General features: G+C 43.9%; 2 protein-coding genes and 2 long non-coding RNA genes across 5 annotated transcripts; 3 read left to right on the top strand and 1 right to left on the bottom strand.

The window, feature by feature from the left end:
* The first annotated feature begins 38,771 nt into the window (after positions 1-38,771).
* Positions 38,772-91,020, top strand: LOC146348121 (uncharacterized). The gene is made up of 8 exons (XR_014789917.1): positions 38,772-38,903; positions 53,642-53,883; positions 59,410-59,454; positions 65,559-65,620; positions 73,735-73,871; positions 87,513-87,597; positions 89,832-89,889; positions 90,725-91,020. It is a non-coding gene; the product is annotated as an uncharacterized LOC146348121 (long non-coding RNA).
* Positions 91,021-138,365: 47,345 nt separating this feature from the next.
* PLPP3 (phospholipid phosphatase 3) lies at positions 138,366-221,343 on the bottom strand. Its single transcript, XM_084848256.1, has 6 exons — positions 221,055-221,343; positions 176,203-176,360; positions 162,795-163,078; positions 159,192-159,249; positions 146,753-146,929; positions 138,366-138,707 (listed from the first exon to the last, which is right to left on the bottom strand). The coding sequence occupies exons 1-6, from the start codon at positions 221,191-221,193 to the stop codon at positions 138,582-138,584; spliced, it is 942 nt and encodes a 313-aa protein (XP_084704382.1). The 5' UTR covers positions 221,194-221,343; the 3' UTR covers positions 138,366-138,581.
* On the top strand, positions 220,858-243,161 carry LOC146348119 (uncharacterized). 2 transcript variants are annotated; one of them, XR_014789915.1, is made up of 5 exons: positions 229,307-229,492; positions 233,840-234,031; positions 235,239-235,331; positions 240,164-240,386; positions 242,847-243,155. It is a non-coding gene; the product is annotated as an uncharacterized LOC146348119 (long non-coding RNA). The 2 variants fall into 2 exon arrangements; XR_014789916.1 differs by lacking the exons at positions 229,307-229,492; positions 235,239-235,331 and adding an exon at positions 220,858-221,079 and having other exon boundaries at positions 242,847-243,161.
* An 18,074-nt stretch (positions 243,162-261,235) lies between these two features.
* Positions 261,236-287,951, top strand: PRKAA2 (protein kinase AMP-activated catalytic subunit alpha 2). Its single transcript, XM_084852402.1, has 9 exons — positions 261,236-261,335; positions 273,342-273,483; positions 276,160-276,253; positions 277,504-277,648; positions 278,672-278,759; positions 279,506-279,730; positions 281,595-282,096; positions 287,086-287,212; positions 287,716-287,951. The coding sequence occupies exons 1-9, from the start codon at positions 261,236-261,238 to the stop codon at positions 287,949-287,951; spliced, it is 1,659 nt and encodes a 552-aa protein (XP_084708528.1).
* Positions 287,952-288,358: the final 407 nt, after the last annotated feature.

The following is a 288,358-nucleotide window of genomic DNA, read 5'->3' as shown; positions in this document are numbered from 1 at the left end:
ATAGCAAGGAGAGACAAGAAGGCCTTCTTAAATGAACAATGCAAAGAAATAGAGGAAAACAACAGAATGGGAAAGACTAGAGATCTCTTCAAGAAAATTGGAGATCTCAAGGGAACGTTTTGTGCAAAGACGGGCATGATAAAGGACGAAGAAGGCAGGGACCTAACAGAAGCAGATGAGATTAAGAAGAGGTGGCAAGAATACACAGAAGAACAATACAGGAAAGATCTGAATGTCCCTGATAGCCATGATAGTGTGGTCACTGAACTTGAGTCAGACATCTTCGAGAGTGAAGTCAAGTGGGCCTTAGGAAGCATTAGTAACAACAAAGCTAGCGGAGATGACAGTATTCCAGCCGAGCTATTTAAAATCCTAAAAGATGATTCTGTTAAAGTGCTGCATTCAATATGCCAACAAATTTGGAACACTCAACAATGGCCACAAGACTGGAAAAGGTCAGTTTACATTCCAATTCCAAAGAAGGGCAACGCCAAAGAGTGTTCAAACTACCGCACAATTGCGCTCATTTCACATGCCAGCAAGGTGATGCTCAAAATCCTACAAGCTAGGCTTCAGCAGTATGCGAACTGAGAACTACCGGAAGTACAAGCTGGGTTTAGAAGAGGCAGAGGAACTAGAGATCAAATCTCCAACATTCGCTGCATCATGGAGAAAGCAAGAGAATTCCAGAAAAACGTCTATTTCTGCTTCATTGACTACGCTAAAGCCTTTGATTGTGTGGATCACAACAAACTGTGGCAAATTCTTAAAGTGATGGGAGTACCAGACCACCTTACCTGTCTCCTGAAAAACCTGTACGAGGGTCAAGAAGCAACAGTAAGAACCAGACATGGAACAACCGAGTGGTTCAAAATTGGGAAAGGAGTACAACAAGGCTGCATATTGTCACCCTGCTTATTTAACTTATATGCAGAGTACATCATGAGAAACACCGGGTTGGATGAATCACAGGTCGGAATTAAGACTGCTGGGAGAATTATCAACAACCTCCGATATGCAGACGATACCACCCTAATGGCAGAAAGTGAAGAGGATCTCAAGAGCCTCTTGTTGAGGGTGAAAGAGGAGAGTGCAAAAGCTGGTTTGAAACTCAACATTAAAAAAAACTAAGATCATGGCATCTGGCCCCATCACTTCCGGGCATATAGAAGGGGAAGAAATGGAAGCAGTGACAGATTTTATTTTCTTGGGCTCCAAGATCACCGCAGACGGTGACTGTAGCCATGAAATTAAAAGACGCTTGCTCCTTGGGAGGAAAGCTATGGCCAACCTAGACAGCATAGTAAGAAGCAGAGACATCACCTTGCCGACAAAGGTCCGTCTAATCAAAGCTATGGTTTTCCCAGTAGTAATGTATGGCTGTGAGAGCTGGACTATAAGGAAGGCTGAGCGCCGAAGAATTGATGCTTTCGAACTGTGATGCTGGAGAAGACTCTTACGAGTCCCCTGGACTGCAAGGAGGTCAAATCAGTCCATCCTAAAGGAAATCAACCCTGAGTGCTCATTGGAAGGACAGATACTGAAGCTGAAGCTCCAATATTTTGGCCACCTAATGCGAAGAGAAAACTGCCTGGAAAAGACCCTGATGCTGGGAAAGACTGAAGGCAAAAGGAGAAGGGGACGGCAGAGGATGAGATGGCTAGATAGCATCACGGATGCAATGAATATGAACTTGAGCACGCTCCGGGAGAGAGCGCAGGACAGGAAGGCCTGGCGTGCTATGGTCCATGGGGTCATGAAGAGTTGGACACGACTGAACGACTGAACAACAAACTGTAAGTGAGAGAGTTGGGGTTACATAATCCCAGAGTGTTTTTTACAGTGTAGGCCAGCAAACATTAAACTGGAAGAATTTAGCCAGGAATATGTATTAATGTGCATCACCAAAAGAAAAGAAAGGATTTTTAAAACCACATGTTCACAATATGACTCAGATGCATTATATAGCAAAACAAAATTGATTCCAGGCCCAAATGCACAAATGGTTTAATCCACCCGCCCCGCCCCCACAAATGTATGCAGAGTAACAGCACAGATGAAGTAATCCCAGCAGAACTGGTTTGTCCAACACTGAAAGCAAAGGGGGGGGGTGTAGAAGGGAAAAACCCATTTTTCACACACATAACATGCTTACATGGGAGTAAGTCTCATTGAATTCAGTGAGACGTGCTCCTGAGTAGACCTACATAGGGTTGCTGTGTATATATCCCATCATTTAAAAGCACTTGGCACACATAAGCAAATTATGCCAATGTGTATTTTATCATCATGTTATCTTGATTTCCAGCATCATAAATTGAAAAGGATTTATATTAAGGATAGAATCCACCCACACCAAGCACTATGTGCAAACACACACACACATACACGATTTTATCAGTTTGCAAATCCCTCCCCACCACATACGCACCAAGCCCAAATACATTTTTACACAACATGGGAGCACAGACTTAAATGCATTTCCCTTACCCCTATTTATTCAGTCACACAACCCTATGGAAACAAAAAATACAGATCAACCACCCTTCTGCAGGAGCAGGGCACGCAACCCCTGTAATTCCTTCTCCCTGCTTTGAGTGATTGACCTGGACCAAGCTGCTCTGCCATGGGCTCCAGAGAGGTCCCCTTTAAATCCTATCCCCTGGCTGCATACCACAGCTCAGCACGAGCATTCTGTTGGGACGGCTCCAACTGACTTCCCTCAATACACAAAATGTATTTTGTGCATTGAGTATTCGATACATGAAATGTACACAAAAAATGCTTATGAATTTTCATGCAACTTTTTAAAAAATGCTCAAAGTTTGGGATGAGCCAGACTTAAGACTGGATAAATTCTCAAAGTTTGAGATGAACCAAACTTCAGACTGGAAAAAATGAGAAACAGAGAGAATGTCTCATTCTAAGCAAGGAAAGAGGACTAAATGATAGAAATCAAAGAAAGGAAACAGAATTTTAAAAATGTCCATTGATGAAATCTCATTTCTGAAATGCTGGCAATGGAGCCTGTTAACTATCAGGCAAGAATGCAAAGCCCTCAATTCCGTTTTTACGAGCTTATTCATCATTGCATCAGCAGACACTTAAATGCTTACCTGACCACCTACCACATAAGACAGAAAGATAGTATCAGTAATACACAACAACAATTACTTCTCCTAGGATGACAGACTGTAATCCACTCTGGAGGCAACAATTTAAGGGTTCTGGAGAATGTACACACGCCTTCTACTCAAAGAATGTTGCATTCACAATTTTCATCTTTCCCCTCCGGTTCCTACCAGCATCATGGTTGGCCTATATCCATCTGTTTCACTATTATTTCATAGCTTTTGAATAGATACATGCATATGTGTGTGTGTGTGTGTGTGTGTATTTATTTGCATCATCAGTTTTAGTCTTCAAACATGATTATCATTTGCTTTTATGAAGAGGAAAGAACAGGGATGGGCAAACTCACCTCCACTCACCCTGCGTGCCACTCGTTGGACTCCTGCCAGCCGCCCAACCCTGTTCGCCATGCACAGCAAGCCACCAGAGAGTCCGTGGGCAAACAGTGAGCAATGCGAGACGTCCCACTGTCTGGTAGCTGCCATTTTGCGCAAAATGGTGGCTAGGCTTTTTCCGCAAATCCCCAATCTGGTGCCCTCCAGATATTTTGGACTTCAGATCCCATTAGCCTCAGGCAGCATGGCCAATGGTCAGGAATGCTGGGCACTGTAGTCCAAAACATCCAGAGGGCATCAGGCTGGGGAGGGCTGCTTTAGGAACATAAAGCAGGCTTTCTGCTCCTAAAGTTGTTGTATGTATAACTTAGTTTGCTCATAAAATTATTGTTATATTTTAAAACTTTTAAAAGTAAACTCAGTTACTACATTTGTAATTCTTTTCTGAATAGATTAGAACTACATTAAATGACTGCTACAGCATCAGCAACACAAGACTCTATAGAACAAAACCCAAACTCAAAATGTACATTTATAATCAAAGAATGCACAGTGGTGACTCTACTCACATGCTGAAAAACTGAGCATAAATGTCTATCAGTAAAATATACTTTAGATCAATAATTTTCATAAGGAATGAAAGAACTAACTATGCTGGGAATCTTACAGAGAGGATTAAAAACCCCTTTCCCCCATTAGTTCCAGACATTTTACATCTCTAGTCTTTCTATAAAAGTGTTCTTATTACATAGTTTTTAGAAATCATTTTGGGGGGAGTAAAAGCTGGGTAACAATATAAAAATACTTTCTCTTAACTTCTAAAAGAAAATATTCCATACTCCAAAGCTGTTCATTTTTTCCAGTTTTTCAGAAGAAAATGGTCCTCGGAGAAAAATGGGGCGGGGAACCTGTTTTTTCCCAAATCTCTCCAGGGGGTTTTCTGGGCCTTCACATCTCTACATATGAATACTTTTATGTATGCCTTTTTTACACCACCATGGAATCCATTTGTGTGAAGAGCAGTTTAGGAATATTTTAAATAAATAAGTTGTGCCAGTAATCTTTCTTTCAGGGTGAACTCTTCTCCTTTAATAGGCTGATTCTTTCAGATACACACAGGAAAACACACAAATTACCGTCAAAAGGGAATTGTAGGTATCCTGCAGCAGCTCTGTAAAACAAAAGAAGTGTCATCTTCTCCAGGAGCTACACATCAAGCAGTCAGACCTGTAATTCTGCAAAACTGTGAATTTATTGTTTATTTATTATATATAAACTCTGTATGCCACTCTTCAGCATATCGAGTTTAACACAGTGTGCAAAACAATCACATTAAAACATATTAAAATCTTATTATGAAAAAGAACAGGAGTTTGTGACAAGCCAAACTCTCCCCATTTCTACAAATGCCTCTGAACAAAAGACATGACCAGGGATCTATAGGCACCAAAATCTGCATTACCAAACATCTCAGGCTGACTCTCCCCCTTCACCCACCCCCCATGACTCAGTCTTCTGTTAAATAGCTACATGCAGGAATCACTTGCAGGTAGGGATGATGGAGAAATCTACAATGGATTCAAATGAGTTTAGATTTCTATGAATCTGATCTGTGGATTCCACAGCTGACAGGTCATTACTGAGTCACGCAGATTCTGTGGACTTGTGGATCAGTTTATCACTTTGGGGAGGGATTTGTGCTAATTCATATTGATGCTAATGCACATTAGCGCCAATTTGCGTTCACTAATGCACATTCGTGTAAGTGCAGAATTGTGCATTAGCGCTAACAGCCATTAGCATAAGTGGAACAAAATTTTCGTACATCCCTTAAAAAAAATGTGATCACGTCAGTGAGTGGATGATGGAAGGAAAGATGCCTGACAATCTGCAAAACACAGACAGAACAGATTTAACAGGATCCATACATCCCTACCTGGAGAACACATGAAGAGATCATCCCCAGCATTGATTGGTCAGTTTGAATTTCCCTCTCTGGGAGTTGTCCAGCACCCATAGAAGCACCTTTGTTTGTAAAACCTTCTTTTGTCTTCAACGGCTGGCAAAGACTCAAGATTAAACCATGCTGTGAAGTCCCAGTTGGCCTCCCATGACCTGTAAGCTGCTTTGGTGAGTTATTCTTAGGATTCAGGTTCCTGATAGTAACATCTTAGTTAGCTAATTTTATGTTTCATTTTATTTTAAACGCAACTGACCATTTCTGAACTTTTCTGTGCTTCATTCTTGAATATACGTAACTGGAACTGAAGTTGATTTAGTTCTTTTGCCAAGCCTGAAAGTGGCCTTAGCCTGCCTGCTTGGTATCTTCTACCACAGTTTTAAGGAGTTTAACGGCAACTGTGGAAAGCAGGGCAGGGCAGTAGCCTTTTCCATAAATACCTATGTCCAGATTCTCACTTGTACAGATAAGAGTTTAATAACAACAAGAAAATGGTGACAGTCTAGCTCTGAAAGTTACAACAAAATACAAAGGGTGTCTTGCAGTCTGTCCTACCTGGCAGGGTTGGAGACTTCAGGTTGTCACAGAGCTAAACTGCAAAATTAATGTAAGGAAATTGTGAATGCAAAATTTCAAACTTGCGTCTGACTGGTCTATCTCAAAATTCAATTACATTAGATTTGTTTGCGCTGTTCGGGTGTTTTGTTTTGGGCAGGCATCCAATTATGAAATCTCAGGCAGGGAGTTCTAAAGGGGAGACCCATCCTGGACCTACTGCGGCATCTAGAGCCCTGCCAGCATACAAGCAGCCAGGGCAGGAAGTGCGGGGAGTGGTTTTCCACCAGTTTTTCTCCTGGCAGTTCCTGTAAAGAAAGAAAGAAAAATTCTCCCACTGAAATCTATGGGAGGGAAAATGCCTATGACAGCATCAGGATGGATACGTACGAAGCCTGATACTGGGGCCTCACAAGGGAGCAGAAGTGTGCTGAATCGGTTGGATCCAAACTACCACCCCACCTCTAGAATGCCTTGCTTTGGGGCCTTCCATTGGCTGCCACTACTGAAGACATTACTGCCCATACATTTATGCCTATGCAACCTGTCCACAGATGTTACTGTGGCCTCCTGGATGGAACCCCTTGACAGAGCTCCTTTCCGCCAATGGAGGGGCATCTCTGCACCATCCTATCCACCCACAGCCAATGGATCTGGCGTTTAGGATTGTGCTTATGGGTATATGAATTACTTACCCCATTCTGGTCTGGGGCATCTGTGGGGGGGGGAGGTGATCCATCCCTTCCCTCCAGAATCCTCCCCAGCTGGTTCCGCTCCATGGCGAGTCCATGGAGCTGCCAGCCGGGCCCACCCGCAGCCGGACTTCTGTCTGCTGCTGTCTGCAGCCGCAAACGGCGGCCGCTGTAGCAGCCGCTGTTTATATCCCTGCGTTAGCTGTGATAGGCTATGTATATATTTACATATCTATCACGGCAAAGAGCAGGGATGCAAATGGTGGCCGCAGCCCAGGGGCAGTGGATGGACCGACACCAGGTAGGGTCCATCCCAAGACAATTTCGCAGGGTGGCGGGGGGGGGGGTTGCTCTGTTCCACCACGGACTCTGGGCAGCTGGATTCTAAAGAATCCAGCCTCACTGGAGTCCGTGGCAGAATTCTCTAACATCCCTAGTTGTGCTCATAATCAAGAAGCATCTTCACTGATGCACCGATGGTGTGAGCATTTCTATTTGTTCCCCAGAAGCTAATGAAGAAAAAGGTATTTTGACCAGTGTTTGCAGGGACATCTTTCACAATGCTTTGCCCACAAACAAGTTGAACAGCTACTACAAGGCACTACTGTTTGTGCAGGAAATCTGCTAAAATCAGTCTCCAGAAAAATATATATATCTTCAAAAATACCCCACAAATTTATATGATCTAGCAATAATGTCTATTAATTATGCAAAGCACAGCCATGCAAATTAGGATAGCATTTTGTGGGAAGGGGTGCAGTTTTTAAAAAGTTTTGCACACTGGCTTGAATTCTTCTCAGCAGACAGGTGTTCAGTAACTTTTTAATATATGATAAAAATAAATGTTTTGACATTCACAACCCTGGCTTTCTTAAAGATCTGGCAGTACTCCTTTAGATAAGCTGAGGGTGGTTGGTGGTGTCTTTCAAGTACGCTACAGAAGTTTAGAGAAAGGGTAGGATCACCTGCTGCCCGTTCGTATGGGACCTCTGGAGGAAAAGCTTAATAACATATATCACCAGTAGCAATGGTAACCATTATTATTTTTACTGTCGTTAATTTCATGGAAATGAGAGATACTTTTCACATTATGCTCCAGGCAAATAATAATTGCTTCTTTGCCTGCTGGTGGCATTTATGCAACCCTTCTCACATCTTTAAGCAGTGGGCTACACATGTACCAATGCCACTTTGTATAATTTGAGTGAAAACAGACAACCATAACCTGGAAATAGGTGTCAGCAGAACTTCCAGTCATCACGATCCCTCCTTTCCACATGGTTTTAATTGCCTCTTAAAGAAAGTAAAAACAGTTATGAATAAACTAATAAGAATCAGCAAGCACCTGCAAAACTCTGGTGTACAGCTGCATGGAATCAAACTCAAGAAGCAAAAACAGAGCACACGAAGGGGGGCAATATGCATGTGCATTATCCACACACCATTTCAAAGCCACAGCAAAGGGAATGCATCAAAGCCATTTTGGGCATGAAGGGTGCACGCCACTCTGAAAAAGCATATCGTAATGCATGTTTGGTTAAGGAACTTACAGAAATTGCTTTCAAATAAGATGGGGTGGGGGAAGCATGAAAAACAGCTTGTTCGGCAATATTTAAAAAATACAGAGGGCATTCATCTTAAAAACTGAGGACCAAAAGGCAAAATTATGTATTGTTAATTACCCCTAATACAGGTATACCCACCCCACCTCCAAGGTGGCATTCCCTCAGGGGCTGTTATTTTTGTTCTTATTTATATAGAACTATAGGCACACATCACTTTACAAAGATCAGGTGTAACAGGTCCCTACTCCAAAGGGCTAATAAAGTAGCTGGAGAGAAACATGGGGTGTGTGGGGGGGAGAATAGGTGATAATTTCAATTACACATTCTTTGGATTAGATACAATAAAGTATAGAGACAAGGGAGATGATCCAAAGCTTTCCCACAAATGATGAGTTTTGAGCGGAGACTTAAAGGAAATAAGGGAGCAGATTGCACAGAGGGAATCTGGGAGGCAGTTTCAGGCATAAAGGACAGCAAGGGAAAATGGGTGGAGTCACTTCAGGGTGTAGGAGATGTTTGACAGCTGAGGGTGGTGGAGCTGGAAGAGCAAAGACCACAGGAAGGGATGTATTTGGATTTAACTACAGAGATATAAAAGAGCGACAAAGCATGGAGGGCCTTGCAGGTAAATACAAGAAACTTATGCAGAACAGGAATCTGCCAGGGGCTCAAACACATGCCAGAAGTGGGAAAGGCCAAAGTTAAAAGTAGGTGGGACCAAAGCCATCCCACACATCCCACACACACACACACACACACTGACATAGAGGCTATGTTCAGATATCACAATGCACCATGATTTATTGGGATGACAATGAGCCATGCTTCTCTCCAATGCTAGGCTTGTTCCCAAAGTCAATAAACCATGGCTTATTGTGACTTCTGAATGCAGGCAGAATGTGGGCAGGGAAACTACCTACCTCATGGGATCTTTGTAGACATTACACCACAGAGGGAGAAGCCCATCATGAGGGAGCATACAGGTCAGTAACATCCAGGTCAGAGTCTTATTCTTGGTGGATCTAGAAAATAACATGTAATAATAAAAGACAGATTGGGTTGGAACCAGACTTAGACATATTAGAGTAGATTCATTGAAATCAATGGGACCTAAGTTTTTTATCACTTAGCAGCACTATGGATAGAGTCCAATGTGAGTCCTAGGTAGAACAGACCCATTGAAATGAATGAAAGTAAAGTTAATCCTGTCAATTTCAATGGGTCTACTCTACATGGGACTCACATCAGATACTACCTTATTTTTCCTCAGAAGTCCCACTGAATTCAGTTGGGCTTCAATTGGGCTTTGTCAGATGACAGCCAGGTAGGCACAGATTGAAGAACACTATTTTTCCTCGGTTGACAGACAAAAAGCAGTCTTTTTCCCCTTTATTTTTCCTTCAGCTCTTCTCCCCTACCCCTTATCTTCAGTTGACACACAGCCAGTCATCATACATTGCTTTTTTTTTAAATTGCTTCTCACAGAAGCTCCCATCAGAAGCCAGACCATGGTGCAGCAGCTGGGATGCCTGAATACAGAGTGCACCACTTGGAGCGCCATGTGAATGCTCTACCTGGCATGATCTATGGTCGGTCCTCTGAGTGTGGCTACCAGAGAAGCTGCTAGAAGAAAGTCCATTATACACCACTGAGTCTGCACTAAGAGGGCCAACTGCAGAGCGCACCAGATGCTTAGAGGACCCAGCAAAATCAGCAGTGATGAGAAGAACTTAGAGGGTGCTCGGTGTAGGGCACTGGCTCTTTATTAGCTTCAGGGAGGATCCAAGCACTGACAGCTCCCATTGCAAGGTGCTTCTTTTCTAGTGGCAGCAGGAGGGAATTTCAGGGGGCAGCTAGGGCACTTGATGGGCCACAGGAGAGACCTTGGAGGGCCACGTGTCCCACGGATTGTTCACATGTGTTATACACACTTACCTGGGAGTAACTCCCATTGAACTAAAGGGGACTTACACCCAAGTAGACATGCATAAAATTACAGCCTGAAGCTACAGTGCTACACATGTTTACATGGGAGTAAGTCCAGCTGAACTCAGTAAACTCTGCTTCCAAGTAAATACAGATAGGATTGGGCCGCAACTACTTTATGTGGAAGTATAAGAAGGACCTTGCTTTGGTGTGGTGAAAAAAGAGGTTCTGTCCTGTTGCTATTGGGTGTAGCTACATTTGTGCAGAGGAATTCATGACAGGAAATATGTAACACCTTTGAATTTCAGAAGAAAAAGAAATCATCTATGTTTCCAGTGCACTTTAAACTAGGGATGTGCGAACTCACCCCCATCCAGGTTCTCCGGACTCCTGCCCAGCCCCTGTTCACTGGTCCCCGGACTGTGCTCAAGCCACTCCCACTCTCGGCGAGAAGCCCACACTCAACCCAGCAGCCTCGTCATGCTCCACGGTCTCCATTTCTAACAACAACAACAACAACAATAAAAAGGTGATTGCAAAAAGGTGCATATTTTTGTATGTGCAAAAATGCACATTTGGGGGAATGCACATATTCTCATGTGTGAAATGTGCATTTTTGCAAAGGCACACATTAGTGGGTATATGGGAATGCGCATTTTTAATAAAATATGCATTTTCACGCATACGCAAATATACGCATTCGCAAAAATGTGCATTTTTGTGTGTGCACAAATTCGCACATTCTTGAGATCGCCATTTTATTTCTCAGAAAATGGTGACCGCAAAGCTCAACAAGGCTGTCGGGGTGAGTGCAGGCCATTTGCCAGTGCAGGCAGGGGGCGAGCATGGTCAGGGGTTCAGAAAGTGGGGCTCAGGGGTGCAGGCAGAAGCAGGTCTGCTGGACTCCCGGACTGAACTTTAAGTTCAGTAAAGTAGGGACGGCCCGTGCCGTCCCTACTTTAAACATGTTTTCCTTCTACGCAGAACATTCAAAAACTTAATAACAAATCAGATGATCCATACAGAGAATTTCTCCCCCCGCCTGCAACACCCACAAACAGTATTGAGTAAGGAGAATGAGGCTGACGGGAAAAGGTTAACATCTGTTAAAGAAATTGATTTGTTTAGATAGTTCTGAATCACTGGTGTTCAGGGCATATTATGGGGTATGTACAGACGAAAAACACTCCTGGTTTTGATTTGAAGTAGCCACATCAAACTGTCTTCATTAAACCAGGCTGAAATCTTTAGAAAAAACACAGAGTGTTTAAGAGATGTTAAGGGAAACATTTCTGCAGGGTTTTTTGTCCCCTCCAAAACAAAGGTATTGGGTGATGTTGTTTGGCAAGAAATGTTCAGCCAGTGGAGCGGAGGAGGCTTGTAAGGAATCATAAAGGTGTGACAACCTCGTATTTGTTTACACACTGCATAGGTTGTATTTTACTGAAAACCCACCCAGAGGACTTTAGCTATTGGGCGGTAAATAAATAGTGTAAATAAATTTTATTTATTTATTTCTATGCTACCCAATAGCTGAAGCTCTCTGGGCAGTTCACAAAAATTAACACCACAAAGTACAGTATAAAACAATCCAAAATATGAAAGCTTAAAACTACAATATAAAAGTACAACCAGAATAAAACTGAGCAGCAAGAGATTTAAAAATACAGATTTAAAATAGGGCTGTGCACCACTCCGGCCCGAGGCCCGAACCCCGAGTTGAAGCGGGCTGCTTCGGGCCACTTTGTGCCTCCTCCCTGGAAGAAGAGTCGTAAAAATGATGACTCCCTGGAAGAAGAGTCCCTGCGCGTCCAGGCCTCAGGAGGCAGTGGAGGCAGAGGCGGTGAAGACAGCGGCAGCATCAAAGGCGGTGCAATGGAGAAGGTGGCAGAGGAGGTGGTGGCCCAGGTAAGGAGCTGGGGAGGCGTGGGGGGGAACCCGGTTCGGGTTCGTGGCTGAGGCGGGTCGGGTTGAGGGCCCCCCGAATCTGCCCAAGGCGGATTGGGCCCACCTCGGAAGCCACTTCAGGGGTTCCCTGCACAGCCCTAATTTAAAACAGCAGAGCTAAAAGACTACAGTGCTAAAATGCTGGCAAAATAAAAAGGCTTTCACCTGGTGCCAAGAGGAGTACAATGTAGGTGCCAGGTGAACCTCTCCACGGATCTCATTCCACAGCCAGGGTGCAACAGCAGAAAGGGCCCTCTTCATGGTAGCCACCTGCCTCACTTCCTTTGGCACATACATAAATATGTGAAGAATATTTACATTTAAAAAATATTTTCCCCCTACAGTAAACAAGGAAGACTGCACAATATAAATTATATCCATTGCCCATAGATGCTAGATTGTGGCTATTAGTAGGCCTCCACTGAATATTCTTCAGCAAGGCTGGCATCATTACTTGGCATCCTTGGGCAGTGGCTAGGGTCCCAATTCTTTAGCAGGGCCCACCAATGATTAGGATGGCCACTTAATGCACCACTGAATAAAGGGGAAATGTGACACGAAAAAGGAGGGTGCAGATCTGCATGACATTTGCACATGCTAATTTATATGTATTGATACAAATTTAGAAATAACTATTAGAATTTAAAAGAAATGCAGTACATCTCACCATGGTGGCAAGAATGTGACCAAGGACCTATGTGGCTGCTCAGTCCGCTGCCCAGGTGCTCACTGTTGATGGGCAACACTTCTTTTGATTCTTTATTTTTAAACATGATTGGGCTAGACAGCTCTTCAAATAGAGCAGTCTTCCCCAACCTGGTGCTCTCTGGGTATTTTGGACTTCAGCTTCCATCAGCCCCAGCCAGTATGGCCAATGGTCAAGAATTCTGGGAATTGTAGTCCAAAATATCTGCATGGCACCAGGTTGGGAAAGGCTGAAATAGAGGATGCCTTCAAATACAGGATGGTGCTCTGACCCCCCCCCCATCAAATTGATGACTGCCCTTTGTAAAATAGGACACATGGCCACCCTATCACTGATGTCTGCTCAGGCCCTCACTTAAAAAAAAAAAAATCTGACCCAGTTCCTAGCAGCTGGGTTCAGCTGCTTTTTAAATTTCCCACAATGCTCTCAATGTAGCATCATTCTGGTGCGTTGTGGGGAATTAATGTGGTAGCCCTGAGTGGTGTCACTTGGAACACTTCTGCTGCTCACCTTTGCTGCCACCGTGACCCACCAATAGAAGAGGGAGCCTTTTGCCCAGGCCCCCCACAAACCTAGAGCCAGCCCTATTCTCCAGTTTTTATTTTTAAGTTGGGGTATATTTTCCCCTTAGCAGCAGTTTGCCCCCAGTAATCCCCTTCTGGAATTGGTGCTACATGTATGAGTGGAAACACTGTATCACTTCTTCCAGCCTAAGGAGCCAGTCCAGAAGGATACTATAGCAGATGGTATCAAAAGCTACTGAGACATCCAGGAGAAGCCCTTGGATATAGTATAGTATTAACTAACTTGAAGAGTATACTCATTTGCATGCAAAAGGGGTGGGGTTATAGTGGGGAGTACCTAAAGTGAGTGGTGTAAGTTCTGACTTCCTTGCTGCCTACCCTTCCCCCAAGAACCATACAATATAGCAGAGTCACACTTCCCCTGTCCTTCTCCCAGCATCGCAGAAATGAAGAGGGAAGAATGGAATGGAATGGAATAACACCTTCAGCTTCTCTAAAGAGCATCTAGATAAGCTTGTCCCTAGACCCTCCATTTTTGAACAAACAATGCCTTCTGAGTGGAACATCATGGAACAGCTTAATGAAGTTACATAAAAACAAAATCAAGAATGAACTTCACACTTCAACTCTTCTAGAGTATTGCAGAAGGAAACCCTAGCCATCAATTTATTGGATAAAGTCCTTTCAGGAATAGAAAAACAAGTATTAGAAAAAGGACTTTCTTTTGTCTCCGAAACATGACCTGGTACAAACATATTTTGACTTATTTAGGTTTTTCCATAATATTAAATTGAAATATCATTGTCGAATCAGGGCATCACACACCATGAATCACAATCTAAATTCAGAATTCCGTCTACATTTATGCTACCTGGGCCTGTAGATCCAGCCATTCAGTTATATGAATGTCATATTTTTCATCAGCTTCAGGTTTTAGAAGCAGTAGAACAAAGACCATGGCATAACAAGGCCAGAGCCAAAATGAACATGCTACAACAACTATCCAAAAGTTCAGACATCATCATCAAGGAGGCAGACAAGGGGGGTACAACTGTCATGGAATGACTATGAAGTAGAGGTCTTACATCAACTGCAAGATCAGACCTCATATATCCCAGCCACATGAGATCCTACTAAAGAAGTAAGTTTGCAAATCAGTAACATTTTGGAAGAGGGGCAAGTCATGTGATGGATCAGTGTATCTGAATTTAATATCCTGCTTAAGAAAAATCCCAGGGTTCCCCTGTTTTATGTTCTGCCAAAGACCCATAAAGGCATTAATCCTCCTCTGGGCTACTCCATAGTTTTGGGGAATGATTCAAATTACAACCCATATCTCAATTTGTTGACCACTTTTTAAAGCCTTTCATCCCATCCATGTAATCATACATTCAAGACTCCACACATTTTCTACAAAAGATAGGCTCCATCAAGGTACAGCCAAGAGACACTTTAGCCATTATGGATGTCAGGTACATACACTAGCATTCCACAAGACCAAGTGTTGGACATCATCTTTTGCACACTGCAAAAACACCAAGAAAGAAACCCATTAACCTATTTTTTGGCCTCATTGGCTGACATAGCTTTGCAAAATAATTATTTTTCATTTAATAAGAACTTCTTTTGGCAGGTCAAAGGGGTAGCAATGGGATGCCCCATGGCCCCAGAAATTGCCAATTTATATATGCAAAATTTTGAACAATTTATTTTTGATAATAATCTGGAGTGGAGCCGGCTCAGTCGGATTCTGGAGGGAGGTACGGATTGCCTCCCCCGTGGGTGGATTCCCACCCAGACCAGCAGGTAGGGAATCTGCCCATCCCTATCAAGAAGTCAAGATTTTTTCAAAGAATCACAGTTATTAGCACGTTTTCAAGAAAGAAAATTACCAAGGTGATAAAATCAGCTATGAACAGAATGAATGCCTGTAAACAAGGCACCCTATTAGATTCCCCCTACCCCCCAAGAATGGTAAAACAACAAACTGAACAGTGAGCAGCATGTATTCTTCCCTTTATCCCGGTCACAAAACAATTACAAACACACATTTTTTCCAGCTGGCATCATATTCAGGATTTGGATTTGCCAGGTTTAACCACAAGACCCAGAGCAAAGTTCAAGAGAACAAAAAACCTCAAGGACTGGTCAATGTATATGGAACACACATGGAACACAAATAAGATTGTGCAACCAACAGTGTTTAATACACCAAGGCCAAAAGGACATCATCCATGTGTCCATTGTACATACTGCAAGTTCACCAAAAAGAAAACATCTTTTGCCAGTCCAAGCACTGGAAACTTTATGCAAATCTCTGATTTCCTAACCTGTAACTCCTAGGGAGTAATCCATGCCATTGCATGCCCCTGCCAAAAGCTCTATATTGGTAAGACTTCAAGACCTCTAAAGGTTAGAATAAGGGAGCATTTGTGTGATTTAAGACATCAAGGAGCAGGGGTAACAATGGTTAAGCATTTTAGTGAAAACCAACATAAATCAAATGATATCATTTTGGGGGCTATTGAAAAGGTGAATGGAGATGATAAATTGTTAAGCAAAAGAGGCCTATTCTGAATCATTTCTCTAAAAAGTATGTGGCCCATAGGACTTAATGATTTGGATTTCTCTGGGTTTAAATAAAGGTAGCAAAAGATATGGGATCAGTCAAAAGATGCATCAAATAATATAATAATACAAAATGAACAGAAAATTGCAAGAATATGCAGTCTTATACTAACCATTAATATTATGTGCAAAATGTTAACTGCAAGTTGCAACAGGAGCAGAAAATGATGTAAGGGTAGAGAGCAACAGGCTTTGGGAGTAGTGTGTGCAAGCATCCAGAGGAAAGAATTACTATTCATTTTAGAAGAGACTGAAAGGCTTTAAACAGACCAGTTTATGCCTGTGTACTTGTTGGGAGGATAAGAGCTGGTATAAGGAATATTTACTTATTTGTTAAAAGCTATGTAGCTGTAAGAAGGTCAATGTTTTTGTTATATTTTGAGTCAGAAGGTAATATGTGGGAGTATTTTATACTATGTTTAAGTGGGATTTGACTTATAAAGGTTTGTGGAATTTTAATATTTTAATATAGAAATGTTTCTTGAACTTTTGTAATACGGAATAGAGTGTTTCCCATAAGATATTATTCTTAATGTAAATGTTTTGATTTATAGCTCCTGAAGAAGGAGATATTCTGAAACACGCAGCACACAATACATTTTGCTTTTTCGAGCACCGGAGCCTGCCTCCCCCTTCTTTGTCACTTCTCCCAGCATAGGTCATCTATCAGGGCTACCAAGGCAGTCTCTGTACCAAAACCTCAATTCTTCTAAAGTCAAATTGAAATGGGTCCAGGTAATTAGTCTCATGCAACAATACTTGGAGCAGTACAGCCACCACACTCCCAAGTAAGTAATTTTAATATATTTTCCCATGCAGAAGTATAAAGGTGGTTGTTGCTTTTTGATAACCAAGCAGAGGTCTAGAAGTCTCAATAAATGTTTTAAATTGATGGCGTAAAACACCCATTGTAAAATATCCATTGAGACTTCTAGAACACTAAAATCATTTCTTTTGAACAGTTAGGGTGCAATCCTATGCATGTTTAGACAGAAAAACTGGCTGGGGCATGCTGGGAATTGTAAGACTTTTTCTGCCTAAACCTGTATAGGACTTCACTCTTACAGACATGGTTTAATTAACTCATGGGTTGTTGCCTTACCCAGGGTTAACCCATGACAATCCGCTGCCAGACAATCGCGCAAACCACTGATTGTTTGGTCAGTTCCTGGGTTATTTGGTTCCTGCTCCCTTCACCCGTTCCCTCCCTCTATCCCAAATGCCTTTGTGGCACTGTGTCCCAGGGCATAGTCTGAAGGCACATGATGCAGCCACCTTGCTGAAGCTAAGCAGGTTTGGAGCTTAGAGGGGAGACCACCTGGGAACCACATGTAGCCACCTTGAGTTCCATGACGGAAGAAAGGTGGGATGTAAATGTAATAAACAAACAAACAAACTGTAGTACCAGCATGTAGAGCAGCTGGTTTCTTTAACTGCTCTTGCCTGCCCGCTCTGTAGCCTGGCGAAACAACCCATGAAGAACCCACAGTTCTGCGTTCACATGTAACAACAACCAATGGTTTAAACAACCCAGAGTTCACAACCTAACAACAAATCGTGGGTTCTCCTCATCACTTGTTCATAGTTAACAATCCACAGTTAACCCATAGTTTTGGGTTCACACATAACAACAACCCATGATTCAACAACCCATAGTATGGGTTGTCGTTATGTGCAAATCAGGTCATATGGTTACTGTATGTTCTATTAGCATAGTCAATGTTTATTAGCATAGTCAATATACAGAGCAACACTGAACAAATTGCAAAATAAATTGTTCTAGTAACATTTTATTCAGAATTTCTTTCCTTATAAACTCTCAGAAAGTGAAGGAGTATAAAGCAAAGTGAAATGGACTTTCTGAGTATATTATTAATATACAATGGATTTTCACCAAGTCAGGAAGGGTAAAATTTCCCTGAATTTTGATAGAAGCAAAACAAAAAAACTGGAGCTATATGATGGATGCACAAGAGCAAAAAGTGTGTGTGTGTGGGGGGGGGGAAGCAAAACATGAAAACTACAGCCCTCTCCAGAAATTAGGTTCCACGTGTTCAAAGAATGTGGAGAGGGGAGAAGGGTTGTGAATGCTAGGCCTGCCGCGGTGCAACTGTCCCCGCTTTCCAGTGGCAGTAACAGTGATGTTGAGGGCAGTGCCAGTGCACAAGGCTCCCCCTTCCCCCCCTCTCTCTCATTTCAAAGGGTAATACTGAAAGTGATGCATCTCTATGATTTTTTATCTGGGGTTGGATCCAGATGTGAGCTGGCTCATATGTACTGATGGAAGGGGACTTCCCTGCTCCTTCCCTCCCTTGGCACACCCTCCAATCCCTTGAAAACGTTACTCCGAGAGTCAGGAGACACTGTTGAATAGGGTGTGCTATGGGGGAGAGGGGATCCCCCCAAAGTGGGCAGAAGGACCTTCCACAAGCACAGCCCTGCCTCTTGCAGAAGGTCCCTTCCTCTCATGGAAGCCAGATCCTGGATCCAATACATGATCATCTTGAACTATAGTTCTCATAGACCAAGTGTCTTATAGTACAGACAAACTGTCTTGATTTTAAACTATTTGGAATGTTCAGACATTATTTCCTGCTACAACAATTGTGTTCGAGAATTCAGAATTCTACAGCAGCCAGAACTATTTTCACATTGGCATCACCTGGAGCTTGAATGAAAGGAAATCCTTCTTCATGAAGGTGTGTAGCCAGGGCATTCAGAAATCAAGCCAGAAATTCTTCTCTCAATGGTTTCAGTGGCCGGTCCAATAACAATAAAACCTCATATCTCTTTTTCAATATTGTGTTGTATGTGTAATGTCCATGATTAAAGATTTTACCTTGAAGGCAAAATAGGTGAAACTCCCCCTGATAACCTCCAGAGGGGTAAGCAGCCAGGCTAGTCTCTGTTGAAGCAAAAACAACATTCTGGTCATTTCTTAAGGTGCCACAAGCATGCCCCTGTGTCATCCTCCTCCTGATAAGCAGCACTTGACAGCTATGGGATGCAAATGATTTGTGCAGCCAGCCAGCTCTATGCAGCAGGCCAACATCAACACCGCTTTCTGTGCAGTGGCTTATACCCCAAAAGAGTCATGCAACCCAATCCTAGGCCTGTCTACTCAGAAATAAGTCAGATTGAGTTCAGTGGGGCTTACCTCCAAGTAAGTGAGTGCAGCATTGAAGCCTTAATGGGCAGCAATAAGCTTTTAAAAATATATGGTCCTTTCACTGTTATTTAAAGCCGAAGTGCCTGAGTAGCCTTAACATTTTCCAGATCACATTCCTACCTCCCCTAGTTTCTAAGCTCTCAGGAATGAAGGTGGCTTATACATTTTGTTTAATCTGATGCTTTCAAAATTGTGCATCATTAGTTGCTTGTGACCTGCCACATATACTAACACCAAAATCATACGGGAGCGATGTTACCCCCAAAATGAGGTTCTCTGTGATTTCAACCAGCTGATTATGGTAGCATAAGGAAGCAGTTTAATGACAGGTTTAAGAGTTGCTAAGTAACTACCTGGATAATTTCGAATATAAAGTTTGTTACAGGATGAGATTAGTAGATAATACTTGACAGGGAAAAAAAGATTGCCATTGAAAAGAAATATGCACAAAGTTAATAAAGAAAAACAGTGCTCAGCCCGTCCCCTTACCTTAATATTTTGCCAGAGGATAGGAGTTTATAAACTCATGAACAACATATAAAGGAGGCCATATCTGGATCCATTTCAGTCGGGGGGGGGGGGTTCACTTAGGGCTCAGACTGAGTTTTAGCACAGAAGCAGCTTTGTTCACCCTGTATGATGGCCTATGTTGGGAGAGAGAAATGGGAAGTGTGACCCTGCTGATATCTCTCAGTGGCTTTCAGTACCATCTAGGGCAACTGTCTGAGCTGGGAGTGGGGGATACTGCATTGCAGTGGTTCCACTTCTACTTGGATGGCCAGCTCCAGAAAGTGGTGCTTGGTGAATATGTCTTGGCCCCGTGGACTCTCCAGCATGGGGCTCCTCGGGGGTTGGTTTTGTCCCCAGTGCTGTTTAACACCTACATGAAACCACTGAGTGGGGTTCTCTGGGCTTTTGGCATGAGTTGCCATAAGCATGCTGATGACACTCAACTTCTCCTTTTCGTCTTCATCAGGTGAGGATGTGAAGTGCTAAATCAGTGCTTGGCTGCGACAATGGACTGGATGAGGACTAATAAACTGCAGCTCAATCCAGACAAGACTGAGCTGCTGCTAGCAGGTAGTTCTTCTGACCCGATGGAGGGTGCTCAACCTGTTCTGGATGGGGTTGCACTCCCCCGAAGGAACAGGTTTGTAGCTTCGGGGTTCTCCTAGAGCCATCTCTATCACTCTATCACTATCAGGTGGCCTCAGTGGTATGGAGTGCCTTCTACCAGCTTCAGGTCCCAATCTGGTCCTGGGGTCCTAATCTGGTTCTCCCAAGGTTCCCCCAGATGGCCACCAATCATCTTGCTGACCACCAATCATTTGGTGGTTTTCCAGCTTTTGCATGTATTTCCCCCAATTCTAAAAGGTTGCCTCTCCTAAGGCTTAGTTGCTGGCAGTAAGAGCTTTAAACTAGAATATGCTGGCATTTTTTGCCCTGCCCCGTTGCCTTTGGCCCCACCCACCCCTGAAATGCAGCCCCCAAGAACTTCTCCAAAATTGAATCCAACCTTCAGGCTGAAAGAGGCTCCCCACCCCAATACATAGGATCATGCTGCACATTAATCATCTGCATGTAGTCCTAAGGCTAGCTGAAATGGCGCCATCCAGTCAATTCATACTCATTGTGGTTGATTAGTCTGGACTGAAGAAGAAAAGCCCAATCAATGTCACTCTGAAAAATCCACTTGCATCTAGTGGTCTGTAGTTTGCAGCTCTGTCTTATTAAGCTGGCAACCCCTTCGCTCAGCCACTGCTTGGCATTGCAAACCTACTGAGACAGAAAAAGAACTAGCAGAGTGGAACAATCATATCATTGATCATTAAATGTCATATGGAAATAAAAAGGACACTCAAAGCCTTTCTTTTGGCTGACAGTGAGACATCCAACCTTAACCCCAACGACTCTGAATCACTCAGTGGCAATTAACTTTACAATGCCCATGTTAGTAGTCCCAAGCTTTGATAGCCTGCTAATCAATTGTAATAGAAAGACCGTATTTATGTCTTCTAGAAGCTACGAATATATGAATTACATTACTGCTGACTCCATGTCAGTTTCTTGGATTAGGCCTTTATTCTTATGCACTTAGATTTCTGTCCTGTCCTCACAAGAACAGTATATGGATTTTGTGCAGTATTCAAAGTACAGATTTGGGTAGATTTGCTTATGCTTCAAGGGTTGGGATCAAGAAGCCCACTAACTTAAATTATTAAATTTTTTACCAAGCAACATGAATAGTATTATCACATAGTAAGTAACCACATCTTTCCTTGAGTTCGAACAACCTGGTTATTTAGAACAGAGGTGAAGAATGTAAACCATTAGGAAAATATGCCATGGATAGGGATGGCGGAGAATTCTGCCATGGATTTCAGTGAGGCCAAATGCCAGTGCATTTGGCCCCCTGAAATCCGTGGCGGGACGGCATCCTGCCCCGCCGCCCCCCTGCGGAATCCCCCCGGGATGGCACCTACCTGGGGCAGTTCCAGCGGCGGTGGCTCCAGCGGCAGTGGCGGCTGGTCTCCTGGCCGGCCACAGCCGGGCTGCTGCCACTGCCATTGCCATCCTTGCAGCCATGATAGGCTACATAAGAATTTACATAGCCTATCACGGCTAACCCCCTCCCCCCAAAAAAATCATAGCATACGCAAATGGCGGCAGCTATGGCGGCCGTCATTTGCGTTCCCTATTTTTCACCGATTTATCTTACATAAATATTTACGTAAGATAAAACAGCAAAAAAAGGGGAACGCAAATAGCGTGGTGGACGCTATTTGCGTTCCTTTATTTTTCACCGTTCTAGCCTATGTAAATATTTAGCCACCGCCATTGCATATGCTGGGTTTTTTGCAGGGGGGGGGGTTAGCCGTTATAGGCTACGTAAATTCTCATGTAGCCTATCATGGCTGCCTGGCTGGACACAAATGGCGGCCACCACAGCGGCCGCCATTTGCGTCCGCAGCAGCCCGTCCGCGGCTGGAAGTCCAGCTGCGGATGGCCCTGGCCGGCTGCTCCGCGGAGCCGCTGCGGAGCAGAGCCGGCCGGGCAGGATTCCAGGGGAGAGGACCAGATAGCCTCCCCTCCCTGTTGAGGATTCCGGGGGGAGGGAAGGAATGCCTCCCCCTCCAGCGGATGCCCCGACCGGAACCAGGTAAGGGATTTGTACATCCCTAGCCATGGAGAAGTTAATCAATCAATCAATCAATCAACTTTTTTCTGTGACAAGGGCCACACTAGAAATTTATTAAGAGGTGGGAGGGGGCCTATGTCTCATTTGCTTCTAAGGACACAATCCTATGCATGTTTAAACAGAAAAAAAGTCCTACAACTCCCAGCCATGCTGGCTTGGGAATGCTGGGAGTTGTAGGACTTTTTCTGTCTAACCATGCATAGGATTGCACCCTAAAAGGTTTTGCATAAACATCACAACAGTTGGAAACTCTGGATGTATGGTGTAACTCAACTCCAGTGTAATAACAGTCTAGAGTTGAAAGACATATCCAGTGTCTGGTCTGTATTGCTGGAGGAGAGAATTAGTAGCTGTTTGTTAAAACAGGAAGGGCAGCTCATTATACTGAAAATAAACTGCTTTTCACAACAGAATGCTCTGAAGTATTCCCCTGCTCACAGGTCTACAATGCACCTGCACCATTTCCTTGTGTGCATGTACATGCTTTGTTGCTCAGGGTCACATTCAGTGACATTTAAGGCACAATCCTATGGGGATAGGCAGCCGCCTCCGAACTCAGAGGTGACTGCCTATCCAATGCAGGGCAGGAGAAGCATGGAGGGGCTCATTCTTTCCATGCTTCTCCTGCCCTGCATTTGCAGCTAGATTTCCGCTGTCTAGCCACAGGAAGGCAGAATGGGGGAGGAGGTGGCTGGATGACACATAGGATGTGTCCTACCAGCATTTCCACCTCCCCCACCCTGGATCACCCCCAGCCCCACCCCTTTTCGGCCACTCCACACTCCTGTTGCAAGCATGGAGGACGGGGCTGTTCTGTGCTGCCTGAGAGGCAGCATGGAAGGTGGGGGAGATCAGTTCTCCAGGAACCCCCACTTCCTATGGCCATCTAGTCGCTGACTAGCAGCCATAGGATTGCTCCCTTAGAAGCCTATATTGCCTGGGAATGTGACTGATAGCACTAACGCAGAAGAGTACTACATTCAAAAAACAACAGAGTCCTTGTGACACCTTAAGGACCAACAGATTTATTATGCCTTGCATCATGCATCTGATGAAGTGGACTGTAGTCTATGAAAGCATATGCCATAATAAATCTGTTTGCCTTAAGGTGCCACAAGATTCTCTGTAGTTTTTTGTTGCAAGAGGCGAGCATGCCCTTTGGAAATTGTTATATTCAAGCTTCACATAGGAGGCAACATGAACTACAACAAAACTGTATTTGGAGTGAGGGATATATTTCTAAAAAAACTAACTAAGAACAAGAGGGGGTACGCACAGTATGGCAGGATTCAGCTTACACTCTTGGTACAAACTACAGCAGATCCTGGAACATCCAAAGTCAACTCTTAAATACTAATCCTTCAACCATACATTCCATACACCACAAAGAGAAGAAAGCAGCAGGACTTCAAGCATCTGGAGGGTTTTGCTTACTGCTGATTTAACTTGTCTCTTCCTGCTTCTGGAGACCAAGCAAGTGGACTGAACAAATCAAGCAGCTGAGTTAGACAGCTAAAAGCTTTTCCTCCTGAAGGCAAAGAGCCCTTCTCTTTTCTTGAGAGGCAAATAATAACCTGGGCTTTCGGTGTGTCTACCCAAGATTTCTTGGGAGAGCTACTCTCTTGATTGTGTGCATGGGGAGGAAGAGAGGCGTGTATAGTCTAGGGCATAGCTGACTTTTGACTTACCATATGTAAGGAGGCAGTAAGCATCTTTCTGTTTAAGTACAGAGGATCTTGGAAGAGCTGAGAACTCATACTTTCCAAGTGCCTCTTTGAGGTAAAGATATGACTGACTTACAATGATAAATCTAGTTAGTTCCTTCTTCTCAAAGTTTAAATATTTTGTCTCTGGGTGTTATCTTGTATTTAGTGGAATCTTCAAATAGCTTCAAGGAGGCTAAGTTCATTGGGAACCGTACTGTGTTGTGCACAAACGTTTCATGCAAATTTGCCCTAAGGTCCCTGTTAAGAATGTCATATTGGATATTTTCTGGCATCATACCACCCTCATCATAACATTGCCAACTTCATATGACTTGCCAGAAAAGGGGTACCCATGTTCTATAATTATTTATGTAATCTTTGAAACATTGGTGAACAGTTTGTGTAGAAGCAGTGCGGTCTGCAGATAGTGTTTTTGCCAAGGAGAAGAGAAATTGGTATATTTGATCAGAGTTTGGGGTTGCAGAGGAGCCTAGACTACTCACTTTACTTTTCACATTGCTATCAGTCACTTTTCATATCAGCTAATATAATACAACTTTTGCATGACTTGCATTTTTGAACTGCACAAATGTTCTTTTGGAACGGTACTTTTCCCCCCTGTCTGGTTACACATTTTTTAAAAGCCTTGCCACAAGCCTCTGCTATACAAGAATTACCATAAACTGCCCATCACCAGAATACTAGCATAGGTTGAGCAACCTGTGAATGAGGTCCTCATAAAAGTTTATATATATTATTGAGAAGGGTCTTGGTTAAGAGTCACCACTATGCACACAGTGACTCCATTTCTTGTCAAATATCTTCTAAACAAAAACAAGAAGGAAAGCACCATTTCAGATACCTACAGATATAAGCTGAAACAACATATTCTCTGAAGAAACGGGAAAGATGCAGAATAAGAGTTCATGATCTACATGTGCTCTTCACTGTGTTCTGTTTATTTATAGATTGAATCTGATGTGTTCCATCATTGCAGCAAGCCAATAAATGGTGGGAAGAAACCCCAGTGTATGTTGGGTGTCAAATGTTTTAACGGGGTGACTTCAGATGACCTCTGCCAGGGGGTACCGATAACTTATTCTTCAACCTGTGACCTTCAGGTTAGCTCTAGATCCAAGCTACAAATTAGAAGAGGATGTATACAAAGGAAAATAAAGATATTATATGTATGTACTCAGACAAGTGGGTGCAAACCACTCAATAGCTGCTTAAAATCTTACTGTGTAGAGCCTATTGCCATGAAGTGCAAAGTGGTCACCTGTATTCTCTAACCATGTCACCAAGCCCAGCATACCTGCTTCCTGAAATTATCAACTGACAGCAAACAGTGAAGATGGGCTTAAATCCATAGCTGAAGGTTGCAAATGACATCTCTCCACACAATACTGATGCTGTGGAGGAAGACTACAGGTGTGTGACATGAGTGTGTAAGCAGCACCTGTGGAGAACTGCCCACTGAGAGTTTGTATCCAATCCATTCATTGGCTGAGGTGGATAGCTAGCTTGTGCTTGAACACTAACATCCTAGAGGAATCAGAACTGAAGGACAGAGTAGAGATGGCAGACATGAGAACCAGAGTGAGTCAGGCAGTGCACAAATCAAGAAGCCTAGCTGAGGATACAGGTCAGACAAGATTCCAAGACTGGGACCGGGAACACAACCCAAACATGGGTCAAAGTAAGGCCAGGATACATAATGAAACATGGTGCCACACAGGCTCACAGCGCTGGCTCCAGGTTTTTGCAGGCCATTGGGTGAGACACCATCAATGGGCCCCCTCCCTCAGTGAGTCTATCTGCTCACTGCCATTGACTCCTGCTTCTGTTGCTCCTCCTTCTTTTCATCATAGTTTGCTTGACAGGCAGAGAGCCAGTGAGCAAGCAGGCATTTACTGTTCCTCCTTCACACCACCACCATTGTCTGGGCCAGAGTGAGCGAGAGGCAGGTGAACAAGCAGGTTACAATGGTGAATTGGAGGAGTGTCTCCAAGGGGGTGTTGTCAGTGGAACCCCATGGGGGTATGGACCCTCAACAGGTGCCCAGTCATAGCTACCCTTGATGCTGGCCCTTGTGTGATGCAGTGTAGAGAACTTTGAGCAATTCCAAGGGGAGGAGCCCTGGATTTTCTAAAATACCCATCCCATTCATAAGACACTGGATTGCCAATACAAACTCCTACCACTCCCATGCAATTTCAGTCTTGCTACAGAGGTTGCTGACTCATCAGCTTGTTACTCTCACAAAGTCACATCTTAGGACTTAGGAGATGGTCCCATATTGTTATGTCTGGAGTACATTTACAAAAAAATGTTCTTGCTCAGCATTATGTTTTACAGCCAAACTTACAACAGGAGGGAAGCCGGCCATCAACAGCAGTGTCTAGAGATGGCACGGGCACCTGGTTGGGGCTCAGAGCTTGGTGATTTCTCACTGGCTGGGCCATTTATGCAACATTACAGGCATAAATGGACCATTTATGCCTGCAATATTTCATAAATGGCCACTTTATGGCTGCCATTTGCGTAAATGTTTATTTATCGAAAAGCCTGAGCCACCATTTTTATGCAAAATGGCAGCTCAGTGAGGGAGCAGGTGGCTACTCATGGCGAGCAGGGGTGGCTGGCTGGTGGAGGTCCAGCGAGCAGTGCACAGGGCAAGAAATGGTAAGTTTGCCCATCCCTAGCAGCTTCGGTGGGCCGATTTTTGTCAGGTCTGTTGAACAAAGGGGAATGGGTAAAATGCCTCTATGTTCCACAGTCCCAATTCTGATTGGTGCCCCCCCCCCCCGGCTACTATTTTTAAAGAGGAAACAGACAAGTTTAAAGCTGATCACCATTCTAACATATTGGCTAGTTTTGGCCCTGAGCCAACATCTAATGGGTGCACCAGATGTGTGATAGTGGGGGCAGATTTCAGCTTCCTGAGAATTTCAGCTTTCATTTTCAAGTACTTGTGTCTGCAAAGATGTGTGTGTCCACGAATGTGCTGCCTACTGAAATCTAAAAAACCATAGATTATCAGTGTTAGGCATGAGGGTTCTCTATCCTTGCCCCCTTCCACATCACATTTGAAAAGCAGAACAAATTGAGTAATATAGCAAAATTTCAGAATATGTTGTCCATAATAAAAAGAAGATAATCACATCTGCATAATACCCTGATCTGCATAATTTCTGCAGGTTTCAGTTTTTCTATTTTGTTGGTGCAACGTTTGGATTGCTTAGGTGAAGAATGTTTACTTTTTTTTTTTAAGGGCTGCAGAAACACAGCCTTGGGCTTACTCATGGATTTAAAAACCATTAAATTCTGGTATGTCCTCCAAATAATTGCTACAGTATGCATAAAGTTATAAAATTCTGGAAATTTCACAACCTGCTTCTCTGAAGCAGGCCTTTGGTTTTTCAGATATGGATCTTTACCAAACATTTCATAAACCAAACCAGGAGAAGGGCTTTTTTTTACAGATGCAGTAGTAGAATTCAGAGTAGAATTCCTGGGAGGAGAAACAACGTCCTTAATGAAATATTAATCCTTCCTGAAAATCAACATTTCTCTTTGCAACACAGCATATGATGGAATTGTAACATGTTGCATTTGACTTTATAATGTCTGCTAAATAGCATTGGGTCTATGCAAGTGAGCTGAAGGAGCTTCACTTAGGCTGCAGTCTAGTACTCAATCAAGCAGGCAGAAGCTGATTTCCATACCTCAGCAAGAGAGCACATGCTTTGCCTGCAGGATGCCCCAGGTTCAGTCTATAGCAGCTCCAGTTTTCAAGAAGGATCTCAGGCATCAAGGCCAAGAAAGACCTGCACACAAGACCTTGGAGGATTCTTGGCAGTTGGTAATGGCCTGGATGGACCAATAATCTAGGGATGTCAGATAATTCTGCCACGGACTCCAATGAAGCTGGATTCCTTAGAATCCGCCCCCCTGGAATCCGTGGCGGAATGGCCTACCCCCCCGCCACCCCGGGGAATCCCCCGGGACAGAGCTTACCTGGCAGTGGATGCGGCGGTGGATGTGGCGGCGTTGGCACAGCGGCTGGTCTCCCGGCCACTGCCGGGTTGCTGTGGCCGCAAATGGTGGCCATCGTAGCGGCCGCCATTTTCGTGGCGTCCTTTTGCCGTGATAAGTATTTATGTAGCCTATCGCGGCTTGGCAGCCAGTCACACAAATGGTGGCCAGTGTAGCGGCCACCATTTGTGGCCACAGCAGCCTGGCTGCAGCCAGAATTCCAGCTGCGGCCGGCCCCGGCCAGCGGCTCCATAGAGTCGCCACGGAGCTGAGCTGGCCAGGGAGGATTCCGGAGGGAGGGACGGAGTGCCTCCCCCCCACTGCTGATGCCCTGAAATGGACGGGTGAGTACATTTCGTACATCCCTACAATAATCTAACTTGGCATAAATTTCATACATATTTTCCATGGAGCTTAACTACGTGTCACTGTGCCCTGGCTTGCTGCCATTAAAATATACATAGTGGTAGGACACTATGCTGTGATACTTTCACATTTTAGTCTATAGCAGCCTCCCCCAACCTGGTGCCTTCCAGGTGTGTTGGACTACAACTCCCAGAATCCCCAGCAGATGCTGGCTGGTGGATTCTGGGAGCTGTAGTCCAACACACCTAGTTGGGGGAGGCTGCTGTAAGAACAATTCCCATCATCCCCACCCAGCTTGGCCAATGGGAATGATGGATGTTACAGTGCAACACAAGCAGCAAAAGCCTGATTTACAGTAAAGCAGTCACATGATCCCAGCTAGTGCTGTGCTGAAAATTTCTCCCACATTTTTTTTCGACCATTCTCATTCAATTTGATAGAAAAGAAATTGCTTTTGAAAAGAAATTCAGTGGTGAAGAATTTCAGAGAAATTGTGCTTACCTTACTTATGGGGTGGCTGAGGAGTGTATGCAAGTGTCCTGTTTTTCATTGTACAGTCATCTTTCTGGCAGCCTGTAGCCTCCTTGGCTTCCCGCACTTCAATTAAAGCCATTATGAGAAAGACATCATGAGGCAATTCCTCCCACGCCACGAGGCTTTTTCAGTTCAGAAACTGCAGGTGGCCTGGCAGGCTGCAGAGCAATGGAAAGATGTGTAATAGAGAGAGGAAGCACAGACAGCACCTTCAGCCACCTCACAGTGACTGGCAAGCTCAAAAATACAACCCAAATAAATTCAAAATTCTGCCTAAGAAGAGTGGAAGCCTCAACACAGTTAATGCTGTTGCCACGTATAGAAGCAGTCCAACAAACCAAAAGCCCTTAGGAAAAAACCTTGTCCTACAACACATTGCCAGTAGCGAGCCCTATCTGTGAGAAACTTTTGGAGAATTTCTTCTCTTCAAGGAGAAAACTTGGTGAAATTGTCCCCGCAATTTCTCTGCCCACAAAAAGACTGGAGAATTTTGAGAAGTCATTTGTGCACAGCTCTAATCCCAGCACTTGCCCCAGTTATTATTGTTTGTTTACAGCATTTTCCCCCTGCTCTTCAGCCGAAAAAGGTTCCCAGGGTGGCTTACAAAGATTAATATTCCTGCCTTCAGGCTTATAATCTAAAAGATACCAATGGCATCTGGTGCCCACTGTGACTGGTGGAACAGAGGGAAGGTTCACCATATAGGCAAAGCCAAGGTGTCACCTGAGGCAGGGCAATCGTTTGACTCTACCACAGCCAGCAACCCATACCACAGAAAGAGGAAACTGAGGCACATGAACTTTAAGCTCATGAGCACAAAGTGGCAAGAGGGGAGAGAATCCATACAAAAGCACTCCTTTGGGCCTGCATTCTCCTGTTGCAGCAATAAGTCCCATTGCACAGGAAATGGAGAGAGTGCAAAACAGTGTGAGGGAATCCTCAAAGCCACACAAAATAGTGATATTCTCAGAGCCACACAGAAAAGATATCTTTGGAGCCCAGCAACCAGTTCTGAGTGCATCCAAAATCCACCCCTTTGCATGTAATAGTAATAATAATGATAATAATAATCCACACAGCCACACAAAAGCACTCCAGGTTGCAATCCACACAGCCCATACTCTCTTCAGGCAGCAACCAGTCACCCCAGGCAGAAATCCACTCATCCCAGTGACTACGCACAAACAGAGCAAACACATGCACATAAAGCTGAGCTGAGGAGAACCAACTCTGTGTATGTCTACTCAGAAGTAAGTCTTACTGAGTTCCATGCAACTTACTCCTACACATGTCAGCACCCCACTTGCCCCCAGCTCAGCTTTGTATTTCCACATCCAGCTCATTAGCAAACCTCCTGTTAGTTATCTCAGAAGACCCTTGGGTGAAGGGGGGGGGGGGTTTCCAGGGAACAGCTGGATGGAGGGAGATTACACACACACACACACACACACACACACACACTAGAAGAATATAGTTCTTCATATTCCTTGGTATGTTTATTCCTCATTTTGTCCATTCCCTGATCATGTGCAGAGTGTGCTTTTTATTCAAACAAAGAGAAGGTTGCTGATCTTTCCCTTCATGCTGCATTTGTACAAGTGAAGTGTGACTGCTTCAGAAAGAACTTTCCATTATACTGTCTCTTTTTCTTCATGAGTTTCATATAACAGAAGTATGATGTAGTGGTGAGAGTCCAGCCCAAAGTCACCCAGTGAGATAACTAAGAGGTGGTTTGCTAATGAGCTGGATGTGGAAATACAAAGCTGATCTGGGGGCAAGTGGGGTGCTGACATGTGTAGGAGTAAGTTGCATGGAACTCAGTAAAACTTACTTCTGAGTAGACATGCACAGAGTTGGTTCTCCTCTCCATTTTGGCCTCACCATGTCACCAAAAAGGCTGGATGTGGAAATAGAAAGCCTAGCAGGGGGAATAGTATCTCGTGCAGGCCTCCAGACCGGCATGGTCATTTTAAAAGGTTCTTTCTTTCTTTCTTTCTTTCTTTCTTTCTTTCTTTCTTTCTTCCTTTCAACAGTGTTGCTTTAAACAAAGAGTGCATCGCTCAGGCACACCTAGGGCAGCCTTGTTTTGGGAAGCCCCGAGGAGGAGGAAGTGTTTTGGCTGAAAGTAAACGGAGACGGAGGATTTCAATTGAAAAAGAACACCCACAAACAAGGTGGTGAGCACAATTCATTTAAAAAAAAGAACTTACATATTTATTATCGAAATATACTACCTTGCGTTTTTATTTACGAAAATTTTGCAACTCTGTGTGGATGACACAAAAAAAGCCGCATGACTGCTGGCTCCGCAGAACCTCGTGGTGCCGTTCCACAGAGGATTCTGTGGCACAGACTGAAGGGAATTCGATCCCATTTCAGTCCGTGGCGGAATTCTCTGACATCCCTAAGCCTATCTTGGCAAAAAAAAAAGGGATGCAAATGGCGGCGGCTACAGCAGCTGCCATTTCCATCCCTGCGCAGCCCAGCAGCGGCCGGATGCCGCTGCGGGCTGCCCCGGCCAGCGGCTCTGCGGAGTCGGCCATCGAGGATTTCGGGGGGAGGGACAGAGCGCCTCCCCCCCCCACCACAGATGTACGAAATTAAACAGGGAAGTCATTTCATACATCCCTAACCTGAGATAAACCCGAGGTTCAGGCTGGAGTGGGAGCACTTGCTTAGTGTCCATGATTGCAAGCTAATGCGCTGTTGTGACCATGCGCTTAAATTCAATGGCTTTTTAAAAAGTTAGTTACTCCACATCCAGCTGCAAAATAGTGGAGAAACACTGGGAAAAGAGGGAGGGAAAGTGTTGGGGGAAACACCCCTTGAATAGGGTCACTGAGGTCATGAGCAGATGAGAGACACCCCCCCCCCCATGAGCACACATCCCAACAGGACTGTAGCCAAGCCGAAGTAAAGAGGAAAAGTCAGACTATAACCAGTCTCAGAAGATCCATTTTTTTTCCGCCATAAGCTCTGGGGTGGCTGCGGGATGGCCACGACATCATGTATCCTTAGTGACCTCCACACGCAGCCAGCTCAGAGTTATTGGCCTGTGGAGACACCCCCCTGGTCCGGTTGGAAAGAAGCCCTGCCTGGACAGCTGCTGCCAGTCATCGGATACGTAGATGATATCGAGCTAGATGGATCACCCATCTGACTCATCTCAGGTCAGGCAGCTTCCTATGTAGTCTGCTTGAAAAAGCAGCTTGCCATGGAGTAATGGCTGTGGTTGGGAAGAGAAGACTACTCTGGCGATTTCACAACCTTCATTCCAAGAAAGCAGTGCCTGAGGCATACATGTATTCGCTTACACTCCTCCTCCTCATTATTTAGGTGACTACTAAACACCCAGGTACTATTAGGATTAGGTATAGTCATGAGTTCTCATCTCTGTACCACTAGGAGCATTAATTGTTGGAATCAGGCAACACGATGCTGCTGTTTTATTTTTTTCAAAGCAAGTTTTCCTTAAAACAATACAAAACCATGACTATCAATTACAGCCTGATAATCTAATCCATAACCAATTAGAAATGTCAGTCATGTTGTTAACACTCCGATTGTTATGAACTTAGCAGCAGCTTTATGTATTTTTCTAAATCCAATTTAGACTCAAAATATGTTATATTAGCTGCAGACAAGAATATTTAAATTCAAAATATTTTTTTAAAGTTTCATCTTTTGAATGGCAAATGGCCATATTCAAGCCACATGTTGGCTACTTGTTTCTCTCCCCCCTCCCTGCCCCCATTCACAAAAAAGGCAAAAGTTGACATGTCTCAGTACAAACCGTTCTCTGTTTCTTGAGAAAACAACAATAAAACACCCATTGCCTTTTATCCACATCTGGCTGCAGCAAAAACAGTGACCCGTAGAATTCAAAATTTCATACTTCACTGCTGCAGGCTAGCATCCAGAGGTTACTCTTGCCCATGTTTATGAAAGATCAAGCCCTGTCAGGAGGAGAAGTGCTTATTGAGAAAACACATGGAGTTCCTGTTTCCAAAAATCATGGAATTAGGCAGTGATAAGAGGTCCACCCTACCCCCCCACCCTTTATTCCCAGTGGATGCTTGTAAGATTTAATGAGGAATATCTGGGAGGCGGGAGTTTCCCGCCTCCCAGCTGAGCAGAGCAGAGCAAGCTGCTCCAGCTGGTCCAGGGACTACAGAAGCAGGCAAGCTCCCAGAGAGCGAGCGAACAGAGCGAGCGAACAGGGGGAGCAAACAGGAGTTGGCCAGGGGAGTTGCAGTGGTTGAAGAGACAAAGGAGACAAAGGAGACAGAGGCTAAGAGGTAAGTGGGTTGCAGGAAGCCCAGGGCGCTGCCCTTTATCCTTCTGACTGGCTGTGAGCTCACCAGGTGCTTCTGAGAGCTCCAACTGAATTGGAGGGGTGTGGCCTGAGTACTCCCAGCAGCTGACTGGGCGGGAAGCTTCAGTCTGTTTCCCGCCTCCCAGCTGAGCAGAGCAGAGCAGAGGAAGCTGCTCCAGCTGGTCCAGGGACTACAGAAGCAGGCAAGCTCCCAGAGACCGAGCGAACAGAGCGAGCGGACAGGGGGAGCAAACAGGAGTTAGCCAGGGGAGTTCAGTAGGGGAGGTCAAGGGGGAGGCCCCTAACATTTTTTTTAATTTTTTTACTAACTTTTTTTCATTTATTTGTCTTGTAACACACACTTCCACACCAGTGGGACTCTGCTTTTAACCTCTATTGAGTAGAGGAGCAGGCACAGGCTAGTCTAGAACAATCACAAAGCTAGACACAAAAAGGGAAAAGAGGCTATGGAAGGACAACACTCTCCAGTGGTGGTGACCTGCAAGGTGTGTGCAATGTTTGTTTTCTTGCCTGAGAACAACATGGCCTACACCTGCAACAAGTGCAAGTTGATCACGCTGCTGGAGGAAAAAGTAAGTGGACTGGAGCGGCGACTGTCGACCCTCCGGGGAATAAGAGAACACGAAGAATTCTTGGACAGAATGGGGGAACTACAGCAGCAAAGGGCAGACCAGAAGCTTGAAGAGCAACAGCAAGATGAGGCAGTGGGAAATGCTGAAGTGAAGAAAAATGGAATAGAGGATACTCCTTGGAAAACGGTGACAGTTAGGAGAAGAAGAACTAGACACCACTCTGCACCAGTGGAAGCAGTGGAGCTGTGGAACCGATTCCAGGTACTTGCAGATGAGACTGGAGGACAGCCTGCAGAGGAAGAATCACAGGGGAACCTGCATGAGAGTGAGCAAGAGGTCAGTCAAACAGAGGCGATGAAACCCAGGCCTACAAGAAGAAGAAGAGAAGAGTGGTAGTAGTGGGAGACTCCTTGCTGCGTGGGATCGAGACCCAAGTATGTCGCGAAGACCCATGGACTCGCCAGGTATGTTGTCTCCCGGGAGGACAGATTAGAGACGTGACTGAAAGGTTGCCTGCACTCATAAAGCCCACTGACAGGTATCCCTTTTTTCTCATCCATGTGGGAACAAATGATACTGCCAAGCGGAGCTACGAAGAGATCACGTCAGACTTTGAAGCTTTGGGAAGGAAACTCAAGAACTTTGGGGCCCAGATAGTTTTCTCATCCATCCTTCCAGTAGTTAGAAGAGGGATAGAAAGGGAACGAAAAATACTCCGGGTGAATGACTGGCTATGAAGGTGGTGCCGACGAGAGAGATTTGGATTCTGGGACCACGGGCTATACTTCCTGGAAGATGGGCTGTTGGCTAGGGACGGGTTGCACCTCACAAAGGATGGGAAGAATGTGTTTGGCCACAGCATGAAGAACTTCATCAGGAGGGCTTGAAACTGAATCCTACGGGGAAGGGAGATCCGGAGATGTAATGTTGGGGGTAACAATGGACATAGGCGCATGCACTGCAATGGAGAGAATAGCTCTGATAGTGCCCAATAATAGTCTTCAGACACATGTAGGAAGAAAGCCAGACTATGAAGCACATGGTCTTCAATGTCTATATACTAATGCCCAGAGTATGGGAAACAAACATAACGAACTTGAACTCTTAATACAAGAGGGAAATTATGACCTGAAAGGTATAACTGAGACTTGGTGGGATGACTCTCATGACTGGAATACAGCAATTGAAGGATATAACTTGTTCAAAAAGAACAGGAGGAACAGAAAGGGAGGTGGGGTTGCACTGTATGTGAAAAATACATATCTCTGCACAGAAATACAGGGGGAGGAGCTTGGTAGCCCCATCGAGAGCATCTGGGTTGAAATAAATGGAGCAAAGAATAAAAGGAACCTGGTGGTCGGAGTCTACTACCGGCCACCCAATCAAGGAGAAGACAAGGATGAAACTTTTGAAAAGCAAATAGCCAATGTTTCAAGGAAGCATGATGTAGTAGTAATGGGGGACTTCACTTTCCCCGATATTTGTTGGGAGACAAATCCTGCAAAACATGGCCCCTCCAGGAAATTCCTGACTTGTGTGGCAGATAACTTCCTCAGTTTCTACAGAAAGTAGAGGAAGGAACTAGAGGATCGGCTATCCTTGACTTGATCCTAACCAACAGAGATGACTTAGTGGATAAAGTAGCAGTTACAGGAACTCTGGAGGAAAGCGACCATGTTGTACTTGTGTTCTTGGTTCTAAGGGAAGTAAAAGCCGAGTGTAGTCAAACGCGTACCCTGAATTTTAGGAAAGCTGATTTTCATAAACTCAGAACAATGATCAGTAAGGTCCCATGGCAAGCGATGCTAGCGAGAAAAGGAGTCCAAGATGGGTGGGAGCTTTTAAAAAAGGAAATTCTCAAGGCACAATCACAAACAATTCCAACAAGAAGAAAAGGTGGAAGATAACAGAAGAAGCCAATGTGGCTTCACAAAAAGCTTAGGGATGACCTGAAAACAAAAAAGGACACATATAGGAAGTGGAAAGAAGGCCAAGTAACAAAGGAAGAGTACAGGCAGATAGCACAGAATTGCAGGGATGGCGTCAGGAAGGCTAAAGCTGAGAATGAGCTGAGGTTAGCAAGGGATGTTAAAAACAACAAAAAGGCTTTCTTCAGCTATGTGCATAGTAAAAGGCAGAGGAAAGAAATGGTGGTTCAGCTATTAAATAAGGATGGCAAAATGATAACAGATGACAAAGAAAAGGCAGAGGTCCTCAATTCCTACTTTGGCTCAGTCTTCTCCCAAAAGAGGGTCTATGTGCCCCCTGGCAAAGGCCAAGTACAGGCTGAAGGGGCAGGATTGCAGCTTGAGATCGACAGGCATATGGTCAAGGAACACCTCATTACTTTGAATGAGTTCAAATCTCCAGGGCCAGATGAACTGCATCCTGGAGTCATAAGGGAACTGGCAGAAGAACTCTCAGAACCGCTGTCTATTCTCTTTGAGAAATCATGGAGGACGGGGGAAGTGCCAGATGACTGGAGGAGGGCTAACGTTGTCCCTATCTTCAAAAAGGGTAAAAAGGAGGAACCTGGGAACTACAGACCAGTCAGTCTGACATCAATCCCTGGGAAAATTCTGGAGCAGATCATAAAGCAATCCATCTGGAAGCACCTTGACAACAATGCCGTGATTACTCGAAGCCAACATGGATTTGTCAAAAACAAGTCCTGCCAGACAAATCTGATCTCATTTTTTGATCAAGTAACCTCCCTTGTAGACCGTGGGAATGCTGTAGACATCATATACCTCGACTTCAGCAAAGCTTTCGACAAAGTGCCCCATGATATCCTGATGAGCAAACTAGCTCAAAGTGGGCTAGATGAAACAATGATCCGGTGGATCCACAGTTGGCTACAGAATCGGACTCAAAGAGTGCTTATCAATGGGACCTTCTCAAGCTGGGGAGAGGTAACGAGTGGGGTACCGCAGGGCTCAGTCCTGGGCCCAGTGCTCTTCAACAATTTTATTAATGACTTGGAGGAGGAGGTGCAGGGAATGCTGATCAAATTTGCAGATGACACAAAATTGGGAGGGATAGCTAATACTTTGGAAGACAGAAACCAAATTCAAAGTGATCTGGATAGACTGGAGCACTGGGCAGAAAACAACAGAATGGCATTTAATAGGGACAAATGCCAAGTTCTGCACCTAGGAAAAAGAAACCAAATGCACAGTTACAAGATGGGGGATACGTGGCTCAACCACACTACGAGCGAGAAGGATCTTGGAATTTTTGTTGATCACAAGCTGAATATGAGCCAACAATGTGATGTGGCTGCAAAAAAGGCAAATGCTATTTTGGGCTGCATTCATAGAAGCATCGCTTCCAAATCCCGGGAAGTACTAGTTCCCCTCTACTCAGCACTGGTTAGGCCTCATCTGGAGTACTGTGTCCAGTTCTGGGCACCACTCTTGAAGAAGGATGCAGACAAACTGGAGAGGGTTCAGAGGAGGGCAACAAAGATGATCAGGGGACTGGAAACAAAGCCCTATGAAGAGAGACTGAAAGAACTGGGCATGTTTAGCCTTGAGAAGAGAAGACTGAGGGGAGATATGATAGCACTCTTCAAGTACTTGAAAGGTTGTCACAGAGAAGAAGGCCAGGATCTCTTCTTGATCATCCCAGAGTGCAGGACACGGAATAATGGGCTCAAGTTACAGGAAACCAGATTCCGGCTGAACATCAGGAAAAACTTCCTGAGTGTCAGAGCAATACGACAATGGAACCAATTACCTGGGGAGGTGGTGGGCTCTCCCACACTGGAGGCCTTCAAGACGAGGCTGGACAGCCATTTGTCAGGGATGCTCTGACTTGGATTCCTGCATTGAGCAGGGGGTTGGGCTCGATGGCCTTGTAGGCCCCTTCCAACCCTACTATTCTATGATTCTATGATTCTATGTGTGGTTAAATGCAAAACCAAACCAAATAGTCTTAGGCTGCAATCCTATGCACACTTACCTGGGAGTAAAACTGACTGACTGGGAGTTACTTCTGAATAGGTATGTATCAGGTTGTACTGTTTAATTAGTCCTATCTTGAAAATTGCTTCTGCAATTTTTTTTTAAACCATTCTCATTCAATTTGATGGAAAAGGAATTGCTTTCAGGGGAAAATTCAAAGGAGAACATTTTGGTGAAATTCTCGTGGGTAAGGCATGGGACTTTTGTGCTTGCCTTAGCTACAAGATGGTCAAGGGATATGTATGAATGTCCTGTATTCCATTGTACAATAATCTCTCCCGCAATCTGCAGCCTCCCCAGCTTCCCACATTTCCATTAAAGCCCAGGGCAAGATGTCATGAAGTAACTCCTCCCAAGGGACGTTTTTGGATCAGGAACCATGGGTTTTGGGGGAGGCTGCAGAGCCCTGGAGATATGTATAATTGAAAGGAATACACACACAGCACCCTTGGTCAACTCGCAACAATAAGGTAAGTTCAACACCTCCACAAGAAATTCTAAAGAAACCTTGAGAATGATACAGAAAAATAGAAGCTTCTTTTATGGGAGAAGAAAATGTTCAGGAAATTGGAGGACAGATTTTGGCAGTGGCGCAGATAAAATGTCTCATGTTCCACAACTTCTCTTCTTTGCAGTGGAGACTGGTGGCTCTGATGTCAGTGGGGCAGTGAACCTGCTCTGCAAAGCACCTTGGATAGTTCCTTTAGAGTTCTGCCTGGTTCTGACTGAAACCCAGAGCGGATTCGCCACCCCACTGACATTGGAGCCACCAGCCTCCTCTCCTTCTTTGTGAAGGGGCATCTCCCATGCTTCTGGCTGAACCTGAATTGGGAGTGTGAGATGCTGCCTCATACAATGAGTAATGAACACCTCAGAAGTTTTCAGGGTCACATGAGTACCCGTATGCTTTCTCAACAGATGGTTGATTTTGTCAGCCTTGATAGTGCCAATTGGTTGTGAGGAGGAAGCGGAGGACTTGTATTCAGTTCCCTCTACATCTGTCTGAAACATCTCTGTCCAATGACTGGAACCAAGCTCACAGCCTTGGGTAAGGGATACAAGGTTCATTTTTCTGCATGCAGTTTCCGAAGCCTAAGGGAATTTAGGCATGAATCATCACCCCCACAGGATTAATGTGGTAAATTACCCAGTTGACTCTCTATGATACAAGTGTTAGTTTTCCCAACCCCCTGATCTTTGGGTCCCCAGAGATTCCACTGTTCCAGGCTACATTAAGCAGTTATCATATCTATCACCACAGAGAAACAAGAATGGTTAAAGCCTAAAGCCTGAAGTACATTGCATTGGCATAAGCATTAGTGTGATTTATTACTGTATTTTACCAGCACTGTTCCCATGGTCAAATCAGAACAGCACAGCAGTAGCTCTCTTGTGCCAGGTGGTTCTTATCACCCCTCTCTTCTGATTTCAGGAGCTTTTTAAAAAGCCCCCCACATAGTAGTTTTCCTTTGATTTATTCTAGGCCCACCATAGCTCTTCCCCCATTCTGGGTGCATATTGGAGGAACAAGAGGTAAGTGCTGGTTCCAGGTTTTGAAGGGCCCTTGGGTGGCACCCTCAATGGTCCTTCTCCATCAGTGAATCTACCTTCTTACCACCATTGCTGCTGCTCTTCTTCTTCCTCATTATTATTACCACATGTTTGCCTGCCAGCTAGAGAGCCAATGAGCCAACAGAGCCAATGAGTGGCATCTACTGCTCCTCCTCCTCCTCCCCACGGATGTTGTCTGGGCCAGAGTGAAAGGATGGCGAACAAGCAGGTTGCAGCGGTGAAGAGGAGGAGCAGGTCCAGGGAGATCTAGTCAGTGGTCCCCCTGCTGAGGAGTGGGCTCTTGGCAGGTGCCCAACCTTGATGCCAGCCCTGTGGGAGGTCTTTGGATTCTGTGGAATCAAAGCCTATCCCAGCATGCCCCATAATACCTTTTTTATGCCCTCTCCAATATTGTAGGAGCACTGGCTGTGGACCTTTACACAGCCTCATCCAGGGGGCTTATGAGGTTGGATCTCCCTCTGTGGAGGAGAGCACTATGTGTCAGGGTGGAAACTGAGCCCATAGAGCCCCAGAGTAGTTCTGATTCTGAGGAAGAACAGCAATCCGTGGGAGAGGAGCTTGCTCATCTCTCACAAGCACAGCAGCTGGCAGAGATTCCTCCTGTCAGCATTCCTGGGATAGATAGTGACCCTGGCAGTGAGAGAGCGCTGGAGGGGGGCTTGCTGGATGCTCGGCGCAGACGCAGGGGCGGTGACAGATGGAGGGCGTGGAAAGGAGGCGCTCCACTCGTTTGGTGCTCAAACAACGGTCGCGTCCCAAGGGAAAGAGGGAGGATCTCTCCATAGCCCATAAGTTCAGAGTCTTCCCGTGGTTCCCCTTCAAAAGGGGACCAACTGCCTTACCTGGAGCTTAGGCTACTCTGCTATCTTTCCCCAGTGCTTTTCCTTGCTTTGGCGCTAGCGATTAGTATTCTGAAAGAGTCATAAACTAATAAAGGAATAAAGTCTCGGAAAGAATTCCTCATCGTCTGTGTCCTGAGTTGGCTATTGGAGGGGACTGCAAGAGGCAGCTAGGGCGCTCCTGACACTATGTTGGGTAAGGCTTGTTGTTGTTGTTTATTCGGTCAGTCGCTTCCAACTCTTCGTGACTTCATGGACCAGCCCACATCAGAGCTTCCTGTCAGCCGTCGCCACCCCCAGCTCCCCAAAGGTCGAGTCCGTCACCTCCAGAATATCATCCATCCATCTTTCCCTTAGTCGGCCCCTCTTCCTTTTGCCTTCCACTTTCCCTAGCATCAGCATCTTCTCCAGGGTGTCCTGTCTTCTCATTATGTGGCCAAAGTACTTCAGTTTTGCCTCTAATATCATTCCCTCAAGTGAGCAGTCTGGCTTAATTTCCTGGAGTATGGACTGGTTTGATCTTCTTCCAGTCCAAGGCACTCTCAGAATTTTCCTCCAACATTTCCTCCAGCAAGGGTAAGGCTACTCTAGATTAATTCACATGCTCTGGATAATATTGGTTCTGTTCAGGAACTGCCAAGCACAAACAATTGTGGAAACAATGTTAGCAAAGTCATTGCTTCTGTGGAACCACCCACTGGTCCAGGCACAGGTTTTTGCCTATGAAGACTTGAAAACCCTGTGGCTTTTGCCTATCCCCAGTAAAATCACAGATGGTGATTCTGCAAAATTCAGTTTCACTCAGGTTCTCATTGTTTCATGATTTTGTTTGTTTGTTTTAGTATTTCTATGCAATTTTAATGCATTTAATACACATTTATGAGTTTTTCAAGCAATTTTACAATTAATAAAGCTGTTTTTGTGTTCATTCCCTGAAATATGCACATGGTTGTGTGCATTTTTTAATGCATGCATTTTGTGCACAATTTTGTTTGTGAACTGCATTGCAATTTTTGAAATTGTACAGATTTCAACAGAAAACCGCATTTCCATTCATGTTTCATTTTAGGAAGTATGGATTTGGGAAGTTCACACTAAAATGTGAATGGAACTGATTTCTCACCTGTCACTAGGGATGCCCTCCTAGGGAGCATAGGCTTGCACACACTTTTTTTGTACAAGAAACAATTGTCAAAATTGTCAAAAAAAATTCAAGTTCAGGACCAAAACAGACATTACTTTAAAAGTGTGTCTAGCGGCTATGTCTTGTCTTCATTTTTTCAGAAGATGAGGTGCAGGGGCCCTGATCTGGATTGGGACCCTAACGTGGGGAGTAGTAGGCTTTTAAGATCTGGACCCAGCCCCCTGCTCCTACTCTAGAGTAAAAATGAAGAGGAAAAGGCATAGTTGCTAGACACACATTTAAGTAATTAGTGTCCGTTTGGGACCTCAGACAAACAGATACACGGAACTGGGTCTTATCCAATAAGCATAGCAGCAGCAGTACTCCCCAGCAGGTCAGGGCTGTGTCAAGGATAGGCAGAATTAGGCACCTGCCAAGTGCCCATACCCCAACAGGGGCGACAGCCACCTTGACCTGCTCTGCCTCTTCATTTCATTTCATTTATTATGAAATGTATTATGTATTATGAATACAGCTATGGGGCAGTATTTCTATACTGCCCCATAGCTGAAGCTCTCTAGGCAGTTCACAAACATTAAAAACCATTAAAAACACATTATACAATGTGCGAAACCATTTACATACAAACATAAACAGACAGCGCACACACAGACAAACTATATATCTAACAACAGTGTTTAGACAAGAAACCAAATACAGTTCAGGACCTGATTAAAAGCTCATTATATGCTGCCAAATGCCTGAGAGAAGTTTTAACCTGGCACCAAAAAGATAGCAATGTTGATGCCAGGTGGGCCTAGTCAGGGAGATAATTTCATAATTGGGGGGCCACCACAGAGAAGGCCCTCTGCCTTGTTGTTACCCTCCAAGCCTCCCTAGGAGGAGGCACCCAGAGGAGGGCCACTTCACCATTTTATTTTTAAATGTTATTTATTACATTTCTATATCATCCAATAGCTGAAGCACTCTGGGTGGTTCACAACAACGATTGCAACCTGGGTTGTTCACCTGCCTCTCAATCTGGCCCAGACAACAGTGTTGGTGAGAAGGAGGAGATGCCACTGCCTACTTGCTCACTGGCTCTCTGCCTGTCAAGCAAGCAAGTGGTAGCAACACTGAGAAAGAGGATGAGGAGCAAGAGCAGCTGCTGACAATGGTGGTGAGGAGGTAGACTCACTGAGGGAGGGGTCGACCCCATGGAGGGTGCCTTGCCCAGGGTCACTCAAAAACCTGGAGCTGGCACTGCAGCAGGTTGTTGCTAGTCCCTACAGCAGAGCTCACACCCAGGATTAGGGATGTACATTCCGTCTGTGTTTCATGGATTGTCAGGTGCCTTCCATTCCGTCATCTGCCCATTGAAGGGATTGGATTTTCACACATGCGAAAATGTGTAAATTTGCCCCAAATGCATTTTTCCACACTTTAGCCTATGGGGGAAATGCACATTTTTGGCCGGGTTTTTTAAATTTTTGCATATTTTTCTATGACAAAATTTGTGCAAAATTCGGGAAGGTTAGAAAAATGGTCTGCAAGTCCGCAGAATCCTCCCAACAGGGGAAAAGCCAGTCCGCTGCAGAATCTGGGGTTTGGATTCATGAAAATCTGAACTAATTTGGTTCTGTTGTGGATTTCTCGAACATCCCTACCCAGGGTAAATAAGTGTAAGTGAGCAAAGTCAAAGTAGGTGAATAAAACCGGAAATCCTACAAACTCCTAGCATTTTGCCATTCTTCTTTCAGTCCTCGCAAATCCTAATCATACCCCTTTCCCAGATAATTCATTTTTATTTACAGCATCATATAGTTTCATATAGTATCACATAGTTTAATTCCTCCTGATTAAGCTGGTCAACAGTTTGCTACCATCAAAAACAGAAAGAATGTCAGAGCAGTTTTTCATGTATATGGATTATATGAATGACAGTCGTGCTCACAAAGGATCTATTCTTCCTTCATAAATTGAATATATTCCCTGGTAAGCCACACTGGCTGCATAAAACAATGGGAGCAAGTGAGCTTCACTAATACTCCCTAGGAAATTATTCAAACAATGCCACAATCCATTTAGAGTAGACAGGGAGGCAAAGAAGAAGAAAAGACGGCGTCTTTTCTGTTTGTTCCTGCATTCTTGTATTGCTTTTGTTGTTGGCTCAGTTCACTGAGAAACTTCCTGTTCATGGTGTACATAACACACAAAAAATATGGTGATGTGTCAAATGTATGCCATATTTGACTCCCTTAAAGGTTCTTCCAAAATCATGGATGGTAGTTCAAAGGTATTTTCGGAAGTAGAACATTCTACTTAAACAACACTGAACTTGAATGGTTTCAGTATGTTTTGTAACAAATATTCACTTTTCAGGTTGAGTTTTGAAACATTAGAAATTTTAAAATTCATACTTTGAAATACATAATACTAACATTTCACTTTCCCCTGAATGCTCTTTGTCTCAAAGATAAGAAGTTTCATAGGCCATTTTTTTCCCATGTCTGTAGTTAATGCATGAAGGAAGTGGGAAGTCAGTATCTTTAGGGCACAATCCCATGCACGTTTTGACAGAAAAAAGTCCTACAGTTCCCAGCTGGGAATTGTAGGCCTTTTTTATGTCCTAACATGCATGAGATTGCGCCCTTACAGAATTAACTATTGGTCCATTCCCCACCCATCCACTGTGTTGGTAATACCCCTGGAAAATCTTGCTAGCCTCATTGAAACGTTTGACTTCCCTTGAAATTTCTCCAATGTTTCTTCAGAGGAGGAATTGGCCATTGGGGATTATAGAAGTTGTAGTCCAACACATCTGTAGGGCACCCTGCTGGAGAAGGTGTAAATGAACTTAGGTGACTGCAAATGTTATATTTTATGATTGTATATTTCTGTGTGTGTGTGTGTGTGTGTGTGTGAGAGAGAGAGAGAGAGAGAGAGAGACCAAAGAAATTAAAATTACATTTAACCATCAAAATACTCTTGGTTGGCACAAAGGAAAGCTGAGCATACAGATGATCCCTGTCCCTTACAGATAAGCATCATGGCATTCCTAACACAGCCACATTTGGTTTGCATCATTGTAGCTGTGATGGCCCATATACTTTGTCTCCCAAAATGCTGCATTCCAAAACACTGACATCCTCTTCACAGGAATTTTGTTAAAAAATAAAATTCAAATCTTTTTCAAAAGCAAGTTTATACTTTATCATCTTTTTATTCCCTGGAAAAATTACTGATGAATCATCTCTGCTCTTTTCACAATCATTTTTATTGTTGTGACTGCAAGACATCTTTAACTAACAATGTTAACTATTAATGCTTTATGTGCTTCACTATGGGGAACAAAATAAAGACAACCATGTATGTGAGGCAAGCCAAACAAATTGATTGCATGTGCACCAACTGCCCCCTAATTTAACAGGGACTGTCCCTATGTTTGGGACCACGACATGGTAAATCACTGTCTTTTTTGTTGTTGGAATGATTTTGATTATGCTTTTCTGAACATTTTTTTGTGTGTGCCCATGTGTACTAGAATATACCAGAGGTGGCTCTATATTGGGGGCGAATGGGACAGCAACCTTCTTCCTCTCTCCCACCAACTTGTGGCAGAGAAATCCCCCCACAACCAGGTCCATTTGCTCCTATTCATGGCATGCAGCTGCCAATTCTAACTCATGATCTTCTGCCATCCTCCGACAATCTCAGTAGAATATTAAGTATCTGCTCTGGCCTGTGTGCCACACCAGCCCCAATGAGAACCAGCTGCCACTGGAATGTACTCACTTCCACCACCCATCCTATAACTATCTATTCTGTTCTGTTCTGTAATAAGCACAAACTGAACCATTGTAGGAGTATAGGCAATCTTAAGCTTTAAAAGAAGGTATCCATTGTGGTCAGTCACTAACACTACCATGCTTCAGAGCAACCAGTACAGGATAGGCCAGCTTTCCCCAAGCTGGTATCTTCCAGTTGTGTTGGACTACAACTCATAGTATCCCTCAGCCAGCATGTTTCAGGAAGAGAACAGCCTTCACTGATGTATAAGGGGTTAAGAAGAGACACTCTTCACTGTGACAATAAGGGTGCACTGTATAAACTCAAGAGTGCCCCTATTTTCCATCTGTGAAACATTAGTGGTAAGCTATCGATTTGAATATGATGATCATACAATAATGCCTGCACAGTGCCCTCCAAACTAATATGGAGGGTGACTGCATTTGCCGTTCTTCTCTATGAGGTGACAGTGATGCTTGCTCACCAATATTATTGCTTGGAATAGGTCATCAAAGTTGGTCTCTGAATGTGTTCATTTCTCACCGAGCCTTTGGTGCAGCTGGACAGTGTGTTGTGATAAGGATGGTTTTTAAATATTCACAATTCGTTCAGTTAATGTGGTTATATATTTTAATTTGTTACGTATATAGATTGGTTAACTATTCTGTTTACAGATATTATAGTTAGGATTGTCTATATATCTCAGGGATATATTCATAATGTTATTTAGTGGTTAAGCCCAATCATATTAGGTCTCTGAGGACCTTCTCCACAGCAGAAATAACCTGCAGAGCATCCATTTCCTGGAAGAAATTTTGGGACTTTTCCTGGCAGGAAAAAAAAATACTCTACTGGGCTTTGAGTGCCTGCTACAGCCTCCTTTGCATTCCCCTGCCCCAAAGAAAGTTTCTGGGCCTCAGGGCCGGGGAAGGTGGAGGTAGCTGCAGCCTGAGGATTGCTGTGAACATAGCCCTGGTTGCAAGTAGGGATGTTGGAGAAATCAGTCTGGGTGTGGAGCTTGGTGAGTTTTCGCCAGGTTGGCCCCTTGGACTCTGGCTCTGTCATCTGCAAGATGGCCCAACTCAGTGTGTAACAAGTTGAGACAGCTTGCAGAGTTCTGGGTGTCTTTTTTATTTGCACAAATTGTGATTTGTGCAAAATCACTAATGTAAATAGCATAATTTGTGCAAAATTGCAGGTGTAAATGGTCTAATTTGTACAAATTAGACTCTGCCCACAATTTTGTGCAAATTCTGCTATTTACAGCTGCAACTTTGCACAAATCATGATTTGCACAAATCATGATAAAAAAAAAAGCACCCGATAAAGTTCCCAGGTTTCAGGAACTAACCCGCGGCTAGGCTTGGAAATGCAAATCCATGGGGATCTGTTGGGCCCCCACCAGATTTCGCCATGATGGACAACCGTAGCTGCAAGTAGAGTTATGCTCACTTTAATCCTGCTCACAAGCATTCAAGAAGAGAGCTTGCTTATGTGAGCTCTCCTGTTCAAATCCTCGTGAAGTCACTCTATCAGTTTGGAAGTGAAACAGCTCCACCCCAAAACAGAGTTGTTTCTGTGCACTCAGTGGGAAGGATCCAACAGTGCACTCCCCCTCATGTAAACTAATGCTTGCACAACATAACTAGTTGAATGGGAAAAATGCCCTCCAGATGCTCTCCAGATGGGCAGGTACCCAACCCTGCCTACACTTGACACCAGCTCTGCTGGTGCCAAACCTCCATCTGTGATCGCATCTATTGCCTCCGGGGGAAGGCTCCAGTTCAAATGGCAGACTTTCTGCCTCCTGCTCCTTGACATGGAATCCCAGCTGGCAGATTTGGAAGAGTGGTGGCAGTTCTGCCAGCTGGAAAGGGCCCTGTTTCAAGCAGGAGGTGAAAGCTCTCATCACTCTGGCCCTTTGTCCTCATCTTCCTTGTCCAATGAATAACCTTCACCTTGTATGTGATTCACCCATCCTCATCCACCTACGATGGGACTGGATGCCAGCTGTAACTGATGAACCATGTTAATAAGCAAGAGGAGCCAGTGTGCACTTTGCTACATGTCTCAATTCTGACCGGACACACATATTCCATGGGGTGGGGTGGCAGCCCTGTGTACTGCCTTTCCATTCCTTCAGCTTCTCATTCTTCACACAGTAGGTGGTAGGGATAACATGACAGACAGCTAACAGGGGAGGAGGAAGGTGGAGGTGGGGGACCTTCCATGGAAGGTGGAAAACGAAAACCTGATTAATGGGTGCCAACGTAAATACAAAGTGGCTGTTGGCATTAACAGAGTTTCATTTTTTTTTTTTTTGGCAGCAGATTGGACACCTAAGGAAGGCTGTTTATTAGAATTAGTGGAATCAGTGCACAAGAGCTGGTGGTACAAATCATTTAGGCTCTTTTGGGAATCCCCACTTTACTGTGTAAATTCCTCTGGGCTCTCATTCCCTTCTGGCATTATGCTGAGTCATTTGATAAGGAAATCCCCATGTATCTCTCCTTTTCCTCTTATAACCTAATAAATGAGTTAATAAATCATCAGAAACTGTACACGTTCCAGAACCTCCCTTGATCTGTCACTGTCTGTCTGACCTTGTATGCATCACATATCCATAAGCATAAGCTCAAATGAGCAAAGTCAGATCCTATCCTATCCCAGTTTTAGAGCAGGGTTGTTTGTTTGTTTGTTTGTTTCATTTATATCCCGCCTTTTTTCCTCTTGCAAGGAACCCAAGGCAGCTTATATTATCCTCCTCCTCTCCATTTTATCCTCACAACAACCCTGTGAGGTAGGTTGGGTTGAGAGTCTGTGACTGGCCCAAAGTCACCCAGTGAGCTTCCATGGCTGAGTGGGGACTAGAACCTGGATCTCCCAGCTCCCAGTCCAACACTCTAGCCACTACACTACACCACACTGGAGCTACAGGTTACTTGACAGCAATCCAGTTTGACAGTTTCCCACAACCACTGCACCTCTAAAGGCCTAACTACGCAGTTCTTTAAATGCATCACTTGAAGCAGTGTCTGGGTTTCTTAATTTTTAATTAAAACCCAGGAAGGAGTGAATGAGGATTAGGAACACAGCATACAGGGATGGAAGGATTAGTTCCATTAGCCCCACTGTGATCCTGAACCCAGCCACCCATGGCAAATAGCCATTTTAAAAACTCCCAGTGAAGTGATGCTCTCCCCATGCACCGTCATCCTGATCTGGATCGCATCCTCACCACCACCACTACCACCACGTGTGCACACACGCGCGCACTCGCGCACACACACACATTGGTTTAATAATTTTTGTAAAAAATCCTGATGTTGCTTTAAGCAATGCATTTAAAGCAGGGGTGGGCAACTTGTGGCCCTCTAGGTGTTTTGGCCTACAACTGCCATCAACCCTTGCCAGCATAGCCAATGGTGAGGGATGACTGGAGTTGTAGGCCAAAACACCTGGAGGGCCACAAGTTGCCCACCCCGGGTTTAAAGTGAAGTGTAATTATGTTTTAAGGTGCCCTTTAAACACTACAAGAGTGCTGTGTGATGAACACAGTGCAGCGTTTGAAGGCCTGGAACTGGGGCATATCGAAGGGATCCAAATGGCATCTGAAGATGGAATCCTATACATGTTTGAACAGGGGGGGAAAACAACAACCTCCTACAACTCCCAGCATGCTGGCTGGGGAATGCTGGGAGGTGTAAGACTATTTTCTGTCCAAACATGCATAGGATTGCACCCTAAATGACTCACAGGATTGGCCCCACCCTTGTGATTGCGGGACTTAAAATGGCACACTAGCAGTGTGGGATGATCCCATGGCACCTACCACTGAGCTAGCTGAAGCTTCCATTTACTTAGATATATAGCCCCGCTAGCTGTCCTTGAAATTAGGGCTGTGCACGGACCCCTGCTTTGCTTCTGATGCCACTTCAGACCCTTCAAATCAGCCCCGCTTTGACTCGGACCGATTTGGACCCCCTCCATTTCGATTCGGTTCTGGATCTGAAGCAAGATTCATAGAATCATAGAATAGTAGGGTTGGAAGGGGCCTATAAGACCATCGAGTCCACCTCCCCCCACTCAATGCAGGAGTCCAAGTCAAAGCATCCCTGACAAGTGGTTGTCCAGCCTCGTCTTGAATGCCTCCAGTGTGGGAGAGCCCACCGCCTCCCTAGGTAATTGGTTCCATTGTTGTATTGCTCTGACATTTCAGTCAGTCAGTCAGGACATTTCTCCTGATGTTCAGCTGGAATCTGGCTTCCTGTAACTTGAGCCCATTATTCTGTGTCCTGCACTCTGGGAGGATTGAGAAGAGATCCTGACTTTACTCTCTGTGACAACCAATTCAGATATCTGGATCACTCAGTTTGGGCATTTTCCCATTGACTTGCATGGGAAAACACAAATGCCCATAACTTTTTCAGTTTTCATGATAAAAACATGAAACCGAGGAGTGTCTCTGCCAACATGTAGCAGATACCACCTGCCAAATTGCAGACAGTTTGGCTTAGCACTTCCTGTGCTAGGTGCAGCTGAAATTTGATTTTTTCCACAAAAAACTCTCAAAGCAAAGAGCTTTACCTCTCAGCCCCACGCCGCCACCTCCTCCTTCCTGCTTGGCTGTCTATGGCCATGTTTCCATGACAATGGAAGGAGAAGCTGATGGAGGAGCACCAGCTTTTTAAAAGGAATCAGCTTTGCTGCAATGTGGTTCATGCAGGGCTCCACAAGCAGCAGCATCTCCAGAGCAGTAAAAATCACTTCACAGAACATACTTCCTGGGCGGGGTTAGAATGCACATCATCTGACTGGCAGGGGCTGCTCAGCCAATAAGAGAGGCTTCCCCCCTCTCCTTTCCCCTGAAAGTCCAGATGCACTGCATTTCAGGAGCAAGCCTCATTGAGCACAATGGGAGTTACTTCTGAGTAGACACACATATGCTTATGCTGGGGAAGAGAGCAGTAAACACAAAGATGGAAACCAGCCCCCATTTGAACTTGCAGAATCTCTATAATGAAGGGTGGAAATAGTTTATTCTAAGGATGGGGGAGAATTTATCCCCGAAACTTCGGGGGGCCGAGTGCCAACGTGTTCGGCCCCCTGAAGTAGTTTCGGGGAGAAATTCTCCGCACCCCCCTGCACCCCCCCCCCGGGACGGGACTTACCTTTCCCGAATGTCCCTCCCGGCGGCGGTTCGTCGGGTCTTCGTCAGGGGCGGGGGCGGCAACCAGTCTTTCGACCGGCTGCCGCCGCCGCCATTCCAATAAAAGTAAAAAAAAAAAAAAAACTCCCCCGTGATAGGCTACGTGACGATTAATGTAGCCTATCACGGCTAGATTTGCAAAGTCAGCCGTGATAGGCTATGTAAATCGTCACGTAGCTTATCACGGGTGACTTTAAAAAAAAAAGCGTACGGCTAATGGCGGCCCACATAGGGAGCCGCCATTCATGTTCCTTATTTGGTCGCTGTAGTCTACGTAAAGATTACGTAGACTATGGCAAAAATAAGGGCAACGCTATTTGCGTTGCGCTTATTTTCGCCGTAGTCTACGTAAAGATTTACGTAGACTACAGCGACCAAATAAGGAATGCGAATGGCGGCTCCCTGTGGGGGCCGCCATTTGCATACGTGCTTTTTTTTTTTTTTAAGTCACCCGTGATAGGCTACGTGACGATTAACGTAGCCTATCACGGCTGACTTTGCAGATCTAGCCGTGATAGGCTATGTTAATCGTCACGTAGCCTATCACGGGGGTGTTTTTTTAAAAAAAACTTTTTATTTCGCGGCCGGGCGAGGCGCCTCCTCCCCGGCCTGAATTTCAGCCGGGCGAGGCGGGAAGCCTCCCCCCTGGCCTGAATTTCGGCCAGGCGAGGCAGGAAGCCTCCCCCCCCCGGCCTGAACTTCGGGGGGAGCAGCGAAGCGCCTCCCCCCCACCGCGAACAAGCTGCGAGACCAGGTAAGTGGCTTTCGTGCACTCCTAGTTTATTCCTAATGGAATAAACCAACGGAGAATTGGAGTCTTGAGATTGTGCTTTACACTTAGGGAATTTGGGCTTTAAGCTGTGCCATGTCAATTGAGGGGGATCTCTGTAAATTCTGTGGGCATTAAGAGGGCAAGCCACATTGACACAATGGGAATTACTTCTGAGGAGACACTAATGGGTTCGTTGTGGGAAAGAGAGCAGTAAACACAAAGACGGAAACCAGCTCCCATTTTAACCCACAGGATCTCTATAACGAAGGGTTGAAGTTTCTTCCTTAGGCAATAAACCAAACAAAGGAGAATCGGAGCCTCAAGATCGCACTGTGCCTTGTCAGTTGAGGGGATAAATCTTGTCAGTTGAGGGGGACTCTTGTCAGTTGAGGGGGTGGAAACACTCCCAAGGACTGCTAGCCATCTCCTGTTCATAAGGAGGAGAGTATAGTGAGCAGTGGGGCCTTGTGCCGCGCTGCTGGTCGAATGTCCTTGGCAGCTGACCAGGGAGGAGGAGGAGGTGCTGTACATGCCCCCCCCCACTGGCTGTCTCCTGTTCATGAGGAGGAAACACCTCGCTAGCAGTGAGGGGCGTGTGACGCACCTCCTCCTCCTCCAGCCTGGGCGATTCACAGTGCTTTTTGCAAATACGCAAAAAAGTGCTGTGAATCACCCATATATTCAAGATTCATGCTTTTTTGCATATAAGTCTATGTGCACATATATTTCCAATTGCCATGTTTTTAAAAAACATGGTGATTGCCGCAGAGGCAGAGGGACCGGTGAGTGGAACAGGGGCTGGGGGGGGGTGTCCACAGGACCTGGAGGGGAGTGGGTTCTCTCATCCCTAAGTAACACCACCACAGTGATCTCTGTCTCTGAAATGCAGCCATTTTTCTCCAGTTATTCAGTCTCCCCCACCCTCTCCACCACTGTCACTGATTGGAGATTGCTGGGTTACGTTCAACCCTGATTTGGCAACTAGAGTTTCCATTGGCCAAAGCTCCCTCCTTCCCTCCATCCCCCCTCACTCCCCCTCACCCCCTTGCTGAACTTTCTCAAGTTGATACTTTGGCTCCAGGCTCTCTGGGTTGCTCAGAACGAATCACCGAGTCAGATGAGGCACTTCGTATACAAGCTGCTTCGCTTTGGGATGCCTTGTTGCTATTCTGCTCAGCCCCGCTTCAAGCAGCCTGCTTCGACTCGTTATTCGGGCTTTGAACCGAAGTGGTGCACAGCCCTACTTGAAAGGCTTGAACACATTCTCAAACATCAAATCCCATTTCTACCAGAATCAGTACCACAAGCTTTCATGTGAAATCATGCTGTAAATGGCCTGAGAAATACACTTACTTCTTTAGTGAGAGCCAATGCATTGCTTGAGTATTGATCTTCTGGTGGCCATGTGTCCTCTTTTACAGAGGAAAGTCCTCTGTTTGAAGGCATCCTCTGTATGGCTTAAAGATAAAAAATCATAAGAACTGTTGCCCATCAACAGTTAATGCGTCAAGAGCAGACTGAACAGGCAGGAAGAGATGTCACCTGGTCACAGTCTTTTATGGGGAGCTGCTGTATTTCTATTAAATTATAATAAAATTATAATAATTATTTCTAAATTTGCATCTTGTTTTATAAATTAGCATATGCAAAATTTAGGCAGATTGGTGTCCTCCTTTATCCTCTTTTTGAGAGATGCACACACTCCTTTTTGGTGATTCATAAGTGATCACTCTAGTCTTGGGTGATCAAGATTCCTGGATGGCCTTGAATGAACCAGTCACTTAACTAAAACACTACTATTATCTTTTTTCTTCTTCTCTCCAGGGCTGGCCCTAGGATAAATAGTACCCTGGGTGAGGAGTGCCTTTGATGCCCCTCATCCACCCATAGTCAGTTTTGCAGGGCCACCCAGGGGATTTATGGGGCCTGGTCCAGGTGTAATGTCCACTGAGAATGACATTGCTCAAAACCTTGATCTCCCAGCCACTGGGCTACAGTTTGCACAAGCCGAAGTTCAAAAAGCCACATTCTGAGCAGTGGCAGTGACCTATGAAACACAGCAGAACTATTATAAGTTTGACTTATAATTTTGTTTTGTTTTATAGCAGTTCCTATCTTTTGGTAAGCATTCTTTATTTTAGAATATCCATTATTTTTATCTTTAAAAATAATAAAGAAAAGTTATAAACAAAAAAGGTATCCAGCTGACCACTTATCGCTTATGGCTTTATTTTATTATTATTTATATGGTGCTTATAGAGTTTACAGTATTTGAAGTGCTACGTGCTTGGTAACATTGCCTCAAAGTAAAGCTTTGCTCCACTGATATGTAACTAGCACAAATGACATCAAAGTGGAAATTGAAAAAGAAATATACTTTACAGCCAATTGAAGGAAGATCATTTTTTTTGTAGCTAGGACCCAAACAACCTTTAGAATCTTGAAAGAAAGGTTACAGACCACTTGCTTTTTGCCACCCTAGCTCACTGCAGACAGTACGTTCAAAACTGCATTCAAGACTGCATTCAAGTCTGTTTCCCGCCTCCCAGCTGAGCAGAGCAGAGCAGAGCAAGCTGCTCCAGCTGGTCCAGGGACTACAGAAGCAAGCAAGCTCCCAGAGAGCGAGCGAACAGAGCGAGCGAACAGGGGGAGCAAACAGGAGTTGGCCAGGGGAGTTGCAGTGGTTGAAGAGACAAAGGAGACAGAGGAGACAGAGGCTAAGAGGTAAGTGGGTTGCAGGAAGCCCAGGGCGCTGCCCTTTATCCTTCTGACTGGCTGTGAGCTCACCAGGAGCTTCTGAGAGCTCCAACTGAATTGGAGGGGTGTGGCCTGAGTACTCCCAGCAGCTGACTGGGCGGGAAGCTTCAGTCTGTTTCCCGCCTCCCAGCTGAGCAGAGCAGAGCAGAGCAAGCTGCTCCAGCTGGTCCAGGGACTACAGAAGCAGGCAAGCTCCCAGAGAGCGAGCGAACGGAGCGAGCAGACAGGGGGAGCAAACAGGAGTTGGCCAGGGGAGTTCGGCAGGGGAGGTCAAGGGGGAGGCCCCTAACATTTTTTTTTTTAACTAACTTTTTCCCATTTATTTGTCTTGTAACACACACTTCCACACCAGTGGGACTCTGCTTTTAACCTCTACTGAGTAGAGGAGCAGGCACAGGCTAGTCTAGAACAATCACAAAGCTAGACACAAAAAGGGAAACGGGGCTATGGAAGGACAAGACTCTCCAGTGGTGGTGACCTGCAAGGTGTGTGCCATGTTTGTTTTCTTGCCTGAGAACAACATGGCCTACACCTGCAACAAGTGCAAGTTGATCACGCTGCTGGAGGAAAAAGTAAGTGGACTGGAGCGGCGACTGTCGACCCTCCGGGGAATAAGAGAACACGAAGAGTTCTTGGACAGAATGGGGGAACTACAGCAGCAAAGGGCAGACCAGAAGCTTGAAGAGCAACAGCAAGATGAGGCAGAAGTGGGAAATGCTGAGGAGAAGAAAAATGGAGTAGAGGATACTCCTTGGAAAACGGTGACAGTTAGGAGAAGAAGAACTAGACGCCACTCTGCACCAGTGGAAGCGGTGGAGCTGTGGAACCGATTCCAGGTACTTGCAGATGAGACTGGAGGACAGCCTGCAGAGGAAGAATCACAGGGGAACCTGCATGAGAGTGAGCAAGAGGCTGAAGGTCAGTCAAACAGAGGCGATGAAACCCAGGCCTACAAGAAGAAGAAGAGAAGAGTGGTAGTAGTGGGAGACTCCTTGCTGCGTGGGATCGAGACCCAAGTATGTCGCGAAGACCCGTGGACTCGCCAGGTATGTTGTCTCCCGGGAGGACAGATTAGAGACGTGACTGAAAGGTTACCTGCACTCATAAAGCCCACTGACAGGTATCCCTTTCTTCTCATCCATGTGGGAACAAATGATAGCGCCAAGCGGAGCTACAAAGAGATCACGTCAGACTTTGAAGCTTTGGGAAGGAAACTCAAGAACTTTGGGGCCCAGATAGTTTTCTCATCCATCCTTCCAGTAGTTAGAAGAGGGATAGAAAGGGAACGAAAAATACTCCGGGTGAATGACTGGCTACAAAGGTGGTGCCGACGAGAGAGATTTGGATTCTGGGACCACGGGCTATACTTCCTGGAAGATGGGCTGTTGGCTAGGGATGGGTTGCACCTCACAAAGGCTGGGAAGAATGTGTTTGGCCACAGCATGAAGAACTTCATCAGGAGGGCTTGAAACTGAATCCTACGGGGAAGGGAGATGTAATGTTGGGGGTAACAATGGACGTAGGCGCATGCACTGCAATGGAGAGAACAGCGCTGATAGCGCCCAATAATAGTCTTCAGACACATGTAGGAAGAAAGCCAGACTATGAAGCACATGGTCTTCGATGTCTATATACTAATGCCCAGAGTATGGGAAACAAACAGAACGAACTTGAACTCTTAATACAGGAGGGAAATTATGACTTGATAGGTATAACTGAGACTTGGTGGGATGACTCTCATGACTGGAATACAGCAGTTGAAGGATATAACTTGTTCAAAAAGAACAGGAGGAACAGAAAGGGAGGCGGGGTTGCACTGTATGTGAAAAATACATATCTCTGCACAGAAATACAGGAGGAGGAGCTTGGTAGCCCCATCGAGAGCATCTGGGTTGAAATAAATGGAGCAAAGAATAAAAGGAACCTGGTGGTCGGAGTCTACTACCGGCCACCCAATCAAGGAGAAGCCAAGGATGAAACTTTTGAAAAGCAAATAGCCAATGTTTTAAGGAAGCATGATGTAGTAGTAATGGGGGACTTCACTTTCCCCGATATTTGTTGGGAGACAAATTCTGCAAAACATGGCCCCTCCAGGAAATTCCTGACTTGTGTGGCGGATCACTTCCTCCTACAGAAAGTAGAGGAAGGAACTAGAGGATCGGCTATCCTTGACTTGATCCTAACCAACAGAGATGACTTAGTGGATAAAGTAGCAGTTACAGGAACTCTGGGGGAAAGCGACCATGTTGTACTTGAGTTCTTGGTTCTAAGGGAAGCAAAAGCCGAGTGTACTCAAACGCATACCCTGGATTTTAGGAAAGCTGATTTTAATAAACTCAGAACAATGATCAGTAAGGTCCCATGGCAAACAATGCTAGCGAGAAAAGGAGTCCAAGATGGGTGGGAACTTTTAAAAAAGGAAATTCTCAAGGCACAATCACAAACAATTCCAACAAGAAGAAAAGGTGGAAGACAACAGAAGAAGCAAATGTGGCTTCACAAAAAGCTTAGGGATGACCTGAAAACAAAAAAGGACACATATAGGAAGTGGAAAGAAGGCCAAGTAACAAAGGAAGAGTACAGGCAGGTAGCACAGAATTGCAGGGATGGCGTCAGGAAGGCTAAAGCGGAGAACGAGGTGAGGTTAGCGAGGGATGCTAAAAACAACAAAAAGGCTTTCTTCAGCTACGTGCATAGTAAAAGGCAGAGGAAAGAAATGGTTGTTCAGCTATTAAATAAGGATGGCAAAATGATAACAGATGACAAAGAAAAGGCAGAGGTCCTCAATTCCTACTTTGGCTCAGTCTTCTCCCAAAAGAGGGTCTATGACCCCCCTGGCAAAGGCGAAGTACAGGCTGAAGGGGCAGGATTGCAGCTTGAGATCGACAGGCATATGGTCAAGGAACACCTCATTGCTTTGAATGAGTTCAAATCTCCAGGGCCAGATGAACTGCATCCTAGAGTAATAAAGGAACTGGCAGAAGAACTCTCAGAACCGCTGTCTATTCTCTTTGAGAAATCATGGAGGACCGGGGAAGTGCCAGATGACTGGAGGAGGGCTAACGTTGTCCCTATCTTCAAAAAGGGTAAAAAGGAGGAACCTGGGAACTACAGACCAGTCAGTCTGACATCAATCCCTGGGAAAATTCTGGAGCAGATCATAAAGCAATCCATCTGGAAGCACCTTGACATCAATGCCGTGATTACTCGAAGCCAACATGGATTTGTCAAAAACAAGTCCTGCCAGACAAATCTGATCTCTTTTTTTGATCAAGTCACCTCCCTTGTAGACCGTGGGAATGCTGTAGACATCATATACCTCGACTTCAGCAAAGCTTTCGACAAAGTGCCCCATGATATCCTGATGAGCAAACTAGCTCAAAGTGGGCTAGATGAAACAACGATCCGGTGGATCCACAGTTGGCTACAGAATCGGACTCAGAGAGTGCTTATCAATGGGACCTTCTCAAGCTGGGGAGAGGTAACGAGTGGGGTACCGCAGGGCTCAGTCCTGGGCCCAGTGCTCTTCAACATTTTTATTAATGACTGGGAGGAGGAGGTGCAGGGAATGCTGATCAAATTTGCAGATGACACAAAATTGGGAGGGATAGCTAATACTTTGGAAGACAGAAACAAAATTCAAAGTGATCTGGATAGACTGGAGTGCTGGGCAGAAAACAACAGAATGGCATTTAATAGGGACAAATGCCAAGTTCTGCACCTAGGAAAAAGAAACCAAATGCACAGTTACAAGATGGGGGATACGTGGCTCAACCACACTACGAGCGAGAAGGATCTTGGAATTGTCGTCGATCACAAGCTGAATATGAGCCAACAATGTGATGTGGCTGCAAAAAAGGCAAATGCTATTTTGGGCTGCATTAATAGAAGCATCGCTTCCAAATCCCGGGAAGTACTAGTTCCCCTCTACTCAGCACTGGTAAGGCCTCATCTGGAGTACTGTGTCCAGTTCTGGGCACCACACTTTAAGAAGGATGCAGACAAGCTGGAGAGGGTTCAAAGGAGGGCAACAAAGATGATCAGGGGACTGGAAACAAAGCCCTATGAAGAGAGACTGAAAGAACTGGGCATGTTTAGCCTTGAGAAGAGAAGACTGAGGGGAGATATGATAGCACTCTTCAAGTACTTGAAAGGTTGTCACAGAGAAGAAGGCCAGGATCTCCTCTTGATCATCCCAGAGTGCAGGACACGGAATAATGGGCTCAAGTTACAGGAAGCCAGATTCCGGCTGAACATCAGGAAAAACTTCCTGAGTGTCAGAGCAATACGGCAATGGAACCAATTACCTGGGGAGGTGGTGGGCTCTCCCACACTGGAGGCCTTTAAGACGAGGCTGGACAGCCATTTGTCAGGGATGCTCTGACTTGGATTCCTGCATTGAGCAGGGGGTTGGACTCGATGGCCTTGTAGGCCCCTTCCAACCCTACTATTCTATGATTCTATGATTCTATGAAAACACAGCCACTGAGCTCAGCTTGGTGCCCCCTTCAGGTAAGTTTGGTCCCCCCTCAGCTTGGTGCCTTGCGTGACTGCCCAGCTCTCCCACCCCTAAAGCCAGCCCTGCTTCTCTCTGCATCACCCTCCTTCTTATTCTTTTTTTCTCCTCAAAAGCTGACCTGATCCACATATGATAGCATATGTATTAACACCTTTTTGGGGTACAAATCTTAGGAACAACAAAATAAGAGGTATGATCTGCTAGCAGTGAGTGACATCAGGTTCCTAAAATGAACTTTGGACAGAATATGAAGCTGAGCTAATGTTCCATTTATTAGTCCTTGTGGTGGTGGTATTCAAATTGGGAGCTGAGGGGTGGGGGGAATAGTCAAGGCAAAGGAGTAAATTTCCCCACTGTCCAGATAGTCCTGCTCAGTGCAACCAGTTTGCTTTCCCCAATGCCTCCCACTAAAAAGAGCAACAACCAGTCCAGGTTTCATTTTTGCCTGCATTCAACAATCTCTCAAGTTGCATCCTGTCTTGGCTTTTTTCTTTTCTTTTTGGTGCATTGAAAGCATGTGTGGCCTACCTTACCTATCAGTGTTTGGCCATGGTGCTGTTTCGCCATGGTGGCCGAGAGAGAAGAAAGGGGCTCCCTTGGGTAGAGGGTTGTCAGATCATATTTATTCCCACTCTGGCAAGCTCCGCACAAGTCTGTGGTTAGAAGTGTGAATAAAAGGATCCAGCCCTCCCGACTGAAAGATTAGCATGCCTGTGTTTATTTATGCAGCATTATACAGTCCTTGTTTCATACTTAAATTCATATGAACAACAACAAATATTCGAAACTGATGCCAGCTGGTTCACATAAACGTCCAACATCCTTCCCACTTGGTGTGGATTGAAAGGAATTGAAATATCTTTCCCTCCACAGAATTGCAACCCACCCAGAAGTTCCAAATTCCTCAGCTTCCAAGAGATTTGGTTTTTTTGTTTGTTTGTTTGTTTTAACATCTTTTTTTTTCTTCCTTTCAGGGACACTGTGTGCTTTGGAGAAATACTGCAAACAGAGGATAAGAGGTATGCAGTGCCCCTGCAAATGATTGTGGTGTGCTCTGCTCCTCAAAATGAGGTTATTTGCATCTAAACACAGAAATTTCCCTGCCCTGTTTGACAGCTCTTGAATTATACCAAGGCCAGGTTGGTGTAAGAGGTTAAAGGGAGCGCCCAGCAAAGCCCCCTCTGATGGGCCCCCTCTGATGCAATGGGTCCCCTGCCCACTCCCGTGCCCACCTGGGGCCTTTCTACATGAGGCATTTATTGTGCACTCATCATTCCCTACTCACAGTTGTTTATGGGTTCTTTAAACAATCTCGTGACCCTCCCGTTTTGCTTATGTGTCTAACGAGCATTTTTGGCGAGGTTTTTTAGAGCAGGAAAAATGCGGCATTTAATAATGAAAGCAAAAGAAAGCATTTTTTCACTTGTCTAGTTGCACTATTCCACTATACCACAGCACCATCAGAGGTCATGTAGCAGAAAAGCAGGAAAGGAAACACTCTTCATGTAGTGCTCAGATCTCAGTTCTGCAATGAAACTGAAAGTAGCTATAGCCCATTATCAGCCAATTACCATCCTCGTGTAGAAAAGTTCCTGCTTCACTGTCACTGGCTTACTTGGCTGCAGCAGCTGAGGCTAGGAAGCCACCATCCATTTAAATTTCCCACAGTGCCCTGAAGTGATGCTGTCTCTGGTTCCCAGACTCAGGCACTGTTGTCAGATAAGCCCATACCTGGGTGAGTGGGCAGGTGCGTTAGTGGGCCCAGCATCAGGGCCAGTGGACCCTGGCAGGGCACTTGGGCCCTGTCATCTGCCCAAGAATGCCAGGTATCGATGTACACCATTATACCTCTCTAGTTTTCTAAAATGACCATCCCTTGGGGAATCCAGAGGGTGAACATTTGCCCTACTTTACAAAGGACAGTCTTCTGTTTGAAGGCCTCCTCTATTTGAAGGGCTACTCAGTCCAAAGCCTGTTCTAAGATAAAGGAGAATAAGAAGGGAGGGAGCGAAAGGGGCCTTGAAGTTGCCCATCAACAGTGAACACCTGGACACTGTTGAGTAGTTGAGTAGGCACAACTCAGTCACAATCTTCTCCACTATGGTCAGATATACTGCATTTCTATTTAGGAGACGGTATTCCTTTTTTTCTAAATTTATATCTATAAATATAAATTAGCGTATGCAAATATTATGCAAATGTGTGTCCTCTTTTGTTCTCTTTTTGGTGATGCCTAAGTGACACCCTATGAGAAAATGGTACAGTTGCTGCATTGGTGCAAAGTCCAATAGTCTGTTTTCAGTGGAAATGAGACTGGCAAGGGCCATGCCATGGAGTAGGGAAGTACGAAAGGGACTTACCTTGTCCTGCAGCTTTTTTCGCGGTGGGAGGGAGGCGCTTCGCTTCTCCCCCCGAAGTTCATGCGAGCGGGGGGTGTCTTCCCGCCTCGCCCAGCTGAAATTCAGGCCGGGGGGGAGGCTTCCCGCCTCGCCCCCGGCCGAAATTCAGGCCAGGGAGAAGCGCCCCATCTCCCCAGCCGCGAACTTCAACAGAAAAGTAAAACAAAAAACAAAAACGCCCCGTGATAGGCTACGTAACGATTTACGTAGCCTATCACGGCTGACTTTGCAGATCTAGCCATGACAGGCCACGTTAATCATCACGTATCCTATCACGGGGGCGTTTTTTTTTTTTTACTTTTCTTGGAATGGCGGCGGCGGCAGCCAGTCGAAAGACCGGCTGCCGCCCCCGCCCCTGTCAAAGCCCTGCCGAACCGCCGCTGCGACCCGCCACCGGGAGCGACATTCGGGAAAGGTAAGTCCCATCCCGGGGGGGGGGGCGGGGGGCGGGGGGGAGAATTTCTCCCCGAAACTACTTCGGGGGGCCGAATACGTTGGCACTCGGCCCCCCGAAGTTTCGGCGAGAAATTCTCTGACACCCCTACCATGGAGTGATGACGCAGAGGACTCCACATAGCAGCCGTAATATTTAAACTGGCCCTTAAAGTTGTAGGTCTAAACTCTGTTTGGGTTCACACAATCCGGTGTGTGTGTGTGTGTGTGTGTGTACAACAGGTCATCGTGGCTTCTCCCCGCACCCCCATACATGCCGCAGGCATGACCAGCATTTGCATGATTACCCACAATGCAGTGGGGGGTTGCTGTGTCATCTGAACCTGGTGCATGGTGCGACAGAGTAGCTTCATACCCACCCCGCAACCCCTACTGCACATCATGAGTTGTAAGGTAGGTACAAAGCCACCCCTGCTGTGCCACACACGGGGTTAGGAATAGGATTACATAGCAACAGGTACATGCATTGCAGGTAATTATGCAAATGCTGGTCACACATGTGGGTATGTGTGACCTAATGGCTTATTTTACCCCTGTTCTCATCCAAACCCAGTCTCTCTGTCCATGGTACCCTGGGGAAGCTCAGTTTCCCAGAGGAAGAGGTTCTAGTCACAGATCCATGTAATTCTACAACTTTCCATTAGAAATCAGGATATTACTGCTAAACAGCTGAATAAAAAGGGTTCTTTTTGGAGAAAAGACTTTCTGGAAAGAAATATGAGAATTCTTCTTCTTCTTCTCTCTCTCCCAGAAATCAGTTTGGTAGCCATAGTAGCTGCATAACTGCTGTAATTTCCAGAAAGCTGCCTTTCTTGCTTTGTATACATTGCGACTATATTTAATCCTGCCCTGTTCAGTCAATGCATATTGAAAGCATCTGGATGTTAGATCAGTTGAGCTGGCAGAATGGAATAAACACATGGTATCTACAAGAACTTTATTGGCTTGGCACCGCTTTATTATATCCTTCCATTGTTCCTCATGGATCTTAGCCCAGTCTTCTAGCATGCATCAGTAACTACTGGGGTGGTGGCATGTATGTCTGAACAGGGCTGCTATTATTTCTCTGCCATGTTTCCTAGCTCCATGCCCACTGATAAATGAATAGATGTGTCAAAATTGTTAAGAGGTTCTTTTCAATATCTGATCTGCAGGCCAATGGAATTTGGGGCATGGCATATGGATGGCATAGTGTGTGTAGTGGGTACAATGCTGGACTGGGAGTCGGAAGATCCAGGTTCGAGTCCCCACTTGGCCATGGAAGCTCACTGGGTGACTCTGGGCCAGTCACAGACACTCAGCCCAACCTACCCTCACAGGGTTGTTGTAGTGAGGATAAAGTGGAGGAGGAGGAGGAGGAGGAGGAGGAGGAGGAGGAGGAGGAGGAGGAGGAGGAGAATTATGTATGCCATCTTGGGTTCCTTAAGGAGGAAAACAGGCAGGATATAAATGTAATAAAATAAAATAAATACAGTTCTGGTCACCGTACCTCAAAGAAGGATATTGTAGAGTTGGAAAGGGTGCAGAAAAGGGCAACCCAAATAATCAAGGGGGCGAAGCAAGGCATATGGGCATATGGAATGGCATAGTGTACGTAACGGCTACAGTGGGAGTCGGGGGATCCAGGTTCTAGTCCCCACTTGGCCATGGAAGCTCACTGAGTGACTTTGGACCAGTCACAGACACTCAGCCCAACCTATCTCACAGGGATGTTGTTGTGAGGATAAAATGGAGAGGAGAAGGATTATGTATACTGCCTTGGGTTCCTTAAGGAGGAAAAAGGTGGGATATAAATGTTTAATAATAATAATAATAATAATAATAATAATAATAATTGTAATAAATAGCATGGGTAAGTAATGGGTAGATGTTTACACAGTGTTCACTCTCAACATCTTGCCACATTATTCACAGTGGTGATAAGTAAGCCAGGGTTTAGTGCCACTTGAAAACATTGCTTCCACTTAATTTTCTCTCTGGTTCTACGAGGCAGTTCCTTTGCTTTTCTCTGGTTTGCTTTTTTCCCTTTTATCATGGATGCACACTATAGTGGAAGCTGGTATTCCAAAGTATTGCATTTATATTATTTATATTTAAATTATAGGCTGTTTTTCAAGGGCCCCCAAAGTTTGGTACTTCATGCATGTCGTGACTGGGACACATTAGTGTTTGGTAACACACATTCTTGTCCTTATTTCTAAGTTACATTTGTATCCCTCCTTTTCCTCCAAGGAGCCCAAGGCGCTGTACATGATCTTCCTCCTCTCCGTTTTATCCTTACAACAACTTAGGTTAGGCTGAGAGTCAGTGACTGGGCCAACGTCACCTAGTGAGCTTCATGACTCAGTGGGAATTTCAACTAGTTTAGTATTCTAACCACTACACCACATTGGCTCTCCTTGATCTGGGTATGAGCAGATGCGAAGAACATAAAGAAGCGCATGCCCTTACAACAAGTTTACGCAGATGAGCTGTAGAGGCAAAGCACTTCCATCCATCCTCACCACTGACACAACTGAGGAGGCTTCCAGATTGTGCAATCACCCTGCCAAACAACAGGGACTGTTATGAGGGGTGCAGATGGCAGCATCTTCTCCTTGTAAATCTCCCATGTTTGCCCACAGCTGCTTCCATCTTTTTTTACCACAAAAAAAAAATCCGTTAAGGAGGGAAAGATGGAATAGCCACCTCAGGTGTTTTGATTGGTAACTCTAGGAGCTGCCTGACTATTCCAGGCAGCCTCCCCCAATCTGGTGCCCTCCAGGTGAATTGAACTCCAACTCCCAATGGCCTTGCTAGCTGGGATTGATGGGACTTGCAGACAAACACATCTGGAGGGCACCAGATTGGGGAAGCCTGAACGAGGGGGAAAATCCGGTAAGGCCTTGGGCCTTTCCACCCACCCACCCACATCCCCCCAACACACACTTAGAGAGCCAATGATTTCTAATCTCACTCATCAGCCATTTCCTTCACTGTAACTCTTTTGCATGGGTCACATTCTAACTTTGTTTTTAGAGAGAGCGGCACACAGTAAACACTTGGTAAGAAACACAGCGGAGATTGTTGGAGAGTGCTCTCACAGATGTCTGTTCAGTGATGATAGCATTATGTTTGCTTTCATATTTGGAAACAAAGTTCTTGGCATGTGGTCCTTTTTAAAAGGGTATGTGGGTAGCAGCTGCCTTTGTGTGTTTGCTTATGAGAAGCAAGTGGGCTTGGAGGTAATACACTGCAGGCATTTATTTAACTATGGTTGGAAAATAATAGATGTCATTGGTTGACTTTAAGAGCACTCATTTTTCAGTCTTTCCCAGGAATCTCTTTATGTCAGGGATGGGGAACCTCCAAGAACCATGAGGTCTCCATCGGGCCTACCAGCTTCCTCGCCTTATCTCTGATGGCTGATAAGACGGTTTCTCTGCTCCTTTGACCACACTGCATTAAAACATTTCAAAAGCCTCCACTGGGGCCAATGGAGGCTTTTAAAAAGATTAATTGCAGGGTGGGGGGGGATTAGGCGGGAATGGCTGTTGGGGAGGGAAAGGCTAGCCCTCCTCTCCCCATCACTTTAACCCCCCTCAGAAAATCTCCCCTCCCCCACTGCAATCAGCGCTTTAAAAAGCCCCCATGGGTGCCAACAGGCACTAATTGCAGCACATGGAGTGGCATTTGGGGGGGGGGGGTGGCTTCTGGGCAGGAGAGGGCTAACCCTCCCCAGTACTGTGGCTGAATCTACACATAGCAGTTATACTGTTATCACACCATTTTCATAACTATTGGTGCCCACTGGTGTCATGTGTACCAATAGTTATGATAACTGTATGATAACGGGAGAAATGCTATGTGTAGATTCAGCCTGCATCCCCCTCTCAAAAATTATGTTACCTCACTCATGACCACTGCTGCTCTTCTCGGAGAAGACAAACGGTTAGGCAACTTGCAAAGAACGACAATCGAGGAGAGTGAACCAGGAGGAGTTGTGGCTGCTGCCGCTGCCCCCAATACCTCACAATGCAATCCTATCTTATGCATGTATACTCAGCGGTAGGTTCCACTCTATTCAATGGGGCTTACTCCTAGGAAAGTACTTACTAGGGAATTGGTCCTACTGATGAACTCAGTGGAACTTCTGAATAAAATATGCTTAGGATGGCACTGTGGGATTAAAAATTGCAAACTCTTCTAGACACACATGCTAAGAGACTGTTGTACCTATGAGCTGTTACACTGAAATGTTGGCATTTTACTTCCTCGTGTTTTTATTTTAGAATATACATTATTGGCTAAGGAATTTTGCCAAAACAGGCTAGAGAAAAGCAGCTTCCATGTGGTAAGTTTTAGGGTCTTCCATTTGGAGCACTGTGACAGTGTTTTGGGAGTCCCTCATATTTTATTTTATATGGACATTTATGCATGCACATACACTGTGCTCTTTTCACGCCTTGACTCTTCTCAAACCATGGAACTTATAATAGTATCTTTGCCTATGTGTGTTTTCTTATCTTCCACTAATTTATTGTCACTTGGTTTTCGGTCTACTTAACCATTCCGATCCTGATATTCTTATGATTCAATATTGATTTCATAATATCACAGAGAGAGAGAAAGAGAGAGAGAGAGAGAGAGAGTTTGTGTAAGGTTATTAGCAATGCAGGAACATAGAAAGCTGCCTTATACTGAGTCAGACCTGTGGCCCAACTAGCCCTGTATTGTCAACACTGACTGGCAGTGGCTCTCCAGGGTTTCAGGCAGGACTCTTTCCTAGCCCTACCTGGAAAAGCCAGGGATTGAACCTGAGACCTTCTGCATGTGTTCTGCCACTGAATTACAACCCTCCCCAAATGTTCATGATACCTCAACATGGACTACTCAAATAAGCATATTGTTGTTTCACTCCCACTTATCACAGGTACCACTTCACACTGGAGAACTACTATTTGCAGGGGTTGTTGTTGTTGTTTTCCTGGTGGAAAATACTATGAGGAGTCAGACTTGATTTGTAATCGTATTTTCTTTCAGAAGGCCATAGGAACTATTTATGAAGTGGTACATGAAAGCCTATAAGGTATCCCATGGTTGTCCAGGGAAGGTTCTTTACATAGTTTATAAGTGATTATTACCTCCCACAGTATTTCTCGGCTCTCTTCGTTCCTTCTGGGAAATGGTATTTTTCTTTCCTTTCCTCGTGGCATGGAGTATCTTCACAGCTCAGCAGTCTCCTTTTCTCTCTCTCTTTCTCTCAACTGTTTGAGCCAAAAGCAATCAAGGAGCTATGCTTGTTTTGCATTTGGCACCATGCAATAGAATTTAGTTTGAAGTCTGGTTCAAGGATGAGGGGTTGGTCCAGGATAAAACACTCATTTTAAGTGGAATTATGTCCTGTGGTGACAAATTGCAAAAGATTTGTAGGAAGGGAAATGAAGCAGGACAATGTAGATTTTATTTTAAAATTTTCCAATGCATATGAAAATGTTGGTGCTGTGCTAAAATCTCCAGGAGGCAAAGATGGAATACTGCAAGGAGAAATACATCACTAACACTTTGTAAAATATGGGTATTGCCTTCAAATATGTCCTTTGTAGATGCAAAGCCAGGCATAAATTGACATCGACCACCAAGAAGAAAAAGAAGAAATAATAACTTCTGCTTGCAATAGGTTGCTTGGCTAAGCCCTGAGTTGCCACCTAATTTCATTGGCTCAGTCATTTATGCATCCACACCACCAAATATTTGAGCATTCAAGGTGGCAGATATAGGGCAGAATCCAATGCCCCCACTGATTCCTGTTTGCCCTGCCAATTCCCTTCCATAAGTCGTGGGTACTGCTGATTCCGTGGTGCAAGTGGAACCCACTGCTTACGCAAGGGAGATTTACTGCTTCCTAGAGGAAACTCTGGAACAAATGGTATTGCTCATTTGTGGAAGGAGGCAGTTGGCGGAGCTCCCTTCTGCACGCTCTGCCAACCTGCCTCCTTCTGGAAACGAGCATTTCCATTCATTTCAGATTGCTCCAGAAGTGGAATTGGCGGGGAGTACAAGAATCAGCTTCAGTTTCAGTATCTGTCCTTCCATTGAGCAGTCAGGGTTGATTTCCTTTAGGATTGACTGATTTGACCTCCTTGCAGTCCAGGGGACTCGTAAGAGTCTTCTCCAGCACCACAGTTCGAAAGTATCAATTCTTCAGCGCTCAGCCTTCCTTATAGTCCAGCTCTCACAGCCATACAACAAACGAGAATCAGCAGAGGTGCAATGATCCTGTCAGATTCTGCCCATTGACTCCACCCCTTACATTTGACACAGATGTCTCTTCCATGGATCAAGAAGTCTCACTCCCTGACATCATACTCAGACTTTGACTCATAGATCTCCTTCCTTCATTTCTTGAGCTATGCTAAAAATAAAATTGTTATGTCAGGTAATTAATTTTAATTCTAAGTCCCTTGTGTGGCACTCCTGCCTCTTGCAATGAGAATTCCTCTTCACTGAGGCCTTTCCCACCGCAGGCCATACCTTCCCTACACACAGTAACGCTGCCACCAGAACCTTTAGGCTCAAGTCCAGCTCTTTTTACTTTGTCCTCGAGCAGTGAGGACACACTCACCTCTCCTTGGCTGGTTGTTTCAACATTGTTTTTAAAATTATTTTAGATATATGTTGTCCATTGTGTGTGTTGTCCTGTTTCTATGTGTTTACATAAATGGCTTTTGTACTTTGTATAATGTACTTTAATTTAAAAAAAAAATTGTGAACCGCCCAGAGAGCGCTCAGCTATGGGGCAGTAGAGAAATATAATAAATGAAATTAAATGAAATAAATAACCTGTATTATTCCCTTTACTACTTAACCCTTATGTAGTCAAGAGCAGAAGGCATAGGATTTTATAAAACAAAGAAACCTTTATTAATTATAACATTAATATGTTCAACAGTAAATCAGTCACTTTTAAAGCTTCTATCTATATATATCCTCTCATACACAGAAATATAAGTCACTCCCTCTCTCTCTTCAAACTCTCTTCAATTTAACTCTTCACAGACCCAGCACAAATCCCATCTCTGTTCTAAACCCTATTTGTCTAATCCATATCTGATCTAAACCCTCTTTCACCTAATCCCTATCTGACTCACACAAGCACAGCAACCTGTTTATACACACACTTCACCCCACCTTCACTCACTCAGCCAGTCATCTCCTATAATACACCATTCCTCCTGTCACTCATCCCATTCTCATTCTATATATACTCATCATAAAACACAGAGTTGTAACATGAATACACATATATACCTAAAATTCATAACATATGTACATGTAACGTCACAACTTGCAACCAATTTACAACTGAATCTTAGAACTGGTAAGTGAAATGGCATGAAAGTGCTGTAGAGATTCTCCATCCTGCACCAATCCAGTAATGCCAGAAGCCCCAAGTATCATTGATTAACTACTTCCCCCAAGAGCATCTCACTAACCAGGAACTGGAGGCCTCATTGGTATGGAAAGAATCATTACATTGGCTACTCTATGACCTGGGGCTTCTAATGTATTGGAGCAGTATAGAAAGAGGGTACACTACCCTGTAGTGGCTCCCATACTAGTGAGTTGATGTCAGAACCTAGTAAACTCTTGTGAGATCTAGAGGTGCACCCAGTTGATCTTGTTTCTGTGAAAACAGCTAAATTCTGTAACCTGTATGAATGATGCATATTGACCTTGTTTGCATGATTCCAATATTTAGCATCCTGAATTCTGCAAATGTTTGCTACTTTCTATAATTTATTTTGGTTTCACTAGTCATGGGATGGGCAAGCCCCAAGAATCCACTCCCCTGGCCATTGAGAATCTTATTCAATTGTCCCTATTGCTTCTGAGATTTCAGCAACAATTATCCATCCATTTCCAAGCATATTTTTATACCCATGTGGGCTGAAAACTTGCTTTTTAAAAATTAAAGCTGAGGTTCTCAGAAAGCTGAATTCTGCACCTACTGTCATATTCTGAACTCCCATCAATTCCATTACCGCTGACCAAAAATGCAATGAAGACAAAGACCGGAAAAACCAGTTACGCGTGAGGCAGATAAGGCTCAAAAATGGTAGGAAAGCCTAGCCAATAAATTGCTGGAAAATAACACTACAGTAAAGTTAAACATACACAACTAAGATAAAAATTCTACGTGAAGGACTGGATCCAATCCTCATGTGCATAGATGTCCACTCATGCAACAGAACTTCCGCTTGTGTGACGGGACTTCCCTGCCATCTCCTTCCTGCGGCCCCCCACCCACATCTCAAATCTGCTCTGGAGGGTCCTCCAATCCTCTGAAGCAGAGTTTGGGGGAATGAAGTAGGCTGCAGGGGGGAAGGGGAAATCCATTCCACAAGTGGTTACCTTGATGGAACTACACCATCAGATACTGATGGTGATTACATACACATACTGTATATACCTAAAATAGGCCCATTATCTAAAGTACCAGAAATATACTTTATCTTCCTATACAATACTGAATAAGTTAAAGATCATGTTTCCTCATGATAAAGGGTTTTATCTCTTATTTTATGTTACGTAGAAACAGTATCAATTTAGCCATTTCTATTCAATACCAGCCCCTTCATGGATCACTGCCTTGTTGTGGCGAAGGGGCTTGCGTAACTCAGTGAAGCCATAAGCTATGCTGTGCAGAGCCACCCAAGATGGACAGGTCATGGCAGAGAGTTCTGACAAAATGTGGTCCACTGGAGAAGGAAATGGCAACCCACTCCAGTATTCTTGCCAAGAAAACCCCATGGAATGTATCACAAGGCTAAAAGAGATGACGCTGGAAGATGAGACCCTCAGGTCAGAAGGTGTCCAATATACTACTGGGGAAAAGCAGAGGGTATTTCCAAGTAGCGCCAGAAAGAGTGAAGCAGCTGGGCCAAAGCCGAAAGGACACTCAGCTGTGGATATGTCTGGTGGTGAAAAGAAAATCTGATGCTGTAAAGAACAATATTGTTTAGGAACCTGGAATGTCAGATCAATGAATCAAGGTAAGCTAGAGGTGGTCAAACATGAGATGGCAAGATTGAACATCGACATCTTGGGAATCAACGAACTAAAATGGACAGGCATGGGCGAATTTAATTCAGGTGACCATCATATCTACTATTGTGGGCAAGAATCCCTTAGAAGAAATGGAGTAGCACTCATAGTCAACAAAAGGGTGGGAAAAGCAGCACTGGGGTACAATCTTAAAAATGATAGAATGATCTCAGTACAAATCCAAGGCAAACCATTCAACATCACAGTAATTCAAGTCTATGCCCCAACCACCGATGCCGAAGAAGCTGAGGTTGATCGGTTCTGTGAAGACCTACAACACCTTCTAGAACTAACACCAAAAAAAGATGTCCTCTTCATCATAGGGGATTGAAATGCTAAAGTAGGAAGTCAAGAAATCACCAGGATAACAGGCAGGCATGGCCTTGGTGTACAAAATGAAGCCGGACAAAAGCTAATAGAGTTTTGCCAAGAGAACACACTGATCATAGCAAACACTCCTTTCCAACAGCACAAGAGGCAACTCTACACATGGACATCACCAGATGGTCAATATCAAAATCAGATTGATTATGTCCTTTGCAGTCAAAGATGGAGAAGCTCTATACAGTCAGTAAAAGCAAGACCTGGAGCTGACTGGCTCAGATCATGAGCTGCTTGTTGCAAAATTTCAGCTTAAATTGAAGAATGTAGGGAAAACCACTAAACCATTCAGGTATGACCTCAATCATACCCCTTATGAATATACAGTGGAGGTGAGGAATAGATTTCAGGGATTAGACCTGATAGACAGAGTACCTGAGGAACTATGGACAGAAGTCTGTAACATTGTTCAGGAGGCAGCAACGAAATCCATCCCAAAGAAAAAGAAATGCAAGAAAGCCAAGTGGCTGTCTGATGAGGCTTTACAAGTAGCTGAGGAAAGAAGGGAAGTGAAAAGCAAGGGGGAAAGGGGAAGATATATCCAACTGAATGCAAAGTTCCAGAGAATAGCAAGGACAGACAAGAAGGCCTTCTTAAATGAACAATGCAAATAAATCGAGGAAAACAACAGAATGGGAAAGACTAGAGATCTCTTCAAGAAAATTGGAGATCTCAAGGGAACGTTTTGTGCAAAGACGGGCATGATAAAGGACGAAGAAGGCAGGGACCTAACAGAAGCAGATGAGATTAAGAAGAGGTGGCAAGAATACACAGAAGAACTATACAGGAAAGATCTGAATGTCCCTGATAGCCATGATAGTGCGGTCACTGAACTTGAGTCAGACATCTTCGAGAGTGAAGTCAAGTGGGCCTTAGGAAGCATTAGTAACAACAAAGCTAGCGGAGATGACAGTATTCCAGCCGAGCTATTTAAAATCCTAAAAGATGATGCTGTTAAAGTGCTGCATTCAATATGCCAACAAATTTGGAACACTCAACAATGGCCACAAGACTGGAAAAGGTCAGTTTACATTCCAATTCCAAAGAAGGGCAACGCCAAAGAGTGTTCAAACTACCGCACAATTGCGCTCATTTCACATGCCAGCAAGGTGATGCTCAAAATCCTACAAGCTAGGCTTCAGCAGTATGTGAACTGAGAACTACCAGAAGTACAAGCTGGGTTTCGAAGAGGCAGAGGAACTAGAGATCAAATCGCCAATGTTCGCTGGATCATGGAGAAAGCAAGAGAATTCCAGAAAAACGTCTATTTCTGCTTCATTGACTACGCTAAAGCCTTTGATTGTGTGGATCACAACAAACTGTGGCAAATTCTTAAACTGATGGGAGTACCAGACCACCTTACCTGTCTCCTGAGAAACCTGTACGAGGGTCAAGAAGCAACAGTAAGAACCAGACATGGAACAACCGAGTGGTTCAAAATTGGGAAAGGAGTACGACAAGGCTGCATATTGTCACCCTGCTTATTTAACTTATATGCAGAGTACATCATGAGAAACGCCAGGTTGGATGAATCACAGGTCGGAATTAAGATTGCCGGGAGAATTATCAACAACCTCCAATATGCAGATGATACCACCCTAATGGCAGAAAGCGAAGAGGATCTCAAGAGCCTCATGTTGAGGGTGAAAGAGGAGAGTGCAAAAGCTGGTTTGAAACTCAACATTAACAAAACTAAGATCATGGCATCTGGCCCCATCACTTCCTGGCATATAGAAGGGGAAGAAATGGAAGCAGTGACAGATTTTACTTTCTTGGGCTCCAAGATCACCGCAGACGGTGACTGTAGCCATGAAATTAAAAGACGCTTGCTCCTGGGGAGGAAAGCTATGGCAAACCTAGACAGCATAGTAAGAGGCAGAGACATTACCTTGCCGACAAAGGTCCGTCTAATCAAAGCTATGGTTTTCCCAGTAGTAATGTATGGCTGTGAGAGCTGGACTATAAGGAAGGCTGAGCGCCGAAGAATTGATGCTTTCGAACTGTGGTGCTGGAGAAGACTCTTACGAGTCCCCTGGACTGCAAGGAGGTCAAATCAGTCAATCCTAAAGGAAATCAATCCTGAGTGCTCATTGGAAGGACAGATACTGAAGCTGAAGCTCAAATATTTTGGCCACCTAATGTGAAGAGAAAACTCTCTGGAAAAGACCCTGATGCTGGGAAAGACTGAAGGCAAAAGGAGAAGGGGATGACAGAGGATGAGATGGCTAGATAGCATCACGGATGCAATGAATATGAACTTGAGCACGCTCCGGGAGAGAGCGCAGGACAGGAAGGCCTGGCGTGCTATGATCCATGGGGTCACGAAGAGTCGGACACGACTGAACGACTGAACAACATTCAATACCAGATCTTTGAGAGGCAGCCTCATTGGGTTGGAGTATCAGATTGTAAACCATTATTGGCTACCAAATGAGGCCACTTTATATTATTCCCTGATGAACTGAATGGTGCAAAAATCAGTCTATTTTAGCTACACTGTTGTAGCTAAAAATGGGAGAGGTGGAAAAATGTTGATGACTAGGGAATGGATTATTAGCAGTACAATCCCATATATGTCTACTCAATAGTAAGCCCTATTGCATTCAATGGGACTTACTCCCAGGTAAGTGTGCATAGGATTGTGGCCTAACTCATGGCAAAAACAGTACAAATCCTCCAAAGTGAGTAAGATTGTGCAATTAAAACACGGAAGACAACATACAGAATGTCTTGTAAAAACAAAAACTGTACTGCTTTTACTAGATTTTGGAAACAAAACCATTATGTCTATTGATTTCCATAACTTTATTTTTGGTAACTTCAATTTTAACCTTATTTATCTCTTTATATACAGGTATCTCCTTGTTACAGTTTTGTTTTCATTTTTAATTAAATGGAATTGATTAGACTGGGCTGAAGATTTCAGTTAATTAAACTCATTCACCCAATGAGTTGTTTGTTTGCTTGTTTGTACCAAAGAACCAGTCACAGGTTTTCATCACAAGAGAATCCCAGCAAGCCAGACGGGAGTTTAGGTGAAGAATCTGTTGAAGAAGGATCTTCAGTAACATCTTCTGCTACTACAGAGCTGTTAAAGAGACACCATGATCATCAAGGTATGACCTGGCAGCCAAATTCCAACTGTTTTATTTGTTTTATTTTCAGCACTTGTAAGTTGTCTTTCCAATAAAAAATGTGCAAGCAGTTCAGTACATCACCTAGTGAGCGGGAGCATGGAAATTGGACCAGAACTAGCACAGGTCCTTCACCACGATGTAGTGGTAAACCTTGAAGTGCAGGCCCTCACCATGATAATTCCCACAGCCACACCCACAAGGACAATCCAAGAATGCAGGCAGCTGTGTTGATCCATTTCAACAAACCATTTCTAGCAGTTTTTAACTCCACCAGAAGCAGTTATTTTGTAAAGCTAATGGGTCTTAATTGCCCATTCAAGACCAAGAGCTTTTTCTACACAAGGCATTTTTCTACACAAGGCTCCAGAGACCTCGCCAGATCAGAGTAGGGATGCACGAATCCCTTACCTGGCTCCATGCCAGAGCATCCACGGTGGGGGGAGGTGCTCTGTCCCTCCTCCCAGAATCCTCCTCGGCCGGCTCCGCGGAGCCGCCCGGCTGCTGCGGCCGCAAATGGCGGCTGTCGTAGCGGCCACCATTTGCGTCCTTGCAAGCAGCCATAAGTATTTCCATTGCCTAGGCATGTATGAATCACTTACCTTGTTCCCTTGTGGGGCTTCCGTGGTGGGGGGGAGGCACGCCGTCCCTCCCCCCGGAATCCTCCCTGGCCAGCTCTGCTCTGCGGCGGCTCTGTGGAGCCGCCGGCCAGGGCTGTCCGCAGCCAGAGTTCCAGCCGCGGCTGGGCTGCTGCGGATGCAAATGGCAGCCGCCATAGCAGCCGCCATTTGCGTCTAGCCAGGCTGCCATGATAGACTATGTAAGTATTTACGTAGCCTATCATGTAGGGATGTCAGAGAATTCCGCCATGGATCTCGGTGAGGCCGAATGCCAGTGCATTTGGCCCCCCGAAACCTGTGGCGGAATGGCCTGCCCCCCCCACCCCCCCACGGATCCCCCCCGGGACAAGACTTACCTGGGGTGGATGTTCCGGGCAGTGGCAGCTCTGGCGGCAGTTTCAGCAGCTGCGACGGCTGGTCTTCTGACAGGCTACCGCCGCCGCCATTTGCAGTCTGGAGGGTTTTTTTTTTTTTTTTTTACAGAGATGTGATAGGCTACGTAAAGATTTACGTAGCCTATCACAGCTGGGTAAAAAAAAAAAAACGCGTACGCAAATGGCGGCGGCTACAGCCGCCACCATTTGCGTTCCTTATTTTTGGCCGTCTTAGTCTACATAAATATTTACGTAGACTAAGACAGCCAAAAATAAGGAACGCATATGGCGGTGGCTGTAGCCGCCGCCATTTGCGTACGCGGTTTGTTTGTTTTTACCCAGAGCCCTCCGCGGCCGGAAATCCGGCTGCAGACGGCTCTGGCCTGAGCCTGGCCAGCTGCTCCATGGAGCCGCCGCAGAGCACAGCCAGCCATTCAAGGATTCTGGGGGGTAGGAACGGATCGCCTCCCCCCCGTCGAGGATTCCGGCGGGAGGGACGGAGCACCTCCTCCCCCCCACGAAGCAGATCCACAAAACGGTAAGTGACTTTCGTATATCCCTACTATCATGGCAAAGAGCAGGGATGCAAACGGCCGCCATTTGCGTGGCTGCCTTTACCGTGATAGGCTACGTAAATACCTACGTAGCCTATCACGGCAGCCTGGCTGGATGCAAATGGCGGCCGCAGCAGCCGGCTGAAAGACCAGCCACCGCCACCGCCGCCGCCGGAGCCCCAGGTAAGTTTCATTCTGGGGGGATTCAGCGGGGTGGCAGGGGGTGGGAGGCCATTCCGCCATGGATTTCGGAGGGCCAAATGCCAGTGCATTCGGCCTCACTGAAATCCGTGGCGGAATTCTCCGCCATCCCTAACTTAGCCTATCACGGCAAAGAGCAGGGACGCAAATGGCGGCCGCTACTCCATTTGCGTGGCTGCCTTTACCATGATAGGCTACGTAAATACTTACGTAGCCTATCACGGCAAAGAGCAGGGGCACAAATGGCATAGCGGCCAACTTTTGCGTCCCTGCTCTTTGCCGTGATAGGCTACGTAAATACTTACGTAGCCTATCATGGCTGCAAGAACGCAAATGGCGGCCACAGCAGCCCGGCCGCAGCCGGCCGGGAGACCAGCCGGAGCTGCCGCCACTGCCACCATAGCTGCCGCTGGAGCTGCCGCTGCCGCTGCCGCCGCATCCACCCCAGGTAAGTTCCATCCCAGGGGGATTCCATGGGGTGGCGGGGGGCGGGAGGCCGTTCCGCCACAGATTTCGGGGGGCGGATTCTAAAGAATCCAGCCTCACTGGAATCCGTGGCGGAATTCTCTGACTTCCCTAGATCAGAGAAGCAACTTTGCATAACATCATAGAAGCGACTTTACAGAATATTAGGGATGGACGAAAGGGACTTACCTGGTCCCACAGCTTGCTTCGTGGTGGGGGGGAGGCGCTTCGGTTCTCCCCCTGAAGTTCAGGTGAGGGGGGAGGCGCCCCGCCTCGCCCAGCTGAAATTCAGGCCGGGGGGGAGGCGCCCCATCCCTCGCCGCCGAAATTCAGGCCGGGGAGGAGTGCCCCATCTCCCTGGCCGCGAAAAAAAAAAGTAAAGTAAAAAAAACAACAACACACACCAACGCATTCGGCCCCCCGAAACTGGCAGTGAAATTCTCTGCCCCCCCCCGCCCCCCCCCGGATGGGACTTACCTCCTGCGAATGTCCCTCCCGGCGGCGGGTCCCGGCGGCGTTTCGGTGGGGGCGGCGGCGGCAGCCGGTCTTCTGACCGGCTGCCGCCACCACCATTGCAAAATAAAAAAAGTTAAAAAAAACAAAAACACACCCAAAAAAACACATTTTTGCTGGTTCTGTATTGTTTTAATTCATATGGTGCAGCATCGCTTTCACTCATTATATGTCACACCTCTCTGGTACTGGAAACCTTCTGCATGCTGCCAGTTACTATTCAGTCACTATCCAATATAAACCAGTAAAATTCCCTTATAGTTATGCCAAAGGCTGCATTTTACAAGACATTTCATTCCCTCTTCCTCTCTCTCTCTCTCTCTCTCCCCCCCTGTCTCTCATCAAAAACTGATGGCCATTTTTAAAAAAAAGTTTAGGAAATTGCTTCAGAATTTTAGTATTTTTATTTGGTATTCCTGCATATTAAATTATATCTGAGTACTTCCCCACTCTGCCTCTAGGAAATGCAACCAATTAATATAAATAAAAGATGATATCACAGCTGAGGGAAATGCCCTTGTATTATTATTATTTTTTAAACACTCCATGAATTTGTAATGGGTAAGTCAAATTTTCTACAAAGTCTGGCTCCATTTCAGAGCTTGACATGATGGGTCACTGAGTTAGTTTCCTGTCTTGCTGTTACCATTCATGACTTACAAAATGCCAGAGGATTTTACTAATATAAAGCCTCCTAGGGTCAGTTATGCATTAACTGTATTTTTAAAGTACCAATCCTGCAAAGAACTGAATGATAGTCAAACACTGCAGTAGCAGGAAACTATCAAGGTCTATGGTCTAACCAACAATATCGATTTCACAGTCCAGCTAAAGTTAAGCAGCAACATTAATTGCTCTCACCCTTTAATGAATGTCTTCTAAACTTCAGCTGGCTTGTCCCCTTTGCTTCTTACATTAAGTAGTCTTTGCATAGTTAGACAAGGAAAGCAGGATTATGCCATATGTGTTCAAGTGTCAGGAAAAGTTTGAGCCTGAGTTCTGGCTCTTTGGATTTGGGGGCATGTGATTCAAGGGGCTTACTGCTAAGGTTGTTGGACAGATCCACAACGGATTCAAATGAGTTCAGATTTCTATGAATCCAGTCGGTGGATTCCACAGCAGATTGGCTTTTTCTGAGTCACACGGATGCCATGCACTTCTGGACTGGGTTTTTTTTTACTGGGGAGGGGGAATTCATGCAAATTTGCAAATTTACAAGTGGAACAAAATTCTCATACATCCCTAAAAAAAATCTGATTCCCTCAATGAGCAGATGATGGATGGTAAGATACCTGACCATCTTGAAACACAGATGGAATGGATTTAACATCCATACATCCCTACTTACTGCACTAGACGAGTTGTTACTGTGGATGTGCAACTCTTTGGCCCGAAGCTGAAACTCCAAGTCAAAGCGGGTGCCTCGGCCCACTTCAGGCTGCCTCCAAGTCAAGTTGGAGGGGGCATGAAGTGGCCCAAAGTGGATAAGTGCTCTTCGGAGTGATCTGGAGGCCAGGCCACCATGCTGCCACCACCGCCACCACCCAGCCCCCAGCTCCTTATGCACCAGCAGGTGTTTTGTTCCAGGGAATGGCAGGAGCCATTTTTAAAATGGCAACTCCCTGTATTTCCAGAAATACAGGGAGTCACCATTTTAAAAATGGCTCCCCCCATTCCATGGAACAAGACGGCTGCTGGTGAGTGTCTAGAGGGCCTAGGAGCTAGCAGCAGCGGCGGCTCCCCCAGCAGCAAAAGCGGCAGGCTGCCCTCATTGTGAGCTGCGGCCTCTGGCCTCACTCAGGCCTTCACAGGCTCCTTGCAAGCAAGGGACCCATGAAGGCTTGAGCAGAGGCAGGAGTCGGTCCACAACGAGGAGCCCTGCACTCCTTACAAAGAAGGGAAAGAGTGCAGTTGGAGGGCGGCCCCTGCCCTCATGCCTGTCAAATCTGCGTGGCCTCCTTCCAAGCAAGGCAGGAGGCTGTGCAGGCTTGACAGGTGCCCGTTGCCTCCTGCCAAGCGTACGTTCTTCCTTCCTTGCAAAGATGGCAGAACAGGCAGTTGGTGGGCTGTGACAGGCAGCGGTTTCCCCAGAGGCACCAGCAGCGCTTTCCCTGGTGGCTCTCCCAACAGCACTGGCAGTGGCTCCCCCAGCAGCACCAGCAGCAGTGGTGGCTTCCCTGGTGGTGCCCCCTGCCCAGAACAAGGTAAGGAGCTGGGGGGTGGAGGGGGTGGGGGGACGAAGTGGGATTTGGATGTCTGAATCCCACTTCGGCTTTGTAGGCTCAGGCGGGTTGGAGGCCCCCCGAATCAGACCGAGCCGAATCAGGCCCACCTCAGAAGCCCCAAAGCGGCTTCCGAGACAGATGGTGGGGGGTCCATGAACAGCCCTAGTAGTTACTGCTTGCTACCACCACAGAATTGCTGCTGACATATTTGTTCTATTGGCAATTATGCAGGAGTCAAAATGGATGGTGGCATATAAAGCACTTATGGCGGCAGCATGCTGGTGTTGTTGCTGCAGTTATTTTGACGCCAGCATATGCACGCTAGTGTGTATTACATACGCAACGCAGAGACGAGTTCCAGAAGTGTTGCCATGTTAGTCTGTTGCAGCAAGACAACCAGCAACAAAGAGCTTTGCGGCGCCTTTCGTGGACTAGAGGGCAGTTCTTCAGATGCATCACATCCATTTCATGGACATAGTGGTTCTATGGCAGGAACAGGCATCAGGTACAGGGGAGCTGAAAGGAGCGGGTCTTGAACGTTACATCCCAGAACTAAAGCAGCTCCCTTCAACCTCCTTTGGGTTCCCCCCCTTCCCCAAAGTAAAGTGCAAAGTGGCCAGGTATCCTCTTTTACAGAGGACACTCCTCTATTTGAAGGACTGCCAGAGGAGTGCCCAGTATTCTGAAGACATCCTCTATTTGAAGGGCTGCCCAGTCCAATTCGGGTTTAAAAATACAAGACCATCAGAAGGAATAGCCGGGCATCGAAGTTCCCCAGCAACAGCAACTGGACAGCAGACTAAGCAAGGCAGTAGTTCACCTGGTCACGGGCTTCCCCACTATGGTGACATGTACTGTATTATAATTATTTCTAAATTTGCATTTATACATATAAATTAGCATATGAAAATCATATGCAAAATGACATCATCTTTTGTCCTCCTTTTTGGTGATGCAGTTCCTGTTTGGGGGTGATTCAGAAGTGGCCACCCTGGCAAAGCCTATCTTTTGGAATAATCAGAAATGCCAAAGGGCATCTGTCTGAAAGGCTTTTAACTTAGGCTAGGCCTGTAACTGAAATTTTATGTGCATCTTTGATATGTTACAAATCATTTCAGAGCTTTACACATGTGTCTTGTAAAGTTATGCTGTCCTTCAAACAATTTTATGGGCGAATTTTGCATGCCATTATGCCATATTACCTTCATAAAAATTGTGCTGGCTGGGTGAATCCTACTGTTTTTATTTTCATCTAGCCTCAAAAGGCAGAAGGGACATTCTGTTAAAATAACATTGTCTTCAGTCTCTTGAGGTATCACCTTAAAAAAGAAAAGCTCCCATGCTCAGAGCTAGTATTGAGATGCAGTCTGAAGCATCCAGAACATCCTTTGCTATCTATAATTTCCGCTCCTTCCCCAAGCAATGGGGAAGCTCAAGGCAGCTTATGCAAGGTCAGTGAGTTTCCCCTAGAGACAGAGAGAATCCTGTAAGTGCAGGATGATTTGGCTTAAAAAAAAAATCAAATGTACAAGCTGGGGGGCAGGGGGGGGATGAGTGTTTCACATTGCCTTGTATCAGCTGCTGCATTGGTTCTAAAAGAAAATCAGTGCTGACCACCGATCCAAAAAGTCCAGAGTCTGCCCTTACACAGCTTCACCTTCCAGCATGTATACGTCCTAGCAGATAGACATGTGGCTAAATGGACAGTTTGCTGGCAGCCCTGAAGCTCCTGCCTGGAACACGGGGCTCCTTCACATGGAGCTTTTATCCTGCTGTTGAGATTGCTTACTCACAGAAGTTTGTAAGCCCTTTAAATGACAGCATGACCCTGAGAGCATCTTCTGCACTAAATGACCTTTATTCGGTTTTTAAATAGATCTGAGATAATGAGATTACCCTGCTTGAGTTCCCTCTGTGAAAAAGGAAAAGTAGCAAGAAGAAGAGCTGGACTAATGAAACATATGGAAAACTCAGATAAGGGGGAGAAGGAGGGGTGAAAGGAAGTGCATGTAAAGGGAGTCCATCATGATCCTGCATTTAAAATGGAAGCAGAAAGCCCTGTTGTAATGTGGGATTTTAGGCTGGTGTAGAGATGCTCAAAGTCTCCTCTGCTCCTGTTCCAGTCCTCAGGCGATGGGGTAAGGGAGAGTCCAAGAGCCAGCCAGAAACCTAGGCAAACTTGGTTGGAGACCTCCAGTCCTATGGCTGTCTCATCTGAATCCAAAGGCTTCTTCATGTTGTTGGGAGTATGGGATGCATCTGTGAGGTCCTCGCCCCGCTCTTCCTCCAAGGAGGCCTCAGGTTCCAGGTCTGTGCAAGGTGGACCCCTGACACCCTCTCTGAAATACTCATGGCTCTAGACTTGTCTCCTTCCAGACATCTCACACAGAAACACAGGGGACAGACTCCCCCGAAGTCAGAGAATGCCTACGCTTCCACACTGTGTGTGTGTGTGTGTGTTTTGTTGTGTGAAAAGGGACATGTGTGTGCTATGTGTATGAATGGGAGTATGTGTGGATCAGAGAGGGGGTGGCTTGACCCACTATGCTTTGGCCCCACCCACTTTTTTCCTTGGACCCACCCACCCTTAACATGCGGGCCCAGAAAGTTAGCCATGAGGGAATGCAGCCCTTGGGCTGAAAAAGTTTCCCTACCCTGTTCTAAAAATAAACCTTTTGTGGTATAAGAGTGAAACCTGGCTCCAGTTTCAGTTCGGAAAAAGACTTGTGCCTGGGCTATGAGTTGGGGAAACACTGGAGCATACATTATATAAATCTGCTATATTTATAAAGCTGAGGTAGGGTCGTTCATGCCTCAATGCTAAGAGTTAAAATGGATGTTGACTCTACAATTCTAACTCTACCATTTCAAAATGGAAGTGGACACCGATCCAGGCCATTGACAAAGTGCTGCCTTACAGCATCTAGTTGTCTTCTCAAGGAAAGCATTGCTTTCCTACTGTGTCGGAAACAAACCTATGGGAGCTTTGGGTGATCTTGACTTGTTTGTGTGAGTTCACAGCTCAAGAGGATCCCCCCCCCCATTGTAACTTGGGACAGTGCCAAGTTTTCATTAAACCTCTTATAAACGCAGAGCTCCTGCAAGGCTCCATATGGCAAGGAAGCCATCTGTGATTCGTATAGTCTTGCTCCAACAAAACGACAACAGTGTGAAAAACTCTTTTCTCTGGTTGGCAGTGAACTGTAAAAGTAATGTTAGTAATAGCTTCTGCAGGCTCGGGAATGACATAATTGACATTGGCTTATGGCGCGAGCATTAGCTGCAAACTCTTGCCAAAAGTTCTGGATTGATTAATCTCTTCATATAAAAACATCGACCATAATGGTCAAGAGCCTTCTTAAGTCTTGGCTTTCTGTTGGAGCACGGGGGTTTCTAGGTTGCTTTAGAAACACAGTTTTTTTTTTAAAAAAAAAAATATATCATCATAACTGTTCCCCATAATACTGATCTCTTTCACTAGAAGAACCCATTTGCTTTATCGATAAACGGAGCCTGTATTTCTAATTGTTTCAGAACCTTACTGCATGGCCCACCTCTCAATCATATCTGTAGCAACTTGACCCAGTGTCTGTTATTTAGCACAGAGCTGTAGCAAGGAGACCGGGCTGCAAGCCATGTTGCACATATGTTTCTTGCAATCCTGATACTTTCATTTTGGTTCAGATGATCTGAACTGTGAGAGGCATCCATTAATTTATTAGTATCCGGGATTTTTCCAAAATGTGCTGCTTTCACCCTCATCCTGGCTTTTCTCCCCCCCCCTCACCTAATTCCAAGAATACAGAACTCACCAGATGCCTTTCTTTCTCTTTCTCTTTCTCTTTCTTTCTGATTTACTTACTTACTTACTTAAATCAAATGAACCTTGCCCAATCCTTTTCCATTTGAAAACGCAATGTTCTTTTTTTAGAGCAGCCTCCCGCACCTTGGTGCCCTCTAGATGTGTTGGACTGCAGCTCCCATCATCCCAGCCAGCCTGGGAGTTGTAGTCTGACACATCTGGAAGGCACCAGGATGTGGGAAGCTATTTTAGAGAAACCCTTGCCATGCACTTTGAAGATCTCGATGGGGCCATATGCAGCATTCAAAGACTGCTTGCTTACTGGAGCAAATGTTTAGAAAAAAACAACACCTAAGACCAGCAAGGTTTCCTTTCCCACCTCTCCTAGTCTTTTTTTATAGATAGGCTGAGCTGAAATGCAGAAGCATTTCATAGTTTGTTTAGATAAGTAAGTGGCAAAACAAATTGGATCAGTTCCTAGAGGCTTTATGCATGTTTTGCTCCTTTTTTCCCTTTTCTTTTCTTTTTTTCCGCATGTCACTGGGAATTTCTTCAAAGAAATGAAAGAATAAAAGTGAATCTGACAGTGGAGTAAAGACTGACAGATTTCCATTTGTGGGATAGATCTCTATCCAGATCACCTTCTTCAACAGCATAGTTTATTTGTATTCCTGATGGATCGGGGTGTTTAGTACAACTAAATGTACTCTTTGATCCACATGCTTGCTTGCTTGCTTGCTTGCTTGCTTGCTTATTTATTTATTTATTTATTTATTTATTACATTTGTGTCCCGCCCTATATTATTAGGATCTCAGGGCTTCCTCCACACATTAAAAACGTGGCTATTCAGGCAGGCATTTGAGGTGGGTTAGGGTATTTTTAGAAATATGATGTTTTAAAGTAGAATTTTATTGTTTTAAAATTGTATTGCTGTACATTGCCCAGAGTGGCCGGGTGACCGGCCAGATGGGCGATTAAGAAATTCAGTCAATCAATCAATAAGGGTGGTGTACAGAAAAAATCAATTTAAACAGTGTAAAACAATAAATAATTTAAATAGCTAAAAAATAGCTCTCAGCCCAACCTACCTCACAGGGTTGTTGTTGTGAGGATAAAATGGAGGAGGAGGAGGATTATGTATGCCGCCTTGAGTTCCTTGGAGGAAAAAAGGTGGGATTTAAATGTAATAAATAAATAAATAAATAAATAAATATTAAATCATTAAGCTAGCTAATACCAATTTAAAATCTAAAACAATAAAACAGTTAAAACATTGTACAAACTCAGGGAATCCAATTAACCCTCAAAGGCTTTGGTAAAAAGCCATGTTTTATGGGCTGGCCCGCCTTTGTGCTTATAGCGGTTTATACCGGAATAATCTGGAACAGCCTTCCCCACTTGGTGCCTTCCAGATCTTTTGAACTACATATCCCATAAACCCCAGTCAGAATAGCCAATGGTCAGGGATGATGGAAGTTGTACTTCAAAACATCTGGAGGGCACCAGGGTGGGGAAGGCTTGTCCGGAGTGATCTTCTCTATGATTCACAATGTAAAGTGGTTTTATTGGTCATTAGTTTGCCTCTGAAGTTAGAAAATTATTAGTCAGTCATGAGTGTTGAGTATTCTGTTACCTGTCCTTCGTCCCTTCATAGAACTAGAATTCCCAGGATTCCTTTGGGAGAAGTTGTGGTATTTAACTGGTTTGTTATGTGGATGTTTTTGATCCTAATCTCAGTTTGTGGTGCATGATAATCACAGTGATGCATACTAAAATGTCTGGATTGTTTCCTTACCCAGTAGCATGTGGAAAAGTTCAGTCCCTTGAATCATCTGGTGGGATCCTCACACTGTTTCTGTGATGCTGGCAGAAAATGTGGTCCATCTGTGGGAAGACGATCTGAGAAATATTGGGTTCAAGGGCCAAACTCGATGTGACTTTGATTATATATCTTAGAGCTGAGTAGTTTTGTTGTATTTTTTAACTAACTATCCAGCACATTAGGTAGGGGCGGTATTCTGGTAGGGATGTTGGAGAAATCCATCCAGGGAGCAGCTCAACCCCCAGACTTCAGCTCGCTTCCCTGCAAGCTGGCCTAACTCGATCTGCATCGAGTCAGGCCAGCTCACAGATTTTCTGCGGGGGTTTTCCCCATCAATAGAAAGTTGTGCAAATTGCTGCCACAAATTGCATAATTTGTGCAAATTCCAGCTGGAATGTGCATAAATTATGCAAATTGCAACCACAGTTTGCACAAATTTCTATTGACAAGAAAAAAACAACAGCCCAAAAAGTTCCTGGATTTCTGAAAAAGCCTGCAGCTGGGTGTACAAATACAAGCCAAGATGGAGATCTGTTGGGCCCAAGAAGAGCTGGATTTGCACAGGATGGACATCCCTAGATTCTGGTCAGGACCACAGAGGGGCAATGGTTTAAAAACCCTCTCCCACACACTAAAGTTCCCATCTGCCTCAGGAACCTCACCGACTATTTAGTTTTTTAAAAAAAACCTGCTCTGCAACACCAAACTATGTGATAAAAGTAGTGTTTAGTTTGACCCTTAGAAAAGAAAGATTATACATCAGTCTTCTTCAACCTGTCACCCTCCAGGTGTTTTGGAGTACAACTCCCATCAGCCCCAGCCAATATGACTAATGGTCAGGAATGCTGAGAATTGTAGTCCAAAACATGTAGAGGGCACCAGGTTGGAGAAGGCTGCTATATATGATGGCCTCTGGCCATTTTATTCCTGTGATTCTATATTTTATTGATTCCCAGCTATTGGTGGTGGGGAAACCTGTGGCTATGATTAGCTGAACTGCTTTCATGTCATATGGTAGTGGAGCAGTCAGAAAGGTAGGTTACTTTCATTAGCTAAGGCTGCAATCCTATACATGTTTAGAGAGAAAAAGAAGTCCTACAACTCCCAACATGTGCCAGCCAGCTTTGCTGGCTGAGGCATACTGACAGTTGTAGGACTTTTTTTCTGCCTAAACATGCATAGGATTGTGCCCTAAGATACTTGTGCCTAATGGTCTATGCCTGCCATCAGTTGAGTGACTACGATTCTAAAGGGATAGGACAAATCAAAGAACCCAGGCAAAGGATAGAAGAGGCAGAGCCAAGGAAAGGAGTGGGACAGAGCATGTGAAGGCAGCAGACTACATGGACACATGCTTAAAAAATGAGGAATAGTGTGTACATATATGTATGTGTGTTTGTAGCCAGATCTTTGACTGTGGGCTTATGCATCTTGGTTGGTCTGAGAATTTTTTTTTCCAATGGACTTTAACAGTATCATCTTCAACACTTAGTATTTCTTTCTTGTTTGGACCCTCATAAACTTTATAATCTTTATAATTTGAGTAAGACTAAGTTATGAGCCAGTACCAGCATATCTCATGTACTGTCTTCCCATAACTCCCGCCCCGCGCCCCAATTCTGCATTGCATTGTCAAGTCCATGTATATTTATCTAGGATAAACCTTCCAGGATTAATGTTGTCCATTAACTGGAAGATTTGCATGGTGCTCATTCATTGTTCGGGAATGCAAACACAGTCTGAGCTGAATTAATAATTCCAGCAAGCTGCATTGCCTCTTCTCTATATGGATTGAAATCAGCAGACATCAGCTGTAGGACTTATTTCTGTCTAAACAGGCATAGAATTGCACCCCAAAACACCTCAAAAGTTTTTAGAGCTCTTGCTGTTTCAAATAGAAGAGTACACAGCCACCTACATAAGGATAAATTCACATGGCCATTTCGACTTTATGATAATACAGTAGGTTCTGACACATGTTAGGCATGTCCTGTTGCACCACAACCTGGTTCAACCCCCAATTTAGAGGTTTTCCAGGATACATTTTTTACACATTTGACTTCAGAAGAGAAGCCCTCTTACTAAAAATGTAAAATGTCACTGATTCTCGTTCCAATCAGTTCTTATGAACTTGCAATGAGTTCACAGGTGGTAAAATGTCAGTCTATCTCCAGGTTTGGTATAAATGCATTGGTGGGGACTTAATCCTCCTACACATTGTCTATATTGAGAGCTAGCATACCTAGTAAAAACCAGGAAAATAGCAGGTTCCCAGAGCATGAACGCTAAATCTGCTCCAGACTGTTTATGATTCTGAATCCATGTTTAGTAGCTTTTATCCACAGAGAAACATCATCCTTGGGCTGAGTTGTGTAATGCAGCAGCATTTTCTTTGGTTCTGTGACAAGCCTTGCTTGCACCCAGCTATCACAAGGTCTGAGCAACATAGTAAACGTAAAGTTAGAAAACCAGTGGAACAAATACCGGAGAGAGAAATAAAAAGTGGCAGAACAAACACCAGAGAAATAAAAAGCTCAGTGGGAGAGCCTGTCAAAATATGAGGCTTTCTTTTCTCCATTGATGCTAAATGTTCACACATTACATTTCACCAGATTTTCTCAGCCTCTCTAGGCTCAGGTGCAACCTTGTGCTGGTGGCAATCTCAACCTTTGATGCAGCTCCATTGAAAACAACAGAGCTGTGCCAGAAGTGGCCAGACATTCAGTGCCCTTTTCCCCAGGGTGTTACCTAGAGGTGTGTGAGAAGTGATATTTCTCTAGCCATGGCAGAGGTTCAGGAATGGTGCCACAGCTGGGGAAAAACTACTCTCATTGACTCTCAGATCATGCTGCAGGGGAAGGGGGAGGGAAGACATTGCGGAAAGTCTAGCCAGTACTTTTCTATGAAAGAGTCATTTTGAAATTCCTGGAAAGTTATGTAAATAAAATAATGCATGCTGTAATTCTTGGGGCCAGGGGGAAATCAACACCAACTCTTGTGCAATGTGTGTTCCTGCTTTGTTTTTGTTTTGCATCTAAATGGATAGTTGGACAGCTGGAGATATCAAATGGACAACTGGGGATGCCAAAAGAAAACACTGACAGGACAATCCTATGCATGTCTACTCAAAAGTAAGTCCCACTGAGTAAGTGCATAGAATAGCAATCTTATTTTCTCTTTGTAGATGCTCCTATTTTGCTATTCATATATTGTAGTTTTGGCATGGGTAAATAAATATTACCAAGGTGTTCTTTCTGTAGTAACTGTAGTAGTCATAGTAATAACATAACATGAAGAATTACATTGTCTTCAAGCCATTTTTTTTTAATTAATGTAGCTAGGGTGGTCATTTAAAAGGGCACAGCTCTAAAATTCAGAAGCTTATAAATGTACTTTAAATAAATAAATAAATAACAATAACACAAAAAGATTCAAACAAAATGGAAACCTTCAAGTTTCCATTTTAGTTAGTCTCCTGGCTAACAAGTTAGTCTCCTGGCTAACAAGGATCTGTAATACCTACTTGTGACAGAGGGAAAGGAACTTAGATAGAAGGTAAGGCAATTAGACCAAAGCAGAGGTGATGTCCGAAGAATTTAATTGTCGGGTCACAAATCCAGGCAGTCTTGGATGATACTGATTATTTGGATCCATTCCAATCTGGCTTTGGCCTGGATAAAGGATGACCAAATGGATGGTGGGCGGGGGAGTGGGGTCCTCTTAGTTCTCTTAGATGTCTCAGCAGCCCTTGATACTATCGCTCATGGGTCATCTGGCCAGTTTGGGACTGGGAGCTGTGGTGTTACAGTGGCTCCAGCCCTTTCTGGCTGGCTAAACTCAGCCACTGGTGCTAGGGGACTTCTGTTCTACCTCCTGGTTTTTGGTTTTTGGAACACCACAAGGTTCCATCTTGTCTCCTATGCCTTTTAACATCAACATAAAACTGCTGTTGCCCTCAATATGCACATAACACACACATCTACCTCTCATTTCTATCTACTAATCCCAGGGAGGCTGTGCAACTTCTAAACAGGTGTCCACATTGTGAAGAAGAGAGAATTTCAGCAGGTGTCGCTTCTATGACAAGCTACAAGTGTTGAAATTCCTTCTTCTACGCAACTATTAAAAGTGGATGAGCTCTGTCCTGTTTTGCACCTGCCCGCCCTATTTTCTAACATAACTTCAACCAGGATATTGGTTAAAACAGGCTGTTGAATAAGAAAATACAACAGAAAGAGCAGAGCCTTCAGCAATGTGTAATGGGGAGAGGAGGCCTTTGGCAGCTATCCTTGGTATGGGAATAGGGGTGTTATAAATGTGTCCCTGCTTTCAGGTATGAAATGTTGGAGGATATGTTCTCTGTAGAGATGGCTCATATTGATCTAATATTGCCATTCTATTTTATTAGTTATAACAGGAAAGACAGAGTGGGATAAAATGGCGATAATGCTTGATTTCAGCATCCTCAGGTAGCTGCCGTGACCCCAGTAACCTGGCAGGGCCCATCACCACACTGACAACCGCCTTGAGTCCCCCACACTGGTTGGCTGGAATTGGGAGTAGCCATTTGGATATCCTATAAGGCCCATGCCATAGCTTTGCTCCAGGGCATTGTGGGAAACTGGCAATGGTCACAGCACTGCTGCTGCCCTGCCTCTCTCTGCCACCACCACCAGATAATCTTTCTGGGACCCACCAAGTAGGAAGGACGTCCATGGATATAGAAAAGGGCCCACAAAAGAGCATGTTACTGAGAGAGACCCTTCAAACCTAGAGCTGATCATGGTGGGGATGGAAATCACAGGCAAAGAAAAGATAATCAGAATCAGGGAGAAAGAGTGACGGAGGCCTTCTTGTCTATATCAAGCAGAGAAAATACCCCAAAGTCATAAAGCACGTGTGTTTGAACATGTCAAGGCACTAGGTAAATTTAGGAGGGAATAAATATTTTGGCCTAAATGAGTAGAGTTCTGACATTCTATTCCCTCCACTCCAACTGGCTGCAATACCACCTCCAACAAACATAAGTAAGCATGTCTGCATGTCAGGTACATGTGGTACATGAAGAGCCAGTGTAGTGTGGTGGTTAGTGTTGGACTGGGACTCAGGAGACCCAGGATGTAGACACTATTCAACCATGAAGCTCACTGGGTGACTTGGGGCCAGTCACTGGCTCTCGACGTGACCTACCTCACAGAGTTGTGAGGATAAAATGGAGAGGAGAAGGTGGATCACGTACAGCACCTTGGGCTCCTTGAAGGAAAGGCGAGATATAAATGTGAGAAATAAATAAATATTGGCATGCATACTTACCAACTCAGGCTCCAAGTATCGGGAACAATCTTTTCCACTGTCCACTTTGCAGCCATGGGCATCCTAAAGAGATTTCAGGAAAGTACAATCCAGAGACAGACCCCTTCCAGGTAAACTATTTTATTGCCTTCTATCAATGCTAGTTTTATAGCGGGGCAGTTCACTTTAAAGTCAGGCTCTGGAGCATTTGTATTTTTATTATTTCACTGAACAAGACCTGTTATTCTCTATCCAACTTAATGATAGATGGATTTGGGAATGCCTTGAAGTGGGAGCCCAGTTGCCTTTAGCCACACATTCATAGTGGGACGATTGAAACAGTGTTCAAATTATAGGGGGTCCAGAGGGGGCTTGGCTTGCTTACCTGCTGTGATGTCTCGCTTAGCTGCCCTTTTGAGATGGGAGGGGAACATGATTGATTCAAACTGCAGGGAGTCAGAGGGTGGGGCTTGTGGTTTCTATTATTGGCCTCCCTCCCTTATCCTTTATAATTTGAGCACTGAAGAAAATCCAAAACAAGGATAAGCGCAGGCAGTGCTAGAGAAGATATGAAGCCAAAACCAGCACTGATCCGACAATGCAGCAATTGTCCAATTGTTTATTAAAACACTCCTAATAGGGAGAAAAAATTATTTGTTGCCTACATTCTTCATTTCTAACCCATGGTTAGAATGGTGGAGATTTAAAGAAAAGTGAGACACTGTGCTGTAGTTGTCGTCTCTCTGTAGTCATGATGAATCGGGGACCAGGTCAACTCCAACTCCCCTTAAAACTGTTTTGTTTCTGGGAATGTGTCAACAGTGCCAGATTCTTAGGCTGATCATGACTTCTCCATCTACCTCCTATGGATTGCTAGGGAGCGGTGCCAGTCAATTACTGGAACTAGAGAATTAAAAAACCATTCACCTGCTGTGGGGTCATTCTCTTGCCCTTATTCTTTTGCAGAGTCCAGCTCATTTCAATGCCGTTCTGCAACATTCTTAACAAGCTTCCAATTTTAGCTGTGGCAGATGTTTAACCGTAAGAATCAACATTTTGGCTATAAACTGAGACCAATAAAAAGCATGGGATCAAGATGAAGAAAAACACATCATGTCTACTTCAGAAGCATCCAACAGAATAACTATCTGGAATACATGTTTATTCCTGGTGTTAAACAGGATGTGTCACCTCCTCCTCCTCCTTCTCTCTCTCTCTCTCACACACACGCACACAATTCCTAAGAATAAAACCAATCTGAGAAAATTAAGGGGACTCCTTCATTTTATTTTCTACTGAGTTGTCTTTCTCTCCTACCTACTTTAATAAACAATGATAGATAGATAGATAGATAGATAGAGAGAGAGAGAGAGAGAGAGAGAGAGAGACAGACAGACACCTCCACTATAAGAGGCAGTATATCTCTTAATAGCAGTTACTGGGGAATACGAGTAGGAAGGTGCTACATTGCTCTTATGTCCTGTGTGTGGCCTTCCCTTAAGCATCTGGTTGGCCACTGTGGGAAACAGAACACTGGATTAGGTAGGCTTTGGTCTGAGCTAAGGATGTACGGATTTTTAAAAATCCATTCTGTCCATGTTTCGTGGATTGTCAGGCATCTTTTTCCCCCCTCCACTGCTCATTGAACTGAATTTTTTAAATGAAAATTTTGTTTGACTTGAGCTAATTCTCATTAATACTAATGCCCATTAGAGCAAGTGTTCATTAGCACTAATATACACTTTGCACCTGCGATTAGCTAATGTGCATCAGTTAATGTGCAAGTGCACATTAGCAATAATGTACATTAGCACTAATGCGAATTAGTGCAAATTCCACCCCCCTCCAAGTGAAAAGTCTGTCCAGAAGTCCATTAAATTTGCATAACTTGGAAAAAGGTGGTCTGCTGTGGAATCCACAGCTAAAAGCTACCCAAAGGTGACCTTCTCCAAGGCCTTGATATTAGCCAAGAACCTCTCTATGCTTTAAAGTGCATCCAAGCCACACATCTGCTTTCCACACCAGATTACCAGATTTTCATATCCAGTGTCTTCTGTAGACACTGTGCTGAGTTACTATTCAATAAATAGCCAACAGTATTCATTTGTACAATATAAACCAAAGTGATGCTTCTCTCTCAATGTGCAAAAGAAGTTCAGCATCTGTGCATCACTTACAGCATGTTATATGAGCTAAAGGTTTTATCACCAAAAGTGCAGGGTTCCATAAAAATAAGTTCTTATCTATTGAAGCCCCTGTTTAATATTTGGGGTGCAGAGGACAGGGTCTTCTTTAAAACTTAGAAGCCAGAGTTAGAAGCCTTGCTTTGAATGCCAAGATGTTGGTCACTTGTTCCACCATCTCCTTGATCTAGCAGTAACCCTTCTCTACTGAGTTGGTTACACTAACTATTAAGTTTGTTTGAGGAAAAGAAACCATCAGGCAACATAGGGGAAAAAAATCATGTCTGCACTACAGAGGAATTAACCCTTGCTCTAAATCTGTTCAGAAAGAGTCATCCTCCTAACACTATGAAGTGTTCAGAATATGAATAATGTTCCCAGAGAAGTCTTGGTGGCTGCCTTCACTGTTTGGAATGGCATGGGGGGGTGTTGGGGGGGGTGTTTTTAAAAGAACAAGGGCTTTTCTTGTATTCAGTGCCAGAAGCAGCAACTTTCTGTGCAAGAAAAGCACCTGCTTACCATTTTAATGAATTCAACCCTTTTCAGATAGATTCCCATACAGTCAATTGCTCAACACAAAAAAGGCTATTTATTTTGTCCCTCCACCCTCCCCGTCCCTGGATCAAGAAAATTAAATGCAGGATTTGGGTCAATTTGCTAGATGAAACCATGTGAAAAGAATAACCAAACCAGAGGTCTTTAATTAGGGTTTCATTAATATGCATAAAGCTCTCTGAAAGCCTTTAGAACAGAATCGGCTCTGAGGCAGGCAGACACAGCAACAGCATGGATCATCCCAGTAGGCTGGACAGCTCCATTGGTGAGTATTATTATTTCTTGTTCAATTTATGAGCCACCCTATGGTCAAAGCTTTCAGGGCGACATACACAATAAAAACAAACACAACAAAACCCATGATCAAACACATCACAGTGATTTTTGAAAGTTTTAAAAGCAGCTTTCCACCCTTCATTCTTTCATGGCATTCTTTCCTGATATCAATGTCTTCTTTTGTCTTTATACACATTTGAAACCATGATGTGTTTTTGCTTCTCTTAACATTAATTGTCAAAGAATCCACATGTGCATCAGCTGTGACATGGCCTCGTCTGGATTTATTGGTTGGGTTATTTGTTTATTACATTTATATCTCACCGTTCCTCCAAGGAGCTCAAGGCAGTGTGTCTGGTCCTCCCTCGTTCCTGTTTTAGCTTCATAAAAACCATGTGATGTAGGCTAAGAGTTGGTGACTGCCCAAGGATGTCTGTTGAGCTTTCTGGTCTTTCCACTGGCTTTACATATCATGTGGATTGTGTCAAATCCCAGAGTTTTACAATCAACTGACTACTCCATGTATTGGCTTCCTCAAAAAAAGGAAAAGAAAAAAAGTGAAGATCTCCCATCCAAGAATTTAATTTGCTTTTACTTTTCTAACACACAGGGTTAGATCCAGATATAGTCATACCTAGAGCAGACCCATTGGAATCAATGGGACTTGAGTTAGTCATGACAAATTTAAGTCCCCTTGATTCAATGGCTCTATTGTAGGGTTGTTGCTGGGAATTCTGGTTCTTTTTTGACTCAACGGAGTTCCACAGCATGTAGGACTTGATTTGTATTTGCGCTCCAAGCTGTGGGCTTTCCCCCAAACCCTGGGAACTTTTTCGCACATTTTTCTTTGCAGGTTCTGCAGTTTGTTCTGAGCAATTTGCATAAATCTGGCAGTAATTTGTGAAAATTTGGCTGTAACTTATGCAAATTGCTCAGAAACTTGCATAAATTGTGGAGCCTGTGAAAAAATGCAGAAAATGCCCGGAAAATACATGAACTAGCCTGACTCACTGCAGACTGAGTCATGCACCATAGCAGGAACCAGAATGAAGTTTCACCTAGGAAAACGCATTGAACTCCACCTTCAAAACAGATTTCTCTGACATCCCTAGTCTCCTTTAAGTATGACTAAATCTAGATCCAGCCTTCTGAGCACAGCAAGAAAAAAATGTATTATTGGGGGTTTTAAAAAATAAATCAGGGCCAAAAGGTCAAGCAATGCAAGAGATAGCAGATGTCAATTTCTCAATTTCAAAGTTGCAGCTCACTTTGGAAGATGATTCTTCCCTCTCATATGCCTTCGGTGGTAAGCCTCTTCCTCCTTCAAAATAGCCCCTCAGTCTGAAGAAGGTACCCATCTTCTTCAACACTGGGCCACCTAGCAAAGATAACTGGGGAACGAAGCCCAACACCAAGATGTATCTAATCACTGAAATATCTACGCAGGCAACACCATCAGGAGATCTATCATCATCAAGGATGCCTTCACCTGCACATCTTGTAAGGTAGTATGGGTATATATCTCATCACCTACCAACAATGCCCTTCTGAAGTTTTCAAGTCAGTCTCTATGCAAAGGACAGAAGTCAGATGTTAAAAATAATGACAGACATCAGTGGATAAGCATTTTAATCTCCCAAGGCAATCCATAGTAGAGTTATGTCGCCAATGCTCCAACTAAAAAAGTTTCAAAGGGGGACTCTAATGTGAAGCCACCAAACTAGAATTCTTTTGCAAATGTGGCTCTGTGGAACTTGGCCTTGGGCTTGGAAAATCCTGGAAATCACTAGCTTGCTACAGGTGGTCTTTGTCCCTTTAATCTTGCTATTCCTAGACATTACCAGTGGCCTCTAGTTGTGGGTGTCATACCCGCAATGATTAGATTTGCATTCATTTGATTGGATTCTGTATTACTTGTGCTCTGCATAGGATTGTGACACACCTACAACTATTTCTTGTTTTGCTTGATCTCCATTTGGAAGAGGAAAAAGAGGAAGAAGTAAAAAACAAATCCTCCTTTTCTCCATATGCAGGATATCTATACCTACCAACCAACTTAGGTGACCACTCCATGATTCGAACAAAGTGAGCTCTGGCCCATGAAAGCTTATCCCACAGTAAGGGACACGCTTGGCTATGAATAAACACTATTGGAAACAGTGAGACTAACTTCTGAGTAAACATGCATACAGTTGCGGGGTAAATGTGGTCATTTTTAAGGTGCCACAAGACTCTGTGTGTTGAGTCCAATGTTAGTCCATACGTAACCTATTGAAATGAATGGGACTTTAGTTAGACTAACATTGGATACAACCCTTTGTTTTTATGCTGCAACCAACAGACTACCAGAGCGGCTCCTCTCAAATGAAGCAGAGGGGCTGAAATATACACAGATCACATTAAATGAACATTCTTTCTTACAGGTTTGCAACCCACCGAACAGCTTACTGTATCAGAGTAGTGATTAATGCATCAAAAAACACAACGAATCTACGTAATAAAAGGAGGAGGAGGAGGAGGAAGACTGGATACGTATACTGCAAGCCAGCAATGCCACATGCATGAAGACACACGCAGCTGCCTTTCACCAAGTCACACCATTGATCTATCTGGTTCAGTGCTGTCTGCTCTGACACACAGTGGCTCTCCAGAGCCTCTGCTAGGTCTGAATCTTTTAACTGGACTCTGGAGATGGTCTGAATTGAACTGGGACTTTCTATGTGTGAAGTCTGTGGTCTGCTGCAGAGCTGGGACCCCTTCCCAACATAAGTCATAGCCCAGCCTTCCCCAACCTGGCCCCCTCCAGATGTGTTGGACTACAACTCCCAGCATTCCCGAGCATTCCCCCAGCCAACCTTTCTGGAAGGCACCAGGCTGTCGAAGCCTAAAAAAGCAGTGAACATCAGGTGGGATCTTTTCTAATTAATATCCAGCGCAAGCTTCTCAGGGAGCAGAGGAGCCCTGAATTACAGAACACTATAAATCTGAACATTAACCACAGTTCTCTGACTAGTACTGCAGGTCTACTGTGCTCTTCTTAAGAGCCAAATGAGTTGCAGTCTCTGGCGCTTAACAGTCCTGAAGTAAACCTGAATAGCTTGGCTCCGACTCTGCGACTGTAATGTTTTTAATGTAGTTAATGTGGTGTTGAACTAAACTTTTTTGGTGTTTTGCACTTTGGGAAAGGTCTGGCTCCAAAGTATCCTGTATTTTAATAGCTTGCTACTCCATTAAGCCTATTTTCAGGGGTTGGTAAAAGACATAGAATCATAGAATCACAGAATAGTAGGGTTGGAAGGGGCCTACAAGGCCATCGAGTCCAACCCCCTGCTCAATGCAGGAATCCAAGTCAGAGCATCCCTGACAGATGGCTGTCCAGCCTCGTCTTGAAGGCCTCCAGTGTGGGAGAGCCCACCACCTCCCTAGGGAATTGGTTCCATTGTCGTATTGCTCTAACAGTCAGGACGTTTTTCCTGATGTTCAGCCGGAATTTGGCTTCCTGTAACTTGAGCCCATTATTCCGTGTCCAGCACTCTGGGATGATCGAGAAGAGATCCTGGCCTTCCTCTCTGTGACAACTTTTCAAGTACTTGAAGAGTGCTATCATATCTCCCCTCAGTCTTCTCTTCTCAAGGCTAAACATGCCCAGTTCTTTCAGTCTTTCTTCATAGGGCTTTGTTTCCAGTCCTCTGATCATCTTTGTTGCCCTCCTCTGAACCCTCTCCAGTTTGTCTGCATCCTTCTTAAAGTGCAGTGCCCAGAACTGGACACAGTACTCCAGATGAGGCCTAACCAGTGCTGAGTAGAGGAGAACTAGTACTTCCTGGGATTTGGAAACTATGCTTCTATTAATGCAGCCCCAAATAGCATTTGCCTTTTTTTGCAGCCACATCACATTGTTGGCTCATATTCAGCTGGTGATCGACAACAATTCCAAGATCTTTCTCGCTTGTAGTGTTGTTGAGCCACATATCCCGCATCTTGTAACTGTGCATTTGGCTTCTTTCCCCTACATGCAGAACTTGGCATTTATGCCTATCAAATGTCATTCTGTTGTTTTCTGCCCAGCGCGCCAGTCTATCCAGATCACATGACACTGCAAGCCATGATGCACATTTGCCTTATTATCCTGCAAGGCAGGCTACAGAACTAGGGACAAAGGGCCACAGCAGAAATGTTTCACATACACGGGATTTGCATGTTTCAAATGCATAGGATTAACATGCATTAATTTGCATGTCATTTTCATGAACATAGGGAATGCCAGACAAGAGTTGGTTGTGACATGTTGCTCTTATTATGTAGTATTCTTGTACCCTTGAATGATTAATCTGAACACCTTAAGACAAAGATGGGGACCTCAGGCCCAGGTGCTAAATCCAGCCCACCTGGGGTTCCAGCCTTTCCAGATGGCCATGCCTCTTCCCCTGGCTCCACCCCCTTTCCCCCAACCATCGATCATTTGGTGGTTTCTCAGCTTTGGTGCAGTTTTTCTGCATTTAAAGGGTTGAAATGCCACTTAGTTATTGCCAATAAAAGCTTTAAGCTAAAATATGTTGGTGTTTTTGGTCCCACTCCTTTTGTTTTTAGCCCTGCCCCTTTTGCCTTTGGCCCCACCTACCACTGGAAATCCCCACCCCACTCCAGCTTTTCCAAAATGGAATTGGGATCTTGGGCTGAAAGAGGTTCACCACCCCTGTTTTTAAGGGGTTAATTGAGGGAAACAGATAGCTGAGTCTATGAGGTCAATGATGATCAGGCAGGAGCCAGCGCGGTGTAGTGGCAAGAGTGTTGGACTAGGATCTGGGAGATCCGGGTTCTAGTCCCCATTCAGCCATGGAAGCTCACTGGGTGACTTTGGGCCAGTCACAGACTCTCAGCCCAACCCACCTCACAGGGTTGTTGTTGTGAGGATAAAATGGAGAGGAGGAGGATCATGTAAGCCGCCTTAGGTTCCTTGCAAGAGGAAAAAAGGTGGGGTATAAATGCAATCAATCAATCAATCAGTCAATAAACCAACCAACCAGATGCAGACTAATTAATTAATTAAGGGTGGATGGATCTATTAATCACAGTCTTGCTGTGTCTGATGGATTTTTAAGGTCAAGCTTATTCCATCCCATTTCAGCATAAGCTTGTGATTTTTTTTTAAAAAAAAGAAATCCAGATGGAAATCCTTACGTTCAGTACTGGCTCCAGGATTTTGAGGGCCCTTTGGCAAGACACCCTCAGGAGGCCCCGCCCTCCCTCAGTGAGGCTACTTTATTTATTTATTTATTTATTTATTTACAATACTTGTATACCACTCCATATCTAGAACAGATTTCAGAGTGGTGAACACAAGAGATAAAACAGTAAAAGGATAAAAACATTAATACACCAGATTAAAATTATGCTATTTTTAAAAACAGAGTACCAATAGAAACCATGACTGGTCAATTAAGGAATGCCTCCGGGAAGAGTGCTGTTTTCAGGAGGTGCTGGAAACAGCACAGTGTTGGTGACTGCCTGATCTCCAGGGACAGGGAATTCCAAAAAAAGGGGGCCGCCACACTGAAGACACTTCTCCTGGTGAACTCCAATCAGGCCATAGGTCCATGTGGAACCACCATGAGCAAGCCCTCTGATGACCTCAGTGACTGGGCAGGTTTGTACCTTCTCTCTGCTGCTATTGCTCCTCATCCTCTTCCTCATCATTGCTACTGCTTGCTTGCTGGACAGGCTGAAAACCAACGAGCATGTAGGCAGGGGTCATAGAATCATAGAATAGTAGGGTTGGAAGGGGCCTACAAGGCCATCAAGTCCAACCCCCTGCTCAATGCAGGAATCCAAGTCAGAGCATCCCTGACAGATGGCTGTCCAGCCTCGTCTTGAATGCCTCCAGTGTGGGAGAGCCCACTACCTCCCTAGGGAATTGGTTCCATTGTCGTATTGCTCTAACAGTCAGGAATGTTACTGATGTTCATCCGGAATCTGGCTTCCTGTAACTTGAGCCCATTATTCCATGTCCTGCACTCTGGGATGATCGAGAAGAGATCCTGGCCTTCCTCTCTGTGACAACCTTTCAAGTCCTTGACGAGCGCTATCATATCTCCCCTCAGTCTTCTCTTCTCAAGGCTAAACATGCCCAGATCTTTCAGTCTCTCCTCATAGGGCTTTGTTTCCAGTCCCCTGATCATCTTTGTTGCCCTCCTCTGAACCCTCTCCAGTTTGTCTGCATCCTTCTTCAAGAGTGGTGCCCAGAACTGGACACAGTACTCCAGGTGAGGCCTAACCAGTGCTGAGTAGAGGGGAACTAGTACTTCCCGGGATTTGGAAGCTATGCTTCTATTAATGCAGCCCAAAAGAGCATTGACCTTTTTTGCAGCCACATCACATTGTTGGCTCATATTCAGCTTGTGATCGACAGCAATTCCAAGATCCTTCTCCCTTGTAGTGTTGTTGAGCCACATATCCCACATCTTGTAACTGTGCATTTGGTTTCTTTTTCCTAGATGGAGAACTTGGCATTTCTCCCTATTGAATGTCATTCTGTTGTTTTCTGCCCAGCACTTAAGTCTATCAAGATCACTTGAGTTTTGTTTCTGTCTTCCAAAGTATTAGCTATCCCACCCAATTTTGTGTCATCTGTAAATTTGATCAGCATTCCCTGCACCTTGTCCTCCAAATCATTAATAAAAATGTTGAAGAGCACTGGGCCCAGGACTGAGCCCTGCAGTACCCCCACTTATTACCTCTCCCCAGTTTGAGAAGGTCCCATTGATAAGCACTCTTTGAGTCCGATTCTGCCAACTGTGGATCCACCGGATCATTGTTTCATCTAGCCCACTTTGAGCTAGTTTGCTCATCAGGATATCATGGGGCACTTTGTTGAAAACTTTGCTGAAGTCAAGGTATATGATGTCTACAGCACTCCCACAATCTACAAGGGAGGTTACTTGATCAAAAAATGAGATCAGATTTGTCTGGCAGGACTTGTTTTTGACAAATCCATGTTGGCTTCGAGTAATCACGGCATTGTTGTCAAGGTGCTTCCAGATGGATTCCTTTATCATCTGCTCCAGAATTTTCCCAGGGATTGATGTCAGACTGACTGGTCTGTAGTTCCCTGGTTCCTCCTTTTTACCCTTTTTGAAGATAGGGACAACATTAGCCCTCCTCCAGTCATCTGGCACTTCCCCCGTCCTCCATGATTTCTCAAAGAGAATAGACAGGGGTTCTGAGAGTTCTTCTGCCAGTTCCTTTATTACTCTAGGATGCAGTTCATCTGGCCCTGGAGATTTGAACTCATTCAAAGTAATTAGGTGTTCCTTGACCATATGCCTATCGATCTCAAGCTGCAATCCTGCCCCTTCAGCCTGTACTTGGCCTTTGCCAGGGGGCACATAGACCCTCTTTTGGGAGAAGACTGAGCCAAAGTAGGAATTGAGGACCTCTGCCTTTTCTTTGTCATCTGTTATAATTTTGCCATCCTTATTTAATAGCTGAACAACCATTTCTTTACTCTGCCTTTAGAGTATCTGCTCTAGGGTATCTAGGGTATCTGCTGCTCCTCCTTCTTCCCACCACCATTGTCTAGGCCACAGTGAAAGGCAGGTGAAGAAGCAGGTTGCAATGGTGAAGAGGAGGAGCAAGTCCGGGGGGCTCTTGTCAGTGGGCTGCTGCTGGAATGGGGACCCTCAGCATGTGCCAGTATATGCCTACCTTTGATACACGGCCCTGAGTATGTTTTTTGTGTGCATTTTTTCTGTTGTAAACATTTCTGAGAGCATTTCTTTTAAGTGCACATTTCCCCCAAGTACTTTACACTGCTGGAACACAGTTTGTGATCTTTCTCAAATATATGCATTTTGTACCCACTTTTCCTTAATACTCACATTTCCCCCCAAGGCAAGCTGCATTGCAAACTTTGCAAAGATGTGGATTTCAGTACACAGCTCTGCCTTGGCTTCCTTAAAGGCTCAGGAGGTGTGAAATGGACGAATCCATTCAAAAAACAAAAAATAACCCTCAAACAAAGCAAATGTCTCACCCATCTATACTTTTAATAGTTTTTCAGAGGAGGGACCATTTTTCTCAAACCTGCATGACAAGTTGCACCACCTGTCAAAATCTTCCCCTATGGATGGGCAATTCTGTCTGTTTTACTTTGTATAATGGCCTCATCTTTTCAAGCACAGATTCATTCTGTGCAGTTTCCGCATCAGTTTGCAAATGTGTTTTTCTTAATTTTCTAGAAAATTTGTACACCTCTTTGTACACTTTCAGTCACATCAAAAGTAGATTGTATTTCTGTATGGATTTTGCCTTAATGTATGCATGGATCACTGCCTTGTTGTGGTGAAGGGGCTTGCGTAACTCAGTGAAGCCATAAGCTATGCCGTGCAGAGCCACCCAAGATGGACAGGTCATGGTGGAGAGTTCTGACAAAATGTGGTCCACGGGAGAAGGAAATGGCAACCCACTCTAGTATTCTTGCCAAGAAAACCCCATGGAACGTATCACAAGGCTAAAAGAGATGACGCCGGAAGATGAGCCCCTCAGGTCGGAAGCTGTCCAATATACTACTGGGGAAGAGCAGAGGGAATTTCCAAGAATTTCCACTCAGCTGTGGATGTGTCTGGTGGTGAAAAGAAAGTCCGATGCTGTAAAGAACAATATTGTTTAGGAACCTGGAATGCAAGATCAATGAATCAAGGTAAGCTGGAGGTGGTCAAACATGAGATGGCAAGATTGAACATCGACATCTTGGGAATCAGTGAACTCAAATGGACAGGCATGGGCGAATTTAATTCAGGTGACCATTATATCTACTACTGTGGGCAAGAATCCCTTAGAAGAAATGGAGTAGCACTCATAGTCAACAAAAGGGTAGGAAAAGCAATACTGGAGTACAATCTCAAAAACGATAGAATGATCTCAGTACGAATCCAAGGCAAACCATTCAACATCACAGTAATTCAAGTCTATGCCCCAACCACTGATGCCGAAGAAGCTGGGGTTGATCGGTTCTATGAAGACCTACAACACCATCTAGAACTAACACCAAAAAAAGATGTCCTCTTCATCATAGGGGATTGGAATGCTAAAGTAGGAAGTCAAGAAATCACCGGGATAACAGGCAGGCATGGCCTTGGTGTACAAAATGAAGCAGGACAAAGGCTAATAGAGTTTTGCCAAGAGAACACACTGATCATAGCAAGCACTCTTTTCCAACAGCACAAGAGGTGACTCTACACATGGACATCTCCAGATGGTCAATATCGAAATCAGATTGATTATGTCCTTTGCAGCCAAAGATGGAGAAGCTCTATACAGTCAGTAAAAACAAGACCTGGAGCTGACTGTGGCTCAGACGAATAGATTTAAGGGATTAGACCTGATAGACAGAGTGCCTGAGGAACTATGGATGGAGGTCCATAACATTGTTCAGGAGGCAACAACTCAATCCATCCCAAAGAAAAAGAAATGCAAGAAAGCAAAGTGGCTGTCTGATGAGGCTTTACAAGTAGCTCACGAAAGAAGGGCAGCGAAAAGCAAGGGAGAAAGGGGAAGATATACCCAACTGAATGCAGAGTTCCAGAGAATAGCAAGGAGAGACAAGAAGGCCTTCTTAAATGAACAATGCAAAGAAATGGAGGAAAACAACAGAATGGGAAAGACTAGAGATCTCTTCAAGAAAATTGGAGATCTCAAGGGAACGTTTTGTGCAAAGACGGGCATGATAAAGGACAAAGAAGGCAGGGACCTAACAGAAGCAGATGAGATTAAGAAGAGGTGGCAAGAATATACAGAAGAACTATACAGGAAAGATCTGAATGTCCCTGATAGCCATGATAGTGCGGTCACTGAACTTGAGCCGGACATCCTAGAGAGTGAAGTCAAGTGGGCCTTAGGAAGCATTAGTAACAACAAAGCTAGCGGAGATGACAGTATTCCAGCTGAGCTATTTAAAATCCTAAAAGATGATGCTGTTAAAGTGCTGCACTCAATATGCCAACAAATTTGGAACACTCAACAGTGGCCACAAGTCTGTAAAAGGTCAGTTTACATTCCAATCCCAAAGAAGGGCAATGCCAAAGAGTGTTCAAACTACCGTACAATTGCACTCACTTCACATGCCAGCTAGGGATGGACGAAAGTCACTTACCTGATCCTGAAGCTTGCTTCGCGGTGGGGGGGAGGCGCTCCATCCCTCCCCCCGAAATTCTGGCTGGGGGGGAGGCGCCCCATCCCTCCCCAATGAAATTCTGGCCGGGGGGGAGGCGCCCCATCCCTCCAGCCAGGAAACGTCGTCTCCTGCCGGGACGCAAATGGCAGTGGTCGTAGTCGCCGCCGTTTGCGTCCCTGCAGTCAGCTGTGATAGGCTACGTAAATGTTTATGTAGCCTATCATGGCTGACTTAAAAAAAAAAAAAGCGCGTATGCAAATGGCAGCGCCCATGGGCGCCGCCATTTGCATTCCTTATTTTGGCACGTGTAGTCTACGTAAACATTTACATAGACTATGGCGAAAATAAATATAAATATGGCGAAAATTATTTTTGCCCTAGTCTACATAAATGTTTACGTAGACTACCCGGGCCCAAATAAGGAATGGAAATGGCGGCAACCATGGGCGCCGCTATTTGCGTACGCGCTTTTTTTTTCCCCCAAAGTCAGCCATGATAGGCTACGTAAACATTTACATAGCCTATCATGGTGTTTTTTTTAAAATCTAGCCGTGATAGGCTACGTAAATCTTTACGTAGCCTATCACGTTTGCTTGTTTTGTTTTGTTTTGTTTACTAGGAAATGGCGGTGGCGACAGCCGGTCGTAAGACCGGCCACTGCCACTGGCGCCACCGAACCGCCACTGGAGCTGCCGCCGCCAGGGACATTCGACCAAGGTAAGTCCCGTCCTGGGGGGGGGGCGGGGGGGACAGACCGTTTCTCCACCAATTTTGGGGGGGCCGAATGAGCTGGCATTCGGCCTCCCTGAGATTCGTGGAGAAATTGTCTGACATCCCTAATGCCAGCAAGGTTATGCTCAAAATCCTTCAAGCTAGGCTTCAGCAGCATGTGACCCGAGAACTACCGGAAGTACAAGCTGGGTTTCGAAGAGGCAGACAACTAGAGATCAAATTGCCAACATTCGCTGGATCATGGAGAAAGCAAGAGAATTCCAGAAAAATGTCTATTTCTGCTTCATTGACTATGCTAAAGCCTTTGATTGTGTGGATCACAACAAACTGTGGCAAATTCTTAAAGAGATGGGAGTACCAGACCACCTTACCTGTCTCCTGAGCAACCTGTATGAGGGTCAAGAAGCAACAGTAAGAACCGGACATGGAACAACCGATTGGTTCAAAATTGGGAAAGGAGTACGACAAGGCTGCATATTGTCGTCCTGCTTATTTAACATATATGCAGAGTACATCATGAGAAACGCCGGGTTGGATGAATCACAGGTCGGAATTAAGATTGCTGGGAGAATGATCAACAACTTCAGATATGCAGACGATACCACCCTAATGGCAGAAAGCGAAGAGGATCTCAAGAGCCTCTTGTTGAGGGTGAAAGAGGAGAGTGCAAAAGCTGGTTTGAAACTCAACATTAACAAAACTAAGATCATGGCATCTGGCCCCATCACTTCCTGGCATATAGAAGGGGAAGAAATGGAAGCAGTAACAGATTTTATTTTCTTGGGCTCCAAGATCACTGCAGATGGTGACTGTAGCCATGAAATTAAAAGACGCTTGCTCCTTGGGAGGAAAGCTATGGCAAACCTAGACAGCATAGTAAGAAGCAGAGACGTCACCTTGCCGACAAAGGTCCGTATAATCAAAGCTATGGTTTTCCCAGTAGCAACGTATGGCTGTGAGAGCTGGACTATACGGAAGGCTGAGCGCTGAAGAATTGATGCTTTCAAACTGTGGTGCTGGAGAAGACTCTTAGGAGTCCCCTGGACTGCAAGGAGGTCAAATCAGTCAATCCTAAAGGAAATCAACCCTGAGTGCTCATTGGAAGGACAGATAATGAAGCTGAAGCTCAATTTTTTTGGCCACCTAATGTGAAGAGAAAACTCTCCGGAAAAGACCCTGATGCTGGGAAAGACTGAAGGCAAAAGAAGAAGGGGATGGCAGGGGATGAGATGGCTAGATAGCATCACTGATGCAATGAATATGGATTTGAGCACACTCCGGGAGACAGCGCAGGACAGGAAGGCCTGGCGTGCTATGGTCCATGGGGTCACGAAGAGTCGGACACGACTGAACATCAAATGCATTTCTTGCAAGCATTTTTTTCTCCTAGTGTATGCTTTTGTGTGTGTAATTTTCCCTAATATACACAATTTGGATTTTGTACAATTTTTTTTTTATCAGAAAACTGCAGTGCAAATTTCAGAGAACTGTGAAAACCAAAGGATAATTGTGTTCCAATTCATGAAGTCATCTGTGAAGGGTATATTAGGTGGGTGCATATTAAACTGTGAACCAAATGAAAAGACTTATATTCTCTTTGTCCACATCCCACCTTTGCCTTACATTATTTTTAACATTTATGTCAATCTTCCATTTTCCTGAGAAGCATTTCGGCAGAACATGTAATGCATAATCTTCTCTTTCTTTGTGTTAGCTATGGGAGTTCACATCCTTTGGCTCTTCCTTCTCCCAACGTCTGTTCCCTGAAAATGCTGAGGCATATGAAAATAACATTAAAATGAGAGAACAAGGAATTCTTCAAGTCTTGTTCTCCCCTCCTCCTCTTTTCTTTTCTTTTTTTGCTGGAAGGGCCAAGAAAATTAATGGTATAGCTATATTTCACATAACTTTAGGAAAGAACATAATGCACCCACATTCTTGAATATTGGTATATGAAGTTCACATCTGTCTCTTACATTCTTATAAATATTATTAATTGTTTACCTGCATCTTCATTGTGGCTGGCACACAACACAATCTGAACCTGAATGTAGATAAAACTGTCACATGCCCTTCCAAAACTCCTGCTACTATTCCAAATGCATTTAGTGTTCATGACATTTCTCTAGCGACACCATCCACTGTCTCTACTCTTGGTCCCAAATAACACATCACACAACAGGTCCAGCTGTAGGCACAGAGCGGAGGGACTGCCACTTTGCTAACTGGGGAAGTAGCACTGGGAGGATTAACCCTTTCCCACACTCACCGTTTCCCCAATTCAAATTTCATTCCCCCAATTGAAATCCCCCCCAGCTGCTATTAGCCTAAGTGGAGAAAAAAGACATGTATGCTTATGCTGCTGGTCTCTCCCCAGCAACCCAAGCTTAATAACAGCTGGGGGCGAGGACTAATCAGTCAGTTTCACTTTCTCTCATGTTCATTCATATATATATATATATATATTTCTTTCCATCCTGACTATGAAGAAATTTCTGGATTTTGGTACATTCTTATGAACGGAAATGAAATTTTCACCCATCCCTAGCTGGGGGAGGGGGGATGATTTCAATTGTTAATGATTTTGAAATCGAGTTAGCAGCCCACTCCCACTCCCCCATGGTTGCTTTGAAGCATCTGTCAGGGATGCTCTGACTTGGATTCCTGCATTGAGCAGGGGGTTGGACTCGATGGCCTTGTAGACCCCTTCCAACCCTACTATTCCATGATTCTAAAGAAAAGGGTACTTGGAGAGCCAGTCACAGCTCTTCCATATCAGGTGTAGTTTGGCCTTCAGTATGCTTGTCTGTGACCTATACTTTCATCTTTGCATTCATTCTGAGGCAAAGACCTGGGATTCCTTTCTGACTAATATAGCAAAGAGCATGTGAACGAGATTCTTAAAACCAATTCTTAAAACAGCCTCCTCACTGGACTCCCAGCTTTTCCTCTTTCTTCTTTTATTTCAGTTCTTAACTCTTCTGCTTGACCTATCTTTGCATCTCATCACTCAGATCATCTGTCACCTCTACATCTTTCTCTTCAAAGGCTCCCCTTTCGTACCTACAACTGTTATAAGCCTCTCACTTTTAAGGTTCACCATGACCTCGTTCCTCCCTGTCTCTTGAGCCTTTGATTTCTTCTGTGGTCTATCATTCTCTGCATTCTGCTCATTTTAATCTTCATGTTAGCAGTTTCTTCAACTCCATCTCATTTTCTTTTTCATTTGCCCTGGTCTCTCACTCCCACATGCTTGTATTCCTTTATTTACAGTCTATTTGCGATTGTAATTATCTTTCTCTCAGTCATTAAAACTCACCAGATATACATGGGTATGTCACACTGAGCTAGCAGACCCTGCATGTCTCTATAAGAACTCCAATGTCTGCCCAAAGACTCTTCCATTATCTCAAGGCAAGCGAAACACATAGAGCCTGCATTTTCCCCTGAATACACAAGACAAAGTTGTGGGTACTAAATCTGTCTAAGCCCTGGCAAAGGGTAACAAACACCTTTTTCTCACTTCACTCCCTTTGCCTGGCTAGTGAGACACATCCTTGATAGTGATAGTGCATCTCTGAGGTCCCCAGATGCTGACACCAAAATACTTGTCCCCACCTCCTGATCAGTGGCCTTGGCACCCTCTGTCAATCAATACTTCCCTCCCCTGATGGGGATAAAATGGAGCCATGTTTCTGTATTCCTTTGTCTCAAATGGCACATCTGAGGAGACAGCCTAGCACTGGGCCAATACCATGCTGATATTATGTTAAACTGTCCTATAGAATCATAGAATAGTAGGGTTAGAAGGGGCCTACAAGGCCATCAAGTCCAACCCCCAACCTGTGGTAGGGGGGTTGGACTCGAGTCCAACCCCCAACCAGTGGTAGGATTATTTAGAACCCTTTTATTTTATTGCTACTTCTTATATCTCCCACTCTGTTTTGTTGTTGTTGTTGTTGTTGTTGTTCAGTCGTTCAGTCGTGTCCGACTCTTCGTGACCCCATGGACCATAGCACGCCAGGCCTTCCTGTCCTGCGCTCTCTCCCGGAGCGTGCTCAAGTTCATATTCATTGCATCCGTGATGCTATCTAGCCATCTCATCCTCTGCCGTCCCCTTCTCCTTTTGCCTTCAGTCTTTCCCAGCATCAGGGTCTTTTCCAGGGAGTTTTCTCTTCGCATTAGGTGGCCAAAATATTGGAGCTTCAGCTTCATTATCTGTCCTTCCAATGAGCACTCAGGGTTGATTTCCTTTAGGATGGACTGATTTGACCTCCTTGCAGTCCAGGGGACTCGTAAGAGTCTTCTCCAGCACCACAGTTCGAAAGCATCAATTCTTCGGCGCTCAGCCTTCCTTATAGTCCAGCTCTCACAGCCATACATTACTACTGGGAAAACCATAACTTTGATTAGACGGACCTTTGTCGGCAAGGTGATGTCTCTGCTTCTTACTATGCTGTCTAGGTTGGCCATAGCTTTCCTCCCCAGGAGCAAGCGTCTTTTAATTTCATGGCTACAGTCACCGTCTGCGGTGATCTTGGAGCCCAAGAAAGTAAAATCTGTTACTGCTTCCATTTCTTCCCCTTCTATATGCCAGGAAGTCATGGGGCCAGATGCCATGATCTTAGTTTTTTTAATGTTGAGTTTCAAACCAGCTTTTGCACTCTCCTCTTTCACCCTCAACAAGAGGCTCTTGAGATCCTCTTCGCTTTCTGCCATTAGGGTGGTATCGTCTGCATATCGGAGGTTGTTGATAATTCTCCCAGCAATCTTAATTCCGACCTCTGATTCATCCAACCCGGCATTTCTCATGACTCACTCTGTTTTACTGAGCTTTAAATAAACCATTATGATTTCAATCCTGGGGTTGACTACAGCTAGATGTACACTAGTATTTTTTACCAGTACTGAAGTGCACTGATAACTATTGGGGCACATTACACACTCCATATACCACTTTTGTAGTGTTATTTCCTACTTTTTATTCAATATTATCCAAAATACCACAGCAGATGTCACTGTGTGCGCTACGAGGTATAAAAGCGTAAGAGGGATATAGCATTACCATGATGGGATCATATTAGTATGACACGAGGTGGAGATCTGGCCTTCATCTTTTGCTTCGCTCATGGATTGGTCCCATCCATGTACCTAGACATTTTGGACCCATGCTATAGGCTTAGAAGGAGAGAACCTGGGAATCATAGATTGGACTCTGGCTGCCAGTAGTCAAGTGGAAATTTGCTAAGAGTGTTCCCCACAAGCCCTGTTTTTTTTTCCCCTCATCCCAGACCTTGGTGTTTTTAAAGGAGGAAGTGGTGCCAGATGACTTATGAGTAAATAAGTGAAGTGCACTCCAGTCAATCCACATTGCAGGATGGGAGGGATTGCTTTCATGAGAGAGTCTTTCATACATAAGAAGTCAAGCAGGGAATATGCAAGAGGAGTCTTAATCGTTAGCAACCAAAGCTTTTATTTTGGAAAGGAATGCGTGTTTTGTATTTTGTATGTCTTTTGCAATGTCTTATACAGTGTCTAATATCATTGCCATGTACTATTATCCCATTACATGTGCAAAAAATATATCCTGTCCTGTCTCATCCTTTAATTTCATTATCTCTTTTGATGCTTCTCTGGGCTGCCCTACACAGGAACAACTGTTCTCTTCTTCCCCCCATTTCATAGAAGCCTGCACCAAGCTCTAGATCAGCCTTCTGCAACTTGGGTTTCTATCCAATATTAGTCCTACTTAGAGTAGACCCATTGAAATAAACAGGACTTAAGTTAGACTAACATTGGGTATAAGCCAATGATGCCTTCCAGATGTTTTGGACTACAATTCCCCTCATGTCTGACCTCTGACTGTTCTGGCTGGGGAACATGGACATTGCAGTCCTGTACATCAAGAGGACACTACTTTGGGTAAGGCTACTCTAGATGAATTCACGTGCTCTGGATAATATTGGTTCTGTGCAGGCACCTCCAAGCACAAACTATTGTGGTAACAAGGTTAGCAAAGTAATTGTTTCTGTGGAACCACCCATTGGTTTTTGCCTATGAAGGCTTGGCTTTTGCCTATCCCCAGTAAAAGAAGGCAACAATTAAAACATCTCAATTTTAAAGTTTCCATTATAATTTTATCTATACTTTTCCTTGGGGGTTTGTAGGCCTTATCAGGCAGATGGTGTCAACAACTCCTGGCTCTCAAATGTCAGTGGGAGAGGCAGTTGCACATGCTGGACATAGAGTAGCCATGTGTCCTCTTTTACAGAGGACAATCCTCTATTTGGAGGAATGGCAGAAGATCATCCTCCATGTAAAGGTGTCCTCTGCTTGAAGGGCTTTCCTGTTCAATTCTGGTTTAAAGATAAAGAAACATACGTCTGCACCTGAACGGCAGACTGAATGGGTAGGCACATAGGTCACAGTCATCCACATGATGGTGAGATTACTGTATATAAATTATAATAATTATTTCTAGATTTGCATCAATACATGTAAATTAGCATGTGCAATTTTTAGGCAAATTGGTGTCTCCTTTTCGCTTCTTTTTGGGTGATGTATTTCCTCTTTTTTGGAGATTCATAAGTAGCTAAGGAACCCCAGGTGAGGAATGTCTTGCAGTCATGTAAGAAGTCCTCTCCCCAGCCCTCCTGTTACCAGGCCCACAGGGCTATAGTCCCCCACTGCCCTGGAAGTGTGTTACTGATCACCAGGCCTGGATTCCATATGGGGTAACTAAAGAGGCCAAGGGTTTCTCCTCAGCTGACCAGATGCTATCAGTAGCTTCTGGCTCTCCAGACTCTCTCATGCCTGTGAGAGAAGACCCTTCACAGGCCCCCTGGATTCAACCTGCAGCTTTCCAGAATGCTTTCACCTACAGGCCAGGTCCAAACTGGCTCAGATGAAGAGAAATGCCTGTTTAGCAGCTTGAGACTTTCTTCTTCTTTTTTAAAAAAAACTCTCTACTCTCTGCAAGTCCTAGTTTTACCAGAAGCAAAACCTTTTTTTAGCCATAATATCAGGCCAGGCAGACACAGGTGGAGCCCTGCATTCAGAGCCAGTGCTGGCTGGTATAAATCACCTTACACCTGCTCTTAGAAATTCCTGCAAGGCTCCAGTACTTTCTTTAGCTGTTTTTGCCAGGGCTGCTTGTCTTAACAAGCTGCTCCTCAGCCCTTGATCTTAATCCAGGGCTTCCTCAGTCTACTCAGACTCAATCCATGGCACACCCTTTTAACTGTATTTCTGCATATATAGCCCGGTTTTACAGTTAGGGCAGGGTTTTAGGATATAGAGCATCTCACAGCAGTGTAGGTGAACTGATCATTTGAAGTTCCTTTCATACCTGTAGTATTTTTTGTAACTAGTTCTGATACAATTGTTCACCCACTGCAAATATTAAACCACATAGGGAAAAGGATTGTTCCCTGGAAAACAGCAAATCAAAAACGAATTCTAATCCACTATATTACAAAACACCAGAAATCTGAGAATATTCAAATACTAATTGTTGAAAGCATGGATTGTGTCAAGCTAACAGTCCACTGTTTTCTAAGGGAGTTGGAATTCCATGTGGAGTTCAAATCAAACAGGGCCTAGGAACTGTGTAATTATGGAAAGAATTCTACATCATGCGTTTACCCATATGTGCGTGAGCCAAGTTTTCTATTGTTTTCGACTTCATTTTGAGAACTCTGCTCCTCCCAAGGCAATTAGAAGTGCAAATCTGTTATTCGTTAATGTGTTCTAAGGGGTGAGAGTTTAAACAGGTGGCAAAATGAAAACTCAAAAATTGTGGTTGTCGTTCACTCTGCCACATTATACATTCTGTATTAAGGCCTTCTCAGAATTTACGCTATCTACAGCAGCTTTCCCCCACGCTGGCTGGGAATGATAGGAGTTGTCATCCAACACACCTGGAGAGCAACAGAAAGCTGATCTGCAGCCTCCAAAACAGAGGTGCCATCCAAAATACTATCTGTATACACAGCAGTTGTTGTGAAAATAAATGGGCTAAATTTCACTTTGCTATGTGTAACAAGGGCACAGAACCTCAGGGCCAGGGACCAAATCTGGCCCTCTGTCAGTCCCAATCTGTCACTCGCTCTGGGGTCCTCAAGAAGGCCACACACCCTTCCCCCAATCACTGATCATTTAGTGGTTTCCTGGCTTTTGTGTAATTCTTTCTCCGTTGTAAAAGGTTGAAATGCCTCTCCTGTGGCTTCATTACCGGCAGTAAGAGTTTTAAGCAGAGCTGTGCGCAAATGGCCTCTTGAAATTCCCCACCTGACTTGTGGGCAGAGGAATTTGGGAGTCAATTTCACTGAATTTCTCCAGGGCGAGGAGAAATTCTCAACAGTTTCTCCCAGGTAGGGCTTCCCACTGGTAGGGCTTGTAGCACAGCTTCTTTCTTTTGTCCTAAGGGTTTTGGGGTTTTTCGTGCTGCAACAGCATTAGCTCTCTTGAGAGGCCGGCCCCCAGTCTGCCTTCACCACAATGCAGGTGAGGGCAGTGTTGTGTCCAGCTCCAGCTCCAGGGATGACGAGGTGGAGTTAGTGCTCTGCCAAAATCTGTCCTCCAATTTCCTGAAAGTTTTCTCCCCCCAAAATCTGTCCTCCAATTTCCTGAAAGTTTTCTCCCCCCATGAAAGAGGCTTCTATTGTTCTGCCTCATTCAGGATCTTTTACAATGTATTTTTGTGGTGTTTTTGAGCTTACCTAATCACAGCTAGCCTCCCAGTCTGCCAGCACGTCCTGATCTGACAAAGCCGTATAGGAGGAATTACCTCATGGTGCCTTAACCCGGGCTTCAATTGAAGTGTAGGAAGCTGAGGTGGCCACAGGCAGCCAGAGAGTTGATTGTACAATGAAAAACAGGACACTTGTGCCCACTCCTCAGCCACCTCCTAAGTAAGATAAGCCCAAGAAACCCAAACCCAACCCATGGGAATTTCTCCAAAATTTCTTCACCATTGAATTTCTTTTTGGAAGTATTTTCTCTTCTATCAAATTGAATGAGAACGGTTGAAAAAAATGTGGGAGAATTTTTCGGCACAGCACTAGTTTTAAGCTACAAAATGCTGGCCGTGTGTGTATTTTTGTGCCCACCTCTTTGGTCTCTGGCCCTGCCACCTGTTTGCCTTTGACCTGCCCACCACTGGAATGCAGCCCCTGAGACCTTCTCCAAAATGGCATTCAGTCCTCAGACTAAAAGTGGCTCTGCAGCCCTAAGATATAATTTCTCCAGAATGCCACTGTTGGGAGGTACATGCTAAACAGTAGTAAAATTTACTAAGGACTGCTGGCACAGAAGTAGCTGTTGGTGTCCTACTATGCTGACGTGCAAGTTGCAACACAAGTTCAATGAGAGCACAGCCAGGAAAGAGATTTAATTCCTCATGCCATGGGTACTTGTCCCAGATCTTAGGGGCTATCCGAGTAGCCCTGTATCCTGTGCATAGATGTAATGTGGTCAGGGTCTGCAGGTCTCAGGCCCCTGTCCCAAAAGCTAGAAGAAGCTTTACTCTGTCTTGAACCACAAGGCACACAGGACAGAATAGGGGTCTGTGTGCTGCAGGAAGGGAACTCGCTGAACCGGTGTGTCAACTGTCCATTAACACCTCCTATTAAAATGTGGGTTCCTGTTCTTCTCTCTGATCTAAACAACTGATAGCTGATACCTGATCGGTACTATCTAATTTGCAGACTTCATATTCCCCCCTCTTCTCAGCCCACACTACCACCATGGTCCCGTTTCTTTTCCAGATAGTTACTTTGCTTACTACCTGTGTCTAGTACCAGCTTCTAGTATCTGATTCCTTGGGACATCTTCCCTGCATTCCTGAGAGCTGATGGCATCTCCTAGTGACGTCAGATAGTGCTGACAACAACTTTGATAAACTTCCAAGGGCTATTCCACTAAAGCTTGTAAACAACCCTTTTCCCACCTCCCATTTTACTATCTTATAATTGTCCCCAAGTTGCAAAACGTGTTCGCTTTTGACTCAGAGATGATAAATCCCTAGGAATAAGACTAATGCAGGCCGCCAGTTCTTTATTTAAGTTCTCCCTCCACTGCGAAAACACCAAGAATAACTACCATTTCCTGACGAAGAAGGAAACAGTGTTTTCCTCGACTGTTATAAATATTACTTCCTTGCTTATATGGTTCCCAGTAATGGAAACAGGAGAAGAAATATTCCCAGCCATAAAGTTTGTTGGCTTCAAAAAAAATTCTTGAAGCCAAACTACACCCAGTTTCCTTTGGACTGATCTGGACTGTTTACAGGAGATGGAAGACTGAGATCTAATCATCTCAGTCCATATATCCATATGTGTGGGCAAGCAGTATAAATAGGAGGAACAACGTGGCAAAATTGGGTTGCCACACATATCCACCAAATTAAGTAGTGTTAATATTAGCTCCATCCCATTCAGGGCCAGTCCTGCCATTAGGCAGAGTGAGGTGACTGCCTCATGCAGCAGATTTTGAGTGTCATGAAAGGGCAGCAAATTGTTAGGTTTTTGAGTTTGTTGTTGTTGTGTTTTTACTGCCAGGGATGGGGAGAGGTGCTTGTGGGATTTTTCTGCTTCATGTGCCAAAATAACTTGGCCGGTTTTAGGTACTATGCACCTTGACTTGAGCGGGTGGGGGATAACCATTTGCTGTTCCACCTCAGGCAGAAAGGTGTCTTGGGCCAGCCCTGATTCCACTGCTGTCAGTGGGGTGCAAATAACTTTTGCCAGATTTGGTGATGAGATGCGTATCATGACAAACCCTTCAGGTATCCAATAAGAGAATGCTGGTTTCAAGGAAACGGGGTGCTGGCTTCATTTGACTCTGAATGAAGTACAGGAGCTGTAACATGGGCCTGGTTCACAATAGCTGACAATCCCCCCATGTGAAAGTCTCAGGAGGAGCCCAAGGGCCTACAGCCTAATTTGCAGCTGGGAAGCGTTCACTTGAATGCGCTGCTTTTATGAACTAGTAGTGTCTCCACATGGAGTCCCATGCACATTGCTGCTGTGAGATGGACTCTTGCAGCAACTCACTGAAACCGGGGCCGGGCACAGATCATGGCAGCTGCATGCGCTGCCCCTGTTTGGAAGCATCAGTTAACAACATGATATTTTTGCATGAGCACTTCCCTACCATGCACTCTTGAGGCTTTCATGTGGGGGCTACAAGCTAGTGCAGGGGTGTCAAATCTCAGGTCCATGGATCAAATCTAACCGACCTGGTGCCCCAATCTGGCCCTCTGAGGTTCAGATGAAGGCCTGGCCCAATGTACCTTGCTGTCTCAAATGAGGCAGTGGTGCCACCGCAACGAGGAGCCCCCATGACCATGAACACACCCACACCCAGCCACCACCACTGCTCACCCACTCACCTACCTGCTTGTCCGTTCTCTCACCCGCCCACTTGCTTGCTCCCCACTTGTGCCCCTTACCAGCTGTGGGGCTGCTATGAGAGGCTGACCAAACTCTTGCAAGAGCTCTGCAGCTACAAGCCCCTGCATCCACAGCAAGGAGAAACCCCTGGCAGCCACTCTCTCGCTGTCGCAAATGCCACAAGGCAGGGTTCTCTAGGGTACCCACTGGAGGTGGTGGGGAGGCAGCAGTGGGCAGTCCTGGTGGGGGCCTGATGCAGGTGCCTGAGCCCATGGAATGGTAGGGCCAGCCCTGCTCAGATGACCACATACCCTTCCCTTTAGGCGTAGTTACTCACAGTAAGAGCTTTGAGCTCAAATATGCTGATACCTTTAATATTTTTTGTATAGTTTAGCCCTGCCCCTTTTGCTTTTGACCCTTACTGCCCACCATTGGAATGTGACCCCCAGGAGGGTCACATTCCCCCAGGCTTCTCTGAAATAGAATTTGGCCCTTGGGCTGAAAGAGGTTCAACACCCCTGACCTAGTGTGAACCAGATGGCATATGCATGGGCTGCCTTACTTTACTTTACCAAGAAACCAAAGAGACTAAAATATAAACATTTTTTTTCTATTTTCTTTTATTCCAGAAAAACGTGTATACTATTTGACATCCCAGAATCTCCAAGCAGGTTACATAAAAACATATACGACGCAGTGTCAGAACCTCTTGAGCCACACATGGCAGAGTGTGGGAGCTACTCCCGAGAAGGCCCGCTTGCATGGTGTTACCTGACGACACACTGTTGGTTGTGGAATAACCAACAAGGCCTCCTCAGAAGATCTCCGGGATCGATTCGGAGCATATAGGGGAAGGCAGTCAGCTAGGTAGCCTGGCTCCTAGCAGTTTAGGGCAACAACAAAACTTTGAACATGGCTTGGTAGCTAATAGGCAGCCAGTGTAGTTCTTTTAACTCAGGTATAATACGTGTATCGTTAGGTAGTCCACTGAGCATCTTAGCTGCTGCATTCTGCACTAGCTGCAGCTTCCAAACCTGGTGCAAGAGCAGCCCCATATAGAGAGCATTGCAGTAGTCTGATCATAAGGTTACCAGTGCATGAATCACTGTGGCTAGGCTATTCTTCTCCAGGCAGGAATGGGCATAGTTGGCTCACCAACTAAAGTTGGTAATGGGTGTTCGAGGTCAACTGTGTACCTGCTCCTTCAGAGGGAGTGCAACTGGTGATTCCACAGGCACAGTGTGTGAATGGTAAAGGTTTGTATGTATATATGGTGGCTGGTATGTATCTGGAATGATTGACAGGTGAGTGTGAGGCAGGGTTTGGCAGAGTGTGGGCAAGAATAACAGTCTGGCCAGTAGAAGAAAGAGGGAGTGGCACAATGAGAATGGAGTGCAGTGTGATTGGATGAGAGCTTGTGCAGAAAAAGGTGGGGTGATTGTTTCTAGATAATCAGATAAGCCTGGGAGTAAATTAAATTAGGTACAGTTAGAGAAGTCTGAGACGAGATTGGGAGATAAGAGTGTAGGATAGAGAGTGTGTCAAAGTGTGAGGGAGAGTGTGAGAGGTTGCTTTAAGCAGAGAGATAAAAGCAAGAGTTAAATTAGGAAGTTTATAGTATTTCCTTATTTTAATCATCCCTGATATCCTTTCCTCATCCCAACCCAGTTCCTATTTTCTAATCCTGTTGTATTAAATAAACCTTCTTTGTTTTCAATTTTAAAAAAGACAATTTCGTGTGTGTGTGTGTGTGTGTGTGTGTGTGATTAGGAAGGGTTTTGTGGAATAATAACCTCCACGTCCTGGCTGCTTGGTCTGTGCTACTAAAAAGAAAGAAAGAAAGCAGCTCAGAAAGGGTTATTGGTGGCAGCAATTAAGAGAGCGGTGAAGCATTATAATACCCAAACAGAGGGTTGTGGGTGAGAGCCTAAAAGTGACAGTGTGCGGAGAGACACTGACCAAAGCACCTGACCTGGTGACCAGAAGAGGGTTGTGTGCGGTGGTTCAAAAAAGGCCTCAGGTCCTCGCAACAACCACATCCAGAACAGGGAAACACCCCAATTCTCTGTCCTGGGACCCCCCCCCCAAGTCTCAATCAAGATTCAGTTTCAGTTTATTAGCCCTCATCCAACCCATAAATGCATCTAGGCACCAGTTCAGAATGTACATGTCCTGTCCTGATTCAGAGGACACAGAAGCCTACTGGTGACACCTTGCCCCAAATCTCCTAATTTAGTATAACTTTTTGCTCATGGAAGGAAGAAATAGGAAGAAATAGATGGGGGGTAGCTCTGCACGTTTTGACACAGATATCGTTAAGACTTATTTTCAGTAACAATCCTGACCACTCTAGTCCTGGAGCAGAGATGTAAATACGTGGATAAACTATATGAATACAGGTAACCTCTCTCTCTCTTTAAAAATCAATCTCCACTAAAATATATAGTTGTTTCCCTTTAGTCTTTTTTTAAACCTGTACTTTATTCTCCTTGAGCAGCAGTTTCTTCTTGGTAAACATTTCAGCTAATGTGAGTTCTCTGGCATCTCTGGGTAAGATTCCAAGCCGGACGAAATGCCATGTGTTTTGCATTACACGCAAAATTCATTCTGGAGCCCAGGTGACAGTGCATTTTGCAAAGCCATATTTTATAGGGGAAAGAGGCCAGAGCAGGGAGGTATCTGTCTTGAATTGGGGAGAACTGCCATCCTGGCTTAGTACTGTACCTTAACTAGTACTGAAACTGGAAACATGGTCTAGCAGTGATAGCTTTTAAATGCGTCCAGCACAGTTTGTCCAGCACAAACACCAGCTCTTGATGCTTTTAGCCCAAGATGGTTTTTCTTCCAAACAGGCCAGGCTAAGAGACAGAGCATTAAAAAAACATCAAATATATCTTACATCATTTTAGATTACTCCACAAAAAGACTCTGTTTATTACATTACCTCATTTGACAGAAAACCTTTTGCAGCCCTCTGACATTTGAAATCTTTCCTTCCTTGGTATGATCCTGTTTGTTTTTCACTATACAACTGTACCAGCCTGTTTCCTCTGTGGGTTCCCCCCTCCCCGCCTTCTCTGTTCTTAACACAATGAATTGTGTGAAATTTATCAAGTTTCAAAGCACATTTGGATTAAGACTGAAATCAGTTTCTCTTGAACTACTTTCTTTGAGATTCTTCAAATACTAAGTAAGGTGGGGGAAGAATCTGGATTTAACCCCAGAGTTTACTTTACATGCATCGGTGGTTTTCAAGAAAAAGGCAACTTGTAACCCAATCCTGAAATCCAATTTACAGCACCCCACTTAGTTTTGGTGGCACTGAAGGAAAAGGAAGGGGGGTGGCCTGAGTACTCCCAGCAGCTGAGTGGGCAGGAAGCTTCAGAATGTTTCCTGCCTCCCAGCTGAGCAGAGCAGAGCAGAGCAAGCTGCTCCAGCTGGTCCAGGGACTACAGAAGCAGGCAAGCTCCCAGAGAGCGAGCGAACAGAGCGAGCAAACAGGGGGAGCAAACAGGAGTTAGTCAGGGGAGTTCGGCACGGGAGATCAAGGAGGAGGCCCCTAACATTTTTTTTCTTTTTTAACTACTTTTTTTTCATTTATTTGTCTTGTAACACACACTTCCACACCAGAGGGACTCTGCTTTTAACCTCTACTGAGTAGAGGAGCAGGCACAGGCTAGTCTAGAACAATCACAAAGCTAGACACAAAAAGGGAAAAGAGGCTATGGAAGGACAAGACTCTCCAGTGGTGGTGACCTGCAAGGTGTGTGCAATGTTTGTTTTCTTGCCTGAGAACAACATGGCCTACACCTGCAACAAGTGCAAGTTGATCACACTGCTGGAAGAAAAAGTAAGAGGACTGGAGTGGCGACTGTCGACCCTCCAGGGAATAAGAGAACACGAAGAGTTCTTGGACAGAATGGTGGAACTACAGCAGCAAAGTGAAGACCAGAAGCTTGAAGAGCAACAGCAAGATGAGGCAGAAGTGGGAAATGCTGAGGTGAAGAAAAATGGAGTAGAGGATACTCCTTGGAAAAGGGTGACAGTTAGGAGAAGAAGAACTAGACGCCACTCTGCACCAGTGGAAGCAGTGGAGCAGTGGAACCGATTCCAGGTACTTGCGGATGAGACTGGAGGACAGCCTGCAGAGGAAGAATCACAGGGGAACCTACATGAGAGTGAGCAAGAGGCTGAAGGTCAGTCAAACAGAGGCGATGAAACCCAGGCCTACAACAAGAAGAGAAGAGTGGTAGTAGTGGGAGACTCCTTGCTGCGTGAGATTGAGACCCAAATATGTCACAAAGACCCGTGGACTTGCCAGATATGTTGTCTCCCGGGAGGACCGATTAGAGACATGACTGAAAGATTGCCTGCACTCATGAAGCCCACTGACAGGTATCTCTTTCTTCTCATCCATGTGGGAACAAACGATACCGCCAAGTGGAGCTATGAAGAAATCATGTCAGACTTTGAAGCTTTGGGAAGGAAACTCAAGAACTTTGGGGCCCAGATAGTTTTCTCATCCATCCTTCCAGTAGTTAGAAGAGGGATAGAAAGGGAACGAAAAATACTCCGGGTGAATGACTGGCTACGAAGGTGGTGCCGACGAGAGAGATTTGGATTCTGGGACCACGGGCTATACTTCCTGGAAGATGGGCTGTTGGCAAGGGACGGGTTGCACCTCACAAAGGATGGGAAGAATGTGTTTGGCCACAGCATGAAGAACTTCATCAGGAGGGCTTTAAACTGAATCCTATGGGGAAGGGAGATGTAAAGATGCGGGTAACAATGGACTTATGCTCATGCATTGCAATGGAGAGAACAGCTCTAATAGCACCCAATAACAGTCTTCAGACACATGTAGGAAGAAAGCCAGACTATGAAGCACATGGTCTTCGATGTCTATATACTAATGCCCAGAGTATGGGAAACAAACAGAACGAACTTGAACTCTTAATACAAGAGGGAAATTATGACTTAATAGGTGTAACTGAGACTTGGTGGGATGACTCTCCTGACTGGAATACAGCAATTGAAGGATATAACTTGTTCAAAAAGAACAGGAGGAACAGAAAGGGAGGTGGGGTTGCACTGTATGTGAAAAATACATATCTCTGCACAGAAATACAGGAGGATGAGCGTGGTAGCCCCATCGAGAGCATCTGGATCAAAATTAATGGAGCAAAGAATAAAAGGAACCTGGTGGTCGGAGTCTACTACCGGCCACCCAATCAAGGAGAAGACAAGGATGAAACTTTTGAAAAGCAAATAGCCAATGTTTCAAGGAAGCATGATGCAGTAGTAATGGGGGACTTCAATTTCCCCGATATTTGTTGGGAGACAAATTCTGCAAAACATGGCCCCTCCAGGAAATTCCTGACTTGTGTGGTGGATAACTTCCTCCTACCGAAAGTAGAGGAAGGAACTAGAGGATCGGCTATCCTTGACTTGATCCTAACCAACAGAGATGACTTAGTGGATAAAGTAGCAGTTACAGGAACTCTGGGGGAATGTGACCATGTTGTACTTTAGTTCTTAGTTCTAAGGGAAGCAAAAGCCTAGTGTAGTCAAACGCGTACCCTGGATTTTAGGAAAGCTGATTTTCATAAACTCAGAACAATGATCAGTAAGGTCCCATGGCATACGATGCTAACGAGAAAAGGAGTCCAAGATGGGTGGGAGGTTTTAAAAAAGGAAATTCTCAAGGCACAATTACAAACAATTCCAGCAAGAAGAAAAGGTGAAAGACAACAGAAGAAGGCAATGTGGCTTCACAAAAAGCTTAGGGATGACCTGAAAACAAAAAAGGACACATATAGGAAGTGGAAAGAAGGCCAAGTAACAAAGGAAGAGTACAGGCAGGTAGCATAGAATTGCAGGGATGGCGTCAGGAAGGCTAAAGCTGAGAACAAGCTGAGGTGAGCAAGGGATGCTAAAAACAACAAAAAGGCTTTCTTCAGCTATGTGCATATAGTAAAAGGCAGAGGAAAGAAATGGTTGTTCAGCTATTAAATAAGGATGGCAAAATGGTAACAGATGACAAAGAAATGCAGAGGTGCTCAATTCCTACTTTGGCTCAGTCTTCTCCCAAAAGAAGGTCTATGTGCCCCCTGGCAAAGGCCAAGTACAGGCTGAAGGGGCAGGATTGCAGCTTGAGATCGATAGGCATATGGTCAAGGAACACCTAATTACTTTGAATGAGTTCAAATCTCCAGGGCCAGATGAACTGCATCCTAGAGTAATAAAGGAACTGGCAGAAGAACTCTCAGAACCCCTGTCTATTCTCTTTGAGAAATCATGGAGGACGGGGGAAGTGTCAGATGACTGGAGGAGGGCGAATGTTGTCCCTAACTTCAAAAAGGGTAAAAAAGGAGGAACCTGGGAACTACAGACCAGTCAGTCTGACATCAATCCCTGGGAAAATTCTGGAGCAGATGATAAAGCAATCTATCTGGAAGCACCTTGAAAACAATGCAATGATTACTCAAAGCCAACATGGATTTGTCAAAAACAAGTCCTGCCAGACGAATCTGATCTCATTTTTTGAGATCAGTAACCTTCCTTTTTGAGGAAGTAACCTGCCTTGTGGACCATGGGAATGCTGTAGGCATCATATACCTCGACTTCAGCAAAGCTTTTCACAAAGTGCCCCATGATATCCTGATGAGCAAATTAGCTCAAAGTGGGCTAGATGAAACAATGATCCGGTGGATCCACAATTGGCTACAGAATCGGACTCAAAGAGTGCTTATCAATGGGACCTTCTCAAACCGGGGAGAGGTAACGAGCGGGGTACCGCAGGGTTCAGTCCTGGGTCCAGTGCTCTTCAGCATTTGTATTAATGACTTGGAGGAGGAGGAGGTGCTGAGAATGCTGATCAGATTTGCAGATGACACAAAATTGGGCAGGATAGCTAATACTTTGGAAGACAGAAACAAAATTCAAAGTGATCTGGATAGACTGGAGCGCTGGGCAGAAAACAACAGAATGACATTTAACAGGGAGAAATGCCAAGTGCTGCACCTAGGAAAAAGAAACCAAATGCACAGTTACAAGATGGGGGATACGTGGCTCAACCACACTACAAGCGAGAAGGATCTTGGAATTGTTGTCGATCACAAGCTGAATATGAGCCAACAATGTGATGTGGCTGCAAAAAAGGCAAGTGCTATTTTGGGCTGCATTAATAGAAGCATAGCTTCCAAATCCCGGGAAGTACTAGTTCCCCTCTACTCAGCACTGGTTAGGCCTCATCTGGAGTACTGTGTCCAGTTCTGGGCACCACACTTTAAGAAGGATGCAGACAAACTGGAGAGGGTTCAGAGGAGGGCAACGAAGATGATCAGGGGACTGGAAACAAAGCCCTATGAGGAGAGACTGAAAGAACTGGGCATGTTTAGCCTTGAGAAGAAAAGACTGAGGGGAGATATGATAGCACTCTTAAGTACTTGAAAGGCTGTCACAGAGAGGAAGGCCAGGATCTCTTCTCGATCATCCCAAAGTGCAGGACACGGAATAATGGGCTCAAGTTACAGGAAGCCAGATTCTGGATGAACATCAGGAAAAACCTCCTGACTTTTAGAGCAATACGACAATGGAACCAATTCCCTAGGGAGGTAGTGGGCTCTCCCACACTGGAGGCGTTCAAGACGAGGCTGGACAGCCATCTGTCAGGGATGGTCTGACTTGGGTTCCTGCATTGAGCAGGGAGTTGGATTTCATGGTCTTGTAGGCCCTTTCCAACCCTACTATTCTATGATTCTAGGGAACGACCCTGCTTCTAGCTCTTTCTTGATCCTACATGGAAGTCTGATGAGGCTTAAGGGCACGACCGTATACTCCAGATCCACTGTAAATAATGTGATTGTCACTTTCTGCATTTAATTTCCAATGGTCTGACTCAGTATAAGGCAGCTTCCTGTATTCCTATGTTCCTTTGTTAGGGAGCTTACCTAGGGTACATCTCTTTTACCCATGATGACATGACTGGACTTCTTTTCTTCTTGTCATGCAAAAGATGAGTGTGGGCATGTTATCCCACTTCCCCTAGTGGGGCTCGAATTCCCTTCTCCCGCTTCCCAACCCCATGCCCTATGGAGTGAGCCACCATGGCTGTTAGATTGGGGGCACTGACTGGGGTGTTGCATTGCGTGCGCATGTGTGTGTTGTGATGCAGGGCTGTGTGCTGGAGGTATGCGTGGATTGTTGCAACGTTAGGTGCCTTTGTTTCCATGGTGCCGTGGGTGTAGTTGCCAGCACTGTCCCTGATTCATGGGCTGCGCTGTGGTGGAGATTTGAGTTACACCAAGGCCATGTCTGTTTTGCTGCCATTGTAGTTGCTGCTTTTATCCTCCCTTTCTGGGCTGAGCAGGCATAGGTTTGGGCAGGCATTCCAGCAACATATCTTCAGTTTATCTGTGGACCTGGCATAGAGTGAGTATACGATTTCTCTGTAGGGCAGCAATCCTATTTATGAAGGGGCAAACCCCAATTAACTCAGTGGAAATTACTCCTGAGTAAACATGCTTAGGATTACACTCTAAGTATGTGTAAGTGAAATCATGCCTTAGAACAGCCTTCCCCAGCCTGATGCCCTCTAGATGGTCTGGACTTCAACTCCCATCAGCCACAGCCAGCATGGCCAATGGTCAGGAATGCTGGAAGCTGTAGTCCAAAACATCTGCTACCAGGTTGGGGAAGACTGTGTTAGAATATGTGCAGCACTGCTTGCTTGTATTCATCCCTAATCACATTTGCCTCTCCTTTGTCTCCCTTCTGCAGAAATGTAGATTGTAAGTTCATCAGGGCAAAGACTTTTTTGGAGAACCCATAGATATGCTAAAGGATAAGATACCTCAGCTTAGATGCAATTAGAAAATAAATATAATTTCCTGTATGGGGAGACACAGCCCATGCTACCATTCAGCCATATTGGCAAAAAAATATTTTTAATTGACAAAATAAAAAAAATGATTTCTATGGAAAATGCATGCCAGTGGTATTATTAAAAAATAACTTTCATTTATTTTGCATTATTAGCAGGGGAGCCATGGAGCAACATGAGCTAATGACAAAATTTCCTAGAAACACAAAGTTCAGTTTCATAACATCCTTAATTAAAATTATTCTTGCATTCTCCGCTGTGTGCATATGTTTTTGCTCACTAATTAGAATGATATACTGTCAAAATAACATAAATATTTAGGCTGCCTGGGTGCACTAGTGACCTATATGCTGCTTCATAGTAATATGAACTCAAACATACTGAGGCTTTCCAGGTTATACGTTGCATCAATTTAATGGTTTCTAAACTTCCAGATGAATTACATATTTATCAAGCCAGCCATTACAGTCAGTGTGTGCTCTCCATGAAAATTTACAATATGGAACAGACATGGATCCAGTCATAAAATCTACTGAATGGCAGTTGAGACTGGGGTTTAAGAACCCATTTTTGTAGGATCCTTTTCTTGTTGTTTAGTGGCAGGATTTTTGCCTGCTATGAATGAGACCCATTTTCAACAGGCGCTTTCCGGAAAGACCGTTATATCCAGTGTTAGTCTGACTTAAGTCCTGTTCATTTCAATGGAACTACTATACATAGGACTAACACTGGAGAGAGCCCACAGTCTTGAAGATCTGCAACAGAATCCCAAAACTGTACATGTACTAAGGGGCTGATGTGGGCAGAATTAAACCATGGTTAATCATGGTTTAGGGATTGTAAGCATATTCTGGAACACCTCCCTGCATCCTCTCCTCATACATGTCAATTCCCCTTATTTCCCTCTATCATGGTTCAAGTTTTTTCTGAAAGCTAACTGTGGTTAACATCAGTCATCCTAAAGTCCCATCCAGAACTCTATAGCTTGAGCTCAATCCCTAACTTTTCATCTGTTCTGGCCCTCTCCAATGATAAGTAGGCAATGGGCAGTATCCAATGCTGTCTCTGCACCTCTGCTCGTTCCTATTACACTCATGAGACCAGCCACTAGCACAACAAGAATTAGTGCTTCCTAAAGGAACCGCAGAAATGAGTTACCTGTCCCATTCCAGAAACGAGCATTTCCATTTATTTCCAGTTGCTTCAGGGTCTGCCAGGTTCCCGCTGCACTAGCAGCAGATCCAACTAGTGTAGGGACAGCATTGGATACTGCCCCTTTTTGGAAAATGTCGCTTTCAAGATGAGTTGCTAAGCTGCAAACGAAATGCATATAATATGCAATTTATGTTGCATATTCGACCAGAGAAGGTCTTCAGCAGAGGATGGACAACCATCTGTTGTGGATGCTGTTTCCTGCACTGAGCGGGGGATTGGACAAGATGCCTACAAGGCCCCCTCCAAATCTCTGATACTATGAACATATGAGCTTTGAAAAAAGGCTGAATTGATGTATTATCTTTACAGTTCCAGAATTCATATCATATCGCTGTTGCACACAGGGCTTCTTTTGCCCTTCTTATCATCCAGACCAGGTCAATGGCTGCTTGTTTGGGGAAGGGCTGTAGCTCAGTGATGATAGAGCACATGTTCTACATGAAAAAGGTCCCAATTCAGTCCCTGGTGTAATGCTTCTGGACTCAAAACAGATTAGAGGAATGAGAAATAGCTTGACATAAAACTTTATTCTTATGAGCCTCTCAGAACCTGTTGAACAACAACTTGCAGGTTTTTAGAACTGCCAAGTTCATGTGACATTTAGGGCAAGTCCTGAAATTACCAACTTAATACTAAGGGAGTGTCACTAAATTATAAACTCAATATTACACTTAGCATCTCCAGATAGGTTCAGGAAAAACTCCTGTCTACAGCCCTGGAGAGTTACTGTTGGTCAGTGTAGACAACTTGATGCCCTCCAGATGTTTTGGACTACAGTTCCTATAACCCCTGCCCATTGGCCATGCTGCTCAGAGGGTCAGGAGACCTGCTGCATGGAGTGAGCTGTGGTGTTTGAAGGAGGGTAGAACCCCAAAATTTGGGCAGAGGGGCCTTTCATGTGTAGAGCCCTTCCTTTCATGGAAGTCCTGAAGGCAGGTCATGGATTCAACCTTAAATGTCATTTTAGGATGGATTAACAGAAGCATTTCCCCAAGAACTGACAATTAGTGGTACTAACTTTGTTAGCATCAAACACCATTTCCTAGGATTGTTTTTTATTTGAGATACTGTAGTACATGAAGGGCATTGACAATATATGAAAACGAGTGAGGGGAGAGCTAAAAAAGGGTTTGTATAGTAAGTATGAGTAGAGAACTTGAAGAAATGGAATTTGTTTCAAACACAGTATGACAGTTGTCTGTACTTTGTTACATGAATTAGCCATTGTTTTTTGTTGGGTTTCATTAGTGGTTGTGTGCTTTGTCTCAGTTATAGTTTTGCTAATGGCCCACATTTGTCTGAATGCAATGTGAGACTTTTGCTGTCTTTATGAAAATGTGTGCAATGAGGTTGAATAGAGAGGGTTTTTTAAAAAAATTAGAAACATTTTAAAAGATGTGTTTATATTTTCAATGTATCTTCTTTAATCCTATGCTCTTTTGTAAGGTGGTTATTGCTCTATGGTTAGGGTGGCCTATAAATCTAATTTTAAAATCTATTGGTAATTAGCACAAAAATTACTGCCTTATTCATGCAGCTAGTGAGCAACTTCTGTGTTCACATGGCAACCATAAGATGTCTCCATCCTTTGCCAGGCAGTTTGGAAACTGCCACAAAACTGCAGGTCAGAAGCATAGGCCCATTAAGGCTGCAATCCTATACTCACTCAATGACCTCAGTACTCTCTCAGTGAAATCAATGGGACTTACCTTTGAGGAGACGAATATAGGATTGTGCTGTAAATTAACCCCAGGCAAATGTTCTTATATAATATGGTGTTCAAGGCCTGCAGTCACAGGATGAAGATTGTACCATGCTTGTAGGAAGCTTTGGTGACAATACAACCAAAGACTCAGTAATGATAGGATATTGGACTAAGAATTCCCATGCATAAGGGATTATGCCAATCAATCCATTATGAGCATTCCCAAAACTATGTCAAGAGATCTATGACACACCTGTTAAACGTGTATAATTTCCTGAGTCTCCTCTTACCTTGCTCGGTTCTTAAAACTATAACTAAAAATTAATACACACAGCACTCCTCTTATCCTCTTAACATTTCCTATGTACTTAGCAAGCTATCAGAATAGTATCCTTCTTTTGTCCTTGTTTACTTCCTTCTGGTATGGGGACTTCTTGGTCTTTGCCTCCACTGACAAGTCAAAAGATATTAGAAGCCTTTTAGCATTTCCTCTCCTCCCAGGAAAGTATATCTGATATCTAGGATGTGACAATCCTGGTTGCAAAAGTAAACAATTTGTTAAACTTCTTAGCAATAACAGCATCATCTGTCATTAGTCTCCAGCTCTGTCTCCAAGTAGCCCTGCTGACTCCTTGGCAGTTTCCTTCATAGGTATTTAAAGAACATCTTAATGTTCATCTTTATTTCCTTTGTTATTTGTGGTCTATAACCATGATCGTCATTCTCACTTCTTCAGCTGTATTTAACTACACAGTTCATTTTCAAGGTTATGGATAATTAGGGAAACCCAGAAGGCGCCATTCCATGGGAAAAGTATAGATAGATACGTCTTCAAAGACAATCATGTTCCGAAGCCTGTGACATGGAATACCATGTACAGTTCTGGTCGCTGTACCTAAAAATGTGTATTGTAGAGTTGGAAAAGGTGAAGAAAGGGGCAACTAACATGATCAAGGGCCTGGAGCAACTCCCCTATGAGGAAAGGTTACAAGATCTGGGGCTGTTTAGTTTAGAAAAAAGGCGAGTGAGGGGAGACATGATAGATGTGTACACAATTATGGGTGGGATGGAGAAAGGGGATAGGGAGACATTTTTCCCCATCTCTCATAATATTAGAACCCGATTATCCCATGAAGGTGATCGGTGGGAGATTCAGAACAGATAAAAGGAAGTACTTCTTCACACAATTCATAGTTATATACTATGGAATCCAGAAGATGTCATGATGGCCAACAATATAGATGGCTTGAAAATGGGATTAGATAAATTCATAGAGGAGAAGGTTATCAATGGCTACTAGTCATGATGGCTATAGGCTACCCTCAGTACTAGAGGAAGTATACCTATGTATTCCAGTTGCTGGGGAACATGAGTAGGAGGGTGCTATTTTGGGTTCCCACAATCAGCTTGTTGGCCACTGTGTGAACAGAATGCTGGATTAGATAGACCATTGGCCTGATCCAGCATGACTGTTCTTATGTTCCTATGACTTACTCTTCCCCCCTCCCTTTAACCCAACCATCAAAGGTGTGCCAAAATATATGAAATTGAACAGGTTTGTATTGTGAGCTGGTTGATCACTTCTCTATCTTATAGCCATCACCACATCTTTCAGCAGTGACATGCATGCATTAATTATGCACCATATAAAGAAATATTTTCTTCTGGCTGTTCTGAACCTGCCACCAAACCATTTTTATCTTACCAGACAGAGAAGAGTTTTCACAGTCTTCACAACATACATAACTTTATAAGCTTCTGTAATGTCCTGCAGCTCTTGTGATTTCTTAAGAAGCCACACATTTTTAGTGTGTCTTGATGCCTTTTAGCTTTCTAAAGCACACATGAGGGTTAAAACGGGGGGGGGGGGCACACACAAGCCCCACCCACATCATCTCCAGGTATGCTGGCTTCTCAAAAGATGACTGGAAACTCTGATAAGGTGGGGTTCCTGATTCCACACAGACTTCTAACCATGTTCAGCTGAGTATGAGTAGAAATTCATGAAGGTCTTTAAAAGACTCTGCACATCCAGGGACATTGGGGGTGGGGCATAAGTGTGCTTCCCTGCCCCCTACACTTCATGTGTGCAGGCAAATGTCTGCACAGGGCTATTATGATACTTGCTGCTTTACTTTCTGTTCTTTTCATGTAGCACAATCCTATGCAGGTTTGCTTCAAAGGAAGTCCCACTGAGTTCGGTGAGACTTACTCCCTAATTATGGCCTTAAATCTTCCTGTTTTCTAAATTGAATTTGCCCTTTTCACAGCCACAACACACTAAGCTAACATTTTGGTATTTTGTAGCAACCCCAAGTATGGTTTGTTTGTTTTACATCATTTATATGCCACCCACTAACAAATGTTCTCGGGATGGCTTACAAGAACGGAGAAAGAAGTTCTCTGCTTGTGTGAAGTTCATAGTCATGATTCAGCCCCTAAAGTAGAGGGGACTGTGTAGGGGCTTTGCTTGTAGCAGTCTGGAACCTGGCATAGCAGGCAGTAAGCTGCTGCTGAAACATTCAAAAACTAACATCGGGGAGAAGGCTAACCTAAAAACATGTTAGCTTTTTTTATAAGGGGTACGTGTTTTTTCCCCCATAGAAAAACACTCAGATATGAAACTCTCCACCCTTATAATTCAAAGTGCTTCAGTCTAGGAAAAGCTGTGTTTCATAACTCTCCTGCCTGTGTAGATCAGACTCTGCCTAGAGTGATCCTTTTGGAGCACTTCTCAATCTGCTCTGGACTTTATCATTCTGAATAATTTGGCATCATCAGTATGGATCTCTCAGTCCTCCTGATACCAGATCACTTATGAACAACAAGGCCTCTTTCATTGTCCTGCTTTGACCCATTTGAATTTTATATATTGTTCTTAGTTGCCTTGAGTTTTTCTGTTGAAAAAGAGGGGCAGGATATAAATATAAAAAAACAGGTAATTCCTCCTCAGGCTTTTGATCTCTTTTATTGTCTTTCAAGGTTAGGGGATACCCAGCTGTGGCAGCACCCACAATGCTACATTGATCGACATCTTGGATCAGCTCACAGTAGCACAGGTATGACACTCCATCCAATCCCAGCTCATCCCAAATGCTTGTTTGCTGATGCAGCTGCTAACAGAACCAGGTCAGGAAGCCTTTGGCTTTGAAGATCGCAGACATACTAATTGATTTATGGGCTAATTCGCAGAGATACCACCAATAGTTTTGAATGCAAAACATATGCTACTGGGTCCAAGCAAGTTAGTATCCAGTCTGTTAGCACAGAGCACTGTGCAATAACAAAAACTTCTAATCAACATTTCTAGAAATGTAATTCAAACAAAGAAGATAAAACTCCCAAGTCTATCTGTGCTTCACCATCTTCCATTTTTGTTTAGATTATTGCAGCTCATTGTAATGCTTTTTTGTGGAATGAAACATTAAAAATGATATTTCCCAGACCTGGTTTCTGCTATCAGGTGCTTGCCAGGCAGAGAGCCAATGAACAAATAGGTTGTGGCATCCACTGCGCCTCCTTCTATCTCACCACCGCCATTGTCTGGGCCAGAGTGAAAGGCAGGTAAATAACCAATGGTGAATGGGAAGAGCAACTACAAGGGACTCTTGTCAGTGGGCCTCTGTCTGGGGTGTGGACCCTCAGAAAGTGCCCAATCATACTTACTCTTGACTTACCCCTGCACCAGCCTAAAAGTACTAGGGTGGTGGTGGTGGAATATCCTTTTTTTCTTTTCTTTTTTTAAGAATTTAAATTTCTGGCCAACTGTGCATTTTGAACAATTCTTTAAACTGATTTTTAGGGTAAGGCCCTATGCTGTCTGCCCTTGTGTTTCTAATTATGTGTCATTTTTCCATACTCTTCCCACTTTCCAAATTAAAAAAGAACTGGGAAAAAGGGCTGTTCTTTGATATCCAGTGTAGCACTATGGCATGCCAACCTTCGTAAATCATGTTACAACCATGTACATTAATGTCTTGAAGAAGTCAAAGTAAGAGGAATGATAAAAGATTTTAACCTTACGAGAACTATTTGCTTTTACAATCGCACTTGTTTCAAATTTTGATCAAACCATTAGACATTTTGACATTACACTTTTAATACCACTCCCAGCACAAATCGGGTGTGTACATAATGATAAATCAAGCTTCCTGCATGGCAGTTGTTGGAAACTGCCTTTTAAAAATCCCAAAATAATATCAATTTACACTTCTATATGTTCAGTGTAACATTTACAGATTGATCATGCTAATGCAGACCACCCTATATGTGCCAGGAAAGGAAACAGGAGATCATGAGTTTGAAATACATTTTCTTGGATGATGGCTCATAACATTTAAAACTTGCTTTCCAAGTATCTGTGGTTGGGGAACTGGATATGTAGATGTTTCCAACAGAATGGAGTTGAATAAAAATAATCAGCAAGGCTCCATAATTTATTGTTATTTGGAGCACCTGTCATTGAGGAGGGTTCAACTTCCCTTGGTTCCCAGTCTTTCAGCACTCTAGGATCCATTAGTATTGTTTAGCATCACCATCTAACATTCTTCTCTGGTTTGGACCTAGCAACAATCATTTTATTTGTATCTTATGGCCTCAGTGTTTGATAGGGATGGGAGAGAAATCTGTTCAGTTCACATTTTAATGCAAACTTGCGAAGTTTCACTGTTTTAAACCATTATGCAAACTCAGCCTTTGAAATTCACTATTCTCCAAATTCTGCAATGGAAATCAATAAAAAAAAGTGTGTATATTCAGGAAAATAACATTAAAATGCATTATATTAGGAAAATTGCTTGGAAAATTTGTATATTAGACAAAAATACATACAAAAATGCATGTATTAGAAGAAATGTGCACAAAAATGTTTACGAATTTTCATGTAAACTTAAAAAAAAATAAAAAATCCCAGGATGAACCAAAATTAAGACTGGAGAAATTCTCAAAGTTCAAGATGAACCAAATTAAAGACTGGAAAAATGAGACAGTGAGAAAAACCAAAACTGACAAAATAATCTATCCTATTAGCGCTTGATTCTGCTCCAACAGATTATTTCATAATTATTTCTACTTCGAATGTAATGTGAACAGGACATGTTAATTTCATTTGCCTCAGACAGCTGATTTAGGGTGCCATAAAAGGGCAGCAAATTGTTAGGGCACAGTCCTATGCATGTTTAGACAGAGAAAAGGTCTACAACTCCCAGCATGCTGGGAACTGTAGGCCTGTTCTCTGTCTAAACATACATAGGATTGTGCCCTTAATGTATTATTGTTGTTATTTTCACTGACAAGAAGGAGGAAATGTACTGGTGGGATTTTCTGCCTCAGGCACCAAAATACTTGGGTTGTCTTGGGTTCGGTGTACCTTGGCTTGGGAGGTGGGGGTAGCAGGGGCACCATTTGCAGCGTCACCTCAGGAAGCAAAAAATATTGGGCCGGCCCTGCCAGATATTCTTAGTCAAGTCACATTCTTTCCCATCTATAAAAAGGCAGAAATAGTTACCTCAGAGAGTCATGAGAATGAATGACATAAAACGTGTATGAATTCACACATGAAATAATATGGTTCATAGATTTTATGTAAATGAGCAAAGGCTTAGAATCATTGTAGGTCCAAGGCAAAGGCTCTGCAGTCCACAAAAACAAGTGCCATGAGTCCAAGATTCTCTTCTCGTTGTGCTTTTGTTTGACATAGACACTGGGGAGACTTAACTGAAAATTCCCTGTACTGAGATATACATCATGATATCATTGCTTACTTCAAAGGCCTCTTAGTGGCTACGTGTACCTTTCAGGCTTCCGTGATACCAATGGCACGATGGATGCTGTGGTTGTACCACTGTGGGGACAGCTTAGCTATGCTCATAGTTATAAGAACAATTCAGACATCACTAAATACTGCTCAGTCGTACTGATTTCTATACCATTGAAGTCAGTGGGACTTAGAAATGCCTATCTGTACCAGGATTTGCCCAATGAATTTCTGTTGCTACAGGCACGCCTTAAAACAGACCATGAGTCACATAACCCATGCTCACCGGGTTCACATAACATGACAACTACTGAGTGGGGGTAGCTTATTCAAAATGGTGGTCACATGCACACTACAGCATCACAGGGACCCACAGTGGGCTGTTGTGTCATGCAAACAGCCCTTATGTTTAAATATTTTGGCCACAATCCACCACACATAGTTAACCAAAAGCAATGGCTGACTCTAAGCACGCCTAACTTTGAACTGATCATGATCTATGGTGCTGCTGAAAAAAAGACCTGTTAAAGCAAGGATCAACACACACACACACACACACTCTTTTCCCAGCTGTCCTTCCCCAGCCATTACATGCAGGGGCATTCTCCCTGTTCAGCGCTGATAAAGGCTCCCTTTCTCAGCGCTGGGTAGGGAAAATGTCTTATTTCCTATCAGCTTTGTTGTTGTTCAGTCGTTCAGTCGTGTCCGACTCTTCGTGACCCCATGGACCATAGCACGCCAGGCCTTCCTGTCCTGCGCTCTCTCCCGGAGCGTGCTCAAGTTCATATTCATTGCATCCATGATGCTATCTAGCCATCTCATCCTCTGCCGTCCCCTTCTCCTTTTGCCTTCAGTCTTTCCCAGCATCAGGGTCTTTTCCAGGGAGTTTTCTCTTCGCATTAGGTGGCCAAAATATTGGAGCTTCAGCTTCATTATCTGTCCTTCCAATGAGCACTCAGGGTTGATTTCCTTTAGGATGGACTGATTTGACCTCCTTGCAGTCCAGGGGACTCGTAAGAGTCTTCTCCAGCACCACAGTTCGAAAGCATCAATTCTTCGGCGCTCAGCCTTCCTTATAGTCCAGCTCTCACAGCCATACATTACTACTGGGAAAACCATAGCTTTGATTAGACGGACCTTTGTCGGCAAGGTGATGTCTCTGCTTCTTACTATGCTGTCTAGGTTGGCCATAGCTTTCCTCCCAAGGAGCAAGCGTCTTTTAATTTCATGGCTACAGTCACCGTCTGCGGTGATCTTGGAGCCCAAGAAAGTAAAATCTGTCACTGCTTCCATTTCTTCCCCTTCTATATGCCAGGAAGTGATGGGGCCAGATGCCATGATCTTAGTTTTTTTAATGTTGAGTTTCAAACCAGCTTTTGCACTCTCCTCTTTCACCCTCAACAAGAGGCTCTTTAGTGGATAATAATTAAACAATTAATTAAATCTCCCTTAAATAGGGTTTTCTTGTGAACTGTTATACCATTCCAGCAGCTTATGAACTGTTAGATCATTTCAGAGCCTTGAAAAAATGTACCAGGGTGAATCTTGGGTTGGCAGAACTGGGCAAATGAGCTTGGATCATCGCTGGGGCAGCGACAGCCCTTGATTTTGTAAAAGTGCTAAAACTAGACTGTCATTGCTTAAATGGAAGTATCACCCATTTTAAAAGCCATGTTTAAAAAAACAAGTAGGACCAGCAACAAAAAGGTGCAGTGTAGTATGCTGATTCTGGCCACTACATTACATTCCCTTCCCCTGTTTTCTGTGTCCTTCCCCTACTATCTTCAGTCAGTCAGGGGGTTCCCTCTCCTTACACTCATTGGCCCCCACCAGAGCCAATAGCATAGTAAATAACATAGCATGGTCATAGTAAGATATCCAGCAATTTGTAACTGAGCTGTATCCTATACACCAAGGATACTGTCTGAAGCTATCTTCAGCCAGGGCCCAAATTTAATTCGGGAGCAGCTCTCGGGGGCAACATTCCAGTAGTGAGTGGGGTCAAAGGCAAAAGGGGGGTCCAAAATACCAAATATCAGCATACTTTAGCTTAAAGGGCTCCTTCACATGGAGCTTTTGTCCTGCTATTGAGATTGCTCACTCATGGAAGTTTGTGGGCCTTTTAGATGGCGTCGTGAACCTCCAGGGCATCTCCCACACTAAATAACCTTCATTCCATTTGTAAAAAGATTGGAAATAATGAAGTGTCAAATTACTCCGCTTGTGTTCCACTTGAGTTCCCTCTGTGGAAAAGGAAAAGCCACAAAACAATGCAGTGATTACACGAAGCCAACATGGATTTGAAGAACAAATCCCAGTCTAATCTGATCTCATTTTTTGATCAGGTAACCTCCCTTGTGGACTGTGGGAATGCTGTGGACATAATATACCTTGACCTCGGCAAAACTTTCAACAAAGTGCCCCATGATTAGCGAACTAGCTCAAAGTGGGCTAGATGAAACAACGATCCGGTGGATCCACAGTTGGCTACAGAATCGGACTCAAAGAGTGCTTATCAATGGGACCTTCTCAAACTGGGGACAGGTAACGAGCGGGATACTGCACGGCTCAGTCCTGGGCCCAGTGCTCTTCAACATTTTTATTAATGACTTGGACAAGGAGGTGCAGGGAATGCTTATCAGGTTTGCAGATGACACAAAATTGGGCGGGATAGCTAATACCCTGGAAGACAGAAACAAAATTCAAAGTGATCTTGATAGGCTGGAGTGCTGGGCAGAAAACAACAGAATGACATTTAATAGGGATAAATGCCAAGTTCTGCACCTAGGAAAAAGAAACCAAATACGCAGTTACAAGATGGGGGATACTTGGCTCAACAATACTACAAGTGAGAAGGATCTTGGAATTGTTGTCGATCACAAGCTGAATATGAGCCAACAATGTGATGTGGCTGCAAAAATGGGAAATGCTATTTTGGGCTGCATTAATAGAAGTCAGCTTCCAAAGCATGTGAAGTACTAGTTCTCCTCTATTCAGCACTGGCTAGGCCTCCTCATCTTGAATACTGTGACCAGATCTGGGCACCACACTTTAAGAAGGATGCAGACAAGCTGGACAGGGTTCAGAGGAGGGCAACGAAGATGATCAGGGGACTGGAAACAAAGCCCTATGAGGAGAGACTGAAAGAACTGGGCATATTTAGCCTTGAGGAGACTGAGGGGAGATATGATAGCACTCTTCAAAGACTTGAAAGGTTGTCACAGAGAGGAAGGCCAGGATCTCTTCTCGATCATCCCAGAGTGCAGGACATGGAATAATGGGCTCAAGTTACAGGAAGCCAGATTCCGGCTGAACATCAGGAGAAACTTCCTGACTGTTAGAGGAATATGACAATGGAACCAATTACCTAGGGAGGTGGTGGGCTCTCCCACACTGGAGGCATTCAAGATGAGGCTGGACAGCCATCTGTCAGGGATGCTTTGGCGTAGATTCCTGCACTGAGCAGGGGGTTGGACTTGATGGTTTTATAGGCCCCTTCCAACCCTACTATTCTGTGATTCTGTGATTCTAAGAAGAGGAGCTGGACCAATGAAACATATGGAAGACTCAGATAAGGGAGAGGGGGGGGAAGGGAGGGGGAAAGGAAGCACGTGTAAAAGGAGTCCGTTGTGATCCTGTTTTTAAAACAGAAGGAGAAAGCCTCATTTAAAATATGGGATTTTAGGCTGGTGTAGAGATGTGCAAAGTTTCTTACTGCCAGCAACTAAGCCTTAAGAGAGGCATTTCAGCCTTTAGAAAATACTGCACAAAAGCCAGGAAACCACCAAATGATCAATGGTAGGGGAAAGTGCCAGAGGAGGGGGGCTTGTCCTCTTTGGGACCCCAGAGGGCTGAACTGGGAGCTGAGGTTCTGCACCCCTGCAATATACCCTTTCATTATCTGTGATATGATGACACTTTTTCAGTGTAAATTTAAAAAGAAAAGTATTCCTTTCATTTCTTTTAACCAAAAGGGGTAATATAGGCCCACACGGAATTAGTTGTGCCTTGAACATTTATTTATGAAGCACATTTATACAGCAATATTTTTGCAAATACAAACTTTAATTCTGTATTCTACAAAAAGTCTTGCATATTCCTCCTTTTACAAAAAAAAGAAACATTACAAAAATACAGACAATTTAATATGATTTTTATACAATTGTCTTTAGTTGTTATTTTCATTAAAATATTGCTACCACAGAACTACAATATTTTAGTCGACTATAAAAAATTAAATCAATGCTTTTTTTTTAAGCAGCAAAATGTAAATAACACAGGTCAAAACACAGTTTATAATCATAGTGGATATATCTAAAATTGTTTCAGAAATAATATTTTACATAGTTAATTTTTAATGTTTATACATTATTTATATAATATTTATATTTATATATATATATATATATATATATATATTTATAAAAATCATAGCTTGCTAGAATTGAAATGATAGGACGGATTTTGCATGACAAGATGTGCAAAGGCCAGTCTGCTTGGTTAGCATTACCAGTTCAGTTCTTAAAGGTTTTTAAAAACATCCATCTTTCAGAATTCTACCTGAAAGCCTGGAACTAGGTCTGCTCTTGTTTACTTTTTTCGCATGCCCTTGGTGTTGATGAGAGCAGCATTCAGCCTACCTTCTAATGCAGCCTTCTCCAATCTGGTGCCCTCTAGGTGTGTTGGACAACAACTCCCATCATGCCCAGCCAGCATAACATAGGGATCATGGCAGTTGTTATCCAACACACCTAGAGGGCACCAGATTGGGGAAGGATGGACTCTCATGAATAGTTTACAATGATCCCTTTTTTTAGGCTATGTAAAACATGAGATGGATTTGACTGAATATCAGGCTAGGTCTAGGATGGTCCCGTCCAGCAGTCCGCCCCATACCTGAAGGATTAATGTTCTGAGTCTCAACCCCAGAGCCCATAGTGCTAACATACATCAATAAGACTGACCGCAAACAAGACCATATTTTGTGAATCGAAAATGAGGTGATCATCCAGAAAATACTTTTGATATTTGTTTGTGTCAATTGGAGCAAGGGGAAAGTTTTCACTAGGGCATAGAACAAATTCATTGCAGGCTGAACATTTCATACAGTACTGTTGACATGACATACTAGAGGTATGGGGGTTCCATACGTCTTGAGTGTCTCTTATTTGACAAATCCAACCTGTTCTCCTAAGTATTAAAGATGATAAGAATGTGGAGAATGCCTAACGCTAGTCAGAGGAAGTGGGATTGATGAAAAATATGGAATGACTCTTACAGTCAAGGATACCTGTGAAGTAGGTTGGGTTCAATTTAACAAGTGGATCCATTTATGCCTTTTTGGGCACAGAAAGGTATTCAGGGTTTGTGCAGTGGGAAAAGATGCCTTTCTGACATTTTACCTGGCATGCTTCTCCTAAACCAAAAGTTAAGTCACAGTATGGAATGGAGTAAAAGAAAACCAATAAAATAAGAAGCTACCCTTAGAAAGTGATCACAATTCACGAATCAGTGCTTATTTCTTGTAGATAGTGCTATAATTTAGTTGGTGAGGGTTTTTCTTCCCCATCTCTCTTAACAGGAATTGGAAAACTTTATAGTTTTAAAAAAAGAAAAGAAGCAGAGATGGCTGGTTTCCTAGTGATCATTTAGTGTTCATTAAGCTATGAACAATTCAGCATTCATTACAACATGAACACTCAGCCAATTGCACATTTAGGATTCCTGCATCATTTTTTGATTCATTTAGTAATTGTTGCCTTTGACTTAGTTGAACAACATCCATTTTATGCAAATGTTGTAATAGTAAAAAGGCCATAGAATAGGACCTTATTGGTCAGGCAAGAGTCTTTCCCTACATTCTACTGTCTGATGAGATTGAGAGCAGCAGGTAGTTGCTGTCAGCAGTCATTTTGCAAAAAATAATTATATATATATATATATTTGTCAAATGTCTACACCATGTTGTGATGGTTGTTTCGGTCAATGATGTCCACAGGTGAAAGTATCTCCCTCCGTATTGGAGGAGGAGGCTGAGAAGTCTTTGTTTTCTGCTTGAAGAGGTCTGAGACGTAAAACACCTGTAAATCAAATGAAATATATACATTCAATATAAATATTTAGAGTTTTATTCCAACTCCATTTTTCTTTATACATTCAAAATCCCCCATTAGTAAATCAAACCAATTATGTAGCAGTTCTGAAGTCATAATTTCCATTTGAAATTGAGAACTGGGTTGGAGACCTTCCAGATTTGTCCATCAGAGAACAAGTTATGTATCATAGGAGAGATAATCTGGAGAAAATGGATTTTGGCGCCCTGAATGAACATCACTCTCTCAACTGATTCTTACTGGTACGGAAAACATCCCACCACCACCCACCCTTTCATTGGTTTATTGATATATTTCCGCACGGGGTTAAACTTTTTTCCCCTCTTTTAATTCAAATTTACTGAAGGTAAGTGTTTGTGGAAGAATGTACTAAGCAAGAGGCTTTCATCACATAGAGTTTGCTAATGCAAGAGAGAACAAATTTTCTCTTTAAAAAAAAATAAAAGAATGATTACACTATTTAGATTTTTTTTTATATTCTCCTGACCACAATCAATACAATGTTAACGCGTTCAAAAGTTCACACAGCTACACTTCCTCTGGTAATTTATTCTGTACTATTATTAAGCTTCCCTCTAGAGCCAGTTGTCTGCAACTATTAGTCAGAGTAGCTTGATCTTTCCTCACTTTCGCACTCCCTTCCCCTTCGCCACTGTCCTTTCCTCACTACTAGTAAATTGATGCTTAATCAGGATGACTGTCCTCAAAGTTTTTAAAGAATAGCGTAAGGAAAGAGAGATCCCCAACTACCTTTCCCTGAAATAACCAATGACGTATCCAGTCCTGCGGATGTGAAAAGGCCCGCACTTGACAATTCAGAGAGGCAGTCACACAATGACGAAGCCCTGGGAGGAAACTTTGACATCCTCCCTCAGCTACAACAGCCTAAAGTCTTATCAAGCTAGCATGACTGATGCACTTTCTCCCTTGCAAAATAGAACTCCAGAAAGCAATCAAGTTAGACAACACCGAGGCTCTGCAGACAGCAGAAGGCGGCTCTCTTTTCCAGTGGTATAAACAAATCCCAGCTATTAATACACATGATCTCATATAATGTGTCTGTCTGTCTGTCTGTCTATCTAACACATAGGTGTGCACATAAGGGTGCAATCCTAGCCCTGCCATTAAGCGTAGTGAGGCAGCCACCTCCGATGGTGCATGGTGTGCTTGTCCATGGGTGTGTGTGTGGAGCTTCAGTGGCAGCTCCCCAGCCTTTCCCGCTGAGCCCCCTGGCCCTTTCGCTCTGTTGGAGAGCAGAGCTCTGCATGCCCCACAGCCTGACCAACACTGTCTTCAGGTGGTGTGGAAAATGTTATCCTGTCACCACTGTTAAAGTAAGATTCAACTGCTGAGCCCTATAAACCACACGAGTACAGGGTGACGGAAGTGCATGGGGGGTCGGCGGAGCTAGTGCACTCCTTCTCCTTGCATGTTGATTCTACACAGATTCTGAAAACCTGAATAGGGTGCCAGTCTAGTCAGCTTCTGTACATGGAATAGAGGTGGGTGGGTGCCATATTGTCCCTCGCCTGAGGAAGTAACATGTATTGGGCTGCCCCTGAGCTGAAGCAACCGGATGAGTGAATGACTCTTGCTCCATTGGCAATTGCTGTCCAGACTTTATAGTTTACAGCACTGTTTTTATATTTCTTTGAAGGCACAAGATTTAGTAGGGTTAGAGAAGTTATGCTCCAAGTTTCAAGTTTCCTAGTGCTCCATTAGTTAAGCTAATAGGCTTTTTCAGAGCAAGAAATCACAAAGCACTTGATTGTTTAAAGAGGCTGCTTGTTTTACTGGATGCAGATGTTTGCATTCAGGCTTCCAATTGTCTTGCTATGTTCCCAGATCAGTTTGTTTGACATCTAAATATTATCACAGAAGCCTCCAGTTAATTCACCGAGGAAACAAAACTCCACTCAGAAAAATAGTCTTGGCTGTGACCAAAGAAAAACAAACAGTAGCAAGCTCTTTCCTAGGCTTGTTTAGATTTTAAGTTTTCTTTGATCCCTAGGCTCAATAGTAATACTGGAGTCCCTGACCTAAAATGACCATTCCCTTTTCCCCATCATTGCTGGCCTATGGCTCCCTTTGTTTTCAGTGGGGCTATATTAGAGATGGATGGGCATTCTAGATTTTCTTTCGATTCTGGGAAAGCAAGATATATTGCTTACTTTTCCCATTACATGGATATTTCCCCTGATGTCACTAGAGAAGGAGAACCATCAGGGGAAATATCCTTTTGTCCACAACAAGAAAAGGAGCGGTGGGCTCCTGACACAGTCCAGCAATAGTTCTGACTAAGCTCTATTGAAATCAATGGCACTTTAATTAGTCATAACCACATCTACTTAACTTTCATTAGATTGTGTATGGTACTTATGGCTCACATTTGCATCCCGCCTTTCCTTCAAGGAGCTGGTGCTGGCGAAATGTAACAGACCTGTATGCTCACCCGTGAAAATCTCTTGGTTTCATTCCCGTAATTCTGAAGTTGCTAGAATCTGAGCTGAGGTAACCTAGGGTGCCCATCAGGCAGATAAGCAGCCCCCACGTGAATGGGATAACTTCTAAAAGACACCTAGGTCCCACAAAATGAACAGGATGTAAAGCCTTAAATGTCCCAATTCTTTCTTTGGGTTGTAGGCCTTCTCTGGATTGCTTTTAGAATTTGTAAATATTTAAATCTTGAATTAATTTTAAGACAACTGTGTTTCCTTTATTCATCCGGTCATTCATTTCTACAGCTTTTATAGATTCGAGGGTTGGAAGGCAATTCCAATGCCATGCCTCTGACTTACCACTTCCTAAGACTGGATTCAATCACAACTATATCCACATTCTATACCAAGATCTCCATGACAAATCAATTTGTGGCAGGAGCGGGTGGCGGTTGCATGATGCAAGTGGCAGATGGGGGATTAGGTTCAATCTGGCCTGAATTTTCTAAATGAGCAAGTTATGGATGGAGTGTCATCTTGGCTTTCTTAGCCTTTGCTCTGTAGTTCATGGCATGTGTGGCTTTAAATCAGGTATTTGGTAGTAGCAGCGTTAATTCCTCTTTAAACTGTGTTTCACTTTAGCAAAGGCTTGAAGTTATAAAAACACACAGAAAAATCATGAAACATGATCTTCTAAGGTTCAAAAAGTGTGCTAAACCCTCCTAATGCTTCAGTTGCTTAACACAAAAAAAGAGAGGGTAAAGGCACGGCATGTTTTTGCTTCGATTTATTCCATTTCCTGTGGAAGGTGCTCTCCACCCATAAAGAAAACTCAGCAGCAGACAACTGGGAATGTGCTAGACAACCATTTCAGCTGATCAATGTCTTTTTCATTCATTATATTAAAAAGAGAGAGACTTCGCTTGGATCCAAAACCTTTTAGCAAACAGCTCACATGAGATTAATGTGGAGAGGGAAAGGGGGCCACAGGTTCTTATCCTCCCATGTTTCACAGTTCCAAGATTAGAATTAGCTGCTAAAGCGATATCTGACAGATATTTTGATTTCAGCAAAACTCCAAACAAAACAAGTGTGGGAGCACTTAAAATGAATGTTTTGCATTTGTTTTTTCCGGATGGGAAAACACACACACAACGTGACTGCTGCAATGAAGCATTGGATATAGCTTGGGTAACCCATGGAGGTGAAACTCCACATGGTTTCTGTTGAACACTGAAGCCTAATCATGGGGACATCATGGTTTTCTTTGGAAATGGGTTAAAACAGTGCTGTGAAGGAATACAGTGGCAAGTGATCCAACTGTGATTGTACCCCACCAAGTTGGCCTCTGAAACTATGTAAGACACTGGCCAGAACACAGATAAAATTCAAAAATATGGGGAAGAAGTATAACTGCAAGGCTCATAGATACTCTGCCTGAATATCTATGAAAATACACAAAGTATATCATATGTGTTTTTCATTGAGAGAAAACATGAGCCTGAAGGAGTTTTTGAGTTTGCAGATCTCCTCTCCCAAAGATCTCTGTACATCTGCTTCTGAATGGAAAAAAACAAGAGGGTGATCAAAGCACCTGACAGTCTACAATACTTGGGTGGTAGGAAGTTGTTCATCTTTGGTTTGGTTGCATAGAGCTGTTATATGTTGGAGAGTGTGGTGTAGTGGTTAGAGTGTTGTACTGAGACATGGGAGATCCAGGTTCTAGTCCCCACTCAGCCATGAAGTTCACTGGGTAACTTTAGACAAGTCACTGGCTCTCAGCCTAACCTACCTCACAGGGTAGCTGTGAGGATGAAACAGAGAGGAGAAAGAGAATCATGTATACTGCCTTGGGCGCCTTGGTGAAAAAGGTGGGATATAAATGTAACAAATAAATAAAATAAAACCCTAACAGACTGTCTGGGTCAAAGGATAGAATAGAAACAGGAAATAAATACATTCAAAAAAAATGTAAAATATATAAAAGCACAGTGAAAGGGATGATACTAGGACTTTTCTACATCAAGATGACAGTATTATAAACAATGCTCAGGCTATACATGAATGTTTTAGCCATGCCTTGTGAACAGGAAATCAAGGGAAGACAGAGGAAATCACTAGCCACCTCTCTCTCAGCTTCCTCTTCTATGGCTGTGGCTGTCTTTTCTCAGCAGGGCTGCAAAAGGGCAGGGCAAACAGAGACCAGTGCCCTCTCCGTATCCTGACTAAGGCCTGATGCATACAAAAGAACAGCAGACAGGGCGGGAGAGCACAGGGCTACAAAGGAAGGCCTATCCATGTGTGTGGTGCTGCTCAGGCAGCTGCTTCCTCAGGGCTGTACTTCGTCACAGGAAAGTCAGCCTATAGCAGCCGAACTCTCACCCCTCCTCTGGCCCAGTAAAACATGCCATCTGTTTACAGGTCAGGAAAAGAGTGTCGGATTTGTAACCTGTCACTAGACAGGAAACAGCAAAAATGGCCATCCCTTGTCTCGGGAACCCCCTATTGTCTGTCAGAAGCTTTCTGCTTCTGTGCACTGAGATCATCAGCATGCTACTGCACCCTGCATGGCCTGGATCTCACCCACCCACTCGCTCCACCCTTTGACAACTTTTTAGAGCAACGAACAGTAGAAATTAAGGAATCATTCTATACGGCCCGCTCTGACAAAAGGCACCAGTGAGGTCTAGACAAAGCCACATGACGCAACGTGAAGCACCTGAGCTGAGAAGAAACTGCTCCATTGTTCAAACATGTCGCCTGGGGCCTCACCCCCGCCCCGCCCCGCCCCCACACACTTAATCACCCACAGGGATAATAAATAGGTCACGAAAGCTCTGAGGAATATTGTTGTGCGTGTCTGTATGGGGACTAGTACCTCTGCTACTGAGTAAACATAAGCAGGAGATGCTCATCAGATTAAAACTGGGGTGGGGTGGGGGGGCAAACTTAGACGTCTTGAGAGAAACGCAGGACTGGGGAAGAACATCTGCTGGAAAGAACAAACGGGGGCGGGGCAGGATACTTTTCCCTTCAAATGGCTCCCCAGCAGTTTTTTTAGTTTTTCCTTCCAATGGGGTTCTGAAACTGAAAGTTAGCAAGTTGGAGGGGAAAATGCATTTGTAGGGCAGCAGAACTGGTGGGTGTGAGAAACACTTACTGCCATGTAAGTGCTCCCAATTCTTGTTGCCATCTCACGGCCAAACTGCACAGTGCCTGAATGCTGGGCTGTTTTCATCAAGCTCTCCATCACAATGCCAAGATCCCTTTCCTGGTCAGTCACTGCCAGCTCAGACCCTATCACCTATCTGGATTGGGGCCATGATAGGGGAGCAAATTTTACTTGATTTACTTTACTTTGATTTAGGTACATTGAAGAAGTGCATAGTATTTTACACACGTTTTAGACATGCATAAATAAGCCCCTTTGTTTCCTGCTTAAGACAGCTCAAGCAAATAAATAAATAAATAAATCCCACAACAATAAGTAAGACTGCTCTCCCTTCATGAGAAACTTATATATAGTCAGTTCACATTAAAAAAAGTCTGGGAAGTCAGGTGATCACAGCTTGGGCAGACGATTTTGTCCCAAACCTTTTCATCTTATTAAAGAACAAAATACTATGAGAAAGAGATACACCCCTGTGCTTCTAGTCAAAATAATAGACCCAAGTTTCATGTTCCCAAGTTTTCTGATTCAGCTGAAAAGGAAACACTCATCTGTGCGTGTTCCTTCAAGCTCCAAGCATTTCTGCTTCGGTTTTCAATACATACTTCAGAAATCAGAGTCTACATCCCTCACAGAATGTTGACAGTGGTTTGGCTAACACGGGCACTAGTGGAAAATAATACATTCAGCTGTCTTTGAAAGTGTTTAGTATTTCAGGGGGCAGGAGAAAGAACTGCTATAATCATTTATACATTCACCTATGTGAACCATCCTGCCGATACATCCAGTTTGGTGCATGTTCAAGGAAAGCTTTGTACTAGGCACTAAACATACCAGACCTAACACTTAAGCTGCAGCCTTCCCCAACCTGGCACTGTCCAGTTGTTTTGGCCTACAACTCACATCATCCCCAGCCAGCATGGCCAATGCTGGGACCTGGAGACCAAAACATCTAGAGGGCACCCGGATGGGGCAGGGTGAGAGAGAAATACAGAAAACAGCTGTTTCGTATGAGCCTCTGTTCTGTACCTATTACACCTGAAAGGTTAGAGTTCACCGGGTATTTCTCTTCTAGTTTCCAACATTATATAAGGATAATCCATATTTGCTTTCTTTGTTTAAAACTACCCTTCCTTCCCTTCTTGGTTTTAGAAACTCCCCTAGAACCCCTCTAGTGACAGGGAAACATCCCCCTCACTCGCCCCATCTCAGTTTGAAATGGGTTCAAGTACTTTAAGTAAATTCTTCAAAAACATTGGAAAATAACTTATTATTCTTGAGCCCATTCCAAAGTTTGGACCTTGTTGTGCTCCCAGTAACATACTTGGTGTGTGACAGGGCCTGAACGCCCCCTTTCGTTCCCCTGTGAGCTTCTGAGCCCTGCCTCATTATTCCTTCCCCCAAATCTGCCTGACAGCAGTGGCCATGGGAATGTCTTACGTGAGGCCTCACTGTGGGGCCTCCACTACTCCCGAGGATAGGGATGGGGAAAGTGTGTCCCTCCAGGTGTTGTTGGACTGCAACTCCCATCATCCCTCACCACTGGCCAAGTGGTGAAGGAAGCTGTCAGGAGTTGCAGTTCAACAACATCTAAAGGGCCACATATTCCCCATCGCTGCCCTAGAGCAAACAATGATGAAATGGCAGTGCCCCAGTGCCAAGGGCCTGTAACATATAGTTTTCTAGACCATCTAAATACTTAGTAGGGATGCCAAGACACAGGAAATTACACATCTCAGGCATTATTTCTGCTGTACATTTTAAAAAGTTAAACACACACAAAAGAGGGTTATTTTTTAAAAGGACGCTCCAGTGTATGGTCACAACAGCATCCACATGTGTTTTCATATGAAGTATTTTAACCCTTGTCCTTATTGATCATTTTCTCACCTGCGGTTTTGAGTCTTTTTAGTTTTTAAGTGTTGCTGTTGTCTGATTTATGTTATGGTTTTAATTACTGTAAACCACCTGAGAACTTCAGATGAAGGGCTGTATAAAAATACTGATGAAATAAATAAATAAATAAAGCCTCTCATTGCAGATGGGCCACTGTCTCCCTTTAACGAGGTTATTCACCTTTTTCAGGCATATATTCCCAATGCTTGACAGTGCTCAGAGTGTGGAGGGTGAAGCCATTTTAGATGGCTGTTGGTTTGTGCAACATCTTATAATTGCTAGCTGCCACAATCCAACTGAACTCCTCTCATTGTCTCCACCGCAATCCAACACCCACGGATTGAACTAGAGATGGTAAGAAGACAGTACCTATCTTATAGATGTGATGCATATGGTTATTTGAACCGCCCGGAGATCTTCGACTATTGGGTGGTATAGAAACAAACAAACAAGCAAACAAATAAGGTTATTTAGTGAAATCATGCCCTGGTGATATATATGCCACTTACTATGCAATAAGCCACCAAGGCCCCTTGTGTGAAGCCTGCCAGTACATCTGTTGGATGATGCTTGTGGTCAGACACACGAGAAAGTCCTGTGTAAAATGCCATCATAATCAGCGTAAACTGTAGCAAGGGACGCAGCAGGCGGGCTCCTCTCCAAGTGAACCTGGCTTGCAGGTACAGCTGAAAAGAGAAGAAAAAATGCCGGAGAAAGACATTATAACGCAGCCCTCACAACACTTTGCACCACCATCGATCTCCATTATGAAGTGTCCATCATCCCAGTTCAGGATCACACCAAGGTTGGGAAAGCCAACCTTTGGGCAGTCCTTCCCAGCATAGCCAGCTCTTACTGTACCAATATCAAAACACCAGAAGACCAACTTGATCTTACAAGATGGACTGACTCCCTAATGGAAAAGGGTCTTCTGGTGTGTGTTTTTCTAAACCAAAACACCCAAACACTTAAGGTTTTCCTTATAGGGAAGGTGCTCCATTTATCATTTTGGTTTTCCCTTTCCTGCACCTTTCTCCCATCTACAAAATCCTTTTTGAGATGGGGTGAGCACCCCGCCGAGTACTCCAAATGCAGCCACAGCATAGATATGGGGTAAAGAAGCTGGTGCCCTCCAGATGTTTTGGACTACAACTCCCCAAATCCCTAACCATTTCTAAAGCTGCCTGGGGCTAATGGGAGTTGTAGCCCAAAACATCTGGAGGGCATCCTGGCATAGTTGATAGCATTATGATAGTGGCTGTTTTATTTTCAACCCCTGTCCTAATTTCCCTTAAATCCAAGAATGGTTTAACTGTGATTTGAACTGAACCTTGAAGTTTCTTGAACATAAAATACAGAGTGGAAAATGACACTTCTGCTTTAGCAAGGGGAAAAAACAAATCAACAAGCAACTGCGGACTTGGCCTGAAGTGAAGTCAATGAAAATGATGTGAAATGGCATTGTCCCCTGCCTCACCCCTCCCCACTTATCCTGATCTGATTTCCTCTTGAACGCTGTGGGCACAGCCTATTCCTCAGGTTCCTGTGGGAACTGGGGAAGCCAAAAAGGGAAGAGGCTGCAGGAAAGGCATACACATCTACCTACAAATCAAAGGAGCCGGAGGCTGACCCAACCCAAAAGGCAGGGTGAGGGGAGTGTGAGCATGGCTCAGTCCTCCGCCAACTGCTGCCTTCCTGTGTAAGTGGAGAAATGCCGGTCAGAGAGTTTGAATGTTACAAGGTCACTGAAATGTCTGCAGTGTATAATCTATGCAGAAAATGTTAATGGTAGGAAGAACATTGAAGCACCACAGCTGTTACACTACACCTATGAGATTACATATAAAAATCCACCCACACATTTCTGAGAAGTGTCCTATGCCTTCACATTATTCTTCATCCTGCTAGTCTTTTAAGAAGAGAAAATACACAATGCGACTTTATAGTTCCCTGGATAAATGACATGGAATCAGTACTTAATTACTAAAATGCTGCTGCTCAAATTTACATTTGAGGTTGCCCTTCCCCTTTGGAAATAGGAAGTCCTTGCCTTAGTCCAAGGCAGATAGACAATGGTTCTGGAAACTCAATGGTAGGAAGAAAGCTCTCCACATTATGCCTAGAAGCATACTCCTTGCTATTTTATATACTCTGTGGGTGGTATCCAATTGATATCCTCCTGCTGATCGAAGGCATCCGTCAGCTGAATGGGGAGGGGATGACTTTTTTTTACAGTTCACTTTCCCCCCTGCACCACCTCCCATCCTATTCTGAAGGAGCCAACCCTCTAGCATAGATTTGGAGAGTGGCAAGGGGAGTGGGGAGGAGAAATTACCAAAAGTCACCCACTCCCCATTCCACTTGCCTTCTATCAGCAAAGGGACACCTATGGTTGCAATGCATTCTTGCACTGAAAAGTAATTTCAGTAATTTCAGATTACTAAAAAAGTAATCCAAAGACGATCAGACACGGGCTAGAGCTGTATCTTCAGCCTATCACGTGGCGGTGAAGGCAGCAAAAAAGGAATATTATGCTGCCTCCATCGCGTCTGCAGAGTGCTGTCCCAGGAGGCTGTTCCAAGTGGTCCGGAGCCTGGTCGGTCCTGTGGCTCTGGAACCACTGGAGCATTCTAAGGCCTCCTGTGAGGCCTTGGCAAGGCACTTTGCAGATAAAATTGATCAGATAAGGAGTGTTACTCCGCACGCTGTGGATACAGTTAGTGAGCAAGAGGCGGCCTGTGGCAAACCGGTTTTGTGGGATCGGTTCCGGCTTCTTCATTCTGATGAAGTGGACAAGGTCCTTTCATCTGCCAACCACCTGCTTACTTGATCCTTGCCCATCTTGGCTCATTATGGGCTGCAGAGAGAGACTGGTTGAGGGGATCAGGGTGGTGGTGAACGCCTCCCTTGAGGAGGGAGTGATGCCATCAGCCCTCAAGGAGGCAATGATAAGACCGCTCTTAAAGAAGCCCTCCTTGGATCCCCAAGTTCTGAACAACTTTCGCCCAGTCTCAAATCTGCCATTTTGGGGCAAGATGATTGAGCAGGTGGTGACAACGCAGTTGAAGGCACACTTGGAAGAAACCAATTATCTAGACCCATTTCTGTCAGGCTTCAGGCTTGGGCATGGGAAAGAAACGGCCTTGGTCGCCTTAGTGGATGATATGAGGAGGGCTCTGGATAGGGGTGAATGCTCCTTCCTTGTTCTCCTCGACCTCTCAGCAGCTTTTGATACCGTTGACCACGGTATCCTCCTGGACCACCTGGAGGGGTTGGGCATTGGAGACACCATATTGCAGTGGTTCCGGTCCTTCCTCTCCGGCAGGTACTAGAGGGTAGCACTGGGAGAGGAGGTTTCAGATCCGTGGGCACTCACTTGTGGGGTGCCACAGGGTTCCCTCCTCTCCCCGATGCTATTTAACATCTATGTGAAGATGCTGGGGGCTATCATCAGGAGGTTTGGGGTGCGGTGTCATCAGTATGCGGATGACATGCAGCTCTACCTCTCATTCAAATCTTCACCAAGGTTGGCCGTAGAATCCCTGTCCAAATGTCTGGAGACGGTGAGTGGCTGGATGGGGAGGAATAAGCTGAAGCTCAACCCTGACAAGACCGAGGTACTTTTGGTGGGAGACAAGAGCAGTTTGGGGGATGTTGACCTGGTGTTGAATGGGGTACGGTTACCCTTAAAAGACCAGGTCCACAGCCTGGGGGTCATTTTGAACTCCCAGCTGTCCATGGAGGCTCAGGTGTCAGCTGTGAGCCAGATAGCACTGTATCAACTCCATCTGATATGGCGGCTGCGCCCCTTCCTTCCCGACCATCTGCTCCCATCGGTAGTACATGCCCTGGTCTCCTCTCGTTTAGACTACTGTAATGCGCTCTACGTGGGGTTACCCTTGAAGACAGTTTGGAAGCTGCAGCTAGTACAGAACGCGGCGGCTCGCCTGATTAAAGGCAGCCGCCAGCAAGATCGCATCACTCCAGTACTGAAGGAGTTGCACTGGTTACCTGTTGTTTTCCGGGCCAAATTCAAGGTGTTGGTTTTGACCTTTAAAACCCTATATGGTTCCGGCCCAGCCTATCTTAAGGAGAGCCTCCAGCAACACCAGACAGGCCACTTAACAAGATCAGCCTTGGATGGTCTTCTCTCTGTCCCATCAGCCAGGACAGCTAGGCTGGTAAGGACAAGGGAGAGGGTCTTCTCTGTGGTGGCCCCCACTCTGTGGAACTCCCTCCCTAAGGAACTCCGTCATGCCCCCTCTTTAATGAGCTTCCGCCATGCATTAAAAATGTGGTTGTTCAGGCAGGCATTTGGGGTGGGTTAGGGTATTTTAGAAAATGTTTTTATTGTAGAATTTTATTGTTTTAAACTGTTTTATTATATGTTGTACATCGCCCAGAGTGGCTGGGTGACCAGCCAGATGGGCGATTAATACATTTAATAAATAAAATAAAAATTCTAGGGCGAGCCCTGGTTCAAATTAAGCCCTGTTCATCTTTGATTATTTTAGTTTTTGTTTATAGCAAGGCTATTTATACCACCATCACTAATTAGTATCGTACATTTCATAGAAAGATTGGATGGAGAACAAGTTTGGAAGGAAACTGTCAAAAGCAAAAGTGAAACACACAGCCTGACCTTCCAATCACCTGTGTTGGCAAGAGCTCCTGTGAGATGAATGAAGTTGGTAATATTTTGAAAATCACAGATTAAGGCTGGCAATCCTATATTCACTTTCCTAGGATTAATTGTCACTGAACTACATGGGGTTTTCTTCTGAGTAGACATGTATAGGATTGCACTGTAAGAAAACGATATTGGGGGGAAAAGTTTCAGCCTTTCTCCACAATGACCCAGACTAGACATAATGATGTCTAGTCATTATGGCCAGGAAAGTCTGGTTTATCAGCCTGAGAATAAGAGATGTGTCTGCATTCCTAGTTTTGGTAGTTTTATCGTGGCTTATTAAACTACAGTTTCCTGTGACATCTCAACCAGGAAAATGTGGTTTGTCACTGCTTGCAAACCAAGATATTAAAGTAGGATTGGCTCATTCTTGGGGTGATAAACCATGGTTTATGGGCCCAAGACTATTACATCTGCATCAGGACAAAATGATTATAAATTTCTTTGTAGAATCTGCTGTTGGCAGAGTGTTCAATGGCAATTAAACTAGATGCTGTGGGGCAGAGTATGAGGGTGGAAGGAGATCACCACTATATTATTTTACCCAGAATTAATTTGTTTGTGATATAGAAACCTGTCTCCCTGTTTTTGTGGTTGTGGTTATTACACACTGAAGTCACCACTCCACGTTTTAAGGCATTAAGATTATTGGTGGCTTGACCCTATGTGTGTCTCTATCCAACTGGAACTGTACCAGCAAGGCCATCCTGTCACAGAAAGTGATGTATGCTTGTGGTCTCAGATTAGGATTGACGGCTTCAAACTCAGAGGGCTCCTGTTCCTTTCAGTGGTATATAGAGGGCAGAACTTCACCAGCTGCATCTCTCCCTAGCATGGTATTCCCATTATGAAAGAGGCTGTACATGGTGGGATTTTCCCTTGTATCCTGCTCTCAAGATGCAGGAGCCCTTTCAGTCATTAGAATCGATTAGAATCACTCTTAGATGTGACAACAAAAATAAACCTTCTTGCAATTGCTGTACTTGGTGAACAAGGTTCGTTACAGCGTGTGAAGGGTTAACTGACCCACTGTTGTGTTCTTCTTAATGAAATCCAACCCTGCCTCATCCATGATCCATTTCTGATGCTGATACTGTAGTCTTTTGCCCTTCTTACATCCTAAAGGCTTTCATTATACAGTGAAACCAAGCTAAAGAAAACAAACATGTACTGTTAAAAAAATCAATTGAACTGAAGTTGTTTTTAGCACAGCAGACAGTAAGTGAATTAGAAGTGGTTTTTGCTAAAGGATCTGAATGCTGCTAGCTCAGTCATAGGAGGTTTATGGAGGCGCCTATGTGGTGTTTATACAGTAACATAAAATGAACAATTGCTACTCCAGACCAATAAGCAGCAGAGGGAAAAGTAGAAACCAATAGCATGGAGGAGATGAGCTTGACAAAACCAAAGAGGGGGGGAAGAAAGCCATGACCTGGTGACCATATGCAGCAGGAGCTGTTGGCAAACCTTTCAAGGATTAGAGCTCTGGCGGGCAGCGTCACCACAGAACAGACAGCTCTAAGGGCAACATGCAGTGCTTCCATTGCCAGGGGACTTCCACTGATGTCGGTGGGAATAGCCTGTGGTCAGCCAGTGATCCTAAGCAAATAAAGCTGACTTGTTTGTATTTCTTCAAAATGTTAAAGAGCAGCAGGAGAAAACTATTAATACTTGTTCACATTCTTACCTTTCAGATGATCTGAAAATAATACACACAAAAGAAAGAAAGAAAGAAAGAAAGAAAGAAAGAAAGAAAGAAAGGGATTTTCATCCATTTCTAGAGATGGCTCAAATTGGATTCACCATCCAAGAGCCATTTTTGACATTTATAATAGTATCTGTGGATGTATGTGACATAAAAACAGCTTCAGAGTAACCCAGTGTTACCAGTTGTAGTTATGCAAAAGCATCTTTAGCTACTCCTCTTGGGTTATTTTGTGCTGTTTGAAAGCACTTGAGAAACTATTCTCAATTAAACACCATTTATTTGAAAAGTTGAGAGACTGTTCCATTAAAGTTGGAGTTAGTTTGTGTGTGTGTGTGTGGGGAGATTGGAAGAGAGGTGGCTAACTACACATAGCTCATAAAGTCACTAATAAGCAATATCTATGCAGCACAACTTTTCTGGGATTGGACACTCAAAATTTAAATCCAACCTTAGCCATGAAATTGACTAGGGAGGCCTAACTTACAGCACTTGGTTGTTGTGGGGATGACTAAGATAATAACTGTAAAGTACTTTTGTCAACTGAGAAGTGGTTATGAAAATGATTTATCATTTTGGAAATAGTTGAGAACTGACACTTCCTTTCAAATGAATAAATGCTTGAGTCTGGCCACATTCGAGTAGATGGGTTAGAAACACACAAGAGAGGGGAGGACTTTCCCTTCACTGAGTCTGGTGCTCTGAAATCCATCACTGATGTTTATCTAATGATTTAACAAACTGGCCATGATCCCATTGAAATCTAGTCAGACGTTTGCTATTTTGCGTCCCTGGAAACACGAACACACTGTTTGTCTGACTGAGAGTAAGTATAGTACAGTCCTGGGAAATCAAACAAGTAACATTTAAGATGACCACCTCAGGAGTTTGTTTCCTACCCCCACATGGCGCAACTGCATAAGTGTCAGTAAAGTTATGTAAGAAATTAATTCAGCAGTTGTCTCCAAATTGGCTGGCACATGTAAGGCCCTGTGGGCAACATTATGCTTGGCTTATTCTAGCAACCTGTGGAACTGGACATGTTTGTTTGGAAAGCAAAGTACTACCAGTTCTGAAGAATGGCCTAGTATTGTCAGAATCGGGCATTAAGTCCACAATGAGCTTTGGACTAACATGTCCTAACACCACATTCTGGCTTTCTGTGGTAACTCTGTGGAAGTGCGGATTTCAAACCCACTTCACAATTGCTAAGTCTAACAGGAAGGCACATAAATTATTCTACCCTTTCCAATGACAATTGTCGCACAATCAGTGCCAGTCATAATTACAGGACGATGCTTGTGGAAATGAAATTATTATTTTTTTTTTACAAAAACGGGGCTCTGTACTGAACCATACTTTGGAGGCCTTCACATCTCCGGCTCATAAGCCATGACTATTTCCACTGCAGGTGTTTGGACATGGTATTGGACACTCAGACATGTGTATGCACATGCGAGTATACACACACACACACACACTGCAGGGAGAATATGATGCCACAATTAGTAAAGATACTCAGTGTTACTCCCCCCCGCACTGAGAGATATAAGGAAGAGATTAATTATCTGGAAGTCCACAGGTTCTTTCAGCTTCTTTTTCTATGGGGAGCTCTGATATGTACAGCCCAAAGCTGAGGCAAATTAGGCAGGGACCTGGTGCTGTATTTACAGAAAATGAAGGCTAATTTTCAGTAGGCCAGTCTGTTAAAAAGCTGTGCCTGGGATGTAGTCTTCTGATGACACTTCAGATCAGTCAACGTTAAAACCCATGAAAGAGGTGTCACCATTAATATGAAGTATGTGTAGAAAACTTTTAAAAAAATCATTTATCTCTTCACACGTTGCAATTTATTAAGCACATGCTGCAGACTCCACTTGTATATCCAAAAGCTCAATGGTAGAGCACCTGCTTTGCATGCAGAAGGTCCTAGATTCAATCCCCGGCGTCTCCAGGTGGGGCTGGAAAAATTCCTGCCTGAAACCCTGGAGAGGTGCTGCCATTCAGTGTTGACCATCCTGGGCCAGATGGTCCAGTGGTCTGGACCAGTAAAAGGCAGCTCCCTATGTAATGTATAAAACACATACATGTCTTTTCTTAACTCATGTACGCTAAGCATGGATTGAGGAGCCAAATCATGGCTCCCCAAAGCATATGCAAGGTGTTTTTTTATATATATTTAAAGATGCACATTTGTTTAAACTGTGACGGTTTCAACTGGAACAAAACGTGAGTCCATAACGCAGACCTGTTGAAAATCTAGCGCGTTGTGCAGTCTGAGGAACACAATGCTGAACTTGCAGGAACCACCCAAAAAATCCAACCCTGGCAAATTTCATGAAGATCCACTCCCGACCGGGTTAGAATGTAAGAAGGAGAGCCCTTCAGGCTGAACGGGCTCAACCGTGGCAGCTTCCTCCACTTGAAGTCAAATGAGAGTAGAGGAAAATTAGCACTTTGTGAGAGTGTTTGACATGAGTCAGCACTTTAAGTTCGGGGTGTGTGTGTGTTTTATTATTCCAACAGATGAAAGCAGCAGAACAGGTTTTTTTTTATGATACCATCAGCCAGGCTCATAAAACTTGTAAATTGCTTCTCTGTAGGTTCAGAATCAGCATTTGCCTGGATGGCTGTGTGTATGCAGTGGTAGGGAACAAAAGAGTCCGGCATGAAAGCCGTAAGGACAGCACCCAGTTTTGCATAAATTATCAGCTTGTTTGAGCATGCCACTTTTGTTTTTATGAATCCCAAACTAAAGTGAGTCAACTAAGACAAAGGGGACTTATTTGAGAGTTAGGAACCTCCCTGCTCCTTCCTGGCCACCTACGTTCACCAGGAATAGTTTCCAAGGATAAAATCTGGACATTTCTAGTGCTGAGCCAAAACCGGGGGGGGGGGGGAATCTCACAAACAACTTCACCCCTATGAAGGGTGCCCCCTTTTGTTGTTGTTTTTCAATAGGAGGGGGTTAAAAAGGGGTGAAAGGGATTGCACAGCCCCTTAACACATTCAGACAGTTATGTTCTCCTCTCTGACAGGTGCTCCTTCCCAGCATCAGTTCAGCCCAAATAAAAACAGCCTTTTCCCAGGACCACTTGGGCAATTGTGGTGGCAACCCTTCCTTCTGAGAAACTGAGAAGAAACTTCACAATCAACAATGAATGCTTGGTCATACTGTTTATCAGCTTTCTTTTCCTGGCACAGTGAAGCTGTTGTGTAGTCAGTGAGATTTGGCTGTGTAATGATGTTATCAATACCAACAAAGCTAATTCAGAGTGAGGGCAATCTTTGCACTCTACAATACTTTTGTTTGCCCTCGATGACATCACCACTTAGCTAAACTGAACTGGCTATGTAACGACTTCACTGCTCTTGGAAGAAAAACACAATCTGGAAAAAAATGGTGCCAAAAATTAATGGATTAATACTGTCAACACCAACAAAGGAGTGTAACGGGTACAAAAGATGAAAGCATTGGTGGGGTTTCAGAGATAATCTTACCCCTCAGTCCTGTTTCATGCCTAAAATGTTTACTATACAACATTTTGCTCAGCTCTACAAATGTCTGCGAGTCAGCCATTAAAGGGCTTGCAATTTTTTGAAATCTCACCGAATTGGTTGGCTTTGTCAGCATAAGTAGTTTCCCTCTAGGCTCCAACTGTATAGTTTCTCCTTCTTCCTAACATGCTCCTTCTGCCCTAAGGAATTTCTCGGGCGTAGAGGGAATGTAGAAGCACAGGGTGAGAAAAGGTGGCACCATTTCATGGTAAATGGAAGTGGTGATAGGTAAAACAAACTATTTATTCAAAAGTCCTAGAGACCAGTACCATTGCTTTAACCAAGTGCCAGACACACACTCTCCATCTATGAATTCTCAGAGAAAGGGAAAGGGGGAGACCAAAAACGAATTTTAACTCCTTTCATGTTGCATGTTCTTCCCTGCAGTTCCATGGCAATGTTATTTTAGCATTGCTGAGAGGAAATGGTGTAAATGTTTACGGAATAACTTTGAAACATTTAAAAGAAAAGTGAGAGAAAAATATGAGGAAATAAATTCATACAGACCACCAAACAGTCTGAAAGGTATGGTAATTAAATTACAGAGGCTGCTTCCAGCTTAAAGAGAAAAAGGGAAAGGGGGAAAAACCCAGCAGGGAGTTGTGTCTTAATTTATCTTTTCAGACAGCAAAGAGAAGGAATTGTGGTGGTGAGGGCCTATTCATAGATATAAGTTCATATTTAATGTTTTTATAAGTTCAGGCCTGGTTCCCCCCTCCCCCAAATTTCATATCTAATGTTACAGGACTTGCAGGGCCCACAGATCTTTCAAAAGTCTCAAAAGGGAAAGGGGAAAAAAGCTTTTCCCTAATTACATTTACCACAAATCACTCCCTAAATCTCTCTCTCTTTATCCTTCCAAAAGCTTAGGGTAGTTCCACCCATAATTGACCTGTGCCGGGTTCCTTTCACAAGCTCTATCAAGCATACTTCCAGCAGCTAGTCAGGAAGCACTCTGGCATCACAAGTGGAGGAAAGGAAGGGCAGAGCCATTTTTCATTGAAAAAGAAAAACAAGACCAGCCCCATCGTTGGGGTGAAACTACGTGGGCAAGCAAGTCCACCTGCCCTGCTTCCTGAAGTGGTTACCCAGAAAGTAGATTTTTTTAACCTAATGAAGCAGATAATTATGCTTTTGACCCAATGTATGTAAATGGCAGATAAGCAGCCTAACATTATCTCAATTATGTTCCTTGGTGAAATGAAATACATGTAGGTTTACATTCCTTACATTCTTCACGCTCTTGCTTTTTCCAGAAAAACTGAGACTGGAGCAAGCTATGCAGATGTGACCTTTTTAAGGTGGATTAAATCACTCTCCTTGGTAGCATCCAAATGCCTCTTCAGTCTTAATGTATATAAGAACTATGGACCTATTCTATAGGTTGTAAGCGCCGACCCAGTGATGAGAAATAAAACAGGCGAATGCCTGATGTTACTTTCTGGCCCTTTTTGGATATACATTTCTAGCTCAACTCACCACGATTTATGATATAATATTGCTTAACTAACCCGTGTATTAAGCCAGGATCAGATCCTGGCTAGTTAACTGAAACTGACCAGAATTTCCCACTTTGGATGTAATAGAGAACTCTAGTTTAAAACAAACTAGAATCTCTGCTGAACCGTGTGAGGGACAGAGCAAGGAGTAGGTGCCCCAACACTTGTTCCTGGCTTCATAAACCATGGTTTATGAAGCTAGCAACGTACATCCAAAACTGGCTTCTATCTACAGTGTTCCATCAAAATAACCCTTCAAAAAGATGCCATGAGTTCCAGCTTCTGCAATGGTTCTGCTTCCAAGGTGATGGACCTCCAAGATATTTCAATAAAATAAATCAGGATACAGGGAGACACAGAGGGATAAATCCAAAGTTGCGTGAGCAGAAATCTGCTCACGCAAGAGGAGTTTCTTTTCCCCTCCTCCTCCTCCCTGCAGCCCCCCAAATGCCCCTGAATCTGCCCGGAATCAGCCTTCCAGAGCTGCTTTGGGGGAGCACACAGTGGAATTCAGCAGGTAGGGAGAACTCAATCTTCCATGGCATCTGTTCCTGGCAGAAGGTTACCATTGTATACAATCCTAAATTCTATCAGGTAATCTCAAGTAATATTGTTGCATTTGTGGCACATTGTTTCTAAAGAAAATCATGACCAGAAACCAAACTGAAACCTTTCCCACTTAGTCAGCCCAATGTATCAGATGTTGCCCCCTTTTCCTTGCATGAAATTATCATATTAGTTTAAAGCCAAGTTGGCAACTGAAAACCAGCCACATACATATCTGATAAGCATAACGTCAGGGTGGAAGGCATAAAATATATACCATGTAATTTACTATGGTTTTACTTATAGAAATAAGTAACCTTTCATTGATATCTTCTTGTAAAAATTGGTCATGCAAACTCATTATAAGGGCTCGTTCACACTAAATAAATTTTCCAAGCGATTTTCTACGTGGGTGTGCGCGAACCAGTGGAGGTAGATTTCTCTGAACTATAGCAAACACCATGTGCTACAGCCATCTAAATTATTGTGGCTGAACTTCTTCATGATTACTGCCCAGTTCACATAACCTTTCTGCACATGGTCATGTATTTCTGCAAACAATTGCATAGAAGAATTTGGTAGCATAAGCTGGCCTTAAGATTCAAGGTGTTTACCACCCTAAAGGCTGGATCCCAGAGCTGTCAGTGGTTTTAGGAGCATAGCACTTCAATTTGTGTCTTTATTACCTAAGGGTGCAATCCTATGCTTGTTTAGAGAGAAAAAAGGCCTACACCTTCCAGCATTCCCCAGCCAGCATGCTGGGAGTTGTAGGACATTTTTCTCTCTCTAAACATGCTTAAGATTGCACCTTAAAAGATACTTGTTTGTTTGAAATTATTTTTACCACTGATGTGTCTCTATTCCTCTTCGTAAATATTTTATGCATTCCCCCCCATCTTGAAAAAGACAGTATACATGGTTTGTTACAGGTAAAATAATCATATACTTACCACCAAATAAAGCATGGTGTAGAGAGAGAAGGAAGCATGGCCAGAGAAGAATGATTTCCTGTAAAAGAAAAGAACCACCATTTTGTTATTTGAAAGAATGGCCAAATGCTTTGGTTTTCCTAACAACACGTTTGCATGGTAATAAAAATATTCAGTTGGTAGATCCATATAAATTTTTTTAAACCCAAAATTAAAATTCTCAAGTCCTTTTTTAAAGATTAAAGTCAGGTCTGAATAGTACTGGAATTAAATTGAACGTTCAAAATGAGAGCATCTTTTTATATTACTCCTATCCCACATGTAAAGTAAAAATATTTCAAAGCAACCATTATTAATTGGCTTCTCCAAACTAGAGTAGTATTACTATGATTCTGCTCTATGATCTCCTAAACAGATTTTGAACAAATGATACACACCCCATGGCATTCCTAAGAGCACCCTTTTACATTCTCCTATATAAACTGACATTTACGCCTATGGGGGGAAACTAAAGCACTTATGGTGAGGGAAAAACCCCTGGCATTAGATCCAGGATGTGCCTTCCATGGACAGAAGGTGCCTCTGCTTGATTTTCAGGGTCCCCCCTTCTTCCTACACCACAGTCTACCCCATTCAGCAGTCTGCCAACCCTCTGAGTTGCATGCGGGGCAGGGCTGAAGGGACTACCATGGGGAGGAGGGAGAAATCTGCTTCAGCCAGCCCAGATGCACACACCTAAATCTGGATCTACCCCTGGGCTGGTCCTGTTCTTATTGACAGAGATCTCTTGCAGGGAAGCACAGGGTACAAAGCTTTCCCCACAGTTATCTCATTTATTTCTGACATTTATAGCCCACCTTCCTATTTATTTATTTTATTTATTTAAAACATTTCTTGGCCACCTTTCAGAGCAGAAGCCCTCCCAAGACGGCTTACAGCAATAAAATACATACAAACAGTTAAAATATTAAAAGCAATAAAAACATACAAACAATAAAAGCAACAATAAAACCAGCTAAATCCTACAAAATATCTAAGGTGGCTCACAGTCAAAAATAAAACCGTACACAATACTAAAAGGAGATATCAATAAAACCAACACCAATCTTTAAAAACAAACTAAAAAGCAGCAGCAACATAAAAAACCATATGGATAGCCTATGAAAACTTGATAAAATTAAACAGTGTTCTCTGTCATTCTGTAGTACTTAGTTTTTTATTGGTCTTTAAAATGTACACCATCACCCAACATAATGATAGCCATTTTAAATAATATTCTGGAGTGAAGCCATGCAGCCCAGGACACTTAAATGGCTTCTGCCATCAGCTGTTGTATAATCAGTTGGCCCTATCTTCTTGAAACTATTCAGAACAGCATTTAAAAAACAACATTAATTTACACACAATCCTATGCATGTCTACTAGTGAGTTCAGCATGGCTTACTCCAAGGCAAGTGGGTATATAGTAGCAGCTTTCGGGCAGTATCCAAAGCTGCCTGTGTGCCAGTGGGACACACCACCCACAAGCTAGCAGGGCCGGTCCTACCATTAAGCAGGGAGAGGCAGTTGCCTCAGGCGGCAGATGCTGGGAGGCGGCAGTAAGGTGTTCAAGGAGAAAGCTGTGTGACTTGTAGCCTACTCTGTGCCCCTTAAGTTAGCCTGCTGCCTTCAGGTTCAGTGAAGGATATTGCCTCATCCTTAGTGTTGAAGACAGATGCATCTGTCTGTCCAGACAGTTCTTGTATACGGAATGGGAGGGGCACCATCTTGTCCTTCGCCTCAGCTGCAAAATGTCTTGGGCTGACCCTAGAAGCTAGCACTTCCTAAAGCAACCAGAAACAAGTCAAAATGCTAGTTTCTGGGGTTGCTTTGGGTGGTGGGTCATGCTGGCACACCCCAATTTGCAGAGGTGCAATAGCAGTGTTGGAGTCTGCCATTAGTCAAGTTCATCTGAAGTGAAAAGCCTTGTCTCATAGTCCTCTATAACTTTGCAGCTATTAACAACGTTATGGTTCCTTATCTTTATAGGTAGAATCAAAACTTTGTTAGAATTTTTAGCTAAATCTGTTTGCAATCAGCCTACCTAGCTTATTAGAGATGAGTTATTCCTTTCTCAAAAATATTTCATAATATTAAATGTATCAAACACATCTAATTTCTTTTTTATTTCTCACAGCTTTTCATAATCTTTCTTACTTTTCAAAGTTCCTCCCTTGGACAATTACTTTGTTGGTTTTGTCAGCTAGTGCTTGTTTGTTTAAGAAACAATATTTAACCAGGCGTTATAGTGATGTTATTATTACATCCAGTGTTTGGGGGGAACCGGTTGCAAAAATGCAAACAAATGCTTGCAAACAAATGCTTGTGTGGAGCTAAGGGCCAGCAATTATGCCTTTAGACTTTACTGCTAAGGAAGCCAATGCAGGTTCAGTTAAAATAAATAACAGCAATAATAAAAAGATGCATAGTACTTTTTAATGTTCAAAGTGCTTCACATACATTATCTTGCTGTAATCCTTACAACAATCCTGCAAGGTAGATCAGCATTAATATTCCATATTGCAAAATGATTAGGCTGAGATCATGGATTTAGGTTTCTATCCTATACACACTTACCTGAAGTAACCCCACTGAAGTCAGTGGGAGTTATATCTGAGTAAACATTCAATGGATTGTGCTGTAAGGCAACCTAGTGGGTACATGACAATGTGAGACTGGAACTTTGGGCTTCGTGATTCATAACTGTGATCTATTAGCCACTGCACCAGCACAGTGAGGAATATACACCCACTTGAAAAATAGTTTGTGGCTGTTAAATAAAGGATAGATATTAACCAAAGATGTGTCATTCCAAGTATTATGGAAATCCCTGAGTAATTTTTTATAGAAGGAAGAAAGGTAATAAATACAATAGAAACCTGTTTGCACCTATTTATTCAACTTCATCAGAATTTAAGAAGAGCCCTGCTGGATCAGACCAAAGGACTATTTAGTTCAGCATCCTGTTTTCTACAGTGGCCAACCAGATGCCTACAGGAAGTTCACAAGCAGGACATGAGGGGAATAGCACCCTCCTGTGCTTGTTCCTCAGCAACTGGTATTCAGAGGCATGCTGCCTCTTCTCCTAGGAGTAGTATATAGTCTCCATAACGAGTACCTACTAAAAGCCTTACCCTCCATGAATTTGTCAAATCCACTTTTAAAGCCATCCAGGTTGGTGGCCATCACCACCTCTTGAGGAAGCAAATTCTACAATGTAACTATGTGCTGTATGAAGAAGTACTTCCTTTTGTCTGTCCTGAATCTCCCATCAATCAGCTTCATGGGATGAGCCCGGATTCTAGTATTATGAGAGAGGGAGAAAAACTTGTCTCTGTCTGGTTCCTCCTCACCATGCATAAATTTATAAACCGTCATTGCATCCCATCTTACTTGGTTTTTTCTTGTATGTCAATATAATCCCAAATGATTAAGGCTCCCCCAAATGATTAAGGTTCCCTTGCCATTTTTTCAGAATGTGAAATAATTTAGATAGATTCCCCAAGGCTCATGTAGAAAAATAAGGGCAACATTTTGAATCAAATCATACCACACTATTTCTGTTGGAAAGAAAATTCTTCTCACCTGGCTTCCTGGACTTTGGGTTCATCACGATTAAGGCACTCATATTTTTCGATATAACCATCAGAGCAGTTGATAGTTTTAAAATCCAGCTCACAAACTGCAATGAAATTGGGCCTTAAGCGTCCAATCGATACTTTGGCGATATCTGTGAAGGACTGGCTGATGGCGCAACCAAAGGCAAAACAGCCCACTTGCTTGTACAAAGCTGCCACATATGGGTTCTCGATGAAGGAGCGAGACCTCTCCTTCAAGCAATGGATCCGATAGAACTCTCCTATTATAATCTGCAAGAAGAAAAATGGGTTTTTAAAAAATATAATTTAGAAGAAAATAGGCAGCCTCCAAAAGCAGCACACATGACAGTATAATTTTACCACAAAAGATGGTGACAGAATAATTAACCAATGGTCAAGAAATATACCAATATACCACAGGCACCTCTCTTCCTCTCTTTACAGACTGCTGAAACCGTTTCTCCAGATGTGTAGTAACACTGTCAGTAAAAGAACTGCAGCAGTCACTTGGAGCTTCTATTAACTGGCAGCTTTCCACACAAGAGTAAAATGCTGTCAATGAAGGAAAGCTTCCCTAGGCACAGTAGGAAATCATTACCAAGTGAATGGTTTTGAACTGGTAATATAGAAGATGGTAGTATATTTCTGAATGATTTGTAATTATTGGTGCGTACACACACACACACACACACACACACCCTATATCTATATCTATCTTTAGGAGCAAGATTAGAAGAACTCAACAAAGGAACATTTTTGGTGTGTTCCCCCATACAGGAGAGTCCTGTGTTTCCACCTCTGTCGAGGACAGTGTCCTCCTTCCCTGCATGTCTGCTCAGGGAAGAGGATGCCATGTGAGACAAGGTGGTCTTATTTATCTTGCCTTTCTGTAAGGAGCCCAAGGAGGTGTACATGAACTTCTGCCTCTCCATTTTCTCCTCACAACAGCCCTGTGCGGTGGGTTAGGCTGAGGGTCAGTGACTGGCTCAAAGTCGCCCAGTGAGCTTCATGGCCGAGTAGGGACTTGAACCCGGGTCTCTCCAGTCCCAGCCCAACACTCTAACCACTACGCTACACTAGCAATCTGGCAGCTGCATGCTGAGAGCTTAATCAGAGGCTTCCATGTTGTGTGTACAGCCACAGAGCTTTCGGAGGGCCAAAACAGACATTACTGTAAATGTGATCCTAGCAGCTACAAGTTTTTATTTGCTTTTTACTCTAGAGTAGGGACAGGGCCCTGATCCAGAATGGGACCCTAGCATGGGGGGCAGGGGGCATTTAAGATCTGGATCAGGCCCCCTGCACCTACTCTAGAGTAAAAATGAAAAAAAGGACACACAGCTAGTAGACAAATATTTAAAGTAATATCTGGTTTGGCCCTGACAAGAGTCTGGCGGGAGTGTGGCAAATCACCAGAGGTGAGGTGAAGGAGCAACTGGCGCTGCTGCTGCATGGTCCATTGGGGAGGACAGAGTATGAAGAACTGCATGTGTTTGCTTCTCCGATCTTGTCCTTTGAAGGGGCAGCCCTAGAGATCTGCCAAGGGAGACATTTGCATTCACAGTCTAGTTTCAGACCACTTTAAAGAAGTTCACTCTGCTGTACGCTTGGGATCAGCTGAGTGGTGGGACAATATAGTTCCATGGTGCTCATGCTCAAGCTTTCCTTCTGAACAGCATCCCTCTTCATTATAGGAAAGTGTGATTAATCTGGGGGAGACAATGCTGCACTTACTGTGTGCGTGCGTCCATGTCCCAGGCAGCCACTGTGGTTATGGGTGCGTCAGATGCATTTGTGTTCCATTGCATCCACTGGCTGGACTTCCTGCCCCCTGCTTTCTTTTGCTGAGTCAGAGGTTTTTGTGAAATCTAGTATCTCCCTCCCTCCCCGCAAATATTTAGGGTCTTTATTTGAGAAAAAGATCCAAATGGTAACTCCCTTGCCATTGCATCCACGTTGAGAGAGAAGGTACTTATTAGCATATAGACAGACAATATGCCCCAAACAATTTACCCATCCCAAAGCGATTAGGCTCCCTTAGGAGTATAACGTGGGATTCAATATTAAATCAGAAGGCTTGGGGGGAACATGTTCCAAGGGCTGCAAAAAGAGGATTATCATCATGTCTTCTATTCCATGCCTTAGCCTACAGGCAGTGATGACAAGCCCAGTCGTATCATTAGTAAAACTGGTCTAGCTGCTTTCATGTGAAGATCCCATCCACTGCATGTCACTTAAACACAAGAGCAACCAAATCAAATCTAAAAGGTGTGGGTGTTTGGGGCATAATTATACCACTCATTGGGCAATCGCTCTTCAGATATGGCAGGATATAAGCTTCAGGTGAAGTCCAAAACAGCAAGTGATTCCACAGGCAAAAGAGTTCCTAAGTTGATCCATTTTGCCGAAGTTTGTCTGTCTCCTGAATGGGGAGCTCTAAAAATGCTACATTTGTAACTGCAACCAAACCTCAATGTAGCAAGACACCTGGGCCAGTTCACACATTCTTTAAAAAGAGAAAACACAAAGGAACCTTCCCCTCTCTATATTCACAGAGTAAAATGGTCTTATGACATCCCCATATGGCAAGTTACCGTGTGCTGAAAAATTCTTGACATTTGGACCTATATTATATATTATATTGCTGCAGAATAATGACAAAGCAATTGACTGGCGGTTTTTTTACTAGTGATTCTCCAAGTAATCCAGCCTTGCCCAACCTGGGGCTCTCCAGATGTGTTAAAGTGCAACATTCATCATCCCCAGCCAGCATGCATGTCCATTGGTCATGATGGCTAGGGATGGTGGGAGTTGTAGTTCGAAACAAGTGGGGGTTGGGGGAGGCTGAAATCTGTTTAGTTTTCAAAATTCCCATGCATATATGAAAGAGAATTTGGTCAACCCAAACCACACCTGTCCCTTGGGCTTATGCTGTAAAGCACTCTGCACATTGATGGGGGCTACATGAATACATAAAATCATAAACAATTCTCTGAAGTGAAACTTTCATTACATGTAATGGTGATATTTAGAGAGGAAATTTGTACAAGAAATTCACTTCTGCTTCATGGCTTTGTTTCAAAGGGCCAAGAATTATTGTTCATTGTTCTAAGTCAGCCTTCCCCGACATGGTGCCCTCTAGATGTTTTGGACTACAACTTCCAACATGCCCCAGCCATCATGACTAATGGACATGCTGGCTGGGGCATGCTGGGACTTGCAGTCCAACATGTTTAGAGAGTACCAGGTTGAGGAAGGCTGTTCTAAGTATACAGATTTCTGCATGATTGGGCCCACTGAAGGAGTAGTTAAGGTTTTGGTGAAGTGTTTGGTTTTCCAAGGATATTATTATTTATTTATATTGCACTTTTCACTTCCAAGTACTGAATATGTCTTTATCTCGTTCAGCTCCTGGACAACTCTGGGTGGATGGAAGATAAAGTATACATGTGTGGGGGTAGGGTGTGTGTCACAAATCTCTGACTGCTGTAAGGACAGTTACCTCAAACTGGACATGAAATGGAAGGGAAGTATAGGAGAGAGAAAGGGAAAATGCGTACAAGCCAGGGTGTGAGGTTCACAGTATGTATGCACGAGCTGCATATCTGAACATGTGTAGGGCCAGGGAGTGAACAAGGAAGAAACTGCACTGGATTTTTTTCCCTAGGCTGTAGAGCATGGGAAGACCTAAACATATGCTGCTTTACATACTGCATTTTAGATGTAACCCTAAGATATTTTCAATGTATACCTAAAAATGTAACATCTGATTGCAATAAACACAGGTACACTGGGCCAAGAGCCAGGATTTGCTATACCTTCTTCTTGAGTGTACACTCACATACTGTGTAAACTGGTTCTTCTAATGATTTCATAAATTTTGAGAAACAGGGCACTAGTCCATACTTGCACATGCTTCTCTGTTGCACTCCTACATTGCAGCAAGCCTGTTTTCAGTAGCACGACCCACGCACCCTTGAACCATACATTTTTAAGTATTTCCTGCGCCACATCTAGAGGGAGTGTTCCAGACCTGACAGTAATGCTATCAATCATCATTATGAACTTGGTTGCTTGGCTTTCTTATAATCTCAAGTCTTAAAAGGCAATTTAATGAAAATCAGACTGTGAAATCAATTCCAAATGTTACACATCTCAGAAAGAAGCATAACGCTTAAATTGTTCTTTGTCATGTTATCCAAGTAGATTTTTCGAACTCCAGGTTTACAGTTTTAGGATTTTATTAATTACTTCACTGTTTTTAAACCTCAATAATAAACTGAGTAACTTTTCTACTTTTTTTCTCCCACTGCCTTTGCAACCTTTTTATTCTGGCTAGCAGCACTATGGTCAGAAAAATGCCTTTATGTAAATCCATTGCTGAAACAGCCAGTAACATGACTCTCAGCATGGCACCACGCCAAATACATGGAAAACATATATTCTCTCTTACTTACTCTTCTCCCCTCCCCCTGCACCAATCATAGCTAAAATGGAACTAAACCACTATTTAAGGGCACAATCCTATGCATGTTTAGACAGAGAAAAGGCCTACAACTTCCAGTATGCCCCAGCCAGCCATGCTGGCTAGGGCATGCTGGGAGTTGTGAGCCTTTTCTCTGTCTAAACATGCATAGGATTGTGCCCAAAGCTTTTAAAATATTATAATTAAGCAAAACAAAAATGTAACTTCCAAGAATTACAATAGCAGCTAAGCTTGATTTGCAAGGTACAGACATGAGAATCTTTACATTGCCATGCTTCTGCAGAATATTTTTTTCAAACTGCTACCCGACCCTGAAGGGCATACAGCCAAAATGTATTTTGTTTAGATGTTTTATTATATATCTCAATTTTTAAATTATTTTTGACATTTTCTAACCTACCCTTCATCGTAAGGGATTTCAGGGCAGCACCCAATAGTGAAAGTACAATACAGTAGAAACAGTGTAGCACAGTACATCACCCTTCAAACAAAAATAAAAGTAAGGAGCAACAAGGCCATAAAACTATCAAGCAGAACAGAAACAATAAAACCGCTTTAAAATCCCTGGGCAAATTAGGGATATCTGCAATGGAATCAAATGAGCTTGGATTTTCATGACTCCAACCCATGGGTTTCCCCCTGTCAGGTGGATTCCACAGACTTGCAGACTGTGGAACTTTCCCAAATTTGCACAAATTTTGTTGTAGAAAAATATGCAAAATTTTTAAAAAACTGGCCAAAATGCACATTTCTCCCATAGGCTAAAGCGTGAAAATGCACATTTGGGGGGAATTTTCACATTTTTACACATGCAGATTTGCACAAAAGTGCAAATTCCGATTGCATCGATGGGTGGATGACGGAACAAAAGGTGCCTGACAATCTATGAAACACGGACGGAACAGATTTTACACAATCTGTACATCCGTAGGGCAAATAGAACTGTTTTGACCAAAAAGACTGTAGCATCCGTGCCAGTTGAACTTCTTTAGGGAGAATGTTCTGGAGCCACCACAGAAAAGGACCTCTCCTTTGTACATCCAAAATATACCTCACCAATTGATGGTACTCAGAAAAGAGTCTCATCTGGAGATCTTAATGCATGGGCAGGACACAAGGTTGCCTAGGAGGCCCAGAAAGTGGAACTGCTTTTTACAGGTGACCTATATCTATCTGCTTCCTTGCTGGGGAAAAAAGTGAGCAGGTTTCATATACATGTTTCAGGAAAGGAGATTGTTTTAGGACAGGACCTAGTGTCTAGCTGATCTATCAGTGGCTGTCTTGCTTTTTTAAAAAAATATATAATCCAAGAATATTAATTCCTGATTATGTTCAGCAAACACTTATTGCAGTATATGGCTACTCAATATTCTGCTAGAACTCCACAGGGCAAAGCAAAGGAAGATCCTAGAGAACAAAGGGCATTCAAGATAGCAGTGAGCAGTTCTACAGATACGGTTCATAGCAGCCGATTCTCTTCTGCAAACCTAGTTTGCCAGAGAGAAGATGCAAGCATTTAAGGGATGCAGGCCAAAGAGGGGCCAGGGGGACTAGCCACAGGAAACGAGGTTTCCTGGTTTGAGAATGCTAGACTTGGAAGGTGCAAGACCAGAAACTAAAATGGATATGGGAAGGGACTGGGGTGTGTGTGAAAAGAGACAGATTGTGAAAACTGGATGATGAGAAGTTGGGGAAATAGACTAGTTGAAATTATGAGCATTCCTGGCTACTTTATGGATAGAATCTAGAAAAAGTGTGGGCTCACTAAACAAATTTAGTTGGCGGAAAAGCTGTATGTTCCATTTGCCCTGAAAAGTTGCCACATTTTCCCAAACGGGAATTGATATGAAGGTCCCTGGGGCTTCCCCAAGGCTGTCTAGGCTTAGGTACTAACCTGTTCCAGAACGATATGCAAACACTGGAGAATACAAGTGCTGTCCAGCTGATGGCTTATCTAGTTGTTGGACTATCTTCAAATGCAGGCAAGGAGCCAAGGCCTATGTTTGCATGAGGGATGAATAGAAGCATCGGAATTCCAGTATCTCCTTCTTTTAGTAGAATACAATTAATTTGCCAGATGGCCCCTAATACTTATTTACAGGCAGGGCCTCTCTCTGACAACCATTGCATCCGTCTCTTTTCTGTATTGCTCATTTACTGGAGGATGAGTCTCTTACAAATCCACTGTGGCTTTTGTGGACGCTTGGGAATGTATCCCCAGCATATGTGCACAGGCAAAAGTGGCCTGTAGGAGCTGGAGAACTACATTCAGAAAGCACAATGAAGCGCCAGGAAGATGTCCAAATGCCAATTACTCCAGATGAATTCGTTGGCTCTCTTGTTGTCATGGAATATGGAAATATAATGCAAATCAACCTTCCTCAACCTGGCACCTTCCAGATGTGTTGGCCTACAACCCCATCACTTCCAGCCAAAGGTCATGCTGGCCAGGGATGGTGGGATGTGTAGTCCAACACATCTGAAAGACACCAGGTTCCAGAAGGCTAGTATAAACTATCAGTGCAAAAACTAGAAATCCGTACTTTACAGAGATTTTACCTAATACAAGGAGGGGAAATAATAAACTTAACAGTAAGCGCAATACTATTCTGTCTTCAGTATTCATAAATCTATGGAGCCTCTAGAAACCAAAGGTGCCTGGCCTGAGATACACATGTGAATATTTTGACCAGGGCCAACAAAGTCTAGGGATTAATATTTTCTCTCACTGCTGGTGGTCCTAGTAATTGCACAGATGTAGCAGATTGTAAATTGGAGACTTCAGCCCCCCACTAGCACACCACGGTGTAGTCATGACCCGTCCCTGCTTTAGCTGAAATCATGGCCGGACCCTTAATGAGAAGCTGAAGTAGGATAAACTGGTTCTTTTGGCAATTCTGTCCCCGATTTAAAAAAGAAAAAGAAAAATGAAAAAGAAAGCAAGCTCAGGCAACTAATTCAGCACAGATGTGCAAAAGCTGAAACTTCATCCTGAATAAACAAGTCCTAAAGATATTAGGCTCTTCTTCTGACTTGCGTCTCCAGCAAGTAGTGTGTATGTGGTGTGAACTGCTGGAAACGCTTAAAGGGGAGCAAAGCTGGAAAGAAACAAAGTGCAAAATGCTCCAGTATTTGAAAAGCATGGTTGAAAATCTGTTTTTATCAAACCCTTGAAAGGCCTCTATGCAATTAGCTGCTATTATTCAGACACACTTGCAATCTCTCCCCACCCCCAGCCCCCACTGAACAATAAGTTTCAACGTACTGTTTTTCCAGCATGTAATCAGATGGGGAAATGCAAGGTTTAAATCTAAAGCACATATTTCTCCCTAATTCAGTTGCACAGGTTTTGCCTATTCTAAATGCAACTAATTCTGTTTTTAAAGACAGCGTGTTACATCAGTACTTGAGGTGGAGAATGATTACCTAAAGGAACGTTACCTAAAAGAGAGCCCCCAAAGTAGGCTAAGTTCTGGGTCGCTGGTTCAAATCCATGACTGACTTGGAATTGCTCCTTTTCCACCATATAAAGACTCTGGTGCAATTCAAACCTTTAGAGGACAGAAAACACCCAGTACAATTTTAATCCTATTTTGAGGGAAGACAGCACAATCTTGTGCATAAAGCAGGGTGTGCCCCCTGTCTCTGAGGCGGACCTCATCATCTGTGGTGGTGCATTGGCAGCAAATATGTGTGTGTGTGTGTGTGTGTGTGTGTGGATGGCCGACAAATTTCAGCAGCAAACTGCTACAGAGGCTTTAAAAGGGCAAATTTAGCTTTAAAACAAGCCACATTTGTCCTTTTTAAGCCCTCATAGCAGTTTGCAGCCAAAATTTAGCAGCAAACCAGTTTTGTTTTTGTTTTGCTGCTGCTGCTGTGTCACCGAATTTCAGTGGGGTGGCAGTGGCAGAAGTACAGCTGGCGGCAGGGGGTGCATGGCTCCTGAGCCCCCTGAAGTTGCCCACCCCTGGCATAAAGCAAAAGTAACCATGTTGAACATAAGAAAAAAACAAATCCAAAATCCATTATTTGGGTATTACTTTTATTAAGTCAACCCAAAGTTACAAAATAGTGGTTATACTTTTGAGTTTTCCAGAACTTTTCATCAGGCACGATGAAGGTGGGGGAGAGGTAAAATGGGACTTATTCCTATAAGCATGCATAGGATTTGCAGCCTTAAATGGCAGCAAGTCACGGGTTGCCTCTTTGGTACAAGATGAACTTTTGCTAAAGGAGACAAATGTTCACTCCTCTGGTAAGGAGGCTGAGCAGTGATGCCAAGAGATGAATATGCACTGATTACTATACTTAACAGGGCTTTTAATCCGTTGCATCTACTTTGGGTTTTGTTGCAGAATTGAGATCCAAGCTCTACACAAAGGGCTTTTTGTTTCCTGCTTTTCCACTTAATCTCGAGGTGGCACTGTGTTATAGCAGAATAACGCAAATACACAAGAGGAAATCACGCTTTCTTTGGCCATGAGAAATAATACCCCATTTTCCCTGCTCTAAAAATCTTGTGGAAACTGAAGTGAAACAGAAGTGAAACTGGAGGGTCACAACATCATCTAAAGAATCTGCAAACAATCATGAGTAGGGAATGACAAGCGCACAACAAATGCAGCATGTAGAAAGGTTCACAGAGAGAGAAGGACTATCAGTTACAAATGTTTCCTGTTGGTCAGAAAGAGGAAGTTTTCATAGTTGCAGCCATGACTTGTGAATAAAATGAGGTCCTGAAGGGTCAGACAAGCCATATTTTCTAGGGCAAAGGAAATGCACTGTGGGATAAACTTTGGGAATATTTAGGGGAGGTCTGGAAAGCACAGTCCCTAAGGCAATTAGTATCTCAAGGGCCTTGTGCATTCATATCCTCTCATGTACTGATGGAGGGAAAGGTCACAGCCTCTAACGTTTACTTAATGAGAACTTTTTGGGCCCTGCAAGCCCCATAAAACATAACCTTGACCTTTCGTTGTAGACAAGAGACAGTGTTGATGACACCATTTTAAATAAAGGGTTAGCAGTGTGAAAATGATGGTCTTGCTTATTGTCCCTGAATGCCTCCATGCCAGCCGTGCGCTGGAAAAGTAAACTCATCAAATGGGAAGGAAAGAATCAGTACACTATGAATTTGTGATGAATTCATAGTATGCAACAACAGTCCTACAATCTGGGTATGAGTTATACATGTTTTGAAAAAATAGATATTATGTGTGGGGGAGATGTATGTATTTAGTGACTAGGAATTAAAATCTCACCATGGCTCTACTTGGTTCCTAGACTTTTTCCTAGATAGTATATTACACTTGGGAGAGTTTTAAAAAAATTCTATATTGAAAGCTGCCAACTGTTGGTGATATGGAACACAGAAAGCTGATATATGCTTCATGAATGGCGGTCTGGTCCTGTCTGTCTGTCTGTCTGTCTGTCTGTCTGTCTGTCTGCATATTTGTATGGAAAATAATTTTGGAAACAGGTCACCTTTCATATTATAAGAATAAGAGCTGCTATGGATCCACCAGCTAAAGTTCATTATTGTTTCAAGGAGACTGCTACCAGAAGTGAGAAAGAATTTATTTTTAAGCTATTGTGAGAATTTTGATTGAACAGAAATGGTAAACTAAGCAATTATCTCCTATCACTGGCCATGCTGGCTGGGATTATGGGTGTTGTAGTTCAATGTCTCTGAAGTGCACCAGGTGGGGGACAGCTGATATAAAATTTATTTCTGGAAAGACATATTATGGGAAAATATAGCTGTACCAGCCAGAAATTAGTAATAGACTGATTTTATGGTACATTATATTTAGCTCTTTGAAAGTTGTAGCTTTTTGTATGTAAGTTTATTGATATAATGAATGACATGAATTTTCCACATTGTTTGCCTCAATAAATAAATATATATATATAAAGAGAGAGATCAGCTTCTCCACTTGCTCATTAAGAGTCGTAATTCATTACAATAAAAACGTTCAATTTCATTTTGCATTTTCCATACTAGGTTACTTTTGTTGTGAAAGCCACAAAACAAGCACAGAGGCATTTATTTTACATCAGAGTTGTTGGGTTCTTATTTTTTCCAGTTTCTAATGAGGCTGCCATTTTGCGTTAGAAAGTTGATGAATTATGTAGACAGATTATTACGTTTCCACTCACATTTTCAGCTCTAATACACACCATTGGCTTGCCATGACAAAAGCAGATTTTTCAAGAAGCCAAACTGATGGTATGTTAGACAGTAATGTGAAAATGAAACGCCTTTTTCACTTTCATTTATGGCTTTTCCATAATAGGAAAGTTCCCCTGAAGGATAAAATTCCTTCTTATTCATAGGCTTATTCATTTGCTGTATGAGTGCAAAACAACTGATTATTAGGACTGCTTAGTTGATAGTACACTCATTAAAAACCTACTTTATTGGTAAATAATGTTGCTTCTTCACCTTCAAAGAGCTTTTTTCTTATGTTTCAGGTAAGAGGAAGTGCTAATAGATACCCATGAAACAAACAAAACTAGCCTGAGGTAGAAAAAATTCACCCACCCGATCAGCAGACCTAACACAATGGCTGGCCAACCCAATCACACAAAACTCAGTCACACGAGCATGGGTTTCACTACAGATTTCTCTCTGCCTTTGCACTTTGTTACAACATGGTAACAAAGGGTGTAAACAAGCAACATTGCCGGTTAGAATACAAGTTAGCATTTAATTACATCCTCCTTCCTCCACTCTTTATTTGGGAAGCTCAGAGTGGTCTCCCATCTAGAAACTAACTGGTTTGAAACCTGCTTAGCTTTAACAACATAATTGTCCCATGTGCCCTCAGATCGTTCTCTGCCCCACCCCTACATTCTCTGGGCCAACTGTACTTTGGTTCTTCATGAAAGCAAGAGTTCTCATTTTAGGATTACCCGTGTAAATACTCAATTGCCCTAAAATGGGGACACCCTCACAAATGCCGTGTTTCTTCACAATTTGCCATTGCATGTGGCTGATGGCATAGTTAAAGCTCTGGAATAATTAGAAGCACGACCCATCTTTCCTAGTATGCTTTTAATACCATGTCTCATGCAATGCCAAGCCATGGTTTGGTGCTATGAAAATGAGGCCTCAGGCTCAGGTGTTCCCTCCTCCTTCTTCTCTCATGCACTCAGTAATTACCTACTTTCTATTTGCAGCAAACCATAGTTTCCTGACTCAGTTAAGCTTTGGTTCTCACTTGCCCTGCAAACCAGGATTGATTGCTATTCTCCAGGGCAAGAGCAAACCAATTTGCCAGGTCAGACGTAATGACAAGAGACAGTTGGCAAAAAACACAACAACAACTAAGTAAAAACCAACACGAGCCCTTCTGGATTTGTTCTTGTAGCACCAAATCATAGTTTGGCATCACCTCTGAACCGAGGCTTTGGGTTGTTGGTAAAGTGGTTAACAGTGCAGTGCCATGAGCAGTCTCCGTTCATATGTCTGGACAGTAAATAAGCCTCCATTTACTTAATAAGAAATTCAGAGCTCTCTTTCTCCCCTAAGAAGCAATTCAATGATGAGAAAACATTAGCAGAAATCCAAAAGAAAAGAGCACGCCAGCAGAAATAGGTATCTTAGTGCAAAGAATGCTGGGAGCACAAAACATTGCTCTTTCCCTTCATTCTTCCAAGTTTCAAGTTTCATTTCAGAATAGTAAGCCTGCTTAGTATATATCAGACTCTAATACAGTCTGCAAAACATTTCCAGGCAGTGGGCTGACTGCAAGGCAAAACATACTTCATAACCCAACGTGAAGTATGGGATATGTAAATACCACAAAAATTATCAGTGTGTGGACAATGTACACCAAATCCTTCAAGACTCTCAAATTCTCTTTTGCCCAAGAAGGACACGGTTGCTGAAATATAAAATGACTCTTACATTGCTTATTTGGTGCAGCTTATGGGATCTGGCTTGCTTGTACAGCTCTAAAACAACCGTACTGTCCCCAGCTCGAAGTTTATTACTATTATTATTATTATTATTATTTCTGGGTCAGATTATTAATATTAATCTTCATACACTAGATTCCTGGTTAATCACCTTACCTCATCATCAGATTTTGGATAATGGTATCTAAACTCCTTTAATCTATTAATATAAAGAGTATTCTTGTCTGGAGGATGATTCCAGAGATGGCTGTACTCTGTACTTGAACTTATGATGTTAAGCCAGTTAATTCACAACCCACTTCCTTTAAAACAGGGGTACAGAACCTCAAATCTGGCCCTCCTGGCGTCCCAATCTGGCACTCTGGGGTTCCTCAGATAACCAGGTCCCCTTCCCCTGGCTTCACCCCCTTTCCCCAACCACAGAGTGTTTGGTGGTTTCCTGTGCCGCTTTTTCCACATTCTAAAAGGCTGAAATGCTTCTCTTAAGAGCTGGTAGTTTTGATCCCGCCCTTTTGTCTTTTGCCCCACCTGGGATGCAACCCCGAAGGCTTCTCCAAAATGGGATTTGGCCCCTGGGCTGAATGAACTTCAATACCCCTGCTTTAAAGGTTTTTCAATGCAGAATTATCATCAGGGTGCATGGCACTTTACAGAATAACAAAGAATAGTCAAGTCCTGCTCCAAAGGGTCTTGGGACTATTTTATAATAATTCCTTTGAGGATTTCAGTCCAGATGAATGACCAGTTAAAAGTGCTATCTAGTTTTGCTTAATTTCACAAAGCACATCAAAAGTTCCAGTTCCAAAAGTATTTAAAATCTTTTTACTGATTAGCCAATATATCCTAAGCGTCATTTATGAATAGTAACAAAAAAGACAAACAGGCTGTTTGCTACCAAATGTTACTTTAAAGTATAGAGAATATTTTGATTGCCACCTGATTAGGAGATGCATAGAAGAAACCACAACTGTATTGTCCTACTTACAGCAAGTATGGCTATAAGAATGCCTGCAGCACAAAGTACAGCATCGTTGATGGTCTCTCCACTTTTCACAGGATAGCGGATGCTTTCGTCATTACAGTAAAATCCCCGTTTATAGGGTGCGATTGTGCTCGTTTCAATGATCAGAAATGGCAGGCCAGCTAGTAGGAGAAAAACAAAACAAAATAAAAGAGTGGTTAGAAACACAGATAAGCATTGAACAACTTGCCCCAGCAACCAAGGGAAATCTACTAAGGGAAATTGACCAAGGGAAATTGACTACTAAGAAGAACCCAATAAAGATTTGCAACTCCGCTTGTCCAACATGATCAGGCAAATAGACAGGTTGACTTTTTTCCCACAGTAAAAATCCACAATAACCCTTACTACCTCAAATGACCTTTCAGCTGAATTCACCAGACTATAATCAGAATTTTGATTTTTAAAACAACAAAAACAAAGTTGGGATAGAAATAACATCTATGGAAACTTGCAAATATGAAGATGGTTTCTATTACTCAGCCTGTTACTAAAGTGATTTCTAAAGAAGACATCTAAAAAGTAGAAGGTCCTATTTGTCTTTTTGCCTTGACGAATGAGGCCATTGTGCTTCAGAAATGTCCCCTTAGTAAGAAGCAGGAGCCCACAAATCTTGGCTAGACTTGGTAGCCAGCCAAAATGCGTGGTTGGGGTGCCACTGACCCTAACCTTCCCCTGATTAATAGGAGGAGTGGAGTCTTGTCTCTCATGTCACACTGGGCTCCAGACATACTCAGAAGCAGCAAGATTTACTACCTCACAGGGTTGTTGTAAGATAAAACGATAAATATCCACTTTATTTTTGGTAGAAACGGAGATTTTGTTCCCAGAATTAATTGCGCAACTTTATGTACCTAGAATTAATGGTGCAACCTCATTTCAGTATATATGTAAATAATGTATTTCTAAACAATGCACTCAATTTGCAACACTCTCAATAAATGACAGATGGATTAACATAAGCATTCCGGTTTTCTAAAATTTATTTATTTATTGCATTATTATCCTATCTTTACTCTAAGGAGTAGTGTACATGGCTCTTCATATTTATGCTCACAACAGCCCTGTGAGGTAGGTTCGCCTGAGGGGCAGTGACTGGCTGACTGAGGATTTAAACCGAGGTCTTCCCAGTTCTAATCTAGCACTGGCATCTTGGACATGACATACATAATTTGTGTCTGGATCTCAGCAATTTGCTCAGACACACTGTGCATTTAAATTCTTTTGCTTAAAAAAAAGATTTGTTCTCCTCAATGGAAGGGCCCTCTGCTTGTGCACAGAGGCACTTTAAATTCTTTTTGAATAACAACTGTGAATGAAGATGGTAAGGTGGGAGCTGATTCAGATTTTTCAAGACATGGCTACTGGATGTGGGAATGGGATAGGTGGAGTGTTGGAAGGCAGCAGTCCTGCTATTAAAACTTGCCAAAGGTTGAATCCTGCCCCAGTCATAGCAAACCACCACCTTTCACAGATGTGGGGTGCATTTGGGACTGTCACTCTGTTTTGTTTCTTTGGCTCCAAAAATACAATTACAGTGTATTTCCCATTGAAACTAATGGGAGGCAGAGGCCCTTTTGGCCTGTAAAAGCTTCCATTTTGGTGCACTAGTAAAGGTGATATGCAGGGGCTTGGATCTGGACATCCCATATAGATACTAGGGATGGCGGAGAATTTCTGAGAATTTCTCCACGAATCTCGGTGAGGCCGAATGCCAATGCATTCGGCCCCCTGAAACTGGCGGTGAAATTCTCCGCCACCCCCCCCGCCACCCCCCTAGGATGGGACTTACCACCTGCAAATGTCCCTCTCGGCGGTGGGTCCCGGCGGCGTTTCAGAGGCGTTTCGGCGGGGGCGGGGGCAGCGGCCGGTCTTCCGACCGGCTGCCACCTCTGCCATTACAAAATAAAGTAAAAAAAACCCCAAACCCCGTGATAGGCTACGTAATGATTAACGTAGCCTATCACGGCTAGATTTCCAAAGTCAGCCGTGATAGGCTACGTTAATCGTCACGTAGCCTATCACGGGTGACTTTGGGGGGGAAAAAAAAAGCGCGTACGCAAATGGCGGCGGCCCATGGGCGCCGCCATTTGCATTCCTTATTTTGGCACGTCTAGTCTATGTAAAGATTTACGTAGACTACGGTGAAAATAAGGGCAACGCTATTTGCGTTGCCCTTATTTTTGCCGTAGTCTACATAAATCTTTACGTAGACTAGACGTGCCAAAATAAGGAACGCAAATGGCGGCGCCCATGGGCCGCCGCCATTTGCGTACGCACTTTTTTTTTTTTCCAAAGTCACCCGTGATAGGCTACGTGACGATTAACGTAGCCTATCACGGCTGACTTTGGAAATCTAGCTGTGATAGGCTACGTTAATCGTTACGTAGCCTATCATGGGTTTTGTGTGTTTTGTTTTGTTTTTCACTTTTTGTTTCGCAGCTGGGGAGACGGGGCGCTTCTCCCCGGCCTGAATTTCGGCCGGGCGAGGTGGGGCGCCTCCCCCTCCGGCCTGAATTTCAGCCAGGCGAGGCGGGACGCCTCCCCCCCCTCACCTGAACTTCGAGGGGAGAAGCGAAGCGCCTCCCCCCCCACCGCGAAGCCAAGCTGCGAAAAGGTAAGTGACTTTCGTACATCCCTAATAGATACAGGGTAAGATGTTTGCCTCAGGCAAGAGCTATAACTAAGCCCCAATTTTCTTCTTGTGCAACTAGGTTCATCTGGGTCTTCAGGTCCAGGTAATTGTCTACCCACACCCTATCCCCAGGGTGAGTCCAGTTTCATTATATGTCTGACCCTCCCCAGATATATGGGCTCAAACCATTCAAATTCACAACAGAGTCTAATTCCCATGATCCCAAATGTTACTGGAGTGAGCATCTCAAAAACAAGGGCAAACCCCACCCCCTTCAATTGGAGAATATTAGAGGCAAAGCACTGTCATATGAAGAATCAAGTTTTATACCTGTCATAAAAAGCTAAATTACTAGAAATGAAGAGATCTTTGATTGGGGGTGGGGGGAAGGTGATCATTAAGGATTTGCTATCATTTTTAGCTGCTTCTGATACTAGTCTGATATTACCTAAAAAGACAATTTGGAAATTAATTGCATTTTTGTTTTGCTGAACTGTACCATGCGCTATTTGGCAGATCAACCTCTATTATTGAGTGCTTTCTTAATGGCAGGCCTTTGGCATTTAGGCCAAGTTGTGGGGCTTTAAATTGGTTGAGGCTGTTGTGTTTTTAATTGTGTTTTAAAATCAATTTGTGCTTATATTATGTTTTAATTAAGATTCTGTTTTTAATCTGGATTTTATTGTTAGCCACATGGAGTGCCATTTTTTGGCAGAAAGGCAGTATATAAATCAAGTACGTAAATAAAGAGTTGCATCCAAAGTTAGTTTAACCTAAGTCCCATTCATTTCAATGGGTCTACTCTAAGTAGGACTAACATTGGATACAACCTAAAGGATATAGGCAGTGTTCCCCAACCTGGTGCCCTCCAGATGTTTTGGACATCAATAGCCATGCAGGCTAGGAATGATGGGAATTATAGTCCAATACATCTGGAGAGCATCTGGTTGGGGAAGGCTGATACAGGGAATTAATGCACTGCTTACCTTTACAGGCCGAGTCAAGAGGCTTAGTATATGCAGAGATGTCTGTTTTGCAACACACTCATAAAATAGTGAATAAACGTGGCAAGAAGCATACCTCTTGTCAACCGATTTCTGATTTTGCAACTCAAAACTTAGCATATTGTGTGGATCTGGACCATCTTCATTCCACTACCTAAACTGTCCTGGAACAGAGCTAACTTGGACAGATAATCTCTCTCCCAAGCCAACAATGTATGATATTAATAGCCTTTAAAAACAAAACAAAAATCCCTTAGCATCCCAATGAAAAACTGCCCCTGAAAAGCTAATACTGCATAATGCGATCCGATTTCACCTCCACTAGAAACAGCAGTTTAATAGTCAAACTTTGGGGATTAGCCATACCATGGTTACGTGGCTTATTGTTATTGCTCTAGTTCCTCTTTTTAATAGTTTTCACATGACAGGTCTGTAAAACACATGTTCCCTCAAACAATAAAACATATCGGAGAGCTAAATCTGGCTTTAAAAAAGAAAAGAAAAGATAAGAGGGGGCAGGAGCAGGGGTAGAAGACAATTGCGTTCCTGTGTATTATGAGAACTCTGGAATAAGAAAGATTTGTTTTCCCTTCATTCACTAAACAGCATGGGGGGTACTAGTTCCACCTTTTAATTATTTTCAGGACTAGGATTGCCACTACTATAATATGAGCATGACTTGACCTAGATTGTATATATTTTCTTTAAAAGCCTACAGACGTGGTTTTGAAAAACTGAGGGATTTGTTTTTTTTCTCTCCTACAAACTTGTGGTTTAGTGGGATATTGCCAATTGAGTCTTGACATTTTTCCAGAACAACAGTAACCTCAGATTCCCTATTTTCATATAAGAAATATAAACACACCCTCTGGAGCCGAATTGATATTGCTCACAAAAGCCATGACATGCCTAGATTCTGAGGGCTGGGCTAGAGGCCATGCTTAAGAAGGCAACCACCATCTAGACCAGGGCACACACTTCCCTTGCGACAAACACTCCAGTGCCAGCAGGGCCCTTGCTAAGGTAGTCTCATTTCCAAGGAAAATCTCTTGGAGAACAGATTGTTTGAGGAATTGTGTCACCACCCAAAATGTCTGGCGCCCACCCCATCTTCTGGGAATGGTTAGCACTGAGGTTCCTGCACGGATTGATGCCAATGGCCACCCTGAAAATGCCTTTACAGAAGATAGAATGGCTAGGAAAATTGTGTGTGGCAGGGAATGCCACAGATGAAATCCAAGGACGAAAGAGTGGGGAGGAATACCAACCTCGAAATAGCTCTTGCTGTTTGTTTACAGGAGAGCACAAAATCAGGCTGTGGTACAGCTATATCCCACAAGACTGTCCCAAAGTGGCCACAAACAACTATGGTCATAAGATGACACCTCAGGTTCTAGTCAGGTGGAGATGGTCCAAACCTGCCACTAGCATGCTGAAATCAAGCTTCAACGAGAGTGACAAAGTTTCAACACTAATGCTGGTGTCAATTGTATCAGAAGCAAAATTCAACAGAACTGCACATACTGGCTACGATGTGTGTGTTATGTTCTAACTGAGAGACAGAGACTGAACAGAGAAGGAGGGAGGTTGTGTGTTTGTTTGTAAGCATGGGGAGGTGGGGAGATGCTGGTCCTGACCGTGCCCACTGTCAGCCCAGTCTGCATTCACCACTTACCAACATGCAGCCCTCAGGGGCAAAGATTGCCCACCCCACTGCAATAAAGCCATTGTGGCTGACAGACCTATCCTTCATGATTTTAATCCTGTAATTCCAACTAGAGTGGCCACTGATGAATCACCAAAAAGAAGAAATGCTTCACCAAAAAAGGGGACAAAGGAGGATGCCGATTTGCATAAAGTTTGCATATGCTAATTAATATGAACCTATTGGCATGAACCTACCAGTTTACTATGCTCATCATCTAAGGCGTTATGATGAGCATCTCCAGGTGTTTCCTCTGAGAGACACTCAGAAGATGGCAACAAGGGAAAGGGTCTTCTTGGTGATGGCCCCCCAATTATGGAAATGATCTCCCCAACAAGGCCCATCTGGCATCAACATAGGTTAAGACCTTCCTCTAGTCTCAGGCATTTGGCAGCATATGAAAAGGTCTAATCAGGTCCTGGATTTTCTTACTGTTTAAAATTGCTTCTCCCTCTCCCTCCCTCCCTCCCTCCCTCTGTGTGTGTGTGTGTGTGTGTGCGCGCGCGTGCATGTGTGCTGTCTGTTCATGTGTTTGTATGTAAACCATTTTTATACTGTGTATAATATTGTATTTTAAGGTTTTAATCTTTGTAAACCACCCAGAGAGCTTTGGCTATTGGGCGGTATAGAAATGTAATAAATGAAATGAATGAATGAATGAATGAATGAAAATATATACAGATGCAAATGTAGAAATAATTACTATAACTGAAATAGAAATTCAGTCCATCTCACCATAGTGTTGAAGAGTGTGGCCTTGTGTGCCTGCCTGTTGAGTCTGCTATCCTGTTGGTGCCCTTCAACAGTGCTAACTGTTGATGGGCAATAGCTCTTATCGTCCTTGATCTTTAAACTGAAATAAAACAGGACAGCCCTTCAAACAGAGGACCGTCCTCTGTAAAAGATGGCCACTTTAATTCCGGCTGAGGTATGGCCTCTTCCTATGTTCCTAAAATGTCTGCTTGAGTCCTTCTTAAAGCATCTTGAATAACAGAATATTGAACAGCAGCAGCTTTCTGCATGCAAGGACTAAAACTGTGTAGGTGTGTGGACACATACCATGCTCGCAACCACCCTGTGTGCATGGGCTCCTTTGAAGCCCTTCACACGTTTAGCACAAAGGTCTGAAGAGGGCTCGTGAGTGTGTTCAATGCCCAGAAACTTTATCAAGGTTCCCATTCATGAGGAGGATTGTGTGTTCAGCTAAACACATTTGCAAACCCCCTTCAGTCCTCAGCACTAAATGTGTAAAGGTCTTTAGAGGAGCCCGCATGCCTAAGGACACCGGGAGTAGCGCTTGCAAACGTGCCCAAACTCTACCACATTTTTAGTCCTCATGTGAGCAGGCTGACTTCCTACCATAGTAAGGCAGTGTTCAAAGAACTGGTATCTACTACAACTCTCTTTCTTCTACTAGCAATTAAAGAGACAAGAGCCCTGTCCATGAGCAAATCTGTCAAGTTATCCTTCATTTCCAAAACCTCACCCAGTGCTCTGCATACAAAGCCAGCCCTGAATTAGGATCTGCAAGTATGTTACACTAGTGAGTGCAGCTCTCTGCTCATGGCTCGCTGAGGTAAGCAATCTTGGGTTGCATTGACCAATCGCAGGAAGTGGACAGCTGCTGTGTGGACAGTTCTCTCTTCCTTTGGAGGTTGGGGTTATGAGATGAAAGGCCTCTATCCTGATGGTAGGATTTTAGGAAGATTAGTTTTCAGCTCCTTGATTTGCAAAGAGATGTTGGTTCAAGAAACCCCTACCTCAGACACAGAATGGAAGGCCATGCTAAAACTGTTCAGAACTGCAATTTTATTTCAAGGTCATCTCCCATCCCAGCAAAGAAGGAGGGCATTGCTACTGATGTCACTCATAGCAGGATGAAACAGGTGTGGAGATCCATGAATTCATCTAAGCCAGCCTGATGCCTCCCAGATATATTGGGCTGCAAGTCCCATAATGCCCAGCCAGCATGATCAATGGCCATTTGATTGGTCGATGCAAATAACATGCCAGCAGCCATGCCAGTTGGGAATTATGGGAGTTGAAGCCCAACACATCTGGTTGGGGAAGGCCGAGCGAGATCCTGTAGACACTCTTTGCTGCTGTATACAGTAAGAAAATAAAATAAAAATAATGCTGCCTTTGGTGGGAAGAAGTCAAAGTGACTTTCTGACTCCTCACTGCTGGTGCCCTGCACAAAACTGCTTCGACAAAGGGCTGACATGGCATTCTGCTTTACATTTTAATAACAGCCAAGCTGAGGCTTAGCAGGTTTGGAACTCCCAAAAGCAAAGAAAGATTATTTTATTAACATCTTTCTCAACAATCAATTAATTTTTCTGCACCAGCAACTTCAGAGACACAGGAGCTGATGGGGGGAGGGGAGAGAAGTGAGGAGATTGCAATGGAGAGAAAATCAAAGGGCTCTTGTGTTGGATTCAATGCTTTGAAACATTGAACCTTTGAAAACCTAACACTTGGGCAGATGGGAGGGGGGGAGGGACCTAAGACAGGATAAGCTTTCATTGGCCACCCACTGATAAAGTCATGTGAGATGTGTTACTCTGGTGACCCAGCCAGGCAGCTCTGATTTTCCCAGCTGAAGTTTCACCTTTGCACTAAATTAAACACAGTTGCGTTCCCCACCTTCAAGCCACTTCTTTTTGTTTTGCTTTAAGCCATGGAAGAATCGTCCGTTATAGGACAGAAAGAATTATATCCCAGCAAAAGCACCTCAGCTAATGTTCAATAACTGCTACATAAGCCCACACTATGGTATATTCCTTTGATAGTCTCTGGGCTTTGTTTACTCAAGCATTTAATAAAAAATAAGGATCTCTTACATTGCTTTACATTTGTTTTTCAATAGGAAGGCTATGAGTTAAATGCTAGTCCTCTCAGAAAGCATTTACTTTAGCCATATATCTGTTTTCCTCTTAGGACAGGGATGGATGGACTTCAGAATTCAAAAAAATTTGGAGCCCAGGAACTTGGTTTGAGTTCCAGAACTGAATGGAGTTCCCAGTTCTTCCACATAAAAATCCATTCCTGGTTACCCTAAGCTTTTTTCATTTAAGCAGTATAATTTATGGTGGTGGTGAGGTATAGTTGCTGCTATTGTTAAAGAATTGGGAATCAAAAATCCTTGCTGATCTACTGGAAATCATCCACCAGAGATCTACCAATAGATCAAGATCTATCTTCTGCCCATTCCTGTCTTAGGGTGACCAACTGTAGACTACGGCAGATGTAAGTAAAATTTGCCATTTAGAGCAAGCATGGTGTGATGTAAAGCTACTGACTAGTATAGGAGGCTAAAATTACACAGGCATTCTTGTCCATGCAAACAAACCCAAGGTAATAGGTTGGTCAAGTTGGGATGAGGAGCCAAATGAAAAAACTTCTGAAACGATTCTATCCTATGCTCAACAGACAGACTAGACATCAAGGAAACAAACAGAAATTCTTGGAGTGTTTGTGTGTGAGTATTCAGTGAAAGTAAGGATAGTTGTTTTCATTTTGTGAGACATTGGTGGAAGGAGAGCCAATGTTGTGAACCAGATACTTTCACAGGGATGGCTGGCAAAGAATATCAGCATTTCAAACTTCAACTGTCGTGTAGAATGATGGCTTTCAAATTGTATTTCAGCGAACTGGAGGTTTCTTTGAAGCTTATCAAGGATTCCTCAATGAAAAGGTCACTGGGGGATGGCCTTCCCTGAACTCTTGCTCACCGCTATCAATCTCTCCCTGCAATCCACAACCACTGGGGAGCATTGGGCTGTTTTCTAAGGTGCAGTTTCAGTTCACATGGGACAATGGCAAAGGCCAAAACATCTGGCCAGTGCTCTGTATGAACTGGCCTTTCACCCTAGGGCGTGCGGCAGAACTTTCAGCAAAACCTAAGGATTCCGTAGAAGGCATGCCGGGGTTCTTCAGAAGCCAAATTGACACAGAAATTCTCTGAAGGTAGAAAACCACTGATACATATATAACTTATGTCAACATTTAGCTACACTAAAATATATGTCTCACATTAAATTAGATCTCAAATATTATGGGCAGTATCCTATTCTGTACTATCACTAACACGAATTACAGTACTCTAGCATAAGCTACCTCTGGCGCAACACCCATAGTGGTTGCTGGTGCAACGGGTTTTCCAGGGAAACCCATCACACCAGCAAACACTATTGGCGTGAATGGGTGGGCAACAGTGAGGTGTCTGGGGGGCATTTTTGCCCCTGGAACATCCTCTAACCTGAGAGCAGCACCGGGAGGGAAAAAATAATATACTTTAAAATAAAATTGTTGGCTTGCTGCTGAAATTTGGCAGCAACCCATTCCGTAATGCCCAGTAGCACTAAAATGGTTAAATTTAGCTTGCTATCAAGCTAAATTTGACCCTTTGGGCACCCCACAGTGGCTATGGAGCAGCATTTCGTTTCTTAAAAAAACAAAACAAAACACCACCTGGTTTTATTTGGGCCACGTCAGGGGGGCTTCAAAGAACACACTGGTAGCTAACATTAGATGTGGCTTATGCTAGCGCACCCCTTCATGGATCACTGCCTTGTTGTGGTGAAGGGGCTTGCGTAACTCAGTGAAGCCATAAGCTATGCCGTGCAGGGCCACCCAAGATGGACAGGTCATGGCAGAGAGTTCTGACAAAATGTGGTCCACTGGAGAAGGAAATGGCAACCCACTCTAGTATTCTTGCCAAGAAAACCCCATGGAACGTATCACAAGGCTAAAAGATATGACGCCGGAAGATAAGCCCCTCAGGTCGGAAGGTGTCCAATATACTACTGGGGAAGAGCAGAGGGTATTTCCAAGTAGCGCCAGAAAGAGTGAAGCGGCTGGGCCAAAGCCAAAAGGACACTCAGCTGTGGATGTGTCTGGTGGTGAAAAGACAATCCGATGCTGTAAAGAACAATATTGTTTAGGAACGTGGAATGTAAGATCAATGAATCAAGGTAAGCTGGAGGTGGTCAAACATGAGATGGCAAGATTGAACATCAACATCTTGGGAATCAGCGAACTACAGATACTGAAGCTGAAGCGCATATATTTTGGCCACCTAATGCAAAGAGAAAAGTCACTGGAAAAGACCCTGATGCCGGGAAAGATTGAAGGCAAAAGGAGAAGGGGACGGCAGAGGATGAGATGGCTAGATAGCATCACCAATGCAATGAATATGAACTTGAGCACACTCCAGGAGAGAGCAGAGGACAGGAAGGCCTGGCGTGCTATGGTCCATGGGGTCACGAAGAGTTGGATACGACTTAATGACTGAACAACAAATGCTAGTGCAATGCAATTTATATTAGTCCTAGTACCAAATAGGCTATTGCCCTATACTTTTTGGCATTCCAAAGAAAAGTAGATCCTAGAGAAGTTAGATCTAGCCAAAGCAAGAAAAGTAGTATATTCTACCAGTCAAACAGATACAGAAATACTACTGTATCTACTCCAGTGGAAGGTAAGGGGGAAAAAAAGATTATTTTGCAGACTTAACCAACATTACCAGCATTTTAGATTCCAGGTACTCACTGCAAATATTTGAGTGATGTGTACTTTGCAACATGGCTAGAGGCCTTGGAAATGTCCAAGTCTTATTTGTTTTACTGTATTTTCTTTAGATTTTTCCTGTTTGGATATACTCCAGTTTTAACTAAATTGGGTCCTTATTGCGGCTTTTCCTTCCCTCCCTCTACCTTTTTTTTTTTTCTTTTTTCTTCCTTTTTTAAGATTGTTGCATCTGGAGAAGGAAACTAGTAGCAATGACCACTATTTAAGCAAAATCTTCTTGAGATGGGACATTTAATTAAGTCCATGCTTCCACAATTTTCAACATAGAATACATAATCAAGGTTCTATTCCAGTTGTGTTTGTGTCACAATATCCTGTTGCGAAATCTCAGATTCCCCCTTAAGCACTTTTTATAACACACTAAGTTTTTCAAGGAAGTTACTGAATTCCCATGGGCACCAAATATGATTCACCTCAATCATAGCATTTTACTTGCAGGAATGATTCAGGCAGACTTCCCCAACCTGGTGCCCTCAAGCTGTGTTGGACTACAACTTCCATCATTCCCAGCCCTTCCCGCTTTTTATCTTTTTTTTTTAAATTATATATTTTAAAGTAATGTGTGCTTGCTTTTTAACTGGGAGGGGACATGCTATCAAATGAAGTCTCAGTCTCGAGCGCTGCCTTAATTTACAAGAAATGCCTATGAATCCCACATCTCTGCACCTCAGCAGTTTGTTTTCTGTGACCTGACTGGTGGAGCAGATAACTGTGGTTTCAAGAGTGGCTTTGTCTTTTGGAGCTCAGATCCCCACCTCTGCCTTGTACTTGAGCTTTGGAGCAATTTACTTTTCTTTTGGTCTCACCAGTTTGCCTTATGGGAAATGGGTGTTGTGTGACCAGCCACACCCACAATGATAGCCATTTTGTGAGAGTGCCCACAACACTCTCAACATTCCAAATGTGCCACTGAACTCAAAAGGTTGGGGGCTCCTGTCATAGGGGCATTTGCATCTTTAGTATTGTCCTTATATATCAATACATGCGTATGATATGTCCAGAGAAACATTGGTAACCATTTTCCATTCAAGAAAAAGAAGGAAACACTAGATTTCCTAGAAATGGACAAGCATGGGTGAATTTAATTCAGGTGACCATTATATCTACTACTGTGGGCAAGAATCCCTTAGAAGAAGTAGCACTCATAGTCAATAAAAGGGTGGGAAAAGCAGTACTGGGGTACAATCTCAAAAACGATAGAATGATCTCAGTACAAATCCAAGGCAAACCATTCAACATCACAGTAATTCAAGTCTATGCCCCAACCACTGAGGCCGAAGAAGCTGAGGTTGATCGGTTCTATGAAGACCTACAACACCTTCTAGGACTAACACCAAAAAAAGATGTCCTTTTCATCATAGGGGATTGGAATGCCAAAGTAGGAAGTCAAGAAATAACTGGGATAACAGGCAAGCATGGCCTTGGTGTACAAAATGAAGCAGGACAAAGGCTAATAGAGTTTTGTCAAGAGAACGCGCTGAGCATAGCAAACACGCTTTTCCAACAGCACAAGAGGTGACTCTACACATGGACATCACCAGATGGTCATTATCAAAATCAGATTGATTATGTACTTTGCAGCCAAAGATGGAGAAGCTCTGTACAGTCAGTAAAAACAAGACCTGGAGCTGACTGTGGCTCAGATCATGAGCTTCTTGTTGCAAAATTTTGGCTTAAATTGAAGAACGTAGGGAAAACCACTAAACCATTCAGGTATGACCTAAATCATACCCCTTATGAATATACAGTGGAGGTGACAAATAGTTTTAAGGGATTAGACTCAATCCATCCCAAAGAAAAAGAAATGCAAGAAAGCAAAGTGGCTGTCTGATGAGGCTTTACAAATAGCTGAGGAAAGAAGGGAAGCGAAAAGCAAGGGAGAAAGGGGAAGATATATCCAACTGAATGCAGATTTCCAGAGAACAGCAAGGAGAGACAAGAAGGCCTTCTTAAATGAACAATGCAAAGAAATCGAGGAAAACAATAGAATGGGAAAGACTAGAGAGCTCTTCAAGAAAATCAGAGATATCAAGGGAACATTTTGTGCAAAGATGGGCATGACAAAGGACAAAGGAGGCAGGGACCTAACAGAAGCAGATGAGATTAAGAAGAGGTGGAAAGAATACACAGAAGAAATATACAGGAAAGATCTGAACGTCCCTGATAGCCATGATAGTGCGGTCACTGAACTTGAGCCGGACATCCTAGAGAGTGAAGTCAAGTGGGCCTTAGGAAGCATTACTAACAACAAAGCTAGAGGAGATGACAGTATTCCAGCTGAGCTATTTAAAATCCTAAAAGATGATGCTGTTAAAGTGCTGCACTCAATATGCCAACAAATTTGGAACACTCAGCAGTGCCCATAAGACTGGAAAAGGTCAGTTTACGTTCCAATTCCAAAGAAGGGCAATGCCAAAGATTGTTCAAACTACCGCACAATTGCACTCATTTCACATGCCAGCAAGGTTATGCTCAAAATCCTACAAGCTAGGCTTCAGCAGTATGTGAACCGAGAACTACCAGAAGTACAAGCTGGGTTTCGAAGAGGCAGAGGAACTAGAGATCAAATCGCCAACATTCGCTGGATCATGGAGAAAGCAAGAGAATTCCAGAAAAACATCTATTTCTGCTTCATTGACTACGCTAAAGCCTTTGATTGTGTGGATCACAACAAACTGTGGCAAATTCTTAAAGAGATGGGGGTACCAGACCCCCTTACCTGTCTCCTGAGAAACCTGTACGAGGGTCAAGAAGTAACAGTAAGAACCAGACATGGAACAACCGATTGGTTCAAAATTGGAAAAGGAGTACAACAAAGCTGTATATTGTCGCCCTGCTTATTTAACTTATATGCAGAGAACATCATGAGAAATGCTGGGTTGGATGAATCACAGGTCGGAATTAAGATTGCCGGGAGAATGATCAACAACCTCAGATACGCAGACAATACCACCCTTATGGCAGAAAGCGAAGAGGATCTAAAGAGCCTCTTGTTGAGGGTGAAAGTGGAGAGTGCAAAAGCTGGTTTGAAACTCAACATTAAAAAAACTAAGATCATGGCATCTGGCCCCATCACTTCCTGGCATATAGAAGGGGAAGAAATGGAAGCAGTGACAGATTTTATTTTCTTGGGCTCCAAGATCACCGCAGACGATGACTGTAGCCATGAAACTAAAAGACGCTTGCTCCTTGGGAGGAAAGCTATGGCAAACCTAGACAGCATAGTAAGAAGAGAGACATCACCTTGCCGACAAAGGTCTGTATAATCAAAGCTATGGTTTTCCCAGTAGTAATGTATGGCTGTGAGAGCCGGTCTATAAGGAAGGCTGAGCGCCGAAGAATTGATGCCTTCGAACTGTGGTGCTGGAGAAGACTCTTACGAGTCCCCTGGACTGCAAGGAGGTCAAATCAGTCAATCCTAAAGGAAATCAACCCTGAGTGCTCATTGGAAGGACAGATACTGAAGCTGAAGCTCAAATGTTTTGGCCACCTAATTAATGCGAAGAGAAAACTCTCTGGAAAAGACCCTGATGCTGGGAAAGACTGAAGGCAAAAGGAGAAGGGGACGGCAGAGGATGGGATGGCTAGATAGCATCACGGATGCAATGAATATGAACTTGAGCACACTTCAGGAGAGAGCAGAGGACAGGAAGGCCTGGCGTGCTATGGTCCATGGGATCATGAAGAGTCGGACACGACTTAACGACTGAACAACAAATTCTATTGATGAGGACTCTGGTAATTGACTCCCAGGCCCCTGTAGGGGCTGCGTTCCTTCTCAAGGAAAAAGTGGACTTACTGTAAAGCTACTATTCTTTCTGAGCCAGCTCTCCCATGTTCCCACTGAAATTGCAGGCTCGGTTTTGGTGACTTCTTTCAACCACCTGCACACATAAGGCAGGGTATGAAACCAGAGACTTAGAAAGAAAAGCTCACGTTTTGTAATCCAGGAAGATGTCTTTGAGCTTTCAGCATCAAAGCTTGCTACTAATTTACCAATTGCAATGCATTTCCTCTTTCATATTTGCATTTCCTTTAGGGGGGCGGGCATGAAAACCACACAACCACATGTGGCATTAGCCAGCATCTGCAGTGACTTTTATATGAACGTTTTCCTCAGAATAGTGCAAAATGCAGCATCATTTTCGGACAAATGTTTCAGTACAGTACCCAAAAAGTCACATGCGTGTTTCCAGTATGCAAAGAGTCACATGCAGGGCGTTTCAAGAGAACAGTGACCCCTTAGTGGCATTGGTTCATCCCCTGTGTAACATTTGACCAATGTACAATTGTTAGAACACTGTACGGGTTTCGTTATCCTTGAGAACAATGAAAAGGGACCTGCCATCTGAGGAAAAAGCTTTCACATTACTACTGTGGACTACTCACCTACCCTCATAGAATCATAGAATAGCAGGGTTGGAAGGGGCCTACAAGGCCATCGAGTCCAACCCCCTGCTTAATGCTCCCTCCTCCTCCTTTTGCAAAGCTCAGTCTTCACACCACAGCAGTTAGAATATGAGACAAAGCGAAAGGACCAAAACGGGAACACAGCAGGGAATGTTTTGGAAACCAGGCTCCTTTTCACAAAAAAAACCTTAGGTAGCAATCCTATCCACCCCTACCTGTGAGTAGTAATGCTCACTGATCATAGTGGGTTGCATCCAGATTTATGCTGGACCAACTGCACTGATGGAAGTAGACTTACCTTCCCCTCCTTTCCACAGCAGCCCCTTCAACCCCCTGAAAATACTACACAGAGAGTCAGAGGGATCCCCCAAAATCCGGTGGGGGGCCTTCTGCAAGTGAAGTCCTTCCTCTCGTAGAAGGCAGTTCCTGGATCCAACGCAGTGGGACTTACTTCTGAGTAAACATACATAGGATTGAACAGTAAAGGGACCTACAGTGCTTTCAATTCTAGACAAAAGACAAGTTTCTTTCTCGATTTTGTACTTACCCTTCCAACACAGCCACAATTTTCCATGCTTCTCAAACTTTGCTATGAACACTTCAAGAATTGTTAATTTAGATCAGCCATCCCCAACCTGGTCCCCTCCAGATGTTTTGGACTACAATTCCAGCATTCCTGACCATTAGCCATGCTGGCTGGGGCTTACGGGAGTTGAAGATCAAAATATCTGGAGGGCACCAGATTGGGTAAGGCTGGTTTAGATGCTGTGTCACCCCTCAAAAACTTTTTGACTCGCCTACCCAGATCTCTCCACTACCATCCATGATTTTCTTGCTCTTTCATCAGCTTCCAGTGAAGCAATCCAGCCACAGTATTGGACTGGGACTTGGGAGACCCAGGTTCTAGTCCCCACTTGGCCATGAAGGTCACTGGGTGACTTTGGGCCTGTCACTGACTCTCAGCTAACCTACCTCACAGGCTTGTTGTGAGGATAAAATGCAGAAAAGGAGCCACCTTGGAGTCCTCGGAGGAAAAAAAGGTAGCACATAAATGTAACAAATGAATAAAACTGTGGTGAGAGATGTGCGTCCCCATAGCATCGAAAGATGCATCCTGCCAGTTCAACAGGATCAGATCCACATCCAAATATGCACCTTAATCCACAGCTGCTATGTACAGATCTTCTTCCATACATACATGACCCTTTTTAGTTCAGAACAAAGACAGTTAAGGGTGCAATCCTATGCATGTTTAGACAGAAAAAAAGGCCTACAACTCCCAGCATGCCCCACCCAGCCATGCTCCCATGCTGGGAGTTGTATTTTTTTCTTTCTAAATATGCATAGGTTTGCTCCTTAAATGTCATTTGCTTTTAGTCTTATTCATTCTGGGGCTTGGGAACAAACACTGTACATAATTCAAAAATGGCAACTCTAATCTCTTAGTTTGACTTTCAGCAGTAAGTTTTACCCCTTGAAATCCCAGAGACTTTCCCTAAATGGCACTCCCCGTAAAGATCCCAGAATATAGAAGCATGTTTCCCATTTATTCAAGTCTACAGTGGTAGCAGTTTGAGAGCAATTAGGTAGCACATCAGTCTCTTTGGCTTCCAAGACTGATTCTGTATCAGCCTCCCACAACCTGGTGCCCTCCAGCTGTGTTGTACTATAACTCCCATCATCCCCAACCAGCATGGCCCTTCAATCTGGAGGTGACCCGATAGGGGAAGGCTGCCCTAGAGAGTAATGCCTCTTAATGCAGAGCGATCCCACCCAGTTAAGCTCCTTGTATCCTGGACATGGAAATGTTCATAGCCTTGAATCTTTACCAAATATAGGTTTTGCAGCTTCTCAGGTAACTGACTATGCCTTACATGTATTTTTCAAATCTGGACCCTATTCATCCATCCCAATGGAGCAAGCAGTAGCAGAGCTACACTTCACTTGTTCTCTTGGGGCACAATGTGTATAGTGTTCTTCTACAACTAAAAATGGATAAGGCCCAACTTCCCTTTTCAGACCTCTTGTAACAATGCAGCGCCCTGCTGTCAGGCAACGTGTGAATAAATTGGAGCGAGAAAAGGTTAAGGAAGCCTAAGGGAATAGCAGCTTCTTTTTCTCACTTTCCTCTTTCTTTCTTTCTTTCTTCCTTCCTTTCTTCTTTTCTTTCTTTTTTTGCACTTATTGCGGTAAATTTTGGACAAAGGCATCCCTGTTCTCTGCATATTTTTTTTATTCCTTAAGGGCTCCATGCCAGACAACATTATTTCCCTTCACCATGGTACTGCCATGAGAGCAGACTGGTATGTTTGCCTGAAAATCGAAGGTTTTTCATGGAAATGGCTTTTGCTCAACAACAACTCCCTTTGTCAAATTAGACATGAAGAAAGGAGAAGCGCTCAGATGAAATCTAATGGTCAGAATTGTGAACAAAGCACCAAGCAAATGCCACAGCCATGGCGGGGGGTGGAGTGAAAGAGAGCAAAGAGCAGCAACGTTTTCTTGCATACCATGTGGCCCTTGGAGTTCATTGAAGTGTGCGCTCCCCTCTGCAAAGAGGAACATTCCAAAACTTCTTACCACCTATTCGGCGTTCCCTAATGTGTGGTGCCCTGCAGATGGGTTGGACTACGACTCCCAGCATCTCCAACCCATCTGGAGGGCACCAGGTTGGGGAAGACTGGCCAAACTTTTAACACTGAAGCTATTATCAGCTTATCAGGGACAGAGCCAGAATTGTAAATAGCTTTTTCACAGATGTTTTACTGCAGCTTCTCCAGCAGCTGAACCAAAACACACTTTCCCCACGTCTCTGAGTGACTTCTTTCAAGCAGTTCCGATCTGGAAACTCAGTGTCCCTGGCTCCCATAAAAGATGCAGGCTGTTTTTAGAATTATCAGGTCATTGTTGTCCATTTTTTTCCCTCCAAGCCACACTTAAAAGCTGCCTTGCTTCAGAAAAAAAGCAAAGTTCTCAGACAGCAATCTTGGTAGACTAATTGTTGAGAAAATGGGTCTCTTCTTAACTCCTGCCAAAAGGAGCTCTCTCTTCCCCTCCCCCCCTCTTTTCAATATGCTTCCTATACAAAAATTCTGAAAGGCCTGTCAAACTTCACAAGCGGAGCAGGGGTCAGTGTCGGCCTCTGGAAGAAGTACATTTGCTGCCTGTATCATCCTGTGGGCAGCTTCTACTTTAGCAGAGACTTGCTGCAGAATTCTAATCTACAATTCTACTCCAGCCACTTCTAGATTCACAGGTAGATAAATGTCAAAACGTATGGAACCAGCCTACCCAACTCCATATATTTAAAAATAGCAATAGCACTAGTAAATTACGAGTCCTCCAGTGGGATTAAATGTATTTTCAGTATTAGATTGTGAGACAGCTGAGTAAGCAAAATGTTTGGCTTGCATGTGAGAAACCTTTGGATATGATCCATCAGTGGGAAAGTCCTGCTGAAGCGATAGCTAATCCAGCAAATAAGGACAATCCACAGAAAATAAGAATAGCCCTATTAGAACGGACCAAAGGTCCATCTAATTCAGCATCCTGTTTTTGACACAGGCCAACCCAGTTTCCTCTGGGAATCTCATAAGTAATTCCTGAAGGCAACAGCCTTCTCCTATGGTTGCTCCCAGAAGCTGGCATTGTAGCATAGCACCTCTGAACCTGGAGGGTCCATATAACCATCATGACCAGAAGCCATGGATAGAACTGTCCGCCATGAATTCACTTATCCCCTTTTAAAGTCATATAAGCTGGTGGCCATAACCACCTCTTGTGTCAGTGAATTCCACAGCCTCTCCTGGCTACAGCAACTCATTCTACAGCCACATCGGAGTAACCAGAATTCCATTGTGTAGATGGAATTGTATTGTAGTTGAAACAATATAGAGCTACCTTTCAAAAGTTGTGGCTTTACCGAGTACATAACCTGGGTTTCTAACATGGCCCTATTGCAAGGACAAGGACCCTGTGGCCCTGCAGATTTTGTTGGACTACAGCTCCCACCATCCCTGATCATTGGTCATGTTGGCTAGATAGCCATAGGATATCTGGTTTTCCAGGAACCGACCTCCCGGAACAGCATCTGTAGGGCCACTCCGCATCCCTGTCTTAAAGACATTAATTGGCCTTTTTCATTACTGCAGAAAAAAATTAAAGAAAAAAATGATAGAATTGCTGCACAATGCTTTCTGATTGATAGAGCTAGAAGCCCTCTGTCTGGAAGCATCCTTTTTCTGAGCCCAATCTGCATCTGGTACACAGGAGAAGCTATGGGTTTTCCTGGTCCTGTCTTCCCAGTACCTTGAGCAAGGGGGCAATCCAAAAGTAAGAGGTCCACAGACTTAACTTCTCTAAGTCCTACATATCTCTTAGTAGGCCAAGACAAGTAGGTAGGCCAGTTAAAGAAAGAAAGGAGCTTTCTCCGACAGGAACTACTTGGGTCAGAGAACCCTAGAGCTCTTGCATAAAAGCAAGATCTCTCAATCTACTCCAATGTCTCCCTAAAAGAAATATCATACTGATATGATATTTCCAGAACCAACTATATTGACATGGAGAATACAGGAAATTGTATTATACTCTCCTTGGCTTTCCCCCCACAAGTTCAAACAGCTCTTTTTTCAGACAAAACATGTGTGCCAGTTGATGGTTTTTGATTCCTCCTCTATTTCCCACTGCTTAATTGACACCTCTCCTAACAAGAATGTAGATGGTCCTTCCTTCACCAGCCATTTTGTTTTTCCTGTTGTGGCTTCAATGAATTGTGACATATACGGCAGGAATTAATTCATTATGGAGTTATGAGTTTTCAACACTGAGAAATAGATGCTTCACAACACCAAAGCAGGGGAGACAAGTTGGAGGATATTGCATCTGCATGCTGTTCTACAGCATCGGAAGTCCAGCTAATGATGACACAGGCAGTGATAAAGATTGCAGATGATCAGATTCTAACTGGGAAGGGAGCACAGGCACCAGTGAGGGGGTTGACTGGCATAGTGGGTGGGGGTTGAGACACGTGAACTTCTGAAAGAACAACATGACAAATCTCTTGAAGGTCCCAGATTTAAACAGAACATACTGTGAGTGCTAAATGCTGAAGTGCTAAACATGTGCTTACCTTGGTGGGAAGTGGACTGACTGCTGTATTTAGAGCTAAGTTAAAATCCTTTTTCACTCATGAACTAAGGGTTGTCCTGCACCATTACATGATAGCCAATGTGGGTTGCCACTGAGAGTAGGGCATAGTCTGAGAGCATGTGACACAGCCACCTTGCTGAAGATAAGCAGTTCTGGGTCTTACCATTACTTGTATGGAAGATTACCTGGGAACCCAGAGCACCTGGGTTGGAGCACCTATGGACAATCCTGGGTCCCTGAGATGTACTGTAATGACACATGTGTTTGAGAACATCTGTCACATATAAAATACTTCATAGTTTTAGATGTACATATAAAACTTCTTGCACATCTCTAAAAAAAAGTAATGAAAGAACATAAGAAGAGCCATGCTGCTTCAGACCAAAGGCCTACCTAGTCTAGCATTCCCACAGTGGCCAACTGGATGCTTATGGGAAGCCAACAAGCAGGACCTGAGGACAATCACACGCTCCCACTCGTGTTCCCCAGCAACTGGTACTGAGAAACATATTCCCTCTGATATTAGAGCTAATCTATGTCCATTGTGAGTGTGACTAGTAGTCATGGATACCCTTATCCTCCCTGAATTTGTCTAATCCTCTTTTAAAGCCAATCAATTTGGTGGCCATTACTGAATCCTGTGCTAGCAAATTTCATAGTTCAACTATGTGTTGTGTAAAGTAGCCTTCAGTGGTTTGGGCAAATCACTGTAAGTTAGCTTTAATATCCCATGTACAAAATAGGAATGTTAATACCTTTCCTCACAGGAATGTTATGAGGACGATTGAACTAAGGCTTGTACAGCACATAATGTAGTATATTTACTATGTAGAATCTCTTGGCGGTCAAGCAGTCATAGAAAGGTAGGCACAATAGTAAATGTACCTGTTATAGACAGTAGAATTTTAGACCAAAGGATTCTGCCCACTCACCTGCCTAACCTAACACCAGACAAGATCTGAATGCTTGCAGAATCTGAGCTGAACTTAACGTACAGAAGTTCAAAACCAGTTCCATACAAATTTGTTCAGTGGCTGTTTTTGAAAGGATATGCACAGATGATGCGTTTTCTAGGAAAGCTTCCAGGGAAGAGTCAAATGTTTTCCTTATCCAATCCGGTGCTCTCTGATCAGCTGTATAGTACTTCTGCAGCTGCCTTAGATCAAATGCATTCTTCCGATAGCCAACATCCATCTTTGTACTGCATAAGCCAACCATGTCAAGAGGCACCATCCACAAGGCAAGAGAAATGCCATCTGGCCTGAGAGCTATAAGTGATGAGAACAGTGTGCTGATAGGCCATGCTGCCACTGTCCTTCCAAAGTATTCTCGTAGGTCTGGCCTGTGAATAGTTTAAGGACTTTTATTGCTATCTTCGATATGGCTCAGCCTCAGAGCTAAGAGAGACAGACTATTCTCCATCAACAAAAATACTGTGGAAGATAGGGACCTAGAGAATGGAGGCATGATAACGTGTATCTGACTACTGATTAATGTTGCTATGGACAGGACCTTGGGCTCACCATGAATTTAATGTTGTGCCTACTTTTAATGGTGCCATTTGGTGGATAAATGACAGCTCAGCATGGGTTAGAACGTTTGTTAGCCCTAACATTAAGCAAGAAACTCAAACAATCTTTCAGATGTTCCAGAATAAGTAGGTGCAATTAAGGGGTATGAGTGGTGGGGAAGAGTGCATATGTAGTGTATCAGCCTACCTAGGGTCACTCCTTTTTTTCTTTTCTTTTTTTAAAGCAGACATAATTGTTAAAGCAGCATGTCAAATATTCAAGGGACTTATCTTTATTTTATTAGTCCCCTCAACGCTATCCCTAGAATAGAGGGTAAAACAACATATAGGTGGGAAATAGCTATTTGTATGTTATTGTTTATAAAACTGCCTGTTAGACTAGGTCCATGGGCCTGCACTTGAGTTACGTACAAGCCTTAAAATCCAGTCCTAGCCATACTCATTCAGAAGTAAATCCCATCAGTGGTTGAGAGAATAGGCAGCATGGTCATCTGGGGAACCCCAGAGGGATGAATGGGGACCCCAGGAGGGCCACAATTGGCCTGACGTTCTGCACCCCTGGCATAAATGGAACGTACTTTTACGTAATACATACTTAGGCTGTTTCCACACTAGGACTCCGTAGCACTGTTCAGGCGTCACTCCAGTTTAAGCGGTAAGTGGAATTCTACTGTGGTTTCACCCTGCAGTTAATGCTGTGCTTCTCACCATTCACAGCCAGCAATGCCCATCCACATGGTGATGCGGGTGGGAAATGGGGACATGTGAGGCATCTGAGGAAAATGAAGTGCAGGGAGGGTTAATCCCCCCTCTTCCACTTCCTGGTGGCAATCAGACTTTGCCAAACTGTGAAATACCTTGTCGTATTGCAAAGCTCTCCGAGTTTCAGTGCAAGCGAGGGAGATTTCTACTTCCCTTCTGTGACTCGTGTGTAGCCACATAGCTTTGAAAGCTGCAAGATCATAGCTGCCTTACAGCAAGTCAGGCCTTGGTCCAACTAGCTCAGTATTGTCTACACCTGTCTTCTCCAACCTGGGTCCCTCAAGATGTTTTGGCCTACAACTCCCATCATCCCTCATCATTGGCCATGATAGCTGGGGTTGATGGGAATGGTAGGCCAAAACATCTGGAGGGATCCAGGTTTGGAAAGGATGGCCAACACTGACTTACAGTGGCTCTACAGAGGTTAAGACAGGGGCCTTTTCTAGTCCTCCCTCGAGATGCCATGGCCTGAACTTCATCTAGCTCACAGAGGGCCTGGTGGGAGGCAATTTGGTCCCCACTTTAAATCTGTTCCCAATCCCTGCTTGAAAAGATGTAGCTGCTACATCTTTTTAAAGTTTAAAGACATAATGTGAGGGACCCAATCCAGACCAGGACCCTAGTGATAAAGGGCATTTAACTCTAGAGTCCCTTTTCTTTCTTTTTTTGCATTGCCTAAAAAGAAGATCTATTGAAACCAACAGATCCTTTTGAGGGGCAATGTAAACTGTAGGAGTTGCGGATGGGGAGACTGATCCAGATCAGGACCGCAGCTGGGGGCCAAGGATTAAAGCCCCCCACTAAGGTTCCATTCTGGATAAGGTCCCTTCCCCCACCATTTCCTTTTAAGTAAGGAAAAAAGAGACATAGCTACTAGCTACATCTTTAAAGCAATGTGTAGTTTGACCCTAAGTGAACCTACTGGACTACTTGGCGTGCCTCTATGAGGGGTTGAACAATCTGTAGGAAATATGCCAGCTATCCATGCTCAGCTTCTGTTTGGACTGCAACTCCCAGCATCACTAACCACTGGCTATGCTACTGGGCTGATGGGAGTTGTAGCCCAAAACATCAGGAGGGCACCAGGTATGGGAAGGCAGCTCTAGATACACAGGCAGGCAGGCAGGTGTTGTCTTCAGTATTCTTGGCTGCAGCAGGGGGCTTGCCACCTCCAGGTCCTCATGTCCAGAAGTTCCAATCAAGTCTCAGCTCACCTGTGGCTCCCTGTCTGGACCTTTTTTCCCTAATACATCAGGCACTATGGGAACTTCTGTGACACTGTAATTATTACTCCAGTGAGTCAGCTTTGTTATCTTTGCAAGGACAGGTTGGCAGTTTTCTACAAGCCTCAAGAACTGACTCGCCTAGCTTTCTGCCTGAGGGAAAGTCAGACTAGACACATGCAGAATGCCCTCTAGGTTTACATGGCCAGGCCACATTGTTCTCTTTGGGGAATTTGGGAAAGAAGGCCCCTGGGTGCACAGCAGTGAGATGGATACTGGATACACTGCAGCAGCCTTCAAGATCATGGGAATCTGCCCGAGTGGTGGGTGATGGTGAACTGGAGTGTGCTTCCAGGGTTTCTAGTAAAGTGAGAGTTTGGGGCTCTGCTCAGGTCTGTGAAAATGTGGAAAGAAGGCCACAGTTTTGGCAAGATAAGTGGTCTAACCCTAACGCCAAATAAATATGAATAGCTTCAGAAGTATTCATATTATTTTATAAAGAACAAACCTTTATAGGACTTTGAGCTCTCTGTTAAATGCAAATGTAATACTGCAACAACTATATGTTTGTTCATTTCATTGATTTCTTAAGTTTTCCAATATTTTCTTTAACTAGCCATAGAAAAATAAATAATTAAATAAAAGCACTCCTAAACTTAAATCTACACATCTTCTTAATATTACTAAAGATTGTAGAAACAGCTTACACTGCATGGTTTGTTGATCTCATACCGCCTTCAGAATGATACACCCTTCCTTCTTTTCTCTTTTGATTTAAATAAACATTTCCGCATGCTTGAAAGAAGGCAAGTCTTAACCAGTCATGAAAGCTTTTTGCTCCCCATGAACATTTGCTAAAATAAACTAAGAAGAAATGGGAAAATATAAACTGGTACTTTATTGCTAGGCTTTTTAGATAGCTTGATTTTCCCCTCCTATTTGTAGTGGTAATAATCATTCTAGCTGGAATGGTTAAACTCATTTAATGTCAAGCGTCACACTATGGAGGTTTTATGGAAACACAAGTCCAAAGGGGAATGGAGGAGCTATATCAGAGGATGGATGAATGGATGGAAGGATAGATGAAATGTTTAATATTCTGAAAGCCATTTAGCTACAAATAAAAACCTTTAAACAACAGGAACTAAGTAACAATCAAAACAAAACAGAACTGAGCTTATTCACATAATTATTTACTACAATTTAATTACTTGCTATGCCCCAACACAAATGATTCCCCCACTACTTTCTGCAACCTGGATACAGTTTAGAGAAATGCATAAATTTAAAGATTTAGAGATATTCAGTTTAGAGATGTGCATACAGATGGGCATACAATCGGCATAATCCAGCACGAGTTATGTAACTAGATCGATGGAAAACAATAGAACGGGACTTGCAACGCCATCCTGAACATGTTATGTCAGAAGCAAGTCCCACAGTGTTCAACGGAGCTTGCTTCCCAGTAAGTGTCTTCAGGATTGCAGCCTGAGGGGAGACCAAGGTCCATTGATTTCAGTGGATGTGCATGACTAATGTTTGCTGGATTGAGCCCAGAATTCAATCCAACAACATTTAGTGAAACACACTTTAGCCACGTTTTTAATACAGAAGGACCTAGACCAGAAAGGTAGAGAGAACAGAACCTGCAAAAGGCATAGAGAAAAGTGACAAACCCTTAAAGCTGACTCCCTACATTTTAAAACAAAACCATGCTGTGCCGAGCTCTCTTGTACTTCACTGCATATATCCAATATATTTCTGCTCCTCTCCGAGAGCTCCGGATGCTTCTTCGACCTGAAACTGCTCTCAAGCAAAGCCAAACCTCAGCTTTGCCACTGAAAAGCTTCTTTGTTTTCCATCTCCTTCCAGTTCAGCGTATCCTACGACTGAACCACACAGTACTGTATAATGCCCACAGTCCTTGGCAGCTGGAGAGTCTGCCAGCAGGTCTATGGTTCCCATAACAGCTTTCCAAACTTCAAGGCCGGGACACATTTATCATCAAATAACCCTTTCCATTGCAAAAAAAGAAAAGGGGGGGGGAATCAACTCAACAGGGGGAAAGAGAGAATATTTCAGAATGACTTCAGATAAGTACCACCAGAGATCTAAAGCAGCCTTCCCCAACTTGGGGTCCTCCTGATGTTTTGGACTTCAGCTCCCATCAGTTCTAGCCAGCATGGCCAATGCTCAGGAATTCTGGGAGCTGGAGTCCAGAACACCTGGAGGGCACAAGGTTGGGGAAGGCTGATCTAACGTCATCCCACCCGGTGTTAAACTATGAGAGGTAATCGGCCACCAGCAATATCTGTTTAAGATGCACCATAAAGCTGGTAATAGTTTGTTTTGCCTCTTTATCACTGTAATATTATAAAACGAAGTTAAGAGATACTACTTCCTTGCTATTTTTGGCAGCAGCCACATTTGACCCAGGCACTCCATATTTATGTCCTTGGATTTTTTGCTTCAGTTTTTCTGGAGTCGTTTTCTAGTCCGTCTAGTTGCTTTCAAACCTGATGTGTGCTTCAGGGTTCAAAAACATGTACAAACAAGCCCAAATGTCCCATGATTTCCAAACGTTGCCGTTTCTAAAATATATTTTACACCGGAGGGTTGGAATATCACAAGAATAAGTGTGTCATAACTATTAACGTGGGCCAAGACATGGTAATACATGTGAGATGTAATTTTCTTTTATATGAAACTAAATATGCACATTATTTGAAGCCAACTAACTCAACATATGCTTTCAACTTGGGACTTGCTGAGCTATATTTATGAGTTCTGCTTGTTTCCATACCAGATAGCTGTTCCCACTTGATCTGGCTACACATAAAATGGTGATTGTCAATCCCTTGCATATGAAAAACCTCCAAACTGATTTTCCTGACTATCACCACTGATCTGTCCTCAAAGGCTCAGTTTTTAGCATCACTGAGGACCAAACTACACGTTACCTTAGCTGTGTACTTCTGGCCTTGAGTGCAGGTATGTTTTTCACAAATTGCCAGTGCCTTCCCCCCAGTCCAGAACCTTGTGTTGGGTAGGGGACTTTAAGCCTTTGCCCCTCACTGTGGTCGTGATCAAGATTGCCCCCCACACACATGCAATTTTGATTGTTAAATGGGTCCTTTTTTTGGCAATACAAATTTCAGGGGGGAGGGAGGAGGGACTGAAATCCAGATTAGGAACACAATCGTGGTGGCAGGGGCGGGGGAGAGGATTAAAGGTTCCCATATCCCTACCATGCACCCATCTGGGAGTGCATGAATAAAACTGTGACAACCTAGGGTCCCAGTGACACATGCTGAGGACTGACATCACGAAGAACCATTTGTAGGGCATTGTTGGCTTCTGGCAGCATTGTTTTTGTAATAAAAGAGGCACTAGCATCGTTTTTATTAAGTGCCAAAGATAAACAGTACTTAAAGCTAAAGTAGGTTACACTAACATGAGTTTATAAACATATCAGTCTAAGGACAAGTTGGTGGGTGTCACCATGTTGATCTCATTATCCCCACTATGCCATTCAAATGAATAGAGGATCAAGGCGAGCTTTACACGGACACCATGCAACCAGATGTGCTGAATCAGTTAATCAGAGCCACCCTCCCCAGGCATTTCCTAATCCCATTGCACTGACATTTTCATGGGTGTGTTGATGGCACACACCAGTCCACACTGCAAAGAATTCTGCCTTTGAATCTTCCTGCTCTAACAGATAGAGAGAATCAGGACCAAGCCCATTCAGTGAGGAAACCACATCTACTGAAATTCAAATCAGACCCCATGGTTTTAAACAACCATGGTATCCAAAGCATACTGTCAATACTGCTGCCGCTGAAAAATTGTTTGCAAACAGGTGAAGAAGCCTTAACACTGCAGTATCCAAACAAGCAGGAATGTTGTGGTTCAGCATCACTACAGGTGATGTGAATGTGCAAGTTTTTCAACAATGCAAACAACAGCTGGCAGATGGGTGGGGGCTGATCATTGTCAGGTTCACCAGTGGGGAGGGGAATCATAAAAATTTAACTATTTATTCTCCTTGCTGTGGTCTTGAGAAAAGAACCCTTTTCCGAAGCTAGTATTTACTTTGTGGGAAGGAATCTCCCTTTGGCTCTATTGGAAGGGGTCCCCCAGTGCAAATAGCACCTTCAGAGAAGGGGTGTTCCTCAGAACTTCAACAGGGAAGGGAAGGGTTAAATTCCTGCTCCACACCTGCTGCAATCTTGGCAATTATCAGTCCCACCCCACTATGGTATTTGCATCTTTAAAAATTTGCACATTAAATGCAAAAACTCATTTAACATCACATCTAGCTAGATCACCTTTAAAGGCCCAATCATACACATGCCTGCAAATTAGCTGAAGCCTATGGTGGCTGGTATATAGTCTGTGCTATGCGAAGCCAGAAAAAAGAAATGGTTGGCTTTTGAAATACATTCCCAAGAACATACAGAGCCAAGTCTTCAGAAAGCTTGTTCATAACCTTAAACATGTACGGATATTTCTCTCTCCCCTTAAATGGGCCTTCTCCAACACTCTATTTGACTTTTCCATGGGTTTGTGTTTGTGAAAGATTCATGCCAAGTAGGTAAAAAAAAAAAAAAGTCACAAAACTTGTCTTTTAATGAAAAGGAGGGTGAGGGGAACTATTCTTTTTTAGAAGCTTGCTGACATGCTAATCTAACCCTGAATGGCATTTCAACAAAGCCCTAGAAATACACAGAAACCAAGGGACTGCTTCACACAAAAGACTTTTCCACAAGTAGATATCAATTCTGTGTAGGAGGAGGGGGGAGGGACGTACAAAAGATGTATGTATACCAGTCTCTCTTGCCCTTGAGATGTGTTGTACTACAGCTCCCAGTATCTCCCAGCCAGCATAGTTGTGCAAGGCTGATGCATACAGATGGTGGCTGTGTTTGCATGATCCGTGAAGGAAAATAAGTCACTGTAGCTTACTTTCCCACACCCATGTGCCATGTCATTACCATAAATACCCTCGATGTGTTTGGTCTGTTGTGTCGTCTGAACCTGATGAGGGTGCATGGTGGGTAGGTTTATAAACCACCCCAGAACCCACATTCTAGTGTTGTGGGGTGGTTTGTAACCCATCCCTGCCACACAACTTCTCCTGGTTTGGGCGACACAACAAACCATGCCCAGCTAGGGTAATTTTGGGAATGATGTGGCACGTGACCAGCACATGCAGGGTGGGAAAATAAGCTACGATGGCTTATTTTCCTTCCCCGGTTGTGAGAAACTGGTCAATGAATAAGCAAAATAAGCATAACCAAGTGCATGCTTCACATATGATGATTTACCTATTCTAGAAGTTTTTGTTCCATATATAGTGATTATAAGCACATGGGAAAAACAGCAATTTATGCCTTTAAAAAAAAAGTCTAAATGCTGCTGTTAGCTTGGTTGATAAGACTAACAAGTAGCATTAAACATTTTGGGGGACAGGAGCTATAGGGAGATAAGCTCCAGTTAGGGGAAGGTTTCTGCACTCCTCATCCACCTGCCACTCCTATTAGAATTTGACCCCACCCTCTTTCTATGCAACTGAAGATGATCCGTGTTTGAACACAGAGAAATGTTGCCATCATGTCTAATGGGGACCTTCAGTCCCTGGATCTTGGATTTCATGACACACTCATTAATGAGAAGATTAACATGGTGTCTAGGGGCCCTCTCACCAAGGGCCCCTTTCACTTGCTTGAAGAAGCATAAACATCATAATGGGACAAAGTTGAACTTGTAAACTTCACAAAGTGTATTTCATTAGGAATTGGCTTCTCCAGCATCTGAAGAGTGCTTGTGGTCTCTTTGATGGCAGAGAAAAAGATTCAGTAAAATCAATGCTATTAAGACAATCATACAGCCATATGAGCCTTAGGGAATCCTAGCATGAAACTAGGCCTTCCACCTGCTTCAGAATGTTTTTTGCCGCACTCAACCTATTAGTAACTAATTTATATAAACATAAAGCTCCTACCACTGGCAATATAGTCTATGCCTTAAAGAAATAAAAGCAATGTTCTAGTCATACTATTGCTATAATCAAACAGCAGGAGACACAAAGTACGCCAAGGACAGACAGAGGAGTCAATTAGTTAGGATACAGCCAAATAAATCTGTCAAGAAATCTGAGTCAAAATGGAAGACAGCTAATCTTACCTAGGGGAATTCCTATGTGAGCCTACATAGGACAATTAGTGACATTCAAAGAATGTGATTAGGACCCAGCAGGATCTGAGGTAACCCCCTGTTCTACTGTTCCCATTCTTTTCAAGCCACCAATCTCTCCTCCATTGCTTCAGTAAAAGACGAGCAGAAGACAAATCCCACCCTGACAAAAAAAAAGTTCAGGCAGTGAAAAGATTTAAATGTTCACCAAAATTCCAGAGCTTTTTATGCCTCAGTTACCTTTTGGTAATCTGGGGGTCATTTGTTTGTCTGCACTGTTAACTTAGATAGTGCTTGAAAGCATGGAAGAAGTATCAGACAGTGTATGCCCCCTCTTGACTTGTCTATCAAAGAAGGAAGGGAGAAGAAGAATGACAATTGCCCAAGATGTGACTTGTGTCCGCCTGTTTTCCTATTGCTCAATATGCTTGCATGTGACAAAATCCAGAGTAATGGGGGAGGGAGCAAGCAAGTTTATTAATTCTCCTCATTATTTGAATCAGGGTAAAAGGAGGAAGAGGAGAAGTGTGAAAGCTGAACTGGAGTATTCCCTGCATCTAGCAGAATACCAAACTTGATGCTTCTGTGGGTCAAATCAGACACGACAGGCCCAGTGTAGATGTGTCCACCCTGTTCACATATTGAGAAAGCAAGGAATAGAGGGCAGTTACTTTAACAGTCAAAGGAGTATGCGGGAGAGGGGTGCAGAAGACTCCCCCACTCCCATGCCTTACTTCCTTCAAGTTGATTGCTCCTTCTAGCTTTTCACCACTCCCAGACCCAATGCCAGAAATGTGCCAGGAATGGAGGAAAGAAACTGAAGCAACAGATTGAAAGGAAGTAAGTCATCAGAAGGGAAACGTTCACCTCAGCACCCCTCTCTGATGTGCTCCTTGTACTGTTATAAGAAAACTCACCCTGTTTTATATGGGAATGGGATGAAGACATGCATGAGAATGAGAAACGCTTTCTCTCAGCGGGTTATTGTCCACTGTTCTGGCTGCAGGAGTTTTCATATAACCTTCCAGAAATGTGGGAGGGGCCAGCAACATGATGACATCTTCCACAAAGTCCACAGTGGCCCTGCAGATGTTGTTGGACTAAAACTCACATCAGCCTTAGCCATCATAATGAGGGATGATGGGAGCTGCAGTCCAAAACACCCGGAGGACCACACATTCCCCATCCCTGGTTTAGATCCACAGATTTTGGTGAAGCAATGTCAGTTTTTAATAGTTGAGAATCTACTCTCCCCCCAAATTTATGCAACTTATACAATGAGATGCATTCATTATCTGCAACAAATTAAGAATCGTAAGTAGAGACAGACGTTCAGGGAAGAAAGATTTTTTCATCAGGGGATTCAAATAGGGATGCTTCAGTGAGAAAAATAGTTAACTGCATTAAAAATTACCAGTTTACCAAACACTTCTGGGATTGTGCAATTTTTTCCCCTCAGTTCTTTACTCAAAACCATGGAGACAGAATCTCTTTTCCTAAGATCTTAGCTTGGCATTCTTGGCCAGTTTCCATGGATACCACAGCTTATACAATGCCTACACTGGAAGCAATAGTGGGAAAGACGGCTAGCTCAGGCTTCTGTGCAAATTATGTGCAGGAGGAACTGACCTCTGCTAACAGCTGTGTGTGTCGAGGGAGCAGGGAAAATGCCTCTCCGCCTCCCCCCGCTCCTCGCAGGAGGACTGGAACAGCTTTCAAAGATTTCAAAGAGCTGGGGCACACACATCCTTCACGTTCCCTCCATTTTCTGCTCTTTTGAATTAAATGCTTAAGCAAATTCATTAAAAGGGGGAACCTACCATGATTATGTCTAAACTCTGAATAAGCCTATTATGAAAACCCTGGAATGGGATTATTATGCACTTTATTCCAGTATAGCCACAAGCAGACCTGTGGGCAGCTCAATTATATATATATCTTCAAAATAATTACAATTTAGACCAGTTTACAATAAAAGCGTTTGGGGATTTGTGGGTGTGATGCACCTTTCGTGATGCAAACTGCAACGGCTACCTAAGGTGTATGCAGCAACAACCTGTCAAGAAGACTAGCATATTATAGGACAAAGAGTTACTAAAAGCACTACCTAGAAAGTCTTAGCTTTGTGGTCGACCAATATCAGCTTCCTTCCCAGCTTTTCTTCACTTTTTAAAGTCTGGGGCATACTGGAAATTGTAGGACTTGTTTCTGTCTAAACATGCATAGGATTGCACCCTTAGTCTATCAAGATTTGTACAGACTACATCCAACAAAGTCTCCAAAATGCAGGGCCTTCCAATAGCCAGTGCCCTACACAGTTCTTTGCTCCTTTCCATGGTTATTATTTTCTGCCCTACTAATTTTATTGCTCACTTTTCGACATCATCTCTTTTCAGACTCATCACTACTGTTAATCTCTGCTGGAGTGCATCATGCTGCTTCCTAGAACTCTGCCAGAAAGTAAAACTAATCCAACCTTTGGACTCTGGGATGAACATAATACAAACATTACATCACATCCTAATGACAGCAGCAGGATTCTTAAAATGCACCAATGACCCCATCATTTCAGAAGCACTTGATTAGTTCAGTACCATTCCTTGTACAGGAACTGCTAATATCGTGCCAGTGATTCATTTGTCAGATGTTGCTAAACCTTAAAAGTAGTATGCTGCCTGTGGGCACTGATAATGGGAAGGGAAACAAACCTAAACTGTCCTAAGACCATTCCTATCATTGAGCAAGTCCTCTTGCTAACCAAATACACCACAAGATGAATTCACCTACAATTTACAGCTCATTGTTTTGCAATTTGAATTACAATCAGTTTGTCCAGCAAAATGAAGAACAAGTAAAGTTAAGAATGTCCATGGTGGGTAAGATCAATGGTCCATAAAGCTCATCATTCTTCTGCTGACCCATGTCTAAAGGAGGTTTGGCATCAGGGCATGATAATAATATACATTTCTTGGCTGTTAACCTCCCATATCTGGTAATCAAAGCCCCTAAAACTGAAAGGTTCCTGGAAATTGTGTGTTCAGCTATTGTAGTTAGCTTACCCTTACAGACCTGATATCCAGTCAATGAAATGATTTTTAAAAGCACAGAAGAACATAAGAAGTGAAGTGTTATGGTGCTCAAGACTGAGAAAGGGACTGACAGATCTGATCTCTTCTCCTTCACTTTCTTTTTAATTGCAAGTTGTCATTAGCGATTTTGTTCTTAACCAGAGGCACAAGACTGCCAACCAAATCCATAGAAAGCTGCCTGGACTCTCCATTTTGTCACCTGTCTTTTTCCCCAAAGCGACAACAACTTCACGTGATTTCAGAAGTTGCTTCTACCAATTAGAGACCTTACACTTGTAACTAGTTGAAATCACCAACCAATCAAGTGAAGGCTAAACCTTTCCAATATCTTTTGACAGCTGTCAGAACAAAAGCCTCATACACAGAAGCCTGATTTAGGGGCTTAGTTTCCCACCAGCAAAAGAAGCTACACATTGTGGGAATGTATAAACTCCAGTATGCTGAAAGCTGTAAGATAGGGGAGGGCTTAAAAAACAACAACACAGAATGAAATCAAAGCATGTTTGAAACCTCTGCCATTGAAGCCTTCAGGTGCTGATCCCATTTCACCAGGTCAGTTTCAACCACAGAGAAATTATGGGACCCTTCCCAAAAAGTTCAGGTAGGTACACAAGGAGAATACTTACTGAGACAAGATATCAGCTTCAAATACAGAACCTTATGCAACTAGGGTTGTCAGCTCCTGAACTAGAGACAGTTCATGTTGCTTTAACTGATCTGGGATAAAAGGATATTAAGACATTTTTTCCCAATGTTGCCATGGTCCATTCTCCTCCCAGAAGATGGAAATCTGGATTACTGGGGAAATAGTTATCATTCCCATATAATGTCTTCCTGCATTGGAGATACTAAAGCAACAAGGCCTTTATTTGCTACTGGAGCTGGTAATTGTATTGGTTTGGCATAGAATTCAAGGTTCGAAGATGAAAATCTAATAAAGCATTAAGCTGGATGGTCCAGGTTTAAATGTTGCCTCATCTGTATATTTCAGGAGCACCCATACACAGATGCCACTTAACTCCTGCTTCCAACCTTTACAAATGGAAATGTTAATAACAACAGGTAGCCCCTGGGGATGTTATTAGGAGTAATTATAAGGTTCTGATTTCAAATCAGACATGCAAATACCCTGGGACCTTGCATCCTGGGTGAATCTTGGAGCATGGGGCCACATGTATTCTGCATTTCCAATGTCTCTGGTCCAAAATTTGTCATGCAGACATCTGAGGCTCTGAAAGAGAAGCGGGTCTTCCCCAAAGCAAGCTGGAAGGAAGTGAGCTGGTCCCAAAGTTTTGGACCATTTTGGAGCTTCATTGATGCAAGTATTTGGAGACAGCACTGTCTCCATAGACTTTAATGGGGGAAATAAGGCTGCACCTGTGAAAACAGCTGAAGTAGAGGTTTCTACAGCCTCCCCAATACTAAGAGGTGGGAAAGAGAGATAGAGCTTAATGTCATCTGCATACTGATGACACTTTAGCCCAAATCTCTAGATGACTTCCTCCAGCAGTTTCACATGGTTATTAGAAAGCATGGGAGACAAGATGGAACCTTGAGGCACCCCAGAGACCAATGGCCATGAAGTCTCCCAGTCCAGCACTACCTTCACCTGAGTCCATCCTGCCAGAAAGGACAGGAACCACTGTGACACCGTGTCTCTCAGTCCCAGTCTGGAGAGGTGGCCCAGAAGGATACAATGCTCTATGGTAACTTTCTCCAACTTGGTGCCCTCCAAAAGTGTTGGATTACAACTCCCATCATCCCTGACTATTGACCATGCTGGCTGTGGCTGAAGGGAGTTATAGTCCAAAACATCTGGAGGGTGCCAGATTGGGGGCATCTGGTCTATGGTATCAAAAGCTGCTGGGAGGTCTAAGAGAAGCAACACCATGGTCTACACTTTACAGCAGGGGTGGGGAACCTTTTTCAGCCCAAGGGCCAAATTGTAAAGGAGAAAGGTCTCAGGGAATGTGGGACCTATGTTCCATCTGTGGACAGGGCCAAATGTGATGATTACTATGTTTAGCCTACTCAGAAGTAAGTAGGACAAGGCTTCTGCATGTCTACTCAATTGGCAGCACTTTCCACCAAATACCAAGCCTCTGTATGTCCACTCCCAAGTAAGCAGGTCTCCTGCCTACAAAAGGCACAGCTCAAAATCTTTGCAACAGCTCAATTCTTTGCTGGGTATTTAAAGAGTAATTGCCTTTACCTGCCCTCTTATCCCATCAGTGATAGGAGATAACAGCAAAAGAAGCTTGTGGGACCTGATGAGGAACCCACAGAAAAGAGGTTCCCCATTCTTGCTGTACAGCAGTGCCTGTAATTAATCACAACATGCACACACACACACATCAACATCTCTAGTTAAAGCTGGGACGCTGGCAAAGACCTCAGTCTTGAGACTTGAGTTGTTGCCAGTCAACACAGACCAGTCTTCCCCAACACAGTGCCCTCCAGATGTTTGGGGCTACAACTCCCATCAGCCCCAGTGAGCATGGCCATCAGGAATGCTGGCAGTTGTGGGCCAAAGCACCTGGAGGGGACCAGGTTGGGGATGGCTGACCTAACCGAACGATTCTTGAGGTGTTCATAGCAAACTCTGAGAAGCATAGAAAACTGTGGTTCTGTTGGCAGGGTAAGTACAAAAAAGATTGGGGAAGACTGGAGTAGAGCCTACAGAGCTAGACGGACTGAAGATCTGACTTAATATAAGGCAGCTCCTTATGTCTTATGGCAGCCTTCCACAATCTGGTGCTGGATCAACCTAGTGGCAGACAACAACTCCCTTCATCCACAACCAACATGTGCTAGCTGGGGATGATAGGATTTGAAATCCAACACATCTGGAGGGCACCAGGTTGGGGAAGGCTGTTTTGTAGTAAGACATGATTAATGATGCAATATAAAAGAGGCAAAATTAATAAGACATGCTCCAGGCCTGACTGTGAAAAATAGGCACACTTGTTTTACATTAACAGAACCATGGATTCACAGAGTGATAGTGAGCCAGCTAGATGACTGAGCTATTGATTTAATGATACTTAACTCCAAGGTAGAATATTTAGGACTGCAGCCTTAATTGTTTCCTTTTGGGTGTATCAAATGAATTCAGGATTCAGAAATCATAAGGTTGCTCAATTTCTCTTATTTTAAAAGAATGCCCTTTATTTCAGAACATCCCCCATGAAACATAAGGGGCACCCTTTATATTAATTACCACCACACTAAGATGTCATTTACTTTGTTGATAAAATCCATTCACAGTCACATCACTAGAGTTTATACAAGTTGGAAAGACAACAAACACATTAACAACTTGGCCTTGTAGGCCCCTTCCAACCCTACCATTCTATGAACTCATCACCTCCCGCTTGGCCATTTTGAGTAACTGGCGGATGCAATAAAGAGGAACCTCAATAGTTGAACCTGGATGATAATTATGACATGCACATACAAACTTGCTCACATTCGCCGGTCCAAATCATGTCTTCTAGAAATGAGCAAATATTGCAAGTATTTCAGCAAACATTAGACACAACCAAGTGTAAGAATTGAAAAAAAACCCATAAAGGATGTCTAGTGTCATCATTCGCCGCTCAGGATACAAATAAAAAGAAAGACAATGGAAAGAATAAAGTTCAACCTAGTCAACCCCAAGATAGACGTGCACACCTCCAATATAATGTCTAAACACGATCTAAATCTTAATATTCTCACAAGGCTGAAAAAAATCCAAATATAAATGGGTAAACAAATCACATGGCAAGGTCTATTTGAAGGTTAGTCCTGGTAGGAAACAAAGGGTTCAGAAACAAAGGCCATTCAACCTGTAAGCAATGGAAAATAAAAGAATTCCTTGCTTGACAGTGATAGCTTCAATCCCAGTCATTCTTAACCCAAATTTCATCTTTGTTACTAAAGCTGCAATCCCATACCCACATAACATGGAGTGAGTCCCAATGAGCTGTCCAAACAGACATATATATAGGAATGCACTGCTAATTGTCTGCAAGTCTTCCACCAGTAGGATAAACAGCTTTATAAATGACTGGCAGAATATGAGAAGAAACCCAATTATTCACGCTGGATGGAACGGGGAGTCTGTACTACTTACATGCGTTTTGCTAAGTACTAATTATGCCTATTTCTTTCTGACATCCAATCATAAGAAATACAAGAGGCCATTTTCCCTGCAGTTAGCTGGCTCCAGGTCGTCTATTAAAAACAATAGTCCAACACAGGTTTTGTTTTTATAACCATTATTTTTCATTTTCTACATTTCTGAAGAATAAAATGGAACATTCAGGTAGTTTCATGACACACAGAAAAGGAATTGTTGCTAAAATGGCTAGGGTAAGAAAAACTATTATTTATCAGGAGAAACAAGTCCCACTGAGTTCAATGGGACTTACTCCCAGGTAATCATGTATAGGACGCTGAGTAGACATGTATAAGATTAATTGAATATAAATAATTACAGCACAATCTAGTATCTCCAGATAGTCACTACCATAAAATAAACCATGTGGATTCTATCATGTTGAAAGCAAAGCATGTTCTAGTTAAGTAATAAGAGAAGAACAGATTGAATCTTCAAAGCATTTTACCATCTTTACCTCATTTGCCCTCACAACATTATGCCTGCTTTAGAGACTGAAGGAATAAGGTTGAGAAATAACAACTTGCCCAAGACCACTCAAACTATGACTCAGCTGGAATGTCAATGATCTTCTCCCACTGTCCACTAAATCTTAACAAAACTCTTTGAAAGTGATGCTTTGTCTTCCCCAAGAGGCTCATATTTTCCTTAGCACTTGTTGCTTTAAAACACACATATATGAAAAAGGCAAGTGCCAAGTTAGGATTAGATCAGAAACAAGTGCTTTTTAAAAATCCTGCAGTAATATGAACTAGGTTTCTTCAGATATGCAACCTGTACAAAGGAATTCCACTTCTGCAAATCAGTTCTCCCATAAGTTTTGTTCTCAACTTATAGGTGAGGCATCAGGAACCAGGTAGACAAGCTGGTGCCCTACAGATGTTTTGGACTACAACTCCCATAATCTGACCATTGACCTGAGGCTTAGGGGAGTTATAATCCAAAACCTCTGTAGAACACCAGGTTGCCTGCCTTACACTTACCTGGAAGGAAGTCCACTGAACCCAATGAGACTGATTTCTGAGTAATGTATAGGATTGCACTGTTAATCACAGAATAATTGTGGGCCACACAGTCTATTCATCCCTGTGATGAATTTCAAATTATGTAACTGCCACTTAATAATGGACCAATTATACATTTCTGCATGACTAGTGAGTTACTCTCTCTTCTCTTTTGATTGTTTTTTTTGTTTGTTTGTTTTGGCTCTGTTTCCTAATCCATTGTAGAACTGCCTTTTCCACAGGAGTATGGCCTGCAATAATATGCACTAAAGAAAATATGACCATTATATTATTAGTAGTCTATGGGTAAAATCCAATATAAGTCCTACTGAGAGTAGACCCATCAAAATGAATAGGATTTAAGTTAGGCATGACTAACTTAAATCCCATTCACTCCAATGGGTCTATTCTTAATAGGACTTATGTTGGATTTTACCCCATACGTTCCATCACTTTTAACAATGTCATCCTCACTTCTTATTTTTAATGGCCCATATTAGTGATGGAGTTCCCGTAGTGCGAGGGGTTACGATTTATAAACAATTTAAATAAAGGCCAAGCACACTATTACATAAAAGTTAGCGGGGAAATTAATTAGTGGCAGCACTTCTACAACTGTACTACCACTGACAGGCCAACTCTGGATATCTTATGCAGGGGGAAGACAGGAAAGGCTACATATATTCTGCATTTCCTGGATACTGTCATTCCAGTGAGTGCAAGAATGTTGGCAGACGCCCAGAGTGAGGCAGCTATGTATCTCTGGGATGATGTGCAAGTGCCACTCTTGGTGTCAATGGCATGCTCCAGGAAATGTAATTTGTTTGTGCTTCTTACATTCACATGTAGCACTGCCACTCTGAATACCACTACCTTTTTATGGCTTATTCATGTCTACGCGGATGGACGTTCCCATTCATTGGGAACACATCCAAGTAAATGTGCATCAAATTGCTATCGTGGGCTGCAATACTGTACACACTGACCTGGGATTAAGACTCATTGAACTCAACGGGACTTAACTTTGAGTATACATGGGTAGGATTGGGCCATACAAATTCAATCCTATGCATATTTATTTGGAAGTACATCCCAGTGAAATTAATGGGCTTTCTTAGTCTACGTTGTTAGGATTAAGCTGTGAGGCTTTTATACAGCGTTTCAACAGACTACATGTCAATGTGCCATTGACATGAACATAAAGAGCCCCACCGGATCAGACTAAAGCATGTCTATTTTCCCTACTGTTGACAACGTTATGACATTGACCAGCTCCCATCAACCCCAGCAAACATGGCCACTGGTCAGGAATGCTGGGAGATATAGTCCAAAATATCTGGAGGCCACTAGGGTGGACTATATGCTGACTATATGCTGTTAGTCTTTGAAATATCTGGCAAGTGATCACCACAGCCAACACACAGTGCAATCCTATACATACCTACAAAAAAGTAAGCCCCACTGTATTCAATGGGGCTTATTCTTTATGGAGGGAGCAATCCTATCTGGATAGACTGTAGCCTTCGAGCCCAGGGGTGACCTCCTCTCCAGTGCAGGGCGGGAGGCGTGCTGAGGAACGGATCTCCTCCTCGCTCCCCCTGCCCTGCTTTCATGGCTAGACAGACGATTTCGGCTGTCTAGCCACAGGACCTCGGAGCGTGGGAAGTGGGAAGTGGCAGCCGGACAACACATAGGATGTAACGTACCAGCATTTCCGACCTCTCCGCCCCGCCCCCAGGAACACTCCATTTTCACCGCTCCGCGCTGCTCTTGCGAGCGCAGAGCCGATCTGCGCTGTCTACTAGGCAGCGCGGGAGGGGGTGGGGGTCATTTCTGTGGGAACCGACCTCGGAGCACGGGCTCCAAGGTTGGTTCCCAGGAACCGACCTATCCTATGGCCCTCTAGCTGCTGACTAGCAGCCATAGGATTGCACCCTAAGTGCTATTAGTATTGCAGCTTCAAATGGGAGTTGTCCCAAATGCTGATGAAGGTAAAATATCTACCCAGGAATATAATTTCTGTTTAGACATGTGAAGTAAGGTACAGAGATTGTATGTTTCTACGTATCGGTTTTATGAACAGCATATCAAATAGTTTATTTCTTCCAGATCCTTAAGAAACGTTTAAGATAGACCCATTTTCCTGTGGGATTATAAATACAAAACCTATTCTCTCTGCCTAATATATCAGTGCCTGATAACACAGACCAGATGAACAATGAACTCTACAAAAATTAAACCGAACTGACAGTATGAAGAAAAATGTGCTGAAAGCAGAAACAATCAGTTTAAAGATTGTGGTGTCAGGATTATTAAAATCACATGCTGTTGTGTTATTCATTTTTTCATGGAAGCAAGCTGACTGGTACTCCCTGCGTAGTGCAACACAATGTTTTTTACATTACCTATCCTTATTTTAAAACTTTTTTTGCATCTACAAGCTTCTTCAGCTATAAGCCAATTTTAGATAGACTGTTTGCAATTCTGTAATTTTATTAAAATGCTGGCCTCTGCTAGATGTGCATACAGCATTATAGTTTTCTATTCCAGCTGGGTAGTAGCAGAAGGCAAAATCTGGTGTATTACTGTAACAACTATTACTTCATTGTGCCAAGCAACTCCTTTCTTTAAAGTAGAGGAAAAGCTGCCATGTCTTGTTTACATGACTGAAAAGGCCACAATCCAAAAACACTCACCTGAGAGTAAGTCCAACTGAACTCTATGAGGCTTACTTCAGTGTAGACAAGCATAGGATTGTAGAACTCAGCCAACCCCCCTGCATGTTTCCTCATGAGTAAAGTGAAGTAATAATAAAGCCCAGAAATTTTAATGGAAGTTACTTCAAAGTAAGTGTGCCTAAGGTTTCATCCTAATGGAACAGACCACAATGTGATTAATGAAGCACTAAAAAATTCAATAGCCACATGAATAGTTCCAGTAGTCAAGAGACGTGTTGCTATCCTTAGTTCTGACTTTGTTAATTAGGTCGGTCTCCCTCTCTCGTCTCTCTCTGTGTGTGTATTTATGTACCTAGCACTTTAAACCTCATACCACAACTAGTTAGCCTGTAATGTGTCACACTATAGTTGTCTCATTACAAGTATTGTCTGTGTTTGTATTTCATGCAAAAGAAAAGCCAAATACATAGATCTGTTATATCGGAGTTGATACTGGACTATAGCAAATGACACATCCCTGCTATCTACCCCAGTTAACTGTTTCCTAGCCACATACTTGTGATCTTCAATTGTCTTGCCATACAACTGCATGGTTTCTGTTAAAAAAAAAAAAAAAGTGCTCCAAAAATGATGAAGCATTGTTTACAATGCACAGCTGGCATAGCCAAAGCACAGTGTGTTCGGTTACTTTACAAATCACCTGCACTTTTCAAACAGGATTGGAACTCAGGCCCTTAACTCTTTGATGAATTACACCTTCTCTACTAGACAACAGTGCCCCCTATACTCAGTTTACATTTATATCATTTTCCTTCTTGCAATGTGCCCTGTAATGGAACACTTTCATTAAGGTAGGGGAGGAAAAAAAGTCCAGACATTGAACTGATATCGTTCGTTTTGTCTTTAAGCACTACTTGGAACACAGGTTTTGTTCACATAGGTTTAGCCCTGTAAGGAGATTGCTCAATCTATCCCCACTGGATAAGCTTATTAAACAAAGCACTCCAAAAAGTTATCATTTTTATTTGACAGGTACTCAGTTGAATACAATCCCCTTATCTCCAGACACATATTGCATCTACTGAAGATAATGACAAAACACCAATGAATTCAAACAGGACTAGCGTGACTCCTAAAAAGAGGATATACATTCAAAAACGTTTGTAACTACTTGAGTGATGTGGACACTTGACAGACACTGATTTGGTTACCAGAGATATTTGCATTCTGCTTAAGAGAAATAAGCATCAGACATGGATATCTTTTAGAGATGTTAGTTCTTGCCTAAGTGTTGAACAACATATGAGACATAACAGAGTAATGAAATACCGTTCCCATTTCATAGAATAAAGCATTACACGCATCAGTGCTACAACTTAGCAGCATTTCTATTTCCACTGGAGTGCCTTCTCTGTTCTCTCTCTCTCACACACTGTTATTATATACATATCCACTTGTGCAACTTGGACAGCAGGAAGCAAATTACAGATATCAACAAAGCCAGATTCTCAACTAGCATAAGCTACAATGAAAACATATTTGAATTTATTCAAACTGGGACTCCTCTACAGTCTCCTAATGGTCTTAACTAAGTCATTTTTCAGAAAATATTTTTAAGATTACTGAAAAATGTGGAGCATGGGCGGGATGAACAGCTCCTTGAAAACAATTGTATCATACAGGTTCACTGATCAGAAAGCCAAGATTGGCTGCTGCTCCCTGCAGAGTGCGGTAAAGCTAGGTTTGCTGCTGTGTAATGTGTGAAATGGTCCTTATCCTGATTCCATAAAGTGCAATTCAATATTGCATCTTTGCTATCAAGAGATAAAGGATAAAGGTGCCATGTGGTGCACCTTCTGTCCTTGGTGGTTTGCAGCGCTCCTAAAACAGACAGATGATTATCAAGAACAGATAGGATTTCCAGAGTTCTCTTAATGTCTTCACTGTGTTAAACTGATTCATTCTCTTGCCTTACAACTTCAGTCCAAATGTATGCATGCCCACCACCTTCCCAGAACACTCTGTGCATCTGATCAAGTGGCTTGTCCGAGAAAGCACAGGCCAGCCACCAGAAGCTGGTTTAGAATTGTCACCTTTTGAAATGGCTTCTGGCAGGGTTCCTGTGCCGTTAAAACTGAGTGGTAGTCAGAAATTCCAAAAGCGAAAGCATTTTCAGGCATGGAGGTCCAATGATGCAGGCTCACCTGTTGAATTTCTGCCAGCCACACAGCTCTTTAAGGCACAGGAACTCTGCCAGGGGAAAATTATTATTATTATTATTATTATTATTGGCAACTACAGTGACTTTTATTTTACAGGAATATCCCTGATGTTAAAGTACTTAACACAACACCCACTTCCCTGGAACGCCACAAAACAAAATTCCAAGCCTATCAACTACTGTACTCTTTAGCATTGACAGATCCATTCTCCCTATGTGTGTATTTGTGTGTGTACATCAAAGAGAGTCTATAGCCAAACTCTCACTCTCTCATTTTTTTTAACAGCTGGGAGGGGCCATAGCTGAGTGTGATAGAGCACATGCTTGGCAAGCAAAAGGTCCCAGGTTCAATACCCGGCTTCTCCATGAAGGGCAAGGAAAGAATCTTGCCTGAAACCCTGGAGAGCTGCTGCCAGTCAGTACTGACAATACTGGGCTAGTCTGACTCAGTATAAGGCAGCTTCCTAAGTTCCTAACTTTTTTTATCACTGAACTACCATTTGAAAACATTAAACCTTTCAGCAGCAAACTGCTTTGAGCAAAACTGTTCAGCTTCAATACATCTGCTGCTAATCGAAATCTTTTCTTGAGCTTGCTATAATCCCCACCCCCGCTTTTTAAAAGGCACCAAAAACACTCCCTCACTCCCCTTCCCACTAAAGAAAACCTGCTGGGGGTCACCTTCAGAAACCGATTCTTTAAACGGGGAGCAGTCAAATGAAGAAAAAAGAACAGCATGCCGCATTTTCCAGCCTCCCCCCAAAATGCAACTGAGGTGCAAGATGCTTTGTTTCCACATGAGGCTCAGTGTTGGAACATCCATTTTTTTTTGGACTGGCACCAAGGATCCTTCGGGTTTCCATACGTTTCTGTGGTTTCGCTGGGTGCTTCCTAGAGTAAAACCGTATTTCTAAATGTTGAGCCCTACTTCTTGGCTGCCCTCCTGTGTGTGCATTTCGTACACATGCATACAGTACACATTCGTACTTGAGAACTCCTTTGCAAAGCAGCGGAGGGCATGGGATCTCTCCCCCCCCCCCCCCGTTATTCTTTGGCATAATCTAATAACCTGACAGGAAAACAGAATAAGGCAAACACGCTGCAGCTCGCACGATACAAGAAAAAGAACTATTCAACAGATATCCAAGAAATCTTGAAATACTCCTGCGAGTAATTCTTGCAAAACCGATCGGTTCCAGAAGGCTGGTTTGTGGCTCACTCGCAAAGTTTAGGAGAAAAGCGAGAAAGGAGAGCAGGCAGAACATCGAAGAGTGGGAGGAGGAGGAGAGTGGTTAGTTTTCGCAGAGTGAGACTGCAGAAGGAGGAGGAAAGTTCGTGGAACGCCGAAGCTGTGTGAGGGGCTGGGGGGGGGGGGGGTCGTTTTTAAAGAAATCCGAAGAAAGTGAATTAATAGAGGGGAGGAGGAGAAGTCTCTCGGTTTGAAATCTCACCCATGAAGAGGCAGAAGAGGTCGAGGCAAATCAGTAAAGCTTTCTTGCTGGGGCTTTTTCTCGGGTTGTTGTTCAAGGCAGGGCTGCCCCCGTTCTTGCTCTCCGGAGCGATCGCTTTGTCGTACTTGTAATTTTGCATGATTTGGGGGGGAATCGCCCTTCCAAGCGACGTCTCTTTCTAGCTCGGCGATGATAGCGAGGGGAGGGCGAGAGGAGGGGGGGGGAGAGGGACAATCCAGGCGATGGAACGGTGCTGTCTGTGCAGGTCGGGATCTTCGCTTGCAGGAAGGAGGAGGCGAGTTCGGAGGAAGGGGGGTGGTTGTTTGGCAGGCTTTTGTTGTTTGGGCAGACTTGCCGCGCGGGCCCTGTGGAGCCTGTAGAAGGTGGCGGTGGTTTTTAAAAAATTTCTCACATGGGAGAAAGTGTGTGATCTCCCCCGCCCGCCCCTTGCTTGTTTCCAAGGCCTTCTTGCTGTTGTTTTAAAAGTTGTTCTCTTTAATAATAGCGATTGGGAGGGAGGGGGAAAGTTGGGAAAGTTTTGCCCAGCGTGATCGGGAAGCCGACCAATCCCCGCTGGCCCTGGGAGTTCAGCTTACGGCTCCTCAGCAAGCCAGCCAGCTCCTTGCTAATGAATGGGAAGGAAGATCGTGCGAAGCAACTTTCCCGCAGCCGCGTGAAAACCCCAAAGCCTCGGCCTGGAAGCTGTTGCTGCCGCCGCCGCCACCCCCGATGCTCTGTGATGGAGCTGTTTGGTTTCTGCACTTTTATTTCCTCCCCTTTTCCAACCCTCTTGCTCTGATCCAAGTACCACCCTCTTCCTGAAACTGACATATACGTATGATAATTAGCCCCACATTTTTTCTTTCCAAATAGGATGGGGGGGAAAAAAAAGAGAGAGATGCTCCAAACCCAATATGAGGGAGCCCCTCGCGGTCGGAACAGTAATCGCGCTCCATCAAACTTTTTTAAGGTGGAGCTCCTCTCTGGCCGTGACACCCCTCCACCTCCCACCCACCCCGCATCCCTGACTTGGTTGGTAGCAAAGTTTTGCTTCCTTATTTAAAAAATATTTCTGTAGCGTTTCTCTTCCCACCAGGGCCATAAAAAGCAACATGCAATTTAAAACAATACAATGAAATCAAATCAGGAGAGAATAAAAGCAAAAACAAGACATTCTTTAAAACAAGCCAGAAGAATATTAAAATCCATCAAAAGAGGTGACTGTAAACAAATGCAGACTCCACTGCTTGAACATCAACAGCTTTTTTCCTTCCTCCCCCCTCCCATTTTTTTTTTTTTTAATTTGTTTACCATCTTGCCTGAAGAACAGTTGAAAGCTTGCACAGGTATTTTGTGACTTTTGAGTTGGCCTAATAAATATATTATGGTGATATGGATTTTGGAAATTTCCTTCTGATCACAGCCCCTGATGCCCATATCGCTATAACATCCTCTCATGATACAGAGTTTTCAAGAATCTTGGGCTTAGTAAGGCCAAACCCAGTTTTTCAGTAGCTGAGCTCAGCCTTGGGACAAAAGATATCTTAACAGTGCCTCTGGACATGTGCAGAGGCATTTCCTCTGACCACCACAGTCAGCATCCACACCCCTGGCGGCTGGGCTTTAAGATGAAGGGATTTCATTTCACATGAGAAGGCACCACATATTCCAGACCCCTGATTCTTTAGAAACTGACCTCTGTAAGTATAGTATAGCAGACCACGTGCAGATTTGCCAATTACAGTATATTCCAAAATCATGGGGGCTAGCTGCAAAAAAATAAATTGTGATTTGTGAATCATGGTTTTCAGAAATAAAATGTTGAGCTGTGGAGGTAAGCGCTCCTTGCTTCCTTGCTTTTTACAGATGTTGTGTAAGTAAGCACACTTTTTCTCTGGGTTTGTAATTGTAACTTGACATGTGTAATGGATGCCATGTCTGCCTGCCCTTTTTGTTTCTCACCTAGGATCTTTGCTTGCAGGGTGGAGGAGGAGGAGGAGAAAGAGGTGGTTGTTTAGTAGGGTTTTGTGGTGGTGGTGGTGGTGAAAGCCTTGAGGAAGGGAATCCAAGGGATGCTTAACATTTTCTCTGGCACTTGTCTGCCTGCTGTATCTGCTGAGAAGGGCACTGATTTTTATTTGTCTGTGAGGTACCTGCTCTCAAGCCCCAGACAAAAATTTCTTCAATTTGGTTTCCCCCACTACCTTTTCCGTCATCTTTTCTGACCAGAAAAAACCCTCCTTAAGGAGGAAAAGACAGAACAGCTGCACAATGCCTTTTGAGTGATGGGACTAGGAGCCCTCTGTTTGGAAACTCCCTGGATCACAACAAAACAGATCACAACAAAACGTGTTGAAGCCCATTCCAGTGTGCTCTAGGTTGTCAAGGAGCAGCAGCTTCAGGTTTTACCAAAAATCAGCCTTGTCCCAAATCTGATATCATGGCTGGGGAATGCTGGGAGTTGGACTTTTTTTTCTGTCTAAACATGCATAGGATCGTGCCCTTAGGCTGCAACCCTGTCCACACTTACCTGAGAATTCGGTAGGATTTGGTTCTGCATAAAAGCACCGTTAGTAATGTTCCAGTTGGTAGCGTGTTGCCTTTGGGACAACTGAGTTTAAAACGCCAGCACAATGAGCAACATCTTGAGGAGGGGGGTGCGGGGGCGGGGAGAGCCAAGAGAAATGGTCTACATACACAGTTTTAAAAAAAGTTATTCAGAAGTTGAACAAATGGAGGGAATGCTGAGGATGGTCCTTTTGTGGGCCATTGTCATCAACAGGGGAATCCTGTGAGCAGTGCAGCATTGTGACCTGTAAGAAGGCCCCGAAAGAGACAGAAAGCCAGGATGGGCTGAAACTGACACACTGATTTGAATTACCCAGCCAATCTTTTTTGGCTTTGGGCTTCTTCTAGTAAAGACTCTTTAGCACCAAAAGCCAGTGCAATACAGTGGGTGAAGTGGTCAGTACGAATGTTAGTGACCCGCAACTGAATATTCTTTCCGCCACGTGTTTTGTTGGATTGCCTCGCACCAGCCTTCCTCAACTTGGTGCCCTCCCCATGTGTTGTACGGCAAGGTCTGGCATTCTCCAGCCAGTTGGAGTCCAGCATGTCTGGAGGGCACCGGGTTGAGGAATGTTGCCTCGGACAGATCGCTAGCAGCTATCACTCCAGCCTATGTAAGGATGCTGGGCAGAAAAATGAGATGAGAATTATAAAGCTCTTTGTGGAATGCAAAGTGCTCTAGAAAATATAAGTAATTAATACATCATGAGTAGTATGATAACAATCAAGTATAGCGTAGTTTGTGGGTATCGCGGTAGCTTTAGAATGCGAATACGTGCTTTAGAAAATCCATTTGTTTTCCTCCTGGATTTTCAGTTCTGAGTGTCCTGGAACAGCTTTTATCATTCTAGTGAAATTGCAGAGACAATTCAGAACATTAAAAAAAAAAAAAAATCCCCTTATCATAATACCCAGATTATCCAAATCACCACTAAACCACAGTCTAGGGATAGGTGGATCACTTACCCCGTTCCGGGGTGGGGGTCTGCAGGGGGGTAGGCGATCCGTTCCTCCCCCCCCCCCGGAATCCGTTCAGGCCAGCTCCATTCTGCCTTGATCCTGTGGAGCCAGCCGCCAGCTCCATTTCGCTGGCGAATGTCGATATGGCCGGCAGCCATTGCCGTGCCGTATCGCTGTAAGTCAGGCTCCAGATGCAAATGGTGTAGTGGGCGCCATTTGTCGCCGTAAAGCTGGTAGATTAGCCTAAATGCACCCATTTACAGCTGCATTTAGGCTAATCTACCAGCTTTATGTCCTGAAATGGCACCCACTATTCCATTTGCGTCTGGAGCCTGACTTACAGCGATACGGCACGGCAATGGCTGCCGGCTATATCGACATTCGCCAAGGATGCAGCCGGCTCCGCAGGATCAAGGCAGCGACGGATCTAACCTGGAAGGATTCCGCGCGCAGGTGGAGGTGAGTGCTCCGTTCCGCCACAGGCCCCAGTGGGGCTGGATTCTTGAAATCTGGCCTCATTGGGGTCCGTGGCGGATTTCTCCCCCATCCCTACCACAGTCATGCTTATCTCTGAGGGAATGCACATTGTGGCAACTGCCTCCACGTGGCAGGCCATTAGTGTGTGGCTGTTCGCCTTGCATATTTGAAAACTATGGCAGCAGTTTCATTTGCACCAGTCTACATTCATGGCATTCATTATAGGTGTCAGAAATGGATGGAGATATCTATTTAGAAGTGACACATTTGTACCTTCTTGTTGTCACACACCTTCACATTTCCAACATCTGTGCATCACTTACAGCATGTTATATGAGCTAAAGGTTTTATCTTCAAAAGTGCAGAGTTCCATACAAATAAGTTCTTACCTATTGAAGCCCCTGTTTAATATTTGGGGTGCAGGACAGGGTCTTCTTTAAAACTTAGAAGCCAGAGTTAGAAGCCTTGCTTTGAAGGCCAAGATGTTGGTCACTTGTTCCACCATCTCCATGATCTAGCAGTAACCCTTCTCTACTGAGTTGGTTACACTAACTATTAAGTTTGTTTGAGGAAAAGAAACCATCAGGCAACATAGGGGAAAAAAATCATGTCTGCACTACAGAGGAATTAACCCTTGCTCTAAATCTGTTCAGAAAGGGTCATCCTCCTAAATTACTAAAACTCAGAATGTCAAAATTCAACATAAACTACAGAAGTAAGCTCCAGTTCCCAGGAAAATCGAGAAGTATTGTGCCAGCTGGATTTGTCATGGATGCTGCAGGATGAGGCACATAGAGAACACAGGTGATGTACATATTAAATAGGTCAAGTTCTCATTTGAATGCTGCAATATGTGTTGGTGTAGTCATTCAGATTCATACAGCATCCATATGTATTCTAATTCATACACAGGTCTTGCATCCAAGCGAAGGCCCCTGTTCATTTCAACAGAGGGATCAGCTATGCCTATGACAAAGGAATGCTTAGCTTTTACAGATCATCCCCCTTCACTGAAGTGAATGGGAAAGCATTTCTAGGCAGAGAAACACTGTGCACAGATTGGAACTCTGGGTGGGTGGCCCCCACTCTGTGGAACTCCCTCCCTAGGGAACTCCGCCATGCCCCCTCTTTAATGAGCTTCCGCCGTGCATTAAAAACGTGGTTGTTCAGGCAGGCATTTGGGGTGGGTTAGCGTATTTTAGAAAATGTTTTTATTGTAGAATTTTATTGTTTTAAACTGTTTTATTGTATGCTGTACATCGCCCAGAGTGGCTGGGTGACCAGCCAGATGGGCGATTAATAAATTTAATAATAAAATAAAAACTAAAACTCTGGAACTGGATATGAATAGCTCGATCAGGGCCCTCCTCTGCAACTTTTGCAGGAATCCTGGAGGCTATGCTTGGAGGGAACACAGACATAGACTCGGTTCGCGTGTCATGGCAACCCAGGCTTTAAACCTGGAGTTTCTTCTTGGGTTACGACTGTGGGTTGTTCCTCCCCAACAACCTGCGTCCCTGGGTGGTTTAGCTCAGTGGCAGCGGCCGGCAGGCCAGGAGCCAACACACTCATTCCTGCTTCATTCACAACAACCCACCGTTTAACAAACTAGCTTGTTGTGACATGCGAACCAGGCCATAGTTTCTGTATGCTGTATGTAGGGGAAAGGTCACCGCCTGAGATTCTTGCTGGATAATCCATTCAGCATTGTCCCTTAAGCAAAGTTTAACTGCTTTGCTCTCATGGAACAAAATGATTGACATACTGGGATTTGGACAAGAACAATCCCCAGATTGTGAGACTTCAGCCACACTATTCATTTAGGATTATTCTTATTACTTAAGCTTCCTTTCTTGTTCATTAGAATCTGCTTTGGAATCACATGCCTTCTCCTACTAAATGCCTGGCATGAGGGTAATTCTAGCATCTCTCAAAGCAGCATATAGGACTGTTTCATTATTAGGATGGATTTCACTTTCATAACGCCCAAGGTAGGGCATCTTCCCTAATAGCTTGAACAGACCAATTCCTATTTTGCCCTCAAAACAATATCATTTTGGCAAAAAATAAAAAAATAGCCACCTTGAATGCTACAATCAGGATAAATTATATGCTTCCATAAAGTGTATGCAACATTGGCTTCTTAGCACATGGTTGTTCAGTTTGCATAGTATGTTCTGAACTTGATATCTGAATGTCTGAAGATTTTAGAATTTTTCAGCAATAACACATGTGGTGACAGGCAGAGAGATACAGACAGAAGAAGCTGAGTATCGGACAAACAAGTTCTGCAGACAAGGAAGCTGTGTGATACTTATTACCTTGATTCTTTTGCAAGCTGGTCTAGAGTCCTGTGAATAGGGATATACGAATCCCCTTACTTTGAGTCTGCGGGGGGGGGGGAGGTGATCCGCTCCCCCCCCCCCAGAATCCTCACTGGCCAGCTCCGCTCCACGGTGAGTCCACATAGCTACTGGCTGGCTCTGTTCCACAAGCGATACGTCCGCCATTGCCGTCCGTATCGCTGCTGAGCAGAAATAGGAAGTGATCCGGATGCAAATGGCATCTGCTACGCCGTTTGCGTCCCTGGTTCTTCTCGCGATAGGCTATGCAAATATCTACGTAAATGCAGACGCGTAGCCTATCGCGAGGAAAAACAGGGACGCAAATGGAGTAGTGGATGCCATTTGCATCCAGATCACTTCCTGTTTCTGCTCAGCAGCAATACAGATGACAATGGTGGCTGTATCGCTTGTGGAACGGAGCCGCCAGCGAGGAGGATTCAGCTGTGCGATGATCCAGTGGGAGGCGGAGGTGAGTGGGATCGTTCCGCCACGGACTCCGGAGGCTGAATTCCCGAACTTTGAGCTGCATGGGCTGCCACATTCAAAGGAATATACATACGGATCGGTTTCCTCCATTAAAATCAGGCACTCCTTGTGGGCAGAGGAGCTCCGTGTATGCACTGGACCAACAGCATCTGTAAGTCATGGCAAGATGAGGGCAACTGCCTGCATATTTTTAAACCTATCTTTGCAACATGAAGACTCAAAAGCATGAAGATTTAACAAAGAAAATCAAACTTAAAATTCTTTAGGAACAGAATTCTGAACCAGATTCCACACAGAACTCCATATGCATGAAATTGGTAAAAACTTTTGTATTTGCATTTGAAAAACCTATTTCTGCATCCCTGAGCTATATAGTCTGAATTTCAGGCCCAGAGAGCCACAGTTTGCATTCCGGATTTCCCCAGATCGCCACACCCCCTTCCGCTTTTCCTCAACCACTGATCATTTGGTGGCTTTCCAGCTTTTGTGCATTTCCCCCTCCCAGCCACCCCCCATCAGAGCTGTGCACAAATGGCTTCTCAAAAATTTCCAGCCTATTTGTGGGCAGAGAAATTGGGGCGACAATTTCACCAAATTTCTCCTAGGGGAGGAGAAATTCTCCAACAATTTCTCACAGATAGGGCTTACCATCAGCAGGGGTTGTAGTATAGCTTCTGTCTTTTTTCTTAAAGATTTTTGGTTTATTGCACTGTTCCTGAAAGTGGCAACAGCATCAACTGTGTTGGCTTCCACTTTTCTGAGGCAGAATTTTGTTTGGTTTTGAGCTTACCTAAGTAATCACTGCAAGTGTCAGGAGCGCTCTGGCGGCCTCTCCCAGTAGATTCCAATAGCCAACTCAAGACACAGAGGAAAGGATTTCTTTTCAAAGCTTTAATCCTTTTACAACTTAATGACTCTTTCAGATGCTAATCACCAGCGACTAAAGCAAGGAACAGCAGGGTGGCCTAAGCTTCAAGTAGTCAGTTGATCCCTGTTTGAAAGAGGGTCACTTGAAGACCCAGAACTTATGGGCTAGGGAGAGATCCTCCCTCTTTCCCTTGGGTCCATGGGAGGCGGCTGTTGCTTGCGTGCCAAACAGGCGCTATGCCTCCTTTCCGCACCCTCCATCGCTCATCGCTCTTTGCGTCTGCGTCGAGCATCTAAGAAGCCCCCCTCCCGCATTCCCTCACTGCCAGGGTCGCTATCTATCTTAGGAATGCTGGCAGAAGGAATCTCTGCCAGGTGCTGAGCCTGGGAGGGATGAGCTGGCCCCTCTCCCACGGATAACTGTTCCTCCTCAGAATCTGAACTGCTCTGAGGCTCTCTGGGCTCAGTTTCCACCCTGACAGCAAGGTGGCTGAGGGTGCTGTGTGTGTTTTCTCTCTCTGTTACGCATCTTTCCATTGCTCTGTGCAGCCTCCCGGGCCACCTGCCATTCCTGAACTGAAAAAGCCCCATGGGAGGAATTTCCTCATGATGTCTTCCTCATAAAGGCTTTAATTGACGTGTGGGAAACCAAGGAGGCTACAGGCTGCCACAGAGATTGCTGTACAATGACAGACAGGATACCCATGCACACTCCTCAGCCACCTCACAAGAAAGGTAAGCACAAGAACCCCACACCCAACCCGTCAGGAAAAACTTCCTGACTGTTAGAGCAATACGGCAATGGAACCAATTACCTAGGGAGGTACTGTAGTGGGCTCTCCCACACTGGTGGCCTTCAAGATGAGGCTGGACAGCCATCTGTCAGGGATGCTCTGACTTGGATGCCTGCATTGAGCAGGGGGGTGGACTCGATGGCCTTGTAGGCCCCTTCCAACGCAACTATTCTATGAGAATTTCTCTGAAATTTATCCTCCTTTGCATTTCTTTTCAAAACCAATTTATTTTTTATGAAATTGAATCGGAATGGTAAAAAACAAGCGGGAGAAATTTTCGACACAGAACTAGTTGAATTGCCCCTCCTTAGGGATGTTAGAGAATTCCTCCATGGACTCAAATGAGGTAGGAATTAAGACTCCAGTTCTTTAGAATCCAGCCCCTCGGAGTCCGTGGCAGAACAGACCACCCACCTCCGCCAACCCGCAGAGTTGCCCCAGAATGGATCCTACCTGCCACTGGCCGGATCCAGTCCGTCTGCTGCCGTCTGCTGCCGGTCTGCAGAAGAAAATGGTGACCAGCGTAGCAGATGCCATTTACGTCCCTTCTCTTTGCCATGATAGGCTACGTAAATATTTATGTAGCCTATCACGGCAAAGAGCAGGGACGCAAATGGCAGCGGATGGAAGTCCGGATGCAGATGGACCTGGCCGGTGGCTCCGCGGAGTTGCCGCGGAGCGGAGCCGGCCAGGAAGGATTCTGGGGGGAGGGACGGATCTCCTCCCCCCCCATGGACCCCCCCAACTGGAATGGGGTAAGTGATCCGCCCATCCCTACCTCTCCTAAGGCATCATTACTGGCACGAAGAACTCCAATCTAAAATATACTGGTATTTTGGCACTGCCCCCTTTGTCTTCAGCCCCACCCAGCAGTGGGAGGCAGCCCCCAAGAGCGTCCCTGAAATGGAATCTGGCCTTCGGGCTGAAAGAGGTTAATTACCCTTGATGTATATATATATTACACCTGAGTTGCAGCTGTGCTCCCCAGCTGCTGTCTCTTTCTCTCTGCAATGGCACCAAGGAACAGGAAAAGCTGAGGGGGGGCAGTAGGAGGTTCAGATGGAAACAGTCCTCAGCCCAGCTCAGCTGTTCCGGCTTCTGCTTGTTAGTAAAGCTGCGGGAGTTACATTCAAATAGGCTTTTTGTGGAGTTATGATTATAATAACAACTGGAAAAGGGCTGGGTTGTGTGTACTTGAAGTGAAAAAACAGGTCGACAAAGGAAAGGTTGAGATTTGCATTAAATAAAACCTATTTGACAATGCAATGCCCTGTTACATGGAGAGATTTGGACATTGCCTTATACCAAGTCAACCATCCGTCCATCTAGCTCAGTAATACCTGGCAGTGGCTCTCCAGGGTTTAGACAGGGGCTTTCCTCAGCCATACCTGGCAGGACCAGGAACTGAACCTGGGACCATCTGCGTGCAGAGCATGTGCTCTGCCCCTGAGCTAGAGCCAGCCTTCCAGGTGCACCAAGAAGTCTGAGCGTATAACTGTGCCTTTAGAGAACAAGATCCTGCCATGATTTTTATGCGTCCCTGTGTCAATACACAAGGAAAATCTCCTGCTTAAGCCCCCCTGATATGAAAGGCAGTTGCACAAGAAGAGAATTATGTAGCTATTTACTCTTTCCCTCTTACCCAGTGTTATCTATTTTGGCATCAAGTCACATGGAGCATCTTGTGTTTAAATGCCATTAATGTGAACGCGAGTTGGGCAAGAGTTGTATGCAAACATCAGCAGGCAACCCTCTCCTCTTGCAGAAAAGTCCCTCTGTGTCGGGAAATATCTTTAAAAACATAATGCTCTGTTTGGACTGTGCACACCCCTTCAGTTCACAGTGCCTATGTCTGCTCCGTTTTACACATTTCCCTACTCATTGGATGGCATGATTGATATATGTCTGCCACGGAAAGCCAGCATTTCTGCATCATCTGCTCATTCTCCTGTTACGTCTGGGGATATAAAACCCGTGCTTTGCTCTGTCATCCTTACACTGCAAGTTTGCTCACCCTTGCTCAGCTTCATTGACTGCTGCTTGCAAGGGGAAGGGAAATCACATCACATGTTTTATATGAGGGGTATGCAGACTTCAGGCTTGTCAGACCTACTTTGTTGGTTGGTTGGTTGTTTGTTTGGGTGGGCTAGAACAACCCCAAGATCCACCAGCCAGGGCCAGGTGCAAAAGCCACACACTTAGAATTAAAAGAACATTCTGAGCCTAGGAATTTGTTTTCAGTACCAGAAACTGTGCTGAACTCACAGTCCATTCACACAACAGTCCGTTCCTGTTACCCCAAACTTTCTTCATTGCAGCAGCCTAATTTGGGGGGGGCAGGGGTGAGGAGGAGGAAATCATTTTGCTGTTGCTACTGTGAAATCATTGGGAGTCAGAAGACCTTCCTGATCTATTGTGCATCGCCCAGGGATCTACCTGTGGACCCAATTCTGCCTGTTTTATATTCCTTGTCATTAAGAAGGAGAGGAGGTAAAGAAGATGTTGGACTGATGGCTTGGGCGGCAGCTTTCTCTTGAACTGGGTGTCCTTGTCAGACTACCCGGCAAAGGCTAAAATGTGCTTGGGGCCTCATCCTTTGGGTAGAGTCCCTCATGCTTGACATTGGTTGTCAGGAAGACTTTCATAGTAGGACCTAGGGCTGTGCATGGACCCCCTGATCTGCCTCGGAGGCCGCTTTGGGGATTCCGAGGTGTGCTCAATTTGCTTCAGGCTGATTCGGGGAGGGGGGGAACCACTTTGGGCTCCAGAGCTGAAGCAGGATTTGGGCATCTGAATCCCACTTCGCCGCTACCCCCAACGTGCTGCCCAGCCCCCAGCTCCTTACCTGGGCCCTTACGCTGCCAGTCATCTTGTTTTTTGGAGGGGAGTTGCCACTACCAGGGGAATCACCACTGCCACTGCCACCAACTCCTGGGCCCTCTGGATGCACACTGGCAGCTGTCTTGGGGGGTTTTTTTGGGGGGAGCCATTTTTAAAATGGCAACTCCCTGTATTTCCGGAAATAGATGCTGCCAGCATGTGTCTAGGTTCCGTTTCCAGAAATACAGGGAGTCACCATTTTTAAAATGGCTCCCACCCTCCAGAACAAGACAGCTGCCGGCATGCATCCAGAGGACCCAGGTAAGGGGCTAGGGGCTGAGCAGCAGCAGCTGTGCTGTGCTTCTGGATCGTGCCAGAGCACTTCGGAGCAACCCGACCTACTTCGTGCTGGTTCGTGCCCCCTCCACCTCACCTTGGAGGTGGCCTGAAGCGCCCTGCTTTGAATCAGAGCTCGGGCTTCTGGGCAAAGCGGTACACAGCCGTAGAAGGATCACAACTGACAGCCTAACAGGTCTTCCACTTCTTTGCATAGGGTTCCACTTTAACTGTTCTTCTGGGCACTCTCACGGCTCTGCCTAAGACTGGGGCAAACGTTTGTCTATTCTTTATAAGTCCCCAAAGTTCACTGGGTGACTAGGGATGTTGGAGGAAGCTGCAATGGATTCAAATTAGTTTGGATTTCTGTGAATTGGACCTGCAGGTTTTCCAAGTTGTGTGGATTCTGTGGACTTGCGGACCAGTTTTTCTTACTGGGGGGGGGGGGATTTTCACAAACTCTCACTTGTGCTAATGAAGTGTGCACTAGTGTTAATACACACTGGCACAAAGGTGTATTTGTGCAAGTGGAATAAAATTCTCATTCATCCCTAAAAACAAAAATCCAGTTCCTTCGATGAGTGGACGATGGAACAAAGGACACCTGACAGTCCATGAAATACAGATAGAATGGATTAAACAAAATCTGTACATCCCTACTTTGGGCCAATCACTGACTCTCAGCTGAACCTACCTCACAGGGTTATTGGGAGGATAAAATGGAAGGAGGGAGATCATGTATACTGCTTTGGGTTCTTTGGAGAAAACGCCCGTAAGTAATACAAATACAAGAAATACATAATAAATAAATGATTGATTGCACTATCAGTTGCTCAGTTCTTATATTTAGTATGCACTATGCAGTACTGTATTTTTTAGACAAACAACCATTCTGAACAGAGAGAAGAGGCTGATGGGAGCAAAGGGATTCTTGCCCAAGAAAGTAGTCTTTGCCAAAAATGTTTAGAAATCATTTCACTAGACACCCATCAGTATCATAAGACTATGACTTGCTTGTGTTAAGTGTACCAAGATGGCTTGCCGTGTTATGGCATGTTCATACATGAAATTCTTGCTGTCTGATCTACATAGCCGTTTCTGAATTTCTGATGAGCTTGCATTCTCTTTGAAGGTAATAGGAGCTTCGCCATCATCAGCAAAACTGAGATCTACCACTTGGTCTGAAAGATAAACAAACAAATACGCTCTACCTAGCAGCGAAACCTATTTATGACTGATGACATCTCTCCTGCTTGTGAGTTCACAAAACTCCACAATGGTAATGATCCACAAGTGCTCTGAATGAAAGACTAAGGCCCCCTTGGTAAGTTTATGCTTCTTTTTTTTTCTTTGTCCCTGACAGCTTCTCCAGAATGGAATCCAGTCCCTGTGAGAAAGGTTCCCCCCCCGTACATATATATGTATTTACGTGTGTGTGCACGTGTACACGTGTGCACGTATACAGACACATTTATGTATGCACACACATAATAAAAATACAAGGGAACTTGTCTGTCCATCCATCTATCTGTATTACCAGTGCACCAAGATCATGACACCAAAACATGTCACTTCAGGGTTATTTTGTTTCTTAAACACATTAATTAATTTTCATTAATTTTGATGTGTCCATGTGGTTAGATCCTGTAGCAACATCTTCAGCCACTAGGGCCAGACAGAGATATCCGAGACATAGCCTTGAAGTCCATACAGTCTGAAGCCAGGGGAAACCAGTAGGCCGAGGGACAGAGTTATACAGCTGCCCCATGCCCCTGCTGTGAGGCAGATCCCCTTCAGAGGAATATAGTGGGCAGACCACTCCCTCAAGGGGCTAAAGGGGTGTACCATGGGAGGGGCCGTGCCTAGGGGTGCCAGAGGGCATGGCTTCATTCCAACCGGGCAGGCACGATGTGTCAGACTCTGACAGCTGCTGAGCCTGAAGGCTTCACTGTATCAAACTAAGGGCTATTCCAACCCGTGCGAAGCCAGGTCCACTCACTAGGGCAGGGGCTGTAGCTCAGTAGCAGAGCCCTGGCTTGGCATACAGAAGGCCCCAGTTCGATCCCCGGCTTCTCCAGGAAGGGCAGGGAAAACTGCCTGAAACCCTGGAAAGCTGCCAGTCAGTGCCGACAATACTGAGCTAGATGAACCAAGGGTCTTACTCCGGAAAAGGCAGGGTCCTATGTTCTCTTACACACACACACACACACACACACACACACACAGATTGAGAGAGAGAGAGAGAGAGAGAGAGAGAGAGAGAGAACGTTAATACAAATGCTTATAAAACCTGCAGATGGCAAACAGTCTTAAAACATTCTCTCTTCTCTCACATACTTGAAGAATGCCTCCTCTAGATGTGTTGGTACAGCACGTTTACTCCATGTTAAAAAAATAAAAATAAAAAATGCTTGTTTCAGAAATATTGTTTCTACCACATGCAAAGTTATGTAAATTTAATTGACAGATTAATTGACTAAAATTCAAAGGATTAATCAATTAAAATGTCTTTAATCGAGTTCCATTTCTAGTAGGATATGCCTCCTCTGTAGCATCCAGAGAACTACTGCTGTCATGGGAAAGAGACAGGGCTAAATGACCCATGGATCTGACACAACCTACTAGTAAGTAATCCCATGGAATTCAGTGGGATTTGCTTCCAAGTAGACAACAGCTGTAGGATCATGCTGCAAGTTTAGGCTGCACTCTTACACTCATTTGTCTGGCACTAAGCGCCACTGAAGTCAGTGGGACTTACTTCTGAGCAGACATGTATAGGATTGCACTGTAAATATCCTCTAGAGAGGCCAGTCTTACTAATGACCTGCTCTTTCCAGAAGTTACGTCGACTGAACAGCTTCCTACTAGCAACAGTCTTCCCCCAAAAGCTGAAAGATCATTTTATTGGCATCTGTGTTACTTCTTTAACAATTAAAAAATTAAAGTTTGATAGCGCAAAAGAGAACTATTATCAGAAAGATAATCAAATTAACTGTGAGGCAGGAATAAAATTGTGTCCATAAAATTAGGTGATTGCGGAAAAGAAGTTATTTAGCAGGATACCTTCTGATATTCTACCTGGCATAGTGAGTCAGTTTCGTTTCTGCTTTGTGGAGGGTTCCTTTCCCTGCTTTAATGGAAGCAATTGAAATTTAGATATTAAGGGCACAATCCCATGCATGTTTAGACAGAAAAAAGACCTACAACTCCCAGAATGCTAGCTGGGGAATGCTGGGAGTTGTTGGACTTTTTCTGTCTAAACATGCATAGGATTGTGCCCTAAGCGTTACAAACTCAAACAGAAGGAAATACTGCCATCTAGTGCCTGCAGCATGTATTACAAACAAAACAAATGTTACCCTTCTGAATACATGAAGGATTTCCAAACGTACTGCCTTCCTAAGTATACATGTTGTAAAATGCTGATGCAATGATGCTCTATCCTCAAAGTCAAGTTCTGTGCTTTATTGAGAATTGTGGAATTGACTCCAATGGAACATTCCCCCCACCTTTTCCCCTCACAAGGGGTGGAATTTTGTGGGGGGAAAAACTGGTGGGTGGGGAGAAAGGGTTAACACCCCTCCCAGAAGCACTGCAGTCCTGATCCAAATTGGGGCTGTGCATGCTTACACAGAGGTAAAGCAAGCTAGCATGCGTGGTTCCACAATGAGTGCTGCTAGAAAGAACATTTAGTTTGGCCCTATATACTGTACCTAGACCAAACTCTCATTAAAATATATTGCACAGCATCCAATGCTGCTACAGTGTGCACCTGGGAGCCAGTGCTTGCTAGCGCCACTGGAAAGCAGAAACCTGCCCAAATTAGTGCTTCCAGAATGGGAGAAGTCGGCAGAGCTCGCGGAAGGGAGCTCTGTTGACTTGTCCCGTTCCAGAAGCGCTAATTTGGGCTAATTCCTGGGCTTGAGCTAGCAAGCGCTAACTCCTCATTGCTCTAGTGTTTTTTTCTGTTAGTGCAGCATGTTTAGCGCTGGCGCACTGCCTGCATCAGATATTGCCTATGGATTTGGCCAATGTGTCTATTTTGAGCATAACATTTGGTTATTTGGGACATGTTGGATTTGTTTCTCTTTGATCGCCATTTCTGGTGCACTGCAAACCTCGCCAATTGTTTATACATGCAAATTAAATCTAGAGATCCTGTCAAAAAGCGTAATTGTTTGGCTTGTAAGCTGAATCTATTAGGTTTGTTATTTCCAAATCTGTAATGAGCCTGGACCTCTGTCCAAGAAATTTTTAATATTTTCATAATTTGAACAGAGATTGATTATGACTTAATTTTGTATTTTCTATGCCTGCATTCTGCATGACTATGTACCTAAACCCCACCATTTTCACATGCTCTGATGATGATTGCCAGAATGCTTTAGTTTCTGAAGGAAATGTAAACGCGCCATTTGCAACACACATGGGAAGATTTCACTTTTGTACCTGAAACTATACAACAACCACATGTGAAGAAGTAGTTATATTGATCAGTCTCCACTTCTTGTTCGGTCTTGCTCAGTGTCCTCTATGTTGCAGCAGAGGAAGAGTCCACCATCTCTCTGGACTATAGCAAGCAAACACAGCACACTTAAAAACAGCCAGTCTGAGGAGAGATCTGTTGTAAAAGGTGATCCACGAGTTTGGGCGGGGCTGTATTACACACAGCACATTCCCAAGATGCACTTCAGTGACCCACATGTTCAAGACTTCACAAATTCATTGAGATCTGCAATTAATGGGCAACGTCCATCTGAACTTGTAACACTGCATTTGTTACGTAGTGAGCTAATTACAGTTTCTGATGCGGTCAGTTCAGCTATCTCCACATAAATCACAGAAAGCTATATCCACCTTAAGCTTCTATTTTGATAGAAAGATGAGATATACATTTTGAAATTAATATCTTGTGGCTTCCAAGATGGTTCAACTGTCAAATATAAGTGTCTGGAACAAAATTAGAATAAATATGGCAGGTGAATAAGTAAAGCAAAAAGGAGTAGACATTCCAGCAGAAGATAAACAACAGTATTTCAAAATCACTGTGTGTGTGTGTGTCTGTGTCTGTGTGTTCGTGTGTGTATAGTGCTTTTCATGTGGTTATAGCTAAACTTATAGAGCTATTTATATACTGCCCTATGTGTTATGTACACAAAGCAGGCAGTTTCGTAGTGAGCTGGTTATGAAAGAAATAGTATGTGTGCAAGGATCCATATAAAGGCTGTGACTAAGTTTGGAAACCAAGTAAAGCAGTATGCTGAGCCTGCATTTTCAGGTCATTGTAAGGATAGCCCTGTACATTGCAACCTTACAGAAAAAAATGTTTCAAAATATGACACTCGCTTGCATGCTCTGTTCAGCAATACTATCCTGTTACTAACAGTGAAGATAAACATTGTTATAAACATAACCCTTATCCAGACCCATGGGTATCTGGCACTCCTGCAACTACAGTCTGACCTGTTCATTTCTAAAGACAGTGCTGCCTTGCATGCAAAAAGAAGTGTGCATCAGAGATGCTCCTTCCATTGGAATGAGTGGGGGAAATGCTTGCAGATAGTGGCTCCATTTTGCATATTGGATTGCCCCTTCTCTGCTGTGCACACAATAACTGCATGAGATCACATCACCAGACCGGAGTGAAGGGTTGTGTGCATGTTTTTATAATGCGAAGGGCACAAGTGTATGCATGTTTAGACAGAAAAAAGGTCCTACAACTCCCAGCATTCCCCAGACAGCCCTGCTGGAGCATTTCCTCCAAGCGCTGGGCGAGTCAGGTGCCTCCTTCACATGTCACATGCTGCCCTGATTGGGGCAGAGCGTGCTGCATGCAAAGGCGGGAGATGTGGCCTGGGCTTTGAGGAGCAATTCCTCCAAGTGCCGGTTGAGTTGCTTTCTTTGCACAGAGAGAGGCACAGAACACCATGCCTTTCTCCGCACAGAGAAGGGGAGGCACAGGGGCTTCAGAGCAGAGCCCCACCTCTGACATCATCCGGCCTGAATAGACATGTATAGAATTGCACTGCCAGGCAATGTCACAATATGAAAGAACTGCTGGATTGGGCCTGAGTGTGTTGTGCTTCCTGGGATGAACCAGGAAGTTGTTAAGCGCAACACCCGCTGCTTCTGGCCTGAGGAGAGAGAGGCCACCACCTGAGAGAGCCCACTGGAACGGCTTTGTTTGAATAAAACTTGTACATTTGTTTGGAAGGCAGAGTCCGTGTGAGTCTGTGGGGCGCAGTCCACCAACTTGTGCAGCTCTGGGTATGCTTGAAAAAGTACCCTCAAGCGTCGGGTACCTCTCATTGCCATACCATCCTGGGTAGAGTCAGTGGCTGCTACCAGCTGAACTTGTGGAGTTATGTTTTGCTAATATCATAACCATTTCTATCGTACATGGACATGTAATATGTATTTCTTGCTTGTCTTTACACCAGTTCCATCAGGCAGGTCACTTTTTACAAATGGGTGACATCTTTAATGTTAATAATTTTATTTAACCATAGGTCATGACAAGAGTAAAACCCCCACACAATATAATTTAACAGAGAATACAGAAACATAAGAGCCATAAAAAAACAATGAAAATAGTAAGCAGTAGAAGCACAAAGAAGAAATAGTAGGTCTTCATGACAGCCCACCTTTTTTTCTGTTATAAAGGCCCTTCTCAGCATTTCTGCTGCGACAACAAACTGAGCTACTGTATAGGTAATATATTTTCCATGGCTGCACAACATATAGTTTACTTTCCTCAAAAGACCATTTGCTCCTGTTATTGCCAAAAGCAGAACTGACAACAAATGCATCCTAGGAGCTGGATAAATAGAGCAATGTAACAAACAATGACAGATATCTCCACAAAATGTAAATGTTGGTTTATTAGTTCCTCAGTGCAACAGCTTGGATAGATATTGAAAAAGGCATTGTCTGAAATTGTTGAACCATGCAAAACTATACATGTCTACTCAGAAGTAAGCCCAACTAAATTCAATGGGACTTACTCTCAGGTAAAGATTGCAGTTTTATAGCATAATTCGATCCATACTTATCTGGGAATAAGTCCCACTGAATTCAGTTGGGCTTACTTCTGAGTAAACATGCATAGGATATCAGGCCTTGATATATATACCTTCTTGGGGGGGAACACTTCAATTTTCATGGTACAAGCCCATTTATCTGCATTTTAGGAAGACATTTAAGTTGTCCAAACACTTTCTCTTATAAGTACATTTAGTGATCAAAAACCTGCTGGTTAAAGACCCGAATTAAGGTTATCTCATGTTGGCTCAAGCTCCGCAAAGACTGCAGATTAGAAGCATAGGCGAATACCTTACCTAGTGATGCCTCCAAATTTCATAATTAGGCAGCTTGTTGGTCAAAACATGTGTGTTTGTAATGTTTACCTTTATAGCAAGCTTGGATCACTGCCTTACGAATTCATTATTAATTTCAGAATTAATTAACTGCGAGCTTTGGAGCGTGCACAGTCTGTATCTAAAATACGGCATTTCTCCATATGCGCTGAACTGGTTGGATTAATACCCTTAATACCAGCCTGGGTCCTCCAGTGAGACATCTGCCTTGAATCTTCTGTCTTCACTGCTGAAGCTCTGGCTCCATGAGGAGGACTCAGCGACAACATTAGTCTCTTCTCCATACGGAACGGATCACCGATGGTGAGTAGACATTACCTAGAATGGCCAGGTGAAAATGAAACAACCAGTCAGGAAAGGGTGCATTACGTGGCGCCACATGATGCACTTCACATGATTCCAAACTGAAGCTCCCGAGGTGCAGTTTGATATTGCACATTCACAAAAACTCGTATGCACAGAACAAGATCTCAAATTAAAGGAGAACTCTCGTCCAAGATTATATGAATAAATTCATTATTTTTCAAGGAAATAACAACCTCATTTGGGATACGTTCATCACTATCCTGAAAAGATGTGATCAGTAATGAAGGTATGTAATGTCACAAACTGTGCTTGCTTACAACTTACACTCCATGCACCCAAACTTTTCCTTGGTCTTGCAGATGCAAATCCAGGTGGAGAGGATGGAGGGCCTGGGAACAGCAAAGATGCCCCACCTTGTCCTGGTCCTGTATTGCCTTATGAAGCATCTGAGCCTTACTACATGGCTAGATAAATCCATTAGAGTCCTGATCTGCATAATATTGCATAGTCTGCTCTTGTGAGGTCACATTCCATAATACAAGGAATAAGCATTACTCATAGAATATACAGTAGATTTCTTCTGAAAATAGACTCCCTCTGAAAACATTGGCATACTGGCAGCATTCCCACTTCAGAGTGAAACTGAGCATGCCTGACATAACTTTGCCAGCAGTTGCTGCCATAGGCTTTCATGGGGCAGAAGAACCTTACTAACTTTTGAACTGCTGCCCAGAACCTCACCAAACCAATGAAAGGCACTCCTCCTTGACAAGCCAGAATAAAGTCCACCAGTAGTTTTCAACAAAATTTGGAGAAAAATATGATATGCCATGCCAAATATTGGAGGAAAAACAGAAAATGTGTCAGTTTTCAACACCCTTTAAATTGCTGTACTTGTGGTGATTTTTATCAGTTTTGAAATGTTGCAGATCTGTAGACCTCAAGTAGATCATGGATGCCAAATTTCAAGTTAGTTGCTCAGCAGGTATCATTTTTATTAGCAGTAAGATTTTGAAATGTATAATGGTGGAACTACTGCACATATGTGGGAGGTAGTCTCCCATGTGCACTAGCAGCAGAAATCTTTGATAGATGTAAATTAGTAATGGTAGAGAACTCAGAATTGGTGTGTGTGTGTGTGTGTGTGTGTGTGTACGTGGGCAGGGTGTTAGAAAAACAAACTGCTTCTTAGTAGGGATACAGTCAGGGCCAGAAATATTGGAACAAGGATAACTGTTTTGGCAGTTGGCCTCTGTACACCACCACACTGAAGGTGAAAGGAAACACACCCAGATGGGGGCAAAGTCAGGACTTTCAGCTGTAATTCGAGGGGTTTGACAAAAGCGGGGCACTAACCATTTAGGAAAAACAGCCAGTGGCATACACACACACACACATGCCTACCTCCAGCATACACACACCCATCGTTGGGGGCTCATAAGTAATGGAACAAACCAACATCATTTCAAACTTAAGGATCGCCTTTAATACCTGGATGAAAATCCTTTGCAGTCAATGACTGCCTGAAGTCTGGAACCCATGGACATGACCAAATGCTGAGTTTTGCCAGGCCTTTACTGCAGCTGCCTTCAGCTGGTGCTTGTCTGTGGGTCTTTCTGCCTTCAGTCTTGTCTTCAGTAAGTGAGAAGCATGCTCTATTGGGTTGAGATCAGGTGACTGAATTGGCCATTGAAGAACATCCCACTTCATTGCCTTGAGAAACTCTTGGGTAGCTCTTGCTGCATTTTTGGGGTCATTATCCATCTGCAATATGAAGCGGCGTCCTATCAGTTTGGCAGCATTCGGCTGAACCTGAGCAGAAAGTATAGCCCTATACACTTCAGAATTCATCCTGCTGCTTTTATCAGCAGTCAGGTCATCAATAAACACCAGTGACCTGGTTCCATTGGCAACCATACATGCCCATGCCATAACACTGCCTCCACCATGTTTGACAGATGATGTGGTATGCTTTGGATTATGAGCTGTTCCTTTCCTTCTCCGTACTTTTCTCTTCCCACCATTCTGGTACAAGTTAATCTTGGTTTCATCAGTCCACAGAATCTTATTCCAGAACTGGGCAGGCTTTTTTAGGTGTTTGCTGGCAAAAGCTAATCTGGCCTGTCTGTTCCTGAGCGTTACCAGTGGTTTGCACCTTGTTGTGAAGCCTCTGTATTTACATTCATAAAGCCACTTCTTGACTGTAGATGTTGACAATGACATGCCTACCTCCACAAGAGTGTTCTTGACCTGGCTAGATGTTGTGAAAGGGTTGCTCTTCACTATGAGTAGAATTCTGTAGTCATCTACTTTAGTTGTCTTCCGTGGTCTTCCAGACTTTTTGCTGTTGCTGAGCATGCCAGTTAATTCCTTCTTTTTCAGTATGGTCCAAACTGTTCTGTTGGCAACTCCCACTGTTTTTTCTATCTCTCTGATGGGTTTATTTTGTTTCCTCAGCCTATTATGATGGCCTTCTTCACTCGCATGGATACCTCTGTGGACCTCATGTTGGGAGTTCCAGTGAACAGCTACCAAATGCAAATGTAACACTCAGAACCACCTCCAGGCCTTTTATCTGCTTTATTGGACATGGGGTACCCAGGAAACAGGCCACACCTGGCCATGCAGCTGCTTGTCAGCCATTCGTTCCATTACTTATGCGCCACCAACGATGGGTGTGTGTGTATGCCACTAGCTGTCCTTCCTGAATGGTTAGTGCCCCACTTTTGTCAAACCCCTTGAATTACAGCTGAAAGTCTTGACTTCACTCCCATCTGGGTGTGTTTCCTTTCAACTTCAATGTGGTGGTGTACAGAGGCCAACTGCCAAAACAGTTATCCTTGTTCCAATATTTCTGGCCCTGACTGTATGCAATGCCGGGAATTCCATTCGATTTAAGCCCAATGGGATTTCCAATAAGCACTGGTGAACTGTATCAGATTTTTTTTCCTGATTCCGGAAATGTTTTGCACGCTGTTTTTTCAGGTCCCGTGATTTGCGCAAATGGTGATTTGGGCAAATTGGATTTTTCTTTTCTTGGGTCTTTAAATCTGTGCAAATGGGGTCATAATTTTTTTTTAAAAAAAATTTTATCGGCAATCTTGTGCAAGTGCACACTTCCACAAGTCCGTCTGTCTGCTACGTAGCCCAGCAGAAACATATTCCCCTTTTGTATATATCCTTGTCAGTGTCATCCTTTCCACACACTACTTCATTTAGCCCAGCAGACCCATATTCCCTACTTGTCAAGGAACTTGTCAATTTCATCCTCCCCTTTGAAAGGCCCCCCCACTAGGGATGCACGAAAGTCACTTACCTGGTCTCGCAGCTTGCTTTGCGGTGGAGGGGAGGTGCTTCGCTGCTCCCCCCGAAGTTCAGGCTGGGGGGGGGAGGCTTCCCTCCTCGCCCGGCCGAAATTCAGGCCGGGGAGAAGCGCCCCGTCTCCCCGGCCGTGAACTTCAAAAGAAAAAAAAACGCCCCTGTGATAGGCTACGTAACGATTAACGTAGCCTATCACGGCTAGATCTGCAAAATCAGCCGTGATAGGCTACGTTAATCATCACGTAGCCTATCACGGGTGACTTTGGAAAAAAAAACGCGTACGCAAATGGCGGCCCCCATAGGGAGCCGCCATTCGTGTTCCTTATTTGGTCGCTGTAGTCTACGTAAATCTTTACGTAGACTACGGCGAAAATAAGGGCAACGCTATTTGCGTTGTCCTTATTTTCGCTGTAGTCTACGTAAATCTTTACGTAGACTACAGGGACCAAATAAGGAACGCGAATGGCGGCTCCCTATGGGGGCCGCCATTAGCCGTACGCGCTTTTTATTTTATTTTTTTAAGTCACCCGTGATAGGCTACGTGACGATTAACGTAGCCTATCACGGCTGACTTTGCAAATCTAGCCGTGATAGGCTACGTTAATTGTTACGTAGCCTATCACAGGGGCGTTTTTTTTTTTTTTTTACTTTTCTTGTAATGGTGGTGGCGGCAGCCGGTCGAAAGACCAGCTGCCACCCCCGTCCCTGACGAAGACCTGCCTAACTGCTGCCGGGACCTGCCGCCAGGAGGGACATTCGTGAAAGGTAAGTCCCACCCCGGGGGGGGGGAGGCGGGGGGGGCGGAGAATTTCTCCCCGAACAACCTTCGGAGGACCGAATGCGTTGGCACTCAGCCCCCTGAAGTTTCGGGGAGAAATTCTCCCCCATCCCTACCCCCCACCCCCTTCGCTGGGGGAGACAGAACAAAATCTTCCAGAGCTGAACCAGTAAAATCCATCACGATTTCACCCCCAGATTTCACCCTATATATCCCTACTTCTGAGCCCATTATAGATTGAGCTGTGAGCAGTCTTCACTGACACCATTCCCCCCCCCATCCTTCCTTTTCCCTTCCATGGCAGTTGGAAGGGTTCATGCTAAGGCCTCTGTTAAGCCCTATATGTAGCTGTGTCAGCATTCAGGAGCATAGGAGTCATGGTAAATTTATTTCCCATGACACCTGCCATTTCTAGTTCATTTACCATGTCTTTTGATAGCTCGGAATACTTGTGCAAGCTCATGGTAAATGTACTTCCTACAGTTCCTGACATCTCTACTTAGCACCTCTGGTGTCCTTTCTCTTCCTGATAACAAATGGGTCTGACCTTAAAGAAATTATTTGGGACTCCACTCGAATCAGGTCCCTCACAAAACCAAAGAGAGATTGACTAGTTCTCATGGCCTTAAGGCAAGTTGCTGACAAATGACCATTCCAGGAGCCTTTTTCTTTTTCCATATTCCCATGACACTTCAAGGTTTGAGCTGAGTCTCTTCTGTTTCGTACCCATTAGGAATCTATTTATATCATGGTGACATTTGTCCATCAGCAATCAGCAGCAACACTATCTGGGCTGGCAAAAAAAGAGAACACGTTCTTCTGATATGGCCCCTTTATATTAAGAACACTTTGATGAAGGGTCTGGAAATTAAATCCATTCAAATACTATAATCAAACTATTTTTCATTATAGTATGGGGTGTGTGCCCTCTAGTGTTCACCATTCAAGGTTGGAAAACTTGTTCATTATGTTGCAAGAGTCAATGAGCCAGAGGACCGTTGCTTATATTCTATCAAAATATTGGCCCAGGATGGCTGCACATTCATCCAATCATTTTTTTAAAAAAAACAAAAACTTGCCAGTTTAAGACCAGAGTTAAGTCTATCTCATGTTGGATCAAGCCCTACCATGCCAGGAAACATACGTATTCCATGATTAGTAATTATTCTGTGCAAATTGTGAGGCTGGAGGCTCTGATGTCAGTGGGGCTGGGGGGACCTTTAGAGTTCTGACTGGTTCTGAATGAAACCCAGAGTGGATTCACCTCCCCACTGAGATCGGAGCCACCAGCCCCACTCATAGAATCATAGAATGGTAGGGTCGGAAGGGGCCTACAAGCCCATCGGGTCCAACCCCCTGCTTAATGCAGGAATCCAAGTCAGACCATCCCCGACAGATGGCTGTCCAGTCTCATCTTGAATGCCTCCAGTGTGGGAGAGCTCACCACCTCCCTAGGTAATTGGTTCCATTGTCGTATTCCTCTAACAGTCAGGAATTTTTTCCTGATGTTCAGCCGGAATCTGGCTTCCTGTGACTTGAGCCCATTATTCCGTGTCCTGCGTTCTGGGATGATCAAGAAGAGATCCTGGCCTTCCTCTCTGTGACAATCTTTCAAGTACTTAAGAGTGCTATCATATCTCCCCTCAGTCTTCTCTTCTCAAGGCTAAACATGCCCAGTTCTTTCAGTCTCTCCTCATAGGGCTTTGTTTCCAGTCCCCTGATCATCTTTGTTGCCCTTCTCTGAACCCTCTCCAGTTTGTCTGCATCGTTTTTAAAGTGTGGTTCCCAGAACTGGACACAGTACTCCAGATGAGGCCTAACCAGTGCTGAGTAGAGGGGAACTAGTACTTCCTGGGATTTGGAAGCTATGCTTCTATTAATGCAGCCCAAAATAGCACTTGCCTTTTTTGCAGCCACATCACATTGTTGGCTCATATTCAGCTTGTGATTGACAACAATTCCAAGATCCTTCTCCCTTGTAGTGTTGTTGAGCGACGTATCCCACATCTTGTAACTGTGCATTTGGTTTCTTTTTCCTAGGTGCAGAACTGGGCATTTCTCCCTATTAAATGTCATTCTGTTGTTTTCTGCCCAGCACTCCAGTCTATCCAGATCCCTTTGAATTTGGTTTCTGTCTTCCAAAGTGTTAACTATCCCACCCAATTTTGTGTCATCTGCAAATCTGATCATCATTCCCTGACCTCCTCCTCCAAGTCATTAATAAAAATGTTGATCTCAAGCTGCAATCCTGCCCCTTCAGCCTGTACTTCACCTTTGCCTGGGGGGTCATAGACCCTCTTTTGGGAGAAGACTGAGCCAAAGTAGGAATTGACAACCAGTAAAGGCTGGTGGCTCGGATGTCAGTGGGGCGGTGATTCCACCCTGTGTTTCAGTCAGAACCAGTCAGAACTCTAAAGGGGCTCTCCAAGGTGCAACCTTGGATAGATCCTTTAGAATTCTGACTGGTTCTGACTGAAACCAGGAGCAGATTCATCGCCCCACTGACATCCGAGCCACCATCGTCCACTACTTACAACTCATCATCCATGTGCATACCCTTTTCCTTGGTCTTTCAGGCTAAAACATATGGGTAGGATGGAGTGCCTGGAACAAGGAAATATGGGCACTTTCTCCTCTTCCTGTATTGCCTTATGAAGCATCTGAGCCTTAACTGAATTGCTCAAGAAATCCACCTGTGAGTTGACTCGTGCTGTTTTGTTTTCTCCTCAGAACCTCCTATGGTGCTCCTTAGGGCCAAAAAGGGTTGTGCTCTGGCATCCTGCGGGAGGCTGCACCTTACATACAACTATGCGTATATCTATCCAGCACAGATTCTCACAATCATCTGACCGTCCTTAGACAGAATATGAACATGCATTCACTGTAATGTGTGCATACCCATTTTATGTGAACACGTGTTCACAGATTGTACATGTGTTGAAATTAATATGTGAAGACCCCTAAAGTGAGCATGCATTCATCAATTCAGACAACTGTATGTGCATTCATTCAACCCAGATTCAGTGTATGCATTAAGGGAACAATCCTATGCATGCTTAGGCAGAAAAAAGTCCTACAGCTTCTAGCATTCCCCAGCCACATGGAATGCTGGGAGTTGTAGGACTTTTTTTCTGTCTAAACATGCATAGGATTGCGCCCTAAGTAAAATTCTAGCATCTGTGTACAAATCAGGTACGAAGGCATATAGGCAATAGCCCTATTCAGATGTTCAAAAATCTCAGGAAAGGGATATGAGGATATGTGCAGTGTTCAGGAGAATATGGTTACAGGTTCCCTTCAGACCTTCTCCATCAACACAGAGAGGTCAGGAGTGGACAGCGCATGCATCCCTTCCATACTTAATTTTTAAACTCCTAAATATGACTAGATTCTAACAGCCACCTGGACAAGCATACCTATGTTATAACAAGCATATATGTTATACTGAATGTGGACACACATCAGTCTCTAGTATGATGTCAAATCACTGCTTGTCCTTTTCCCACAAGAAAGAAACAGCGGAGATTGGGGACCTCATGCTGTATTCCTGCTTTCAGGAAGGTGACATGGGCCCCCCATCCTCATGTTTCCTTTTCCCACCACACAGAAAAGATTTGTCTGTTTGTTTGTTTATTACATTTCTATTCTGTCCAACAGCCAAACAAGATAAGGGATCAGGGTTCCTGTGCTGAGACTGGGGAGGGGGATTAAAGTCCCCCTCCTCCCCCCCATGCTAGGGTCACATTCCAGGTAGTAATATGTAGCTTGACCCTGACAGAACATATTCTATAAACAAAGGAATATAATCTAGTTGGTTGCCTTTGCAACACAGAATCCTTCTGCAGCCTCTGGAATGCTGGGAGCATTCTAGCTTCAAAATGAAACTCAACATGCACTGCATTGCTTTGCCAGCTTTTGCTGCCATAGGTTTTAATGGAGCAGGAAAACATTAATAGCGGTCGAACTGCTGCTCAGACAGTCACCAAACCAATGAAGCATTGCCTTCCTCAACAAGCCTGAGTAAAGTACATCAGTTGTTTTCACCAATATTTGACAGAATTATATGATATGCCTGTTTAAAAATTGGAGCAAACAAGGGAAAATGTGTCAGTTTCCAGCAGTTTCTAACTTACTGTACCTGTGGCAATATTGATTGGATTGGTTTGAAATTTGGCACATTTCTGTACCTTATCAGTTAGATCATGGATGATACATGTCAGGTTATTGGCTCAACATGTCTCATTTTTAGAAGCAGTAGAATATTAGGGATTATAATGGCAGAACCACACTCATAGTCCAAATCATCTAGGGCCCTGTTTCCATGACAACGGAAGGAGAGTGGCTCACCCGCATTTTTGTAGGAGCCACTTTTGGCCTGGGCAGGGCTCCACGAGGCTGCACATCGCACCATTCTAAGTGGCTTCACATAACTTACTTCTGGGTAGGGCGGGGAGGTTGGAGTGAATGTCATCTGAGTGGCAGGGGCTGCTCAACCAATAAGAGAGGCTTCCCCGCCCTCCAGGCTCCGTAAGGAAGGTGCGAAGTAGTTACTTCCCCTTGTGCTCATTTGTAAGAAAAGCCTCCCAACGAGCCCTAAGCCTCATTGAACACAATGGGTGTTACTTCTGAGTAGACACACATATGCTTGTGCTGGGAAAGGGCGGGGGAGAACACAGGGATGGGAAACCAGCCTCCTTTCTAGCCAAACCAATACTGAGCAGGATCTCTATAACAAAGCTGTGAATAAGTCACTTCCTAAGGCAATAAAGCAAACAACGGAGAGTCGGAGCCTCGAGATCGCACTTAACCACACTTAGGGAATTGGGCTTTAAATTGTGCCATGTCAGTTGAGGGGGATCTTTGTAAGTACTGAGGTGTGCATTCAGAGGGCATGCCTCATTGAGCACAATGGGAGTTACTTCTGAGTAGAGACTAACTGGTTTGTGCAGGGACAGGAAACACACAGGAAACACCCTTGACTGGGGTCACGGTGAAAGGCACACCCCTGGGCAGGGCTAGCATACCCGAGGTCAATGCGGGGGTTGGGGCACACAGCAACTATTCAGAGGAGAACCCAACTTAAGGAAATGAATCGGACTTTAAGCAGTCTCGGGAAATCCGGGTTTTCCTGTTACGCTCCGGGGTGGCTGCTGGATGGCCACAATGTCATGTATCCCTAACAACCTCCAGACGCAGCCAGTTTGGAGTAAATCAGTCCTGGAAACAGGCCCTGGGTTTATACTAATTTGTCTCTGGCATTTCAAAGCACATATATCTCTTGCAGCATCAAGTTTGTGAATCTAGAGTGACACAGCTGTCCTTGAATTTGCAGTAAGACAAGTTGTTGTCTTTTCGTCCCCCTTAGTCACTCTTGCTTACAAAAAATAACCCATCCACTTTTTCCATTCATGTCAGCTAACATGAAGTGTCACATATAATAGGCTCTCCTCTTTCCTATTAGGTACAATAACTACACTGTCCAATATACTCTGCTATGATTTATGAGCTGTTACAAGACAGACAGTGCGGTTTGAAAATCAATACGGTCTCCATCCTTTTTTTTTTTTAAAGCATTGACCCAAGAAACCATATTCAAATATTTTCTAAACCAAATAGTTCATGTGCAATTATGAAGTGGCCCTTATAGTGCAACTGTATGCATTCATACTCAAAAGCAGTCCCACTGAATTCAAGGGGTCTTACTTCCAGGTAAGTGCATACAGGATTACAGCCTTAGAGTGATCGCTAATATATAGCAATACACCCCAAATAGCTAGGTATACTAAACTGCATGCCTGCAATGAAGCTGCAGAGTATGATCATTAGAAAATGTACTGGCAATTGATGCCAAGGGCTCAGACATCAGGGAGCCAAAACAAGAGCCTGCATTCACCATCAGATGGGATTTTCTTCCCCTGTTAATTATTTAAACCTTTATTTAAAAGATTTATATACTGCTTTTTAGGGTAAACTGAAGGTGGTGTGCAACAAAACATCAAACCACAACAAACCACTGTAAATTCCACCAAGGACTCATGCTTTTCTCTTACTTTTTCTTGGTAAGACAGTATTTTTACTAGTTCTTGTCAATTGCCCCCAACTCCATCCTGTCTGATCTTGTACATTCCACCCTCACTTATCCTAGCCTCCTCTTCTTGTCCTTTCCTTTTAATCCCTTATTGTCATGCAATGCAAATTCTGCTTGATACGAATCTTTGAATTGTGCATCATTTTGAGCCATTCCATAAGCAACTTTTTGTCCAGTTGTAGAATTCTGAGTTGACTTCATATGAATAGAATTTCTGCCATCCATTTCATTAGTGCTGACCTGAAACAGGAGGTGCTAAAACAAACTGCGAGCACACACACACACACACACACTGCATGAAAGAGTGGGAGGTACAGCTTTTTACAAACTACTTTTGCCCCCCACCCCAAATGTCAACCTTTGCAGCAAAAATCAAACCTCCTGAAAACCCAGTACAGTAGTGGGCTCTCCCACACTGGAGGCATTCAAGAAGAAGCTGGTCATCCACCTGTCTGGGATGCTTTGAGTTGGATTCCTGCACTGAGCAGGGGGTGGACTCGATGGTCTTGTAGGCCCCTTCCAATCCTACTATTCTATGATTCTACCTATGCTACACTTCATCCACCTGAGCATTCACATTACACAATGTACTAAGCTCACTGAGAGCTAAGCTACAATTCTGTACATGTCTATTCAGAATTAAGCTCCATTGACTTCACTGGGACTTACTCCCAAGTAAGTGTGTCTACATTTGCAGCCTCATTCTTCTTTGCTCTGTCAAACAAGAAGATTTACCTTCTGTTTCCCCTTTTCTCCCTCTGCTCTACTCGCCGCTCTATTCACCTGTCTTGTATTGCTAGCCTAGTCCTGTAATTTTCCATGGACAAAATTTTCCATTTCCTGGCCACACAGACGACTTTTGAATAAAGTCCTTGTTACTTTCTGGGTATCAAAAGCCTTCTGGCTACAAGATAGAGAGGCAAAGCAATGCCGTATTTATTTCTCCTCTAAGCAAGGCCAAGGCTGTACTAAATGGAAACTTTCCCTTTTTGTTTTGGAATGGTAGATGACGGTGTTGATATGGATGTTGTATTAGGAATGCATTTAGAGACATGTGCAGTGGAACTTGGGGTCATAGCATCCAATAATGAAGCCATGTTCATTACTCTATGAGTCCTGCAATGAATGGACATCAGATGCTGGTAAAATGGTTATCAGACAGTTAACGGTCACAGATCCATACATTTCATGTGAATATTTGCATGTAGTAAATACAACTATTTGAGCTCATCTCCAGCCATACATTGATTTTGGAAATAATTCCATCAGAGAGCCACTGTAATGTAGGGGATACAGCATGGGTCTGGCACCACAGAGAGATTAGGGTTCAAACCCTGCCCCAGGCTGGATGATCTTGGCCCTTTCACTTCCTCTCAGTCTGGCCTACTTCCTAAGGCAGTTGTGAAGGTGAAATGTGTGCTACCTGGACCTTCTCTAGTGAAAGATTGGATGCAAATGTAATACATTAATAAATGTCCCAATCCAGCTAGGGGGCTAGCTGGATGAAGTATTGTGCATGCAGATAGGCTACATGCATGTATTCTCCCTTGATCAAGGTGCCAGGGCTGCATATTCATAGCTACAATTAGAATCTGTTGAAATTGCCTGTTGGGTGTTCAAGACCGGGGAAGGGGGAGGGAGGCTTCCCTAGTCTTGAACACCCAACAGGCAATTTCAACAAACACCACTCACTTCTCTCCTCAAACAGCTGATTATCTGACCTGACCTGTGCTGTGCGAGGGCCAAAACAGATATTACTTTAAATCTGTATCTAGCAGCTACGTCTCCCACCCCCATTTTTGCTCTAGAGTAGGCACAGGGGTACTGATTTGGTCAGAACCCTAGCACAGGGGTGGGGGGGCTTTTAAGTTCTGGATCTTCATATTAGAATAAAATGACAAAAAGATGTAGCTGCTAGATATGGATTGATTGATTGATTGCATTTCTATACTATCCCATAGCCAAAGCTCTCTCAAAGTAATGTTTTGGCCCTGAATATTTGTATTCTGCATGTATTTGGGTCTTCATCTATTTGTAACTGGATTAAGACCAATACATTTAAAGCACAGTGATAAGAATAATAAATCCATAGGGAATAGGCATATATACTAGCATAAAGCCTGGACCAGTGTTATTTTACTGAACAACAATGTGAAACATGGAACACCAGTTACCAGAAAATGAACTCATGAACATCACGCCCATGGGTGAGATGCTGGATTTGTCAGAACGATGTCTGAGCCATGTCCCATAAGCCCAAAGAAATATCGCTTTCCGCCCCACAGTGACAGTATTCTGAGACCCCTGGGATCTTGACTGATAGCCTGAATATTGAAAATTAGCTTAGACAAAGTAGATGCTTTCTGCAGCCTTAGATTGCCAGCTTTATTTACAGTGCAACGTACATTTAAAAAATGAAGTAGCTGGGGTCAATGCAACATGCTGAGAACTCAAAACAGTGAAAACACTTTGGGGGAAATGCATCAAAGAGGTTTTGTGGTTGATTAGTTTTGTCATTTTGGCAAGGAAAAGCATCTGGTGCCATGCTTGGAATATTTTGTCTATGCTTAGAACAGGGTGAAATGATCTGATAACGGAGAACTTTTATCAACAAGTAGATGTTGTTAAGTTAATATCTGTTACCAAACATCTTCTGTGCTAACTGCATACATCAGTGTGGGGAATTGATAAATGTGATGGTTGACAAAGAAGTAGCAAATAGATTATACATATCACCTTCCATCTTGGTAAGTCTGCTCTGAAGTCTATGATTTTGTTCACACATGCATTATTTATTTATTTATTTTGTTTCATTTCTATACCGCCCAATAGCCAAAGCTCTCTGGGCGGTTCACAAAAATTAAAACCAAACAACACACAATAAAACAATTTAAAATATATAGAACATTAAAACCACAATATAACAATACAACCACAATAAAACCTAACAGCAGTACAGGAGTTTAAAATACAGATTTAAAACAGCAAAGATAAAAATTTAGAAAGCTAAAATGCCTGGGAAAATAAAAAGGTCTTCACCTGGCGCCGAAAGGAGTACAATGTAGGCGCCAGGCGAACCTCACTAGGGAGCTCATTCCAGAGCCGGGGTGCCACAACAGAAAAAGCCCTCCTCCTAGTAGCCACCCGCCTCACTTCCTTTGGCAGGGGCTCACGGAGAAGGGCCGCTGACGATGACCTTAAGGTCCGGGCAGGCACATATGGGAGGAGGCGATCCTTCAGGTAACATGCATGAGGTACACCAGGGGTGGCAGACTTGAAGCTTGCAAAATATAGTTTGATTTTTACCAGATACAGCAACCAGAATCTAGTGCAAAAGCCAAACATTTTAAATTATAGAATTCTGAGTCCAGGAATTTGAGTACTAAAATTGAACAGAGCTCAGTCCTTCCACACAAAACTCCATTCATCGTTACACTAAGCTTTCTTCATTTCAGCAGTATAATTTTGGGTGGCAGGGGCAGTAGGAGAGTCATCTGATGGCTAATGTTAAACATTTGGGAGTCAGAAATCCTGGCTAATGTTCTTGCAAATCACCCAGAGGTCAACCAGTAGGTCCAGATTTACTTTCTTCCCACCCCATTTGGTTATGCTTAAGCAAAACTTGACTTGAAACGGAAATCGCAAAAGAGTAAGCAAATCTTCCTGTTGGAAAAGGGACCATGTTCTCTTCTTCTGGAGGAACAGTACAGCTGGTTGTGGCTTGGTCCATAGAGGGAAGAAGAAGCCATAAGGCTCTTTAATGTTAGTGTGGAGATGAGGCACTTGGGGAGTGGGGTCCATCTGCCAAGTAGTGGAAACTTTTGCAGCCCCTTATGTGCAGTCCAGACTACTGCTTCTGCTTTAGTGTGGGGGATGAGAACACAAACATTCAAAAGGCAACAGAGGGCAGATTTGGAGCAAGGTTAAGAAGCCCTACTTTCCTCACTTAGGACTTCCTGACTTTTTTTTTTCCTTCAGGGAGCCATGCTTCCTCTCTGTCTGCTCTGAAGGCTGGCTTACGCAGCTGAACCTTCCCAGCAGTCCTGGGGTGGGGAGGCAGGTGATGTCTGCCCTGACAAAGAGGTTGCTGAGGAATGGAGAGCATAAAGGAGCCCTGCTGCACCAGACCAAAGGCCCATCTAGTCCCGCATTCTGTTCACACAGTGGCCAAGCAGCTGCCTGTGAGAAGCCCACCACTAGGACATGAGTGCAATAGCACCCTCCCAGTCATTTTCCCCAGCAACTGGTGTACAGAGCCACACTGTCGCCAGTACTGGCAGTGTTATATAGCCATGGGGACTAGTAACATTGGTAGCCTTATCCTCTATGAATGATGGAAGGTTAAGTGACTAGAGCTCAGTGGTAGAAAGCATGCTGTGCATGCAGAGACTGAGGTGAGGTACTTTAGACTGAGAGTCAGTTACTGGCCCAAAGTCACCCAGTGAGCTTCCATGGCTTAGTAGGGATTAGAACCCAGATCTCCCAAGTCCCAGTCCAACACTCCAACCTCTACACCACACTGGATCTCAGCAATTAACACAGGAATGTGTGAATTTGCCTGCAGTTCGCACTGAAATCACTCTAAATTCAAGGATTAGTTTAGGGAAAGTAAATACCAGATATTGCAAAATGTCATGATCTTACAGCTGTCCGTGTGCCGGTAACCTCCCACTTGGATTATTGCAGATTCCAGAAAGGTCAGTTAGGGTTGGTCTAGCCTCACAATAGGGAGGCTAGACCAAACTGTTCCCCTATATGATATTATGCCAGTACTTTGTCATATGCACTGGCTGCCAGCCCATTTCCAAGACCAATTCAAAGTAAGGGTTTTCACCATTAAAGCCCTGAACAACTTGTGGCCTTGTTACCTGAAGAAGCATCTTCCCACAGTCATTGTCCAAGGCCCTTCTATAGGTGCCCTGCCAAATGAGGTGAGGTGGGTGGCTATTAAGGAGAGGGCCTTTTCAGTGGTGGCACCTGTTTGTGGAATGCCCTTCTCAGGGAGACTTGCTTAATGCCAACGTTTGTTTGTTTGTTTATTTATTTATTGCATTTATGTCCTGCCTTTTTTCCTCTTGCAAGGAACCCAGGGCGGTTTACATTCTCCTCCTCCTCCTCTCCATTTTATCCTCACAACAACAACCCTGTGAGGTGGGTTGGGCTGAGAGTCTGTGACCGGCTCAAAGTCACCCAGTGAGCTTCCATGGCCGAGCGGGGACTAGAACCCAGATCTCCCAGCTCCCAGTCCAACACTCTCACCACTACACCACACTGGCTCAAAAGTTATGGCTTTGGGGGCATCAGGTGAAGACCTTTTTATTCTCCCTGCCATTTTAAGAACTGTTTTTAGTGCTTCTAAATCTTTGCACTGTTTTATTTTACTGGTGTTTTTTCTTTGGTTTTATGTACTACATTCTTTTAGTCCTTGATGCTGGCTTCATCTTGATTATTATTATGCCCTGTGTTTATCATTGTTTGTTTTGTATGTTTTTAATTTACTTGTATACTCCCCTGAGAGATGGGTGGTCTAGAAGTGAGTGAATCACAAGAATCATTTGAATGAATCACAAGAAGCTAGCATTTCCATTTCATTATTTTTTCCCTAAGATGTTCATGTAGCCTTTTGAGGGTTCGAGATCTTTCAGTTTATACTTTTCAGAAGACATCCTTATCCTAACATACAGATAAATTGTAGATATTAAATAGATTTAAAAACATGAAGATGCTAGGAGTAGAGGAAACTGATAGAAGAATGAGCTATGAGGAATATCCACTATGTATACTATAGGATAAATAACCTAGGATCAGGGTGTCTCAAGAGCTGCAACTGGAGACACCGTGCCCAAAATGTACAAGCAAGTGAAAGTAAAGACGGGGCCTTTTCGACTGTGGCACCTACAATATGCAATAACCTCCAAGGGAATTCCACCTGGCTCCATCATCCTCAGTGAGCTGAAAAGGTATTTCTATTCTTACAAGCCTTTGTTGCTTTTTAAAGACTGCTGTATTTTAACTTTGTATTATACTACCTTTTCGATTGTTCTTATTTATTCACTGGCATTTTTATTTTTATAATTTTGTTGTCAAGGTTCATCTGCCTTTGGGCACAATCCTATCTAGATAGGCAGCCATCTCCGAACTCGTAGGTGACCGTCTATCCAAAGCAGGGCAGGAGAGAAGCACGGAGGGGATCATTCCCCCCGCGCTCTCCTGCTCTGCATTTTTGGCTAGATAGCTGCTTTCAGCTGTCTAGCCACGGGAGCACAGAGCAGGGAAGGAGGCTGCCTCTATGACACATAGGATGTGTCGTACAGGCAGTCAGGCACCTACGTTCTCCCTGCCCTGGAACCCCAGCCATGCCCCTTTTCGGCTGCTCCACACTCCTCTTGCGAGCATGGGGGACTGGGCTGTTCCGCGCTGCCTCCAAGGCAGAACAGAAGTGGGGGGAGGTCAGTTCCCGGAAAATGGTATATCCTATGGCCATCTAGCCACTGTCTAGTGGCCATAGGATTGCTCCCTTAATGTGGGATATAAATATTGTTTAAAATATATCTTTGGGTTGTATCCAATGTTTGTCTAACTTAAGTCCCATTCATTTCAATGGATTGACTTTAAGTAGGATTAATATTAGATACAACCCTATGTGAGTATGTATCTTTAGAGTTCCCAATGTAATGACATGTTGTTGAGTTGCTTCCATGTATTTGTTTTAAATGGTAAAGCAGGGTCCCCCTTTTCAAATTTGCTCTTTTGCTGGATCTTGTTTGTACTATCTGCGTAGTATTCTTTAATTGTAAATCTATTTTGGGGGGAAAAGTAAAAAAAACAAAAACAAAGCACCATGATGTGCTTTTCATCATGGCCTTGTATGATGGCCTTGTAGGCCCCTTCCAACCCTACTATTCTATGATTCTACGATATTCTATGTACAATCACGTGCTTTCGTCAAGGACTGAAAGAATATACTGAATTTAAGAAGGATGCCAAAAAGCAATGGGGTAAGCAAAAGGGGTGTTTTATTCCACAAAAATAAACAGTTCCAACACATTTCAGACCATATCTATAGAACAATGTACATCTATATTATAGACTTTAAACATGTCCCTGTATTTTAAAAAGTCATATACAACGTAACTACAAGAAAAAATAGTTTTAGTTTTGGTAAACAATTGTATCGTTATTGTTGTATTTATGTCATATATACATTTTTTTAAAATATAGCGCCATGTTTATAAAGTCTGTAGTATACATTCTATACATTGTCCTATAGATTTACCTAAGGACCTATATGTGGTCTGAAATGCATTGGAACTGTTTGTTTTTGTGGCATAAAACAACTTACGTATACCCCATTGCTTTCTGGCATCCTTTGTGGAGTTTCCCATTTTGTTGCATTCTGTGAACTTAAGAAGGATACAAGAAGGATATCCATTATCTATGCTTAGTATGAGTGATTTCTTATGTACAGCCATTACTGGTGCAGAGGTAGGAATAACACAACACAGTGAATGTCAAGGTCTGTTCCAAATCCTGTGGAGAAAGCGGGATTTTACAACTAACTTTCCACTAGTCCACCTTCAATGGAAGAAAGGGAGCACACTAGCATATAGTGGAAAAACAGCTGGGAACTGCTCGCTTTTAATGGCATGCAAAAATAATACCCTCATCGATTTTCAGTTTCATAAATGTCACTATATTCAGCATTTTTATTTCAAAACTGTTTTCTAGACTGACATGTTTATTGCCTTTTTTCTATAATCTGTGAAATATTCACTGAAGGTTTAAACAGGTAACCAATATTCTTTATAATTACATCAGCTATTGCAACAACATTGCATTGAGGCATGTGTTGATACCAGAAATAATATAATTCATAGAATAATGCTTGAGTTGCCCTGTATTTAACAATGTTTGGAAGAAATCACTCAAAGCGATACTCCTGTTGCAAAATACCAAGTCCTGGCTAAAAATAGCACAACTATGAGTGCCTCATGCGGAGGGTTTAATTTTAATTAATATTTCAGAACAGTTCCTAGCAGATGAAGAAAGCAAGGCTTCTATTCATAAAGATGCTGGCATTCGGCCACAAAAAGTTGGTTTATTTAGCAAAGAGGGAAAAGTTGGAATGTGACTTTCCAGAAGGAATGCATTTTATTTTTATTTAATTCATAAATCCCTTTTCACGCCCTTGACTAAAGGTGAACTTTGTTTTGGTTTACTACTGATGTTGTGCAGGTAGGATGGAGTGACACTTAAAAGGAAACAGAAAAGAGACTCTGCATTTGTAAGTGCTTATTAAAATAAATACAGAAAACAGGGTCACAACTGTGTTGGGGCAAAATGAAATAAGTCCAGACAATTTACAGCTGACAAAACATAATAATTTGAGTCAGCTAAACCAGCTTGTAATAGGCTATTGCACATAAGACAACTCAATTTGGCATCACAAGATCAATAAAATAGTTTTAAATAAGGAAAATATGAACCAGATCACATTCATTAGATCATTTCCTAATAATTATTATTATTTGTGGGTCACCTAAGAAACCAGGCATTGTAGAAGGGGTTTCTGGACTCTCAGGGCAGGTCTCTACTAAGGTCTCTACTGGTTTTATAACCAGGTTAACTGTCATGGCTTCCCCTAAAGAATCCTGGGAATTGTAGTTTCGTGAGAGTGCTGATAATTGGATGGTAATAGTACCACTCACAGAACTATAATCCCCAGGGCTCCCTGGAGAATGTGGTGAAAACGTGTGCTCATATCCAATACCTTTGTACTAATCCTGAACTGAAGGAAATATGAGAAAGTGCATATCTTTAAAAGGTGGTGCTGGTGGGAAATAAACGGCATCCCTGCTCCCACTACTGGATATGTAAGGACAGCTGAGAGAGAAACTGAAGATGCTGAGTATCAGATATGCATCCAGAGAGGCACAGTTCTGTAACAGGCGGTAATGTCAGTTTGGATATAGCTATTGTCACTTCAAGAAAAAGGACCATATTTTCTTCTTTCAGCAGCTAACAATGAATGAGCAGAATTTCATCATGAAACCAAACAACTGTCCTTTGCCAACTGGACTTATTGTGAGAATGAAGGTGGGAGGGAGGACAATTTGGAAAAGGTGACTCCACCCATCAGATTCTGGATCAATAATCAGACTTCCTATATTTTCCTGTGCAGGAGTTCTTTCATAGTTTAAGGGCACAATCCTATGCATGTTCAGACAGGAAAAGTGTCCTGCAACTCCCAGCATTCCCCAGTCAGCCATGCTGGCTAGGGAATGCTGGAGTTGTAGGACTTTTTTTTCTGTCTAAACATGCAGAGGGCTGTGTGCACTAAGGCATGCCTCAGGCAGTGGTGGCAGGGATTAAGGGACTGGAAGAGCAGCGAACCTCCTGCAGTGGAAAAACCTGCACTAATGGACGAGGGGGCTGACATACAGCACTAGTGAGAAAAGTGTCTGGTCAATATACAGTATCTCCTACATACCTCCCCACTGCCCCAATTGTATCAGGGTATCTTTGCCAGTCTTCCTAAGCAGACTGTTTAGCAGTATTCTATGTCTTCAAGAGACGTAAAATATCCCTCCTTTCAACTGGAAAATGCTCAAAAGAAAATTGGGAGGGGGGGAAAGGGTTATAAAGATTATTGATGTTTACACTCCATTGCTGCTTCAATAACACCAGGGCCGGGCAATGTGTGGCCCTCCAAATGTTTTGGCCTACAATTCCCATCATCCCTTACCATTGGCTAGAGATGATGGGAGTTGTAGGCCAAAACATCTAGATGGCCACAAGTTGCTCACCCGACTTACACTTACCGCTGCCCACCCCCCTTTACAATTTCACTCAGGTTTGCAAATTACAGGATATCAACTTGTGTATTCAACTAAGCCCATATATTTCAAGTTGTGAAGATTGAGATTCTGAGCAGTTTCTGAATCTAGGAATGTCACTTTGAAAGGTAGCCAACAGTTGTCCTTTATCGTGAATGTTCAAAAGAGTGAGCATTTAAGGGCCACGATAGTTGCCACTTGCCAGGCCATGTTTAGAGTGAAAAAAAGCCCTACAATTCCCGACAAGGCTGGCTGGGGTAGGCTGAGAGTTGTAGGGCGTTTTTCTGTCTCAACATGCCTAGAATTGCACCGTTAATTTCTGTTCAGGTTTTTAATGAACTCCTTGCGTTTGTCCCCTCAGACACACGTACCGACACATACACCACCACGCCCACCTCGCTCTGTGCCACATTTTTTCAGGAGAAAAAGAAGCGAGCGTGGACACGGCAGTGTTTCGGCGCCTGCTCGGGGCTCAATTGGAGCCACATATACCAGCGCTACGTAGCAGCTTTGGAACGCGACAACAAAAAAGAGCGAGCAAGGTTGCCTCTGTGCATACGCCGAGCGCACAGGGCTGTCCTCACGACTGAAGCTAGAAAATACCCCTTCCAGCCCTGTAGCCATTCTTAGTTCATTTTTCTAAAAATCCACCGGCTTGGCGCCTCCAGCAGCTCCTCGTCCCCGACCCGCATCCCCTGCCCGCCCCGCCCGCCATGCGCGGTTCTCGCCGCCGCCTCCCCTCCCGGCCCTGCTGCATTGTGGTCCGGCCCGGCCGGCGGCGGCGGCGGCAGCAGCGACAGCAGCGGCGGAAAGCCGGGCGAAGATGGCTGAGAAGCCGCCGCAGAAGCACGACGGGCGGGTGAAGATCGGCCACTACGTGCTGGGCGACACGCTGGGCGTGGGCACCTTCGGCAAAGTCAAGAGCTGAGTATGGGGGGCGCCGGGCTGGGGCCGGAGCTGCTGGGCGGGCAGGGATGGGGCGTCCTTTCCCGTCGGCGGAGGAGCGCGCGCGCCGGAGAGGGAGCGCTTCCCCAACGCTTGGAGGAGCAGGGCGGGCGGACGGACGGACGGCAGCCCCCCCCCGCACCCCGAGGCACCCGGCGGCACCCCTGGGCGCGGCCTCTCCATCCTTCGCGCGCGCGCGAACCCCCCCCCCGGGGAGGGGGCTCGGACGATTCGCCCTCCCTCGCAGCGAGTGCCCGCATTTGCAGCAGCACGCCGCGCTCGGGGGGAAAAGCCCGCGCCCCTCGTCGCGTTTTCAGCCGGCTTTCCACGATGTCAGTTCAGTCACACGCACACAAACACGAGGCGCGCACAACACGCCGCCCTCCCCCCCCCCGCCGGCCCTTGGCTTCCCCCTCCCCGCACGCACCCCCGGAGAGATACGAAAGGATGGTTGTGCGCAAGGGGAGCGAGGGGGGGAGCGCGGAGGGGGGAGTTGCGAGAAGCGGGGCGTTCCTACCAACTGCGTTTGGAAGGAAGGACCCCGTGGCTCGAAGTAAGGAGCGACTGGCGGCCACGCGACGCGAGCCCCTTGCGTTTCTTCTCTTCGTGCTTCTGGTACATGGGCGCCACATGCTCTGCGCCCACAGCAGCAGCAGGAGGATTTATTTGGTGGATGGAGAAGGCAGGCCTCTTCCTTGAGAAGTATACAACAGAAGACTCGACACCGAGGGAGGCACAGCAAGGCTGTTGTTGTTCAGTCGCGTCCGACTCTTCGTGACCCCATGGACCGTAGCGCGCCAGGCCCTCCTGTCCTCCGCTCTCTCCCGGAGCGTGCTCAAGTCCATATTCGTTGCATCGGTGATGCTATCCAGCCATCTCATCCTCTGCCACAGAAAGGCTAGCCCACAGTAAAACAAATGCAACGTGCAAGTTGCACACGCACAGGCCTCCAGTTGAATCATAAAGCCTTTCCGTATCCCCTTCCCGTGTGCATCATTTTGGGCCAGCTAAACTCGCCCCACCCCCAGTGTATGCACAGTGCAGCTCATCTGAAATCTTCAGCTCACGTTTCTTCGCTATTCTGCATAAGGTATCTTCTGTACCTGCAACAGTGGCATGTTAACTTATCGCCACCAGAGTCTGGTTCCCAGTTGGGAAAAGAGGCCAAGGTATTGGGGGTTGCCACTGGCAGGTATTTCCAGTAATTTACAGAAGAAAATGTTACCCATACATCAATTTGATTCTCCACTGGAACCATGGAGAATCTTCACAACATGGAGTACATTTTTATGCAGTGAATTTGCTTTTTCCTCATGCAGCGCAATCCAGTGCATATTTACTCAGAATCAGAAATAAGTACTATTGTGTTCAGTTGGGCTTAGTCTCAGGTAAGTGTGCACAGGATTGCAGACGTTTTTATTGATCACATTTTATCCCTACCATTCTTTCAAGAAGCTTATGGTGACATACATTTTGTCCTCACCACAATCCTGCGAGGTAGGTTAAGCTGAAAGATAGTTGACTGGCCCAAGGTCACCCAGTGAAATTCATTGCTGCACAGTGATTTGAACCTAGATTTCCTCAGTTTAAGTCCAGCACTCTGGCCAGTACCCCACACTGGCTCCTAAATCATATGATCCCTTCCACCATTCAAGGCCTATCCACGCCATATCTTTTTCATTAGCCCTTTACAAATAAAGTCCAGGTTTGTAATTGGCCTCTTGCACAGTCACTTATGGTAAGAATTGCCATCAGGTTCTTTGCCCACCTTTTGTGCTTTACAACCTGATCTTATGGATGTTTACTGAAATGTAAGTCCCACTGATGTCAGTGAGGCATATTCTCAAGTAACACTGCAATCCTATACATGTCTACTCAGAAGTAGGTCCCATTGAATTCAGTGGGGCTTATTCCCAATTAAGTAGGTATGGGATTGCAGCCTAAATGTGCATAGGATTGCTGTTGTCATTCATCAGTACACTGCAGATAGGGATGTCAGAGAAATCCACAATGGATTCAAATGAGTACCAATTTCAAGCCTTTTTTCAATTCTTGCGGAATCTGTGGACTTGCAGACTGTTTTTTGTTTTTTTTTACGGGGGGGGGGATTTGCACCAATGCGCATTTGTGCAAGGGTGCATGTGTGCATTTGCAGAAAGGAATGAAATTCTCATACATTCCTAAAAAAAGTCTGATTCCATCAATGAGCAGACGATGAAATGAAAGATGCCTGAGAGTCTATGAAACATAAATGGAACGGATTTAACAAAATCCGTACATCCCTAACTGCAGATGGCTAACGTGGGCAGGCAGTGTAATAAAACATTGTTTGGGGTTAGTAACTTTTTTGGGAATTATTTGAAGGGCTGAAAATGCCATTTTAGTATGCGTAAGAGGTTAGAGTGCAGCACACATTAGCCAGTATTTAAGGTCTATTGTAATGATTGAGTTGAACTGTTTCTCATAATCTTTCCAAGACCATCCACCTTAGCTAATCGCTCAGGATTTCAGTGTTCAGGTTTTATAGCGTTCAGTTAAAAAACAACAACACTGTAAAACACTGTAACGTTGAATAATTTTGGAAAGGTTGTACCTCTGCTTAGCTTTCTGGAGATAGAAACTACCATAATAGGAACCTGAATTAGCTACACTACATAACAAATAATTCTCTCTCTCTCTCGTCTCCATCTCTCAAGACATTCAAGTAGACTTAACCAGTCCCAAGGGAGTGAAACAATAATAACTCTGTATCTGTTGCTTACTGTAAGCAAATGATAGATTACAAAGCTGACTGTTTATTATTAATTATTAATGTAATGGCACTAAGAAAACCACATAAAGACACATGTCTTTTATAGAGGATTTATAAAAGATGGACTACTCAGTAGCAGTTTGATATTTGTTTGTTTGTTTGTTTGTTTGTTTTCTTGGTTGGAGTAAGCTAATGTTTTTAAGAACTACTGGGAGGAAGGGAGAAGGTTGCTCTCAGGATCATTGAATAAAACACAAATAATCATCCTGAGGCTGAAGGAACTAGTCCTGCCACCAAAACATACAACCGACACAATTTTCATTCCTGGCTGTGTCCGTGTGGAATGTTTTTGCTTAGTTGGTGGGGAAGTTGCCGGATAAGTAAGGTAACATAATCAGACCACCTTCTGATGGTGATAGATGAGAGAAAGGAACATTGAATATAGCTGAAGAGCAATTTTTCTGAAGTTTTATACCCACTTATTCAGTAACCCGCTGAATTACTATCACGTGTGTAATCTCATCTCTGCTCAGTTACTTCTGAAATATCTGGGCAAAAGGAATGATGAGCCATACCCCCTGGTGCAGCAAAACAGAAGCTTCAGTTCACCCACAGATCCTTGAAAGGCTCTGTAAAGTGGGTGAGTTCGGTTGCTGGAACCAACTGCATGCTGTAATCCACCAAAGGTTACTCCACTGCATCTGAGCACAGCTTGTTTCACATACAGATATAGCTGGCATCTCTGTTGTGTCATCTCCCAGAGCAAAATATTACCAATACAGTTGCCAGAAAAAATGGCTGGCCTACTCCAGGGCCATTAATAGCAACTGAATATCCAGCAGTTAGCAGGTGGGGCTTTTTAGAGAATGGAGATAAGCATGATCACTCGCTAATGTCTGCAGAAAAAGCTACTGTTAAGAGGCACAGGAATGGAGACCAGTAAATTATGGCAACCATAATTACCGAACGGAGAGAGTTTTAGTTACACTAACTTGTTGCCTGTATTTCATTAGCTGTAATAAAATATGACTGCAGTTTGGGTGCTGGAACCAAAGCCGTTACAAAAGGGGTATGATAGAGTTTCGAGAGCCCAGTTAGGATCTAGAATGTGAAGGGGTGAGCAGATTCAGAAGAGAACAGTGCTCCTGCACCTTTTAATACTTGTGTAGAAAAGGATGAAATTTTGGCAGGCACAGCTTATTGCTACAAAGTTGATTAAAGCTGTATCTATAAAGATTTCCTCTTCTATGCTATTGTTTAAAGTATGAAAGCCATATCCTCCTTTACAGCTGGTCATCCTAGGCATAAAAAGCTTGGTGATGTGCACCCCTTCTATAGAGGACAAAGCCCACAAGTATGTGCAGAAATACTTTAATGGACAATCAAAAACTACGAATAGTCTTGTGGAACCTTAAAGACTAACAAGTTTATTATGGCACAAACTTTCATAGCCAGAGTCCATGAAAGCTTATTGTATCATCATCCTGTTAGTCTTTAAGGTGCCACAAGACTCTTTGGCCTTGTTCACACATAAAACTAACCTATGGTTTGTTACCCTACCCAGTTCTTGTCTGGCAGATGAAGAAACAAACCATGGTTTGTTTTCTCAATCCCTGGGTTGTTTATTTCCCTTCTCCTTTGCCCATTCCCTCCCTGAATTATAAATGCCTTTGTAGTGTTGTAATACTGTCATGTAGAGAGGCTGGTATTTTTCTACCATTCTTGCCCACTGACTCTGGCATGGTAAAACAACCTACAAACAACCCAGGGTTTGGAGTTTGCATATAATGACAACCCATGGTCTAATCAACTCAGAGTTCACAACACAACAACAAACCATGGGTTCACCTTCCTGGTTGTTTGTCGTTAGCAAACCATGTTTTGTTAGCATGGCCACATTCACACATCACAACAACCCAAATTTCAGTAACCCATATCAGAGTTATGTGTGGACCCGGCCTTTGTTGCTTTTCCTGCAGTGGATTAACAAAGGACATGATATCCCTCTAGCTTAGGCTGTTTGTATAATAGCACAGTGGTGGCAGCAGGTAATCAAGGGATGGAGGGTTCCTAGGTTAAGTTTCCATAACTCTCCACCCTCCTGTCATTTCATGGCAATGAAAAGTTGGAATGTTTCAGAGGGTGCTTTACATTCCCTGAGGAAAGGTCCTTTTCCAGGTGTAAAATGGTGTGTTCCTAGAGGCATAGGTTGTCACTTACCCTTGAGTCATAGTTTACCTGTGGGATATGCATGTAAAATATAAAGCATAGTGTCCTTCTAAAATTTGCTTTCCTTTTCAGAACATGTAGAGGCATATAGAAAGTAGTAAGGCAAAGTGTTTTCATTTCAAAGCATGGCGAGGCACTTTATTTTTAGAACTCTCTTATTGAGGAAAGAATTTCAGGCTGCTCTTATCTTTGCTAATAATAGTGACTTGCTCAGCTTATACAGCTACTGCATTACAACTCCGCTTCCTTCTTTATTCAGGCCACATCCATAATTGCAGATTGTCTCCCGCTTCCTAGATTCACCTGGTTTTAAAATCCAGTGACTTTTGTATGTGAGATTACTACGGTACTCCCATTTTTTTAGAATATTGTGAGGGTTCTGTGAATTCTAACAGCAGTGTCATTTTTGTGTTTTCTGTAAACATAATGGTTTCTACTAGGAGCAATTTGAGATGTTTTATAAAACTAGCCTTTTCAGTTCATATAATACAATCATGAGAATATAATTCCTCTGGGAATTATTATTTTTTGTCAACATTTTATAAAGAAATGGCTTATTTAGAGATTCCCTTCCCTTAAGGCATTTATTTCCAAAATATTGGTTTGAGATCCACTACACTGAGGTGTATCAGAAGGTTCCAAGATGGGGTGTGTGCATTACTTGTCAGGTAAGCACAAGGAGCTGATGAATGAATGCTTTCTAGGGTAAAGACCAGACAGGCAGATTGCCCTTAAACAAAGGCAAAAAAACCACACACACAGTAACATTTGAAGCCACTGGTTAAAAAGAATGTAACAATTAACAGTGCAATGCTATGCATGTCTACTCAGAATCAATCCCTGCTGAGTTCAGTGGGACTTAACTTCCAGGTACCGTGCATAGGATTGCAGCCTAGTGTATCTTACAAATCAAATTTTGTAATGCTGAACTATTTCAAAATAGTTATTGGTTCTACTTAATCTTGGATTATTTTATGTGTCTTTTATTTTCCCCACAAAAGTTTTCTCTATGAGCTAAATCCAACCTTACACAAGAAGAGTTCCACTGACGCAACAGAAGTTTTCCTCCCTCTCCTCCATCCCTTCAGGCCCCCCCCCCATCTGCTCAGGGGGCTTTCCTAATCCTGTGGACCAGGGGGTTGTGTCTGCAGGGGAAAGGGAAATTCAGTCAGCTAACAGTGTCCATTCTGCTGGATACAACCTTATTATTTTAGGTTTAGGTTTTTGAATAAAGAAGATTCTCATTTTAGATATAAAGCTCAATATCTACAAGATAGTAATCTAAGACTGCAGTTCTGTCTGTCTATACACTCATACTTGGAAGCCAGTTCCACTGGACTTAGGAGGTGGCCACCTGAATAAACGTAAGGCATGTGCTACAAGAATTCCCCCCCCCTTTTTTAGTTGTGTAGTCATACATAATAGACAAGATGTAGCTCAATTGATAGGTTTGTGCCAAAGGCATCCATTGTAGTGATTGTATCGATACTTCTAAATGTGCATTTTAATGTGGAATAGATACCCTTAACACCCAAGCTATCTATTCCTAATCTTATATACACTTACCTGGGGCCATGTCCCACTGACCTCAGTGGGGCTTACTTCTGAGGAAACATGTATAGGATGTTTAATCACATCTTTATACTAAAAAAGACAAAAGCAAGAAGAGATGTAGCATCTTAAAGACTAATGTGGCATGAGCCACCATAGGAAATAGCTTATTTCATCAGATATATAAAGTAATTGACCATGGTGGCTGGGAATGATGGCAGTTGTAGTCCAACACAGCTAGAGGGAACCAGGTTGTGGAAGGATGTTTTAACTGATGTAAAAAATAGTGTGATGTATCAGCATTCTCCCCTTCATGGATCACTGCCTTGTTGTAGTGAAGGGGCTTGCGTAACTCAGTGAAGCCATAAGCTATGCTGTGCAGGGCCACCCAAGATGGACAGGTCATGGTGGAGAGTTCTGACAAAATGTGGTCCACTGGAGAAGGAAATGGCAACCCACTCCAGTATTCTTGCCAAGAAAATCCCATGGAACGTATCACAAGGCTAAAAGAGATGACGCCGGAAGATGAGCCCCTCAGGTCGGAAGGTGTCCAGTATACTACTGGGAAGAGCAGAGGGAATTTCCAAGTAGCGCCAGAAAGAGTGAAGCGGCTGGGCCAAAGCCGCAAGGACATTCAGCTGTGGATGTGTCTGGTGGTGAAAAGAAAGTCTGATGCTGTAAAGAACAATATTGTTTAGGAACCTGGAATGTAAGATCGATGAATCAAGGTAAGCTGGAGGTGTTCAAACATGAGATGGCAAGATTGAACATCGACATCTTGGGAATCAGCGAACTAAAATGGACAAGCATGGGCGAATTCAATTCAGCTGACCATTATATCTACTACTGTGGGCAAGAATCCCTTAGAAGAACTGGAGTAGCACTCATAGTCAACAAAAGGGTGGGAAAAGCAGTACTGGGGTACAATCTCAAAAACGATAGAATGATCTCAGTACGAATCCAAGGCAAACCATTCAACATCACAGTAATTCAAGTCTATGCCCCAACCACTGATGCCGAAGAAGCTGAGGTTGATCGGTTCTATGAAGACCTACAACACCTTCTAGAACTAACACCAAAAAAAAGATGTCCTCTTCATCATAGGGGATTGGAATGCTAAAGTAGGAAGTCAAGAAATCACCAGGATAATAGGCAAGCATGGCCTTGGTGCACAAAATGAAGCAGGACAAAGGCTAATAGAGTTTTGCCAAGAGAACACGCTGATCATAGCAAACACTCTTTTCCAACAGCACAAGAGGCAACTCTACACATGGACGTCACCAGATGGTCAATATCGAAATCAGATTGATTATGTCCTTTGCAGCCAAAGATGGAGAAGCTCTACACAGTCAGTAAAAACAAGACCTGGAGCTGACTGTGGCTCAGATCATGAGCTGCTTCTTGCAAAATTTCGGCTTAAATTGAACGTAGGGAAAACCACTAAACTATTCAGGTATGACCTAAATCATATCCCTTATGAATATACAGTGGAGGTGACAAATAGATTTAAGGGATTAGACCTGATAGAGTGCCTGAGGAACTATGGACGGAGGTCCATAACATTGTTCAGGAGGAAGCAACTCAATCCATCCCAAAGAAAAAGAAATGCAAGAAAGCAAAGTGGCTGTCTGATGAGGCTTTACAAGTAGCTGAGGAAAGAAGGGAAGCGAAAAGCAAGGGAGAAAGGGGAAGATATATCCAAATGAATGCAGAGTTCCAGAGAATAGCAAGGAGAGACAAGAAGGCCTTCTTAAATGAACAATGCAAAGAAATTGAGGAAAACAATAGAATGGGAAAGACTAGAGATCTCTTCAAGAAAATCAGAGATATCAAGGGAACGTTTTGTGCAAAGATGGGCATGATAAAGGACAAAGGAGGCAGGGACCTAACAGAAGCAGATGAGATTAAGAAGAGGTGGCAAGAATACACAGAAGAACTATACAGGAAAGATCTGAATGTCCCTGATAGCCATGATAGTGCAGTCACTGAACTTGAGCCAGACATCCTAGAGAGTGAAGTCAAGTGGGCCTTAGGAAGCATTACTAACAACAAAGCTAGTGGACATGACAGTATTCCAGCTGAGCTATTTAAGATCCTAAAAGATGGTGCTGTTAAAGTGCTGCACTCAATATGCCAACAAATTTGGAACACTCAGCAATGGCCACAAGACTGGAAAAGGTCAGTTTACATTCCAATTCTAAAGAAGGGCAATGCCAAAGAGTGTTCAAACTACCACACAATTGCGCTCATTTCACATGCCAGCAAGGTGATGCTCAAAATCCTACAAGCTAGGCTTCAGCAGTATGCGAACCGAGAACTACCGGAAGTACAAGCTGGGTTTCGAAGAGGCAGAGGAACTAGAGATCAAATCGCCAACATTCGCTGCATCATGGAGAAAGCAAGAGAATTCCAGAAAAATGTCTATTTCTGCTTCATTGACTACGTTAAAGCCTTTGATTGTGTGGATCACAACAAACTCTGGCAAATTCTTAAAGAGATGGGAGTACCAGACCACCTTACCTGTCTCCTGAGAAACCTGTACGAGGGTCAAGAAGCAACAGTAAGAACTGGACATGGAACAACCGATTGGTTCAAAATTGGGAAAGGAGTACGACAAGGCTGTATATTGTCGCCCTGCTTATTTAATTTATATGCAGAGTACATCATGAGAAACGCCGGGTTGGATGAATCACAGGTCGGAATTAAGATTGCCGGGAGAATAATCAACAACTTCAGATACGCAGATGATACCACCTTAATGGCAGAAAGCGAAGAGGATCTAAAGAGCCTCTTGTTGAGGGTGAAAGTGGAGAGTACAAAAGCTGGTTTGAAAGTCAACATTAAAAAAACTAAGATCATGGCATCTGGCCCCATCACTTCCTGGCATATAGAAGGGGAAGAAATGGAAGCAGTGACAGATTTCATTTTCTTGGGCTCCAAGATCACCGCAGACGGTGACTGTAGCCATGAAATTAAAAGACGCTTGCTCCTTGGGAGGAAAGCTATGGCAAATCTAGACAGCATAGTAAGAAGCAGAGACATCACCTTGCCGACTAAGGTTCGTATAATCAAAACGATGGTTTTCCCAGTAGCAACGTATGGCTGTGAGAGCTGGTCTATAAGGAAGGCTGAGCGCTGAAGAATTGATGCTTTCGAACTGTGGTGCTGGAGAAGACTCTTCCGAGTTTCCTGGACTGCAGGGAGGTCAAATCAGTCCATCCTAAAGGAAATCAACCCTGACTGCTCATTGGAAGGACAGATACTGAAGCTGAAGCTCAAATTTTTTGGCCACCTAATGCGAAGAGAAAACTCCCTGGAAAAGACCCTGATGCTGGGAAAGATTGAAGGCAAAAGGAGAAGGGGACGGCAGAGGATGAGATGGCTAGATAGCCTCACCGATGCAATGAATATGAACTTGAGCACACTCGGGAGAGAGCAGAGGACAGGAAGGCCTGGTCCACGGGGTCACGAAGAGTCGGACACGACTGAACAACATCTGCATTCTAAGGGCACAATCCTATGAATGTTTAGACCAAAAAAAGTAATACAACTCCCAGTTTCGTGGGAGTTGTAGGACTTTTTCTCATGTAAACATGCATTGGATTGCACCCTAAGAGACTTGTTTTCAGACTTGTGTTCCTCACACTACTTCTGTTTTGTAGAAATGTTCATGTCAACTGTCTGCGCACAGGAGGACATCTTCAGCCATTTCTGTGGTCAGACCTACTTGAAGAAGGGAAGCAGTAGTGATAGAAATGGTCACGTCTGTCCCCATGTATGCAGCCACCTCACACTACAGCTTATCTATGCAGTTGCATTCCTGAGTATCCTGAGTACGCATGAACCCATAGCCCATCCGGCTCTAACTGGTAGTCTCCTAGTTTTGGTTGTTCCGGTAGTGGTGGCACCTGGTGCGCCCTGTTACAAACTTTCTCCTACAACAACAACGAGACAGCTTGCACTGGAAAAGTCCTCCCATGACCCCTTTTTGCTATTATTTACTGATACCATGAGAACCGACATCACCTCATAAAGGCAGGCACTCAGTGCTGCATGAAAATAACTTGGTGAGGTGTTAGTCAATTGCAAATAACCATTGTTGGGGAAAAAAACATTTACCCTTTCCTTATCTAAATGGCCCATCTGTCCTTTTCAAGTAATACATTCTGCAAGTCTAGACTCTTAAATCATGGAAAGATCCAAGAACTGTTATTCCCAGGGAATGGTCTGATGACATACAATGCAGCAAGCAACCTCATTCAAGCTAAGCAGGTCTGAATCTGATCGGTGCTTGGACAGGACACTGCCTGGCAACTGCTTTGAGTTCTGTTAGAAGAAAGATAGAATATAAATGTAGTTAAATAAATCATCAAAAATCTTGGTAAGCAATGGCTGCTTTTAAAGGAAATATTGTGACTGTGAGACAGTGAGAGACAGTGTGGTGTAGTGGCTAGAGTGTTGGACTGGGACTTGGGAGACCCGGGTTCTAGTTCCCACTCACTCGGCCATGAAGCTCACTGGGTAACTTTGGGCCAGTCACAGATTCTCAGCCTACCTCACAGGGTTGCTGTTGTGAGGATAATACGGAGAGGAGGAGATTCTTGATGTATGCCGCTTTGGGTTACTTAGAGGGGAAAAGATCAGATATAAATGAAATAAATAAATAAATCCTTGTGAACATTGGTTGAGACCAATGTTAACATTTTAAATTGGTTCAGCCTCCAGAAGGTGATTGGGACAGCGGCTAACTTCCTCATCCCTGGATCCCTTTGAAAAGCAGATCCCTGCCCATTCATATGAAATGTCTGTCCATCTGTAGATTTGAATAAGTTTAGGGCCTGTTTAAATTAATAACAGCCATGCAGGGGAGTTAATTTTGTGGGAACATGCAACACGGAAGGACTTATTTCTGAGTGAACATGCATGGAATTACATTGTTAATTACTTAAGCCAGGGGTCCCCAACCTTGTTGAACCTGTGGGCACATTTGGGAATTTGAGAAACTGTTGTGGGCACCAGCACAAAATGCCTCCCATGATGGATGTGGCTAGTCACACAATGGCTTCTGTGGGGGCCCAGCTAGTCAAAAGTGAGCTAAAGAGGTGGGGGGAGGGAGAGAAACAGCGAGGATAGAGACTAGGAGGGAGGGGGAAAGAGCAAGGCAAAAGGGTTGATGGGAGAGAAAAAGCAAGGCTAGAGGCTAGAAAGAGTCTAAAGAAGACTGCCCTAACATTTTCCAAGGTTTTTCTTAACACATTTTTTAAAAGGAGGCAGGGAGGGGAAAGCTTCGTGGGCACCATTGGAGGTCCCCACAGGTGCCATGGCACGCATAGGTGCTGCATTGGGGACCCCTGACATAAGAAATGAAAATCACATTTCAGCAGCCTTAACTATTGTATCTAAGCAGTGATGTTTCCTTTAGTTTAACATTCAACTTTTCTCTTTTATTTAGTTGGAGAACACCAGCTCACAGGACATAAAGTAGCAGTCAAAATTTTAAATAGGCAAAAAATTCGTAGTTTGGATGTGGTTGGAAAGATCAAACGAGAAATCCAAAACTTAAAACTTTTCCGGCACCCTCATATTATCAAATTGTAAGTATTGCTGCCACTATTCTCCTTGGTGTACACTGTATTTCATATCTGTGTGGCATGAAATGAGGATGAAATACAAAAAGGAAACATGTTCTCAAATGTGCCAAAGGGAAACTTCTTTATTTGAAACCCAGTGTGTTTCAGAGACAAAAGCTCTTTTGTCAGGGGCAATCTACAGAAAATTACAATTATACAGGGATCTCACTGAATAAATTTCCATAAAAGTTTAACTTAATACAATGTTATATGCTTAAGAGAATAAAAACATCATTTTCTTAAATAGTAAAAGTACAAAACTAAGGACAAGAGGACAACAAAAATTTCATTTTAAATTACTGTTATAAACCTGGATAAAAACATCATTTAAAAAGTAGTAAAAGTACAAACATTAATACAAGAAGTCAGAAAAACAGAAATATTGTAAACTGCTAGTATAAAACTAAGAGTGCAATCCTATGCACATTTATACAGAAAAAGGTCCTACAACACCCAGCATTCCCTGAGAGTTGTAGGACTTTTTCTGTCTAAACATGCATAGGATTGTGCCCTAAATAGATAGCTTGTAAAAAGCGAGGGGGGGGGGGAGGATTCAGAGAAACAGAAAGAAGGCAGGGAAGGAACAGGAGTGAGAGAGAGAGAGAGGGAGGGAGGGAGGGAAGGAAGGAAAGAAGGAAAGAAAGGCCAGAGAGATGGAAGGAAGGAGCCAGAGAGAGAGAGAGAGCGGATTCAGAGAAACAGAAAGAAGGCAGAAAAGGAAAAGGAGTGAGAGAGAGAGAGAAGGTAGGTAGGAAGGAAGGAAGGAAAGAAAGAAAGAAAGGCCAGAGAGATGGAAGGAAGGAGCCAGAGCGGGGGGGGAGGATTCAGAGAAACAGAAAGAAGGCAGGAAAGGAAAAGGAGTGAGAGAGAGAAGGAAGGAAGGAAGGAAAGAAAGAAAGAAAGGCCAGAGAGATGGAAGGAAGGAGCCAGAGAGAGAGAGAGAGAAGCCAAACTGAGTAGCACAGACACAGGGTTCACATTCATGCACACGCAAGCATGAATAAAAGGGTGCTCCCAACCCTGCTATGGCAGCCAATTTGTGGTTGTGCCCAGGGCACTTTTTCGAAATGCCAAATGTGCCCACAGGCCCCAAAAGGCTGGAGACCCCTGATTTAGATTATAAAGGCTACTATGCCATGTTGGCTCTTGCAAGCTGGAGACAGTGAGTAAGACAGAGCAACCCCCCACCTTCCTCAGGCCATTATGGGCAACCTTGGGAATGCCCATATGTATCAGAGCACAGCATCTGCATCACGTGGCTGGTGTATGTAGCCAGAGCCAGGACTTGGGATAGAGACTCACAGAGAGACAGTTCGGAGCTGTGGTCTCTTCTGAAGGTAGGTAGAAGCAGCAGGCGACTGAGGAGTGTGTGTTTGTTTAATTTCTGCTTTTGAATTCTGTGTGTGTGTGTGTGAGAGAGAGAGAGGGAGAGAGAGAGAAAGAGAGAGAGAGGCAGAGGGGAGGAGACTGCAAGCCTTGGATCCTTCCAGACCCTTAGTAAACAGCAACATCAGCTGAAAGCTAGGGCATTTCGCTGATGAAAGCTCCACAAGGCTCCATTATGTACACAATGCTTTACATGCCCCATTACCTCTCATGTTCAGAAGCAGTACACCCCTGAAACCAAATGCTGTTTGGTTTCATGAGGATGCTGTTTTCATCATGTACTGTGATCTATCCAGGGGCATCTGGCTGGCCATTCTCAGAGACAGATGGGCCTCGATTTGATTCAGCAAGACAGTTCTTACAGTATGTTCTCATAATGGGGAATCTGCACAATGGGGAAATCCATGAATTCGCTTCTTGCCTTGGACCCAGATAGACTAACATCTGTAAATGTGAATAATAGTTGTTATTTCACAGAATTGTGACGATGAATGAGAAGGCACTAGCCTTATAAATACATGGGGAAGCATGCTGGGAATTGGGTAGTGAGGGCTGTTCCCTCATTCCTGTGGGGAAAACCTCTGCAAATATTGTGGTGCTAGTAATCACTCCAGACTTGGTCCAGTTGTTATCACGCTGATGTCCTTAGTTAGGAGGACAACAGTGTTTTCTGGTTAGCACCCCTTGTTCCTGTGCAAAAGTGAGTTCCCAGCTAAAGTATTTTGTCTATTGGGCTAGGGCTTCCCTATCTACTCTTGGCACTGGGATTCTGAGTATCATCTTTGTCTTTTTACAGCGCAATCCTAAACATACCTACTCAAAAGTAAATCCCATTGGGTTCAATGGGGCTTACTCCCAGGTAAGTGTGTATAGGGCTGCAGCCTGCCTTAGACGTTCTCATACACGTCTAGTCCTGGAAATTTGTGGAAATTTGAAAAGAGAACTAGTCTTGAATGAGGTAGGTTTATTGAGCAAAGATTGCAGAGGATTAAGTGAGTTTAAGGGGTGGGGGGAGGTAAATCCATCATATACAGACTCATTTAACAGAACCCAGAAAGAGTTCACATTTGTTTCTATCATAAGAAATGTAATCAGTGTCTCCTTCTGAAGTAAAAAGCAACAATGTGCAAAGTGAAATCCAATGCTTATTTTAAGTCTGGCATTATATTAGTAAGCTGTCTTAAAATCTTATTTTGGTCTTACCAGTGAAAACTTTTCAGATGAGAAATAATATTATTTTCCCATTTTTAATAGGTACCAGGTCATCAGCACACCAACAGATTTCTTCATGGTAATGGAATATGTGTCTGGTGGAGAATTATTTGATTACATCTGTAAATATGGACGTGTAAGTGACTTTATCCGGTAGGGATAAATGTGTGGGTGGGAGGGAAAAGAATGCAGTTTAAAAATAGAGTTCCTTCTATGAACAGACCAAGCTAACTCTGGGTCTCTCATAAAAACTGCTGGGATCTTGCAGACTGAGATCGTGGTGGTGGTGGTGGTGGTGGTTAGGTTCTATGCCTAGACTATTCCTTGCGGTGTTTCCCTCTTGCAGGGAGTTGCATTTTGTTTTTTATGCAAGATAAGTGATATAGCCCATTCTACTATCTTAGCACTCTAATTGTGACTAGTTAAAACAAATAAGGATAAAACTGTAGTTAAACATTCAGTGCCCTCCTTGTGAGTGCAAAGCAGAGGGGAGAGGGATTGCCTGAACCCAAGGCTTGTGCCGGCTCATTCCCAGAACGCAAAGCCATGGTTTGTCTGAACTAGGCCAACATGTGAACTTTCACCCACACTCTGGCACACCCCCACTTCATTCTGCTGTAGATCCACCCGTGGAAGGGGATCTGAAACAGTGCTGGCTTAAGTTTTAGGGGTGGCTCACCAAGATCCCTTCAGTGGGCCTCATCCTCCTTGTTGCCATTGCGGCTGCCAAGGAGAGAGCTGGTAAATAAGCAGCTGATCCTTATCCTTCCTGCCATCACCACTCACATACTTACCCCTCTAGGCCAGAGGAGGAGTGAGAAAACAGATTGCAAGAGTGAAGAGAAGCAGCAGCAGGGCAGGGGGATTTCAGCAGGTCCCCTAAGAAGGCAAGGGCTTTGGCAGATGCCCAACTCTGCCCGCCCCTGATGTCCGCCTTAATCTCAAAAGTGTGAAATGTCCAAGTCTGGCCCTCCATTTTGCTGCCGCTGGCACCTTTGTGTTGTTTTTTGCAGGGAGGGAGTACAGTGAAGCAGCACGAGGAGAGTTTTAGAAACAAGGACAAGGTTTTCCATGTTGTGGAGATTTTGGGAAAAGAACTACTGGGGCCTGTTGTCTGTAGCAGAAACATTTCTCGGAGTAATTAGTTGAACACTTGCGTGTTAAAGAAGCACAGTTTTAAAGCTTAATTGTTTGACAGTCTTAATTATAAAAGAGCAAGTGGAATGATATATCTCCTTGGGGTGGTTCTTTTCTGTTTGTTTGTATGTTTAGTGTTGTTTACTGTAATTCTGTCTCTTGTGGCTCATGAAGGAAGCACATATTGCCTCGCTGAGAGTCCTCTCAGAAAAACCCTGAGTAGTGTTTCCCTTCCTGTGCATTTTTTAGGTAGAAGAGGCTGAAGCTAGGCGTCTTTTTCAGCAAATTCTGTCAGCTGTAGATTACTGCCATCGGCATATGGTGGTTCACAGAGATCTGAAACCAGAGAATGTGCTGTTGGATGCCCACATGAATGCCAAGATAGCTGATTTTGGTATGTGACCCCAGTAGCATTCCAGAAATGCAACTAGTTATAAGACACTTGCTGGACTGTGTCCGTGCTAACATCTTTCAAAGAACCGTGAGTCAATTTTCATCACCATTGGCAGTTTCTCTGCAAATGTAAAAGCTTCCCTGGTTGAAAACATCGGCCTAGTCCTCACCGAAGTAGTAAACCTGTAGGTGAAAGATCACATGACTGAATGTTCCTCTATACCCCCACCCCAAAAAACATTTCCCTGATGTGTAGTTTTCTATGTACAGGGGATGTGTTTATTTCATATGGAGGAACACTGGGTCATGTGAACGCCCACCTACCATCTAGAATGGTACAGTGGAGACACAGGTTTATCAGCAAGAACCAAACACCTGACTCTCCAGGGGAGCAGGACTTTCCACTTAGGGTGTTTTCAATATCAAAATGTGTATGTAAAATAAAAATCCTTTACAAAATTATTCAAATTATTCTGGGTTTACCCCCATTAGCATTCCTTTTTTATATTCAATCCAGTTCTGTGATTAGCTTCCTGTCATCCCACCAGGTTTCAAACAGGCTCTGTTTTTCCCTCATTTCTCTGTCTCACTGGCCACAGTCCTGCCCCTTCAAGCAGAGAGGATAGGGGACACAGGGAGTTTACATAGTACCGATGCTCATCATCATGCTAAACACACAGCAGTGTGCCAGGTCAGGCGCTGAAACACAAGGCCCTTCTCTCTCCCTTTAGGACATCCAGGAGCCTGCCCCTGTCTAGGCTTCTGTGCCCAGTGAGCTTACTCCCAACCCCTGGTATGAGATGCAGAAGCCTGTTGAAAGATCAGGCACTGGATCCTTCAAGATGCAGTTCCGAGGATCCTTTTTTTTTTTAGTTTGCTATTCTGTAGCTTTCCCTTCTCCTTTCCATGCTGTGTCCCCCTATCCCCCCCTGCCCTCTATTTTTTGCAATATTCAGTGCTGCCTAACCAGACCTCTTAGCTTCATCTGAGTATGTCAACATGTGAGAGTCTCTTTTTTTTTTAGGACTGTCCAACATGATGTCTGATGGTGAATTCCTACGAACCAGCTGTGGGTCACCCAACTATGCAGCACCAGAAGTCATCTCTGGAAGGTAGAACCTGAAGCCAGTGGATACTACTTTGATCAAAGACATGCTTTTGGAATTCTAATAGATGAATAGTGCATGGTCATTTATAGAATTAGATAATGTTCATATGACAGTATCCTATCCTGCTGGTTGCATAATTTAACTTTAAACAAGGAACAGTAGCATCAAAAGGAGTCAGGGCAGATGTCAGAAGTTGACCTGTGGGCAGAAACACTTCATTTCCATTCAACTGCATGACAACATGTCCAAAGAGATCATTTCTAAGTAACAAACTCTCGAAAGAGCTGGAGTGCCAAAGAATCTGTTAGGGACATTTGGAGAATGTTGGGGAAAGAGATCAAAGGTGAGAGGTTTGGGCCATTCCAGAATGATGGACAGACTGTGAGTGAGAGCAACCAGAAGAGCAGGGAGGATGTTATCATACTCAGGTGCTCTTCCAGCTGTCATTTTGAGTGAGAGCAACAGTTTTGTGTTGCTTCCTTCTTCCTCTCCCTTTCCTAAAGGAGAGGCTGAAGTTCAGTGGTAGAGCTCCTGCTTTGCATGCAGAAGATCCCAGGTTCAATCCCCGGCATCTTCAGGTAAGGCAGGAAAAACCCCTGCCTGAAACCCTGGAGAGCTGCTGCCGGTCAGTGTCAACAGTACTGGGCTAGATTGACCAGTGGTCTGAGTCGGAATAAGGCAGCTTGCTATGTTCCTACATATATATTGTATAACCAGGAACTGGTTAATGACTTCTTTCTTTTGTTCAGATTGTATGCTGGCCCAGAGGTTGATATCTGGAGCTGTGGTGTTATTCTCTATGCTCTTCTCTGTGGGACTCTTCCTTTTGATGATGAACATGTCCCAACCCTCTTTAAAAAAATCCGTGGAGGCGTCTTCTACATTCCTGAATACCTCAATCGTTCAGTTGCCTCCCTCCTTATGCATATGCTGCAGGTGGATCCACTCAAACGAGCAACCATCAAGGACATACGGTACAGTCTGGTGCCAAATTCCAACACACTACCTCGTAAAATAGAGATGAATAGGATCATTAGAGGAACTCAGCCAACATATCCTTTTGATACCAAAACTGATAGGCTGGGAAATGCTAATACAAACAAATTGCATTACTGTGGAGTCCTTTATATTGAGACATTTACATGGTTTGTGCATAACACTAAACTATGGTTTATTAAACCCATGGTTTATTACCCTACCAAGGGCTTGTCTGGCTATAGTTTGTTTTCTCAGTCCTCGGGTTGCTTGCTTCCCTCCTTCGCCTGCTCCCTCCCTGTATCCCAAATGTCTTTGTGGTGCTATAGTGCTGGCATGTAGAGCAGCTGGTGTTCTTTTTAGCACTCTTGCCTGCTGCCTTTGTAGCCTGATGAGACAACTCACAGTTCTGGGCTCACATGTAACAACAACCCATGGTTTAAACAATCCAGAGTTCACAAACCATGGGTTCTCCTTCTGGGTGGTTCATGATTAACAAACTATGGTTTGTTAACACGACAACCAAGAATTCAACAGCCCAGACCATAGGTTAATGTTATGTGCAACCCAAGCCATTCTGCACAATGCTTCAAAAGTATATATTTGGAGAGACCAGGATGAGACTTCATCATATACCACCCTGGTTATTGAAATTAGGGCTATGCCCCGCTTCAGCCTAAGGCCCGAACCCTGGGGCAAAGCGGAATGCTTTGGGTCACTTTGTGCCCCTTCCAAGGTGAAGCAGAGGGGGCATGAAGTGACCCAGAGCGCGTCGGGGGATCACCGAAGTGCTCGGTGCACTTCGGAGCTTTGGCCCCCGGCCGAGCCTCCCCCGCGCCTCCAGGACCTTACCTTAGCTGCCTTCTACGCCGTCGCCACACCGCTGCCTTCTCCGCTGCTGTGCCACCCCCACCTTCTCTGCTGCCACCGCCACTGTGGAAGTTCCAGGAAGTTGCCATTTTAAAAATGGCGACTCCCTGCAAGAAGAGTCGCTGTGTGCCCAGGCCTCAGGAGGTGATGGCAGCGGGCAGCAATGGCGAAGACAGCAGCAGCGGCGAAGACAACAGCGGTGACGGAGAAGGTTACGGCTGCTGTGGCAGCAGAGGAGGCGGCGGCCCAGGTAAGGACCTGGGGGGTTGCGGGGGGACCCGAAGTGGGGTTCACCATCTGAACCCTGCTTCGGGTTCGGGGCCGAGGTGGGTTGGGGGCCCCCAAATCTGTCCAAGCTGGATTGGGCCCGCCTTGGAAGCCACGAAGCAGCTTCCAAGTTGGATCGGGGGGTCCCTGCACAGCCCTAATTGAAATACAAGTGCAGGTGCCTTTTAAGAACAGTGGCCAGAGTCCTGAAGCTAAGAAGTGCCTATCAAAATCTTGGTATGGCCCAGAGCTACAACTGACCATACCTTTACTTGTATTTCTTTTCTCTTGTGCTTCCAGCTCATCTCAGGATCATCCTAGGGATGCCATATCCGGAAGGCCTTCAGTCTCTATTATCCTGAGTGCAGTTTGTGGCTGGAACACGTGGTTGAGATTGAGGAGAAGGAGTAATGTTTTGTATGCCCTACAGCACACGTTCCCTATTAATGAACCCTGCTCCTGTCAAGCTTAGTTCTTCCTGTTAAAAAATAGCTTCTTTTAATCCTGCTAAATTCTTGGCCTCCATAGCTACTCTCCAGAAGTTTATCAGCAACAATACTGAGTCAGGCTAGCATAATTATGAGCTCTTAAGAATTAACAGGGCTACAGAAGCATACAGCGGTTGACATTATCATTCAACATGTTATCTTTCATGGTGAATCAGATTTAGGCTGTTGGCAAATATAGTATTATTATTCATTAGCGTAAATATTTCTTTTCTTCTAGAGAGCATGAGTGGTTCAAACAAGATCTGCCCAGTTACTTGTTTCCAGAGGATCCTTCTTATGATGCCAATGTCATTGATGATGATGCTGTGCGGGAAGTTTGTGAGAAATTTGAATGCACTGAGTCAGAGGTGATGACCAGTTTGTACAGTGGGGATCCTCAGGACCAGCTTGCGGTAGCGTATCACCTGGTTATTGACAATCGGAGAATCATGAACCAAGCCAGTGAATTCTACCTCGCTTCTAGCCCGCCCACTGGCTCCTTTATGGATGACAGTATGCACTTCCCCCCAGGGGTGAAACCCCACCCAGAGCGGATGCCTCCTCTAGTAGCAGATAGTCCCAAAGCAAAATGTCCTTTGGATGCACTGAATACTACTAAGCCAAAACCACTGACTGTGAAAAAAGCCAAGTGGCATTTAGGAATACGGAGTCAAAGCAAGCCTTACGACATCATGGCTGAAGTCTACCGTGCTATGAAACAACTAGATTTTGAATGGAAGGTAAGACATATCAGTGCGTTGGAGCTCTTTAATGTTTTTTTTTCTGGTAAGTTCTCAGTTAATTGGTTTTATTTATGTAATAAAGTCAGTCCTGCACTTCAGTGCAAAGATGCCCAGGGTGGCCACAAAACTCCCCCGCAGAACATGCAATAACCATCATAGAATTAAAATGGGATAAAACTAGGAGCAACATTTCATCACATTTAAAGGTCAGAACCTTGGGAGAACAAAAATGACTTTACCTAGTGCCCCAAAGACAGCAAAATGGAGAGCCAGTGTACTGCAGTGGTTAGAGTGTTGTACTGGCAATCTGGAAATCCAGGTTCTATCTGGTTGGCCATGAAGCTCCCTGGGTGACCATGGGCCAGTCACTGACTCTCATCCTAACCTACCTGACAGGGTTGTTGTGAGGATAAAATGGAGAGGAGGAGGATCATGTAAGCTGCCTTGGGTTCTTTGCAAGAGAAAAAAGGCAGGATATAAATATAATAAGGAAGGAAGGAAGGAAGCCAGGTGAGCCACCCTAGGAAGAGAGGGAAGTGATGCTCCCTCCCCAGTCACTATCTGACTCATTTCAGACTTGGAGGAGGACTCAGAGGGTTTGCTGTGATACAGGTTTCTGTTGGTGCCAAAAACTGGGGTCAAAGGAGTTGTTTAGTGTGTTGGGACTCAGACCCACCTCTGCCTTGTACTCAGTCTTTTGGTCAGGTTACTTGTCTTTTGCCATGCCTCCCATTGCAGCCATTTTCTGGTGATGCCCAGTACAGATTCTCAAATGGGTAAATGTGCTTATGGCCCAAAAAAGGTTACCATAGAATCATAGACTCATAGAGTTGGAAGGGACCATTTAAGCCATTGAATCCAAACCCCAGCTCGGTGCAGGAATCCCGTTTAAAGAATCCCTGACAGATGGCTATCCAGATGGCTGCCTACCCCTGGTATAGAGCTTTAAATGCAACTAGATTAGCAGCTGTCCCCAACCTGGCCCCATCCGGAGGTGTTGGTCTGAAACTCCCATTATGCCCAGCCTGGCTGGGCATGATGAGAGTTGTAGTCTAACACCTCTGGATGGGACCGGTAGGGGAAGGCTGTATCTTCTAACTAAGTGCCATGATAGCATTCAGAGGGTCTAATTGTAATAATAATTAGTGAAATACTTTCACATCACCCTCTTAGAATGTTAACTGTGATTAAATACTGTCTATTTTTAATTACTGACGTATGATAACGTTTTCTTTTTTAATCTAGCTAAGCTTGAGGATGGGGAGAATTCTGCCTTGCACAGCTGTTGGGATAAGTGGGTGCTCTTCAGATTTCTAATTTTAGTAGCTAATTCCCTTCTAGGTAACTAATCTTCCTGAAAGCCCCTAAGAAAATACATTTGTCTATTATGCATGCATGGTTTCAAGGAATCATGTGGCCCCGTAAAACTATGCAATATTCCTCCCTTAAACCTATCTTAAATAATGTGGTACTTTCTGGCTCAGTCTTCTTTTTAACACAGGTTAGCTGCTAGTTTGCACAGTTATTGCACTATATATTACAGGCTGAGGCTGCAAGCTTATATGCACTTACCTGAGAGTAAGTCTCACTGAACTCAGTAGGACATACTACTGAGTAGACACATACAGAATTGTCATTCCTGGTGACATTCCTAATGTCTTTCATTTATTACCACATTGGGGGCTGAACTTGGACTTGGCCCTAAGGGATTTACTGGCAAGTTCTTCAGTTGCCCTCCTGGTTTTTTAGAGCTAGCTGATCATGGGCAATAATGACTGTAGACCCAGTAGCAGATTCATTTTCTTCTGTTCTTCTGATTTGCCTTCAAGTTCTCAGTAAGGAATGGGAGTGCGTATTCTCTACTGCCTTGCTTATTGGCATATTTTGCATTTGTTAGATGTGTTTACTGAAAACAACTGATTAAATATATATGCCTCTTACCAATTCTGCTTGCTTTATTTTGATTTTTCTCTGCCATTTGAGTTTTTGTTTTGTTATTGTTTTTATTGCATTTTGTTGGGGTTTGTATGCATTTGTGTGTGTTAACTGTTTTGAAAGTGGCTGAAACAGAGAAGATGGTATTGGTGTTTTAAAATAAATAAATACACAGTGCAGTCCCGTGCTTGTTCACTTGCAAGTAAGCTCCATTATATTCAGTGGGGATAACTCCCAGTTAAGTGTGTGTAGGATTGCAGCCAAAATCCTGTATCAAAATCCCTGCCAAGAATAGAGAATTCTATGACCTACATTCATTTTGAAAATGAAGCCAATTTGGATATATTTGCTTATTTGAAATAATTGAATAATTTGCTTATTGGGAATAATTCTTGTAGTCATATAGGAGGGCAAAGAGCTATCTAGGTTGCGAAAGCCCTGGCCCCTAATTATAGGAAATTCTGTTCTGCTGTCTCAGACATTAACTTCCTTCACTGCCTTAAGGGCTAGAAACTTGCTGATTTTTAAAAATGAAAGCAGAGATAGGATGGTTTTGTTTTTTTCCTGGGGCCTCTGTCAATTTCTGCACGGTTGGCTGGCTTCTGGACTAACACACAGTCCTGCTTGTTAAGTCATCCCATTGTACGAAGCGTGTAATTATCTCACATGGTTGAAATAGCAGGACTGAGACTGCTGCTTTAGTAACCTGACTCCTGTAATGAAAAAGATAATTTGAATGATGATGGAAGGAGTGAGCAAAGATCCATACAGAATGTTCAGGGGGAAAAGATGAAAACAGAGGAAAGGATTGGGAGGCAGAAGAGAGTGACTGAGGGTCCAGTTATACATTTCTTTAAAGCAGGAGTGCACAGCTTGTTCCCCCCCACTCAGGCCTTTACTGCCCTCCTTGCCAAGGATGCCCTGACCCCACCCCTGCCACCACATTCCTCACCAGCTGTATTCTCCACTCCCTCCCCCAGAGATCCTCATATAGATTACTCTTTTCCCACTGCTGTCTGCAGCAAGGGAAAGAGCAATCTATATCAGCGTCACAGAGGGAGGGGCTGAAGAAAAGCCTCTATTCCATCCCCCAGAGATCTTCATAGAGATTGCTGAGGTATGTGTGCGTCGGCTTCCATCCCCGAGCCAGTATCACTTGCGGCCCGCAGCACTGAAAAGCTTGTGCACCCCTGCTTTAAAGAGATATAGCTAGCAGCTATATCTTTTTAAGAAATCTCCTTTACTTAAACATAACTATGGGAGGTCTGATCTAGATTGGGACCCTAGCATGGGGAGGAGCCCCTTAACCCCACCCCCACCCCCACCCTACTCTGGTCCTGATCCAGATTGGGATCCCTGTGCCTGCAATTTGCATTCCAAAGACAATTGTGGAGGCCTGAACCAGATTGAGGATGCAGCAGGGACAAAGGATTAAAGCACCCCTACCCCCCACTCAACCTAGGATGCCAGTCCATGCCGGGTCCCCACACATACTTCTGAGTGAAGAGGGGGGAAAAGTAATTGCTGCTAATTGCATCTTTAAAGTAACCTGTAGTAGATTGACCCAGGCGCCTACTCTTGTTACAAGTCTGCGCTTTTCTTTGTGAGGCTTTCCAACACCTTGAGAAGCTCTGTCTTTAAATTAAGAGCTAGCATATGAGACTGTAGCTCAGCCTTTCCCAGCCTGATGCCCTCCAGATGGCACCCAGTTGGGAAACTGGTATAGCTTTTCTCCAGAAAGAGTCAACACATTAATTGCCACCACCTCTGTTTGGCTCATGGCAGCACATCTTCCGGTCCTTCTCATGACGTGTGAAGAATTTATGCCTATGTCTGCTTGCAAGTTGGACCATGGTATGCCAGGAAGAGTGGGAGTAACTTGGTTTACCCATGACTCATTAGGAGCAGGCATAAATATGCATTTTCCCTATGCTTGTAACATGAAGTGCTTGTGAAAATGAAATACAAACCATGAGAATGAGGCCTTAATCATATTTGGACATTTTCAATAGGAAATCTGCCTCCACCCCAACCCCCACCCCTGGTCCATGAGTTGGGGGAATGTCTGTAAAGGGGAACCTGCTGTATGCACCCCTGCCCCCATTATTGGGGTGAGGACCCAGGAGTGAGATCAGTGGATGTGGCCCTCCTGTCCACATGACTACCACCAAACTTGAATAGGGTTTGGACTATTTGGGGGTCGGACTCGATGGCCTTGTAGGCCCCTTCCAATCCTGCTATTCTGTGATTCTATGGCTAGTTTTCTTAATTCTTCTCTGTTCATCCTGATTTTTCTACCTACAGGGTATTGATGTAATATCACATATCAGCTAGTCCCAATTAATATTTTAGAATGTTGTGTACCATTTGGCTTGTCTGAAGACTAATAGTTAGGGCCAATTATTATTTCGGTATAGGCCAATTTAAAATTCCATGTGTATATGGACTTGCAAAGTGCGAACGATTATCTTGCAAATGAGCCTGCCATTATGTTGGAGGGGGATTCTATCCACTGAGCAGGAGTAATGGTTCATCACAGAACAAGAGATAAGTGCTATCTGGGTTGGCTACATTTTGTCCTAGTCTGTAAAGCTGTATCAGCGTGGCATAGGTAAAAGAAAATGTTGATGACCAGGAAATTGAAAGGGTTAATGTCAAAAATACTTGTATAACAAGCATCTCCAGGAAGGATATATTTTTTCTGAAGTGTTTTGGAAAATCATATTTATTATTTTTCTTAAATTAGATCACTGAGATTATTTTGGCCAGATACGGTGCAATCCTATTTCAAAAGTAAGTTCCCTTGAGTTCTATGGGATTTACTCCCAGGTAAGTGTGGATTGGATTGTAGGCTCAGGCTGCACTCCTAAACACATTTTCCTGAGAATAAGTCCCATTGAATTCAATGGGGTTTACTTTTGAGGATACATGCAGCGTTAGCCCTTTTTTTTAAGCAAAATTATTTTCTTGAAATATGAAATTGCAAAGAATAAATTTAAAAATTCCAATGCCATAATTCCATTTTCACTGAACGACAATTACATGTTTTAGGTGGTGAATGCCTATCATCTTAGAGTTCGCAGAAAGAATCCAGTGACGGGAAATTACGTGAAAATGAGTTTGCAGCTGTATCAGGTTGACAATCGCAGCTATCTGCTGGACTTTAAAAGCATCGATGGTAAGCAGGAAATGTTGTGGAATAAAAAATCCCAAGCATGAAGGACAATTTTTAAAAAACACAACAATGCCACTCTCATGCCTCTTCCACACATTTTATTTTTAATTTACTTTGTGATATCTCTAGCCAGTATCCTTGCAATACTACTTTAGAGCATGATCCTATACATGTCTACCAAGAAGTAAGTGCCATGGAGTGCTAGAAGGAACATCAGAAGTCCAGGACCACGGGTGGGGCCAAGACTAGCATGGGGAAGACTTGCACTATGGCTTCTTGCCAGAAACTTCTGACATTACTCAAGAGACACGAGAGGCAGCTCTCCAGAAGCAGCTCCGGCTTCACAAAGAGAAGGAGCCCTAAAAATAACAACCCATCTTGGTTTCCTCCCTTAAACCATGCTTTCGAAGGACAGAGTGCTGCCAGCACAGGAGCATGAGGGGAACTTGGCCCTAATGCCAGTCAGAGCAGATAGCGTCAGTTCATTTCCTGTTTGTGCTTTTCAGATGATGTCACGGAGCAAAGGTCAGGCTCCTCTACGCCTCAGCGTTCGTGCTCCGCAGCGCGCTTGCACCGACCAAGACTCAGCTTGGATTCTGCCACTGTGGATTGCCAGTTGCTCCCTGGGTCTCTCATTGGCTCCTTGACTGGGAGCATGTGCTCTGTCATGCCGCGTCTCGGTAGCCACACCATGGATTTCTTTGAAATGTGTGCCAGTCTCATCATGGCTCTTGCTCGCTGACAGGTATCATTAAGAAGCTTGAATTCTTTGGGCAGGTGCAGGCCTTTGTGAAATCTGCACCAAAAGGATAAATTGGGCATGTGCAGCAAGGAAAGCCTAATTCTGAACGTAGAAATATCAAATTCTGCAGCCAGAATGTATTCTGTATATTAAGGGAAGTAGGCAAACGTGCTTAATTTATGTAATCCTAGTGGCAGAATGTGATTTATTTTTGCAATGAATTTGGAATAGTCATGTTAGGTTATGAGTATGGTAGAAGTGGTGGAGCAGAGAAGGCAGTGGTAAACAGAAGCAAGGAGGACTATGCACCCTATCCAACAGCTGGCTGCTGCCAGAGCTTAAGGATTGGCTTTGTAGAGTTATATTCTGCAGAAAATGCAACAGCTGCCAAAGTCTGAAAATGCCTG

This window comes from Heloderma suspectum, chromosome 4 (genome assembly GCF_057233095.1).
Source record: "Heloderma suspectum isolate Gila_16-S chromosome 4, 16-S_ref, whole genome shotgun sequence".
In the NCBI taxonomy this organism is placed as follows: Eukaryota; Metazoa; Chordata; class Lepidosauria; order Squamata; family Helodermatidae; genus Heloderma; species Heloderma suspectum.
This window is presented reverse-complemented; position numbering and strand designations above follow the sequence as displayed.

Bases quoted from the DNA above. Each gene is read 5' to 3' on its own strand.
- PRKAA2 (XM_084852402.1), top strand. From the start codon at position 261,236: ATGGCTGAGAAGCCGCCGCAGAAGCACGACGGGCGGGTGAAGATCGGC. The intron at 276,254-277,503 runs GTAAGTGACTTT...TGCATTTTTTAG, and splicing joins ACATCTGTAAATATGGACGT to GTAGAAGAGGCTGAAGCTAG. The intron at 278,760-279,505 runs GTAGAACCTGAA...TCTTTTGTTCAG, and splicing joins CCAGAAGTCATCTCTGGAAG to ATTGTATGCTGGCCCAGAGG.
- PLPP3 (XM_084848256.1), bottom strand. From the start codon at position 221,193: ATGCAAAATTACAAGTACGACAAAGCGATCGCTCCGGAGAGCAAGAAC. The intron at 159,250-162,794 runs GTGAGAAGAATT...TTTCTTTTACAG, and splicing joins CCCAAAGTCCAGGAAGCCAG to GAAATCATTCTTCTCTGGCC. The intron at 138,708-146,752 runs GTAAGTGGCATA...TTTGATTTACAG, and splicing joins CCTTGGTGGCTTATTGCATA to GTGTTTTACGTCTCAGACCT.